General features: G+C 38.1%; 7 protein-coding genes and 1 long non-coding RNA gene across 26 annotated transcripts in view; 2 read left to right on the forward strand and 6 right to left on the reverse strand.

The window, feature by feature from the left end:
* Positions 1–15,127: 15,127 nt before the first annotated feature.
* Positions 15,128–24,629, reverse strand: htr5aa (5-hydroxytryptamine (serotonin) receptor 5A, genome duplicate a). The gene is made up of 3 exons (XM_067453031.1): positions 24,608–24,629; positions 19,003–19,775; positions 15,128–15,463 (listed from the first exon to the last, which is right to left on the reverse strand). Exons 2-3 carry the CDS (start codon positions 19,699–19,701, stop codon positions 15,128–15,130), a joined length of 1,035 nt encoding a protein of 344 aa, XP_067309132.1. The 5' UTR covers positions 19,702–19,775; positions 24,608–24,629.
* A 1,372-nt stretch (positions 24,630–26,001) lies between these two features.
* On the forward strand, positions 26,002–49,426 carry paxip1 (PAX interacting (with transcription-activation domain) protein 1). 3 transcript variants are annotated; one of them, XM_067453654.1, is made up of 21 exons: positions 26,004–26,183; positions 26,807–26,941; positions 27,101–27,144; positions 27,297–27,360; positions 27,472–27,582; positions 35,159–35,797; positions 37,737–38,586; positions 39,927–40,021; positions 41,319–41,411; positions 41,588–41,725; positions 43,068–43,189; positions 43,378–43,562; positions 43,680–43,723; positions 43,887–43,954; positions 45,445–45,547; positions 45,997–46,165; positions 47,072–47,172; positions 47,339–47,473; positions 48,258–48,333; positions 48,822–48,881; positions 49,122–49,426. In XM_067453654.1, exons 1-21 carry the CDS (start codon positions 26,103–26,105, stop codon positions 49,136–49,138), a joined length of 3,330 nt encoding a protein of 1,109 aa, XP_067309755.1. In that variant the 5' UTR covers positions 26,004–26,102; the 3' UTR covers positions 49,139–49,426. The 3 variants fall into 3 exon arrangements, with proteins under 3 accessions (XP_067309754.1, XP_067309755.1, XP_067309752.1); XM_067453653.1 differs by lacking the exon at positions 49,122–49,426 and having other exon boundaries at positions 26,002–26,183; positions 35,159–35,791; positions 48,822–49,115; XM_067453651.1 differs by lacking the exon at positions 49,122–49,426 and having other exon boundaries at positions 48,822–49,115.
* Positions 49,427–54,016: 4,590 nt separating this feature from the next.
* LOC137090010 (sickle tail protein-like) lies at positions 54,017–54,890 on the reverse strand. Its single transcript, XM_067453672.1, has one exon. The coding sequence runs from the start codon at positions 54,874–54,876 to the stop codon at positions 54,253–54,255; it is 624 nt and encodes a 207-aa protein (XP_067309773.1). The 5' UTR covers positions 54,877–54,890; the 3' UTR covers positions 54,017–54,252.
* A 523-nt stretch (positions 54,891–55,413) lies between these two features.
* Positions 55,414–122,711, reverse strand: LOC137090007 (sickle tail protein homolog). 12 transcript variants are annotated; one of them, XM_067453656.1, is made up of 20 exons: positions 122,481–122,711; positions 88,554–88,834; positions 82,271–82,466; positions 80,461–80,659; positions 79,188–79,281; positions 72,324–73,114; positions 71,324–71,425; positions 71,149–71,189; positions 70,843–71,009; positions 69,835–70,010; positions 67,961–68,097; positions 65,914–66,061; positions 65,378–65,822; positions 63,740–63,950; positions 62,552–62,799; positions 62,058–62,198; positions 58,961–59,077; positions 57,846–57,920; positions 55,992–57,722; positions 55,414–55,551 (listed from the first exon to the last, which is right to left on the reverse strand). In XM_067453656.1, exons 1-20 carry the CDS (start codon positions 122,659–122,661, stop codon positions 55,414–55,416), a joined length of 5,619 nt encoding a protein of 1,872 aa, XP_067309757.1. In that variant the 5' UTR covers positions 122,662–122,711. The 12 variants fall into 12 exon arrangements, with proteins under 12 accessions (XP_067309757.1, XP_067309763.1, XP_067309756.1 ...); XM_067453662.1 differs by having other exon boundaries at positions 57,621–57,722; positions 57,846–57,923; XM_067453655.1 differs by having other exon boundaries at positions 57,846–57,923.
* On the forward strand, positions 107,846–162,364 carry c9h10orf67 (chromosome 9 C10orf67 homolog). 4 transcript variants are annotated; one of them, XM_067453670.1, is made up of 16 exons: positions 107,846–108,155; positions 142,778–142,898; positions 143,136–143,296; positions 143,440–143,583; positions 143,678–143,752; positions 143,827–143,946; positions 146,727–146,865; positions 148,298–148,344; positions 148,436–148,501; positions 151,239–151,304; positions 154,544–154,597; positions 154,673–154,905; positions 154,988–155,075; positions 159,187–159,273; positions 159,351–159,444; positions 162,050–162,364. In XM_067453670.1, exons 3-16 carry the CDS (start codon positions 143,291–143,293, stop codon positions 162,088–162,090), a joined length of 1,260 nt encoding a protein of 419 aa, XP_067309771.1. In that variant the 5' UTR covers positions 107,846–108,155; positions 142,778–142,898; positions 143,136–143,290; the 3' UTR covers positions 162,091–162,364. The 4 variants fall into 4 exon arrangements, with proteins under 4 accessions (XP_067309771.1, XP_067309772.1, XP_067309770.1 ...); XM_067453669.1 differs by lacking the exons at positions 107,846–108,155; positions 143,136–143,296 and adding an exon at positions 142,385–142,598 and having other exon boundaries at positions 154,673–154,752; positions 154,840–154,905; XM_067453671.1 differs by lacking the exon at positions 143,136–143,296 and having other exon boundaries at positions 108,144–108,155.
* On the reverse strand, positions 159,323–169,608 carry LOC137090011 (uncharacterized). The gene is made up of 3 exons (XR_010907815.1): positions 169,452–169,608; positions 163,809–163,882; positions 159,323–159,460 (listed from the first exon to the last, which is right to left on the reverse strand). It is a non-coding gene; the product is annotated as an uncharacterized lncRNA (long non-coding RNA).
* Positions 169,609–170,190: 582 nt separating this feature from the next.
* Positions 170,191–171,423, reverse strand: ptf1a (pancreas associated transcription factor 1a). Its single transcript, XM_067453032.1, has 2 exons — positions 170,777–171,423; positions 170,191–170,667 (listed from the first exon to the last, which is right to left on the reverse strand). The coding sequence occupies exons 1-2, from the start codon at positions 171,369–171,371 to the stop codon at positions 170,465–170,467; spliced, it is 798 nt and encodes a 265-aa protein (XP_067309133.1). The 5' UTR covers positions 171,372–171,423; the 3' UTR covers positions 170,191–170,464.
* An 8,041-nt stretch (positions 171,424–179,464) lies between these two features.
* Positions 179,465–288,358, reverse strand: part of dlgap1a (discs, large (Drosophila) homolog-associated protein 1a) — a 145,922-nt gene continuing 37,028 nt past the window's right edge. Inside the window, exons 2-13 of one of the 3 annotated variants that reach the window (XR_010907816.1) lie at positions 272,038–272,114; positions 232,593–233,657; positions 226,346–226,557; positions 218,549–218,726; positions 217,331–217,568; positions 188,844–189,247; positions 188,641–188,720; positions 186,142–186,560; positions 185,511–185,602; positions 183,381–183,533; positions 182,886–183,025; positions 182,672–182,807 (exon numbers count right to left, since the gene is read on the reverse strand). Coding sequence is in view for 2 of the 3 variants with exons in the window: in XM_067453673.1 (XP_067309774.1) it covers positions 182,592–182,807; positions 183,381–183,533; positions 185,511–185,602; positions 186,142–186,560; positions 188,641–188,720; positions 188,844–189,247; positions 217,331–217,568; positions 218,549–218,726; positions 226,346–226,557; positions 232,593–233,585 (2,985 nt within the window). In the remaining variant the exon portion in view is untranslated. Of the gene's footprint in view, positions 182,808–182,885; positions 183,026–183,380; positions 183,534–185,510; positions 185,603–186,141; positions 186,561–188,640; positions 188,721–188,843; positions 189,248–217,330; positions 217,569–218,548; positions 218,727–226,345; positions 226,558–232,592; positions 233,658–272,037; positions 272,115–288,358 lie in introns of all 3 variants that reach the window. The other 2 variants (XM_067453674.1, XM_067453673.1) reach the window with 2 other exon arrangements.

The following is a 288,358-nucleotide window of genomic DNA, read 5'->3' on the forward strand; positions in this document are numbered from 1 at the left end:
TCAGAGTGGGAAAATCTGGCAGAGCTCCCAGAAATCTCTGAGCAAAAGGTTAACTGTCAGTATCCCAGCAGGCAGGAATGGGCCGCCTCTCAGGAGGGACTTGCCCAGAAGGAGAAGGAGAGGGCCACTTGCTTTTGAGACTGACAGTGTGCATATAGATAGAACAGTGTCTGGCCTGTGAGGGACGGGACAGGGGAAATGGGAGGGATGCGGGCGATGGTGTTTCACAGCAATGACAATCAGACACACGTCATTTCCATAACACCACAGTTCCTGAATGAAATGTATTCAAATTTATTGACAATGCAATGCTCAGATGTAAATGTGTCATAAAACATTGTCAGATACAGGAAATATATAACAATGGCATTTAAGATAAAGGATAAATACAATTCTGAGCTTTCTGGTGTTTGAATGTGTAATTCTTTGGACACACATTTACACATTTCAACCAGGTTGTAGACATACCATGATATTTTCATCAGTTTTTAATTAAAGTCAATTTGATGTAATTGTTGCCTGTCAAATCCCCTGATGCGCCACTTGTTTTTATTGCTTTGTGTCTAGTTATTCAGAGCAATATTACATGAATGCCAAGAAATGAATATTTGATGCATAACTGCTTTAGGGGTGAAAGTGGTTTCATTCCAGGTCCAATTTTGCTGCATTCCTTTCTGATTTAAATGATGTCAGAATATCATAAATCTCTCTTCTGTTTAGCAGTTGGTGATGCCAACTAATTAAGCAATACAGAATGTTGGTAAAGATTCCAAAAAATGTATTGACTTAAGATTTTTTCCCCCCTCCTTTAGATCATAATGTGCTTCCTATGCACTTATTTTGCTTTATTAATAAATAGGATTTCTTTTTAATTATCATAAATAATATCACTCCTGTCACGCTTTCAAACATAAAGCTGATGGCAGCATATCAACTGTTTAAATCAACATTTAGTGATCTGGTCGACCGAGATAATACTAGATAATAGGCAGAATATTGAATGCTGGCCTCCTGGTCTGAATGTGCCAACTTGCTCATCCTCTGGCTCTGATATTGAAATGAAGAGACTCATTCCTCAGAGGGCGCAGTGCCTCATTTCTATCCCCCGCTTTTTGTTTTCTCTCATAATTGGTTGGAGGTGGGTGGAGGCACAGATGCAGGGGATGGTGGGAGTTCCCATGATGCCGGAGAATGGGCACCTCTGTATTCTGTCTACAAACAGAAGCACGCAGTCCGGCCAATGACACCGGAATACATTTCCTTGAAGGTTACTGCGCTCATCCCAGCGGCAGTCTGGGCACACTAAGAGAGCTGGATGTATGCCAGCATCTCTGTATATTGTGCTCTAACAAGATAGAGAAAAGGAGGGAGGGAGAAATATAGAAAGAGAGTAACTTAAGTAAGGGGAGATAGACCATGTACAATGATAATATATGTGTATTGATTAGAACTAGGCTATACTTTCTGGCAGGAGGAATCCACAGTAATTTGATAAGATAAGCCTGTAAAGTATAGCCTGGCCTAGTGAGAAGGTGAAGTGCAGTCAAGGGCTAGTTCGGCCCTCCTCTGAAAAACTGTATAGACAATACTTTGAATTTATATATATATATTTTTTTTTTATTGTATATTATTTATTTATTTAATAATTCATTATTTTATTTTTATTTTTACAGCGGATGCCATTGAAAACACGTGAAGTTTATCCCTCAAAGCCTCGGTTTCATATCTGTCATGGCGCTGTTCTCTTTGAGGTCCATGAATATTATGAAATGTCAGGGATTGTGCCATCGACCAGAATCAAGAATCATCAGAATCAAGTCACGAAAAATGCGTATAAATAGTACGAGTGTGCAATGTCGTGGAATGTATACGCCAAAGCTCATTTTGGCGTGCGACGCTGTTTTTCGCGTGCATATGATACGCACTTTATGGCGTATTATAAATACGAACCCCCCACCCCCCACCCTAAACCTACCCAAGAGAGCGTGTCATATATACGCCATAAAGTATGTATTCCACGACATTGCACACTCGTACTATTTATACGCATTTATGTGTGATCGGGTGCGGTCCAAATTTGCATTCAGTTCATTCCTAAGGTGGTAAAACTGACCTGCTTGGGAAAGATTTGTTACCTTTATTTTCTACCACATAAATGAATCCAGTCAATTTGATCAATAAATAATATAATTTAAGCACATTCTTAAATTCAAAATAACTCCAATACATGCAATAACCTGCTCAAAATATCTTGCATTCGGTCAGTTTGGGTGTCTGCCGGCCTCTTAATAAAATAACATAATATAACATGACATTTCGAGCCCGATCTCATGAAAATGCGTATAGTACTAGTGTGCAATCTGGTGGAATATATAAGCCGAAGTGAGTTTTGGATATGGTACGCTGTTTTTCTCATGCATGATACACTTTATGGCGTACGTACGAACCCCCCACCCCACCACCCTAATCGTACCCAAGAGCGTCATATACACACCATAATACATAATACATACTAGTACATTGCATTTGCACGCAAAAAACTGTGTAGCATTTGCACGCCAAAACTCATTTTGGCGTATCCATTCTACGAGATTTCCCACTCTTACAATTGATATGTATCACCATGACTATTGCCACTTAAATGTAGCCAAGCTCCACGCTCCTGCATATTTTTGCTCAGTTTTCATTTTCCTTCAGTACAAATTAGAGAGTCTGGTAAGACCAGGCTATCTTAAATGGCATTAGCTCTTTATGGAGCAAATGAGCTGTTCTGCTGGGTCCTAAAGACAGTTCTTGAGTTTTCTCTTCAGTATGCATTCAGATACACATGGGCATTATAAAATATTTTATTTGGTAAGTTTAAGCATTTTTAGTTTTTATTGCATTCATTCCTAAGAGGGTCAAAGTGACCCGCAAGGAAAGGATTTGTGGCCCCACTTTATATTAGGTGGCCTTAAGTAATATGTACATACATCAAAAAAATAAGTACAATGTACTTACTGTGTTCAAATTGTATTGCAAAACACTTTTGCTGATATTGAGGTGGGGTACGGGTAGAGTTAGGGACAGGTGTGGTGGTGTGAGTCAGTTTAAGGATAAAGTTAGGGACAGGTGTGGTGGTGTGGGTTAGTTTAAGGGTAAAGTTAGGGACAGGTGTGGTGGTGTGGGTTAGTTTAAGGGTAAAGTTAGGGACAGGTGTGGTGGTGTGGGTTAGTTTAAGGGTAAAGTTAGAGACAGGTGTGGTGGTGTGGGTCAGTTTAAGGGTAAAGTTAGAGACAGGTGTGGTGGTGTGGGTCAGTTTAAGGGTAAAGTTAGAGACAGGTGTGGTGGCGTGAGTCAGTTTAAGGGTAAAGTTAGGGACAGGTGTGGTGGTGTGGGTTAGTTTAAGGGTAAAGTTAGGGACAGGTGTGGTGGCGTGAGTCAGTTTAAGGGTAAAGTTAGAGACAGGTGTGGTGGTGTGAGTCAGTTTAAGGATAAAGTTAGGGACAGGTGTGGTGGCGTGAGTCAGTTTAAGGGTAAAGTTAGAGACGGGTGTGGTGGTGTGGGTCAGTTTAAGGGTAAAGTTAGAGACAGGTGTGGTGGCGTGAGTCAATTTAAGGGTAAAGTTAGAGACAGGTGTGGTGGTGTGGGTCAGTTTAAGGGTAAAGTTAGAGACAGGTGTGGTGGTGTGGGTTAGTTTAAGGGTAAAGTTAGGGACAGGTGTGGTGGTGTGGGTTAGTTTAAGGGTAAAGTTAGGGACAGGTGTGGTGGTGTGGGTTAGTTTAAGGGTAAAGTTAGGGACAGGTGTGGTGGTGTGGGTTAGTTTAAGGGTAAAGTTAGGGACAGGTGTGGTGGTGTGAGTCAGTTTATGGATAAAGTTAGCGACAGATGTGATGGTGTGGGTTTGTTTAAGGGTAAAGTTAGGGTCAGGTGTGATGGTGTGGGTTAGTTTAAGGGTAAAGTTAGGGACAGGTGTGGTTAATTTTAAGGGTAGGGCTAGGTTTAAGGGAAGTGCCAATAGTGTAATTACAAATGTAACTACAGAAATTAATTACAGACGCAATTACATGCAGGTATTTTAAAAAATGTAAGGACAAGTTAAAAACATGTATGTACACAATAAGTGCATTGTATCAAATTATTAATTACAATGTTAGTACATAGTAGTTAAGGCCACCTAATATAAAGTGGGTCCGGATTTGTTACTTTTGTTTTCAATTTCATCCACATAAATGAATCCAGTACGTTTTTTTTTTTTGTGTGTGTATTGAGATTCAAGTGTGACCGAAGTCCCATCGTCTTTGACCACTCTGATGAACACTCAATTATTTTTACATTAAAAAATTACCTGAGAGAAAGATGAAAACAACCAATATAGGAAGACACATCATGACCATATTCCAGGATGACAAAGTCAAGATTCATTAGGCTCAAACTGTGAAAGAATGGTTGGGAGGGTGCATTAAGAATCATTTTCACACATTAATTGGCACCTTCTTAATTTCAGGAGTTGCGACCTTAAATTAATTGAAATTCCCTGTCAATACAAGATCTTGACCCAAAATTTATGAAAGTGATAGTGACGTGACATGTAGCCATACTCTGAATTTGTACTCTGTATTTCACTCATCCAAGTGCGCACACACACAGCAGTGAGCATTAAGCACACACACACACACACACACACACACACACACACACACACACACACACACACACACACACACACACACACACGTCTGGTGTACTATCTTTGTGGGGACTGTAATGGTTTTTATACTGTACAAACCATATTTTCTATCCCCACTGCCCCTGCCCCTAAACCTACCCATCACAGGAAACATTCTGCATTTTTACTTTCTCAAAAAAACATCCTGTATGATTTATAAGCCTTTTGAAAAGTGGGGACCGCTGGCTGGTTCCTACAATGTAGGCAATCTCAGGTTTTACTATCCTTATGGGGACATTTGGTTACCACAATGCAATATAAAAAAGTACGCACACACACACACACCCCCAGAGCATTTTTGCTGCTTCATCCGGGGAGCGTTTGGGGGTTAGGTGCACCTCAGTGGTGGGTAATGAGACTGTTCATTTCCTGCCAGTATTGAGACTCAAACCTGTGACCTTTGGGTTACAAGTCTCTCTAACCATTACGCCATAACTCTCCCCAAATTGATACCAGAATAAATGTTGTGATTATTTCCATCAAGAGGTGCATCAATTTTTGGTCAAGGTCTTGTATTGACAATGCAAAAGTCAAGCACTGTTAAAGTCTCCTTTGGCACATCCCAAAGACTTTCAATGAGACTGAGGTACCAATTCATGTGTGAAAATGATCCTTCATGCTCCCTCCCTTCTTTCACAATTTGGGCCAGATGAATCTTGACATTATCATCCAGGAACATGGATGTAGGAGTTTTCAAACCCCAGGGGTCCTCCAAAAGGTTCTAAGGGGTCCTCAGAAAATTTCAGATAAAAAAATTATAAAGAAAAAAATTTTCAGTTCTAAATCTTACTCTCCTTTCTTGCCATATACACACTTTCCAGAATTGTATAGTTGCTTTGTATCTTTCTAGTGAGTTTTTCTCTCTATAGTCCCCTTTGTCTCGCTCACTGAGGTTGGGAGGCATTATTCTTAACGCAGTACGTGAACTGCTTATTTATTGTGAAAGTTGCTTATACAAATAATGTTTAATTGAAAATGTTCTTCATGTTTATACTCTGTAAAAAATATTGTTGGTTTCACTTAAAAAAGTAACCAGGTTGCCTTAAAATTGAGTTTATTTTATAAATAAAAAAAAATTGTTAATAAAATAAAAAAATGGTTTAATAAATAGTAACTCAAAATATTATTGTATCCGAACCACATAAAAAATGTGATAAATCATGAAAATAGCACAATTTGGCATGTTTCACTGTCATCACAAATTAAACACCCATGCTTAAAAAATCTTTTAATAATTTGAATAAAGTTTGTCGATTCTCAAAAATGTTCATTGTATTAACTCATTTTTAATTTCAATGAACTCAATTTTAAGGCAACCAGTTACTTATTTTTAAAATGTTTTTTAAAATGTTTGTACGTCCAACAAGTATGCCAATTTAAGTTCAGAAGCAATATGTTAACTTGTAGCTATTTGTCACACTTTCACTGTAAAAGAAATCAGGTCTCCTGTGACTGATCACATCTACATTTTTCAGTTGGCCGAATTGAATTTCTGTGAATTAAATTGCATTAATTGGAGATATTAGTTTTTTACAGTGTACTATTTATCTTACAGTTTAAATGTTTTTTTTCTCCAGATAGATAGATAGATAGATAGATAGATAGATAGATAGATAGATAGATAGATAGATAGATAGATAGATAGATAGATAGATAGATAGATAGATAGATAGATAGATAGATAGATAGATAGATAGATAGAGATGGCTTTTATGAAGGGGGTCCCTAATGAAAGGTTCATCATATTTGGGGGTCCTCGGCATCATAAAGTTGGACAACCCCTGCTTTAGGGTGTTCACACTTGGCATGGTTGGTTTAATTAAAACGAACCCTGGTGCGATTGATCTGTTAGTGCGGTTCAAAGTGTGAACGCTGTCATCTAAACCCTGGTGTGCATTAAACAAGTGGACTGAGACTGCTTGAAAAGATGGGACTCAGGGTGCGTTCACACTTGTAGTTGGTTTCTTTTGGTCCGGACCAAAATTCGGATGGCAGTGCACTAACAGAGCAATCGCTCTAGGGTTAGTTTTAATTTAGACAAACATGCCAAGTGTGAACGCTATACGGAGCAGGACTAAATCAATGGTTTTGCTGTTGTTGTTGTTGTCATTTTTTTATTTATTTATCTAAACTCTTCCTCCACTACTTTTTCTTTTTTCCTTCCCGGCGCTTTTTGCGTTTCTTTGCCTCTTCTTGACAGATCGCTTCCTGTACTCCTGAGTTGTAAGTCACTTTGGATAAAAGCGTCTGCTAAAATGCATAAATGTAAATGTTGTTGTTGTTGTTGTTTTTTCAGTCTGGAGCAAACAAACCAAGCAAATTGAACAATACAAGTGTGAACACACCAAAATGAAAATCTACACCCTCCATCAACAAGAACTGCTGCTATATAAAATGCTAGAAACATTGTTCACTTCACTGATGATTGAATCATTGAATCTTAATCATTTGCCTATTTAAATCCAGTGTACATCCCTACACTTGTATACTGAAATAACACCAATGTGAGTGACCACATCTTAATAAGGCTATATCATTATTAAACATATTTTCATATTTCAGTAGCTTCCAAAGCAGTTATACTAAGCAAGGGCAGGGAATACAAATTGTGTAATCTGAATGTCTTCTTTGAAATCAATAAAGATATTGAATTGAGGACTCGTTTCACTAAGCCAAAACAGATCAACTCTGTCATGGAAAGTGTGAGCAAATGGCTTTTGGCAGTAATGAATTCATCATATAGGTTACTACTCTGCTTGAAATGTCAGGATACTTATTGGGCGTCAGAGGTATAGCATAAAACCTCTCAATGAGTAATCTTAATCAGAATTAATTCATCATGTCATAGTGTGTTATACTCTGCTGTGTTGCCAAGTGATTTGATCTGTCCTTCGTTAGCTGTTAACCTTTAATCATGACTAATTTGTGCTGATGGAGGCTCTGGAGCTAGATTAGATTTTCCAAGGATCCCGCTTTTAGTGGAATATGACATCAACTGCCCATTCCATGATATAAAATGAAAGATTCTGAATCTTTCTCAGGATGTTTGCCTATAAATTAATGAAAACCTTCACACCAATTGTAACACGTGGCCTATATTCCAGAAACGAAAGCTTGTACACAGATGTGATGGCTACACCTGAAAAGCAAGTGGCAAATGTGACCACATGGGTAAAATTGGTCTTAATCAGTCTGTCACGCTGTGTCAGACAGTCAGGTAAAGGGATGTCAAAACCTAATTCTCTCAGGTCACAAGGTCCCATCCCTGCACTGAATCTAGCTGTCAATTAAATGATCTAATTATGCTTCCGATTGGATGCGTTTCAGAGTTTGTCAAGGTCTTTTAATGTTGATGTATTTGACCATGTGATGTGTAACCATTCGTATTATATCCTGAGATCTTTATATGGATTCGTTGAGGTAAAAACAGGAACTAAACCAAACCTCTACTAAACATAAATGGTAAATATATGCCATGTAAGTGCACTTTTAAAATGACATTACAAGCAGCTGTTGATGTTATGGAGGGAGTGTCTGTTGTTTTGCTGTCTAGTGTGCCCTCACCAGGACAAAAAGGAGACAACAGGTGATAATTACACAACATCAGGCAGGCTACATGACATGTTCATGAAGTTCAACATACTCCGATACCAAACATACAAAATGTGTTTTGTTTTTGTATATGCCTAGCCTATATATGTGTCTATTCAAAGTTTTTCAAAGAGAAATGAAATCTACCACGTGACCAGGACTGACTGTCCCATAGGAAAGTTGTCACAATGCTCAGCAAAACACTCAGCAAATATACGATTTAAATGTTGTTTGTTGGTTTTAAGCGCCTTTCTAAATATATATATTTACAAGGCATTTCTGCTGTCTTCAGTGTCACAAAATATTTCAGAAATCATTCTAATATGCTGATTTGGAGCTAAAAAAAAAATCGTATTATCATTATGGTGGAAACAGTGCTGCTGTAATATGTTTAAAACATGATACCATTCAGAAGTGTGAACCCAGTAGTCTGTAGTTTAATCTTTCTATTTATCAGTGAATCCTAAAAAAAGATATAACATAAATATTAAGCAGCAAAATTGCATTATAGTACATAAATGTATAATTTTCTTTATATAATAAGGTGTATTAGATTGCACATATCCACTTTACTGTTGACGCTGTAGCTAATCTTTAATCCTCAGGCAATGTGTTTCCCTTGTGTGTACACCAGGGGGCAGTTTTGCATAACACAGCAACCAAACAAAGTTGTAATAAAGGCATTGCAAATAAAAAACATAACAATCCAATATAATACATAACGTAACCACAATATGTCCATTACACTTTTACGGTGATGTTGCAGTCAAAGTTATTGGAGAGAGTCTACGCATGTTGTAATAATGTGGGTACATCGTTGGGAATCAATTTTTTGATTGTCACACATTAGACGACATTGACTTATTAAAGTTCTGCAGAGTAGTTAAAAATTCAATCAAGTGACAGTTGAGCAATAGATGGGAGGGAACAATTTATCAATTACATTGCTCTTGTTTGAAATCTAAAACCTAGACAATCTTTCTCATTAATCAAGCTATATAGACTAATATCAAAAATTATTGTGAAAGAATGCTTTGATAATAATTGAAAAATTAATTGCTTGATATCTGCAGGGAAATAACACTTTGCAATATATTAATGACATTTCAGTTAGATTGAGAGCAAACTTTTTCTGAATAAATGCTGTCTTGAAATACACTGTGTCTGTTTGTGATAGTTTCCATCTCCTATGTAACTGAGGAAATCTGGAAGGTCTCGGTTTGCATTTATCTTTGTGCCTAACTTATACCTCTGCATCTATATTTCCATGCTATTTTATACACACCCACTGTAGGATATTACAGCAATTCAAGTGCAGAAATTTCACACACACACACACACACACACACACACACACACACACACACACACACACACACACACACACACACACACACACACACACACACACACACACACACACACACACACACACACACACACACACACACAAAACGGTTGATGCAACGGATAATAAAACCAAACCAGATCCAGATGAACCATAAACCCCACACAACAGAATATGAATTTTGTGTCAGAAACAAATGAATATGTTAAAACTTATATCATCCCACTTTATATTAGGTGGCCTTAACTAAACCTAAAAAATAAGTATAATATGCTTATTGTGTTAATATTGTTCTTATTGTGTTCATATTGCAAAGCACTTTTGCTATTATTGATGTGGGATATGAGTAAAGTTAGAGACAGGTGTGGTGGTGTGGGTTAGTTTAAGGGTAAAGTTAGGGACAGGTGTGGTGGTGTGGGTTAGTTTAAGGGTAGAGTTAGAGACAGGTGTGGGTTAGTTTAAGGGTAGAGTTAGAGACAGGTGTGGGTTAGTTTAAGGGTAGAGTTAGAGACAGGTGTGGGTTAGTTTAAGGGTAAAGTTAGAGACAGGTGTGGGTTAGTTTAAGGGTAGAGTTAGAGACAGGTGTGGGTTAGTTTAAGGGTTGAGTTAGAGACAGGTGTGGGTTAGTTTAAGGGTAGAGTTAGAGACAGGTGTGGGTTAGTTTAAGGGTAGCGTTAGAGACAGGTGTGGGTTAGTTTAAGGGTAGTGTTAGAGACAGGTGTGGGTTAGTTTAAGGGTAAAGTTAGGGTCAGGTGTGGTGGTGTGGGTTAGTTTAAGCGTAGAGTTAGAGACAGGTGTGGTGGTGTGGGTTAGTTTAAGGGTAAAGTTAGAGACAGGTGCGGTGGTGTGGGTTAGTTTAAGGGTTGGGTTAGGGACAGGTGTGGTGGTGTTGGTTAGTTTAAGGGTAGAGTTAGAGACAGGTGTGGTGGTGTGGGTCAGTTTAAGGGTAAAGTTAGAGACAGGTGTGGTGGTGTGGGTTAGTTTAAGGGTAAAGTTAGGGACAGGTGTGGTGGTGTGGGTTAGTTTAAGAGTAGGGTTAGGGACGGGTGTGGTGGTGTGGGTTAGTTTAAGGGTAAAGTTAGGGACAGGTGTGGTGGTGTGGGTTAGTTTAAGGGTAAAGTTAGGGACAGGTGTTGTGGTGTGGGTTAGTTTAAGGGTAAAGTTAGGGACAGGTGTGGTGGTGTGGGTCAGTTTAAGGGTATAGTTAGGGACAGGTGTGGTGGTGTGGGTTAGTTTAAGGGTAAAGTTAGGGACAGGTGTGGTGGTGTGGGTTAGTTTAAGGGTAAAGTTAGGGACAGGTGTGGTGGTGTGGGTTAGTTTAAGGGTAAAGTTAGGGACAGGTGTGGTGGTGTGAGTCAGTTTAAGGGTATAGTTAGGGATGAGTGTGGTGGTGTGGGTTAGTTTAAGGGTAGGGTTAGGGACAGGTGTGGTGGTGTGGGTTAGTTTAAGGGTAAAGTTAGGGACAGGTGTGGTGGTGTGGGTTAGATTAAGGGTAAAGTTAGGGACAGGTGTGGTGGTGTGGGTTAGTTTAAGGGTAAAGTTAGAGACAGGTGTGGTGGTGTGGGTCAGTTTAAAGGTGAAGTTAGAGACAGGTGTGGTGGTGTGGGTTAGTTTAAAGGTAAACTTAGGGACAGTTGAGATGGTGTGGGTTAGTTTAAAGGTGAAGTTAGAGACAGGTGTGGTGGTGTGGGTTAGTTTAAGGGTGAAGTTAGAGACAGGTGTGGTGGTGTGGGTTAGTTTAAAGTTAGGGACAGGTGTGGTATGTGGGTTAGTTTAAGGGTAAAGTTAGAGACAGGTGTGGTGGTGTGGGTCAGTTTAAGGGTAGGGTTAGGGACAGGTGTGGTATGTGGGTTAGTTTAAGGGTAAAGTTAGAGACAGGTGTGGTGGTGTGGGTCAGTTTAAAGGTGAAGTTAGAGACAGGTGCGGTGGTGTGGGTTAGTCTAAGGGTAAAGTTAGGTGTAAGGGGACAGTCAACAGTGTAATTACAAATGTAACTACAGAAATGTAGTATGTACACAATAAGTGCATTGTAACATTATTATTTTAAAGGTTGGTAGTTAAGGCCACCTAATATAGCTCCATATATATTCCCTCTAACAATTAACCCTTCAACACCCATTTACTGTTTATTTCTTGCAAAGAAAGTATTTTCCTTACTATAATGGTGATATTTATGATGATTGATTATCTGTATGATTACTGTAATATTTATATTGCGCATTCTTTCCATCTTTGCATGTGAAACGTCTTGCTCAGTGACAAAAGAGAATTTCAAATGTTTATGCATGACTAACTTGTTTTATTGAATGGCTTTCTAACCACACTGTCTCGTCTGTTTCAAGATTTTGAATTACTGCTTCTATTATAAAAACAAAAACAAATCAGTGTAAAACATAAAATATGTGTATAACCTGAATTTATTGACTTAATAAGAGTTGTAGATCCCATTGAAAACCTTTAGTCATCGTCAGCGACCCATAATCTGCAGTGAAGGAATGTCAGATGTTTTATTTAAAAGAAAGGATCTGATCTCGTTTTTTCATAATTCAATAAAATATGTTTTATAATTGTTAGCAAAGATATTGTTTCCATGGTTACCATTCACAAAGGCATTTTCTTTCTTATCTCTTTGTGTTGTCTTTTTATTTCTAAAGGCTGATGAATATGAACATTATGAAAAGTATATTCCTTGAACCCAGCTCTATGATCTGAAATCACGACAGAGCTCTGATCGTGCTGTCACGCCACTGAAAGACTTCTTAATCTGTCCTTGGTATAGCAAATTGAATTTGCCAGTAGTAAATATTATCCCCTACCACTGGTTCAAAAAAGGTCTGTATATTACATACATGCAGCTCATTTCATTCTGATCTGCCTGTGTTTTTTTCCTGCAGGTACAAAATAATGAGGGCATTTGAATATTTGAGCCACACACTGATAAAGTATTTCTTTCACCTGTGATCTCTTGTGTTTAGTCATTAGCATAATTTATTACATCATGTAGTCTGTGAGAATGCCTTCAATAGGATCATGCATGTGTGTGTATTTCCTCAGTGAGTCAGCTGTTTTGCTATCCCTTCCATCTCTGATAAATGGGAAGGTGGCATTTAGGCAGGTGTCACATCCATTATTCATGTCTCCCACGCCACCAACATATTTCTTACCTGACACTTCACTTCAATTATCTCTGAAAATGTTGAATGAAAATGAAATTTTTTTCACAGTGTGTTTCAAACTCAAAAGCACTCTACAGAACTCCATTTGCAGCCAACTGAGCCTTTGGTCTGTCAGTCTCTTGTCTGTGTATTCATGGCTCTCTAATGTTTAAGTACAGCGAGATAGAAGCAACAGCTAAATAAAATAAGGAACAGTTGATTCCCACAGATACCTTAATATGAATACTCACAGCCCGGAGCATCTTAGGTGAAGGAGATTAGATTTGAATACAGCTGTATGTATCCTTTCAACTGCTGAATTATCTTATTAAAGGCCCAGATATAAGGCAGTCTACTGCTCTTCATCTGTTTTTTTTTTTTTTTTAGTATTTTCTGCCTGTAATGATAAACTTCATATATAAGTGGGAGCTTTGGATAGGACTGAATAAAAAATCCAGGCTCTTGATGTCAAGATATAATTTGTACCAACATTATAGTGGAAATAAATGTTGTCGATCCATTATTTTTAAATTCTAAATGCAGAGATGTCTTCAGTCAAAGTCTCACAGTCGGAAATTTTCCAGTTTGGTCATCAGCTAAAATTGATGAGAAAATATCAAACAAATCATAAAGATAATCAGTGGAGCTGTAATATATCATTCCCATATTCAATGTACTCAAAACATAGACATTAGTTCAAACTACTATATTTTTTGTTTATTCATTTTAACAAGCTATATTTTCAGATGAACTCACTACAGTAACACGAATCATCTCATTTGCATCTGAATGTGTCTGCACTGTAATTAGGAACAATAATAATCTACAATGAATAACATTAGTTAGGTTAATTTGACCAAATTAAACAAAATGTACAATGTGCTTGTAAATTAAAATGTAACCAATCCCCCCCCCCCCCCCACACACACACACATAAAATAATACAATAAAAAAGCTTAAGTACAAGGAAGGCTTAAATCATCAACAGCATGTAAAGAGATGCCAACTACTGCCTGTAGCTCTGGGTCATTTTCTTTCCTAAAGGTGATGATGTCCCATATAACGTATAACAACACTTTACACTGTAAAAAAATTCTGTTGGTTTTTGTTGGTTTAACTTAAAAAAGTAAGTAACCTGGTTGCCTTAAAATTCTGAGTTTATTGAAATAAAAAATTTGAGTTGATACAATGAAGGAAATTTGTTTAATAAATAGAAACTAAAAATATTTTTGTATCTGAACCACATAAAAAATGTGATAAATCATGAAAATAGCACTATTTGGCATGTTTCACTGCATCATCAGAAATAAAACACACACAATTACCCAACATGCTTCAAAAATCTTTTAATAATATTTTAATAAAGGTTGTCGAATCTAAAAAAAAAAACTTTTTTTCTAAATAATTTTTTACAGTGTAGTTGTATACTCAATTTTCTGAAGTCTGAAGTTAAGTGAGAATTTGATACCTGCCCCAAAATAAATAAATACTCAAAAAAATGTATTTGAGTTTAACATAAAATATAAAAACGTAAAAATCATTAAAATATTATAATCTCTTTTATGCAGCCTATATCTTGCAGTTTTATATTTATACTGTTCAAATTTTGTGATCAATAATTATTTTTTTATTTTTTTATCACATTTATTGGATTAAAAAAACTGTAAAAAGGTAATACTATGAAATATCATTACAATTTGACATAAATGTTTTCAATATTTACATTAATACATAATTATTACATAATTTTCAGCATCAGTACTCCAGTCTTCAGTGTCACATGATCCTTCAGAAATCATTCTATGCTAATTTGGTGCTCAAAAACATTTCTTATTATTATCAAAAGTTGTAAACAGTTGTGCGGCTTAATAGTTTAGTGGAATCTGTGACACTTATATACAGGATTCTATCAAAATACCAGCATTTATTTGAAAAATAAATCTTTATAATTAAATGTCTTCAGGCTACTGTCACATTTGATTTAATGCACCTTGCTGAATAAATGTATACATTTCTCAAGATACTCATGTTATACTCATTCTGAAGAAGCCACAAAATGTTTAAAAATGAGTTGAGTTGAAACTGATGAATCTCACGTCACACTGTAAATAAAAACTGACGGTCAAAAGCCAGAAGCCGCACTCTTTTAATGCAGGGGACTGACTGACATTTTTGCCGAGTGTTCTTCACTGTAGACACTGGGTCAAATGGTCACTTTTTCCTGGCATTAAAAGCCTAGACATCATTCCGTCTATGAATCTTTGTGAAGAACTCACACTTCCACAAATCTGGCATTTGTGGCAGGGCCAAGATTTCAGCTGTCTCTCAGCGCTGGCGGGAGAAGAGATTCCTGAACGCGTTATTGTAGTTCTTGTTAAAGGCTGTGTAAATTAGCGGGTTGAAGAAGGAGTTGGAGTAACCCAACCAGAGGAAGACACTCTTCCATATCGGTGGAATGTGGCAGGAGCACAGCGGAGTGATGAGCTCGGTGAGGAAGAAAGGGATCCAGCACAGGACGAATACTCCAATGAGGATGCCCACCATCAGAGCCGCGCGCTTCTCCTTCTGTTCTCGCCATGTCTCGCTGTCGGTCTGAAATGTCACAGTTGCATGGCGCACTGTGAACACCATCTGAGGCTGTTGCCTTGAGGCTTCTTTTACCTGAGGGAACAGATTGAGCATTACTGCGGTTAGCGGATCCGTCAGGACCATAGAATATGATCAAATAAACCCCAGTACTTAGTAGTAAAATCATTTCATTCCTCATTATTCCATGTTTCCTCACACAGCTTATACAGTCTTGCTCAAACGTTTAAATGTGAGCTGTGAAAATGTGAATCATTTTAAACCAAATAGAGAGAGATCGTACAAGTAGTCCTGAATAAGATATTTTACATAACAGATGTTTACACTCACCTAAAGGATTATAGGAACACCTGTTCAGTATCTAATTAATGCAATTATCTAATAAACCAATCACATGGCAGTTGATTCAGTGCATTTAGGGGTGTGGTCCTGGTCAAGACAATCTCCTGAACGCCAAACTGAATGTCAGAATGGGAAAGAAAGGTGATTTAAGCCATTTAGAGCGTGGCATGGATGTTGGTGAGATGGGCCGGTCTGAGTATTTCACAATCTGCTCAGTTACTGGGATTTTCACGCATAACCATTTATAGGGTTTACAAAGAATTGTGTGAAAAGGGAAAAACATCCAGTATGCGGCAGTCCTGTGAGCGAAAATGCCTTGTTGATGCTAGAGGTCAGAGGAGAATGGGCCGACTGATTCAAGCTGATAGAAGAGCAACTTTGACTGAAATAACCACTCGTTACAACCGAGGTATGCAGCAAAGCATTTGTGAAGCCACAACACACACAACCTTGAGGCGGATGGGCTACAACAGCAGAAGACCCCACTGGGTACCACTCCTCTCCACTACAAATAGGAAAAAAAGGCTACAGTTTGCATAAGCTCACCAAAATTGGACAGTTGAAGACTGTAGAGTCATAATTTGGCAAAAACAGAATGAGAACATGGATCAATCATGCCTTGTTACCACTGTGCAGGCTGCTGCTGGTGGTGGTGTAATGGTGTGGGGGATGTTTTCTTGGCACACTTTAGGCCCCTTAGTGCCAAGTGGGCATCATTTTAATGCCACGGCCTACCTGAGCATTGTTTCTGACCATGTCCATCCCTTTATGACCACCATGTATCCATCCTCTAATGGTTACTTCCAGCAGGATAATGCACCATGTCACAAAGCTCAAATCATTTCAAATTGGTTTCTTCAACATGACAATGAGTTCACTGAACTAAAATGGCCCCCACAGTCACCAGATCTCAACCCAATAGAGCATCTTTGGGATGTGGTGGAACGGGAGCTTCGTGCCCTGGATGTGCATCCCACAAATCTCCATCAACTGCAAGATGCTATCCTATCAATATGGGCCAACATTTCTAAAGAATGCTTTCAGCACCTTGTTGAATCAATTCCACGATTAAGGCAGTTCTGAAGGCGAAAGGGGGTCAAACACAGTATTAGTATGGTGTTCCTAATAATCCTGTGAGTGTAGTCCACAAGACAAATCAATAGATGAAGCTATAAAAATGACCCCATTCAAAAGTGTATGTACCCTTTATTCTTAAAACTGTGTGTTGTTCCCTGGATGATCCACAGCATTTTTGTTTTTGTTTTGTGATGGTTGTTCTTGAGTCCCCTGTTTTTCCTGCCTGACATTCTTCATAAAAATCCTCCGTCTGCAGTTCTTATTTTTTCCAGCATCTTTAGCATATTTGAACCCATTCCAGCAGTGACTGTATGATATTAGATTTTTTTCACACTGAGGAAATTAAGAGATTCAAACACAACTATTAAAAAAGGTTCAAACATTCACTGATGCGCCAGAAGCAAACACGATGCATTAAGAGCCAATTTATTTTAATTTGAAGATCAAGGTAAATTGTACTTAATTTGTCTCTCGGGAAACATTTAAGTATCTGCGTTGCTTCCGCAGGGCAGTGCAAAATTATATTTAAATAAAATAAAAACAATTTGTACTTCCTCCTGTTCAAGTTGTCACCCCCAGCTCTTATTAATGCATTGTGTTTGGCTTCTGGAGCACCAGTTAATGTTTGAACCTTTTTTAACAGTTGTGTTTGAGTCCCTCAATCATCCACTGTGTGAGAAATGGATCTCAAAATCATAGTCACTGCTGGAGAGGGTTCAAATATGCAAAAGATGCTGGAAAATGGCAGGACCTGGAGGATTTTTCTGAAGAACGTTGTCCAGTTTTACTGCTCGGGACAAACAAGAGAATCATGAAAACCTATCACAATACACAACAACAGTCGTGGATCATCCAGGGAATGGCGCACAGTTTTAAGAATCAAGGGTATGCAAACTTTCAAAAGGGGTATTTTTAATAAATGCATTTATTTTATGTTATGACTATATGTAAAACCTCTTGTATGTAAAATATCTTATTCAGGACAGTACTAAATAAAAAAAAACATGTATTTTGTATGATCTTTCTTATTTTGTTAAAATAACTCACATTTTCAGTTTCTTTTTTTTGGGGGGGGGGGGGGTAAACTTTTGAGCAAGACTGTATGTGAGCCTTATAGCAACGGTACATATTACATTTTAAATATTTGCACTAAAGTTTAAAAGTTTGGGCTCAGTAGATTTCATGTTCAACAAGGTCACATATGTTCTGAAATATTACCATTTAAAATGTCTTCTCTATTTAAATATAGAATAACGTGATGGCAAATTTTCAGTCTTTAGTGTCACATCACTTCAGAAATCATTAATATGCTAATATGACGCCTAATAAACATTTCTTAATATTATCAATGATGTTGAAAATTGTGCAGCTTAATATTTTTGTGATTCTTTGATGAATAGAACATTTAAAACAACAGCATTTAATAGAAATGGGAGTTTTCGTAACAATGAAAAATGTTATTTCTGTCACTTTTTTTTATCAATTTAATATATCCTTGCTGAATAAAAGTATTAACTGTTACTGATCCCATAATTTTAAATAGTATATGTATAATCAGATTCTTAAATGATTTCATTAAAATGAACAACAACAACATAAAAACAAATCTTCAAAGAAAACCAATCCAATGATTCCACTGCAAGACATGTTGACCCCGCTCATGCATTATGCAGGTTTTTAAAGTCATTTCTTCTAGGGTTAATATAACATCAGAAGATAACAAGAACTTCTTCGGTATTGGAATGGCCCTGAAAATAGCCATTTAAATAAGCTTTTAAACCCTTAAAGTTTGTGTCAAACCTTTGACAATCACTCCTAAACCCAATGAAGTAGAACAGGATGGTAATAGAATGGAAAATAATGTAGAACTTATCTAAGGCAGGTGTCAGGATTACTATTCGCTAAAGTGTTGTGACATGCTTCCAGATTATACAAGGTAATAGAGCAAGCTAATGGGACATTCAGGTTCAATTGCCTATTGAATTGCTGTCTAGTAACGTTTTGTAGAGTAATGAAAAGTGGATCTGAATCAATAGAATACGTTCTGCAATTTCAAAATACAGAGAAAGAAATTCTCTGCACATTACAGTCTGTGCAAAATTAAAAAGACAGTACATTGGTGTGTGCAGGATAACGATCCTAAAAGGTTGCAGTATTTAAAAAAAGCATATCACATTATACAGTTTCATTTATACCTCTCCAGCCTCTGCAACTGGAGTGATGGTGCTGGTCCTCTTTGATCCAATACGGAACTTAGCAGCTTTGTATATCTTCCAGTAGACAAACAGCACAACACAGAGAGGCAGATAGAAGGCCCCGAATGTGGAAAAGATGGTGTAAGACGGCTCCTGGCTCACCTGGCACTCCATGTCCTCCTCTGAATACGTCTCACCCCAGCCAAACAGAGGGGAGAGGGAAATAACAGACGAAAGCAGCCAGGTCAAGCCGATCATCCCATTGGAGATCTTCTTTCGGGTCTTCAGCGTATACTCCAGGTGGCGTGTTATGGACCAGTAACGGTCCAGGGCTATTGCGGTCACGTTCCAAATGCTGGCCGTACAGCACAGCACATCGAAAGATATCCAAACTTGGCAGAGAGCGCGGCCCAACTTCCATCGCCGACCGTTGATCTCATGGACCAGACCGAGAGGCATCACCAAAGCAGCCACCATGACGTCAGATATGGCCATGGAGGCCACCAGGTTGTGGGGCACACGGTGAAATGTTCTTACTCTAAGAATTGTGACTAGGACGAGCATGTTCCAGAAAAATGTAGCCACCACAAGCATTGCCAGCAGGGTGAACGTCAAGACACTGAACACCGTCTGTGGCCTGTAGACATTTCCATATTCTGAGCTGTGATTAAAGGAGCTGTTCTGGCTGACACCAGCCATTTTGTTGAGTGCGCTTTTGTCCACTTTACACCACTTACAAAATAGCCAGAAAGAACTTCACTGGACTGCTACAGCTGTATAAAAAGTGAGAAAATAGACATTGTAAAATTATGCACACTGTAAAAAAAAAAAAAAAAAGCCTCCAATTGAAAATTTTCTAGTGACTGATCACATCATATTTTTTCAGTTGGTCGAATTGAAATTCTGTGAACTGATGCAATTTAATTCACAGAAATTCAATTCGGCCAACTAAAATTGTAGATTTGGCTATAATGTACGGTAAAACTGTATTTTACAGTGTCATTGTTACATATGTTACACTTACAATAGTAATAAATGACATGCAAATAACCCTCAACCAAACCATAACCCTACAGTAAGTACATGTGGTTAGAGGAGAGGAGAGGAGAGGAGAGGAGAGGAGAGGAGAGGAGAGGAGAGGAGAGGAGAGGAGAGGAGAGGAGAGGAGAGAAGAGAAGAGAAGAGAAGAGAAGAGAAGAGAAGAGAAGAGAAGAGAAGAGAAGAGAAGAGAAGAGAAGAGAAGAGAAGAGAAGAGAAGAGAAGAGAAGAGAAGAGAAGAGAAGAGAAGAGAAGAGAAGAGAAGAGAAGAGAAGAGTTGCTTCAAGAGAGAGGGGAAGTTATTTGATGAAAAAATATAAGGGCACAACATGAAATCGTAAAAAATAATGATGTGAACTGATAAATAATTTAGACTTACCGGTCTATTAAATACTGCAATAGGTCTATTCCATAAAAACTAAGAATTGTTGGACTTCTTGGTAACTTTAAATTAGAAAAAATAAACTGTTCCGCTTGTAGTGCGATGACATGCTGGATTTTATCATAGTAGACACTTGATTTGCCCCCCCCCCCCCCCCCCCCATTTGGTCCAGCTTAAACTCAAGGTTCATGATGCTAATGTCAGTCACAGTGCCGATTGCCAATACAATAAATACCAACCATTAACTCTACACCCTAACAACTTAACCTGGTAAGTGTGCACCCATGTATTGGATTTACATCATTACACAACGTGCTGCGGCGAGGACATTATAAATATGACCTCCATTGTCCACCATTTCCGAGAGCTATGTAATAAATGTTACCTGTTGTCTTACCATATTTAGATGACACAGAAAGACATTTACCACAGTTCCGTGTCAGCTGACATTGTGTAATAAAAGTCTGATGTGTGAACAGTATTTTTAGCTGAAACGACATGCTAAAGAAAATAATCTTTGGTGTGGCAGTGCTGACTATGAAATGTCAAAATAAGGAGGATTCACGCTGGAAACAAGTCAAAGTAGCTGACAAGCAAATTCTGTGACACACTTCACGTTGGTGAAGATATTATAGCCCAGTGCTGAGAGGTACAGACATGGAGCTGTAATGATTGTTAAATAGTTATTTTAAGTTAAAAAAGGACATTTTCCCCCCATCTGCCCATGATCAGAAGTGTCATATACTTTTAAGTCTGAAGCTTCATGAACATTATTTTGTGCAACCATTTGTGCTGATAATTAGATGTAAAATATAACACGGCTTGTAACACTTCTCCTTCACAAATTGGATTCTGGGTGGATTGTGGACCCTTAACTGATCCTTACTTCAAATGCTCTATTTTAATGATCAAAGTATTTGCATTTTGATATGCATCTTGCTAGGAGCAAAATCTAATGAAGTCTTTGATAATTTATTCATATTTAATGTGAGCGAAAAGCTTAAATCCATATTTTTACTGCAGGTGCTTAGATCAATATTTTAGAACAAGTATTCCTTCACAACACTATTTTCATCAGGCTTTGTGACTTCATAATGAATCTGCCACTGTGACTGGAATCTGTTCAAGTATAGCGATTGTTCGAAAGCGTAACTGAGCTTTCGAACAATGTCTGTGTGAACACTGGCCAAACTGATTAAGAATTCATGTATGGCTTGGGGAAATTCATAAGCAGAAACAATACTCATGTCAAACAGAAGGGGTACAATACATGCGGATTGGTTACCAAAAAAGCTTCAATCTACCCTTGCCTTAAGGGTAAGCAGTTGATAAATATATGGTTGATGTATGTGAAACATTAAACTATTCAGAACACCTCAAGCTTGAATGTGTGCATACAAAATAGATAAAATGTTTGATCTATGGTCTAAATCAAACATATGCTCTTAAAAGCCCATTCACACTGCACTGACAGATCACCAGATTACAGTATGTCACATCTCAGACATTGCAAGACTCGAAAAATGCAGATTGAAAATGTTCACTTGGCGAAAAAAACGAGAGCCAGGGAGTGACAGGGGTAACACTGATCAGACAAAACCTGACGAAGGGTCTGGCCGTCTGTCAGTGTGGTGTGAATTGGCCTTTTAGTGTATCACTGTTCTTCTACAGTGTTTTAGAAATTATATGCATGTGTGGGAAGTTTCATAAACCACATCATTTCCTTTAATCAATTATAAGACATCCAACTGATGTGTCATCCACTCTCACATAATGCCCTCATATTTGAATCATTACTTTAATGGCAGTTAAAAGAGTGCAGCGTCTGAGGGCTCATCCTAATCACACCGGCACTTCTCTTCACAGTGGATTCCTTCAAATAGGTGACAAGGGTTCATTTAACTGCTTTTCCACACTTGCTCAGTAACACAATGCTCCTTGTTTTAGACTTTTTAAAGACACCTATGCTGATGCATGAAGTTAGTCACTTCATGTTTTTATCTCACACATTTACACATTTCAGGCATAACATTATGACCAAATATTGTGTTGGTCCCCCTTTTGCTGTGGTATCTGGCACCAAGCTGTTAGCAGCAGATCCTTAAAGTCCTGTAAGTTGTGAGGTGGGCCCTTCATCGATCGGATTTGTTTGTTCAGCACATCCCACAGATGCACAGATCCCATTATCCTGCTGAAAGAGGCCACCAGGGAATACTGTTTCCATGAAAGGGCATGGTCTGCAACAATGCTTAGGTAGGTGGTACGTTTCAAAGTAACATCCATGGATGGCAGGACCCAAGTTTCCCAGCAGAACATTGCCCAAAGCGTCATATTGCCTCCGCTGGCTTGCCTTCTTCCCATTGTGAATTCTGGTGCCACGTCTTCCACTGGTAAGCGTCACACACGCACACAGCCATTCATGTGATATAAAAGAAAACGTGAATCCTCAGACCAGGCCACCTTCTTACATTGCTGTGGTCCAGTTATGATGGACACCACTATTGCCACTTTTGGCAGTGGAAATGGGTCAGCATGGGCTCCCCGACTGGTCTTGCGGCTATGCAACAAACTGCAATGCACTGCGTATTCTGACACCTTTCTATCAGAACTTGATCAGTTTGAGCAACAGTAGCTCGTCTGTTCCTTGTCACCACTGTTCCTTCCTTGGAGCACTTTGGATAGATACTGACCACTGCAGACAGAGAACACCCCACAAGAGCTGTTTTGGAGATGCTCTGACCCAGTTGTATATCCATCACAATTTGGCTCTTGTCAATCTCACTCAGATTCTTCCACTTGCCCATTTTTCCTGCCTCTAAACACATTAACTTTGAGGAAAATATGTTAATTTGCTGTCTAATATATCCCACCCACCAACAGGTGCCGTGATGAAGAGATAATCATTGGTTTTCACTTCACATGCTTTCACCGATCATAATTTTATGCCTGATCAGTGTATATAGCAGATATTCTTGGATTCAGTCCGTTATGTTTTTGTGCATTGTTGGTGGTTCATGAGATGTGGCTGCTGCACTGTGATCAGACGGCCATGAGTTCTTCCCTGTGGTCACTGTCGGATTAAGTTTTTTCCTTGATCTGCGGGTCGCCACAGTTTGTTTAATCACTCCATCAGGGACTGTGTGTGTGGACTTTTTGTATTTCCACTCGTACTCATTCTGTTTGGTGGGTTGTGGACATGCTGTGTTGTCTTCTATTTTAGTTCTGTTGTGTCTGTCTGTATGTACATTGCATTTGTTATTATTATAGAAAACATCATTACTGATATTATGACATATTCCATGTACACTCTTAAAAATAAAGTCTGAAGAACATTTTAAAAAATCTAAACCTTTTTTTTCCACTGCAAAGAATCTTTTTGGAATAGAGGTTCCAAGGAAAGGTTCTTAACGGAACCATCAATGAAAATAATCATTATTTTAAGAGTGTACATTTGAATGCTGTTTCTCAAAAACAAAAGTATCCTACTGTTTATTAGAAAACCTTTTTATTTTGAAATATGAGTGCATGATCTCTACACTTAAATTAATCATCATCTAGCCAAAGTAGCTGCATCAAAAGGTAGCTACAGTATGCACTGAACTGCTTTGTGAAGGTACTTTTGTGCATTGATTTGCATATGCTGCTGAGCATCAATGTTACTTGTCAAGCTGTCCTGCAATTAACATATGCAGATGCGATACATGAGCATGCAAAAAAATACTGGAAAAAAATCTTAACATAATTCTACACTGAAGCATTTAATATTTCATGTCATGCACAAATGTGTTCGTGCAAAGAAATTACGACTATGAAAGTGGACCCTGGCCTAATAAGCCATAACAAAAATATATATAAAGGCTAAAGGTAGCCTACTTGACCACTGTCTTTTCGGTGGTGGCATCTTAAAGGATTTTAAGACATTTCATATCACAATTAAGTTCCACAAAGTGTTCAAGTAAAGTCGTATATTGTTCGCATTTTTCGAAAACATAATTTCGTAATACAATTCAACTTAGCCCACTAATGAATTTGAAACACTAACTTCCACGTGACATTCATAATAGGATGCTTTACATATCTCAGTGAATACAGCATCACATTGGCAGCCTATAACGTTGCTCTGCGCGTATTTGGGAAACGGCATCAACCACAACATTTTATTGTTTTTCTCTCCTTCCCACTTACCTTTAGGAAACAGCACTTTTGCTTAAGCGGAGGCGGTATCACCCCAATCGGTAGAAAATAACATCCCGAGTGTGTCAGTCTCTGGATCTCGAGCAAGAGAGAGGAGTGACCGCGCTACTGCAGTTTCTCAAGCCGCCACCTCGGCGCAGACCACATTGACGAGGTTAATAACAACGTTACTATAGCACATCCCAGTGAGACAGACAACTGAGCTGTTTTCTCGTCTACGTTTTTTGATGGTACACTGTTTTCATTTTTCATGATTGTAGATTTCTGCAGTCGTTACTCAGGGGAAATCACATTCACAGAGGCAGCTATTTCAACACGTGAACGGCAAACAAACAAGAACATGGACTTGAAGCAAAGAAGCTGATGTATTAAAGGACCGCTCATAAATGTTTTGCTTAGACTACTAGCTTCATCATATTTAACGTGTCTCTAAAACCTAGCACTGTTATTATAGGCTACAACAATGTGTAATTTAGCTGCTTTTCGAGCTTTTTAAATTGAGAATGTCCTCAAAATGTGTTTTTTACATTAGGCCATGCTATATTTGTAAAGACTATTTTCCCTCACAAATAAAGCCAGAGGAAGGGAGAATACAAAAACTGGGAGCAGATAAAATATTTTTTAATAAAATATTTTTCCTTGCATAATGTTGATTTATTGTAGCCGTATTTATTTACACACTATAGTAAAATGCACATCTTTTTAAACAAACCTACACAAAACCACATTTATTTATTTTTTAAATACTTTACTTTTAATTTTCTTTATTTATGAAGATGCCTTCTGACATGTCCCCAAAAGCCAGTAGCCTACATAAATTTAAATATTACATTTTTAACTTATTATGTCTTTATTATCATTATTTTGGTGGCCATGTTTTATTAGATTTAGATTTTGTGACAGCCTTGTGATTAGATCTAGAATGAGATAGAATGAGAAAAAAAATGGTTAAAAACTAAATGCAGGAAAGTAGAAGTGTGTAGCCAACACTATGATACGTTTAAATTCAAATCGATCTTTTAAATCTTCCTAAATAACATGTTTTGGTTGTATTAATGAAACGCTCACAATACAGACGCAGAAGCGTTTCATATTTGGCGCTTTTATTGATGTAAATAAGCGCGTGGAAAATGACGCGCCGCCCACAAATGTGACGTTTTGCACACATGTAGGGGTGTTATGAAATACACCGTATATTTTAATTTTATAATACTCAATATTTAAAGTCCAGAATACGTTCACCGAACAAGATAATAAGTGTCATTATGGAATTTGTTCATTTTATTCTTGCATTTTAAATATTTACCAGACGTAATTGCGTAAAATGATTGATCCCCCCCATGAAATATTTGTAAGCGCCCAGAGCCCGCCGAATCCTCTTTGGCGCTTCTCTACCCCTTTCCTATGAGGCCGGTTGGTGTACGCTAATCTGACAGCAACACAATGCTTACTGTCTGCTGTAAAATAATTTAAATCAGTCAAAACAATGTCGGAAGACGAATTAAAAGTACCGGAAGAGCTTTTCAAGGACGTTAAGTTTTATGTGGTGGGAGACATTGATCCGAAGGTACGTTTAACTGTGATAAGATATTCATTTAGCCTTTAGGCTAATAGTGGCTTACTGACTGGTGTTAGCATGAAAGCTAACCCACATCAACACTCGTAACATGGCGAAAACTAGATGATACCTTTACGCAAACTGTATTTAATGTTATTATTGAGTACAGTAGGCTTTATTTATTCAGGACGCCATCTTTTGTATGTATGGGGTAACGCTACTCGCCTGTATCTGCTGTTAGCGAAAGTCCCGTCTTCAGTGTGTTAGCCATCATCAGTGACAACAATGCGACACTTCTCACGTTGGACTAATCTTTTAGTTGTGTTTGTGATTTATTTGCATGTTTATGAATAATTCTACCCCTGAAGTGTGTTTATACAATATTTATCAAGGGTAGCTTGTATCTTAAATAGGAAGTCAAGGAAAAGATATAAAGCTAGCATCTGTAGACTTTTGTCTTTATCGTAGTGTCTCATCTTTTGGTTTTATGTGTAGTTTTTGCTTATTTTTTTTCACGATTTTATCAACGGTTCCTGTTCCATTCATTAAGAGCTTGTAGCAAGCAGGTGTTTTATTTTTGTTTTTATGAATTGATTGATATGCTGCCTGTTGACATTTGCTCATAACGTTAGGTTGTACAACTTCTGAAAGCTGGGAAAGGAAAAGAAGTGTCTTACAATGCCCTCGCCACCCACATTATAGCAGAAGACGGGGACAATCCAGAGGTTGGGGAGTCCAGAGAGGTCTTTGACTTGCCTGTTGTGAAGGTAAACAGACATATTGCACTGAAGGTTTAAAAGTCAGAACCTACATTTGAGAAAACTCTTCTGTCTGTAATTAGATGTGATCACTTACTGTTGCTAATGGAAGTGTGCTGCAATATTTGACATTCATTTCTGACAAAAACATATTAATTTCTGTTTCAGCCAAGCTGGGTGATCCTGTCTGTTAAATGTGGAGACCTGCTACCGTATCCTTTTATGATTCAATGGTTTGGAAATCGACAGTTCTGATATTGCTTTTGCACCCATTTGACATGTCACCATCATCCAAATGCAACCGTGAAACTGATAACAAGTTAAAGGAATATCATACCATTTATCTTGACTGTTAATAAATCAGAGTTACAGGATTTTCCCCAGAGTCTGGACAAGTGTTCTTTGGTGTTACAGCTTGTCTGCCACATGTAAGTCACGTATACGTATTCTGCACATTCATTAAAATTGACATATTGTCATCTGTCATTATCAGACAGCAGGGTTGATATTAGTGTTTACTAATCTTGTCTTTTTTATAGCTGGCAGAGGATCTCAACACACTTTGGGCCTTTATCACGTTCTATGGAGGTGACTGTCAGCTCCACTTCAACAAAAAGTGCACCCATCTTGTTGTGCCTGAACCAAAGGGGGTAAGCACATGTCTGTCATTTTGTCTTAATGCATATAATTAATGTTTGCTAGTGGAAGTTAGATGTCAGTCAGATTGAGGCTGCTTTTACTAATACTAAATGTATAGTACACCATAAAGCCCCGGGTATATATTTATTTCCTCTGCGTCTCATGTTTGCGCAGCTTTTAAAGTACCATATTTTCCGGACTGTAAGTCGCTCCAGAGTATAAGTCGCTTCAATCAAATAAAGCATCATGAAGAGGAACTGGACTATAAGTCGCATTAGGGCAGAGCGGGAGCCGTACGCGCATGTGTGTACCCACTCGCGTACACTCGCTCGCGCCGGCTCACCGTGCATAACCGAGCAGAAGAAAAAAAGTTTAAAGTGAGTGAGAAATTTGTGATGGACTGGCGAAAAGCAGAGGTTACTTTAACTGTAATGAAGAAAACAAAGAAAGCTAATGGCGGACTGTAAGAAAGATGGCCAGAGCTGAAGGAACGAGTCCACAGATGCTTGAACTCTCTGCCGGGAGAGGCTCAGCCGCGCAAGACGAACGCTGTGTGAATTGTTCTCCGCTGCATATTTTACTACATGCAGTGTGTAATTTGCAGAATAAGATTTTCTTTATGGCGGCATTTTGTTTGTGCTCAGTCTTTTTAAGTTGTTGTCCTTAACTTAATATTTCAGTTAAGTTTTTTTTTGTTTTCAGTAATTTTTTTCAGGGGTAGGCTACAGGAGCAGCATAAAGCGCCCTCTCGCGGCTGTATGTTTATTCTTGTCAGTATGAATGAAATTTCATATATAAGTCGCACCTGACTATAAGTCGCAGGACCAGCCAAACTATGAAAAAAGTGTGACTTATAGTCCGGAAAATGCGGTATACTTAACCTCGGATGGCAGAGTTCGATACATGCGCAGTACAATTATTGGCGCACTTCTGACTCTGGTCGATGCACTGTTGTACGTGCACCGTTCGCACGGTCAAAAAAGTTTGGCTGCCTTTCTTGTGCATGCGCTGGTGTTTGCGGACTGGCCGCACGTTATCTAACATTGGGCTACACGCGGCCGGGGTGTGTGGACGCCCGCAAACCTGATGGCGAAAATTACATGTTGCGGATGGTGCATGGATGCGGACGGGCGAGGTATACTTTTGACTTAAAGGCATTGTGCATCAACACAGTCTTATGGTGCACTCTCTCTCTCCATAGTAAAATGGGGGAGGTGTGTGAGATCTAGCAGCTCAGTTAAAGTTTACGACTAATAGAGTGCCTTTAACAGCTGCTATCTGCAAGACTCTGTCTAGGTTTACACGTGTGGGTTGTTTTCTGTTGGGTATATTGATGAATGGGACTGGTTTGCTGGTCTTGTTTTATTGGCTCTGTTTTTGAGGTCTGAGTGCTGTATTCAGGAAAGGGTCAGCTTTATTGCCCACTCTTCACCGCCTAGATTTTTAAAGCCTACCTTTTATAGGAACCTATTGGTAACCAAACAAATGTCATTGGTTTCTGATTGAGAAATATTCAGTATCATGAAAATATTATCCTTGCATTCTGAAGGGGTAGAGCTGAGACGTGGGGAAAGGAAACGAGGCTGCACAAATAAGAATTGAGAAGTACCCTTAGAAACCAAGATCGTTAACAGTCTTTATTGAATAAACATGCAACAAACAAAAAATGCAGATAATGGGCTACAGAGCCGAGGCCTGACACCAGAATCAAATCGGGTCCTCTAGCCTTCATAGGCTATCAGACTTTTGTCCCATTTATTGCTATGGTCACTGTGTTAGTCATTGCAATTTTGAGAGTTAATTCCACATTTGCAGCGTGTATGTGGCTGTTAATCAATGACGCTGCACAAAAAATCTCTTTACATTGTGTCTACACTTTGTTAAAATGAGAGGATTTTCAAGCTTGCATAACTCTGCACTGAACGAAACTGGCATTTTGAGAGGTGAGTAGATTCTGACTTAAATAAACATCTCTTATTGACTGTTATGTTCAAGAAATCAACAGAGATGTCTGTGATTAGCTATATTGCCAAAAGTTGTAATTTGCGATTACCAGTATATTTTTTTTGCTGAGATGGCAACTGGAGACCATATAAATGTACATGTTATGATTAACTGCATGTTATGTGATTAATAGCCTATCACATATCTGTCGTGTTGACGCAATAAAATGAGATGACGCGTTTTTGGCGTTTGAGTGCCAAAATACACAGTGTGGATCAGTTTCCGAACTAAAAATATCAGGCTTTTTCAAAGCCCAGCTATATTGAGCAACAACACTGATAGCTGTGAGCGATAAAACGACGAAGAAGACATGTCAATGAATGCACATCCAGGTACTGTAAAAGTGCAGGAAGGCAGTGTATCTATTTCATGCACACACAACGTGGATAAACTACAAAAGATAAACGTCAGCTGTATGGACACAAACTAGCTGTTAACAGTTCTCGTTTTTAGTTCATACTGATATGGATTCTTATTCTCAATATCTTTTAACCTTTGCTGTTTTCTCATACTCCCTGAACTTCACATTATTTGTAGCGCAGCCATTCATAACCACAATAAGATTTTTACTTAAACTCCGGCGAATTTTTAAGTGTATCTTGATCGTTATATTTTTGTGAGTACAGTCTATAGGAAAAAAAACGAACCGGATTGGTGCTTGCAACGCGGAGTTATTACAGTTAATGTCCAGAGCCCCCCTCAGCTAAAACGGCAGCTTTGGGGGCATGCACGTAAAGGGTGTCTTTGTGCCTCTTAACAGACACAAAATGCAATTAAAATGTCTGTCCAACATGAGCAGGTCCCTTACATGACAAGATTATTTTAAATTACTGCACATCTTTCCTCAAGCCGGGTGTCCCCAAATGGAAGGATAAATAAAGTGTACATTACCTCCACAGTGGCTGCACCCGTCTTTAACCACGGAATGGCATTTTTCTTCAACCGGCCCGGCTGTGTTGTGTCTGTGTAAGTTAGTCAAGTGTTCGCTGCAAATTTATACAATTCGGAAAGGCACAAACGTGAACAATTTCTTCTCCACTCGTGAGCCCCATCAGATCATCACTCTAGTGATGTCCAGTCACGAACAAATCGTTCTGAACCGATTCTTTTTAGTGAACCGGGCGAACCAGTTCACCAAATCGGACCGAATCGTTCTAAACGGTTCGCGTCTTAAATCAGCGCTGATCGCACACGTTACTTTAGTTGCTCACTTTCTGACATGAGTGACAGTCCCTCTGAATATAAATAAACTAATGTCTTGAATTATATGTTGTAACTCCAACCCTTCACTGAACTGATACATGTTTTGCTGAGAGAACTGATGAACTCACGAGCCGCTGATACTGAGCATGTGCGAGTAACTGAACGAGCAGTGGTCGGATCAGCAGTACAGAATCGAAAACTGTTTCTCTCTGACATGTTCAATACTGAGAACCGTCGAGCCGATGAGCAGAGCCTCTTCATACACACGATACTCCTCCCCACTGGACTGTTTTTCCGGCTACCGCAGGACTTCAGCGCGAGACAGCTAGCCGCCTAAAACAGGTGAATTTAAACAATGGCTAAGGGGCTAAACGCATCTCGTTGTCATGTAAGGGACCTGCTCATGTTGGACATGTTTGCCCCCAAAGCTGCCGTTTTAGCTGAGGGGGGGGCTCTGGGCATTAACTGTAATAACTGTTGCAAGCACCAATCTGGTTCATTTTTTTTTCTATAGACTGTACTAGGGCTGCCCCCAAATAGTCGACTAAACGTTAGTCGATATGAAGAGGGCTTGGTCGAATACATTTTCATTAGGTGGTTAGTCGGAAAAAAAAATCCTGTGAAAAAATTATGCAATCAGGGGCTGTGCAGTCACGCCCGTTTCACACATACTCCGTCTGCAGTGCGTGTGCGGTGCGTATTTTTTTCTGTACCCATGTTAACGGGTTACAGCTTTCAAACTGCACGCGGATGCGGTCCTGCAGCAGTGCGACGATCGTTTTCGTACCGAGTCTATTTTGTGATGCTGTTTTTGAATAGCCTATTGTAAGTTTCTAATTTAAAATGCTTGTGATTTTTGGCTATAACCTATGTTTAAATGTTTTGCCACTTGTGTAAGCTAAATCTAAAGTACTAGGCTATATAAATATGAATTAATGAATTTAATAAAATGTTGTTTAAATGAAGGCTAGTATACGTTATCCTGACTATGAAAGAGTAAACAAAGAGAATTGCAATTCTGACGAGCCATGTTCAGTAACAACTTTTGGATTTTAAATAAAAAATAATGAATAAATGCTGTTTGTGGTATGCAACAGCGGATCAGTTGCGGACTACAAATGCAGCATAGGCCTATGCGAAAGCACAACAGGGCGTGCGGATCCTGTAGCCTACCGCATACACAAAGCAACACGCACCGCACACGCACTGCAGACGGAGTGTGACATGACATCAAAGCAACGAGAGATCAACGAGACCTCGCGTCTCGCGGTATACCAAAGCGCACTTGTGGGAGAGGTGTCTGGCTGATGCTGATAATTATGTCAGGAAAAAAGTCCAAAGTGTGGGATCATTTTGAAAAGTCGAAGGACGACCCTAAAAAGGCTGTTTGCAAAATCTGCAGGCAAACATTTGCCTATCACATCGAATATGTCTTATCATTTAAAACATGTATGTAGTAACGTTTCCTTATAGTGTTTCTGTTTGCTATCTGTTAGGCTATATAAAAAAACAAGTATTTTTATAACAGGTAGGCTATAAAAATAAATAAATACATATTTATTTATTCGTTTTTATAAAATGCAGAAGTTGTTTTTTATTCTGTAAGAAAAATTAGTCTGATGTTTGCAACTTGTTGTTTCAGTTCAAGACTCATCCGTCGTCTTAATGGCAGTTTGCGGCTTTGCTCTGATATTTTTGATCTGTATTAGTGTTCTTTAAATTATTTGTTCTGCATTTTGTCTTAAATATAGTTGTTCTAAACAATTTAATCAAACACTTGTTGGCTGTTGATTTGTTTGCCGCCGCCTTTTTTATTCTAAATTTTGGCGTTGTGCCATGTGCATTTATTAAATTGTTCGTTTTTGTTAATTTTCCTTTTGAACAATATAAAAAGTATATAAATGTTCCACTGTATTTTTATACCAAACAGCGTTTTAGCTACAGTACTTGTTTTGTACTAGGCCTAAGTTATAATACGTTAATTTAATTAATTTTAAAGAACGAATTTTATTTTATTTTATTCAAAACTGTTTTTTTTTTTTACAGTTTGCATTTTTGATAATAAGTTTGCATTTTTACTGTTACAGTTTGCATTTTTGATAATAAATTATTAAAATGCACAGGCAGTCTGATTGCTGTTTTTAATGTTATTTTTAGCCTATAACGTTCCGGCCACTGATTTTTGTGTCGCTGTAGCCTATACATTAAACGCTTTACTATTCTGTTTTAAGCACTTCATTTTTATTTTGAACGCGCTAATATCATGCTTTAGCATTTTCTGTCATAAGGAAGTGTTAAACTTCAACTTGGACTATACCTCTCCTTGTATATACGCAAGTTTTTATAATAATATCATAAATGAATGATTATTCGACTAATCGCTAAAATGCAGGAGTGTTAGTCGACTAGGAATATGTTTAGTCGGGGGCAGCCCTAGACTGTACTCACAAAGATATAACGATCAAGATAAACTTAAAAAAATTGCCGGTGTTGTCCTTTAATTGTCACCTTTAATGTGTCACTTTTAATGTGTTCGTTCATTTTGTTTAACAATTAACAAACTTTCGGCTTTCAAATTCTTTCGGTTTTATCATGAAATACAAGCACTTAATTTAACATCGCTCATATAATTGCATGTGAAAAGCTCTTGGATATTACTAACGAAGAAAAAATTAATTGGGTGTGTCCAAGACATACAACATAGTTTATAGGATGCATCAGCCCAAACAATACTAATTTGCCAAGGGATGGATGAAACATAAAATAAATTAATAAGAGGGCAGATGTGACGGCACATGACGAAATTAAAACACCTTTATACTTTTGTGGCACATGGCAGACATTTTTTCCCATTATAGGAGCCAATGGCCCCTTAATTTTATTTATTGTTGTCTGGAGCACTGACTTAAAAAGCATGTTATGAATAGAAAGATTTGACACTTTCCAGAGCAGAAACACATATACACACTGGAGCGCTTGCCCAATCTGTTTTGCAAATATCCTATTATTTCAGCTTCAACTGAGGGTGCTCATGCTTTCATTTGAGGGTGCTTAGCACTGTTGCACTGGGGTTACTGTAGGCCTCAAGAGACTCTGGCACATAATAATGAGGTAATTAGACCTTTTATACTAGAATATTTGTGACTCGCCTAATGCAGAGTTTCGTGGTGTTTAGCATTTACAAAGCACTATATGTTTGGCTAAAGAAGTAAGTTGCATATGGAGATCAGAGTGTGTAAAGCAAAAAAAAAAGAAAAGACAGTTAAGCCTAAAGTAAGCAAAACAATGTTATAACTGCATGAATAAGTGCTTGTTCTCTGCTCCCACACTCACAAAGACTAGCGCTAGGGGCTGTATTTTCTTATAAATCTTTTGTAGCCTACAGTAACTGTATGCAGCAAAAGTATGGTAGATAATTGGTTGTTTATTCTTAACACAAGCAATCAGCAAGCTTAAATAGTGAATACACAGTAAGTTTAATTTTTTTTATTCTTTCATTATGTATTTTGTATTTATTATATCAAAGTTTAAGTTTTTACATACATTTACAAAATTATTTTTATTTGTAAGTGCCTCACCGGAGACTTGAAAGTAAACGCCCACGGCTAGGATTGGATAATATTTGCATATTTAATGAGCTTCAGCTCCTCTTCTCAGTTCAGTTCACATGAGGGAGGGATTGTTTTGAAAGAGGCAACCGGAATAATTATCTCGATCACAGGGCTCGTAAACGTCTTTATTAAACAAACACAATGATTTATTTCTCATCCACCTGTGATTGATTGGAATATTATTTCTGTATTACGTGGCCTGCACGATTTGTGGATAAATGTAAATAAATATGGATATATATGTGGATATAAAGAGAAATATTACTTCTGCTGACAAGCTTACGTTTTAGTAGCCCGTCTGGAAAAGCCCCGGGACTATTACATACAAAAATAAGTTTTACTCGCATAACTTTGTTTTACCATTCCTGTCGGATCCAATATAGAACGCACAACATTGTGTCTGCAAATCCAACACCTGAGATGAACACGCGTACAGTAATTTATTAAAAATAAATGAAGTATCATGCATTCCTAATATTAGGATCCAAAGGAAGCTTATGCAGTGACTGTGTTCTTCCACAATATCTTGCCATCTTCTTCAGCATGTTTATTGCTGCAAGCTACCGAATTACACGTGCTTATTATTCTGTAGGGCCTGGTGTCTATAAAAGCTTTTCTTTGACTAACAAGGAAATTTCATCTCTATCTCTGAAACTTACTGGATAATCTTATTACCATGACCTGTTATATATCAAAAGCTCACCCGTTTAAATAAACTGGATTGTAAATTGTGGAATTTGCTTTTCATTTGGGTTTTTCTCTTTTTCAGGCCAAGTATGAGTGCGCTTTGCGGCATAGCAACATTAAGATAGTAACCCCAGAATGGATTTTGGACTCTGTTAAAGAAAAGAACAGGAAGGATGAGACTTTATATCACCCAAGGCTTACATTATACGAGTTACCGGAAGAGGATGGCAGCGAGTATGAAAATGAGAGGAGCTCAGGTTCTGAAGGCAGCTACAGTGACAGACGCTCACCTCACAGCCGGCGGTCCAGCCCTACATCATCCCATGATGCTTCCCCTGTAGGCAGGCGTAGTCGTTCACCCTCACCGAAACATGAGCGCAAATCAGAGTTGATGTTCGATGACTCTGATGACTCGTCCCCAGAGAAAGAAGACCGCAACCTGAACTGGACCCCAGCTGAGGTGCCGCAGCCTGGGCCTGCAAAGCGTCGACTGCAGCCTGGCAAAGAAACGGGTTTGATCAATCTGTGTGCCAATGTCCCACCTGTACCTGGAGGTTTTGGGACGCCAGATGCTCGGCTGGTCAATACAGGTGGAGGTGTGCCTCTAGGGGTGGAGAGATCAGAGGTCATGGGTGGATGGAATCCAACTCCCAGGACACTGAGGAACATTACTAACAATGCAGAGACGCAACAGCCCTCGCGACCCTCAAATGTGGCAAGTGTAAGAAATAGTTTTGAGCATTATGACCGAATGTACTTTGTAATAGTAAAGATGTATCCACTGGTAAAGATTCTGATATCTACGCTGTACGATTGGGCTCTACGATGTATGTAAAAATACAGTCGATATCATGAAATGGCTTAGAACGACGATTTAAGTAATGTTTGTGATTTAAGTAAGTGATACACCACAGCTAGCTATGCATTAAATTATTTTAAATGTACGATGTAGAGGCAAAGAACCGCCCCACGAAAAGCAGAGTGTGGTTGCCTCTGCGAGGCTATCCGTGGATTATCCCACTTTTATCATAGTCATTTGTCAGCATTCAGAATTTAAAGCTGTTATTGGTGTTTACGTCGCAATATTTGACCGGAAGGATTATTTTCGTCAGTTAAAGGGATAGTTCACCCAAAAATGAAAATTTGATGTTTATCTGCTTACCCTCAGGGCATCCAAGATGTAGGTAGGTGTGTTTCTTCAGTAGAACACAAATTAAGATTTTTAACTCCAACCGTTGCTCGTATAATCCATGTCAATGGGGTCTAATTCTAATTCAATCTGCTTGCTTTGAATTAGACACAGGGATAAAGTTGTGCATAAGATTACATTCATTTGAATTATCGCCTTTATTTGAGTTAATTGTTGAGAGCGAGAAAACAAGTTTCTGTGCGTGCGCATCATGATCTCCGCTCTCTGTGTGTGAGTGACGTACAGTATGTGTATGCACGCAGCATTTTAATAAAAACATTACATTAACATAGAATGGTGATTAAACTGACGTGGAACTACATGTGCATTAAACTGCTTTATTGCACACCTACAAGCCAATCAGAATTGAGTATTCAGACAGACCATGGTATAAGTAAATGTATGTGCTACCAGTTTCGGACTGAATCATCTAGTTCATGATACAGTGTTTCCCAGTCTTACAGTTTGACAGAGTGACGAGAGTGGAGAGCTGCACACATGTATATTAACTTGCTCTGAAACCAGAGCACTTATTTATTTTCTGGCAATGGGGTGTAATGGATCTTATCCTTGCCTTTTGAGATATTAAACTGTTTTAAACCACTCAAGTGCAAGAAGTGGAGAAATAGAACTCTGTTCGTTTTATGTTCTCGCACTCAATCAATAATTGGTCTTCTTGTGCTTGAATGGACACAAATTTATCTTAAAATATGCATCTCGGCATATATTCTCATAAACATTCAGTTTTGTCTTAAGTGTACTTAAACAGTTGTGTGTCAGTATAGTGGATCTGTGGATTAGGTCTTAAAGTGACAGCAGCCTATAAATACCTACTGCTGTCTATGACATTAATCAAACAAATCACAGCTTAAATAAAGATGAATATATTTATTTTATACAGTGATTTTTACAGTTAAATATTACATTTCTGAATCTGAATACTATTAGACCTTATTATTTTTGTAACTTTGACCTATTGTTTTTATCTATACTTGTGATTTGTGTATTTGTTCTTATTTTATCACTGACTGCTTGCTTATATTTAATAATTTCTAAAGAAATGTTCAAATTGTTTTTACAACTGGTGTTTTTTTTAGTTTTAGTTTTTTGCTGATCTGAAAAATGATCCAATCTGTGACTCAAAAACAGTAATATGATCAGTGAGTTTTGTGATCCGTTACACCTCTAGCCAGCGACACTTCAAAATAAACCCTTGATGGTATACTGTTAGAAAATTAAAATAAATTGTTACTTAAATGTTATTTTATATATATAGATATATGAGTATTTATTGCTAATAAACTTGACAGCTATAACAATTACACATACTGTGATATAAGGTTTTGGGCATCCTTATATTTTAATATAAAACAGTTGTTTTGTGTTATTTATTTTATTTCCTTTACGTTTATAAAGCCGGTATGATTAATATTTATATTTTGTGTGTGTAATTAATTGTATGTCATTTTAGATCCTCCAGAGTCTTTCATCCTCTAAAGGTGTGGTGGAGCACCTGGGAAATCAAGGCCAGTCTGGTGTTCCCAACCAGATTCTGTTTAATCCAGTTAAGACCCAGCAGCAACTACCACCTGAAGCACAACAGCAGTTAATGCAGCAGCAGTCACATCAGCTACCACAACAGCAACAACAGCACCCACAACAGATGGCACAACCGCATTCTATGATGCTGCCGCAGGTCATGCAGATGCACCACCATCAGCAACCGCAACCGCAACAACAACAACAACAGCAGCAGCAACCTCAGCCACAGCAAGGCTTCTCTCAAATGCCTCAGCAATCCCATCAGTTCTTACAGCAACAGATGCATCAGCAGATGTATGCTCAACAACAACAACAGCAGCAGCAGCAACAGCAGCAACAACACCCATTCGCACAGCAACAAATGCGGCCACAGCAGCTCCAGAGGCCACCCTTGCAGCAGCAGCAACAACATGTATTGCAGCAGCAATTGCAGCAGTTACAGCAGCATAGACTTCAGTTGCAGTTACAACAACAACAACAACAACAACAGCAGCAGCAGCAACAACAACAACAACAACAACAGCAGAACCAGCAACAGATGCACCAACAGCATTTGCAGCAGCAGCAGCAGCAACATTTCCTACAACAGCAACTCCAACAGCAGCACATGCAACAGATGCAACAACAGCAGCAAATGCAACAGCAGCATCTGCAGAACCAGCAGCCTCTGCAGCATCAGAACCAGCAGGTTACTCCACATCAGACCCAGACCATGCTGCAACCTCCAGTGATGCCTGCACAGCTGCACCAGCTCTTCGGGCATGAGCCAGGCCAAGACAGTAAGTGTAGTAGCTGTGAATAATATACATATAGTTTGTCTATGTTCTAGAGATTAGTGTTGTCGCGATAACAAAATTATGACTTCGATACGATACCAGACTAAAATATCGATATATCGATACTAAATCGATATCACAGTAAAAAAAAAAAAAGGTAAGATAAGATGCTTAATATGACAACAGAACTTATTATTCATTGTTATTTTTTACTAAAAATTCATGTGGCCAGCATGTTCCTTAGGGTTGGGCATCATTTTAATTTGAACAATTATTGATCAATTGCTATTAAAATTATCTCACAAATTTTTGCTATCTCAATGTATTTTTTACAATAGGGTAATTGTGTTGCAATAGCTTGCACACAGCACAAGAAAGCTTGATTTCGAAAGGGAAATTGAATTTAAAAAGATGAGTAAACAGTAATAAAATAAGAACAAATAAACAGATTACAAACAATAGCACAAATAAATGCAATAGAACAGAAGATACAAATTAAATAGACTGCTTTATTTTTTCAGGTAGGTCTAACATTCAGATAAGAAACTGAAATAAAAAAAATGCATAGTAATTACATTTAAAACAACATTGGATAATGTTCTTTGTAAAAAATTAAATAGCGTATAGATGAAACTATTAAAGTTACACAAGTTGATCAGTCAAGAGCAGTGTGATCGTTTGTCTTTTTGTAGTTTGAATAACAAATGACTGCGGTCCCTTTAAGACTAACGGACGCATGGATCCTGCACTGTTCCTGTTACTCGTTCTTCCTGAACTGTTTGCGACTGTGTTTACGTTAATACTCTTCCAGATGTGCTCTGATAATTCTTTGTGTATTTGACCAATAATAAGCTGAAAAAAGAAGCAAATGTTTGCACTTGTATCATGTCAGAGGCAGCTTTATTACGTTAGGCTATGTGTGTGCGCTTCAGATGTGAGCACGAAATCTATGGGGATTAGTAGAATTAATTTATGTGCAATCCCGCGCGAAATTCAGACCGTTCACACACTAACACTAACGCACTGTCATGGGGAAAAAGTCCAGCAGAACGCGCGTTCGCCGTGCTCAGAGGTTAACCGGGCTGAGTGAGAATATGCCAGTGTGTGTCAACTCGCTTTCGGTCAGAGAGGAGAGCGCAGCTGGTATCGATTCTGTAAAAACTGAGAATCGTATCGTTTCAGATATTCCAGTATCGATACATATCGAAATATCAATATTTTTGACAACACTACTTGAGATATATGCGAAGTCTCCGAAAAAATTAGCTAGCTTGAACAGTTATTTTTTCCTGAATGAACTGGAAAGATGGCAAAAATATTTTAACATCATGCATTTTTTTCAGTCCCTGAAGAGGGATTCCTGGTCGGCTGTACCTTTGCTATTGCTGACTATCCAGAACAGATGGCTGATAAACAGTTACTGGCCACATGGAAAAGGGTAAGTGACTCCACCACCCCTCAGCAAATACTGAATTAGTTACTCCAAGCTGTTTTTTTTGTAAGAGTACATTGTTTAAAAGAAGTTTAGAGTGTATTGGAAAGTGCTTCTGAATATACAGAGAATAACAGCGAACAGGAGATGGAGCAACCCAGCTCCAGTGCAATAAACTGCATTTAGTTAGAGGAATTAATTCATTAAAAATGTATGTTTTTAAATGTCAGGAAAATTATAATAATTAATCTGTTGTTCTTAACGTCTGTTATGAATGTTACTAACACATATTAAAATAGTATTTTAGAATTTCTGTAAGAAGTGCATTCACCAATTACTTTAACACCCTTTTAAGGTAGGGAAACACCAAACCGTGTTACACAGAACAAGCGCTGATAAAAGCTGGCCATGTTGTTGCCTGTGTCAGGGGAAAGCTGCACTTGAACACACCAAGAGAACGGCAGCCGACTGTCAATTTAGCATGGCGTTCTGCTCCTGCGTGTAAATGAGAGCGCATATATATATATATATATATATAAATAATATATTCGTCATTCAAACAGAAACCGTCACTGCAGGGCAGCGTGTAGATACACAAACCGCAAACAAAGCAGCGCATGCTTATTGTTTTGAAAATCAACCATGCAGATCACTTCCTTTATTGCACTTTATTTCAAAATATTCAAATAATCAAAACTGATAGTAGCCTATACCAGCGGGTGAAATGTTTGGAAATCTTTGAAAACTAGTTTCAATAAAAGGATATAAGTTTATATAGCCTACTTTTACATTTTTGCTGCTGTTCTAAAAATGTTTTTGCCATTACCTTAAGCAAACTGCAGCTGCTTGAATCCCAGTGCAGGGGCTGTAGGCTCTCTCAGAAATGTGAGTGGTTGCTTTCGCGACTCGTTGTGCGTGGCACTGAAAATGCTTCGCCAGTACAACTTGAATATTATTATTATTATCATCATACACTTTTGTAGGCTGTACAACAAGGGAATTGTAATTGGCTGCCTTTCTGCGGAGAATTGATCTTTGTTGATGCGTCTAATTTTTTTATTGATCGTTTGTTGGTAAATGGTGAGAGACCTGGTGAGCCACATGATTTTTGTCAAATAGGCTATAGGTTCCCGAGCAATGGACTAAGCCAACGGTGTGGAACACACTGAAAAAACTAAGTCAGCCAACGCTCAAAAACGCCCAGACGGCCAATTGTCGGCTTGATGTGTTCCGGGCTTTAGATGTTTGGTTTTTTTTAATTTCTGGCAGAATGTAAATAAGACATTTTTTATTTTGCAAACAGATCATTCAGGCAAATGGAGGCACTGTGGATTCTGCTCTAAGCCGCTGCACTCATTTACTTTGTGAGAGTCAAGTCAGCAACACCTATCTCCAGGTAAACATAAAAGCTTGCTTTGAAAAGAAACGCATTATACATTATCCCCACAGTCTATTATGCTGCATGGTTTAATTGGTGGGAATACATCCTGAAGGTTATGTGTGCTTCTTTAGTCTACTCTCAGTCGTGACATTTACTAATGATCTGTTATTAAACTGTTTTTCCTGCTCCAGGCTCTGAGAGAGGGGAAACGTTGTGTGACGGCTCACTGGCTTAACACTGTTCTCAAGAAGAAGAGAATGGTCCCTCCTCACAGGACTCTTCATCTTCCGTTCAGCTTTCCTCCAGGGGCCAAGCCCTGCTCGCAGCATGTAAGAACCAGCCCTTTCTATTCAAGGGCTTTGTTCAAGAGTTCAACATTATATTAAACCAGGGCTGGGTACAAATATTAAAAATATAGATTAATCACAATATTCATTACATCAATTTTACTGTCTGTCATTGATTGGAAGTGATTGTTGTTGTCGTCATTTATGAATAATATTAAGATATTATGCTTAATTTAAATATGGGCATAATTTTAAACCATAATATTTCATTGTTGTTGTTATTATTAATAATATTAATTATATAATGATAATTAGGAATGCAACATTACTGCTCAATCAGAATCGGACAGTAAGTACACATGCCCGATTATTGAAAATTACATCTGCTGATAGTTTTGTGGTAATGTCTCAAGGTTTTGCGCTGTACTGTTTGAATTCTCTTAAGCTGTCTGATGCTTCGATAATGATCATGGTAAATGGTATTACACAATTCGATTCAATATTGATTCATTTGTAAATATTTTTCAGGTAAGTACAAACTATACAGTGAACCTTCTCATTTAGTACATGTACATTATATGGAAGGTTGAAATTAATAAGAGCCAAAAGTAAACTATTATATTCAAATGCTATTTATAATGATCAATTTCAAATGCTGAGTTGTATACTGCAGTTGTTTACATGAGAGATTATACATTTTTATTAAGTTGTACTATAACTTTCAATATACCTTCTGATGTTCTTTTTATGTTTATTTTGTGTTATAACTTTTATTGTTTGAATTTTGTGAGGAAATGGATGGGAGGCATGCTACAAATAATGTTTGGTGAAGGGAAAAACCATGAACTACTGGGCAACCCTGGCTTGAACTACGGGTGATTCATAGGGTTAAATAGATCATGAGTTAACACTGCCAAATATTTTTTAAACCGTGTTTAAGTGAGATTGTGTTACTACATTATCGTGTTAACATCAACAGCCTTAAATCTACATGAGACTTTATTTTCCAAACACAGCATGAGTTTTATACCTTTACTGCCTCATTTTGATTAGCCCTGATTATCTGCTGTTTAAAAAAAAATCTGCCAATACTGATTATTTGCAAATACATCCATAATAATAATGATTTCCTGATTTTAAACAATCCTAATATTTTAAATAATAATACTACAGTATTATTGAAAATAATATTAAAATACTAATCCAGTTCATGAACATTTACACATTTAAGTGTGTGAACCATACTCACTGACAAAAAACAAATAAAAAATAATCAGATACCCAGTCCTATGCTATATGCTATTATCCAGTTTATCATGCATTTGAGTGGTGAATTTTAGTATCGTCATCTGATTTTGTTTTTGTTTTTGTTGTCACAACTCAGATTATTTCTGTGACTGGATTCATGGACAGTGACCGTGATGATCTGAAGCTTATGGCCTATCTAGCAGGAGCCCGGTACACAGGTTATCTGTGTCGAAGCAACACTGTGCTCATTTGTAAAGAGTAAGAACCAATGCAGTCTACTGTTGTTGCCTACTTCCAACGGGATGCTCACTTTTTCCTTCTACCAACTGTTAAAAAGTTTATAATATATAAAATAAAAGAACAGATCACAGTAATTGTTTTATATCTCTGTTGAGGCTCAATCTGTCTTGGTGACAAGTGTTATTATTCTATGCCCCTTTCATCAGGCCAAGTGGGCTGAAATACGAGAAGGCAAAGGAGTGGAGGATCCCATGTGTGAATGCCCAGTGGCTGTGTGACATCCTCTTGGGGCACTTAGAAGCTTTAAGGCAAATCCAGCACAGCAGATATTCTCAGTTCAATTTGCCCGAACCACTGGCACCCAACCCGCATTTTGTGCACAATCTTCTGAGTGAGTTTTATTTCAAATTTCAGCAATGTAATTTTGAGTTATATTGATGCTATAGCTGGCAGATTTCCAAGCTATTGAGGAGGTAGAACATAACATCCTTTCCCTTTTTTTGTGCAGGTGCTTGGCGCATTCCTGTGAAGATCTCACCGGAGGCGTTGGCGGTGAGTGGGCTCTCACACGGACACACTTTGATTGCTCTCTCTTGTTTTTGATGCTTGAGTCTTGCAGTGAAGGTCCTCAGTGGATACACATGTAACAGCATGTCTGGGCAGAGGTGTATGTGTGGAGACTCAGTCATCTTTTTTTTGTTGTCGCTTCACACAGACCTTACGTCTGCAGCTGAAACAGAAACAGGCTGATGTCGGCTTGCAGCCGCCCAACAAGAGGCCCAAGTAAGTACAAACAGTGAAAGATATCTGGAACTGTGGGTAGAGCTTCCAATCCGTTCTTCCTTTAATGATCTGTTGTATCTTTCAATGTTCCCGTAAAGCTCATAGTATACTTCATTTTTACAGTAAATGCTTATTGCATGAGCACAGCCGAATACATAGCCTTTACAATAAGCTCACTGGTCTGAAACACAAAACACACTGTAACAGATTTTACCATATGAATGTTATTTTATTATCACTGACATACTATATAGTTTTTGTTAATATTTTGAATTCAATTTAATTCTGCTTTTATTTTAATTTTTGTTAAAGTAATTTAGTTGTTTTGTCATATTTTTTTTATAAATGTCTTTATAGTTTTTTATTAATTTTTATTTCAGTTTTAGTTTGGTACTTCAGGTTAATTAAAACAAATAAATTATTTTGTCAGTTTAATATTATTTCAAGTAAAGAGATTTTTTAAAAAAAGTTTAAGTTTTGGTTAACTATAATAACACTGATACTAGTAAAATATATATCATTTTATAATGTGTTTCAAATGATGTCATTAGTCTTTCCTTCCTGTGATGGGGCATCCCAGACAGAAGCTGCGGTAGTGTACTTTAAATGGAAATTAAATTAAATATCATAGTAAATAATTCAAACAAATATTAACTGGGGTAGAAATTGGACACACTGTGTGACTTTTATTTAATAAGCCCGAAATACACTGGGACTCTTATTTTGAAATGTCTGCAGGTCTGCTCTTTCAAATTCAGATAAGGGGGACTCTTACAACATATTACAAAATAAACACTGTAAAGTCAAAATTGTCTTAATTGATCAGCATTAGTTTAATCGATTGGCATAAATGTGTGCTATTGATTGATTACGAGCTACTGGAGAACGCAACCAGCGCCACTTTCAGGCTTTGAAGCTTGAAACGCTCACATTTATTTAATGAAATCATATTACGTTAGGCAGTATCATGATTTATGTTCTCCATTCACAAAATATAAGATGCCTTAAAATGATCATTAAGATGCTTATACCATTTAAGGCATTGAAGATTTCATGATCATACGTTTAAGAAAACTGATCTGCAGGGATTTTTTTATTGCCGCACGTTCTCCAAAATAAATTTTACAGTTTACACGCATCTAATTTTAGTCGCTAATGCGAGTGAAATGGTCGCACTGTCAAAGCTCCGCATAAGCGTTTCTTTTCTCTGTTTGTTGCTGTTTTACCTGTTGGACAAATAAATGAGTGCGTAAAAATTTAGAGCTGCATGCGTACAGTACGCATACTGTAATGATGAGGACATTTGCGTCATGCGTATTCAAACCCTTGTGTGCTCCTAAAGACAAAAGGTATACTTAAGGATTAAGTAGGTGACAAAAAGGCTAAAATAAATAACATATTAAAAGAACATTTCCATTAAGTACAATCAATTCAAAAACCATGGAGAACTCCTAGAGCTGATTGTTAACATTGTCTATCTTCTTTTACAGGCTAGAAGAGTTGCCAACACCTACTAAAAAGCTTCCACCCGAGTCCACACCTTACGTGCTTTTCACAGGCTTCGAACCTCTGCAGGCTCAGCAGTACATAAAGGTACCTAAACACATGCACACATCCTGTAGAAAGCGGATGTATTTAGTCCAATGAATGACAATGGCCTAGTTTAAAGAAGTACCATCACATTTCTCTAGTCACAATGTCAATGTTTAGCTGGGAGCTCTCAAGGCTGCTGGAATGCTCTGAAAATGACCATGTTTGAAAAATGATCATGAGTTCATTCCCTCTGAACTGTTCGAGAGCACTGAGAAATATATTGCTCCATTCACATACGAGTCAGCATGTTACCCTCATGCTGTTCTGCTCGCCCTCCCCTGCATCCTTTTATCCTCTTTATCATTTCTCTCTCTCTCTCTCTCTCTCTCTCTCTCTCTCTCTCTCTCTCTCTCTCTCTCTCTCTCTCTCTCTCTCTCTCTCTCTCTCTCTCTCTCTCTCTCTCTCTCTCTCTCTCTCTCTCTCTCCCCCCCCCCCTCCTCTGGCTGCAGAAATTGTATGATCTTGGAGGAGAAGTGGCTGACAGCACTCAGAAGTGCACTCATCTGGTTGCTAACAAAGTGACAAGAACGGTGAAGTTCCTCACTGCTGTATCTGTAGTCAAGCACATAGTCACTCCAGAATGGCTGGAAGAAAGCTGGAAAAGCCAGAAATTTGTGGGTGAGTCTGTGTGGAGTCTTATTTATGTTTCAATCAATTATTACTGATGTCTGGATGCTCTGAGGAGCCTTGCTTCATATACCAACATAAATTTTTGGGATAAAAAAAAAATTAAATATTAATATTTTGTAATGAACACAGATTGGAAATAAGTTAGTTCTTGAGTTCACAAACAGTTTCCATAGAAATGGATGAGCGATCTCAACCCAGCTCCATCTCGGGTAATTCAAGTCAATCAGAAATGTGCTGATGTGGACATTTTGTTTGTTATCTAACATTTTTGGTATTCCTGCCAATTTTATGACACCCATGCCAAGCGCAGACTTGGCACAAGACAAGCCAACAATTTTCAAACGGGTTTCAAATGGTTTTGATTATTATAATCTGAACTGAGCACTGTCCCAGTGAGAGAGAAGATGGCTTTTTTTTGCAAATGATCATTGGAATTATTAGTCGTGTGTATTTTCCATAAGCTTCAATTTTGAATGTTACAACACATGCATAAAAAACACTTTACCTTTTAGGATTACATTTTATTTAGTAATTAAAAAATAAGGCCTGATATGATCTGCTTCCAATATTGTTTCGGTCACACCAGTGGCTCAAAAAAAATGCGTTTCATCTTTTACTCACCCGTATGTCGTACCAAACATGTATGCATTTCTTATATTTTGAGAAATGTCTGTGTTTTTATCCATACATCTGAAGTCAACAGTCACCAAAACATTCTTCAAAATATCTTCAGTTTTCTGCAGACGAAAGTCAGTGGTACAGGTATGGAACAACATAAGGATGAGTAAACGACAGAAATTTTTGGCCGAACTGTGCTTTTAAGAACATTTTATTAGCAGGTATAGATGTATTGTGCATTCCTAGTGAAAATTTGATTTGTTTGTCTGTTTGCAGATGAGCAGAGCTACATGCTGCGGGATGCAGAGGCAGAGGTGTTGTTCTGTTTTAGCCTGGAGGAGTCACTGAAGAGAGCTCATGTTGCGCCACTGTTCAAGGTGAGGAGCTGTGGTATTGCAGTCCATCCACTGTCACGTCCCCACCTCATTGTTTGTGTGAATGAGAAATAAGCCAAACAGCACTGAGATGTGGCCTAATTGGATATCACAGAGAAGCGTTTCACTGATGGGTGTGTGTTCTGTCGTCTCGCTCTTCTTTTAACAGGGGAAGTATTTCTATATAACTCCAGGAATCTGTCCGAGCCTCAGCACGATGAAAGTTATCGTGGAGAGTGCCGGAGGGAAAGTGCTCTCCAAGCAGCCCTCCTACCGCAAGATCATGGAGCACAAGCAAAACAAGGTACACTAATCAGATCCCCAATACAGGGGCATGTGGCGCTGTTGTCTTGATGAGGATGCTGTGTCACACTTAATGAACATCTATTTACAACCAACACAACAGAGCTGTTCTCTGCATTTTGTGCTCTTTTTGTTTTGTTTGGTGATTTTGTATATCATTTCTAGCATGTAGCATTAAGAGGATTATGGTAGTAAATAAACAAGGATGCATTACACTTTATTTATTGCCATGACATGTTGGCTACATAATATAATACTTAATATACACTTCCAAAAGATTTTCATCTTGAAGCAAAACAGTAACAGTATTTAGCATGTTACAAAAGGTTTAAAAGGTTACAAACTTTTTTTACTTTATCAGAGACTCCTGACAAAATTCACCCCCAAAATATTAAGCAGCACAACTGTTTCCAACATTGATAATGATAATAAATGTTTCCTGAGCAGAAATCATCCTATTAGAATGATTTCTGAAGCATCATGCGACACTGAAGACTGGAGGAATGATGCTGAAAATTCAACTTTGCCATCAGGAATAAATTAGTTTAAAATGTATTATTAAATTTAATAGGCTATTTGACCATTTTATTGTATTTTGATCAAATAAATGCAGCCTTGGTGAGTATAAGAGACCAAATGCAGTAATTATTATTATGTTAGGTGTGTTGTTAAATGTTTGACAAATGTCTCGTATAACTATGGTCTGAGATTGTTCTATATGGTGTAATATTATGTGTAATAAGAACTGACTATTGCACTCTGGATTCATCCCATGTTTGATCTAGAATTTACCGGAGATTATTCTGATAACCTGTGAGAATGACTCCCATCTGTGTCGAGAGTACTTCCTGAAGAACATCGGTAAGAGAACATATCCTTCTTGTCCAGTTCTCATCTCAGCAGGGTTGGGGAAAGTTACTTTGAAAAGTAATGCATTACAATATTGAGTTACTCCCTTAAAAAGTAACCAAGTTACTTTTGCGTCACTTTTTCTCACCTCGGCTGGGCTTGTTTTTTTTTATAACAAAAATTCTATTTTTGTGCACATTTTAAAACCTCTTCATACCAAAATTGAAATAATAAGCCTCAGGTTGAGGTAAAAATGCAAATTCACGCATGAACAGTAGAGGGCGCAGTTCAAACTAACTTTTCAGCTGTGCTGCCATTCTGTATAAAGGAAGAAGAGGGCTTTAACAGTTATGCGTTACCTGAAACAGTAATGTAATGCACTTGTAATGTTAGTCCCAACACTGCTTCTCAGTACTTACATTCATCACTAGTTTGAAAATGACGTGTTTATACGTGTATAGATCAGTCACAGTCTAATGATCTATTGTCTTTGTTTTCAGATGTGTACACTGCTGAGCTTATATTGACAGGGGTGTTGACTCAGACCTTGGATTATGAATCATATCCTTTTAAAATACATGCAAGATTTAACAGACAGATAAAAAACAATCACTTTTGAGCGGTTTCTGAATCCGCGTGATTAACCCAACCACTAATCTTTACTTTCACTGATGTCGGCCTTCATTTGATGAAGAACTACTTTGTGAAACTCAGCATTTCTGACGTTATATGATGACATGTAGACTTCTGCAACAGCTTTTGCTTTGTAATTATGTACGTTTTGCTCCTTAACAATCTCACATATAAATTCACATGATGTCCTTTTAAGGACATGAATATTATTTGACTGCGGGTGCCCTGCTCTGGATCAATGCTAAAGGTTACTTATTGCATTTTAGTGTACAGTCATGTTATATTTCAATGTTTGTATTTTATTACTTGATTAATAAATAATTTGTTACCAGTTTTGTAAACAAAGTAACAGTGACTCTAAATAAATTGCTGTTATTTGTATTGTTTAAATGAAGGCAAAGCTATGTTTTTACCGTGATTTAAATGTTTGCCTCTTTTATGGTTTTGGAATAAAATCTGAATTTGAATGTGATATTAACTATTAAGTCGTTCAATATATCGGTCTTATTTTGTCGACGTCAAGTCTAAAAGAGAACCTAGGTTAAAATAATGATTCCTAAATCACTTCTGATTCCTAAATCAATTATTCTGAATCTAAAAACAAACTTTTATTTGAAAACCAAAGTACTACAAGGATTTGCATATCTCAAAACATATTTACACAATGGCCTGCGATCATCTCTCCTCACCGATGCTGCTGGGAGTACACAGGGTGTTCTGTTCTCTTCTCTTAAAAGCATTATTCCTGATAGACAAAATTCAATTAAATGCTAATGAAGTGTTAGAGTACTTACCGGTGGAAGGCAATTGTGTGCTGTCAGACAGTTGGCCTGAGGTGATCCCCTGGCTCCTGAGCAGGGTTGTGGAGAGGAGCTGGCAGTAATGCCCTCTAAAATGGGATCAATTAAAACTTACTGAGCCAAGGTCATGTGCCAGAAATGCAACAGGGGAAACAATAGTGTTTTGCTCAAAGCTGGGGATCACCCACTCGCTCAAGTGTGGAAATGGATCGATACCAGTACCTGAAGTGTCTTCAAAATGCGTTTGTTTTGGCATTTAACACAATTTATATTGCTTGGCAAACTGTACTTTATACATGAATCCACTGAGCGGCTTCTCTTCATGGCTACAAAAGCACTTAATCGAGTGTTGTGAAATCCTTGTATCCATCTTTTTTGTATCTGCTGTTCAGATTGTTTCATCATTCATGGTTCGATGGTGGTAAAATGTTTTTTAAACCATGGCTTAACATCTGCTTGTGTTCCTGTAAGTCGAGCTCTAGCAGAAGATGGAGAAGCAGAAGTATGAGCTTCCTCTTCTAGAGGCTCATTAAAGAAACGAAGCAAACCGCAGAAGCTTGAATAGCTGTCGCAGCCGCCTTCATTTCCTATCCCATTGACGCTCTCGTTAATTGCGATGAATTAAAAATGCAAATTAGTGACCAGATCTTTGATTAACTTGCACAAGTTCCTTGTTGGTTTAATGTCCTCAAAGATTTATGATGTTGATGCTCTTGTACCATAAAACATCAGGAGACACAATAATTAATCTTAAATGCTAAAAGGACTTGCGCTTTAATTACTCTTGTTCTCCTCCTCTCTGTAGCATTGTAACATTTGGACTCCTCACTTCTTAATGGTAAATGTATTATAATATACAAATTACATGCTAATTAGATGGTGCAAAGCTTAGGGATTCAGCCATTCTAGAATTTGCATATGAACTAATTATCTTTCATTAAAGCTGGCTAATTACAAATTTGAGGAGGACCGGGAATGAAAATGCAGCGCTCCTTTGTCCAGACTGTGTTTTCATCTCTAATTAGACGTCGGATTGTTTTGTGCTCGTATGTACATTTGGAGAAACTGAAAATTTATATGAATTCAAATACTTTATTTTATTAAATTTCATGGGGCTTAGTGTGTGAATGGCAACAGTCAATCAGTTGGTGGAAAAAGAGACTCATCTGATGATGAACTGCACCATGTGTCTGAACAGGTACGCTAAATTAATTCTTTAAGACCGAATTGAACTTGGCATAAAAAGTAATGCATATCTAAGCACAGAGGAGAAGTCCAAATTAATAGATGTGCCAATCATTTGTCTCAGAGGAGTTTTGCTGTCCACATAATAAGATATGACTCTTACATCAATCAGGTATTAATTGCTTTCACGTCTCATATAATGAAATGACTGCTAAAGGGCATAGGCACAGTTCTAAAATGGTTTTTGAAACCCATTTTTAAAGACTTTTGTTTAAGATCTCCACTTCAGACTTTCTGATATCTCAATATAGCCGTTCTTAAATTGTTACTTAAAGGTCTGGAACAGTAAAGGGCCACTCTGGTAACTGTGACAGGATCACGTCCGGAGTACAGTGAGGCATATGAATATTACAAAACATACTTTGTATTACTATGAGTGTAGACAAAAGGTGTGCTAAAACTGATGCCAGTTGCTTTCAAATGATTGGGTCAATATTTGTTCATCACCGAATACAGCTCTGCAAAAATGCATGATGACGACAAATACAAAACATGTTAAAAATCTAACAGGTTTATCCCCTTGAGCCTCAGGTGATGACAGCAGGTCTCTCTTCCCTGAAGTCACTGCTGCCCTCTGCAGCTGAATATTGCTGTGACGGGAACTAGAAGTGTGTCGTTGTTTACAAAATGTTTGATCAGTTTATGTGTGCTAGAGAGACATTTACCTTTGCTTTGAATTCTGTTCTTCATTTTCTGCATTGACACAAATACATATTCTACAAAATACACACATTAACACGAACAGCATGAAAAAAACTCAAGTGAAACGAAATGACAATACAACGGAAGCCCTTTATTTGATTTTCTTCCAAACTATTTTGTACACTTTATACAGTATTACAAAATCCGAGGTAATATTTACAGCATTTACTTTGCATCATCCATGATTAAATATCTGAAAAGCATGCATAGGAGTCAAATTTGGCAGTAATTCATAGCCAATATTTTTGAGTCTAATATTTAACATTTCAGCATGTAAACCACTGTTATTATTTGGCATTTGACATGAGTTACTTAAAGGAGTACAAGAATGGTAACACAAAGCTAGGCTACAGAACCACCACAACGGTTGCACAACATTCACTCACACACACACACACTATATACACTTATGTTTTGAGTCTTTAAATGAACAAAACTTTTTCCTTTTATGGCAAAACACTATATACTGATTATTGTTAGTTAAAACTGTCAGTGCACTGGAAGCAACGAGCAAAAATTCTGATTAAATGAGCTGAAATCCTTTCAAACTGTCAAATCAATCACCACAGACTTGTTAAACCAATACTTATAGACACACACTGGGCTCCAAAAGTCTGAGGCTTCTAGTGAAATTGCTTCCATTTAAAATGTTTAATATGTAATACAATTTTCCTTTAAAATTATATTATTGACAATGTAAGTTTGTGTAAAACCTGTCCAGCATGATTTGAGCAAGAACATCTGAACGTTTGTATATTTACAAATTAACTTCTCTGACAAGGGACCTGCAAGTAGCGCAGAATCTATATAATTATTTATTCATGTTTTGGTAAAAAAATAAAATATCTTTATTTTATCTAAATGCTCTCAGACTTTTGGATCCTACTATATATGGCTAATTAAATCTAAACACACAAAAATATCATGTTTTCATCTAATTTCCTTTCCCTAAAATAGCAATGTATATTTTATAAAGCTCATGTAAGTAAACAAATGCACGTCTATAAAATAGAAAGCCAACACTGTCAAGTTTAATCCCTCACATAAACCAGAACAAGTTCATTATTCAGAAGCACCATATGTGGCACTAGAATCTGAACTACTTCTGGATTTCAGAGGAAGTGCACCACGACAAGAAGAGCACCCAAATACACGGCAGAACTAAATCAGTGTTTGTGTGTGTTACACAAGCACATGGCCTCAGGGCCGGCCCAAGCCTTACTGGGCCCTTAGCAGAATTTTATTTGGGGGCCCCTCAGTACGATTGACTATTGTCAATTCTTGATAATTCACACACCCATTATCACTTTTATTGGCTGCGGAAATCATGTCTGCTTGTCATGTTTTTACTCTAATATGGTTTTTAATTTTAACAGTTGCACACCCACGAGTGCTCAGGCGTTCATTTGCACTTTAATATTCATAGTCTTACAGTACAGTTCAGAACGTTTTTTAAAATGTTTTTTTTTTTTTTTTAAGAAGTCTCAAGCTGAAAATGCTCAAAATGATTCCTCCAGGATACTTGATGAATAGAAAGTTCAAAAGACCAGCATTTATCTGAAATAGAATCCTATAGAAGTAGAAAGCTTTCAATGAATCCTCAAAAAAAAAAAAAAGTTTACACAACTGTTTTCAACACTGATAATAATCAGAAATGTTTCTTGAGCAGCAAATCATCGTTAGAATGATTTCTGAAGGATCATGTGACACTGAAGACTGGAGGAATGATGCTGAAAATTCAGCTTTGATCACACATTACAACTGCAGTAATATTTCACAATATAAGACCTTTTGCTGTATTTTTGACCAAATAAACGCAGCCTTGGTGAGCAGAAGAGACTTCTTTTAAAAACAAGTAGTGTTAATGGATTTCTTTCAAACGTTAAACGGAGCTTTTTTTCTGGCGGAAACACGCAGGAAGACCTTAGTGCTTCTAATTTCTGACAACAGATTTATAAATGATTCTCATTACGAATGTGCGCTCCCAAATGATAACTTTGAGCGACTCAAACATAGCCCTTGCAGGGCAGCATTTACTGTGAACAGAAACTGAGAGCTTTGCTGTACTCCATCCAAAACATGCAGCACGTCAATAAGCTATTCGCATTAAACCATATCACATTCTCAAATCCATCCATTCACAAAAACGCTACTGCTGCTGACGAGTAGCACCAGGTCAGTGCTGATATTTCTCGCACTTTGCACCCTGGCTAACAAGCTAATAGTGTCCAGCCGATGGCGCGGCAAGTTTGTGCAGCACTGTCAGAATCAATCTGTGCATTTATTAGTAAATTGTTTTTTTTTTTTTTTTTTTTTTAAATTTTGCAGTTGATTTAGCAATTGTGTAAGGCCATTTCACGATTTCAATCATCATAAAGTAAACGTAGCATGCAGCAGCAAGTCATTTTATGTGCTCTTGGGGGCCCCCTGGTGGCCATGGAGGCCCTAAGCAGCCGCTTATTCTACTTATGCTTTGGGCCGGCTCTGCACCACGTTAAATACCAAAAGAATGAGTGCAAACAGAAAGAGCAAAAAAGAGAAAGCGGAGAGCTCATGCCATGTCTCCGGTAAAGGATGCTGGTGTGATAGCGGCTTGGCCACTGCCGGCCTTCAGAGACCTGCGGCTGCTGAAGCTGGACACGGTTACAGCTCGACTTCCCCGGCACATGGCAGTGGGAGACAGGAGGGAGGGAGAGGAAGGGGATGAGGAGGAAGTAGAGTTCGGAGAGACAGATGAGGAGGAAGAGTACGAGCAAGAGGAGGATGATGATGGGAAGGAATAGGAGCAGGATTGGCCATTTTGAGTCTGCGGAGGGAGGGTTAGGTTTTGACCTTCAGAGCACTGAGAAGGCCCGGGAGACTGTGAGGGCGAGACGGGTCTACAGTTGGGCCAGCTCAGACTAAGACACGGGATTAAGGACTTAGAAGAAGATGAAGAGGTTTGGTTAGTAAGCCTAGACATATTCGAACGAGGAGCATGGGTCGAGCTATGTTTCCATGAGCTAGGTATAAAAGCTGGGATCTTAGAAGCAGGCAAAGCAAGGAAAGCATGTTTACTATTCCCACCAGCTTTCAAAGCACTCCCGTTAGCCTGCAAACAAAGATGCCGGAAGACATGGAAAGTCAAGTAGGATGATAACACATATTCAAGAAAATATAGAGCTCTATATTCCATAAAAATAGTCTACAATACAACACCAACAAAAATATTACTCTTGTAACAAAAGGCGTGATCTCGTCTCTTCTCTTTGATTCACACATTAAACAATAAAGAGAAAAAAAGAAGGAATAAAAGTATGAATGAGCACCAGACCGAAGAGGACAGAGGTTCTTCAAAACATCTTCATTATCCAAAGAAATGTAAATATATACCATCACTACACAACCAACACAGTGGGATTAAAATCTAAGATCCTTTGTTTTATGCAGGTTTTTTAGATGACAACAGTTCGTTTTCCTGTATAGCTTAGTTAACAGAGCATGGTGCTAACAATGCCAAGGTCATGGGTTCGATTCCCAGGGAATGCATGGGTTTGGGTTGGTAAAAAAAATATCTTAAAAGTGTCTATGTGTAAATGATAAACATGCACAAGGAACTGGTTGTGATTAAACATAGGGGAAGAGTGAACATCATATCGGATCCATGTGTGTCCGCAATAAAATTACTCAAACACATCTCCCGTCTGCGTCTTCATGCCTTAAACTGGCTGCCCTACAGTAGAACTACCTGTCGGAATTGCCTCTGGGAGTCCTGGAGCTTTTGGGGCTTTCCAGGTTTTTCCACAGTTCCTGGCTGCTGGCGGGACTTAGGCGAGGAAATCCGGCTCGAAGCAGGAGAGTCACCCAAGCTCTGCAAAGATCGACAAGGAAACGTCAGAGACGGACTGAGGCGGACTACTACACAGTTTTTAAAGATTTCGTATTTGTAGACATGATTGGGGACAGACAAATACAGGCAGCATGCTAAAGTGTACAACCAATTTCGCAACCACAGTACATGCACTTTAATAATCCCACAATAGATCAGAGCAAGTAGGTCAGACAGAAACAGTTTATGGGTTTAACCTCACTGAAAGTGACCAGTGAAAGTAGACAGAGTGGTTTGAAAAAGAAGAGCACCAAGTCCATAATCATGTCCACTGAAATAACACAGAGCCCTCAAAACAGAGTGATCCCCGAAAGACACCTACGAAACACATTTACAGTCGATTAAGGTCAGTGGTTAGAAAGTCAGGCTCTTAAAACAAACCCAAGCCACCAGCAGAAGGTCGAAGAGGAGTTTAGAAAGACCTGTTTACTGTTGGAGGAACTGGAGGAGGTGGACGTGCTTGAGGAGGATCGAGACTGTGTTTTGGACCTCTTTTGCAGTGACGACTTGTGGGGTTTGGGCTTTAGAGGTGCCGGCCTTTTTGTGGGACTGCCCTCCTCTGGTTCCGCATGACTGGCAATTCTCTTTGTTTTCGATTCTTCTTTGTGGGAGACTTTGGAAACCACTGTAGGCCCAATGCCACTTATGGTACTTTCTAGCTGCTTAATGGTCTGCTCAAGGCTGTCTAACGTTTCATACGTAGTCTTACGGAGTTCTTTGGTTCGGTCTTTGGTGCGGTCTTTGGTGCTTTGTGATGTGCCGGCCTCGTGGTGTGATAAAGACTTAGGGGTGGTAGAAACAGAGTCTGTGTGGGACTTGATCTCAAATCTTTTAGCTTCTTTGACCTCAGTCACGGTTCCATCTGGTTCCTCTTCATCCTCGTAGACAACAACCTGCAGTGTCTTTTTGCCAGTTTTTGTCCCCGTACGAAGGGCCTGGCCAATAGCTGCAAGCTGCTTCTTGGGGAACTTAAACTTGAATTTCTTTTTTACATCTTTAGAAGATTCTGTCTTGTCTCCTTCCTCAAAGTCAAGAGCAGAACTCTCGAATGAACTCTGCTGTTGTAGAGGAACTGCAGAGCTACTACTTCTTTGACTGTTCACCCTGTTCTCCGTTCTGCACTGATCTAGAACATTGTTTTTAGGTGTTACCTGACCAACCTGACCTAAGTTGGCTTCCGCTTCTGCCTCCTCCTCGTTCTCTTCATCAATCCTCTCTTCTGAAAGCACCCTCTCCAGCTCTTCTTCACACTCAAAGACGGTGGACAGTCGCTTGTAGGCCTGACAGATATCCATTGGCTCGTCAAAAATTATGATAACTGGTTTCTTGTCGTATCCAGAGTCCTCTGGGGCAGATGCGGTTGGTTCTGAGCCCACTTTAAGAGTCTGGACATCAGTGCCCTTGCTGTTTACCAGCTGCTGGTACTCTCCTGTCGACAGAGCCTGGACCTTGTTTTTAGTTATCCTAAAGGCAATGTTATTTGGTGGAGGAGGACCTTCTTCTCCTGGGAGGTCTGGACTTAGACTGGCCTCCTCAGTGTATCTGACCAGGCCACTAGAGGTCCTCTCTGTCACTTCCTGCCCATTCTCATGTTTATACAGCCGTGTTGAACATGAGGCATCACTGTTTGGCTGATGGATCGGTGAGGGATTTTGAGGTTCAGCACTCTGAGGACTTTTGCTAACAAGTGTAACTTGAACAGTAGTTGCACGATAGCCATGCTTTATTGGCTTATCCAGGACAGGTGTGACTTGCTCAGAGGACGTACACAATATTTGGTGCTCTAACTTCTCAACAGGTGAAACTTTCTCAGAGGGTGAGGGAACTACCTGCTTTAGGGACTTCAGAACCGATTCAGTCTTTATCTCTTTTCCGACTTCAGGGCTGTTCTTTAAAGAGTTAAATGGACCAGATGACACCTGATGCATATCCTTTAGCTTTTTTTGGACCTCCTTGACTGATTGGCTTGACTGAGGTGAAATTACAGGTAAGTCATTTGATGTTAATATTTTTTGCTGCTGGGAAAGGTCAGAAGCATTTTTAGGTGCAACCTTTGAAGTAGAAAATGTTGCTTCCTTGGGCTCCTTTAGGTCATCTGGCCTATAGGTGCCCTCATTTGATGTCTTTGATGTTCCGGTGATATAATACATGACCTGACAAAGAAATCAAGAATTCTTTGGACTTCAAGCAACACATGAAAGACAAACTGAACACAATATACATGCATGCTCTTAAATCTCACATACAACTATTGCAAACAGTAAAACTATATTTACCCTAGGTGAACCAGGTGATGCACTATTCTCCATACTTTCAGATAGTGCTCCTTCTTCAGATAGACGAGTGCTGGCCTGCTAGGACAGTTTGTTAGTACAGAGTCATTGCATTACAATGTGACAGACCTTTATTTACATTCTCATTGAAATACCCAGCTAGTCAGTATAATGCAGAGAAACATTAAATAACAGATCAAGAGCGCCATCTAGAGGTCTTTACCTTTGATAAAGAATTTAATCATTAGGGCTCATCCATAGTTAGCAAATTACAGTATGTTGTCAAGCATTGCTTACTAGACAGGGAATAGTGAAATGTTATATATTTAGATTTTTTCCATGCAAAGGTAGTGATAGAGGTGGCTGGAAAATACATGCTTGAATTTTTTTGTTTAGTTTTTTTAAACAAAATATTTTAGTGACTTGCATCTAATCTAGACACTCCAAGATCCACAACATAGAAATACTCATAAAAATACTCATAAAAAAACTGAAGTTAAACACACACACACAATTTTACTTTCTCAAAAAAAAAACATTCTGTATGATTTATAAGCCTTTTGAAAAGTGGGGACATGGGTAATGTCCTCATATTTCACCCTCTCCTTGTAATACCGGTGTCATATCCATGTCATTATACACATTGGTGTCCTGATATTTCACAAAAAACAAGCACACACACGCACAAATGGGTATCTACATATATGTATTTTTTAAATATATCTTTATAACTCTTTAGAATCCTTATAACTCTTTCTGGCCCTTTTTCCAAGTGGACTCTGAATGCTAAAAAAGGAAAGGGTCAGAAGTCAGAGTGTGCTGAATGGCCTTTCCAACACCCCGGTCACTTTGACCCACCCCATCTTATACAGCTGTATCTATTAGCATTCAGCAGGAGAGTGTGAGTGACAGACCAGTGTTAGACACACATTCAAACATATTACACCCTCTTTTGATGAGGGGCTATGGTCAGGCATTGACGTTCATCAGTATGTCAGTATATCAGAATGGGTTTTTTGTATTAGTGTCAGTAGAGCGGGAGGTTATGGGACAAGATTGCCCAAGTGAGCACTGCTGTTAGATTGCGATGTTGAGTTAGCTTTTATCACATCTGTTACCTTTGTGTGGTAAGATAGGGAAAGCCCTGGCTCCATCTCACTTTCTGAGGGCTCATGGGTTGTGAGATCAACAATGTATCTGGGGTGTAAATCTTTAATAGTGCACTTCTGAAACACCTGAGGAGGGGTAAGGTAAGGGTATTAGGTGCCGTGTCTGGCGGATTTTTCTGTCCTGCGTTTGTGTAATTATGAGATGTCAAACAGAACACCTTTATCCAAACAGGATTGATTATATATATATATATATATATATATATATATATATATATATATATATATATATATATATATATATATATATATATATATATATATATATATATATATATATATATATAATATTATATATTATACGCATATACACGCACACACTCACCTAAAGGATTATAAGGAACACTTTTTCAATTTCTCATTAATGCAATTATCCAATCAACCAATCACCAATCAGGATGTTTTCTTGCCACACTTTAGTCCCCTTAGTGCCAATTGGGGATCGTTTAAATGCCACGGCCTACCTGAGCATTGTTTCTGACCATGCCCATCCCTTTATGACCACCATGTACCCATCCTCTGATGACTACTTCCAGCATGATAATGAACCATGTCACAAAGGTCGAATCATTTCAAATTGGTTTCTTGAACATGACAATGAGTTCACTGAACTAAAATGGCCCCCACAGTCACCAGATCTCAACCCAATAGAGCATCTTTGGGATGTGGTGGAACGGGAGCTTCGTGCCCTGGATGTGCATCCCACAAATCTCCATCAACTGCAAGATGCTATCCTATCAATATGGGCCAACATTTCTAAAGAATGCTTTCAGCACCTTGTTGAATCAATGCCACGTAGAATTAAGGCAGTTCTGAAGGCGAAAGGGGGTCAAACACAGTATTAGTATGGTGTTCCTAATAATCCTTTAGTGTATGTATGTATGTATATATATATAAAAGTAAATGTAAATGTAAATACACTCATATATATACAGTCTTGTTCAAAATAATAGCAGTACAATGTGACTAACCAGAATAATCAAGGTTTTTAGTATATTTTTTATTGCTACGTGGCAAACAAGTTACCAGTAGGTTCAGTAGATTCTCAGAAAACAAATGAGACCCAGCATTCATTATATGCACGCTCTTAAGGCTGTGCAATTGGGCAATTAGTTGAATTAGTTGAAAGGGGTGTGTTCAAAAAAATAGCAGTGTGGCATTCAATCACTGAGGTCATCAATTTTGTGAAGAAACAGGTGTGAATCAGGTGGCCCCTATTTAAGGATGAAGCCAACACTTGTTGAACATGCATTTGAAAGCTGAGGAAAATGGGTCGTTCAAGACATTGTTCAGAAGAACAGCGTACTTTGATTAAAAAGTTGATTAGAGAGGGGAAAACCTATAAAGAGGTGCAAAAAATGATAGGCGGTTCAGCTAAAATGATCTCCAATGCCTTAAAATGGAGAGCAAAACCAGAGAGACGTGGAAGAAAACGGAAGACAACCATCAAAATGGATAGAAGAATAACCAGAATGGCAAAGGCTCAGCCAATGATCACCTCCAGGATGATCAAAGACAGTCTGGAGTTACCTGTAAGTACTGTGACAGTTAGAAGACGTCTGTGTGAAGCTAATCTATTTTCAAGAATCCCCCGCAAAGTCCCTCTGTTAAAAAAAAGGCATGTGCAGAAGAGGTTACAATTTGCCAAAGAACACATCAACTGGCCTAAAGAGAAATGGAGGAACATTTTGTGGACTGATGAGAGTAAAATTGTTCTTTTTGGGTCCAAGGGCCACAGGCAGTTTGTGAGACGACCCCCAAACTCTGAATTCAAGCCACAGTACACAGTGAAGACAGTGAAGCATGGAGGTGCAAGCATCATGCTATGGGCATGTTTCTCCTACTATGGTGTTGGGCCTATTTATCGCATACCAGGGATCATGGATCAGTTTGCATATGTTAAAATACTTGAAGAGGTCATGTTGCCCTATGCTGAAGAGGACATGCCCTTGAAATGGTTGTTTCAACAAGACAATGACCCAAAACACACTAGTAAACGGGCAAAGTCTTGGTTCCAAACCAACAAAATTAATGTTATGGAGTGGCCAGCCCAATCTCCAGACCTTAATCCAATTGAGAACTTGTGGGGTGATATCAAAAATGCTGTTTCTGAAGCAAAACCAAGAAATGTGAATGAATTGTGGAATGTTGTTAAAGAATCATGGAGTGGAATAACAGCTGAGAGGTGCCACAAGTTGGTTGACTCCATGCCACACAGATGTCAAGCAGTTTTAAAAAACTGTGGTCATACAACTAAATATTAGTTTAGTGATTCACAGGATTGCTAAATCCCAGAAAAAAAAAATGTTTGTACAAAATAGTTTTGAGTTTGTACAGTCAAAGGTAGACACTGCCATTTTTTTGAACACACCCCTTTCAACTAATTGCCCAATTGCACAGCCTTAAGAGCGTGCATATCATGAATGCTGGGTCTTGTTTGTTTTCTGACAATCTACTGAACCTACTGGTAACTTGTTTGCCACGTAGCAATAAAAAATATACTAAAAACCTTGATTATTCTGGTTAGTCACATTGTACTGCTATTATTTTGAACAAGACTGTATATATATATATATATATATATATATATATATATATATATATATATATATATATATATATATATATATATATATATATATATATATATATATATATATATATAAATAAAATATATGAGTGTATTTACATTTACATTGTTACTTTTTATTGCTAAAGCTAATAAAGTAGTGGATTCATTTATGATGACATTAAATCCATAGGAAGTCTTACCCATTCTCAACAATAGAGGGCAGCACAATTCAAACTTCTGAGAGAGTCAATAGTGTCACCCTAGTGGCCTCATTTTGAAGCTTTTGCGTAAATGTTGACACTGGCGGGGCAACCATTGATGTTTGTATGGGCTTGATATTTGTCGTTTAACACCTCTGACATGTCTCAACTTCCTGTGCATTTGGTTTTCCTCTATACACATGTTTGTAAAAGAAAAGATACATTCATGTTTTTGTGGAGGTGGCTCCTGTGAGGACGGTTGTGGATTGCTCACCTGTAGCTCAGCCATGATCTTATCTCCTTCATCCTCTTCATCTTGTAAGGTGGAGGTGTTGACAGGAAGGGTGCGGGGCTTGGGCTTGAGCTCTGGGCGCACACGCAAGGGTTTGGGCTGCGGGGCCTCCTCTTCATCCTCCTATAGCCAAAACAACCAGCCGAGTGTGACCGACCCTCACCCACCATTATGTCTCTCAAAACAACAAAAGCAGCTGGAATCTCTACTGTGATTTTCCATCATTATTATTCCCAAAAACAGGACAGAAAATGCAGCACACGGCACACCCAGGCAAAATATAGCATGCTGAGATTTCAACACATAGTGGGTACGTTGTATGATAACTATAAATATATATATATATATATATATATATGTGCTGACCATTTTCATTATTATTATTTGAAAACAGCATGTTGTCTAGGAATGTGGCTCAGTAAGGCCTGAGTCACATGGATGATGTTGGTGCAAACATAATTGCACGACACACGCACCTGAGCGTTAGTGGACTCTTTCCGGGTGGTGTAGATAACCTCCCCTGAACGTCCAGTGGTGAGTCCAGTTCCAGAGGGGTAGAATTTGCGTGGAGGGGGAGGGGGAGGAGATTTGCTGTTCATTTCAGGGTTGGGCTTCACTCTGTCAACACTGGCCCTGTGGGGCTTTTCTATGGCCGGCTTCTGTGGCCTCTCCAAACTGGTCTGGACTGGTTTATCTGCTATGGGTCCATCCTGTGGTGTGGTTTCTGTTTGAAATGAGATAAAGTCTCATTAACTGATTTAAATCCTGCAGAGTTTAGATTAAACGTGAATCAAACACAACTGAACCAGCAAAACAAAGTTTAAAAACAAAAATTAGTTGTTCAACACACATGCAGAAAAAAACAGGACATTATATCAAATGGTTGCTTGTATACTGGCACAAAAATAAAATCGGATTTTTTTCCCTCGCATCTGACACAGATCAGAATTTGTTGCACAAACACAAAAATCCATACGAGATCCCATTATTTTGCATCCAATCTGAGCCACTTCCAAATGTGATTTTAAATCAGATATCTAGATATCCGGGGGGCCCATTCAGCCCGTTTAAATCTTTTTGAAAATAATGTGATTTTTATATTACTTTTAGAGGGATGCAAACCCAAGGAGGGGTCTCCTTTAATCTGTCACAAGCCACATTCACCCCGATGTGTTTATAGAATTTATATATTTAATATAACTATACAATAACACTAACCCATAATATTAAAATGGTATTACATAATACAAATAAATCAATAAAATATATTTTATTATTAACCATTTAGTATTTATTATTTTTATCTACTAATTAAAAAGTCCAGTATTTCATGATAAGAAAAATACATAAATACTTTTCAAACAAAGATTTTGGCAGAAAAAAATCATTGGATCTACATGAATAACATATTTTGGATTCAAAGTGTACATTTTTGCAAGACCTACTTTTAGAAAATTCCATTAAGTTGAGTCAATAAATTGAACCTTTGTCAAAACTATGACACTAACATACAAAGTACAAAGAGCACATCGCTAAGAAATTGGCAGACATGTACATATCCTTTCCTTTATCATGGAAACTCTTTTGTCAATTATGCAGATCCCAGTTTTGTGTTATTTATGTCTGGCAATCTGAATGAATGGTTTATAAGTGGACAGACATACCAGGGAGCTGAGACACAGGAAGTGGAGAGTCCACCTCATCCGGCAAGATGGGTGTTTGAGAGAGGGCGCCGTCCACCTGGTTGCTCACCTCCAGGTCAGGTATGGCCTTCATAAGGCTGGCCTGGGTCTGCTGGAGGATCCTTTCCATTTCCTTTTCTACTTCTGGTCCAGCAGAGTGAACTGGGTCCTCCGCTACTGCACGTTTTGAAACCTGTGGATAGACAGAGAAGTTTGTTGCAAACAATTATGGGGAAAATATAGTTTGAGAACGTTCCCTGCAAATAAATACAGAGTTACAGTAATAAGTACAAGACATTAACACTATTTGGATGGTAATTGTTTCTTGTGGGGTCGTAAGGTATTTTCATCATTTACAGGGGCTAGTCTGTGATTTTATTGCTGTCCGAATCCAGTATGTCAGTGTTTTTCTCCCACCAAACTGCATAAAAATCCCCTTTTACCTTCTGTTTTTTTTACAAACACTAAGGTCGTGTGGTAATTTAATTGCCATCCGAATCCACAACTCTGATTTTTTTAAGAAGAGATTGCTTCAAAATGAACTGTTTGTATACTTTTTGACCACTCCGGAGCACCGTATCGTTGCGTTTCTCTATAATTTGAATGCATTTTAAATATCTATAGCCACTTTTATTTCTTAAAGGCTTGGAAAGTATTAACAAGAATAATCTTTCATCACCGCTCAAAAGAGAAAGAGAAGAAAAACACGTAAACATGTGAAATGAGCCGTTACTATGGCAGTAATTAACTTTATATAGGTTAAATTTGCAGCTATGTATTAACTTATTTCCGCTCATTTCCACATTTTTAAAATAACATATTTCCTATTATTATATTAAATATGATTTTATTCTTATTATTCCAAGCATATGACATTTTTACAGCAGACGATCATTAGACTGACCACGTGAGCAGTGTTCCCAGGTGCGCAGGGTCACAAAACTCGCTCCTCCACCGTGAATAAATCGCCATCCGAATGCACGAGTTTTATCAGAGGAGGTATGCAAGTTTATTTTAACAGACGTTCACATGAGAAACAATTGCCGTCCGAATAGGGCCATTATTGTGTTGGTGGCAGTACACCAATATTAAAAGAACTGTATGTAAGAAATATATTTCAATTAATCATAAAATGGCCCTGATATGTGACTAGACATTAAAAAATCATGTTCATTTCATATCACTGACAACAGTAGTCCGGCCAGGATATTGTCATTTAAAAGTTGTTGTTGCAGCCCTCAAATGATGTTGACATGTTGTGTTTTGGCCTGAAGCTCCGCCCTCCGCCCTCCACCTAATCGACCAATCACGAGGTCAGTAGTGTTTCGGCATCCAGTGTCATGACAAATCCTGTCCCCCTGTGAAATCGTGTCCGCTTAGGACCCCAAAGCTACCATGTTGGGTCCTAAGCGGACACGATTTCACAGGGGGACAGGATTTGTCATGACACCGGGTTGCCAGATCTGCTCTAGTTACCACAGCTGCAGCTACAAATGTTCCTACAGCCAAACTGGCAACCTCGAGTCAGGGGGAGGGGGAGAGGGGATACACCTGCAGTACCAGTTTTAGCCACAATCTGAAAAGTGATTGTGAAAAGTGAAAAGCACATTTGAGCCACACCTCTTCAGGCACGGGCCTGCTTGTGTTGACAGCGAGCTCCTCCGCTTGCAGTGGAGATGAGGAGGTTCCAGTTGTGCTGATGGCAGAGGTCACTAGCACGGCTTCCTGGCCCTGCGGAGCTGCTCTCTTTGGCAGGGCAGGGCTGTTTTCTCTGCTCCTGGGACTGACCTTTGCCACAGTGGGGGAGTCCCTGCCATGGGTGGGTGTGAGGGGGGGACTGGGGTGGTGCGTGCTAACCGGAGCCGTCTGAATGCGGTGCACAGTTACAGGAGAAGATGGCACGGGTTCCGAGCAGATGATTTTGGCAGGTGATCTTGGTTGTGGGGTGGGGGACTCGTGAACAGGTTTTGGAGATCTGTACTCCTCCACCAAGGGAACTGAATCAGTAGGCAATGCCTTCACTTGGGCTGGGTCAGAAGTATGGTTTTGGCTCTCGGTGGCATATCTACAGAAAACAGAAACCCTATCAATGAACCCTACAAACAACTACAACACTCTAAAGGGATTTAATATTCTAAGTGGTACATGAGTTGCACCTTCTCAGTCCACTCAGCGTGTCGGTCAGAGCTTTGACTCTCTTCAGCATGCTGTCCATTTTGTGAGGCTCCTCCTTCAGGAAGCGCACCGCCTCCACCTCCACCCGCAAAACGGCACGCATTTTCATCTGCAGGGCTGGGAACTCTCCTGAAAAGATGCAATTCATTGTTTTACAAGAGAAAGCTCTACACTGCCATTCAAAAGTTTGGGGTCTAAGATTTTTTTGAATGTTCAAAGAAGTGTATTATGATTTTCCAGGGCTGCATGTATTTGATCAAAAATACAGAAAAAAATTATATTGTGAAATAATATTATTACAATTTAAAATACCTTTTTTCTATTTTAATTTGTTTTAAAATATAATTAATTCCTGTGATGACAAAGCTGAATTTTTTGCAGCCATTCCTTCAGAAATGCTTAAAGGGGTGGTTCCGTGTTTTTTTTCAAGGCTTGGTTGTGTTTATGGGGCGCACGCAGTATAGCATGTTTTAATCCTTTTTTTTTTTAAACGCCATATATTTCTTATATTTCACATTTACTCCACAACGTCCTTTGAACGGCTCGTTTGTTTCCTGCTTCTATGAAGCCCATCCCTCTGAAGGCCAAATGTTGATGGCCAAATGTAGTTTCCTGTATTTTTATTGGCTGAAGTGCCAAGCACAGGTTGTCCGGAAACGCCACGGCCCTTACCATTACGCACAGAAGTCACATCTGCGGAGACTAGCAAGGGTTTATGATGTCCCCAACCCGGGAAGAAGCTTGTAGTCCAAACCGGCGGTTTTTGTAGGCAATAAACTGCCATAACTTTAAAAGACAATATCTCCGTTTGCATTGAACTTTCAGCGCTGTAACTTTGCAGATACTGTTTATGCTCAAGCAGCAACATTACACACTAACTAAAGTTAAAAAAGTGAAATCGCATGTAACCACCCCTTTAAATAATTAGGGATAGTTCATTCAAAAATGTAATTAGCCCATGATTTACTCACTCTCAGGGTAGGTGACATTCTTATATTAAAAGAGTTATATTAAAAAATGTCCTGGCTGCATCTATCCATCCTAAAAGTGCTCCACATGGCTCCGGGCGTTAATAAAGGCCTTCTAAAACGAAATGACGTGTTCGTGTTCCTGTCTAATTTCTGCTAACTGTCATACGCGTGTTTGCGAAAGCGTATGACGCAGGTGTAGGTTAAGTTCTGGTGAAGAATGCAGAAACTGTTTATACTCAAGCAGCAACATAAAACACTAACTAAAATTAGAAAATAGAAATCGCATGCAACCACAGCTTTAATATTTTTGTGGAAACCTGTCATGATCCTGTCGTGTTCCTGGTCTTGTGTGGACTTTTATGTTATTTCCTGTTCTGTGCCATGTTTTGTAGTTTTTCTTGATTGATTAGACTTCACTTGACCAGTACAAATCCAACAAGCTTTATTATCCCAAAGGAAAACAATTAAAAATGACTGCTTCACAGCATCGTCCTGTCACATTAAAAACCTTGAAATGGAGACATTCTCTTATCTCCTACTCGTGAAGACCAACATCCCTTAAAACCCACACAAACATAAGATTTAAACAACAACACAAAATAATAATATAACACATAAAAACATAAATTACATATATGAACAATAATGATTAAATAATATAAATCAAAAAAGAATAATGATTAAATTAATGACAACTACATAAATGACTAATGATTATAAATTATTATTAAACAATATCATATTATACAAAGTAAATGATGTATGATTGCTCTCTTAAAGTAACACACAGGTTGCCATTTTAAATCTAAGAAACCGTTAAAAAAATACAAACCGTGATCCATTTTTGATGAATAGGAAGCTCAAAAGAACAGCATTTATTTGAAACTGAAATCTTTTGTAACATTATACATGTCTGTAATGTATCTTTTGACTAATTTAATGTCCTTACTGAATTACTTTGTATAAAAAAAACCTTACAGACCCCAAACGTTGAACTGTAGTGTACCACCTTCACAACACAAGGTCAGCAGGTAGGAAAAATACAAATGCAAATCACCTTTGAGTGTGGCCAACGCTTCTCCTACTCTCCGTAAGTTGACTGCCCCTTCCTCCACATCCTTCAGAGTGACTGGCCGATGGTTCATGGCAGAGGTGGATTCTTTCTTGAGCATCTCCACGTAGTTCTCCAGCTCTCTGTGACATTTATCAGAACAACAAGTCAAGGAATCAGTGACTGACAGAAGTACAACACAATATTACGGAATTTACAGTTGGGTCTAAAAATCTGAGACCACTTGTGACTTTTTATAAATTAACATTTTGTTACAAATACAGTATATTATCTGTATAACAATAAGGGTAAAAATGTAACTGAATGAATGACATTTATTTCAGAATATTGAGACTACATATTTCAAATGTAGTCTCAGACATTTGGACGCCACTCTTTATATTTATTTCAAGTGTATTTAATCCAGCATTTGCAGCTTTTAGCGACACTTAATACTGTGTAATGAGCAAGTCTTGACTGTGAGTCCTGCTGAAGGCTGAAACCTGTTTAACGTGATTTAGGCTTGTTTGTTGACTGACAGTTCACATACAGATAAGTTCAGCTGTGTAAGCTAAGATGGCAGCAAACGTTTGCCCTCAGCCAAATACCTTTAGAGGATCATCACAACATACATCTTTTTTAGATTCTCGGACTTCTTCCCTCTTGAAATGGTTAAGTCTGAACTGTTGAAGCTGGACATTGTAAGTTGCACAAGCATTTCAAATCTTTTAGCATGACCAGATATGCAGGAATCTGCAAGCCAGTACACATGCTCTGAGATCATAGTTTAGCACATCTCTGTGGGAAATGGTTTGTGTTTCTGTAATTTACCTGAGGGGTGTCTTAAGGGTTTTCCCATGCACAATGTCAAGATTTGCTTTGTTATCTTTCTCACTATTACACAATCTAATGTAAGTCAGTATTATTTTGTGTATAATGAACTAATAGATGTTAAAATATAAAATATTTTCATGCAGTGTAATTTTAGAATTTTTATATACTAGTAAAGTATTTTAAATTTTAATTGAATTAATTTAATGATTTTGTCAATATTTCTATCTTGCTTTAAATTTATTTTCTTTATAGTAATTGTAGTACTTTAACTTAAACTCATTTTATTTGAGATAATTGCCAAGGCAAATTTTCTCATTTTCAATTAAGAGTTTTAGTTTCTTATCTAAAATGTATATTTTATTTAATCTTTGTTTCAATACACAAATGATTTTGAATAGTTTTAGGTAAAAATAACAAGAAAGTCTGGCTAAACAATAACTTGTTTCTGAAGCAATCTGATTTATATTTCCCTATGAGGACAGCAGGCATTCATCATGACAGGAAACACAAAGAAAGTTTCACAAGCCTTATTCTTCCGAGACAGGTTGGGACAGTGGATTATTAAATGCGTCATTTCATGCAATCACACACATCTCCACCCAAGAAAGGCATGATTCATTTTACTTCATCAAGGTTTACAGCACCAAAAGGTTTTTTAGAATAATAGTACAGAAATTGAGTAATTAAGTACAACACCAATGCTGTAAAAAAAAAAAAAAAAAATCCCCTCTGCTCACATCTATTATAACCAACATCTTTGTTGGTTGCATTCAGTATGCATTCAGCACTGAATGGAGACATGGGATTATAATTAATTAGTGAGGAGATTAGATGTGAGCAGTTAATCAGCATTAAATCTGCCTCCATTGCAGCAGCTAATCATTGCTCTGATTTTCCCCTCTAGATCGCAGCATTTGTTCTGTTCGTCCACAGCTGTCTCTCACATTCTACAGATGACCAATTCATGATTAATTCTTCATGGGTAATTAATTCAGGATCAGTATTAGCACGCCACAAAAAAAAAAAATGCTGCCTTGTTGTCTTACCCGAGCTGCACAAGAACCCTCTCCTCCATGCCCAGATATCGGTGTCTTTCTTCTTCCACCTGTACTCTCTGTCTATGAACAGGGTCCCCGAGGTGCAGCACAGTGCCTGAAACCTTCTCGGAGATCTCCTGCTCTGCCTGTCGCAGCATCAGCCTCATGGCATCCTGGTTTTGCAGCTGTATATTCAAAGTAAAGCTCTATCAGCACAATTGTTTTCTGACCCAATTTACTATATTATAATACTACAGCACATTATATGTATATATACAACTGTTCAAAGTTTTGGGGTCTGTCATTTTTTTTAAAGAAGTATCTTGTATACTCACAGAGTCTGCATTTATTTAATCAAATAAAACATGAATATTGTGAAATATGATTACAATTATTTTAATTTAATATATATATGTTTTTGTTAATGCAATTTATTCCTATGATGGCAAAGCTGAATTATGAGTACATCCTTCAGAAATCATTCTAATATGTAGATTTAGTGCTCAACAAACATTTCTTATTATTCCTTGTTATGCTGCTGATTAATATTTTTGTTGAAAGTGTGATTAAAAAATACTTTTTTTCAGGATAGCATTTATCTGAAATAGATATATTTTGTTTGTCTGGCTATCACCATCTACTCAATTTTAAACTGAACATTGGTCTGGGGAGTCTGCTCTGTATTTTCTACCGTACAAGGGGTGTGATCAACGGGCAATATTTGAATGACTCTGTATGCAGTTGGATAGTCCTTCAACCAATCAGACATGAGCAACGCATCCTTGCTGAATAAAAGTATTAATTTTTTTTTTTTTAAATCTTACTGACCTCAAACTTTTGAATGGTAGAGTGTATCATTTACAAGTGAAGATTTCTTTACTACTGAATTGAAACTATTCTAATATTTTTTTTATTTGACTGAAAGCACAGGACAAACATTTAATACATCAGCAACTCATCATAGAAAGAGCAGATGCCCTGGACAGAACTTCATTTCGATTTGAATTCCTTATGTACCTGCATCTGTTTGAGTTGGTGGAGCTGCAGTCTGAGGTCAGTGACGTTTCTCCTGAAGTTGGAGAGGATTGAGCACATGGCAGGGTCTCTGACCGAAGTCTGAAACTGTGCTGAAGGACTATCTATCTGCACAGCTAGATCCTTAGGTGATGTTACAGTACATACACCTAGAGAAAAACACCAGTTTTTGAAGTTAATGATCTGGTAACAACACATATATGGCACATTTATGTAATCACTAAGTTCATGACTCACAGGAACAAGATAATAAAGAATAATAAAGGAAGCGCCATAATGTTTACTCACCATCATTCTGTGCTGGAGAACCCACCTTTACTGGTTTGTCACTAGCGAGAAAGACAAAACAGTGAGTTTTAGAAGCATTTTGCTGTTTTAATTATATAGCTTTTATCTTTATATATATATCAATACAAGTTCATGCTATATATGAATTAGATTAAATGTGTCTGTGAACATTTACCTGGAAGTCTCTTTGGCACTTGTATTTGGCCCTTTCATAAGAGCATGTTGAACAAGACCAGTAAGACTGGCTATCTGCTGCTCCATAGCCTTTATTCTTTGACTGCAATACACAGGTCACATGACTCCGTCAATAAAGACAATTCCATAACTGAACTGATCGTAGGTCATTTAACTGTGGATCTAAGGAGTATTAAACAATGCTAAAAGAGGCACCAGCAGGGTAATTAGATTGCCTTTATCTGTTTCTGAGGGCAACACTCTGCCAAACTTTGATATTTGAGACATGAATAAGAGCATATATATGAACAATGGACTTGGCGCCGAAGAATTTCACTTCACCACAGCATTACTATTTTGTTTTTTTCCCCCATCAGCTCTTGATTACTCATGCACTATTTGAAAAAATAATAACATCAGAGGAAATCGAAACGAAGTATTATCACTACTTCCTTTGTATTAAGATCAAAGTTGCTTAAAAAAAAAAAAAAAAAAAAAGTCTCTTATGCTCACCAGGCCTGCATATATTTGATCAAAAAATACAGCAAAAACAGTAATATTATAAAATTCTATAATTATTACTCTTTCCTATTTAATGTACTTTAAAATGTAATTTATTCATGTGATGGCAATACTCTCCAGTCACATGATCCTTTAGAAATCATTCTAATATGCTGATTTGGTGCTTTTACTATTTTAACTTTAAACTATTATTATCAATGTTGAAAAAAGTTGTGCTGCTTTTATTTATGTGCAAAAATATTATAATAATATAAGCAGCACAACTGCATAATATTTTTTCAGGAATTTCAGGATGTAGCTTCTTTGATCACTTTTGATACATTTATGCATCCTTGTTGAATAAATGATTTATATATTAATGACTCAAAATGTTTAATGTTCATCTACATAAAACAAAAAATTCATTAGGCATGGGCATGAAGATGGTCACATTTAAACCTTTTTCACTGACATGAGCACAATTTTTAATTCCCTCTCACCTCTGTGGATCTCCAGCTGCCACGTGACCTTGAAACGGCCTCTCTCCATGACTGGGTGGAAGGTCGCCGAAAACAGGGGAGGCCACGTTACCTCTCACCCTGGCCGCCACCTCCATGGCTCCATTACTGTCCTTGCGGAAAGATCTTCGAACTGGTGACACCCTTTCCGCTGCCACACCTTGTGAGGGCATGTGGGGGTTCTGGCCTGGGAGCATGTCAATCATTCTGACCTCATTGACCCTGTGAGGAGAAGCAGGTGGAGTTTTGGAGCCCATGGAGGCGAGCTGACTCTCGCTGTACTTGCGAGATTTCTGTCTGTAGAGGGAGTGCTGCAGGTCCTGGCCATCAGCGTATGCGCCGACAGACTTGACGGAGGAGCGGTGCTGAATGTATGCTGCCCCATCTGGGACGTCTCCGCCATGGCTGCCTTGTGATGAGGCAATGCTGTGTCTGGCCTCAGGCGAACTGTAGGCTTCTGAATACATAGGAACGCTCTTGCTGCTCAGATCCTCATCTGGCTTTACGTCCCGTCGCTCCAGGATGGCACTGGGGCAGGGTGTGATGGAGCGACTGGGGGGCACGCTGGATAGGCGGTCCCTGGGTAAGGTGGTGCTACCGGGCATGGCAACGGAGTGACCAAATGGGATCCTGGAAGGTGAGGAGGGCATGGAGCGTGGTGTAGGAGGAGACAAGGAGCCCTGAACTGAATGTATGGGACTGTGAGGCAGAGTGTGCACTGGACTTTGGCCTCCCGGCTGCTGTCTGTTACTGTAGATTCTCTCTCTTGTGATCTAGGGGATAGACCGAAAAAGCACATCAGAGAGAATTTGGGTAACACAAGCCCTACAAAGTAAGTTTTCAGGGGATATGTAACACTTTGCTGTGAGAAACAACAGGTGTTCATCAGCTGGTTTTGCTTCATGAAGTGGCAACCCAACACATCACAAAAATTGTTTATCATACAGAGATGCAATAAAATGAATAGTTTACCAAAACACAAAATAAATAATTTTCCTTTAGAGAATAAACTTCAGGGGTGCATCTCAATCATCTCCCTAGTTCAGTAGTTAGAGCACTGATCAGCTATTTTAAGGGCTGTTTAATTTGCAAAATATCAGCCTTCCAGTGCACTCCCTAAAAAGTCTCCAAACTATTTTAATTTTTAATAAATGTGAGAAAAATCTATTCTGCTGTTGTTCATAAATACCAAAAGTTATGTTGTACAATAAGGAGCTTGTCATCATGTCACAATCAGAGTCCCGATGTGTAGTGGGTCATTATTCATGTACACGGATGTATACAGATTCATGACCTTAGAGAGCTGAGACGCACACCCATGAGTAATTAAATTTAGCTAATAAGGTAATTGAACTTGGTATGCTGTTCTGTGTGTTGTGTTCTTGGGTGATAAATTCAATTGTAGTAAATTTCTTCAGCAACATGCCACCTCTTGATATTTCAGCCAAAACATCGTACATATTATTGCTACTCTAGCATCCTTTTTTGATTATGGTGGGGCATCCACACTGTGATGGCTGACATGTTTACCTGTTATAGCTTATCCGTAGCGTGGCGTAGTGTCACTGGAAAAGTGCTAATTAAACGTCACTGTTTTGGTCAGAAAGTATTTGGTGCATTACTATTAATATTCACTGCAAAAAATAAATGTATGGTCTGTGTCCATGTTTATCCTTGTTGCAAGTGTAATGCATTGAATATATTCTGGTTTCTTTTATCTTAGATTCATGCTATTGTTCATAGCTTTTGCCACAGTTTCGCTCATGGTTTTGGTTTTGAAATTGGTCTAATTTGGCTAGTTCCTACCAACTGACAGATTATTTTGTGTCGAATCATGTACGTTTGACTTCAAGTACAATCTTTGATGTCAGTAACAAAAGATATGGAATTGGATTTTTCCTCCCTTTAAAAGTTGATTTACATTTACGCATTTAGCAGACGCTTTTATCCAAAGCGACTTACAACTCAGATAATAACTTACAATAACTGTGCATGATTATATGGTTAGATACATTTTGCTATTTAGATTGCATTGTTTTATTATTTTCTACGGTTGTCCGTGACACTATCATTCATAACACCATCCGCACTGGTTGAAAACTGCTGGTAAACAACTCTATGACAAAGAAAGTCAATGGAGATGAAAAGGATCTTTGAATTTTATGAAAAGGAACTTTTTATAACATTATGTCACGAAAAAGATTAATCTTTACAGAGACGTTTTCAAAGCAGGAAACTAAAAACAAAAATTGTATTGTAGGACTGTGTTGATATGATTTATGTTTAGACAAGAGCACAGCTACGAACAAAAGATTGAGCCAGTGCAAAAGGACAGACAATAGCTCTGCCTAAACCTGTCTTTGTACAGGGGTCATGCTTAAGCGTGCAGTAATAAAGCCCACAGACAGAGTGTGCGTGCAGGTGTATTATCCACCATTTAGAGCAACAACACCCTCTGCAGTAGCCTAAAGATGAACAACATTCTCCAACCTGTCTTTATAACCTCAGGTCTAGCATCCGACCGCATGCATTAGAAGAACCAAGAAAATAATATTAATTGCACTTAATGTATTTGGGTTGATGATTTGGCTGAATGCTTGTGTCCTGAAAACTATATCAAATGAATGACAAGACAATACAAACAGGTTCAAATAAAATACCTCAAAGTTAAGTATGTCTGTCATTGCTTCTTAAAGACTTCTTTAAAGAGGCTTGCTGTTAGAAATAGACTAAGTTCTCACGAAGAACAACCAAACTGAGTCAGGCATGTTTAAACAGGTGGAGCCATCGTTTCATTATTGTATTATCTAAGCTCAAAAAAAGGGTGTCTTCTTTCGATAATTACATAAAGACCTCCATAAAATTGGCTTAATATTTCTCACGTGACCAAATTTACTACAAACATGCACGTCTAAGCATAAAGTCTCTAGGACCTTTGGTTCGTCACATGTCAGAAGTGATGCAAAGCACCTGGGAAAACAAATTCACAGAGCACTAGTGTACATGGGTCTATAAATTATGTGTATGAAGGACAAGCTTCAACTTTCAAGAGATGAACAGCATTGATAAACAGCTCAAATGAAAGGCCAATATATCATCAAGCCCAAACATTACAGAAAATGGGTCCATTTTTACAATCCTTCAAAATAAGTGCATCACATCAGCAAACGTGTCCATGCATGTTTGCTTTCTCACACTCTCAGAGGACCTGTTTTACACATCCATTTGTTTTTGTAGTTCCTATCATTCTACTAATCTAACATTTGGTTTAGTGGAAAAGGGTTTCCCACTACCGCAGCCTGTGGGCAGAGTGCAGTGTTTTTGCACAGCTGTGCCAGTGAAGCTACTGTGAGGTCACAGGTTGTAGACCTTATGAAGGTTATTGTCCCAAAAACACAAATTGACACGTGCAAAACACACTGTTGTAGAGATAAAAATGGGAGTAACCATTCCAATGGCCATTCCAAATGCGAAAGACAGGAAAATGGGACACTTGAGCATTAGGCACATCCTTCTGTGCTATTACAAGTTGGTTAACTAACTAGTTATTGATTAGGGACTAAATTTGGAGACACAACAGAGGGTTTTCGCTTTTGTGTGCAAACTGTCATAATGCTAAAACCCTCTGAAAGATGTTGTGTTTATAAATTCACCTCCATTAAAGTACTGCTGCTCCAGCCAGCAAAGCGTCACTCCTAAAAACAAATTCAAAAAATGTAACACATTTTTATAGATTTTCAAATGAGCAATGTTCCCGTCATTATGCACATAATTCATTATTTCCATGATTTTCCCTTAATTAGTGGATATTCAAACTTATTCAACAAAGACTAAACTCCTAAATACAAATTGGGGTATATATATATTATATATATATATATATATTATATATATATATATATATATATATATATATATATATATATATATATATATATAAAATATATATAATGGGGAAAAATATATTTGCTATAGAAATTTCAATTACTTTTTATAGATTTAAGCCTAAAATTCTCTCTAAAAAAATAAAAAAGTATTAACTTTCCAGGTTTCCCATGACTGGCAAGCCTGTATGTATATAATGTAACTTTGAAAGTTCTATGCACTAAAATGTTATGTTATTTAGCCCATTTATTTGCAGAATATCTATCAGCATTATTTTGGTGTTATTTATGGTATTTATTAATATATTGAGTTAATTTTTATATTTATATGATCAGTTTTCATTTCAGTTTTAATTTGTTTTAGTCATTTTGTTATCCATTTCATTGTTTTAATAAGAACAATTTGATTACATTCATATATAATATATAATATTTATTTAAATTAAAAAAGGTATTTTTAATAGTTTTAGTTAACAATAACAACATTATATCGATCACATTATTCAATAACCACATTTGACTGAAGTCAGGTGGACATAACTCTAACCCAGCCAAATTATAGAGGGCTTACTAGTAGACTAGCTGTTCAGACAGTGGACTGGTGGACTAGTTTTTCAGCCGCTAGTTGATTTTGCAAAAATGCACTCACATATCCCTAGTCTAAAACAATTCTGAACAGACTATGCTCAAGAAAATGCTTAAAGGGGGGGTGAAACACTCAGTTTCAGTCAATCTCATGTCAATCTTGAGTACCTATAGAGTAGTATTGCATCCTTCATATCTCCGAAAAGTCTTTAGTTTTATCATATTTATAAAAGAAATATAGGCTGTACCGAGTCTTTCCGGAAAAAACCGAGCGCCTGGAGGCGTATCGTGTGGGCGGAGCTAAAGAATGACAAGCGCGCAAAGCGGTGACGTCCTCAAGCGTGGAGAAACCCATCGCTATCTCAGCTAATACAGATAATGATCCAGAATCAAATCTGAGGGAGAAATAAATTGAACAGGAGAAACGGCAACATCAGGACGTCCGTCTCTGTGGTATGGACTGTATTTAGTGGCCTCTCCACATTTCTGTCTTTACTCGCAGTGTATGAGGACATGATTCGGTTTATGGACTATTGTATGCGACTAGACCTTAGAAGTAGCAAGCAAAACGGTTTTGCACGTCAGAATACTGTAACGTTATACAGAACAACAATGGAGTAACCGTTAGTGCATTTGAATGACGAAGCACGCGATCTTGTCGTTTACTGATGTTTACTCATGCGTCCGTAGCCAACAGCACAGACATTTGAAGCAGTTTAACTCACCGGCTGCTTCCAAAGCAGGACCGAACCTTTATCGCTGGGACTGCTCTGTCAAAAACACACTTCTTTGGTATGATTTGGTAAAGTCCTGACAGCAGTGGCGTGTAAATCCACTTTGAGACGCGACTGAAACGATGTTGTGAAGCTTCCCGTCATTTCTGCGTTCAAATCGGTTCAAATGCAGCGCTGCCTTCCCGGAATGCTGTGCTGAAGCGTTAAAGTCGCTCGACGTCAACCGTAGGAATAAAGAGAAGCGTGGCGCCACATAAGTGTTCACGGACGACTGGATCTGCATCTGAGAGACTGTTTACGGCGTGCATTTCCTCTCTCTCGCTCTATTCACGCGCGCGCGCACCCTTCCGGGAGAAGAGCCCGTACGGCCCGAAACTTGTGAGAAACCGGAAGGAGTATTTTTAACACAGAAATACTCCATCAAACATCCAATATTAGTTTTTGAAACTTTGTCTATGTTTAGGATGGGAATCCAAGTCTTTAACAGTGTAAAAAGCTCAGTATGCATGAAACAGCATTTCACCCCCCCTTTAAAATCCATTTAATTGCATTGGTTTGGAAGCAGGTCTGTTCTATTGATATCATCTAGCCACCGTTCTCCACATTAGATGTGGTTATGAAAGATGCATAAGCCTCGCTAAACAGCAGGCTGCTTGCATTGTGGCTGGTGTGGTGGTGCAGACAGGAGCTGGTCCCTTCTGCACTCTCATTAGAGCTGAGAAATACAAGGTCAGACGCATCCGCTGCAGTGCTCTCCTGAGAGCTTGACCTCAGTTCATCCCCACACCCGGCCCAGGAATTTCAGCCTTGGCTTTGAATTATGCTCTTCCCAATCCTCCATGGCCTGCTTAACTTAAGATATGGATGAGATAGCTAGAGAAGTGCTTATAATTAGACAAAGCATATGACACCACAGCACCAAAATATTTAACTCATCCTGTTAAGAGTTATGACGCTACGTGTAACGTTCTGGCCTGAAATAATCACACTTCATTTTTTAATGTTCTTCTTATGCATTCCAAAACTAGATCTAGCAGCTAAAGCAATATTCAAAATGAGTAAGTTACAAAATCATCCAACTGTACATTTGTAGGTCAATATCATAAACTGACACAGTGTTTTCATGGGAAGCAGATGGGTTTGATTAGAGAGCAAGATGCTTGGAGCATGTTTCAAATTAAATCCGTTACTCAAATCAAATTCCATTTGTTGCATAATAAGATAAAGAACAGATATTGTTTGGCTTTTTATGTATTCACTGTTTAGCTTCATTTGTCTCTGGCTAAATTCTGCAATATCGACATTCCTGATGTCAGAAAAAAATCAACGCAGCGTGGCAAAACTATTGTGCCTTTGACATACAGTAAAGATCTGTTTTGCTAAAGGTCACCGCCCATTATACTTGTGTAGCAGTGGAGAGAAAAATCATGCCAACATTAATGGGTGTGGCAAGTATTTGCTTCAGATTTTGAGCTCTGAAAAAAAGAGACGCAGAACTTATCCTTCACGCTCCTGTCAACTGTCAACACCAGATGGTGTTGAAAAGGAAAAGAGCTTTTTGAAATTATGATTTTTGAGTTGAACATGCAGAGTAATAATAATGGGACAGTTCTGCGAGGCTGGGCTCACACTCAGTCACTCACCCTAATATCTCCATTATTGGCTCTTGCATTTTGGTTGAAGGCCTGGGCTGGGTCTTTATGATACACCTTCAGGCAAGACTGTGATGTGATGTTCCTGTAAAGAAATATTTATACAATATTGTTATATTTTATACAAGCGTTCAAAAGTTTGGGGTCAGTCTTTTTTTTGGGGGGGGGGGGGGGGGGGGGAGGAAGAATAAATATAATAATATGCTTATGCTCAACCAAGGCTACAATATTTAAATCAAAAATAAAAACAATAATAACTTTTTCTATTTTAATACATTTTAAAAGTAATTTATTTCTGTGATAGGAAAGCTGAATTTTCATCATCATTACTCCAGTTTTAAGTGTCACATGATCCTTCAGAAATCATTCTAATGTGCAAATTTGCTGCTCAAGAAACATTTATTATTATCAATTTTGAAAAGAGTTGTGCTGCTTAAATTGTTTTCTGGAAAGCATGAAACTTTTCTCAGATTCTCTGATGAATAGTAAGTTAAAAATATATATTTTTAAAGGCATTTAAAATAGATTTATTATCACTTTTGATCAAATCAATAAATCCTTGCTAAAATGTATTAATTTCTTTAAAAAAAACACTTATTAACCCAGATCATTTGAAAAATTATGTATATATTTGTTCTTGGTGGTAAAGTGTTTGGGTCTAAATAACAGAGCACTATGACAGAAGGTTACAAGCATGTCAACACAAGCTCCTTCTTCATAACTATAAAGCCTGTTAAAAAAAATACTATCCTATGCCAAACACACACACACACACACACACACACACACACACACACACACACACACACACACACACACACACACACACACACACACACACACACACACACACACACACACACACACACACACACACACACACACACACACACACACACACACACACACACACACACACACACACACACACACACACACACACTCTCTCTCTCTCTGTTCCTGCTGACTTATTAGGAAGCCGCGGGCCAGTGAAGAGCAGGGTGTGGAAAAGGGAGTCACCCAACAGTTTGAACTTACTTAAAAATCAAGCACTGCCTGCAGTTTTCTGCACTTAAGAACCAACCACACTGTAAAAGGGAATGTCTGTGATAATTTCTGCAAAATCATATACAACATAATCTAACGTGCATTGCATGTGACACTTTTTAGATTCATGCAAAACAAAAAACAAAAAAAAATAGCACCCTGGCCACTACAGTCTCACATACAGTCTGACAAGAGATCTATAATGCAAGACACACACCTGACATCCGTCAACTCATAGTACATATTCCTCATGTCATCTTTGATGTATATAGCCACACTGGGGGACTCCAGTGTCTTCATGGTGAGATGCTGGGGGAAGGCACTGACAAACAGAGCCCTGATGGTGTCTGCACTGGTCACCTCGTTGGGCAGTCGGATCTGTTTTGTCTCTTCTCCATACTGCAGGTAGAGGACACCTAAGAATAATTGAAATAAGAGATTGATACCAGCATAACATGTATTCTTATTGAAAGAGTAAAGCTGTATAACACTATAAATAAGCCATAAATACATACAGAACAAAATAACTAATTAGGGTACCAATGGTAAATGGTGACAACTGCATTCTGTCCTAGACCTTTTATTAAATGATTCCCTTGAGACATCCCAAATGGGCTCTGGGAAGAATGCGTCGTAAGCATTTTCTTGCCATATGACTTGAGATATGTGGAGCAAAATTAACTATTTGCTCCCTAGCTGTAACATAAACCATATGTGTAAACATACATGCACATATCTAGATGATTTATTAAAAAATAAAGCATATCTACATTAATAATTTTAACATTAATTTAATAAATAAATTGACAGAATGTCCAATTGTACACATTGCTGGACTGGTTGGTAGAGTAAAAAGCTGATATATATTGTTTATTATATGTGATTTTTTTGGCTGATACTGATCTTAACAAACAGCTACTGGCCAACTTAGACACCGATATTTGTCATTTGCTCTCTTATTTGAACTTCTGTCATTAAAAAATATTAGTGTTTTGATCATGTTTAAAATGAGCAAAGTTCAAAAACTAATGCAAAAGGTATAGCTAGTTTACTGCTGCATCAGCAAATAACTTATATTAACTTCTATTTAACATTGAGAACAAATGCAACAGAACAAAGAAACATATTATGAAATAAACTGCTTTTCAGGTAGGTCTAACAGCAGTTTTCAGGTACAGAAATAAAGTAATAAACACGTGTAAAGGATAAACGTTCATGAAGATTCAGCACTGGCCTGATCGTGACAGTGACCGTTCTGTCAATTGTTCTGAGCATCGTTCACGCGGTCCTTATTGCCAAGCCTTACTGTATTTTATACAGGTTTCTTTTTGTTTTGGCAAGTATTTAATTCTTATTCCCAGAGAAAAATGTTGGATTATGCAACAGACATTATACAACTCAGTGCATTCAAGCAGTTAATTAATAAACTTGATGGCTTTAAATAGATTAAAAATCAGCCAATAAAAATCGCGGCAGTTACATCTGTGTTTTTGTATATATATTTAAAACTGTGCATATATATTAATCGAATTTTCATTATTTTCATGCGTCCTGTCTGGAGTAACAACAACAACAAAAAACTACAAAAGGTCAGCTGGCCAAATAGAAAATAATTTAAAAAATGCTGTCAACATTTGGTCTGACATGCCCAAAGAAAGGGACTTTGTCACTACATGTTGAAATTAATATTATACACTATTTCTTTAATAATTATGCTATTTAAATGGTTTCAGTAAGAATTAATTCACAATATTATTTCATTTGAATTAATTAAAAATCAACACAATATTTAAATATTGTATTAAAATAACAACAGGGACTCACTAACCATCCATTTTAATGTGCAACACAGATTCAACAATTCTCTTATTAATATCTGACCAACATCAACCCTGCTTTAAATCCTGACACACAAAAAAAAAACACCTTGATTTGTATTATCTAAAAATATCTACTCAGAACTATGAAGAAAGAACAAATAAATCAAAGGTACACCCACAAGAGAAAACACTGAGTCAGTACTGTACCTAATGACCTGTCCTTGGTCTGGTTATTTGACTTGACCACAGGGAGGCTCGCTCGGGAGCGGCTGCCTCGGGTGAAGGCGGAGGGGGCTTCTGCCTCCGACATGGCCTCCAAAGACTCAAAGGAGGCCAAAGAGAGATGCTCCCCCGGCTCCCCTACAGCAGACTGAGGGGTTACACTGTGTCCAGAACTCCTGATCTACAAGACAACACAAAATGATCAAAGAGGAGGTTAGACAGAGCATTTAGATTTGGATCTAACATCAAACAACATTTTTGTGTGAATAATTCAATCTTAAAGGGATAGTTCCCTTTAAAAAGAAAATTCTGTCATCCTTTACTCACCCTCAAGTTGTTTCAAACCTTTATGAATTTCTTTCTTCAGCTGAACACAAGGGAAGATATTTTGAAGAATGTCAGTAACCAAACAGTTAACTGGAGCCATTGACTTCCATAGTAATTTTTTTTTATTTTTTATGGAATAAAATCCAGTTAACTGTTTGGTTACTGACATTCTTCAAAATATCTTCCTTTGTGTTCAGCTGAAGAAAGACATTCATACAGGTTTGAAACAACTTGAGGGTGAGTAAAGGATGACAATTTTAATTTTAAAGTGAACTATTCATTTAATTACTATGTTGTTATTTTAGAATAATTTTTTATATACCATTATAGTGTTTATCAATATTTTGAATTAGATTTCAGAGTACTGTGAAAAGTTTGGCCACATTGTATTTATTAAAAAAAAAAAAATACAACAAAACCAGTAATATTGCAAAATATTATTATAATTTAAAAGAACTGTTTTCTATTTGTATCTACTTTAAAACCTAATGTATTCTTGTGATTGAAAAGCGAAACTTTCGGCAGCTATTACTCCAGTCTTCAGTGTCACATGATCCTTGAGAATCATTTTAATATGCCGATTTGATTCTCATTGAAACCTCTCATTATTATCAATGGTGTAAGAGTTGTGCTGTTTAACATTTTTGTGGAAACGATGATAATTTTTTTTAGGATTATTTGATGAACAGAAAGTTCCAAAGAACAGCCTTTATTAAAGCTTTTATTAAAAAGGATAATAATATAATAAATAGATACCGTAACATTATACATTTATCTCTTTTTTATCCTACCACAAATGTTTGAAAGGTATCATTCCACAAACAAAAACAAAAAAATGTTTTCAACATTGATAATAATAAAAGCATAAGAGACCTCTTTCAAAAACAATTGTAATGTTTCCAAACTTTTGACTGGTACTGTATATTTTTCATTTTCATTCTAGTATAGATGTAGTCTTTTTTTAGTGATTTTGTCATTGTTACTTTTTTAATATTTCTACTTCACTCGAATATATTTTGATTTCGCTTTTAGAAATGTAATAGTACTTCAACTTCAGTTTTAGCTAACAAGAACAACACTGTATCTGCACGGGTAAACATTTATAAACAGTTTAAGTTTATTAACTGTGTGGGGCATTCTAAATGTCAAGATGTGAGCAGAGATACAGTCATAAACATTAATGCCCAATAAAAGGCCGTCGAAAGGTCATAGAGGATGGTGGAGAAATGCTAAATGAACAGACAAAGATCTATTCAGTAAAATAATAAACATCTGAGAGAACAAAAAGACAGAACAATGCATTACAATCCTTTATTTAGTATTCAACCACAGTTTTATTTTATGCGCCATAGATTAAATGAAAACAATTATCCACTAATGACAAGGCCGACTACTAAATAAAAAGAAGTCTGACTCCTTTTTTGTTGCACGACACGTGGATAAACAATCGTCAACATGTCTTCAAGTCAATTATGGCTCAGTCCTGTAATTTAACTCGCATTAAAAAAAGAAAATGGATTGATTTATCTCCAGTGACACAAAAGCAGTAAACGCACAAAGACCAATTAGTGTGCTCTGGCACAGGCATTATCCTTTGTAGGCTATTTATATTCACAAACCAAAATGCATCTACGTGGTTGTCCTTGCACTAGCACCTTTTGAGCACACACAGACATCAGACGTATGACGATGGATATGCCGAGTTCACAGAGGATGGGTTTTCACCCTGAGGCTGCAGTCATTGCTTCCTTTTCGGCAATTGGAAGAAGAAGCGACAGGCAGAAGGCCACATATACTGAGTCAGAGAGTGTCTCATCACAATGCCAGCACGCACACTGACCTGCTCTGACATGCACGCCTGTCAGATTACCACCCTGCATGACCCGAAGGAACTTAATCCTCATATACTGCACTGCTTCATTTCTGACTGTGGTTTGGGGTGACAACGCAATTATGAGGTCAGGGGAGAAGCACACAATTACACCTTAGACTCTGCGTTTGACGCAGGCATTTCCGAAAGCGTCTCGAAACATTCTTTAAACACCTTTTCAGGACTATATTTAAATCAAACCATTAGTTTGCACATTTTACTTAGGTTTAACTAAGGTTTTGCACATGCCCACAGAATAGTTTGCGCTCTAAAAATGCTTTGACTGAACAAATCTGCAAAATCTAAGACACTGTAATTGGGTTGTCTGGCTATTACCAGACAAAGCTCAATTTAAAACTGAACATTGGTCTGGGGAGTCTGCTCTGTATTTTCAACTGCACAAGAGGCGTGATCAACAAGCATTATTTGAAAAACTCTGTGTGCAACTGGATAATCCTTCAACCAATCAGACCACAAGAGGCGTGATCAATGGGCAAAGACCCATCACTTCTCTATCTGTCGTTGTGTTAAACCCACCAATAGCGCGTCAGGTGGATAAGCCAGTCTGTGATTGGTTCCCGCAAAAGTGTAACAGAAGCAGTAGAAATTAACGCACAGGTTTCCAGAATGAGTTGTGTTATTAGTGAGATGCTGCAAAAGTCAAAAATGCATGTCTGTCTAGCATGTCTACATAGAAAAACAATACAGTGGAATGCAAAACGGAACGGCCCTTAAGAATGCAAGAGGTCATCTTCACTTTTTTCATGAAACCTCTGCACTGACACCAGATTCACCTTATTGAAGTACATTAATGCACAAGTTTTCAAAGTCAAAAACTATGATGAAAGACAGAAAACAGTGCTCTGGCAATTCACAAGGAGGCACATCCAAAAATCTTTCATTCTGAAGGTCCAGGCTGAGACTTGAAAGTGATGAATATGAGTTTGATGTTATCTTTGCACAGGTGTTGCATTGTGAGTCGACTAACAATCGCTCCGGTGTGCACAGACGCGGCAAGAGCAAATAATAGGCTTTTATGTTGACTTGAAAAAAAGTGCCCAGATTAATGGTGCATGACAACTGGGATCATTTCAGACATGCATAATGCAACTCTACGTTGAACATTTTATTATGTGGATTGAATAAAATAAATATGGTCGCATTCTTAAGATTGTTTACCTATTCCACATGCATACGCAAGACGTGCCGACATACGGTGGCACCTGGCATTGTCAGAATGCGTTACCTGCAGAATGCCAGGAAACCAAGAGGCCTGAAAAAAGCAGTTTGAAGCAAAAGGGTGGGCTTGAGGGGAGCAGGTCACACGGTTCACTGCACTTTCCTCTAATCACAGGCAGATGAATGGCCACAGACCATGCTTCATCTGAGCTGGTCTAATGCCAGGTCTTTGAAAGCACTGGCAGGGTCAGATAAATCATACCTCATTCTCTCTGGGTCTGGAGAATATTGAAGAAAGAAAGAACGAAAGAGTGAAAGGAGGATGAAAGACACACTCCCTCCTGCTGGATGGGCTTCAGTTTTATTCAGTGCCAGGGGCATGATATGATATTACTCATGGCTGTGCCCAATCTGCCCATGCAGCCACAAAGAAAACTTACCAAAACTGATAAGCAATATATATATATATATATATATATATATATATATATATATATATATATATATATATATATATATATATATATATATATATATATAATCAGTTGTATATCAAGAGACATATTGCACTGAGAGAAACAAGTTATTGGATGCATAAGTGATACGTGCACACAACATGGTATCAGATAGTCATAGCATGGTACATTTAACTTTTTATCATATTTGCACGTTACTCCAAAATCCTTCAAACAGATCATACCATGGTACATGATCAAAACTCTGAAAATACCATCGTTATTTAGGGTAAACTAGCACTAGCATAGTTTCATCTCATAATATAACTTCTACAATATTCGAATAGTTTTGCATACGTCCTTCTTTAGTAATTTGATCCAAAAGTGAACCAGTATGTCGACTTCTCTGTTTACATCATTCTCACATGCATTACACAGATAACTTGAAAAAGTCAATGCGTCGATTCATTAGCAAAAAAGCTTATAATTTCGTTGAATGCCCCTATGAACACGTTATTTAACTACTTTAAACCTATACAATATATGTAAAATAATTTCCTTCAAGACAGAGCGAGTTGAGACAAGTCTACTGTTTGCACAGATTTGCTGACACTGTAAAACAATTGTCATTTTAACTTGATTCACAATACCTTGATGCAAAATTTCCACCTGGACTCTTCACAAAATGGAGCAGGGCATATTCCAGATAATAAACAGCAAATGTCAATAGCAGGAAGTCTGGTTTCGTCCCTGAGAGTAGATGTAGATCGCTGCAGAAGTTTGTCTGCAGTGTGAGGTGATTGAAAGCCGTGACATCAGCGTCTGAACAGAGACACACCCACCTATATGAACTTACCTGAAAGACTTGTTGAGCTACAATAGACGAGGTTGCGAAATGTGACTTTCCATCACCTTCTTGTTTACTACAACTGTAAGCAAGTCGTGGCGAGTGGCGCCAGTTAGTGCTGAAAATATTGGTGGGCGTATTTATTGTTAAATAGTCAAATGTATTACAACCCTCTCTGGAATACTTAATTCTGATTGGTCAATCGCGGCACATGCGGACAAATATTCTAAAACATTAAATGGTTTTCGAGAAACCAATTTCCTACATGCGTTTTGTATTATTGTCTCTAGACTCTACCAGTAAACTAATAATATAAAATATAATATTTTAACTCAATTCTAAATTTCAAGTCCATTTTTTAAAATGTGTGTATTAGGAAATACTACTACTACTAATAATTATATATAAATATATATTTATTATTAGTAGCCTAGTAATATTTCCTAATACAAAAATTTTAAAAACTATATAAAGTTTATCTACTATTGATACTAGACAAAATGTAATGTAAAATACTGCATTTGGATAACAGTTGTACTTGAGCGCTGTCGTCTGGAGATGGCAAGGTATTGCATTTCCACTGTGCATCTCATTAGCCTGGGAAAACCCAGACAACTTCCGGTAAATTTAGTTTTTACTAGCCTACTACTAAAGAATGTAGTTAACTAAGTTACTACTGAGGATGGTCTGGTTTTAACCAGGCTAGCATCTGATATAAATGTTAATCTTATATTCATGTGAGTCGTGACATACACTGGGTTTCTATCTTTGTGCGCACTCTAATGGTTTATATACTGTACAAACTATTTAATCCTACCCATCACACAAAATCCATTTTTAGAAATAATTAAAAAAAAAAATTAAGACACATTCTGTATGATTTACACGTTTGTTCTCTTCTATATGGGATAGGTTATAATTTAGCCTACCTTATTTATTTAATGCAGGTGTACTTTTTTATTTTTTTATTTTAAACATTTATTATATTTAATAATTAGACTTATTGTTTACTCAAGCATACTATATTCAAATAACCTTTGTAAGCGTTTAAGCTATACGAGTCTGACTACACACCACTCAAACTTATCCAACTGGCAAAGATACAATGGAAATGTCAAGCGGAAACTAGCAGCAATAAAAATGTCAGTGTGCCTTAATTTGTCTAGAGTCAGGTGATACATGTGTAGATCATAGGAAGGATACCTTAGTGTGCTATGTAGATGAAATATGGGATCATTTCAGCATGTGCGTTGAGGGACCAGCTGTAAAGGTTGGAACTGTAAATTGGATGACTGGCTCATAGAAATATTTAATGCCATGGAATTTAATTGACTGAGCTATAGTAACTAAATGTAAGGATAAACAGATAAAATAAGGGAAATGTAAAGAAAATATTTGCACAAATATTCACATTCTGCCGCTATATTATTTTATCATATACTTCCATTGTAGTAATTATGACCAAGTTAAAAAACGAATATAGTTAACGTTGAAACGTTGAAAACGTTTAGTTTAGTTTTCAAAAGCCAACCTGAGTAAAAAATAAAAAGGAGTCAACAGCTGATTTTATTATTCCAGAGCCAAGCTTACCTGGTCTCTGATTCTTTCCTGGTGCCCCATGATGACAGAAGCGTGATGTGGATACTTCTGTTTCAAATGCTCAAGAAAGGCCTCTTTCTTTTGGTCCATGTTGTAAGACTGCATGATGATCACGTCCCCAGCAGTGCGAGGGCCTCCTACTGTGTGTCTCCTTGGCACGGTGCGGGGGGACCAGGGGTCTGACTGCTCGCTCTCATCTGCACTGCTTTGTTTTCTGCTGTGGCTGTCCACATCCTCATGGGAGCACAGCCTCTGGTTGCTTCTCGCTGACTCTTTGATTAAAGGCATAAGAAAATATACAAAGGAATACAGATTAGATAGGGACACTCAGTGGGCGGCTGTACTTGGCTTGAGACCTGCAATTAATTAGTGTGATAAGCAACACAGTCAAGGCAATGACCAGCTTAGAGTCAGACAGCTGCTGGCCAAGAGAGCAATTATTGAGCAAAGCTACAAACAGGGCATTTGTTTCCCATAAACAGCTTGCACCTTGCCAAAAGAGGTCTCTGAGCACTCAGTGTGATGGCTCATTATTAGCCCGGGCTGACTGCATGGCATTGAGGCCCTCCAGTGGGGAGTTTCCACAAAGCAATGAGTCAGAATGCCGATTCCATTCAACAGTTGCATATACCGTAGGCACATGCAGTGTTGTTATCATTAACTTTAACTAAAATGATTCATAAAAAAAAAAAAAAAAAAAAAATATATATATATATATATATATATATATATATATATATATATATATATATATATATATATATATATATATATATATATATATATAACACTGTAAAAAAATTTGATCAATAAGTTATGACAACATGAGTTGCTTGTTGCATGCATTGCTTTAACTAATCATTATGTTAAGCAATTATCAACTTATAACTTGTATAACTTTTTATAGTTATACAAGATTCAACATTTTTTCAAAATCAGAGTAATGTACTCTAAGTTGAAATGACCCTAACTTTACCCTTAAACTAACCCACACCACCACAACTGACCCTAACTTTACCCTTAAACTAACCCACACCACCACACCTGTCTCTAACTTTACCCTTAAACTAACCCACACCACCACAACTGACCCTAACTTTACCCTTAAACTAACCCACACCACCACACCTGTCTCTAACTTTACCCTTAAACTAACCCACACCACCTCAACTGTCCCTAACTTTATCCTTAAACTAACCCACACCACCACACCTGTCCCTAACTCTACCCTTAAACTGACCCACACCACCACACCTGTCTCTAACTTTACCCTTAAACTAACCCACACCACCACACCTGTCCCTAACTTTACCCTTAAACTAACCCACACCACCACACCTGTCTCTAACTCTACCCTTAAACTGACCCACACCACCACACCTGTCCCTAACTTTATCCTTAAACTAACCCACACCACCACACCTCTCCCTAACTTTACCCTTAAACTAACCCACACCACCACACCTGTCTCTAACTTTACCCTTAAACTAACCCACACCACCTCAACTGTCCCTAACTTTATCCTTAAACTAACCCACACCACCACACCGGTCCCTAACTTTATCCTTAAACTAACCCACACCACCACACCTCTCCCTAACTTTACCCTTAAACTAACCCACACCACCACACCCGTCTCTAACTTTACTCTTAAAATAACTCACACCACCACACCTGTCCCTAACTTTATCCTTAAACTAACCCACACCACACCACCACACCTGTCCCTAACTTTACCTTTAAACTAACCCACACCACCACACCTGTCCCTAACTTTACCCTTAAACTAACCCACACCACCACACCTGTCCCTAACTTTACCCTTAAACTGACCCACACCACCACACCTGTCCCTAACTTTACCCTTAAACTGACCCACACCATCACACCTGTCCCTAACTTTACCCTTAAACTGACCCACACACCTCCACACCTGTCCCTAACTTTACTCTTAAACTAACCCACACCACCACACCTGTCCCTAACTTTACCCTTAAACTGACCCACACCACCACACCTGTCCCTAACTTTACCCTTAAACTGACCCACACCACCACACCTGACATAGCCTACACATTTAAATAAAAACGTTCTTATGTTGTGAATGTGTAGGGGAGCCATTTATTAGTGTTCTTATACAATAAAACAGCTTTGCAAATCTTTAAATATTTAATTAAATATTTTAGATACTGTCCCATGATACTTGATATTTTGCAAACAATGCACACATCTCTGTACAATGTTTTCTGAAAATGTAATTTCCATCGGTCATGGAACCTTTAGGGGAGTGAGAAATGGCAAAGAGTTGAAATGCAACAAGACAGGCATGTGCTGACTCCCCCAAAACATCAGCTTGACTATAAACAACCATTCTTAATAAACAGACTATTCCATGGGTTCAATATTACACTTTTTCTGGTGAATGTACCTACAGGTTTACTGTAAAGAATTATTGCCTCATTATTGGCTTTGACAGACACATTCCATCATGGGAAGCTAATGGGAGATAGGCAGTAATCCCATCTAATTCCCTCTCTCATGGTAGCCATTTGTTGCGTCTCAAGCTTCTTGTTAGAGAAATAGTTTTTTGCTTAATGAGGACATCTAAGAAACTTCCATCAAGAGATAGGAGATATTATATGGTGTGTGCTGCAAATTACTCTTCCTTGCCGCTGTCCTCCCTTTCTGGATAAGCGTCACTGAGGAGACCTCATGTGACCTGCAGTTTGTAGTTCAAAGACTTACAGTCTTGTTCAAAATAATAGCAGTACAATGTGACTAACCAGAATAATCAAGGTTTTTAGTATATTTTTTATTGCTACGTGGCAAACAAGTTACCAGTAGGTTCAGTAGATTCTCAGAAAACAAATGAGACCCAGCATTCATGATATGCACGCTCTTAAGGCTGTGCAATTGGGCAATTAGTTGAATTAGTTGAAAGGGGTGTGTTCAAAAAAATAGCAGTGTGGCATTCAATCACTGAGGTCATCAATTTTGTGAAGAAACAGGTGTGAATCAGGTGGCCCCTATTTAAGGATGAAGCCAACACTTGTTGAACATGCATTTGAAAGCTGAGGAAAATGGGTCGTTCAAGACATTGTTCAGAAGAACAGCGTACTTTGATTAAAAAGTTGATTAGAGAGGGGAAAACCTATAAAGAGGTGCAAAAAATGATAGGCTGTTCAGCTAAAATGATCTCCAATGCCTTAAAATGGAGAGCAAAACCAGAGAGACGTGGAAGAAAACGGAAGACAACCATCAAAATGGATAGAAGAATAACCAGAATGGCAAAGGCTCAGCCAATGATCACCTCCAGGATGATCAAAGACAGTCTGGAGTTACCTGTAAGTACTGTGACAGTTAGAAGACGTCTGTGTGAAGCTAATCTATTTTCAAGAATCCCCCGCAAAGTCCCTCTGTTAAAAAAAAGGCATGTGCAGAAGAGGTTACAATTTGCCAAAGAACACATCAACTGGCCTAAAGAGAAATGGAGGAACATTTTGTGGACTGATGAGAGTAAAATTGTTCTTTTTGGGTCCAAGGGCCACAGGCAGTTTGTGAGACGACCCCCAAACTCTGAATTCAAGCCACAGTACACAGTTAAGACAGTGAAGCATGGAGGTGCAAGCATCATGATATGGGCATGTTTCTCCTACTATGGTGTTGGGCCTATTTATCGCATACCAGGGATCATGGATCAGTTTGCATATGTTAAAATACTTGAAGAGGTCATGTTGCCGTATGCTGAAGAGGACATGCCCTTGAAACGGTTGTTTCAACAAGACAATGACCCAAAACACACTAGTAAACGGGCAAAGTCTTGGTTCCAAACCAACAAAATTAATGTTATGGAGTGGCCAGCCCAATCTCCAGACCTTAATCCAATTGAGAACTTGTGGGGTGATATCAAAAATGCTGTTTCTGAAGCAAAACCAAGAAATGTGAATGAATTGTGGAATGTTGTTAAAGAATCATGGAGTGGAATAACAGCTGAGAGGTGCCACAAGTTGGTTGACTCCATGCCACACAGATGTCAAGCAGTTTTAAAAAACTGTGGTCATACAACTAAATATTAGTTTAGTGATTCACAGGATTGCTAAATCCCAGAAAAAAAAAATGTTTGTACAAAATAGTTTTGAGTTTGTACAGTCAAAGGTAGACACTGCTATTTTTTTGAACACACCCCTTTCAACTAATTGCCCAATTGCACAGCCTTAAGAGCGTGCATATCATGAATGCTGGGTCTTGTTTGTTTTCTGAGAATCTACTGAACCTACTGGTAACTTGTTTGCCACGTAGCAATAAAAAAATATACAAAAAACCTTGATTATTCTGGTTAGTCACATTGTACTGCTATTATTTTGAACAAGACTGTAATATAGGGAATGAGATGATTCACTCACAGACACTATGGTGAGATTTGTGCTTTTTGTTGGTCTTACAGGCCTAGTCCTTGTTGTGGGACTCTGACATTAGGTGCCATCTCTGTGAAAATCTTTTCAGCAGGGGCCCTTTATTATTCAATGACTGACCGGAGCCCATTACTCTCATGAAAAAATAGACACATTAAAAAAACTTGTTTCCTCACAGAGACATTATAAAAGAAAAATCACACTGTCAGAAAGACTGAAGAGGGTCAGAGCGATGAAGATGGAAATGTTTCCTGTTTGCAAGCCTTTGCACTTATTCCCCGTAAAATATATTGCACGAGCGAATATAAATCATTTTTTCTCATTTCTGTGCAGAAAGTGTCACATATTTTGAATGAGGTATGTTGAGGAGGAGTGGTAACTTACATCTGTACTAGAGGAAAAAATGAAACACTTTTACAGGGCGGGTCCTGCCTCCGACCAGAAGAGAGATGTTCCCTCCATATTCACCACTCATTTGAGAGAGAGAGAGAGAGAAAAACATGCTTGGTGTGTGATCAACATCAGGCATCTGGACGGCTCCTGAGAGGAAGGCCACGGTTAATGCTGCTGACTGGTCATAGATAACTGATGATCGCCAGCTGTTCCTGTGGTGATTATGTATGAAAGCCTGATTGTTGTTGGACTAAAACATTCACACTCCTCTGAAAGTTGTCATACAGAACAGATATACTAATAGGCTAATACTGCAGTTATTCTGAGGAATGTGGAGGACGTGTTCTCATGGACATCATTAGCAACTGTTTTGCATGACCTTAAGGTTGAGATTTTTTAACATTTTATTCGAGTGCAGAATTTTTTATCTATGATATATTGTATTAAAAATTTATATTTTCACATATTGTAGAATATAATTTATTCCTGCAATGGAAAACCTCCAGTCTTCAGTGTCACACGATTGTTCAGAAATTGTTATATGATGCTCAAAAAACATTTCTTATTATTATCATCATTAATGTTTAAAACAGTTATGCTGCTTATTTTTGTTGAAACTTTGATACTTTTTGATACTTTCAAAGCATCTTTGATGACTAAAAGCATTAATTTCTTTCAACTAATACAAAAATATTACTGGCCCTTAATTTTTGAACCTTTTTTATATAAAAAACAATACATAAATCAATTGAGACCAAAAGTGCTATAAGATTTGACATTGAATAAATGACATATATTTTGATTTAATATCACAGTGAGCTGTTTTGTATATTAAATCTGTCAGCATTATCGAAGCATCTCCCCATTCATCCATTTTTCATCTACATTGTATTTTTATTGCCTTTTAATTACTTAAGATGGAGAAAAAATGAACTAGCATTATCTCCAGTGGCATTGGAAAGCCCCTCTGGGTAACTTTCTATGTTTACATCCAATTTCACCCAGTTTAAAACTTGCCACTTAATGTCCTTTTAATGTTATCCAGTTCCAAGTGTATAGATTAATAAAAAAAAGTCCCCTGTCACTTCCTCGGAAAACTCTCCTCAGTAAAACAGGCAGCCACTGGAGAAAATCCAGGCATTGTCTGTCATTTTCCAAGCATGTAAGGTCACTTTATGGAGAGGATATCCTCTCTCCACTCCAGATGTTGGTATGCACATGGGACTGGATGACAAACCATTATCTCCAAAACTAAACTTAAGCATCATGGTGGGGACATGCTGAGGCACAGCCAGACAGCATTAGACATTTAAAAGTCTCACTCTGATGTTTCATCTGAAGTTTCACTTTAAACACACCACACACAGGACTTCAAACTGTGTTTGACTAATGCCTCATCACTCCACTAAGCTATGTGTGGATGATTTCAAGAGGCTGAAGGATTTGCCGTCCTGGCAGTATTTGCTTCCCTCTGCAAGTAAATGTTGATTCCTCTGCCGCTTTCGTGAGCGGTGTAATATTTATGTTTTATTTAAGCTTTATTTCAATTATCGTAACCAAATGTTAACAGTTTGAGGTATAGCAGTCACAGGCCATGTAAACCCACAAGATGTACTATTTATAGAGTCATTAAAGGGCCAGACAAGAAATTCATTGTGTGCTTCTTCCAATCAGCCATAGATACACAGCTTGACAAAAAAGGAAGAAATCCGGATCATACAAGTAACAGCTTTATCAAACCATAACAAAAGCATCTAATGTAATAAGGTAAAATAAAGGCATAGTACATACAAAATCAGCAAAATATTGCTGATTTTACTGTGTTTTTGATAAAATAAATGCATTCTTGGTGAGCATAGAGACTTCGAAAAATCGTACAGACTTCAAACGTTTGACTGAAAATAATAAATTACACACACATATATATATATATATAAAAATTCGTTTTTGTTTTTTTTACAGATGGAAAGAGAAAATAGAGTAAAGAGCATCTACAGTTAGAGAACAGTCTTAGTCATGAGATTCAGAGTGTCTTTCCCCCACTCTGACGGGAAAGGTTTTTTTTTTTATGTGGCAAGGAAAACTTTTCCTCACTGCAAACCTTCTAATTGGCATTGTGAACATCCTAGTTATGGCATTTGACATAACTGGAAAGGTTAGAGTGTTTTGTGTCGGCCATCTGTCATAGTTTGAATGTTCAGGCTGCAGTGTATTGTGATTAGTATTCAGTTTGGTGTCTTCAGTTGAGGAAGTATTATGTAAAACTGAATAGTTATAAAATGTGGGATTTTTAATGACTTGCTTTCAATCAGTTTCCACAACAGCAATTGCATTATAGGTGTTGGCGCCTGTGCCAACCATGATAAGCAGCTTTGCATACTTACCTCTCTGTCCTGTTATGGGAGAATTGCTTTATCTTCCAAATCCTAAACTGTGGTTGGCACTTGTTTACCGTCCAGCAATAATGCTCTGAGTCTTCAGTGTTACGTAACTCAAGGGACACTGTGTGAGTGAAATAAAACCAACATCGTTCTCGTCAACTGACTTAACGATTCCAAACCTGTTCGAACAGTTATAAAAAGGTGCACATTTCAAGCATTGAAATAATACAGCTAATCTCTGAGATCTGAGTTTTTAAGATCCGAGGCTATCGGATTGGATCAAATCTTGAAAATGTGTTGTTTAAAAGAAGAAGAAAAAGGGATTCTGATATCAGATTAGATTATAATATCCAAGATCTAGATCGTCCGTTTGTGTTGTCCAAAATAAATAAAAATGATCAGGGTTATCCTGATCCCAGCAGAAGAGTGGATTTCAGGATCAAAAATGTATATATTGTAAAAACTGGTCAAAAATGTTTAAAAAAATTAAAATAATAATAATAATAAAGCACACAAACAAACTTGCACACAATAGTTTCTATTTGTTGCTGTTGTTGTGGGTTACATGAGGGGATATGGAAGCTCAGTGTCATGGTGAATTGGTCGCCATTGTAAAAGATTCCCTAAATAAACTTGCATTCTCTCTTGAAAAGAGACCTGTGCACCTAAAGTGACGCCTAATCTACTCTTCTACCTGTTGTCCTTTATAGCTAGCAGCCAACATAGATCTAACCCCATTTGGGATGCTGCTAATCCAGATTTGGTAATCTGAGAAAGTGTGTATCTGGATCAGGTGGATACAATCCTATTTTGCTTTGGAAAAACTGGCACAAAAGTAAGATGGATTACCTGTTACTGGATAGTAACATGGTATTTCCTAGATGAGAAAATATCAGATCCAGATCAAACTTTTTGAACAACTGGGTCCAGGAGTAGATGATTTTAATAAATTCAGTTTGGTGTCCTACAAATGTCTTTGATATAAACTATCAGTGCCGTTTAATAAGAAGTGTTTGAATGGTTAAACCATAAAATATGGAAATAATTTAAAATTAAAGTTATTTTTATGTGTTAAAAGAAAGAAGACCAATTGAAATGTGAATATAAGAGCCAACACAGCATCTAAGAATCAGTGTCTATTATTATGGTAGGACTCTGCAGTGTGAGTGTTTTTCTTGGCTGTCTTTGAGCTTCACACACTGAGAGGAATCTACCTCCCCTAAAAGACTTGTTCCATGACTTTGCAATTATTTTGGTAGCCCCTCACATTCTAAAGTAGACAGTGTCCATAGAAACCTGTAAAGTGCTTTATTAGCCAAGAGTATCAATCTCTCAGTGTGGCAACAACATATTTAAACCAAACTTTTTAGCAAGCCAAAAAATCTGATAAAACTTCAGGCTGTTCAACTCTGCTTTTCATCAAGGATTGGAGCGTATTGTTCGAGAACTAACTGCAATGGACATATAAGCCTATAGAAATTTAGTGGATGAGCTGACTCAAAGATAGATGAATAAATACTAACTGATTCTGATTACATATAATATATCTCCTCCTTTTCTGGTATTCAATGAGTGAAGAGCAAATCTTCCATTAACCTGCCAATGCACTTAGTAGATCAGGACACGCATCAGTCAGGAAATATCAGCCCAGATCTCCTTTTGTCTTTTCCATTCATTCGACCTTGGCTGTTTTTCCTGCCCCCATAATTCACACAGACTAACAGTCAACCTAAAACTAAAACATGCTATATGTGATATGGCTGCAACACTATATTTGCTGGGCTGACCATTCATATGCTCACCCGCTAATACACATTTACAAACGAAATTGTAATTTTATTTATCTTTATCTGTATTTTTTGTTTTGAATGATGGTGAAATTATACCTCAGTGTCTTCAAAAGGCACTGTTAAACATTTATTTATTTTGGTTATTTAAACTTTTGTACATAATGGCTGAAGGGTTGTGGGACTTTTCATAATGACATTATATTCCTTCAAGACTTTTAATCTGATTAGTTGCAACTTAATTAATTGGGGGGATGTACTGTAAACCTTACTCAACCTCAATTTGTCTAAGCAGGATAAGTGACAACTGGGAAAAAATGACATTACACAAAAACTCGACATGGATGACTTCAGACCGTTTCAGCAAGCTCATCGTTTTACTACTGCTGTACTTAGGAGACAGTGAAGTTGATTTAAAAAAAAAGAAAATAAATCTTTTTCCATCCAAGCTCAGAACAAATTGCTTTTTTTTTCGACAAGCATGATTCATGAGGTGAACTTGCATTAGATTGTCAAAGGAGTGTAAATATTAGTATGTTAACTTCAGCTGAGCTAAACCAGGGTTCTAGACCATGACAGAATATAAATGGACATGTGCAGAGAGAGAGCTCATTAGAGTACATCACACACAGAGACTTGTGTAAGCAATGTGAACATGTAGTGCAGAATCTGCACATGTGACATGGGTGAAATCCTTTGGGTTTTGGTGATCATTGCTTCATTGTTATTGAGCAGTAGCTTTACACACGGGCTGTTACATAGTTAATGCCTCAAACACAACCCTGTAGTCAAGATTTTTTTTTATATATATATACTTGCTACAATATAGTGCAAGTAATTTCCTCCTTGAAGTAATTTCCAATTTGTAATTTCATTTGTAATTTCAAATTTGAAGCAAGTAATTTCCTCCTTGAAACAGACATGTTTTGACTGAAAGACCCCCATGAAATCAAAATTGTAGTCATGTGTGTTAAAATATTGGCTAAAATGAATCTTTAGCAGGTAAACATTTAAAATGTATGTATAGTCTTATTATTTCTGTTAAATGGCACAGACATATTGCTGACTTTTCCTGGACTTCACAGCCCAAATGTCCAGAATGTGAATGTCCCTTCTCAACACAGATGATCACGATTCAAACTTTCAACAACAGTGGTCATTATTGACCTATACAATCCTCAATAGAAGATCTGTGACACCTAGGGCATCAGTGAAGGTACTACAAGGGATCCAGCAACTGTTGTTTTATATTAAATTATTTTTTGTGAAAAAATGTAAATACATGGTTGACCTCAACTAAGTTAGGAAACTATAGCTCAGCAAAACGTTGCAATGTCTTTCCTGCATTAAAATGTAATGTAGAAGTATAAAACTCATCAATAATTCATATTTTAATGGCATTGCAGTGTAAACATCATAAACTAGGTATATACATTAATATGGCACTATACACATTTTATTATAGGCCATTTTATAAGATGCAACACTTGACCTGCTGCGTGCTCTTTCTTTCTATCCTAAGCATGTAGCCCTGCATGTCAAAAAATGCTCCCAAGGGAAAGCAATCTCTACTGAGGGAGGCCACGGACTTGTGATCCAATAATCTCATAATTATGCATGTAAATTTAAGGAAATGTAGAAACAAATACAACGTACTTGTAACTGTGTACTTCCTGTATAAAACACATGCCTGTTGCATCTGGTACTTCAAATGACATTAATTTAACAAACACATTTTAAAGGTGCACTATGTAACTTTTCCATTCGTTAGAGGGGGCCTATTCAAAACAAAGGCGTAGTTTGATGACGCCAAGTTTGAGCTCAGAATCTTGGGACATGTGGTCTTCACCTCACAGCCGGTGGAAAACATCGGGATAGAAATCATGTTCATGGATGCGATTATTAATGTTCCTTTAGTATGAAGTGTTGTGGAAGCCGAGCAAGGCTGCTAGAGAGATTATTAATAATATGAACGCATTTCCGCTTTTCCAATAATGGGTATGAGGTAACGCGGCTCTATCTAACATATTAGATACATTTGAGTGTGTTGAAAATGACTGTGGTGAGAAGCGAGGCTGAACAAGCGGCCTTGTCCCGCTCTGACGGTCTCGCTGCTTGCCACAATGACGTTATGACGTTACTCTGTGCGTTCCCTCAGCATAAAGTGTTTCTGCCAAATAAAACGGAAACAGAGGGTAACGCAGATATGACGCAATTGACAGGCGACTCCCTCACACTTCCCGGTTCCTTGGTTAAAAAGATTTACAAATAGTTGGAAACATCTGTGATATTGTAAGTACTCAATTGAACAAAATATAACACTGACCTAGTGGTTTTTGTATATATTACTGAAAATGTTTTTACATAGTGCACCTTTAATGCTTTCACCCACACAATCCCACAGTCTTGGTATAAACCACACACCTGACCTGTTGTTGGACATATTGAATGAGCCTTCCCTCTAACTCAGCGCTGGCACAGTCGCGTCAAATACAAATCCTCCCTAAGTCAGCAAAGCAGTGGAATGCAACCCATCCAGCGCCCACTCACACAAATGCCTCGGCTCAAAAGATTTGGGCTGATGCATGGCCATCAGCATTTCAGCAGACCTCAACAACAATTAAGCCTCATCAACCAGTGCTATTTCATAGACCATTTAGCTGGCTCACAGTCCTGCATTCTACCCCATTAGGACTCCAATCTTTGTTAATCTATCACAAATATCTGAACCCTGATTTCAACTGTGTCATGTCTGCGTACAGCCAACTCATTAGTGATCCCATTATTTATTCACCTGTAACTGCTGGTTCATTTTCATGTTAAATTGTTAAAATCGCATCCTGCACCATTCCGAAACAATATCCTTTTTTTATTTTGAAAATCTCTTTTGAGTAAAGAAGTCGGCAAAATGTAATTCACCCTATTTATTCTCTAAATGCATGTGATAGATCTGATTGTGAACAATTTATCCATGAATCCTTTATTTATTTTTAAATTTAACTTCCTAAATGTTTTATCAAAATGTCGATCTTCATGTGAAAAGATTTTTCTTTCTGGTGGACTTCTCCGATAATTAAGTTGAGTATGGAGTCTCTGCAGAACAAAAGTGGACGTTTCTAAATATTTGGGTGTTTCCAAACTGGTGGAAAATGATCCTGTGGTGTGACAGGCAGCGGGGCGAGGGACCGCGAGAGCGGGCCGGTGATTAATGTTCACGAGTGCCAGCTGCGTGGCACACCGGTCTCGTCTCGCGGCCATGTGACGGGAGCATATAAGGAGGAGCAAGAGCTGCGGAAGACGAGAGAGGACCAGGCCTGGAATTTATGTTTAGTTTTGTTTATGTGTTTGTGGGCAGTCGTCCGTGAGGGGCTGCCCACGTTTTATTTTGTGTGTTTGCGGGCAGTCGTCCGTGAGGGGCTGCCCGCGGTTTTACTTTCATTTTGTTTATTTATTTTGAATAAATGTTTGTTGAACGTTCGCCGGTTCCCGCCTCCTTCCTTCCCATCTACGAACTGTATTACAGATCCTTTCTACCGGCTGCACCCCTAAACCCTACCCTCATTGTGACGTGGGCAAATCAGGTAACGCCCGAAATCGCCCCTCTGTTTATGACCTCGTCCACTGATAGGGTAACTCATACTGTTCTGCAAAGACCCATTTGATTTAGTCTGCTTAAACCCCGCCCCTTAAAGGACAACTCTGGCGAATTTTTAAGTTTATCTTGATCGTTATATCTTTGTGAGTACAGTCTATAGAAAAAAACCCGAACCGGACTGGTGCAACGCGGAGTTATTACAGTTAATGTCCAGAGCCCCCCTCAGCTAAAACGGCAGCTTTGGGGGCATGCACGTAAAGGGTGTCTTTGGGCCTCTTAACAGACACAAAATGCAATTAAAATGTCTGTCCAACATGAGCAGGTCCCTTACATGACAACGAGATGCTCAGCCATTGTTTAAATTCACCTGTTTTAGGCAGCTAGCTGTGTCTTGCGCTGAAGTCCTGCGGTAGCCGGAAAAACAGTCCAGTGGGGAGTAGAGGCTCTGCTCATCGGCTCGACGGCTCTCAGTATTGAACGTGTCCAAGAGAAATAGTTTTTGATTCTGTACTGCTGATCCTGAGGAGAGAACCGCTGCTCGTTCAGTTACTCGGACATGCTCAGTATCAGCGGCTCGTGAGTTCATCAGTTCTCTCAGCAAAACATGTATCAGTTCAGTGAAGGGTTGGAGTTACAACATATAATTCAAGACATTAGTTTATTTATATTCAGAGGGACTGTCACTCATGTCAGAAAGTGAGTAACTAATGTAACGTGTGCGATCAGTGCTGATTTAAGACGCGAACCGTTTAGAACGATTCAGTCCGATTTGGTAAACTGGTTCGCCCGGTTCACTAAAAAGAACCGGTTCAAAAGAACTGGTTAAAAAGAAATGGCCGGACATCACTAGAGTGATGATCCGATCAGGCTCACGAGTGAAGAAGAAATTGTTCTCGTTTGTGCCTTTCTGAATTGTATAAATTTGCAGCAAACACTTGACTAACTTACACAGACACAACACAGCCGGGCCGGTTGAAGAAAAATGCCATTCCGTGGTTAAAGACGGGTACAGCCACTGTGGAGGTAATGTACATTTGGGCACACCCAGCCTGAGGAAAGATGTGCAGTAATTTAAAATATTCTCGTTGTCATGTAAGGGACCTGCTCATGATGGACAGACATTTTAATTGCATTTTATGTCTGTTAAGAGGCACAAAGACACCCTTTACCTGCATGCCCCCAAAGCTGCCGTTTTAGCTGAGGGGGGGCTCTGGGCATTAACTGTAATAACTCCGGATTGCAAGCACCAATCCGGTTCGTTTTTTTTCTTCTATAGACTGTACTCACAAAAATATAATGATCAAGATAAACTTAAAAATTCGCAGAAGTTGTCCTTTAACAATAAGCTGCAAGCTTACGTTAATTTTTGATAGCAATGCCCATGTTAAAATCCAATCACCGTTTGATAGAACAAAGTCACCAATATATTTTTTCTCTTTTTTGATAAGCCATTAAACTTAGATCTACATCACAATACGGAAGAAAATATATGTCGTTATTCTAATGAGGTTGTGTAGCTGTAGAAGCTAAGGCCCAAAGCACATAATTACCAAAATAAAGTTCATCGACAAAATAACTTGCAGTTTTATACTTCGACTGCTGGAGGGCCAAAAGTTAAGTATTGCAGCAATAAACATTCTGGCGGAAGCAAGGATACTTCGCTATGTGCTATTCACATTTTTCTCTCCCAAACCAGTTGAGTGCAACTACGCCCTGCAGCCAATTTCACTAGTTAAGCTTATGGATCAGGGTAGGGTTTGTATTTATTTTAGTATTGTGTAGGCAATCAGCAGTGTGATTGACATTGCCAATGAAATCTCTAGAATTGCACTTAACTGGTTTTATGCAACAACAAAAAACCCTAATATTTAAGAAAATTCATAGTTATAATATCATCACCAAGAACTTTCTTAACCTAAGGGCTTTGTTGCATCTAGATGCAGTGTTTTAACAGACCGTATAAAACTATCTGACATCTTATTTTCTATAGAGGGCAAAACATTAGATTAAACTGACTGCTTTATTGCTCTCTAATACAAGAAACAATCACACAGCATGTGTGATGACAAAAATAACATCTTTACTGCAAATGAGGTGACCAACACTCCCCTTTGAACATTTCACACTCTTGTTATGCCAATGTCAGTCTATCTAAAGCGAGGCAGACAGAGCCAAAACACTGTTCCTGTTATTAAATCATTCAAGCACATGTTTGGTTTGCCAACATAAAGCACCTCTAAAACATTTCCCGAGAAGAGGACCAAGAAATCATTTTTCCTTTTTTTTCCTAAGGAGTGAATAATTGCCACACACCACATTAAACGTGAAAACATTTGGCTGAAACAAGCTTCTGAAAATGATACAAGCTCCCAATTCCTGCACATTAATGACCAAACTTCACTCATGGTTGGGCATAAATACTGATTTAGTATAATAGCACGCTCTTAATGCAATAAACATATATTGCATGCTTGTCATGTAAAAAATTATGTCACTCAATCTGAAATATTGCACTCTTTACACTGGTTCAATGACAAAAAGCTTTGCAATAATGCTGAAGTCCAAATAATTGTAGCACTTTAATTACAGGCTGATTCGAGTTGTTAAAACATGCAATAAAAATCTCAATGACAAAGTTCAATATCTGCGAAGGAATTCTTATGCAACAATACAAACATAAGACAGAAGCATTCAGAACCACGGTTTATGAAATGTGTGCCTATAAATGATTTGACATTTATAGGGGTAATTAAATCCTACAAAAACTCACCAGCTTTTAAATGTCCTCTGAGTTAGTGTGCATGTGTATCCTGCTCGGTGTGAGGCTCACACTGCCTCCCTCTATTAAATATATGAGTGCCTCGCTCACTGCTCAAACCACTGCTCTACTCTCTGCCCGACAGAGCTGAAGTTTATGTAGAGGGTTAGAGAGTGTGCGAATTGGAGATGCAGGAAAAAGGAGGGTCTAGTGTATTGTAACCTCACCTTTGTAAACGATCAGCAAGGACAGGACAGAGGTGACAGAGAAATCACTGACTAAAAGGCATAGACAATTAGTCAAGAAGTGTTTATGTTTGTGGTTCCAGAGTGTTTGGACACAGGTTACTGCATCAGAGGTTCAAGACAAAGAACACAATAAAGCCAATGAGAGCTTTCCTTCCCGTTTCAAAGCACAGCTCTTATTCTGTCAGCAAGGGGGTCGTTTTTCACCAACAAACCCTACCTGTGACCCCGAACAGACACCAACAGAGGTTTCAACAGCAATTTTAACAAAGTTTAAAGCAGTAGGGCAGATTTTGAACTCTCTGACTGCATCCCCACCTTAATGATTGGAAGACGTTTCGCAGAAGATGCTAAAATTCCACTCCTCATTGTTTATCATATAATATTTTCAACACCTGCCCATTGTTTGGAGGAATTGGAAATGGTTTTGCTCCGTAGCTGGTTCCTCCACCCTCTCTTCCTGTCCATCCCCCAGACAGAGTGAGAACGAACAAATCAACAAGGCTTTGAGCCAAAGAAACAATGCTTACTACATAATGAGTATTTCACAACATTATTTTATACTGTAACATTAAACATTTTGGAGTTGCTAAGATGTTTAAATGTATTTTAAAAGAAGTCTTCAGTGTCACATGATCCTTCAGATATCATTATTAACACAACTGAGTAGTTAGGGCTGCTCTAAATCACACACACACTTGCTCAAAAGTCTCTGTGCCGCATAAATGCAGACTTAAAATACACCGGGTCTGACCTCAGCCCCTAGTATCAAAGCCAATGCTGAAACGATTTTGATTCAGTGTAAATGCATTTATGCCACTTCAAAGAAGCATTAAACAGTCTGTGTAAACACACATCTTTGCGATTTTATTCCGCTTCAGATTTGGTTTCTGTGCCAAATTTGCTGTTTAAAGATGCCTTCTGATTTGGTGCTCATGAAACATTCCTTGTTATTATCAATGTTGAAAACATTTGTGTTGATAAATATTTTTTGTGGAAAAATAAATTAATAGTTTTTAAAATAAAAAATAAAAAAATGTTTTAGCAAATCTATTTTTATTGTATTTTTATGTCATGCCCCAGATTTTTCATATCTCATAAGTTTAACACAAAATGAAAATGATGGCGAGAGCCACTGGCCTGAATCATCTCAAATGTTTTCACAGCAGACGGATTCACCACAGAATGGTAATGATGACATCACATATCTTTGTAATCTGCCACTGCCAAAGAACATAAAAATATTTTATTACAAAATGTATTACGAATGTCCCCCAACAGTAGACATAAACAGATCTCCTAAAAATGTAAATTTTGCCATTAACAATATATTTTTTCTTAAACTTGAGGGTGAGTAAATGATGACAATTTTCATTTTTTGGGTGAACTATTTCTTTATAACATATGCATGATCTATATGTTAATAGTTTTTTAATCTCAATAACATCTAGCAGCTTTAATTTTAAAACTGCACTTTTTATATCATGCAACTTTCCAATCAACCAAGTCCACTCTCTCCGGCCACTTTTAACATTTAAAAGAAAAACTGAGAACAAAGCGAAAACCGTCCAGCTATACAGTCCGATGGGCAAAATCTGACATTTATATGAAGGGCTGCCCAGAAGACATCATATTTTTAGTAATTCCTCTTTCAGCACCATTAGATAGACAGCAACAAAACAGAAAAAAAGTCCCTGAGCAGGTCAGCTTTATTCAACCAATGAGAAACTTAAGCGCTGCCACTGCCAAGTTTGCACCTCTAAGCTCTTCACTAATGGTATTCTGTTTCCAAGCTAACCCATAAGGATGGTATAAATACACCAGGTCTCTAGGATACAAGACACACTCACAAAACTCTTCAGACTTCGGGTTTTAGTAAAGGAGAATTGACTGAAAATCAGCTTCACTTAGCTTTTTTCAGTGTTCCTGTCTGGTTTTGTTTTAGAGAATCTTATATTAGACAGTCAATATAGTGCTGCCAATAATAAATGGCACATTTTTATTTTTGCACAGTTATTAATGATTAATTACACATAAAACTAAAATGTGTATTTTGTTTTTACATTGTTATGCATATTTTCACACTGTTTAAAATTAATGTAGAAAAAAAATAAAGATAGTATATTTTAAATATATGTTTAATGGCATCAAAGGGTATCACTGATACCAGCACCAGTCTCTCTATCAAATGTTTTTTTTTTCTACTTTAATTTCTGGGGATGCATTTAGTAATTATAGCCATTCAACATTACAATATAATTTCAAGCCATATTTAACAACTTTTTGATTCAAAGGGACTATGTAGAATTCAGAAAGCCTTGATATTCGTGACCCCGGTGGCCATTAAGTGAACTGCAGCCTGCACACCATGTAACTTACAAGAGACTGAACAATGACCCGATATACATACGGTGAAGTTGGATTCCTTTGCAGCGATATACTTAAAGGTGCACTATGCAACTTTCCGTCCACTAGAGGGCGCCTATTCAAAACAAATGCGTAGTTTGATGACGCAAAGTTTGAGCGCAGCATCTTGGGACATGTGGTCTTCACCTCACAGCCAGTGGATAGGACTCAGGCAGAAATCACGTTCATGGATGCGGTTATTAACGTTACTGTAGTGTAAAGCAGAGCAGGACTGAGTGTTGTGGAGCTGAGCACGGCCGCTGGAGCGAAATACCCGCCTCGCGAGCACCGGGACTTTTATCATGACGGGACGGGACACATTCGCCGGGCACCTGCGCTATTTACGCTCTTCCAGTTATGATTATGAGGTAATGCAACTCTGTTTATAATATTAGATACATTTAAGTTTGTTGAAAATGATGTTATGACGTTACTCTGTGCCTTCAATTGTTCACACTTCCAAGAGTAAAGCGCTTCTGCCAAATAAAACCCGAAACCGAGGGTAGCGCGGATATGACGCAATTGACAGGCGACTTCCTCAGACGCTATGCTGAAACGTCCCGGGCCTCAGTAAAAATAGCAATTTTCTCACAATTTACAAATAGTTGGAAACATTTGGGATATTGTAGGTACTCAACTGAACAAAATATATAACAATGGGATAGGGTTTTTTGTATATTTTACTGCAAAAATACTACATAGTGCACCTTTATTAACAGAGGTGGCCTAATTAACATGACACTGTTATTATAATAGTTTGGTTATAAAGTAGGGCCTACCTGTACAACCATAGTTAGACTAGGCCTGGCTACAGTTTAAATCACAATCACAACTTCAGACGTGGGAAGTAAAAAATGTCCGATGTGTGAAGGCACTTTCCTAAAATAAAGTAGAAGTAAAGTTATTTATCAAAACACATTTTCCCAGAAAGTTTGAGTGAAGTAGTTTATCAGAGCACAATTAAGCATAATCAGGCTGTAAAAGCGTTCTCTTACCTGTTCAGCGTAATGACATGTCCTCAACCACCCCTAGTCCCATTTAGCGACTTGCTAGCAAGTAGCTAGCAACCGCTTTAAAAAAAAATCACAAATGTGGAGTAATTGTGGTGTATTTGTTCGCTACAGAGCTTTTGACTATTTTTTGAAATTTAATCAAAATCGTATTAAAAAAACTCTAAATGGTAAATCGTTTCTGCATTTTGGGTTACAAAGTGATGTCATACCTGCGCCACTATTTACGGTGTTTTATGTTGGTGAGATGTGATGACTCATGATGATTGACGGTAGCGCGGTAAGGGAATGGATTTTGAACGTGGTGATATTCAAGCTATCTCAAAGCAAAAGTGGCAATGCAAAATTTGCACTGTAGAGAGTGTGTGGGATTGCGACTCTAAAAACGTGAATTACACCTGTGGTGGGAGATGACTCGAAGGCTCGTTGTAAATATAACTTATAACTTACTACTCCTGTCAGCATCAGGACATCTTTTAAACCGTCCTGACTGTACACTCCTCCCTGACAGCTGCTGGACTTGATCCGTTTTGACTTTGCAGTTATTACGTTCCACAATGTAGGCTACTCCACGAAAGACGTATTGTGTTTGAAGTTAACACAGAGGTAAGCACATTCTTGTTTTTTGTCAGAAACAGTATTTGTCAATGTATGACAGAATTTGGCTGTGGTGTGTGCACTGACATGTGTGAAATAACTGCTAATTACATTGCTTAGTCAGTCATGCACTGATTTGCGGGAGAAAATATGTATTTGAAGAACTGTCTCAGTCAGTGTTTTGATTTAAAACAAAATAAGGCTGCCAAAAGGATGTGGCACCTAAAAGAAGCACAGTGCAGGGAGTGACACAGATGTAACGGTGGTGGTGGAGGGCTTTCCTAGGTTGACAAAGCCAAGCTGATTGATCTAGTTCACTTGTGCCCTGGAGCAGGGTCCTCTGGACTGCCATGCTGCAATGGTTCACTACACTCTCAGTGAGCGCGTACAGCACACATTACAAAAAGCACAGATGAGAGGAGGAGAAATTCATTATGGTCCTGAGAAGGATCACTCCTCTGCTGTTTGCTCCTGTGTAGAGTTTTGTGGCTGGGCAGAGACAGGGAGCAATGGTGATGTGGGTAAAAGAGCAGGAATGAGGGACTCTTTTTTTATGCTATGCCAAAAACAAGACATAATACCATCCTGTGGGCTAGGCAGGGTACAATACCAAATTACCAGACTTTCTGGGCGGACTAACCAGTGACAAATGCAATCTAAAATCTATAATTTATCAGTGGCTGAAAATGCTCTTGATAAAACAAAACGAAACGAAACAAAAAATGGCTACAATGCAATGCATCCAGCTGCAAAATGCGCATCCTTTTAAAATCGCCTACATCATACAAGACTTGTATTAAACAGAAAGACTTTTACAGAAAGATATATATACACACACTATATATATGAAAATGAAAAAGCACTCAAAACATTAGTGTTTGTCGAGACAAAGGCTCAGACATGAACCCAAATATAGCTATAAAGAGGAACAGTGTTGTAACAGATGGTTATTTCTTAACATGGAACATCACGACACATAAACAGCTCTGTCACTCATGATAACTTTATTTCTTATTCCCCTATATTCTATACATAACTCTCTAGAGGCGTTGATGAACTGGTGTGCCCCCTAGTGTCACGTAGGTTCCACTACATCCCCCCCTTTTAGTCTTAACACCCCTCTTTACTATTCTGTATACTTATATTCCCATAGTTGCATATTTTTCTTTCTCAGCTGGAACGACAATCTCCACAACATATAACCTTGAACTTTCTATTCCTAAGCTGGAAGCCAGGGTAGACTGCCTGGACATTCCTGACTCTGCTGAAGGGATTATTCTGCCCTTTTCTTGACAGCAGGTCTTTCCTATGCTAATATTCACTTATAAGTCCAGTCTTTCTGGTGGACGGGAAATCCTACCCGACCGTGTAACTGTTCCATGGACGCCTTGCTGAGTTGGTCCTGGAAGAACTGTAAGATGGGCTCTGTTTCTTCTCAAAGTTCCCACCTCAGTTTCTACCTGATACGATCTGGGTGTTGATGCTTCTCCCTGAACTGTTCCAGTGGACTTTGAAGTCCTTATCCACACTTTCTGTCCAGGTATGATGACTGGTAGATCTTTAGCTCTGTGGCGGGACCTGAATGTTTCCTTTTGTTTCTCTTTTAACATCCTGTCTTTCCTTCTGAACATTTTCAGATCTGGCCATCTTGGCGTGAGAGATTTAGGTGTAATTGGAACCGTTGACCTTATTCTCCTCCCCATCAGGAGTTCTGCAGGCGAGATCCCATGAGCTAAGGGAGTCGATCTGTAGGCCAAAAGAGCTCTCTGTGGGTCTTGATTCTTCCTGAGCATCTGTTTCACTGTTCGCACCGCTCTCTCTGCCTCTCCATTGCTCTGCGGATAACGTGGACTACTTGTCACATGTTCAAAATCGTAGTCTTGTGCAAACTCTGCAAACTCACATGATGCAAACTGTGGACCGTTATCTGTCACCAGTGTTTCAGGAATTCCAAACCTGGCAAAGATTACCTTCAGCCTTTCCACTGTTGATGCTGTTATGAGTTTTGGTAAGTTCGCAACCTCGATGTATCTTGAAAAGTAATCAATCACGACCAGATAATGGCCCCCTTCCCATTGAAAGATATCAGCTGCGACACGTTGCCAGGGTCTCGCTGGTAACGGTGTTGGCATCAACTGTTCTGTTTTCTGCTGTGAATGCTGACAGCAGATGTCGCACCTATCCACCAACTCTCTTACGTCTCTTATTACACCAGGCCACCATATAGATTGCTGTGCTCTCGCAATGCACTTCGTTCTTCCTTGATGACCCTGATGAAGTCTCTCAAGCATGTCATTCCGCATGGGTTTTGGAATCAAAAGCCGTTCTCCTTTCAGTAGAATCCCATCAGCTACATGGATATCTGCTCTATGAGACCAGTATGGCATGAGATGTTCCGACACTGATTTCTGATGTTCTGGCCAGCCTTTTAGTGTATACCGTTTCAGCTGTTGGCATGTAAGATCCTCATTCTGCATTTCCTGAATCTGTTTCAGTTTTGTTTTTGTCGCAGGGATTTGTTGAAATATGAGATCCACAAAAACTCTGCACTCATCCTCCAATTTTTCATTTTCTGTTGATTGTTCAGGTCCAGCTGGTGCTCGTGACAATGCATCTGCAGTGACCAGTTGTTTTCCAGGGACATGCATGATGTTATACCTGAATCTGAGCAACCTCAGTCTGAACCGAAGAATTCTTGGAGGTAAGTCATCAATTGGTCTGCTGCCCAACAGAGATATTAGGGGTTTGTGGTCGGTCTGCATCGTAAATTCCAATCCCAGCAGATATGCACTGAGCCGCTCACATGCCCATGTTACCGCAAGAGCTTCTTTTTCAATTTGTGCATATCGTGTCTCTGTGGGTGTTAGACTTCTTGAGATATACACAACAGGCCTCCACTCCCCATTTTTCTGTTTCTGCATGAGCACCCCGCCAAGACCATAGGATGAAGCGTCGGCTGAAACTACAGTCTCATTGTTCGGACTATACTGTGCCAGTATAGCTGGTGAGCTGAGTTCTTTCTTTACCTTTCCAAATGCTTCTTTCTGCTGTGCATCCCATGTCCAGGTGCTGTCATTTTTTAACAGGTCTCTCAGTGGCTTTGTGAGAGTCGGCAGATGAGGTGAAAACTTCCCGACATAATTAACCATTCCCATGAAGCGTCTCACTCCTTCCACATTCTGTGGCTCAGGCATGTTGACGATAGCTTTAATCTTGTCCTGGTCCGCTTCGATCCCTTGGGCGCTTACAGTATGTCCTAGGAACTTCACTCTATTGACTGCAAACACACACTTGTCGTTCAGCGTCAGTCCTGCTTTTTCAAACTTTCTCAATACCTCATACAGTCTCTCATTGTGTTCTTTCTCGTCTTTTCCAAACACTAGGACATCGTCTGCATGACAAAGAGTTCCAGTCGATCCTGCAACGATCTGTGCGATTCTGAGCTGGAAATGCTCTGGGGCCGAAGATATCCCAAAAGGAAGACGCCGGAAGCAGTATCTACCTAAGGGTGTAATAAAAGTTGTTAACGGCTCCGAGTCTTCGTTTAAGGGTATTTGCCAGAACCCAGATGTGGCATCTAATTTTGAAAACACAGCTGCTCCCTCTAGCTGCGCTAAAGTCTCATCCACAGCTGGCAGTATGTGTCTTTCTCTGCACACATTTTTTTTCAGCCTTGTAAAATCAACACAAATCCTGATATTTCCGTTCGGTTTTGGCACAACGACCATTCCTGCGCACCAGGGGGTGGGCTCTTCAATTCGTCTAATGACTCCCATTTCTTCCATTCTGTGGAGTTCCAATTTCACTCTCTCCATCAGCGGCAGAGGTACTCGTCGAGGGGCTGAAAGTGCATATGGAACAGCTCCTTCTGACAATTTGATCGTGTAGCTGCCCTCTAATTTCCCGAGACCCGAGAAGACTTTAGGAAACATTGCTTTGTACTGCTCACCAGGTTCATGCATGTTGGCTACCTGCTGCAGTAACTGTAAGCCTTGGATTGCGGGCAATCCTAGTAACGGCATCACTAAATCCATTACCACATATATATCCTGCCGAATCCTCTTTTTGTCCTTTTGCAGGCATGCACTGAATGTACCTATCACCTTCAAAGGAGTGTTGTTAGGGCCCAAGATCATCTTTTTAGAATCTTTGAGTTTCCCTTGCTTTGCAGCAGAATACATAGACGCCGGAATCGCTGTGACTGCCGCACCTGTATCAATTTTAAAGGTGATTTGTTCTTTATTCACCAGGATTTTCTGTAGCCACATATTTTCCTGTTTTTGGGTCTGGATCGCTCCCAAAAAAGCAGACTCATAAGAACTATCAACTATCGCTTCAAGTCTTGGAGCTGACCGGCAAACTGCAGCAAAATGTCCTTTTTTCCTGCATTTTCTGCATTCTGCTTCTCTGGCTGGACATATTTTCCATGGGTGCTGTGGACTTTTCCCACATCTTTTACAGGAATCCATCTGTTTTATTTTCTGAGCTGCATCATGAGTACTTTGCATTCTTTGTAATGCCCCCTCAGCTCTCATTGTTGTCATCCTTGCTTTAGATGTTCTCTTTGTCATAACTGTATCAACGTTTACCTCTTTCACATCAGACTTTTCTCGTCTAATTACTGGCTGCTGACGTTTTATTTCTTCATTTTGTCTGACTTGGGTTATCGTTTTTTCCAATGTCAAATTTGGATCGAGTTGCAGTTTTTCTGAGAGCTTTGCATCTCTTATGCCCACTACAATACGATCTCTGATCATTTCCTCGTGTAGATCACCATATTTGCAGTGTTCCGCGAGCTTATACACGTCCGTGATAAAACTCTCTGCTGATTCGCCAGGCTGTTGAAATCTGCTATTGAATTTCGCCCTCTCATAAATGACGTTATGTCTGCCAATAAAGTGCTCACTTAAAGCCTTCTTGACTCCTTCATAACTCTTTTTCTCTTCCTCACTTAGGGGCAACGTATTTAAAACATCGTCACTTTTCTCCCCCATAATGTAAAGAAGCGAGTTTACCTGGTAGGCAGAGGGTTTTTCTGCAAGCCCTGATGCTACTCTGAATCGCTCAAAACGGCGCATCCACTGTGGCCATGCACTGGGCTCGTCGAAATTAAAGCTTCCCGGAGGTGTCAGCGAAAATATTTGATCCATATTTTTCTGTTGACTCACTTTTAATCTCGGGCGCTTGCTTCTTGTTCCTTCAGGTTCTGAAAACCACTTCTGACACCATGTAACAGATGGTTATTTCTTAACATGGAACATCACGACACATAAACAGCTCTGTCACTCATGATAACTTTATTTCTTATTCCCCTATATTCTATACATAACTCTCTAGAGGCGTTGATGAACTGGTGTGCCCCCTAGTGTCACGTAGGTTCCACTACAGTGTGGCATGTTCAAAACAGTGGCTTTTGATCAATTAGATTTGGCTTGTTTGGCAGCAGTTGAGGCATTGGGAAATTTAGTGTTGTCCTTGTATGACAGCTACAAGATGCTTCTGTGATTTGACACAGTGATTTGAGTAGTTATCTAAAAGGACAGTTTCAGTCAAGCATAAAGATGACGTATTCTGTTTTCATTGCTGTGCAATAAAAGCCAATAAAAACATTTTAAGCTTCAAATTAGGATGCATAATAAACTGTTATTGATTCATGTGTACAGATCAGCTTTTTCTTGCATGGGCAGTAATAGAGAGATCATATTGTACATTACATGTACATTGGTTTGTTCTCAATCTCAACTCATTAATCAATTTAATGGCAACTGAAGCAATTTATCAATACCAAAACTCCAATTTGTCACATTATATCTCAGAAATATTGATGTTGTTTTATTCACTTGAAATATATAGTTAATCACACCTGTGGGTATGGGATTGAAACAGACATGGAAAGCGCTACAATAAAATAAGATTAAAATTCATGTATATGAATATAATACAATAATACATAATATATACATAATAAATGTATATATGTGTATATGTATATGTGTGTGTGTGTGTGTGTGTGTGTGTGTAAAGTGAAAGTCATTTGAGGTAATGTGACTTAAATGTGACGATTTTAAAGTAATACAGTTGGATTAGTAAAAAATGTAAAATCACAGAGATAAGTGTGCCATGCCATTTTAGTTAAAAATCATTGCTTGCATCCTATCCTTTGGCAGTACCAGTAGCAGTAGTTATAAATGTCCTTTTATTCTTTTTCACTGTAGGCATTTCATAGGGTTTTCCTAGAGAGCAACACACAAGTCATGCAGAAGATGCATTGTTTACTTATCATCTACAATTCAATCATTCATTCATGAAAAATCTGAAAACGAATAACAATTTTATTTATTTGTTTAATATGAACGGAACAGTCTACAGTACAGGGGAGATTGTCAAAATAATGATTATAATCGCTATTTTATTGAAAATGGACATGATTGATTACTCTTATGCAAAACTCTTATGCAAACAATGGAGGATTTTTAGTTTTTTCCCCTTATTTTTTCGTCGTTTTGGATTAAAAGTGGGATGCATTTTGAAGAGTGGACTCTTACACAGACATGTATGCTGTTGTTTTGTGGATTCGTCCGATCTGATCTGAACGTCAGGAGATGAAAGATGAGTAGCGTTTATTATGCTAATGTTTAAATAGCCACTGCTTTAGCATTTAATTTAACCATTTCCTTTCTGGTGTATTTATTGCAAAAACGAGTTCAGAACATGAATCTTGAGTGTTTTAGCTTTCAAGTGATGCATAGTTTGTGATAGTTGATTGAACAGTTTGTATAAAACAAAAGTAATTATAAGTAGAGACACGCCCACTTGCGTCAGACTCCCCGCCCACGATCCGGTGCAGGTTAAGAAGTAAATAAATATATGTGAACTATTTTCACAAGATTTAGCCTTCTAGGTAAAGCTAGATTTAAGTATTCATTTGACATTTAGTTTGCTTTTTAATGTTAGGTCTCTTTCCATATTGAAATTTTCTTATGCTGCATCCCCTGTCATCTATTTACATTTTGTAGGTACTTTTACTGTAACTTTTACTAAACTGGTATGACCATAACTCACAAAAATGCCCTGAAAATAGCAAAACCAGCTATCTGCAATAGCCACAAAACCACAAAATCATACTATTGGACACACACACACACACACACACACACACACACACACACACACACACACACACACACACACACACACACACACACACACACACACACACACACACACACACACACACACACACACACACCTCATTCCTTGTCTGAGTGTGTGTGAAAAGCGAAAAAACAACATACACAGCAAAGAAAGAGAAGAGGCAGAAAAACCAAACCGCACCATTTTTTAAATAATACATGACCTCCACACATGCAATGGATAACCTCAGGAAACTGTCTCCATTTGATACCACATACCACTCTGGCCAGTTACAACACTTACCTGTGAAACATTGTGATTGTCTAATTGTCCTGCAGTGTGACTTTACTCACATCATTGAACATAAACTTTGACAACAGCTCTACAGAATTGTTATTTTAAACAGACTAGCCTTTGCTGGCAAATTGTCTGAAATTAATCTTCTATCCTGACTATAGGAAATAAATTCTCAGAGAAGAAGGATAGTGCAACCTGAGGAAGAGCTACTGCCGTCTTCTCCATCCAGTCACCTCTAAGTCTCATTATAGCCCATTTTCGTTGTGGGGGGGATGTGTATCTTTAATAACTCAGTCTGAAGAGGCCAATCTAAGCATTCTGCAGTGTGGATCTTGGCAAGCTTGGGTTTTGAAGTAGCTGTGGTTCTGACAACGGTGAGTTATGATATTCCTGGGCTCAGCAACTACATAAATGGACATACTCGATTGGAGATTAGCATGCTCACAGCAGCTTTAAACTCCAAATCATTATAAGAAAATTGCACAGAAGTGGCCAGTATATTAACCAGCATGCTGCAGTTCTTCCATGCAGAACGTGCCACTGAATGACACGAATGTTAATGTGGACACGGGATTGAATACTGAGAAAAAATAAGCTTTGTAATTTCAAACATGGATTTTATTTTATTCCTTCATATTTTTATTTTTAGAAGAGGTTGTTGTGCTCTGCCTACTCTGTGTGTAGTGTTTTGCTCCAAAGCTGTAGGAACACTGAGAATAAGCTAAGCTAGTGGCAGGGACAAAAATTAGGTTGGACAGGGCAGCAGAGAGGAATGGGACAAGACATGCACACATCCTGTGTGAGATCACACTGATGTCAAACCATATCGCTTCCTGCTGATTAAGCTGACGTAACGGCACATGAAGATCTGGCTAATTCCTGTATTACATTAGTGCATCAGAGGCAGATGTGGGGAGGTTATATAACTACAGAGCATTAAAGCTCATTTCACTAGCAATAGGAAGACATCTTAAATTTCTGTGCACAATATACAGTTTAGTAGGCTGATTAAGTACATTTTTAAGATTTGAGAATGAAGCTTTGTTTGGAGTTGCTAAAGTGATGTTTCCTAATGGTAGTTTATTGCTTGACAAACCAAAGCATCATCTTTTAGATCACCGAGTTTCTCTTAAACTCTTGAGGAAATCATAAAGAGAACAAATGTGTTTTTCCAGAAGATTTTTTTGAGAACCTTTAAATTTATTGGCACAAAAACAGTAAGGATCTTTGAATTAATAAACAATACCAATTAGGGTGGGCAGTATCAAACTCAAATGGGTAAATTCATACTAAATAATTTATACTAAACATGTTTTAGATAATAAAGTAAGTTTGGGGGATAAGATAAAGGGATCGTTCACCCGTGTATATAACCTTCTTCTATCAGACGAATACAATTAGAGTTAGATAAAAAATGTCCTGACTCTTCCAAGATTTATAATGGTGGTAAATAGCTTCCCAAAATTTGAAGCCCAGAAAAGTGCATCCATTCATTATAAAAGTACTCCACATAGCTCTGGGTGGTTAATAAAGGCCTTCTGAAGCGAATCAGTGGGTTTTTGTAAGAAAAATATCCATATTTAACATGTTATAAAGTAAAATATCAAGCTTCCGACAGACTGCCTTGCATATTCAACTTACAAAAAAATGAATTGGCACGACGATGACACCGGACATAGCATAAGCGTTTTGAACTGCATTTTGCAAGTTGAATATGGAAGATGGTCTGCCAGAAGATAAAGTTATAAAGCTATAAAAGCTGTATGGATTACTTTTATAATGGATGGATTCACTTTTTTGGGCTTTAAATTTTGGGCTGCCATTCACTGCCATTATAATGCTTGGATTAGCCAGGACATATTTTTATATAACTTATAAATAAAGAAGAATGGCATATACACATTGGATGGCTTTGAGGGTGAATACATTATAGGATAATTTTTCTTTTTGGGTAAACTATTCCCTTAAGAGATAAAGACAAAAAACATTTTCTTTTAAAAGTTATAAGAATTAACCAAATGAATCAGCCATGAGGTGAATCACTTATCTGGCTATCACCAGATAGAGCTCAATTAAAATTGAAAATTGGTCTGGGGAGTCTGCTCTGGCTTTTCTACTGTTGATTTTTAGATTTAAATGTTCCAATGCTGATTAAGTTTGGATGGATGAGCAGTAGTTGCTGAATGATCAGCACAGAGCCGTGTATCCCCTCACATGGTTATGTTGATCTGGATGAGCGGTGGACACTGGAACACCCTACCTTTCTTTTGGTTTATTTTTAAATTCCATCGTTTTGTGAAATATTGGATTTTTTCCACATTGTTTTGTTTTGTTGGCCCAGTTCTAGTCTATTGTATATCTTTTAAATGGTTTATTTTGTGTATTACAGCTAGGGCATTACTTATAGCATTACTTGTATTGTATTTAGATAGCCTACTCACTACCATCTATACAAGTGTGGTGTGGAAATGGTGTATGTTTGAGTTTCTTGTGTTTTAGTGTGGTGTATAGAAAATGTTATTATTTGGGGGGTTGATTGTATTTAGGCCTATTGATTTATTTTTTTGTGGTGTTTCTTTTGAAGTGTTATGTCACCCACTATAGTTACTGCTACCATGCATTAGCAAGTTTGGCCAACTTTTTAGTGAAACCAAATGAGACTAGAATCCATGTATTTTATAAAAAATATTTTTTTTATAGTAATTTAGACTTAAGTATATACATTGCTGAATAGCCGTTCAGGAAATCCTCAGGTGATCTGGGATCTCCTACTCAAATAGAATTGTAGTGGCATAGTCAAGACCAGTTTAAAATAAAAACAAACACCCCGTAGCCCCATTAAACATACCATCGATTTACAACCTTGTAGCTCACAGCTGGTTTGTGTTCTACCTAACCCCTATGGAGAAAATTAATGCGTTTTTTTTTTTACTTCCAGAACCACTGTGGCACTCAATTGCAGGTGTGACAACCATTCTGGGGTGCGTTTCCCACACAACGACGTAACTCACTGCCTAATAGTACAATGCATCGTTGAAGAAATCAACTAGCAACTGTTTCCCAAAACCATACTGTCGCAAAGTTGTCGTTCAGCCATGCTGGTTAATGATGTCACACAGGTGGTAATAACTTATTTGAAAATAATCCATTTAAGGTTGAATTAACGTTAGATTTTTTACTATATATTTTACTACAAATTTTGCTATAGTTCCAGATTCAATCAAGGCTCGCTCTTACTTACTAGAGCACTATATACGCACTCTTTAAAACAGTGCTTTACTGTAAATCTCTTCACAAACTAAAAGACGTAAATGACATTTGTATGAGTAAAGATATAGATTGTACTTGATGTTAGCTTGCTTATTTTGCTCAAGTTTAGGATTTATTAAGTCCACGTCATGCAAACAAGAAACTCTGATTCTAACCACAGGTCGAGATCTGTCGTTCCAACCACTCAACTTTGCGATGCTGTTTGCAAATATTCGTTGGAACTATGGTTTCGGGAAACACTGACTCGTTGAACTATGCTAATGACGACGGAACTTGCGACCATAGTTGGCTAACAACGTTTTCAGGAAATGCACCCCTGATTGGCTACGAAAGTAAAAGCCACACCCAACTCATTTCTGCTTGTTGCAGAGCTTCAGGGGTATCATGAAAACTGGTGTGATGTCTCAGGTGCAACTTTTACTAAAAATGCCGCTGGGAGTTCAGCTGAATAGGAAAAAAAAATATTCTTCATAAACATGGACTGCAGTTCAGTGCACAGATAGCCACAAGAAAAGAGGCTTTAAAATTAGGTGGCAGCTCATGGGGGAAATTGGTGCTGCAGGTTTTTCAGAGGAATCTTTTTCAGCACATTTGGAGCCTCTAAGGGTAGAAAAAACTCTTAGAGTCCACGCTGTGTTGGATTCTGTGCCTGTGGAAATGTCATGTACTGTATCTTCAGCAGCGTGGCAGGATTGGTGCTGTCTGGAATAAATCTCTGTTTTAACAGACCTGACAGAGGGAATGGGTGACAGCAGGGGACAGTGGTTCTAAGGCTGTGCCTTCAATCTCATACCTCTCTAAGCAGTGTGAGTGAAAATCATTGAAGTGAAAGAAAGGTATTTTGGCATTTGAAAGTCACTGGAGTCTGATAACATAAATAAGTGCTATACTCAAATAAGTCATGGCCATCAACTGAAAAACATGTAGTAACAGTTAAACAATCATATCATGTATGATAAATTGCTTATGTCATCTTTTATACTGGCTCTTTGTTAAACAGTCTTACCCCTTAAAATATCTAGGCATTAGTTCCTTGCATAAGTCATTAAATGCAAAATGATTGAACTAGTTGTCATAATGCATTAAAGCAGTAGTTCACTTTAAAATTAAAATTGCCCCACGATTTACGCATCCTCATGCCATCCTAGGTGTATATGACTTTCTTCTTTCTTTTGAACGCAAGAAAAACTTTCTGCGTAAGTTGAATACAGAGGGCAGTCCACCGGAAGCTAGATATTTTATATTATAAAGTTTAAAATATGTACATTTTCCTTACAAAATCCCATTTCACTTCAGAAGGCCTTTATAAACCCCCCACAGCCATGTGGAGTATGTTTATTATTGATGGATGATGTGCTTTTTGTGTTCATCAGAAAGAAAGTCATATATACCTAGGATGGCTGATGAATATTAATTCTAATACTAATTCATTTTAAAGTGAACTAATCCTTAAGCGTATTTTCTATACATTTCTATCAGACTTTTTTTTTGTAACTGTGTCTTTAATTTAATTCTGGAGATGAATTTTTTATTTTTACTAATGAAGGGAAATGTAAAGGGCTAGATCAACAACCAATGTTCAACTAGGTAAAACAGCTCAGAGGTGCATCTCATGAAGCTTTATGAACAGATAGAGCATAACGCATCCTCTATCTGTAGATTATCGCAGATTTTAAAAAAAATCTTACTAACAGCAGTAAATGGCAGTATATATGAAGCTTTGTATAAATTACCATTAAAATAAAAATGTCTGCAAACATTTTTTTGTTGGCAAAATAGCGATTTCTTTTTTGTGTGGGCGGAGCCTACCTAACTGCAGAAAAGGACAGTTCTGCAGTAGCAGGAAGCCACAGAATAAAAATAAATGAATAATAAGGTATAATAGATTGCTGCAGCTGTGCCGTCAAAACTCAACAGAAAAAGTGGTTTCTTGGAGATATTCCTATGGGTTTTTTATAATGTTTTTTTTTTTCAATTTATGATTAAAAAAAATACTAAACTTGATAACACTTTAGGTTCTAAAGGGGGGTTTGTAGTGATGCCATAAAACTTTAAGTGACCAGTTCTTAAAATAACCATTTTGTCTTAGTATGAAGCACATTTCTAAAGAACCATTTTTCACTGTAAAGAACCTTTTTTGCAATGAAAGGTTCCATGGGTTCTTCGTTGAGCCATAAATGCCAATAAAAAAAACTTTATTTTTAAGAATGTTGGACATTTACCACAGGCTTTATTTTACTCATATAATGAAAAATGATAAAACCCCCAGAAAAATCTCAAGGGAACCAGGGCTAATTAGTCTTCCAGGTTTTGACATCATCCCTGCATCACGCTATATTGAAAAACCTCATTATAAAAACCCCATAGGAAAGTTTTGAGGGAACCAGTGGTGAATTAATCCACCAGGTTTTGACGTCATGGCTTATACCTCACAATTCTGAACTTTTTTTCTACGTAATTCCGAGTTCATATTTTTCATAATTCTGAGGAGAAAAATCTGAATTGCAAGATATAAATTATATATTCTTCCTTTACCCCCATCTGCATGTAGTTTCAAAGGGTGTTTTAAGCTGCTCTAAATAAGATCCATTGGGGAACTTTGTATTACAAAGGAGCTGTGACTGGGACGGTATTAAAAAGGTTCTATGTTCACTTTTGGTACCAATATGTACCTTTGAGGTAATAATATGCACTCTTTGGGTACAAAAGTGTACGTTTTGAAAGGGTACCGACCCAGTGACAGCTTTTGTACCTTTTATCTGAAAGCCTAGTGGCTAATAACTGAATTAAATAAGTAACTTTGAAATTGTGTTGCCAACTTGGAAGGTCAAACCACAAGAGAGTTTTGATGTTTGTGGAAAATGTATGATATAATAGTGCTGAAAAGTATTTCCTTGTACACATTAGCTACCATGTGGTTGCTAAACTGACCTTATTAGAGGTTAGGGTTAGGCCTGTGACAGGTCTTCAAAACTTTTGCCTAAACAAACTATCAAACTTGTAAGTCACCTGCTCTGACATCAGTTCAGAGATCTTTTTATCACTGCTTTTCTTTCTGAATATCATTTTTCCCCCAAAACCTTTTTTTGTGCCCAAATGTTGATAGTGCATTAGCACACAGATGTCATTGTTCATTTATTCAAACATAGATATGATTATAAAGTCAACTTACATAGTCTGATAAACTCATAAACCATCTTTCGTCATTGTTATGCTTACATCAGCATTACAAATATAGCTGTGTTCATCTACATATTCAGTCACTTTTTAAAAATGTGAGTAACTCTCAGTGAATCTAGCTGAGAGTGACTTGTTTGATTAGCACCAATGAGATCAAGTGATGTGAGAGAATTTGATGATGGGGAATGTAACTAATCAGCAGAGTGAACAGTGAGGGTTAAAGCCCTGTCCAAATCCCCTCATATAGAGGGCATCAGTCAAACTATACAAGCGCACTCATGTGATGTAGTCAGGAATACCGTACAATAGCTCCTCAGACGGGCAGATCTAAACTAAAGGCGGAAATGTAATTGTCTCTATGTGTGCATTGTCATATGTCTAACATTTTGTAGTGAGACATATACACACACTTAATCAATAAAATCACCATTAAGATTTATGAAGAGGTAATACCTGTACTGGAACCCACTGGATTGGTGGCAGAAGACTTCTGGGGTGATTTGGATCTCAAAAGGTTGCCCTCACTGCCAGCCCTCATCAACCTCTCCCCGACGACCAGCATGTGTGAACGGTTCCCTGGAGGCTCCTTTCGGGACTGCTTGGAGGGTTTGACCAGACGTGAAGGTTTGGACATCTCTCCAGGTTCTTCTTAAGCACTTTCGTGAGGGATTTTTTCAAAAAAATGTTCTCCTCTCTCTCTGAAACTACACACACCTTCACCTGTCCAAACTTTGCAGATAACCTGACATCCAACTAATTTATTTGCTGTTGTTCTCCTATAAAATTCATTCTTGCTCTGACGGATACTGTAAAGTGGAACCAGTTGAAGTATTTGAGGAGTCCTTGGAGACCATCGTATGCTCAGCTTGAGGCACCACAGTGAAGACACGACTGAATGCTTGAAAAACTAAGGTTGATAAACTCTCTCGCTATGCAGAAACGCACAGCATGCTGATGTCTAATCACTTGTCCTGCTTTGGAGAAATGATCCTCCTAATAATCCAGCACGGGGCAAGCATCAGGCTCTAATCTACTTGTGTAGTTGCTGGTGAAACACAGTGCTCTTAATGCAGATGTAATCTCTGTTAAGTCGCCATGCAGATTTAACCAGGGAGGCAGCAGAGATGATCACTGTCTGTCAGTTGCTTTCCTACTGCTGTGCATGCAGACCAGAGGCACAGCTAAGTCACATTCGTGCAGAGAGAGAGAGAGAGAGAGAGAGAGCGAGAGAGGGGGGAGAGAGATTTACTCCCATATGCATGGTTGTGATAGGCTAGGAGCTATTGTAACCTCCCTCCTCACCTAATTCTCATACAGTATGTCGGTTTTCAAATTCTATTAGAATAAGCATATAAGAGAAAAGTTTATAGTAAAACCCAACGATCATGTTCTCCAGTGTTTTTTTTGTACCTGCATGTCTGTTTTTTTTTCTCAAGCTGAATCAGATTAAATGTACAACAGGTTTTCATAACTAAACTCTTACAGGTGCCCTAGAATGATTTAAAACAATATTTTAAATTGTTCTCTGATATCTAAATAGAGATATCTATGTGGTTTATTCTATGTGGGATATCTAATGTGGCTTATTTTACGGTCAAAAATTGTCCAGATACAGTTTTACAGGTCCAGAGTTCTGCAGAGTTCTGCTCTGATTGGCTGTTTCACTGCACAGCTCAATGACAGCTAACACATCTATACCATCCGTCATGACAATGATGAAAATGATAGCTTCTTAACTTTGATTCACGAACTGAACTCGGTAGCTCGTAAATATGTTGTTTGTACAGTAACGTTACAGTTTGACTGTAGAGTACTGATTCAAAAGCTGATTTATTTAGCCAAACAAAGTAATGTAGAAGCCACCTAAAATAGTCAGTGTCATGTTTACTACTCACCCGCTGGTCGCTGCAAAATAATCATACTTCAGTTTTTAAAAATGTATATTTATTTAACAAATTAACTAGACGCCATGTCAAATGACTATCGTTTCAACTTAGGTGGTGGAGAAGGTTAGCCTAGAAATCTAGACGCACCCTATCGGCAGCAAATCTAATTTGCCGTGAGTGTCGTCTAGCAGTTCTCAATAAACTTTCAATTTAATCAGAAATGGGTTTGAAAGCCAAGACGTGGATAAAATCACTACTTTCTGCTTGCAGGAATATGGTTGGAATCAGCCCCTTCTTCAGTTTTAGACGCTGAGCGAATCCTGCTTGATATTGTCCAGGTTAGAAAAAACTGTCTGTGGTGAAATGGGCCGAGCAAACAAACAACTTTGAATTAAATTGTTGCGGTATCCGATTGTAAAATAAACATCAACCATGACTGTTGACATTTTTTATCTGTGGGAAGGGTATGAAAAGTCCTCACATCCCCTGCACAGCCTGGATCATAACATTTATTTCCATGATCTGCTGTTTTCGCTATCCTCGCGTGGCACATGTATACCTGAACTCCCGATGATTCGGCTCCGTCAGTTCTGCCTGACAATGAACATTGACTGGCATGCAAATGTTGGGGGCATACATATTAATGATCCCCAGCGATTGATTCACAGTTGCCGTTGAGAATCACAAACAAAATTTACATATGAAGGTGGAGGCAATGGTGTTTGAGACTGTATGTGATGTTCATGTACTGAACTCTTGTTATTTAACTATGGAAACGGTTACTTCAATTTTTTTATTCTAGGGCAACTTTAAAAATTAAGGTGCCAGGAAGAAGAACCATTTTGTGAAAAGGTTCTTTTAAAAAACATTCTTTTCTGACCATTTTGTAGTCTAAAGAACCTGTCTACACTACAAAGAACCCTTTGTGCAATGTAAAGGTTCTTTGGATATTAAAGGTTCGGTAACACTTTATAATAACTCACCATTATATAAGTCATTAGTTAAACATTAGTAAATAGTTTATTCATTATTTATGAAGCATTAATAATAGCAAGTAGTTTATAAATATAGCTGTAAATATTTATTCTTGATTTATAAGCATATCTGTAATGTCTTTAATAATTAAGTTGTCACTCTGTTAATGATCAATTTATAATTTCTAAATTAAGTTTTACACTAAAGAGTGTAATAACTGGTATCTTCTGCTGCATTTATAACATTTATTTTAGCTGAGAACAATTCTCAACGGCCATGACATTTTTATTAAGACATATATTTTGGACTGTATCTGACAAACAGTTCCTCACACTTAAAAGAGGCTGATTTATGGTGTTGAAAATAAATCTTACATTCGATTAATCGTTATTTAGAATTGTTGATCCCTTTAAAAATCTAATAAGGTTAAAATGAGAGCAATGTGAACAATAGGACCACTATACAAAAGAGGTGCACAGATTCCCATTTTGGAGTATTTATTTTAGCATTCTAAATATTTTTTTGTTAATGTGTACCCAGAAATATAATGGAAGGTAATGTGACACTGACTCTCGTTTACACCTCATGTTGAACTTTTTTAACATCTTCACACATCCAAGATAGAAGGTTATAAACTGATTTTCTCACTCATGTTATGTTGACGTAAGTCTGCCATCTGGATCATGTTACTATGAATCTTGAGCTGAGGGGGCAACATTATTTTGAAGCTAACTGGGTAACTGTCTCGCTATTTAATAATGACACATTCCAGCACTGGTCAGTGAAGACTTAAATTAAAAGAAAAAGAAAATGCAGCTATAAGAAAAAACAACAGCAACTCAAATAGGCTATACTTCTTTGCTGCAAAGAAAGCATTCCCCCACTAAGGCTATTAGTCTCTCCCATTCCCCTCTGGAGTGACTCTAAACTAACCAGAACAGGGGACAGAGAAGAGGGATGTGATTGCTGATTCTGCTGCAAAGCCTGAAGAATGAGATGATCTTTACAAAAACTATCTGCTTTTATTGGAACTACAATAATTCAGTGTAGAACTCAAGAATTATAAGAGTTTATATATATATATGCACGCAGTGAGATATTTATACACTTATTAATATTCTGTGCATTTGAATTGTGTGCTGTACTAACCACTGTGCTGTTTTGGCACCAATAAGAGTACAGTATATATTCTTAGTCTTTGAGTGCTCTTTAGTATGTAGTAAGATAATTCACTAGTATACCCTATCATAATAGCATTCTAGGATGCTGCATATGAGGATGAGTAAAAAGCGTTCTGCATTTTTTTTTTTTACTGGTCACCGAGTTGAAGAATGTCGCTTTTCACCCTGCCGTCCAATCACAAGAGGAGGGGCGGGTCAAATACAACACGACCAACTGCTACATTCTGCTTGTACCATGTCAACCGATGAAAACAAGCAGCATAATAACTGGAACAAAATTATTTAAAACAAGAGCCAGAGCAAATAATTCGCTTTTTTATATAGAATCGATTCCGAAACAAACTATCAGTGAAATGAGATACTAGTAAAACTTCTGCCGATAACAAGCAAAAAGTCTTTCAACTGAAGAAAAATGGTGCTTTGCCAAAGCGTTCTTAATCGCCCACAGTGAGGCAGTTTCAGCTGGTTCTTTTCAGCTTTTGTGCACATGTGCCTAAAGCCCAATTTATACTTCTGCGTTGAGTGTACGCCGTAGCTACGTCCTCGTAGGCTGTGTGTTGCACAAGTAGCCTACGGCATATCCTGACGTGCACCTCGCCAGAAATTTAACAACCAGTCATTTCTATGCGGACCGCAAGCTCTGTGATTGGTCTGCCAGAACCCCTCCCTCAGGGATACACGTGCTCCCTCTACATATCAACGCGGACAAAGACGCAGAAGTATAAAGGTGCACTATGTAGTATTTTTGCAGTAAAATATCCAAAAACCACTAGGCCAGTGTTATATATTTTGTTCAGTTGCCAAATTTTTCGAACTATTTGTAAATTGTGAGAAAAATGCTATTTTAACCAAGGAGCCGGGACGTCTGAGCATAGCGTCTGAGGGAGTCGCCTGTCAATTGCGTCATATCTGCGTTACCCATTCTGCAGAAACTCTTTACTCTTAGCAGTGTGAACTAGGGATGCGCGATATACCGGTACTGGAAAAATACCGGTATATATTTTATTTAAAACGGTACGATATCATGATTTGGCACATTTCGGTATATGCTGCTTTTCCGAAGTTCACCGCTAGATGGCAGCGCTCTACCCAAACTGACCCGAAACAACCGGCAAATGTGACAACAACATAGACGGACAAAATGGATAAAGCAGTTGAATCTCACTCAAGATGCCCAAAACGAATTAATAAAGAGAGGAGTAGAAGTGACATTTGTAATGACTTTGCTTATAAAACTGATGAAGAACCATCAAACCTAGCCAAGAAGCATCTGTCACTATCCTGACTTTAAGACTTCTTAAGACATCGACAGGTCAGTGAATAGTTCAAACCATCTCATTTAGACATTTATTTTCTTTTAACACTGATCAACGCACACACACAGCCTAACTTAAGATCGAATATCACAATCTCCAGCGTTTGTTTCAACCAATGACATTTAGATCTCATTATATTTGCACGCGTACTATTGCACTATTTACATTCGCGTTAGACACAACCGCCTGTGTTTATGTGAATACTCACTAAAGACGGACATTTGTACATAATTCTGTGTATTTAACTGTTTAAGGAAACAATGTGTAATGTGCGAGCGTGACTAAGTGACAGGTGTGTGTGTGTGTGTGTGTGTGTGTGTGTGTGTGTGTGTGTGTGTGTGTCGTATGAGCTCATATCTCCTGTAACTTACGAAATGCTATAAAATCTCTTGCGTGTTCAAATGATTTCCGTTCTCCATCCCGAGACGAGCGTGAAATGTTGAATCGGATTATGCAGATTGCTTTAGTGTAGTGCGATGTCTTTTGAAACCAGAAGCAATTTGCTAATTTTGAGAGATTTTTGCTGAAATTATTTCTCACAAGAAAGTTTTCAAATGACTGATTTGATGTGATAAGCTTTGCTAATTAATTTACTAATAAACATTTGTGGTAATTTCCCACTTTATAAACTCAAAACGTGCATAATTGTTCTCATTCGCGTGTAATAAACCCGCGCTAATATCAGACCTTTTGGTATCGATTTAATATCGGTATTTCGGTATTAGATTGTGGTACCGTACCGAAGCCAAAATTGTGGTATCGAGCCATCCCTAGTGTGAACAAGTGTCACAGCAGCCATCGAGCGAATGCACAGAGTAATGTCATAACATCATTTTAAACACACTCAGATGTATCTAATATGATAAACAGAGCTGCGTTACCTCATAAAAAGCGGAAATGACGCCAGCGACTGCGTCCCATCATAATAAAAGTCCCGCTGCACACGAGCCATGTTGTGGCGAGGTAGACGAGCGAGAGACATGGGAGGAGTGAACCCACGTGTTGCACAAAAAACGCTCCAGCGGCCTTGCTAAGCTCAACAACACTCGGTCCTGCTCTGCTTCACACTACAGTAACATTAATAACCGCATCCATAAACATGATTTCTACCCGAGTCCTATTTTCCACTGGCTGTGAGGTGAAGACCACATGTCCCGAGATTCTGACCTAACATCTTGATGTGGGTCTGGCTTTTCAGGCTAAGTGAAAATAGTTTCTATATACACCAATCTTTTTTTCAGTGTATTTTCCAATAATTTTAGCTTAAATAGTATATTTTCTCCAAATATTTTACTGTTTGTATGCAAAAGATTACTTTTTAGATCAAGATGGTGACTTTTTATAAAACTTTAGTTGTTACCAAGTCACATGTTGCATGAAAGTTTTTTTTAATTATTTGAATTAAAATCTTCGACTTAAACAAAAAAATGTTGGGTTAAAATTAATTATTAGTTATTACAATATTTTTTTTAGCTAGTATTAACTCAAAAATCATGTATGGACGAATACTTTGAGAGTCCAACAGCAACACACAACATATTTGGGATTCAGTCTAGCTAATAGCTGCAGAAGGATTTAGAGATTTTTTTTTTAAAGAGGATAAGAACATTGTGGCCAAAAGCAAACATTTCTGGTGTGTAATAGGACATCCAACTAAAGCGTATCATGGATATTTCACATCAAACAGGGCCTGCAGCCACACAGTGTCTTGTTTCTCAGATTAAAAGAAGACAGTCCACATCCCCTTCTGTGATAGCAATAATACATGTGCTAAACTCAACCTACGGATGCACCAAAGTATCCTGTCGTCACAACAATTAGACGATGCCCATGTCTTCCTGCCCCCTCCGGCATATTTTTGTCTGTCATGGGTTACTGTGGTCTAATCTGTGCCAAAAATATCTCACAAGCACTTGGTCCAGGGAGTTTATGCTGTCATGGTTCTCTGAAGAACAGGAATAAAATGGCTTTAATAGGTGTTTATTTTCAGCACACCCTCAGTTCACATGAGAGCAGGCCTGAGGTCTAAAGAATGAACGCTAACAGACACATAGGAACACAGGATCCAAGCCTAAAGTTTAGGTGTATTCTCATCTCATGACAGTTTGACTCTTTAGCCAGTCAACAGCATTCGGAGCTCAAAAGTACACATTCAGCAGTCTTGCCTGAACAGACTACCTATCAACTCTGCTGTCACATGAGAGCAAAAACTGGTGTTTAATTGTATTATTTACCATGCGGGTTAGAAAGAGTTCATAGAGACATTGACCACATTGCATTTTCTCTTTAAAATATATTATTTATGGTGCACAACCTCTCTGTAAACCCTGACTAAATAATTTTATCGTATATTGTTTCTGAAGAGTACATTGTTACGCCAGTAGGTGGCAACAAGTGACTGTCTTTATGAATGAGTTGTTAAATCATCATTTTTTAAATACTCTAAAACAGATTAAGGGTGCTTTCACACTAGCACTTTTGGTGCGCGCCCGGGTTCGATTGACGTCAGAGTTTGGTTCATTTGGATGATGTGAACGAGGTCTTCCGAACTCGGGTGTGCACCCGCAAACTGTACCCGAGTCCACTTAAAGCTACACTGTGTAACTTTTGTAGTTTATTCTTAGCTAAAAACACTTAGTTCTTTCAAAAATATATGTGCTCATTAATGTATATTTACTTCTTTCAAGTAATAAAGTATTTTCGTAAGTTTATAATATGCCATTGAAAATACATACGGGTGAGGGGTTCGAATGCTGGTCGCCATGTTGCCCCTCCATCTTGAAAGTACATTAGCCAAAGAGGGACATACCCATAAATTCAAGCTTCGCCTTACATGTTTTAACAGTCGATGGCACCGTGTCAAATGTGAATAGGGGGATTGCCATGTTAATCTTGGACTAAATCGGCCACCGTAGGAGTTAAAACGAAATCAGAATTGAGAGGAACAGAAACTATTATTCACTGGATGGTCATATACCTTTTTACCACTAGATGGGGAAAATATCACACAGTGTAGCTTTAAATAGGTGGTCTTGGGTTTGGTTCATGTGAACTCCGGTAAGGTTCTCTGCCAATGTGAACGTAATCGTACTGAATCGCAGAAGTGAACCGCTATTAATGACATATGAGTTGATAATAATGTGTGTTTTGTGTTTCACTCATTTACCTGACGAGCGTCACTGACATACTGCTAGCAGAGAGCTGTAGATCTCATCTCTGCTCGTCTTCTGCGTTCTTTAGAGCATTTGCAGTGCATTCGCGGCAGATAGAGGCAATTGCCATTACGCACATAAGCTTTGGTAACAAAACAAATGGTTCAAAAACAAAAATATAAAAGTGACGGAAGCAACATTATGCATTTCGCCGCCTTCACACTCGCTGTCGTTACTATGCAGCCGAGTAAACAGCTGCTGCTTTGATGACGTAAATGAACCCCGGTTCGGACCCAAATAATATAATATGAACACAGACCAGCGGGGGCAGGGGGAAGAGGGAACAATCGAACTGGGGTTCGGTCCAGGCAATCGAACCAAGTGTGAAAGCACCCTCAAACCAATCCTGCCACACTCGAAGCCAAAGCATCTCGATCGCCCCCAGGTGGTTGGTCCCAGTATAGCTCCTAACCCCGCCCCTCTGTGTATTCTAATGGACGAGAGACAATCTACCGGTAAACAATTAAGTTACACTTCATATTATTTTTTCACAAAGTTGGTTTCCATCATTTTAGGCAGTTTTTATCACGCTGATGTCATTTTAAGTGTTCGTTTTTTAGTTCGTTACGGGATGCTATAAAAAGGTAGCCTGACAAGCCAGACCCACATCAAGATGTTTGGTCTGGAAACTCAACCGATAAACGGTTGTCTTTCAAACTCCCTCTGCACGCGATAGGATAGCGGTACACCAACCGGAGCAACAACGGTGAAGGGGAGCTCGCTGACTGATTAAACATTCGCCGTATCCGGTCGGCTAAACTCCGAACACATCTTCCCTTTTTAAGAATGACTTCAGTGCCGCTCTTTGTTCTTTTCTCAGAGGAAAGCTTAACTCCAAGTCTTCCGGAGGCGCGGGCAGAGCTGATTCGAAAGACCGCCGCCGTTCGCCAGTTTCTGTGTTTACTAGAAGACTGTGTTACTAGAAGCACGCAAACGCAACTCGGCCGTCGTCATTATGGCCCCGCCCGCCGACTCTTTAGCCTACCTACACGATGTGATTGGGCCGTCCAGATTCTGAGGAATACAGCTCAGATAGGAATTGAGAGTTGCTAGACCACACTTGCGGGCAAATTAAATTTGCTGCCGCTAGGGTGCGTCTAGATTTCTAGGCTAATAAAAAGGGTGTGTGTGTGCTGAGATTGACACTGAGGCACCAAAATACTTTTTTTCTGGTTTTTGGGAGGAGATTGGAGCTTAGCTTTTATTTCTACATTTCCATAACTGTTTATTTCACACTGATATAATGAATTGTTCAGCATCCGCGAGAGTGTGGGCGGCCTTTTGATATCGCGGCTCTACCTGCTCTCTAGACTCTGTCCCAAATCTGCGCAAGATGTCAGCGCCATATTTAGACCTCCAGCGGGTTTACTTTTCTTTAGCCAGACGAAGCCACGTCATACAATTTTTTTACGGTCTATGGTTCAAACACAAGGATTTATTCAGAAACAAAACAAGTGGTGTTGTTTTGAGTGAGTTATTGACTCATTCACTCAACCCGTTTGCAGCAACAACAAAAAACTACTTCTGCAGCTAATTCTGCTGTTGCTTTGTTAGGAACTATTTTCAATGGGCAGCAAAATATGAAAAAGCACTATATTATAATGTAATATTATGTATTTAAATATCATATATTTGTAATATATTATAAAATGTTATATATATTATGTTATATAAATAAACAAAACCATGAATTTTGCAGAAGAACATGGTTTTGGTTGTGCTTAGGTTACTGTGTAGATAAATATGGTTTTATGGTCTTTATAACTATAAAAGACATTGAAATTAGCCTATAATGCTCATAAAACATTCACTACTAGGCATAAGAGATATAACCTGTTTAGATGGAAATGATCTCAAGTTCTGTGACTCAAGTTCTCGTTCTCTTTTTGATAGTAGACTCTCCTTTTCTCCTAAAAAGTTCAAGATTTAACTGCTCCTCTCCACATTACTTGCGTTTTCTGACAACTAACTTATACCACTTCCATACCATATATAAGTTAAAGTAGCCAGGGCAACATATTTATGGATATGAAGATACATCCACGAAATGTTCCTGCGAATACCATCCCGACAGGTCTGAAGTATAAACACTTATAACAGGTTTAGAGTGAATCAATGATTGATTATGTATTATTTCATTATTTAAATGTTACTTTTGAACAATTTTTCTGTACCTTTAATTGTCAATAATATTGTTTTTGTATAATCTTTGGTTTATGAACATTTCATCTTGACAGAAATGGTTCTAGTTCTGGAGAAGGGTCAAGACACTATTTTTCAGTTTGCTTGATAATGTTTAAATTCTGAGTGGGTTAACCAAAACAAAAATTGCCATAATGGCATCAGCACAGTTATGAAGTTCAGTTAGGCAAATTACAGATTTATTAAATCATTTGCGGGTTTCTTTAGGGTTGAATGACTTCTGACCATCCTATGCATATATTCAATTTCAGGCAAACATGCATAAATACACATCTTATTTCCTGTCCTTACATCTGAACCAGTCTACCATGATGACTTGGAGCTCTTACCCTCTCCTTCGTTTAAGGGGAACGGCCAGTTCTCCATCCCTGATTGTCTAAGTCATCAGGAAATGAGTTTTCCTCCTCTTAATTTAGTTTGCCTTTGCTAAGGGTATGTACACCCCCCTGCAAAGGGTATGTACACACACATATGCACACTTGACTGATCTTTGTTCTTACAGTGTGTGTGTGTGTGTGTGTGTGTGTGTGTGTGTGTGTGTGTGTGTGTGTGTGTGTGTGTGTGTGTGTGTGTGTGTGTGTGTGTGTGTGTGTGTCTTTGTAGAAGGGAAGAAGGCACATTGATGTTGAAAGGAAGTATGGGCTACAGACCTACTTTTTTTTTTTTTTTTTTTTCAAAGCTCATCCATGGAGACAGAGCTGAGTAAAGTCCAGCGAGTGTTGTGTTGTGAACGGGGACAATGGCAAGCAGAGTTCACCAGGGAGGAGACGGTGTCACTCCTTTCTGTGTTTCTTCTCCATTAGCCACAGTAATATAAATGTCACCTTCTTACCCACAGACAAGATATAAAATAGAGCCCTCATTATCTCCTCTCAGGATGAAATGCAGTAGCTGTGTCATGGTCAAAAATAGGCCACTCTGACTTCTCTGAGTAAGAGTGGAAGACTGCACACTGGATTTGCTTATAATACACAGCATGTTTCCTTCGTCACGCTTATTGGGACACCACTTGTTAGGAGACAAAAAGTAATGAGACATGACTGTTCAAAACATATTACAATGCTGAAAACGGATGCTAGGAATTTTTTTTGCATATTCTATGCTTTTTCATCATAAATGGATTAACAATAATGTAAATGGTTTTCTACATTTTGAGGAATGAGAAAGTTAGTTGATAGTAGATAGTTGAATGATCAATTCCACCTTATGTCTATCCATAAATCTATCTATTTTCCAAACAACTTGTCCTAGGGTGGCGGGGATGCTGGAGTCTATCCAATCGTCTCAGGCCGTATGAAGGGCTACGTCACCCCTAATCCAATCTTAACTTGCAGCGAGGCAGCTTTAGATTTAGTTTATCTTTGGCTAGCTGTTCCTGTTTAGTTCCCTCATTTTCCTTGTGTATAAATACTTCCTGTTTGGTTCAGTTTGATGTCAGTTATGGTTAATGTTTGTGGTGTTTTTTCCAGTGTCTTATATTATATATAGTATATTATTATATTTATTCCTTGTCTTTGTGAGTTCTATGATTACCACACCTGGACAAATAGTCAGATTTATTTTTGATTACTTTAGAGCCTTGGAAAAAAAAGAGTACATGAACTGATTGAACCATGGTGGTATTACAATAGTATCCTGTATGGTCACTTATGGGTACATTGTCATGGACTAATTTGTTTTTTAGCTGAAGCTAATATAAGCTAAGATTATAGGTTCAAATCAATATTTCATTCCCACATATTTAGCCTATATATGGTGTGTAACTCGCCTAAAATCTTTGGGTGATAGGGCTTTTTCAAATCTTGCACCTAAACTCTGGAATTCCTTGCCTGTTGATACGAAATGCAACATTGTTGCACATATTCAAATCCAGTTTAAAAACATTATTTTTTAGGGTAGCTTTTATGTAATGTTATTTTGTTTTGTTTAATGTTTATTTTTGTTTTTTGTTTATTCAATATACATATATATATATATATATATATATATATATATATATATATATATATAGTTATATTTTGTCGTGGTTTTATATTCTTATGTACAGCGCTTTGAGAAGCTGCTTTTAAAGGTCCCTTTCTTTGCGTGTTTTCGAAGCTTTGATTATGTTTACAGTGTGCAATATATGCATGTTTCGCGTGTAAAAAAAACACAGTTTTTTTCACACAATGTACTTATCTGTACAGCTGTTTTCTCTGTCCTAAAAACGGACTGATGATTTCCTTGTTCTATGAAGTCCCTCCTTCAAAAATACGTAGCGAGTTCTGATTGGGCCAGCGCTTCCCGTGTTGTTGGGCAGCAGCTTAGCGCACTTTGCCCGTAAAGGTCCCGCCTCTTACCATAACGGGGAGATGCAAGCTGAATGCACGCTCTTCTCCACGTGGAAGAGCAACAAGACCACGCCCCCTATTTTGCGTGTTCTTGTGGGCGGAGGGTTATTCAACAAATGGTTCTAGTGACGCCATTACATCCCTGCACTTCCTGCTGTAGTCCAAACCGGCAGTTCGCTGTAGGCTTTGAAAGGGAACTTCTGTTAAATAAAATATCTCGCTTGGCATTGAACTTGAAGCTTTATAATTTTCCAGGTATTATTTATGCTCTAACAGCAACATTACACGCTAACTAAAGTTTGAAAGATGGAATCACAAAAAGAACGGGACCTTTAAAGGCGCTATATAAAATAGTTATTATTATTATTAGGCCTAAACTACCATTTAATGTGCATTATCCCTTAGTGGAATCTCACTGGACATTTTAAAAAAGATTTTAGCTACACAATTGTGTCATACATACTGCTAGTGGTGACTGCATGAGCTGGTTTGTAGGTGGGCTGTCAGTGAGTTGAGCCTTGTGTGCTGAAGGAAGCCAAAGAAGTCCATTTTAAATTAACTGGACCCTAATACCAAGTCCAGGTCACTCTCCCCCACCCTCATCTCTTCCTTTGAAGTCTACTCCTACTCAGACTGCATTAATATCCATGCGTCTGATGTTCTCTCCCACAGACGTGGTTACAGACAAGCTACAGTAAGAGCAGATTGTGGGGGAAGGAGAGACAAATATTTTAATCATGTTGAAAACACTATTAATTTAATCACTGAAAATGACTCATGCATAGTGACCTATCATTAACGTGAAAAGACTGTGATACGTTTCTTATAAGAAAACAAAATAAAATAAAAACTGTCCAGAGTAGAGAGAGAGACTGCAGTTCGGATTAATCAGTCCATATGAATGCAGCTGAATGGTGGCTTGTATGTCTTTGAAGGTCGTCATATCCAGAACTGGATCATCCTACAAACAGTGCTCATTAAAGGAATTTTTCAGACTCACAAAGTTCATTGGACAAAAAAGAAAAGAAAAAAGAGGACTCACACTGTTCTGTCAAACATAAGCTGGCGATTGACAGAAGGATCATCTCGACATAGTCAATTGTAGAATCGTTAATGAAAAAAAAAAAACTACATTTCCGGAATGACTATTTTTAGACATTCTCAGCTGCTCACCTATGTGCTAATATGTATATGCCTTGACATTTCTCTTTTACAAAATACTTATTTAGTAATCACAAATGACTTGTACATTTTAAAAATGGGGTTATGTCAGTATAATAACAAAGTGTCAGACAAAACTTGAGTAAGAATCTGCAATTGTGAAAACGTTTGCAGTGAAAAAAACATGACGCATTGTGTGTTTTGTTAAATAATAGCCATAATACTAATGATATTGATATTAGCTACAGTTAAAAGTTGAACCCACACCATGTTATTGTGTCTGGGCTTAAATTAGAACCATCAGTGGAGTCTTTCACAGTTGTAGCCAAAGTTGCCAAAGTTGTAGTTTGTTGACAGAAGTTGTTCGTGTCTATAGATGAGCAACATTTCAGTTATGTACCTTGGCACATTGTTCTCATAAGCAGCCACTGGCAGAGGACAAAGCACCTCCTTTGTGTGTAAAAGCCATTTGTTTTAGCAGATATCAGCTCTTTGAGCAGGTTCTTGGCACGGTTTGATTTAAGAGCATGAACAATCTCATTAAACAATCTCAGAGGGATGGTGGGAATTAATTGAGAAATATCAGAACTGGAACCTTCCATCTCATAGAACACACAGTGGGACAAATGAATGTTGCATATACATTTTGACAGATCTTATAATATTTGTGATATCGTAAAGGTCTGTTTACAATAGTCCATCCTAAATCACAGCTACAGTAGAGTTATTAAAAACAGATCAAACTGTTATCTAATTATATGCACTGGCCTGTTCCATCAAACTTTTACAAGAAGGTACTTGTGAGAGCGATCCATTAGCATTCCCCTTCATTTCGATAGCAGTTGCACAATTTAAGAGTCCTCTGAAAATCACTGTTATGCCTACATGGAAAACAAATTTCTTTGCGTGTTTTATATACAAACAAAAAAGATGTGTTTGCCCCCCAGAATGTTGTAATTATGACATTTACCAGCAGGGGCTGGCTGGGCCACGTCTTGTTTCCATCCTTTTAGACCTTTTTAATATCCGGTTAACAAAAGCCAGTTCCTTGATATCATCATCATCATCATCATCATCATCATCATCATCATCAAAGAAGTGATACCATTATTGGTGGGAATAGTATTAGTGTTATTGGTATAATTAATCTGTGATGTTTTATGGTGGTGGTATTGCTTCGGCTTACTATAAAACCATCCTAAAATTCCTTTCTAAATGCTAAATATATATATATATATATATATATATATATATATATATATATATATATATATATATATATATATATATATATATATATATATATATATATATATATATATTATTATTATTATTATTATTATTATTATTTTTTTTTTTTTCATGTGTAAAATAATTCTGTCAGATTGCATCCGGTTAGGCCTCCTATTCTGAGGTTTGTGTTATTTAAAATCATGCTTTTGCTACCAAATTAATAATAGTATAATAATATAATAATTATTAAATATAGCTCATTAGATACCAAAATGAAGGTAAAAGTACAGGGAGAAGTTTCATGAGAATGAACAGTCTCAGTTTAATGATGTCACGACTGGTCAGCTACTGCCCTCTAGAGAAAACAGACAGTTATAGAAAAAAAAAATATATATACTTTTTTAAATATCAGACGCATTAGATAAAACAGCAGCAGATATGTTCTGTCAGAGTTGTTCTCACTTTCTCCAGGGTAAGACTAAACCATTAGTAATAATCAAACTTATGCCATATGCCATTTTTAACCTGTGTCATATGCTGCCAACTCTAACTAATTATTTTCTCTGTTTATTCAGAAGGGAAGCTTTAGCTTATGTCACCAGAGGCCATTTGTTAATATCATGTTTTCCCCCTCCCAATGGTGTGTTCTCTGGGGGCTGCCATGTCTCGTTTTGGTTTCCTAAACAATCTGGCCCTGATTAGATCCCATGGGGTTCATTCAAAGTCTGTTTTTTTCCCTCCAATGTGTGTCTGATGTGTTGTGGTTTTTAATAATTATTACATGGGCCAATCACAGTAGGTGCTTAGTGATTTATTAGATTACCCTCCAAATAAATAATCTTTAAACATATATATATATATATATATATATATATATATATATATAGAGAGAGAGAGAGAGAGAGAGAGAGAGAGAGAGAGAGAGAGAGAGAGAGAGAGAGAGAAATTTTTAAATAAATGCCTACATAATACATTTTTCACAATTGTGTCGTTCTTTTTTTTCCAAACAAAATTAAAGAAAATATATTACTTTTGCTGCTTATAATAGATAACAATTAATTACAGTTGATAATGAGAGAAACTATCTTAATATGAAAAATTATTAATTGGCAGCATGCCAATCTCTGACTGCTGGGGCAAAAAAAAAAAAAAAACCTGACTGCCCACTGACCTATTTTCCACAGTTTAGTAAATATGGGGATTACTGTGATTACTTCTGTACCCATATTGGTAACAGTTTAATTAGGAAGTATGTTTAATGAAGAGTTAGAATTATAAGTAGACACAAAACAAAACCCAAAATTTTTTTTTACTTTTCTTTATAAAGTCTTAGTGTTGTAGGTTTCCGAAATGGCCAACAATTAAGTTGTATTTTTTTTATATAAGTATAAAAATAAATGTAAATTAAAAAGATTGTTTTGTTGTTTATTTGTTTAAAACTGTCTCTTGCTTTTATTTGCAAGAATAACTCTTCACGGGTTGAGACGTTTTCACCAGTGGAGGGCAGCAAAAAGCGACCTTGTGATTCCCAAAACCATACCATTTCCCATGCCAACCAACTAAGTTGCTAACAGGTTAGCCACTATGGTTTTGTGAAATGCACCCCAGAATAGTGATGTCCGATCTGCAACCGGAATTGAAAATTAGATAAAATCATCTTAAAATGATCTGTTTGCAATGACAATGCTGTCATATGCAAGCATGGCAAATCCAAAGAAGCCGCATGAAACTGAACCCCCTGCGTGCACACTAACGAGAGCCTGGATCATTTATCCATTTATGTTGCCGAATGTCATGTTGACATCTATAAATGTGCAATATGAATACATCTGCGAAGCATTTTAATAATTTGCATAAATTAGTGTCAATAGGCCAATATAATGATCTTGTTGTCCTTTTTGATAGCACCCATTTCCCCAGTCATTCTATTAGATTAGTTTGAGTCTTCCTTCCTCAGAATGGTCCCCATGAATGGAGTAGTGTGACAACACCCCTTTCAGCAGAGCTCTGCCAGGCTCACTGGGGCCCCAAGGCTTCTGCAGTGTGCTGGTTCAGACTAAATGAATTCAGACTGATTTCCATTGTCAGCTGGTGGGCCATGTCTTACGGAATTTGTTGCTTGACTTGGCTTTAAAAATATACCCTCCATTTCTGCTCTGATAAAAACAACTTGTAGCATTTACTTGATAAAATCATTGTAACAATTTGGACTTTGTTTTTCTTAGTAAATGTTACTGCTTTGATATCAAGTACAACTTAATTGCCAGTATCAAGTAAAACGTACTTAATTATAAATGTAACATTTGCAAAGACATTAAGTAAATGTTACTTAATTCTATTTAACTTAGCAGGTTGTATTTATTAACAGTAGTTAAGTAAATGCAATTTTAAAAGGAAAATCACTTTTGTGAAAATATCAAGTCAATTGTATAAATCTGTAATATTTACTGTTATGAAGTAACTGATTAGATTTTATAATGTCTGTCCTTTTCACATTTTGAATTACTTAGTTTAATGCATTTATATTACTCACCATTATGTAAATGTTGATTTTTTAAAGTGTTACCAAATAAATGTAATTTTCTCTGCATCAAATACGTTTATCACAAATCACAAAAAAATACAATAAAGTTGAACAGTTTTTATATCAACATTCACAATGAACCATTAAATCAGTAATCTTCACATCAACTGATTAGTAGTTTAGGTGCGTTCAGTATAATTTACACTGCGTGTTTATTAACTGTAGAATTAACCTTGTATGGTTCAATTAAACCTCAGCAGCCAGCAGTGGCATAACTAACATTAATGACGAGTACATGCATAGTAAAGCTGAGACATAACGACCTTCTCCCTCATGCTCATTCACACATCGACTGGATCCTCTCGATGTGTTCAGCGGCGTCACTGCGACTGTCCTCCTGCATACAGTTTATAAGAAAGAAAGAAAGAACAATTCTATTGAGAAACAAATACAAAATAGATTCATTACACTCTAAAATTCTGAAATGTTTTCAGTAAACTTAGATTAGGATATAGAAAAAACATATTTGATACAATTTGCAGATTTCATTGTTTTTACATTGCTCATCATGATTAATATGATTAATTATGATTAATATCAGTTTAAAGTTGTGTACAAACAAGCATTTCAATACAACATCATACCATGTGAGAGCTGAAATCAAACAGAAGAATATACTGAATTTTTTTATTTTGGCTCATTAATTAGTGTGTGCTCTCACTTTACGCCTGACTGATACTTAATGATGCATACATTATTGATCATTACTAAGGGCTCTCTTTTGGAACCGCATAAATAACAAACCGCTTTGCTTAAAATGAACATCAGAAATCTCCATGCAGTGAAAACAGAGCCAAAAATTGCCCTTTACTAAACTGAGAGGACTACACCGATTAATTAAAGGGCCATATTGGCTTGCCCCAGGGCAGACTCTTACAGTAGAAGCAACGCTGTCTCTGAGGGGGAGGGGACATACCTAGAGTCTGCTGTTGTGACCGCTTCACTGAGGGTAGGGCTTACACCATGCAGGGGAGTATATTTCAGTATCAGGGATTATGCTGTTTAAGCAGACTCAAAGAGATTATGCCATCTAGACAGACTATGGCAGACTAATCTATTTTAATAGACTTTTCCTTGTCTGAAAATGAAGAGTGGGCTTTGTGATTAGAGACATGAAAGTGCACAACAGCCCCCTTAAAATATACTAAGGAGGTAAACACAGTTAATTTGTCTATTGTCTGTCATCAGTCTGAGATAGGAATTGACTAGAATTGCTTAATAAACACAAAGAGCTAGTCATCAGCTGTCATGGTGAATTAGGATAGCTGTTTAGAGCTAATCAAGGCTTCAGAATTTCACTTGTAATTTCATTTGTCAATATATGTTCTGCTAACAAGTGGAGCAGGTTCAGTTCCATTTAAACCATTTAGTTCCCACAATATTAAAAGCAATTTTGTCTCAAGCCCTTCTTTTTCTATTTCTTTTCTTTTCTTTTCTTTTTCTTTTTTACCCTGAACTAGTCCTAAACTAGTAAACACTTACCGTGCAACGAGACAACAAATTCATCATTTTACATGACACTTAAGCTGTGGTTACATATGCACAGCAACTTATAGCCTAGGTAAATTAATTGACCACAACAATTCATTTTGTGGTGAAATAATAGGGGAAAAGGGTGACTTTTCACTTTTACCTCGATTGAATAATTTTAGGCTTGTGACCCCATAGTGGGCTTGGCCCCCTGCTTGAGAACCACTGCAGTAGAGCCTTCGTGTGATAAGATAACTAGACAGTCTGCCATCCCTTTACCTAAAACTTAAAGGGATATTGCGCATGTGCGCTCCTCAATAGCTTACGCATGCGCAGTCTTGGCGCATTTTTTTTTTTTTTTTTTTTTTTTTTTTACAAAATAAAGCGTTGTTAAAACAAATGGATTTGACATCCCCGGCATAATATTAATTGAGCTATTACCCAATAACATACATACCAGTATAACAATTTAATTATTTACAACACGTTAATATAAAAACGCAAGTATTTTTTTACTGTAACATCGTGTAAATATTATTAAAAAGAACATGTTTTTTTTTTTTATCATGGGAAACGACTAGTAAAGTACTCTCATATACTATGGATATGGAAGATTGTTTCCGCCACGGAATAAAACTATTTCAAAAATAATTGCGGGTTTAACGTAGGCTATAGCAATTCTGACTTTTTCCTCAGAATTGCATGTTTAGGCCTGGGTCACGCAATTCTAAGAAGAAAAAAAAATTTTTTATTCAGTGATGAAAACGACCTTCCATATCCATAGTAGTATGAGAGTCCAGCTAAAAACGGCTCAGTCAGGTTGCTGTGAGAGTCGCTCGCTTCCTGTTAAGTTTCTGTTGCTACGGCAACCGTTTTCAGCACCATAAATCTGTAAGTATTGCGCGATTGCATTTTATGCCCTGTATTTTGGAATCATGGACGTTATCGAAAAGAGAATAAACAGCATTGCGAATGAAGACGGAGAGGCACTGATTTCACAAGAGATTGAGGAAATACGTCGGTAAGAAGTAGTTGTTAATACTGTCTCTTGCAAACACGTTGTAAAGTTGCTGAAAGACAACCAGACACAATATCAACTGAATTTCAGCAAGTTTTTCTGGTGAACTATGCCGCATTTTTTCACTAGGGTAGGGTAGGAACTTAATTTCACCTCACCTCACGACCTGTCTTCCTCTTCAGGTATTCTCTGTCCAATCAGTTGAGGACAGGTTTTTTTGGACAAGATGCCTGTGTCCAAACGGACGAATCAGAACTGCCAAATATAAAGATTCTCGCTGCCGACACTGCAAATCTCATTAAGGTGTGTATCTGCTACCTTTATGAATAGTCAACCCCTTACTATCGTCAGTTTAGTCTGCTCATAGCACTTATCAGTAAGCAATCTGTCAGCTATCAATCAATCTGCAGCCATCTAAAAAAAAAAAAAAGACCCACAGAAAGCTGATACTTTGTCAGTGCATTCCGCTAGATATACTCAGTGCATTCATTCATGCTGCTGGCTTTTCATCTTATTAGTTCAAGATTCTTCTAACTTCAGCTCTGAGTGGCCTCACTGTGGGCTGCCTAGGTCTCCTGCTGAGAGGGCATATGGCGGCTTTGTGGTGAAGAACAGTGCCTTCACAAGGAATCCTCTAGCCTGCAGAGTTAAACATATTGATTAGCAGGCTTTCAGCCGAATAAACGCTCTGCTAAATGCAGGTTCTAGTTCCATCACTCACAGTGATATTCTCTACAATATTGTAGCACAACAATAAATGCATTTATTTGTAATTGGGAGTTTATTTTTTATTTCCTAGATGTTTGTTAAGTAATGAGTTTTAAAATATTTGATTTTATCTCAGGAAATGCACATGTTAAAAGAAGACACAGAAAATAAACTGAAAATAATACGTTTTCAGTATGAGGCCAAACTTCAGGAAGAATCGGATGCTCTTTATACAAGGATGAATGATAAAGTCAAGAATTTGGAAAACTGCTACAACGAGGTTTGTCTTCAACTATCATCAAAAAATGTGTTCTGTAATGATCATTACTACTGCATTGATCTTCACTTCAATTTGGTGTCTGTTTTATTTTAAGAAATTATCAGTTCTCCGGAGAAGCTATCAGCAGCAGCTCTCTGATGCTATGCAGGTGGTCAAGGCCAGCTATAAGGTAAGCTTTTAGTGATTTTGGAACATCAACAAAGATATTAACAAAATTCACAATCTTAATTGCATTTCTTAAAGAATAAGGAAGACACGGATCTGGTTCGTGATGCTGACGGAAGAGTAAAGGACCTTCTGAATGAGCTTCAGGAGAAGAACCTGAAGATTGAGTGTATAAGTGAACAGCTGAAGAAATATGAGGTACAGACGCACTGTCATTCATCACAGAAACAATAGCGTTTCATTTGTTGAACTATAGGCCTGTATGTGCATAAATATCTACACGAAGAAGTAATGGAGAAGGGCCAGTAAGAGCAATGCGGGAATACGAACACAATGTTGTGAATGTTAACACAAAATGATGTAATGCATACACTAATGTTCAAAAGGTTGGGGTCAGTGGGGGCATTTACATGCACGTTCTTAAGCCGATTATGCCTAATAAGCAGACAATGAACATAGTCATGTAAACGCAGTAACCTGTTTTCTTTTATCGCAGTAAGGTCATAAACGGCATAAACCAGTCGCGACAGGTAGTTTTTTGCCTCTTACCCTTATTTTGCGCTGCATGTAAACGCATTAACCTGCTTTCTGTCGGCTTATTGAGGTACGCATGTATGATAGGTGACAAAAATGCAAACTTTGAGCAGATTTAAACGCATCCAGACAGAGCGAGCTAGCGTTTTGCATGAAATAAGGACATATATCACAAACGCAGACTCTTTTAAGACCCAGAAAATTGTATAGATGTTTTTCTCATCTCATGCAGTAGAAGTAGAAGAGGTTTACTTGCGTTGTCAGTTTACATGTAAATGGGGAAAACTGATTATTTAAATAAGCAGATATTTTTGAGTTATCAGCTTACTGGTTTGCACGTAAAGTAAGATCAGTAAGATTTTTTGAAATAAGTTTCTAATGCTCACCAAGGCTGCATTTATTTGAGCAAAAACAATAATACTGGGAAATATGATTGCCAGTTTGCCATCAAAAAAAGTTTTCTATTTAAATACATGTTTGAATGTTATTTATTCCTGTGAAGTCAAAGCTGAATTTCAAGCAGCCAGTACTCCATTTTTCTTTTTTTTGAGGGCAGCTTTTGCTTAAAAGCACTGCATTTATCATTAATGATGTCAATATGATTCATGATTGCTTAAATGTCATCAAGCGTGTGTTGATATTGACCAGCAGGATGGTAATTATTGTTTAGTGGCCTGCTCTATTATGTCCTGAAGTGCACTTGGGAGTGGCCCGGCCCCATGACTATACACTAATAAGCAGGTTCTTGCTTTCCACAAAGTGAAATCAATTACTCACCTTTATGCCCTTGTAAAAGGGGTTTTCATGCAACATGAATGAGCTATCAGGTGCCAATAAGTGAGGTGTCTATTATTAGCCTTTTTAATAGGCAGCCCCTCTCCCTCCATCTGAGAGAGTTATCTCTCACTCTTAGCGTCGGAGCTCTGTCCAACCAAAACGGCTGCTTGTGTAGGCAGATGGCCGGGAGAACGGCCATACAAAACCTGCCACTCAAAGTGTAACAAATGAGTGCAGCTCGGCGGAGTTGAGCTTTGTTCATTGTGCTAATGAGAACTCTCACACCCACAGGAGAGATGCATGGCTAATCACCTGTAGTTCTGTAACTACAGCAGATGGTGGAGCCAGAGTTAAAGGTTGGGGTGTTCAGACAGGGCAGGAAGATGCTCCTTGGAGTATTATCATTTTTTTCCTCTTTGAGGAGGAAAAATGAGGTTTAGTGGCTATAAATTAAACCATACGTTACTATCTCCGCCACTTCCTCACAGTCAGCCGTAGATGATGACAATGAAACAGGTAGGGAAGGATGAAGCGACCACCCTGCGTTGAGTACAATATTTCTGTCATGCTGGATGCATCGATGTCCATTCCTATTAGTGATAGAGTAATCCTCTAGTCCATGACATGTACATCATCATCATCTGACCGTCACACTTGGGGAGTCACATTCATAACACATGGCTCTTTATTCTGGGATTAAATCTGTAGTAAGCAACCGGCAACCATATGCAAGATGGATGCATTTATTCTGTGTGACTAAAACGGCACCATGACTATCCCACATGTGACAAAAATCATCAAACGTCAAATAAACGTATTGCAATCAGAACCTCCTTATGATCACAATTTATTTTCTTTATGAATGAAAGAGAGAGAGCGAGAGAGAGACAGAGTGAAGAAAGTGAAAGAAGAAAATCCTTTGAAAGCCTTTGAACGCCTGCACAATCTTAAGTGTGACAGGCATGCAAAAGCCCTGTTAATGTTCTGGCCGTGAATGGTTGCTGCAGTACAAAGTAGAGGGCCAACTGCGTGGATATCACAGGAACCTGATGGGCTCCATGCGGCTCCCAGTCTGCAAACTTCAGCGCGCTGACATGTGATGTGATCCTGGTGACACTGGCAGCGCTGCTACTGAGGGACAGCACAAAGGCAACAAGCCCCCCCCGGGAAACTGTGCTCTCTGCGAACCCCCTGGGGCTGCTCAGCCATCCTCCAATCGCCCCCCTCACACCCTGGCTCTACCGAGCTTGTTAGAAAGCAGAGCCCAGACCGTGGGTGGATAGGCCCCAGCTGCCTTCCTTGACTTCCCGAATAAATTGACCTGAATGACAGGGGCACACAAACAGTATGATATGTATTATTCCTGTCAATAAAAATGTCCCCATGAATTATGGGCTTTGTATGTAATGTACTGCCGTCTTTCTTCCGGGCAAGAAGAAAAGGCCGAAAGAGAGAAGAAGAGAGAAAAAAAGAGATTGCCCTCTTCTAAGTGTGTTTGCTTTTTTGTTTCTCGCTTTTTATTATTCAGGGGGAAATGGTAGGAGGCAGAAAGTTGTACGATTGCTTTGTGCCTGAATGGCACTCATATTTGCCACGCAGCTTGAGCGGCGTGGCTTTTGTTTTGCGCTGTAAAGGAAAAGTTAAAAAGGACTTGTGTCATTTTTCAGATCGGCACCGAGGGAGCGGAGGACACAGAGAAAAGCAGACTGAAGTCAGGGAATGAAAAGCTAAAAGATAACATTGACTTGTTGCACGTCGAGCTGGAAGAAATTCACAGAGCCCTGGAGTCCAAAGAGCAGAGCCTGGGTAACGCATCATGTTTTAGCTTTTTTTTTTTTTTTTGCTAAACACACACACACACACACACACACACACACACACACACACACACACACACACACACACACACACACACACACACACACACACACACACACACACACACACAAACACACACACACACACACACACACACACACACACACACACACACACGTTTGTTTTTGTGAAATGTGGGGGCATTCCATAGGTGTAATGTTTTTTATACCGTACAAACCGTATTTTCTATTCCCCTACACTGCCACTGCATACAGGAAACATTCTGCATTTTTACTTTATCAAATAAATTCATCCTGTATGATTTATAAGCCTTTTGAAAAGCTGGGACATGGGTAATGTCCACGCATTTCACCCTCTCCTTGTAATACCTGTGTCATACCCATTTCATATACATATAAATATTATACATATTTCGCAAACACACAGACACACACACACACACACACACACACACACACACACACACACACACACACACACACACACACACACACACACACACACACACACACACACACACACACACACACACACACACATACACACACACACACACACACACACACACACACACACACACACACACACACACACACACACACACACACACACACACACACACACACACCACAAAGAGTATGTTTTATTTTTTTCCAGTAGTTTTGGACAAAAACAAACATCCCATATTTGTCCTTGTGTGAGGTAGTTAGCATTTAGAGCACAATGTTTGAGGACACTTGTCAAACCATAGCTATCATCTCACACTCTGTGGGAGTCTGTGAGGAGAAAGCAAACACAAGACAGGTGTATTCTCAAGGGTCAGGCCTTTATCTCTCATAGTGTTTGATATTCATTCATTGCTTATGTAACTTTGGTAACCGTCTGAATTTTTTACGCCACTGTTTTTCTGATTACGCATGAACACGTCTATTTTTGAAACGCTACTAAACAACACACCATTTTATTGGAACATAAACTCCTTTTATGTATCACCATTCAGAATGTGAAGAACCATCTGCTAAAATGTTTTGCATTGGCTGTGACTAAAGATAAAAGCTGTCCAGGTCTTAAGTCTCTCTATGGAAATAAAAGCACTTGGGCATTAACACACACTTGGCCCTTGAACTTAGTGGTTTGTGTTTGGTCAGTGCATATGAGTGGACGTGTCAACAGCATTGCACCAGGTCAGAAGCTTGTCAGGACCCTGAGCCAGAACAGGTCATGCAGGCCAGGACTGGGCTTCAGTCCACTGACCCAAGACCCAAAAGATGAACAAAGACAAGTGGATGTCCTGTCGCTGTGCTCCTGACATCCGCCTTTGTTTCTCTTCTTGATATTGTCCTTTTTAAAAAACAAATGTTCTCTTCTTACATACTTCTGTCCATTGCTCTGAATTTAGCACAGTTTAAATCAGAGGCGGACAGCAGCAAAAAGGCCCTTCAGAAGGTATTTTATAGTACACAAAGAAGTTAAATCCTAATATGTTTTTGTTATTTTTATTTATTATTTATAACACTTTAATTTTCATTTATTTCAGTTGACAGGTGAACATGAACAACTGAAAATGCAGTTAAACTCTGAGAGAGAAAGTGGCAGAGAAAAGGTGAGATTTTCTTTTTCTTTTTTTACTTTTGTTAAAGATCAATTCTGGATTAAATACTACTTACTAGCTCAAGTACTAGCTCAAAAGACAGCATTTGTGGCATAACGTTGATTGCCACAAAATACATTTCAACTTGGCTTTTGTTTCCTTTTAGAAAAAGCTAAATTATATTATATTATATTATATTATATTATATTATATTTTGTTATATTTAATAATAATACAATAAAAGTAAATTGATCCAGTCCGTAACTATTAATATTCTCTGCCACAAGTCATAAGCAAAATGCAGTTAACATGATTTTTTGTGTGTAAATTTATATACTTATATTACATTTTAGCCCTTTGAGATTCTTCGGAATGAAAAGTGCCTTATAAATAAATCTATTATATACAAATGTAAAACTTTATTGCCTCCTAATTTTAATACGTTTTAGCAAAATAACTATTTGAAGTGCTTTATAAATTATAAGCTTCACAATTTTAGATTTTAGCACTTTGAGATTTTGTTTAATATAAAGTGCATTATAAATAAAATTTATTATTATTATTATTATTATTACAATTCTGCTATTAAATCTTCAAACGATTGGCCCTATTCATGTCCATTGCATACATATTGTTTTTCCTGTTCCTCCCAGGAAATAATTCTTACCAGAAATGGTTAGTGTGCGACATGTAAGATAAATAGGCCAGCATATGTCAGGTTTGCAGCCCAGACGATGTTGTCCCTCATAATTTTGCATGTTTTATTCGTGTGTTAGCTTTATGAGCAGAGAGAAGCATGCCGGCGGAGCAAATTACCATGAATTAATACTATGCAGCAACTGGTGCATGAGGGAGAACTAAATTATTTTATGATATGTGATCAAGCACAGCTGAGGATATCCAGCATCAAGCTGACATCGTAGCATGTTGATTTTGGTAAAACATTTGGCGAATGGACGTGGTGCAGCGTTTTTGACATGTATTGATATAGTATTGTTTATTTAGTGTTTTTATCTTTTGTGCAGTAAAGATGAAGGGTGTGTGAAGTAGCACTGCGTGGTGTTAAGATTGGGGCCATGCCAGAGTTTATATTATTGCACTACAGTAAGAAACCATGTGGTCTGAGTGCTTTGTTGTGCATTTTCAATACGCTCTTAGTTGGACTGATGCCTTGTATTCATAAGTCCTGAACTCAAATGTCAGCCTATTGCTTTATTTTACCACCAACATATTTAAATACAGCATGAATTCATTTCAAATAATTTCAGAAAGCAGATTTGTTAATTTACATACCTAAAATACAGACAAAATGTGGTTAGCAAGTATCATTTTACACAGCGTTTGATTTTGCAGTTGATTGCGAGGAACAATATGCACCAAGTTTGCCACACAATGGCTAGAATTAAAATATGAACACAGAGGACAACGTAAAAAGAGTGTGAAAGACTCTATGGTACTCAGCCATTGAATCCGGCCACACAGAATCTAGGAGGTTAAAAGTCTCCCTCTGGTCTTGCAGGGTTGCTGGGAGACAAGCAGCAAGGGTCCTGTCAAAGCTGGCATAATTTACCCTGCAATCAAACGCTCATATTAGCACAGCTCTTCAGCAGAGTAAAGAAGAGTATGCATGCAGTATGCAAACAGATGTTCACTTGTTAGTTCATTTATTTATTTGAAATAGGTTTTTTAAATGCATTAACTAAAGCAAATGCTCATTACTTCCCACTGATAATTAAACGATTAAATGAAGGGCTGATTTTTTTCCCTAAACGTACAGAACAAATAATAAAAAAATTGTGTTTTTTTATTATTATTTTTATTATTACATACAGTATATTACATAGCCCACCATTGAAAATGAAATTAATTACTGAAATACTAAACAGTAAACTAAAGTTCTGGAGTGAACAAATGTTTTTTTTTAAAAAGACATTTTTAATTTTCATACTTTTACATTTGTATTGAATATATTGTTATTATGCACATTTGTGTAATTGAATATACATAAATATGTTATGCAGTTTTTCATCTTTTTTTTTCTTTTCCTTTTTTAAAGTGCTTTATAATAGAAAGGCATATTAGTTTCAGATCAATAATGTTCTTCTGGCTCTTCACATACTACTGAGTGGACACAAAACCTGGTAGGACCAGGAAACACTCCATGTAGAAACCCTGGTTAAAACCACTAATGAAGACCTCTTTAATGTTGTTTGAGCCACCAGCAGAACAGGATTATCCATATTTAGTGTAGCAGTTCAGATTGGCTTCTTTTCAGTCTTGCGTCCTTTGTTGAGCTGCCCCTTTGTGGTTTGACTGACAAACTCAATGTTAAGGTCTAGTGTTGTGGCTATGCATAAAAATGTAAAGTAAAAAATTACATTTTGAAAAAAGTTTTTTTTCCACACTTTATGTTTTTGACTTTGATCAATGGAGCAGAAAATTAGTTTCCATAGCCGAAGGGCTGCGGGAAAGACCTATAATGAGAGGCTGAAGCCCAGGCCAGAGTGGAGTGTGAAGCTCAGCTGGGTGTAAGCTTCGCCTCTGTGAAAGACTCAAATTCAAAAAATAAATGGCCCATCGACACATAACTGCACTTGTCACCAGCATCATTGGCTGAGCACTCCTGAAGTTTTAACCTTGGTGTTCTCCTAAAATCCCAGAACCTTTGGGATGGTTGCGAGTAAGCAAGCTAAGTCTCACTGTCTGCTCTTGTTTGTGAGATACATTTTTTATTTTTTTTATTTTGCAGATAAAACAGTTGAAAGAGGAGATAAAGAAAGAAATCGCATGCATTGAAGCTTCACGCCTGAAGGAGGTGAGTGTGAGACGTAGCTGAACACATGCTCAGATACGGCACGGACTTGACTCAAGTCCTATCTGACTCAGGATGTTTGGAGGTCTTGAACTCTTGACCAAAGGACGGTCCCTCCATTACCCCAGACATCAGCGTCCTAAAGCAAAGACGGAGGATAAGGTGCACACGCAGTGTCTAAGTCATATCGATTTTAGCCATGAGTCTGTGGTTAAAATTCAACCCATACCAACAGTGAAACGCATTCATTAACATCTCCGAGTGATGGATGGCAGCTCCCTCTCCCTCTACCAAGTGCAGATCTTTTTATTTTCATCAAAAAATATCTTAAGTGCCTTTTCTATCACAGGTGTGAATTACAACCATGCTAAGTTAAATTCTTAATTCAAGCTATTAATGCTCATCTGCACAACCGTTTAAAGTTTTAAGGTCATTAATATAAATATATATATATGTGTGTCCTTGCTTTTATTTAGCACATTCAATTGATTAAAAGCGACAGTGAAGGTTTTTATGTTACACAGATTTCTATTTCAAATAAATGCTGTTCTTTTGAACTTTCTATTCACCAAAAAAACACAACTGTTGTCAACATGATAATAAATGCTTCTTGAGCACTAAATCACTATATTATAATGATATCTGAAGGATCATGTGACACTGAAGACTGGAGTAATGATGCTGAAAATTCAGCGTTGTCATCACAGGAATAAATTACATTTGAATATATATTAAAGTAGAAAACGGTTACTTTAAGTTGTTAAAATATTTTATAATATTGTTGTTTTACTGTGTTTTATAAAAAACATGCAGCCTTGGGGAGATTAAGAGCATAAGAACCTTCTTTTCAAAAATATTAAATCACTTTACCAACTCAAATGATAGTGTATAAACTGTCACAGACACGCATTGATGACTTATTATATAACATTATTTTATACTTTTATGTCCATATTTTAATTGATATTTTTATATAATGCTATTTCCAGTGCTTATTATAAAATCACTAAATAGACACGCTGTGAAGTTTTATTATAGCTGATCCTTTATAAAAATGGCCATAGTCTCATGGCTTACATATCCTTCTGTTTTTTATTTAGTTGTTCGTGGCTTTTTAAGGCTCTGTTTTAATGATGTGTGTGTGTTTGTGTGTGTGTGTGTGTGGGGGGGGGGGGGGGGGGGTGTTTGTATGTGTGTGTGTGTGTGGGGGGGGGGGGGGGGTGTTGGTTAGTGTGGGGGGTCAGGATGATGACTCTGTCAACAGTGTGACCTCATAGAGGCGGCCGAAGAGGTGGCCAGTGTGAATCCCTGGCCTCAGTGCCTAGGAGAGGGTGAATGTGGCATGCAGCTGACACAACACGGTGACAGGCTGGAGTGGGTGATGGGGTACAGCTGAATAAAAGTGGACAATAAGCCCGGTTTAAAGTCCACTTCATAAAGGGCACCTTTACAATGAGCTTGGCCACTGTGGCTAGTTATTATGGAAATGTGTGGAACTCTTATCTTTTTTTTTATAACACCCAAGCCTCAATCTTAACTGGCACGTGCCTGGCCCTGTATAGACAGTGACTCAAACTTACAATTCTCAAACTGTTTGATTTATTTACTTGGGAAAATAGTAGTTCTATTAACATGTGGTCTGTGCTTTAATGATAAGAAGCAATATCCTTCAAAATCATGTCATTTTAATTAATAATTTTTTTTTGTCCTTACTAAAATACACACTAAACACAAAAGTTTAGGGTCAGTAAGTTTTTTTTGTTTTTAAATTAATTAATACTTTTAACATGGATGCATTAAAATAATCAAAAGTGATATTAAAGACATTTATAATGTCACAAAAGATTTCTATTTCTATTTTCTATTTCTTTTTTAACTTTCTATTCATCAGATTATACTGAAAATAAGTCACTGTTTCGACAAAAAAATCTCTTTTCAAAATTGATGATAATATTAAGAAATGTTTCATACGTCTCATTATTACAGTTTTTACTGTATTTTTGATCAAATAAATGCAGCCTTGTGAGCATAAAAGAGACTTCTGACCCCAAACTTGTGAGACATTGCGTACGTGGAATCTATCAACAATGTTCAGAAGGTTATTCTTCGGTTGAATGTGCGATTATTCATTATTTTATGTCTAAACTATATATATGCAACTGCATTCATCAAACTAGTAAGGAAACAGACTGAAGTGTAACATGCCTTCATTAGTGTTCATTTTCAATGTAGAGTACTTTATGAAGCCTTACACAACTCACTGTTGTATTGTCACAAATCAACACCTACTCCTTTTTGCAAACAATGGGTCTTTGATCAATCTGGCAAGGAAACTTTCTTTTTTCCCCATTCTCTTTTTTCTTTGGTTAGGATGAAAGAAAAAGGGTGGACTGACAACCTTTCTGTGTTGGGTTAGACTAACAACACACTCTGCGCCCACTCTTACTAAGAGAAACTTAAATAGGGACTCCCACGTTCTGTTAGGCCTTTTTGGGGGAACACGGGTGGAAAAGTGGATGTCCGAGCTGACCTCAGATGACCTGACCTTCACACTGCTCTGAACGTATGCACTCAATCAGCCAACATGACATTCCACAAAGCTGTGTCAAGCCTTGATTGGACATGCCACACAAAGTGGACATTTGGTGTTAAAATGACTCTTTGTGAGCGACAGACTGATATAATGACGCACAGAATATGGCCCTCCATTTAAATCTTCTTTGGAAAACAGATCAAACTTCAAAGCCATTTCCTTTCTTCTGAGTTGAGGTGGACAGGCACATGAAACGTGTTGCTAGAGTCAGTGGATAGTTCACCCAAAAATTAAAATTCTTTCATCATTTACTCACCGTTATATTGTTCTAAACCTGCAAACAACATTGGACCCCCACTGACATTCATTGTATGGGCAAAGCACACTGAAACATTTATCAAAATATCTTTTGTGTTTCCTTGAAGAAAGAAAGTAAAGTCCTGAGGTAACTACAGAATATTGCAACATTAGAACATGCATTTTTGTGTTATACAAATAAACCGAATTGTATTGAATACAGGTTTGGAACAACATACTGTACTGTAGGGGAGAGTCAATTATGACAGGATTGTCCTTTTTGGGTGAACGAGTCCTTTAAGATGTACTGTAATGAAAATGCAAAGACGCAGAAGTAACATTTTATTTGTACTCCTTTACTGACATACAGTTACGATGCAGATAGTACATGTTTTGATTCTCTTGTTGTCAGAAAGCTGCCACAGAAATGGAGAAGCAGAAGCCATCTGAATCTATAACCACTGAGGTACGCTTCTCTTTGTTAAAGTAGCATAAAAGCATCCATGAACTTCTCTGAATCTTAGCATTCTTTTTCTTTCAGCTTCTTGGGGATGCAGAGCTGGTTCAAAAAATTAAAGAACATAGAAAGAATGAAGCAGCGCTGAAAAAGGAGATCGAAAGGTATAATGAAACTCTGAAAGAGATCAATCCTACAATACTTGCTCTTTCCACTGCCCTCTTGTTCTTATTGTTTTTAAATGTTATCAGGCTCAATAAGCAGTTGTGCATGTCCAATCAGGTGTGGGAAAAGAAGTTTGAGATTTTAAGACAGAGGTACACCATACATTTTTGTAACTCCAGTTTTGGTTTCATTAGGCTCTAAGAGTTCTGGTACATTGACCGTTTCTCTCTTAAGTTTCCATGCCATCAAGGATGAGATGTTTTTACGGCAGACGTTGCAGCGGCAGGAAGCCATTCTGCACAACGCCTCAGTCAGCTTTGCGGTTAGTAGATTTTCTGAGAGCGATACAGTTTTGTCCACTTTGAATCAACAGGCTCTCCCATGATATTTACACCAACATGTCTTTTTTTTCATCAAAGCTGATCTTACCACTCTGAAAGAGGGAAGGAGCTTTAATCATGTAACCCTTAATGAAATCTGCACCTGTGGCCTGTCCCACACACACACACACACAGAGCACATATACAGTAGAGGTTAACCCAGAACAGACTTCAACAGGTGCACGCCCATTAAGCCCCTCATCTCTGGCCTCAATTGGTGAAGGCTGATGAATATGCATAAGTTTTGTTTTTGTTTTGCTCTGCACCCCACACCCCATTTAGCAGGCGAACAAATGCAACTCGGCTCACCTCGTTGAGGCCCACTTGTGTCGGATGTCATTTATTAAACAAAAAGTGCACATAAAAACAGCAAAGAATGCCTTAATCAAGACCCAATGTACTCAATGTTTGCCAATATATATGTTATTTTTGTTGTTTATACAATACCGTTCAAAAGTTTAGGGTTAGTAAGACATTTTAATGTTTTTGAAAGAAGTCTCTTATGCTCACCAAGGCTCCATTTATTTTATTTGTCAAAATTACAGTAAAAGCAGTAAAATTACAATTTAATAATCTGTTTTAAAATGTAATTTAGTACTATGTATTTTCAGCAACCATTACTCCAGACTTCAATGTCACATCATGCTGATTTGGTGTAACATTTCAAGTAACATTTCATTATCCATGTGAGAGGAGGCAATGCTTTGATTTGATATGATCAGTAATCGGCAATAAAACCCCGCCTTTTGATGTCACACGCATTCTCAAATCGGACTGGATGAAGACAATGTTGGTGTTAAGGGGTGGAGTAATTAAAAAGTAAGAAAACAGCTCACCCACTTAGATATCACCAATTTATGTCACGACAAAATCAAACTTGAAATGGCCCGAAAACATGATGACTGTGGGGGTTTTAATGAGCAATCAGCTTGGGGAAATTAAAGGTGTGTACAAAGCTTGATGACTGCTGAAAAAGAAAAGCTGAACGTTAGTTCACAGATTATATATATTGTTTAAATTATTACTGTCTTTAGTCATTTTTGAATACATTTAAATTTTTATAATTAATTTAATGATCTATAGTTGGTTTTAATAAATAAAACTTTACATAGTTACTGTAAAAATAGAATTGTATTTTGTCTCTTTTTTATGTAATGTTTATTTAACCATATATAGGTTAAATATATAAGGCTGTCAACATTAACACATTAATGCATGATTAATTCAAAATCCTTAACGCAAGTGAAGCACATACAATTTCTGTCACACAGTTAGATGATCTTAGGGGCCATTTACACAACATTATTTTCAACTAAAAATGGAAAACATTTTATGTTTCATTTTATACGTTCATTTACACGACAACAGCATTTTGGAGACCTGACACTGAAAACTTTTGAAAAGTATTGTTTTTGAAAACAATACCTTTGTCTCTGTGTAAACTACAAAAAACGTGAATTTGTGAAAATGGTGACGTCATGCACATGAGTATTATATGGTCAGTCTATAGACGTGTAGTTTTTCTTTACAAAACGTTGTCTAAAAAAAACTTCTAATTTTTTAGTACAATGTTGTCATGTAAACGTACCCTTAGATTTTGAAGTTTATCTACAATGGCGCAATCGATTGTAACCCTGGTAGGTGGAAATTTCTTTTCTAACCCTTTAAGTCGATTTTGCATCTCTGTTTGTGATCAGATCATTTTGATGGTATGTTTACACGACAACAATGTACTAAAAAAAATGTTTTTCTTGTCAAAACCATCCTGTTCACAAGGATCTGTGAAAATGACTAAAACACTGTTATGCATGCCAGGCCAGTTGGCAATGTCACTTTGTAAAGAAACATATGCGCCTACACTGTAAAAAATTATTTAGAATAAAAAGTTACCTGGTTGCCTTAAAATTTTGAGTTCATTGAAATTACAATTTTGAGTTAATACAATGACAATTTTTTGAGATTCGACAACCTTTATTAAAATATTATTAAAAGATTTTGTAAGCATATTTATTGGGTAATTGTGTGTGTTTTATTTCTGATGATGCATTGAAACATGCCAAATAGTGCTATTTTCATGATTTATCAAATTTTTTAGATGGTTGAGATACACAAATATTTTGAGTTTCTATTTATTAAACAAATTTCCTTCATTGTATCAACTCAAATTTTTAATTTCAATAAACTCACAATTTTAAGGCAACCAGGTTACTTACTTTTTTAAGTTAAACCAACAAAAAACAACCAATTTTTTTTACAGTGTATAGACTTAAAGGGTTAGTTCACCCAAAAATGAAAATTCTGTCATTACTCACCCTCATGTTGTTCCAAACCCATAAGACCTTCTTTTATCTTCGAAACACAAATTAAGATATTTTTTGCTGAAATCAGAGAGCTCTCTGAACCAGGCAGCAATGTCATTGCTACTTTCAAGGTTCAGAAAGGTACGTACATTGTTAAAATAGTTCATGTGACTCCAGTGGTTCAACCTTAATGTTGTGTAGCGACGAGAATACTTTTTGTGTACAAAAAACACAAAAATAGCTTTTTGTTCAACAATTTCTTCCCATCTGTCATTCTCCTACCTACGCTTTTGATGTAGTAAACACAGTGCAGCGCTTCCGAGATCAATGCTGTTCAGATGAGCACCGTGATGCATGCGTGTGATGCTAGCCAATGGTAACATCAAGCACTAGGCTTGCAGACGATTCTACACACATTTGTGAAAGAATGGGTCGCTCTCAGGAGCTCAGTGAACTCATGCTACGTAGCGTGCTACCTTGATAGGTTGCCACTTGTGCATTTAAGTCCATTTGTGAAATTTCCTCACTACTAAATTTTCTACAGTCAACTGTTAAAGTGGAAGCAATTGGGAACAACAGCAACAGGCCATGTAAAATCACAGGCCGGGGTCAGAGCATGCTGAGGTGCACAGTGAACAGAATGCAGAACTTTCTGCAGAGTCAATAGCTACAGACCTCCAAACTTCGTGTGGCCTTCAGATTAGCTCTTAAATAGTGCATAGACAGCTTCATGGAATGGGTTTCCATAGCTGAGTAACTGTATCCAGTTACTTACATCACCAATGCAAAGCATCGGATGCACACTGCCACTGAACTCTAGAGCAGTGGAGACATGTTCTCTGGAGTGACCAATCTGATGGACGAGTCTGGGTTTGGCGGTTGCCAAGAGAATGGCACTTGCCTGACTGCATTGTGTCAAGTGTACAGTTTGGTGGAGGGGGATTATGGTGTGTGGTTGTTTTTCAGAGGTTGGGCTTGGCCCCTTAAAGAAACTCTTAATGCTTCAGCATACCAAGACATTTTGGACAATTTCATTCTCCCAAATTTGTGGGAACAGTTTGGGGATGGATCCTTCCTGTTCCAACATGACTGCGCACCAGTGCACAAATTAAAGGTTTAGAGTTTGGTGTGGAGGAACTAGACTAACCTGCACAAAGTCCTGACCTCAACCTGATAGGACACATTTGGGATGAAATTTGTGGGGACTTGTGGGGACACAAATTGATAATATAAATAAAGTAAAAAAAAAAAAAAATAATAAAAAAAAAAAAAATATATATATATATATATATATATATATTTTTTTTTTTTTTTTTTTTTTTAATGTAAAACTGTTTTATGTTAGGGTGTGAATTTCAACTTGTATGTAGTATTTATGATTAACTAAATTAAAACAATGTAGGTATATGATTTTCCACATTTAGAGTAAATCTGTGCTTTTGTGTACAGTTTAGGTTATACTTGCGAGGACCAAGTATAAAAAAATTCCTCAGTAATATGTTAAAATATGTTGAAAACTGATTTCAGACAAAATAATCCTCACTGCTTGAAAGGCTTTCGTGATGTGTTCATCATGAAGTCCTCATTACTTGAAATGTTAATGTTTTCATTTTTAGCAAATAGTTTGGAGTTTAGAAAATATCATGACCTCTGTATAAAAACAACTGCATCTATGATATGTCTGCATTAATAAAGTGAAACCAACATGTGCATTTGAGAAAATTAGATATTTCAGTTGTTTTTTGTCTTGTAGATGGATGCTCCTTGCTCACCACAGCAGAAGAGTCCAGCAGATGATGCTTTTAAAAGGTCATACCCAAACAGCAAAGTGGCTCCTTTGGTAAGGAACCTTCCAATTGAAACTCCTCTGGTTTTGGCGTGATGGACATTGTAGCTTAAATGTCCCTCTGCTGTAAGCCACGTATAGGTGCTGGAAGCCAGCAGAAAAGGGACAGAGTCATGGAGATCAGCCTACAGAGTGAGAGAGGTGCAGATGCTCTCCCTGGACTAGGTTAGTGCATGTCGACCTGAAAGAGATAACAACATGGACAAGTAACTAAAAGATCAAATTTAACTTGATTACAGTTTTATGATAGCATTAACACCTGTCCTCAAATTGAGCACATCAAAAAAGTCATGTTCATGAAGCGTTCAAAGATATTGATTTGACCAAACGTGTCACATCATTTTGAACGGCTGCCTTGTGCACTATTATCACATTAGCAATGAGAAATGATGGAGAGAGTTGTCTTGCCTCAGCTACTCTTTAATCTCTCTTTTGCCTATTATTGACTTTCTGATGATTGGGATCTAGGTTAATGAGCTTAGCAGGCATGACTTGGTTAGATAACTAAAAGACTTAATACCCTCTGTCAATATGGAAGCTCTCAGACACAAATATCTGATGCACAGAAGCTAACTAATCAATCAGCCCAAATTACACCGCTGAGCTCGCTGGATTTCAACAGGCCAGTAGTCATAAACAATAAATGTGTGTTATAGGTTCTGCATTAGTTCTTTTTTATTGCAAATGTTTGTTGATTTGATAGATAAATATATAGCTATTTCAATTACATACACACTACCAGTGAAAAGTTGAGAAAAAAAGAACAAAAAAGGCATTTATAATAAAGACTTTATTTTTTATTTAAAAAGTTATTATTTAAATTATTTAAAAGTGTAACTTTCTATTCTAAAGAATCCTTAAGAAAGTACCCCTATTTCCACATTTATGCTAAGGAGAACAACTGTTTTCTACATTGATAATAATAATAAAGGTTTATTGAGCAGCAAATCCGCATATTAGAATGATTTCTGAAGGATCATGTTGAAGAGTAATAATGCTGAAAATTAAGCTTCTTTTTCTGTATTCTTGAACAAATTTGTGCATATAACTGAAATAATAAAAATTATAGTAAAATTATAGTACAGTAAATATAAAAGAATGATATGTCTAACCTCTGAATATTTGCTTAATTACTCGTGAAAAGTCTTGTACTTGCAGCCTGGGCTCTGGATAGAGATGTCTACAGGCCACTGCAGTGGTTTATAGTTGGGTCAGTGTGAAGGGGGTCACTGGTCCTCTGTCCAGAGGGCCTGGCCAGTGACCTCTACAACTCCTAGCCGGCCCCTGTCTAAACCATGGGAATCTAGTCCATACATCACCACTGACACACAATAATTGAGACACTGGAGATAAGGCACCGGCTACTGAGGGTCTTGACACTTGGAAAGAGTTGGCAAACATTGTTGTCACACAGCAGATTATGTTTGTTCAGTGTGTCACCGATCTAAGGTGGTGTGAATAATTTCAAGTCTGCACTTTTACAAGCTTTTATTTGGACATCCGAGCCAAGGCTGCCTGCCTGCCTGTCTGTCTGTCTGAGTGGTCTTGTTAGCTGAGCCGAAATGTTTAATAATGAATATCGTCTTTTACAATTAATTCAGTTTAAATGCTAATGAGGAAATGAATGAGGTTTGATTGAGGAAAATTTCACAAAAAAAAAAAACTTTTTAACTACATTGTGAACACTATCAGAGAGAGTAAAATCTAATCAGCATGTTAAAATCTCACATTTTTCTAAAATGTTTAAATGGTCCCTTTTTAATACGGAAAGAGCATGGCTTCAAAGTCATTCGGCAAATTATCAAAAGAAGGGGGACAAGACTGCTTGGACACAACCATAATAAATTTTTTCCCCTTTTTGTTCATGAATACGTCTAGCCCATATGCTTTTCTGCAGAACTACTTGAAAGAGGCATTTGCAAACCTAGGCCCACCACATTAAACTCTATAACAATCTTCATTCATGGTAACTTATCAGACTCAATTAATCAACCTCAACAATGGCAATTCTGATGTGTTCAAGCAACCTGAAAGGCCTAGGTCAGCACTAGGGCAGTCCTGAGCGTGACTTTTTTCTGCACTTAAAACTGCGTATTTTGTCATCAGCAATCATTAAGACTATTTTGATCTCATATTCAGAGACCCACCCCCCCAAAAATAAAATAAAAAATAAAATTAAAATTAAATGTCTTAAGAAAACAAACAACTTTCAAAATGAGCTTTTGTTTTTCTTTTTTTCCTTTAAAAGGCTTCAAAGCCCTGCAGTTGATAAAAAGCCTCTCAGTCAGTCTCAAAAGAGCATGTCTTCTCTGCTGCAATGTGAATGGTATTGTTATGGCTATTCCAGTGGGCTGAAAAGGGGTAACCACTGGTTTGATTCGGTTACACGGTGTGGTTAAGTTCTCCCTCCCACCGCCTTGGTGTCTATGGAGGGTCCATGACCTGTTTTGAATCGGCCAGGGAAATGTCATGTTGCCCCTCCCATGGGCAGTACTCGCATTCACTTGATTGGTACAAAAAATGACTTGGGATGGTAAAAACCACAGTTCCTGCATCACAATTTATAGGTGCTCCAATATCACTGAAATCTATGATTTACTAGTGATATTCATTTAGGTGTTTGCTGGTAATGCTATGCACTACCTTGTAATTTAAAATAAAATCAATCTTTTTGATTATTTTGTGGACGTTAAACTTTATCATTTACTTTATAAGGTTTCCTTTGCATTGTGGAGCTTTTTGCTAAAATAAGTGTTTTATTTAATTGCAGATTCCCACGTGACCCGTGCAGATGAGGAACATGACGTGTAAACCTGAGATATTTCTTTCTTCTAAACAGGCAACCACACTAGATTGAAGCACACTATAAAACACACTAGGGTTTTTGATTTAAATAAGCACCAAGAACGATAACTGTTCTGTTTATTCTAAGCGTGCTGCAGTTATGTCGTCTAAATGCTCAAGCTCCAGCAGGATGGATTCTGATTGGCTGTCAGTGTTTTATCGTTCATCTGCTGGAACTGTGGCATTATCTTACTTAGAAAATTTGATTATGTACGATAGTCAGATGATAGAAAAAAAATCTTTATAATATAATCCTTAATGCTTTCGTTTGAATTGTTTTTCATCTGAAGAAGAAAATACCTAGTTAGAGTGAAAGAAGAATTTATGTTCTATAATTATATTTATGGACATTTACCTGTATCAGCACATAATAAAGCATTTGCACAATGATTCCTACTCCAAACTAAAGTCGATTCCTTTTGCCAGTGAAGATATCACAGCACTACAGTGTGTTTGAACTTTTTTGGCATGTTTTCAAGCAAAGCAAAGAGAAAACTTCAAAACTCTTTAAGTAAATTCATTCGATTTCCCCCATAGTGAAGCCACACAGAGCTTCCATTAAGAGAAAACAAAGGCTATCATGACTTTAACTGACTGTAATTGACTGTGCTGTGAATGGACTCAGTCTACTGCAGCTCTTAAGCCTGAATGCTGTTGGAGAGGTGCAGACATGAGTAACTGTATGCATTCTTCTGCCACAGTAAAGAGTGCTCCAAGAATGGACTTTCACTTTCCGCATGCCGCATACAGCACAAAACCAGCGGAATGCACAGCTTTGGAGGCGATCTCAATGGCTGTGAAGCCGAACAATAAGATCTTGGCTCTCAGACCCATTTCAGTCTTTAGTCTTGCTCTGCCCCCATCGCTTTCGCCCGGTCTTTCGCTTCTTCACACTATACGGAATAATGATCATAGAAATGCCCAATACTTTGACGTCTTGTTGTATTGTACATGCTTAACGAAAATCCAACATCTAAACAGAGTGGATTTTAGAATGAAATGTAGTACCATTGAACTTCTAAATCTCTAGAACAGAGTGGTTTGGCTGGGAGCTGTATAAACAGTGTCCCTCTGTGGCAAACCCCTGCAGAGCTGTTCTCCAAACTCTGGTCTCACCAGACCCCACTGACCCTCCGGGACAAGCTTAGAATCAATTACCAATTTCTCCTTTAACTATCTGTCGTGTACAACGGATGGTTATTGGGTTATGACTTGATCAGCCTGATCACTGTGCCGTGACCCGTTTCTCAGGGATTATGTGATTACGGCCTAATTCCTTGTAATCTTCCACTAACTGGTCCATTGCCAGAGTCACAAAACAACTTTTCCATACTGCTGTGCTGCTGAACAGACCAGCATGGTCCAAACTGCTTGCAGCCTAGTTACCATAGAAACTACTATAAGATGTCAGATATATATCATTAGCTAAAACAATCCCCGGAGGGGGTATCGCACTAAAGTTGTTTGCTACTTTCACAGGGTTTCAGGCTCAGGTTGTTAAACAACAAAGTGGAATTTTAGCTGAACTCCAGAAATTAATTAGTTTCATTAGTTGGTAGATAAATGGCGATGGCTGGTGCGTTGGATTCCAGCAGAGTTTCACCATAGAGGGTTAATGGGAGTCTGGCCTGGAAGCTTTCCCAGCTCTGGCCCAAGGCCATTTCAGCCAATCACTCTAAACTTACGGTCAAGTTGCACTGAGCTGCTGTTTCACGCCTTCTCTGCCACAGCCACAAGTTCATTCAAAGCTGTAAAACAACTGAAGAACAGAACATTGGAGTAAACAAAACAAACATTTACAATAATTTGAGCAATTCAAATAGCTAATTTAAATATATATATATATATATATATATATATATATATATATATATATATATATATATATATATATATATATATATATATATATATATATATATATATATATATATATATTTTTTTTTTTTTTTTTTTGCAGAGAAATCATTTATTAATGTCATAAAGCTGGACATCTTTACTCTAAATGTACTATTGTGTGTGTGTGTGTGTGTGTGTGTGTGTGTGTGTGTGTGTGTGTGTTACAGCTGCATTTGTGCTGCAAATACCTCCCTGCTGAGAAATGCTTATAATAGGAGAAATCAGTTGGACAGCAGTGAGGTTCATGCCAGCGAACAACTGAAAGGTCTGTTTTCATAGATTCCCTTTTGTGAATATTAAAACGAGACCTGGTGAAAAATGATGCATGCTTTTACACTTTAGAAACCTGGCAACTAGGGGAAAAACCCTCTCAAGTCCATCCTGTCGAACAAAGGGCGGTCGACGCATTGAGCTAAGATGCAGCGAGTTCTGCGTCCCAGGCACATGACGTGCATCATGGAAACATATTGTATCGAAATCGTTTGTGGGAGAATACCGGGGATGAAAAAGAATGGGGCGCTTTGATCCGCGCCCTGGGGTCCCGAGCTCCCCGAGTGCGCGCAGACTGACTGCAAGGCCTTATTCACTTTCAGATAGACACACTTACAAACGCCACTGAATGAAATTTGCATATTTGTAATTTATCACATTTTAGCCGACTTTTCTGTCTCTTTGCGGAAGGTAGAAGTCTGAATAAAAAAGTGGATCAATTATCAACGCGAAGCTGTTCCCTTCTCATATGCAGAATGCTGCGCAAAAAAGGAAAACTTTAACAAATGAAAAAAGTAGAACTATACAATGCATTTTAGACAAACCATAAATCCACTTAAACATTATGCCTCATCATCCATTTTTATATTTTAATTTCCCCGCTTTTTTGTTTTGTTTTAATTTTTGTCGTGTCATGGAAAAAACAGTCTATGCCATACCTTTCAAACAAATTTGTCTTAAGGATTATATTTAAGAAATGCAAGTCTTCAGTACATTTCCAATGCAATGATACGTCCTCAGGATAAAGCGACTGTTTATGAGCGTCAATCAGCACACACTTACTTACCTTTTTGGATATCACAATTATATAAAAAACTATTACATAATTGTAGGCTTAAAATTATTCATGAGAAAAATCTCATTAGGGTCATAAGAGCCTTGCGAAAACATGTTTCTGCCTATTAACATATTTATTCACGTTGTTCTGGGTTTTCTAAGCCCTCATTTCTTGAAGAACTTTCAGAATATGCGCATTCCCTTGCGATGGGTTCGAACAAAGCAAAAAAAAAAAAAAAAAAAAACATTAATAAAAGTATGGGATCCAGGCATTTGAAAGAAGTGACAGGCAGGGTCTGGATATCTTAGCACGGACACAAAACCGCATACGGTAACTACATGCCTGCCTTGAAATACGAGAGTTTGAATAAAGGAGCAGTAATATTTCATATGGGGCACGCAAAAGCTGGATACAATGCCTCTCATATTAAGAACAATATCCAGTCCATTCTGTGGCGAACAAAGATCATAGCACGACGTCTTTGAGGCTAATTCAGTCAAAGGCGCATTTTGGCTTCCCCCGCGGTAAGGTCAGTGTCGTTGTGTATGGTCCACCAAGGGTGGTATGGGGTTCCATGGCCAAGCTAAGCCAGCTGTCCCTGGTGTAGGGCGACCAATCTGAATTGTTATTATTAAGCACCAGAGATACTATTGTGGCTAATCGTGAACCTTGTGTTATGAGTTTAAAGTTCAAAGATTTTTTTCTTCTTATTCTCTGCCAGGGCTATCTTAATATTTTACGAACAGTGCACGTTTTGTACGGTCTCCTATGGCTTCTTAAGTAACGAGATGACTTTGTTTTTGTTTTTTGTTGTCCAGATCGTCTTGAAGTTTGCTTTGACCATGACTTGGAAAAATCAATACGATTCGATGGATTGCTTTAATTGGTCGATTAACCATCATGTCATCACTTCCGAAACTAATTAAAAATGGCGGTAATCATCATCATGATCATCATCATATAATAATTAATTTGAAGAGGTGTCATGCATGCATGAGGTGATATAATGTGTGTTTAAACTTTAATGGGTTGAATTGTTAACTTTGAACAGGTGTGCTTTAACGCTGATCACAAGATGAAAACATAAGTTAGCCTATATGATAATTGCATGAATAAAATATATTTTGATACGTACTGACCTAATAAGAATATATGTATTGAGGAAAAAACAATGCAATTTCACAACAACCTGTATAATAAAAACAAAATTCCAAATATGCACATTAAATGCATAAAGATCGCCTAACAGATAAAAGTAACTGAGAATCTGGAGGAAAGTCTTGTGCTGGAAGTCTTTTTCCTGAATTCAAGCTTTGGGGTGAGGAGAGGGAGGACACCTTCAGACGAGCACAACTCTGCCAGCTTCCCGTTTCGCACTTGTTAGATGGCCATCCCGTGCGCAAAAACCCAGCTTGCCTTGGTGATATTTTATTTTCCAAGGTCCAAAGTCACGGCATAACAGTATTTTTTCTGGAGGTAACTGGCGTCTTTTGTTAGCAAAGAGAATGACGAGCTGCCTGAGGGGGTCATTCTCTCCTTTTATGCTCAATTGAACAATATTTTCTTTTTCTTAAAAATCCTGCACGCGTGCGCGCTTTTGTGCACTTGTTTCCCTGAATCCCGTTTGGCTGCTAAGAAGTTAAATGATTCGCAATAGACACCGGTTGCTGTGTCGAGGGTTTCTTCAGTACAAAGGCTGCTGCTTTCGCACCATATGCTTAATGGACACAGCCGTAAAGGCCATAATAAAGGTAAAACGTGGTCTTTTAAAAGTTGGAAAGGTTCCCTTTATTTGATTTAGATGGAGCAGACTACGTGCGCACAAACCAAAGCGCGCCCGGGCATTGACTCGCTCTTTCTTTTCTGAGGCACTGCAGCCACCACGTAGTGTTTCATTACAACATAAGCTTTTCATCACCCGGCTTTGTTCGGAATGAAAGTAATGCTGTGAATTAGAGAAATGACAATATTTTCTATCAGCTTGAAGGTCCAAGAGAAGGGCTCTCAAGCTTGGCAAAAATCAGGCACATCATTCATCACGTCACCCCGCACCTGTGGTCCTGGCATTCAAAGTATACAAACCTATTCTTATTAACCTTAATTATTCAAAAACGACACAATGGCTGAAATAGAGCAGGTTGAAGTCTGTTTATTGGTCGTAAATGTCTCTCTGAAGATCTCCAAGGCTCTTTGTTAGTCCCGCGCAGAGACCGCTCTTCTCCTTTCAGACATGAGTAGCCTTGGACTTTTCAGTTTTCAATCGTAACATCTGCTTAATCGTACGGATCAAAATATGGAGACACCAAACATATGCAATGGAGGATTTGTTAAATCCGGGTAATGAGTTATTAACAAGACGAAACAATGGAGCAGGATAGTGAGGGCCTTATGTTAACGGAGTCACTTTACGAAGCGCCTCGCATTAACCTCGCCTCTGAACCGAACGCCAGGTGATGGCGAGGGAATCAATGTCCTTGGGAGGCAGGCAGCTCTACGGTCCTTTTTTTCTGCACGTGAAAAATTGGTGGACATAAATTTAATGGCTTGATCAAGTCACCGCGCTGCGTCTATTGCCTGTGGAATTGGGGGACAAAACAATGCTGTTGGCTGGCTCGTGTTGGCGCCCTTAATCCGGGTGGATCTTTGAAAATGTGTTTTATTATAACGCACGTCATGCTTTACTGTTCCCATATTGTGTCAAGACAAAGGCTAATGGTACATTAAAGACAAGAAAACCATGCCAACACGTCTTGGAGACGTTGTAGACGGAGACGGGCCTCCCTCTTTGCTTGTTTTAAGCAGCTGCTGTCCAGGACCCGGGCGCACAAAAAGAACAAGTTTGAAATACCAGGTGCATCGAAGAGAAACTCGATTTTAAAGCTCAGAACACTGTCCTAGCAATAAAGATATCATGGCAATTATCTGCAGACTCGGCACCGTGTAAAACTAGGGGCGCCTGGACAGCCTGTACTTTGGCAACAAAGTCCCCCTACCCGGGGTGCAGGATGAGCCTGGCTTTCTCCAGCACCTGTTAGCCTGTGCCCTCCAGAGGTAATATTTCTGGACAAATAATTAGTGATATATTTGTTGCATTGAGGATTACGCCGTACCCCCCAGAGGCGACTTGGACATGGGGGATTTAGTAGGCTTTTAAAGAGTTTGAGTATCGGGGAATCAACTGGTGTTTGTTCAAGCTGGCAGCTGGCACCCCGATGCCACTGTTGCCGTGCACTAATGAAAATGCGCTGGACTCAAAGATTTTCAGTCTTATCCTCCATATTTTTTGAAGGAGATAATCCGAATACGAGCAGATTTAAAGCTTATGAGAATCTTGATAGGCGTTGTTCCCAGCTTAGCGCGCATCGTAAGATTGTTGACACTGATAGTTATAAACCGTGCGTAATCGTTTCACTTTCTTTAAAACTATACGGGGATCATAATTTATGACGGCGCTGTGCATTTATTTGCCTACAATTTTCACTGCGCGAAATCTGTCTGCTTTAACGCACACATGGAACCTTTTTTATTCAGTTTGTTTAGAATGAATCAAATCTACACGACTGACCGAACTGCGCCAAGCCTGCATGAAATCCCCCTGTAGCGTAATAAGCTATTCTAATCACACCATTTTGTTACTTACCGGCTTCCACAGTCGCAGACTTTGCAATAAAGCCTGTGGGACGATGGGACCCATAATAACGGGTAAAACCCGGACAAGCAATAAACGGTCGCCTTTTAAGCTTTGCCAAGCCAAAACCCTAAAGTGACAAAACAGAAACCTGAAAAGATCCAGTGCATCAGCCTTTTTCTTCCGCTCCATCGGCGCTCTTCCAAAAGATGCTTTAAGGGTTTTGTACCGTGCCTGTTTTGAAAAACTCTTTTCACTATAAGATGCCAAAATACAATGACAGGCGCATTTTTTGTCTCTGTCTTCCCTTAATCAAATTGAACAGTTACCACGGGCAAATAGTTGAATTCGACATTAGACGTTTGGGGTCCTTTATCTTAGTTAAGTCTGACTTGCTAACATTTGACTTTCTAATGAGCATAATGGGATTACATGGTTTTAGTCCTGCGCCCTGGATAGCAGAAATCAACGCGTTTAATGAGGCGCTAATACATGGCAAGGTTGGATTATGTCCATCAGTTTAGATGTGATTTCTTTCATTAGGAAAGTTCACAATGGTGTTCTCGGATTATTGTTGACACTAATTAAAGTCATCTCCACGTGATAAACTCACACAGGGAAGTAAATACATTAGTAACCGGTAAGCATTAGTTAACAACAGCATACATGTACTTATGCTTTCACTTGATGATTTGGCATAAACAATAACAGACATTATAATATAAACAAATGATTGTAGTATTAAATAAATACCTGTGATTCCAGTCCCAGTCCATCCAAAATATTAGCCTCCAATAGCTCTTCGTGAGTTTACATTGGACATGTGGACATGGGCATGTGTTTGGGCTACCTCTTAATAACTGCGTGAGCTGACGTAGAGACAACTGGCTACATAGAGCACGAGTGGATACCACGGGAAAATTTCGCCTCTGAGCACCTGCAGTGTACCCAGGCCAACTGCCCAAGGCAAAGGAAACGTCATGCCTCTTTTAGCAATTTGGACCCACACTTTAAAACATACTCGTTCCTCTCCTGTTTAGTTATTTATTTATTTGTCACCCAAACTGTCAGAGTCACAGCGAGGGTCCGTCAGATTTCCATAATGATAAATAGTGACATCTTTCAGCTGTTGTTGCACACTATATCAGAGGCTTCACACCTCACATTAAAGTATCTATTCAGAAATCACGTTTAGTTACAGTTAATCGCACGATTTGACTCTGGCCTATTCATTGTCACAGGATAAAGGATGGCCTGTCTACAAGATATATCATCACATATGCCTACTCCGTTGAAGTTATCATATTGTAAAAATGTAATATGATATACCAAAGGATGCATGTTTGCCTAAATGATTTCATTTTGAATCATTTTGATATTTTAAACAATAGTTTTTTGGGGGTCCAGGAATTGTTTTATATAGGCCTATTGGGACATTGAAAGATTCAAACACATGGGTGTGGGATATTAGACAAATTTATTGAGTCATCATAGTATAAATATAGACGATTTCTTGTGTTTCGTTTGTATAAAAATATGTTTTGTTTGACATAAAATCCGTATTAAGTTAGAAAAATATATTACAGCACAATTAAAACAATTAAATACAACATCACAAAATGATTGCCAGTGGCCTTATGTTCAATTCAGACTGAAAAGCTGAAACACGGATAGTCACAATAATATATTACAAATAAACACAAAATGGATAAATCCATACAATTTAGTTGTACACAATGTGTATACAGGATAATAACTTCACTGCCTTAGGAAATAAAGTTAAAGGGGGGTTCGTTCTCAATGTTGTTTATTGACGATTTCAAGTGCAACTTTCGTGGGTCCTCTGGTGTCCAGACTTTCGCTGTTCTAATGATGTTCTGATCTTTTAACTGCTTCTCATCAGTCCATGAAAGAGAGTGTCCGGCGAGAGGAGGCAACCCGTAGTCTGGGTCATTTGGAGATGGGGATCCTAGGAAAAGGGGAAAAAAGATACGAGTTGTTAAAATAATGATGCTAACAACAGCAACAACAGTAATAATAACGTCGAAATAATCAAATAATAATAACGATATACATACTTGTTCCCCTGTGGCAAATGATGACTTTTTTAGGTTGGTTTAATGTATCACTGTGTGGGTTCCGAATTGGCATGTCCGACTGCACAAGTTCTGCAAGGAAGTTTATGTAGCCGATTGCCAGTCGTAAAGTGTCGACTTTCGAAAGTCTCTTCTCGTACGGTAGAGTAGGGATGTGAGATCGTAGTCCCTCGAAAGCATCGTTAATGGACTGCATCCTCCGTCGCTCCCGGACGTTAGCAGCTTGACGCAACTGTTGCATCTCCGCCTCGGATCTCATGCGCCTCCGCCTCTTCAGCAAGAGACCGTCTCTGTGAGGGGACAGCTCCGAGGTGCTGTCAGCGCATCCGTACGAGAACGTCGAGGAAGACGAGGAAAAAGAGAAATTGCCAACGTCACAGTAGTCTCCGTCCTGCGCTATCCGACTGTCCTTGTAATATTCTTGGATTTGACTGGTGAGGAAATCGACGTCGTCGTCCAAAAAGTCGTCTGTGTCCAAGTGGTCTCTCGAGGAGTGGTCCGTGAAGAAGTCATCGTCGTCGAAATAAGGGGAGGAGAAGGAGTCTAAGCCTGTGAATGGATCCAACACAGTGTCCATTTTTGTGTGCCGTGTTGGTGTTGCCCAGTAACAACAATCGCCTACTTTTAGAGCTTTCCTCTTGATGCTCAAGAGTTGGTTCGGTTTGAAAGGCGGCACGCGAGGACTCTTATAACTACATCCATAGTCGCGTGCCATTGACCGTAAGCGCCAACCAATCAGCGCCAAGCATCCCCAGCGCCCGCAGCTGAGGCAGCTCACCTTAGGCTTAGGATAAGGCATGTTAACAGGCCACCCCCCTCAGTACACGCCTCCTGAGCCCAAAACACACCGAGACAGGACATGCTCCCAAATTGTCGACAAAGCGACTGCCTATATTGACAACTGTATCCGAGATCACATCTCCGTCAGTGTCCCAGTCAAACCCACAAGAATGAAGTAAACCATTTTCCTTGTATTTTTGTTTTTAAATAATTTATATTGTTTTCAAAATCGACCCAAATGACAGAGATGCGTGCTGATTTTTATGATAGAAAATAATTAAGGATTATGCAGCCTAACCGCATTGCAGGAATATTTTATTAATTAAATAGCCTTTATAATTAATTTGTCGTCGTTAGAATTTCCTACCCATTTCAGAGATATTGTGTGGTATTTAATAATGTCTCTGCTCCTCGGATGTTCAGCACACAGACACATTTCAGCAGTTAAAGCACATTCTTCATTATTGACACACTTAAATATCTCGTCTGCCCGTTTGTCCTTCTTCCATAAAGTGCACGCAGTTATCGCATGTAATTAAGGGGTCAGGGAGGTAGGTAGGCCTACTGTTGACCCTGTCACCTTGAGGCTCCTCTTAAAGCAGGTAACCATTCAAACGCTCACAATTCACCTCTTCCATTGGCCTCTTAATTATCAAGACATGCAGTTATGTTAAAGCCCCATTGGTTGTCCACGACGTCCTTACAATACAGCACAAACATTTGTGTATGAGTGATGTCGGTGAAAGGAGCTGTCATTAGGCAGAAAGGGTAAAGAATAGGTCTCTCATCAATCACGGGTTGTAGGATGCCTGGCCGCACGTTTGTGTCAAAGCAGTGGACACTCGCCTGTTCAAGAAACAATCGCACGAATAATGCGAGAGCTCCAGTGGTAAAGCGGAGGCGTTTTCAGCTTTCATTACCAACAACCTATAGTCACCCTAAGCGCATCGTTAACAATAGCCTATACGTGTTCTTGAACAGACGGAAAATATTGAATGGCAAAAGTAAAACAAACATAAAAACGACTCTCACTGACTGAATGATGATTGTAGGCTACATTAAGTGGAGCGCACATTTGCAGAACGATAAATGAAATCACGGTCTCTCCATTTAAAAATAGAGTTACCAACACTGAAAATTCATAGGTAGGCCTATAGTTTCACAAAGCAAAAGCAGTTTTCAGATTTAAGAATTTTGTAAGCATTAAAACATTTATTTAATAAAATGACGTAAAATAGCCTATAAATCCTGCTTTAAAATTATAAATGTTAATTTTACAGTATATTAAAAATTCGTAAAACGTTCAAAATAGCATTATTGATTTGATTATTGACTATAATTTTCCAACTAAAGTGCAAGTTCAATTTGTATGAACCTCCACGCTTTTGACCGACAAATTCCCATTGATTTTTAGAAGGAGGAAAAAAAGGAGTTGTCATATAAATAAAGTGGGTGGTTGTATGTTTTCTTTTAACAAGAGACATCATTAAGTCCTTGAATAACAAACAAGACTAAACATACCAGCGGAGAAGGGACAAGCAGCGGGTATGGTTTTATTATGTGGAGGGCTGGTGCTGGCATTAAGAGCAGTGTGCCTCACAGTGGTCGCCGATGGGGAGGTTTGTAAGACACCTCACAACAAATTATGCTGGTACCTGAGATGCTAACTGGTCGGAGCCCATAAACAACCCTCATTCTCTGCTATTCAAATAAAGATGGAGGGGGTCACTTTGTTAGTTAAAGGGAAAAAAGGGTCTGGTGAGTGTATGGTTGTTGCACCCCGCTGCAAGCTGCAACGCGAGGGACAATCCGTGGGAATCACACCACTTGCGCGCTCTGCACTCAATGAGACCCACTGCCGGCAGAGAATGAACAGAGCAGCCGTACAGCTTGTATTTAGAATATTCAAAAAGGCTGATAAATGTCTCTGTCTTTTTTTTTGGAAGAGGACTGTTATTAATTTCTTGGTCGAAAGTTTAAAAATGGACGAGGTGCAAACGCATCAGAGCGGATTTCTCCTATTCAGAATTTGTAATATACTATAAATAAAATGAAATTTTATTTGGCATCCAATTACGCAACATACGAAAAGTCACCGAACGACTATTTAGCCTACTTCAGAGCACAAAGTTCACGTTCAAGTGCATATAAACTCTCCACGGTTTGGAATGGTGCACCTGTGGAGCGACACAAGTGGCACCTGAACGCGCACCGGTTGTTCGGCAAAGCGAGTCATTCAGCCATTGAGCGCAGACAGGAGCGTGACCGTCACCTTTGCGCTATCAATTAAGCAATGTCACATATCTCAGCGACCGCGGCTGCAGACCTTGGGCTGGCATGGGAATAGCAACACATGGGTTTTTGAACAGATATTACAACGACGAGCGTTATAAATGAGACGTCTTCTTCTTAGGTCATGGTGCATTAGCCTACAGTTGACCAGATTCGACTAGCAAGAACCGACGCGTAAAAAACTTTAAAACTATGGATAATATTTATTAATGATTCGGTTGTTTCAGAAACATTTTTGGATTAGCGAGAGGAAAAAGTTTCAATTTATTTCAGTGGAAATCGCTGCTAATCCGTTTAATCTCTTTTGTCAAACAGGATTAGAGAAAGGATTAGATATAAAGACAGATTAAATGAATCAATCAATGACAATAATTGGACTACTTAACAAGGTAATATGGGCTTGATAGGTGTACCAAGCCTCTTGATACTTGGCTTCCCTGGAAGACACTTCGTGGGCCACTGAAGAGAGAGAGAGAGAGAGAGAGAGAGAGAGAGAGAGAGAGAGAGAGAGAGAGAGAGAGAGAGAGAGAGAGAGAGAGAGAGAGAGAGAGAGAGAGAGAGAGAGAGAGAGAGAGAGAGAGAGAGAACAGCAAATAACCAACAATCGCTGAAACAAAAGCCACACAATGTGATTGGCACTGGTCCTCGCGTGTTGGTAATGTAAAACGATAAAAGGCACACCACACTTTGTCGACGCGCCTGTCAAGTGGCTTTCATTGTTTCTACACTTTACATTTATTGACCTGGTATTCAAAAAGGTTGACTGGTAGACAACTATTGACTACAGGAGCCTTGCGTTTTCACGGCCTCTTTGAAGGGTCATAGATGTTAGGAGCGCAAGCTGCAGAACACTGGGGATCCCTGGGAATCCGGCCACATGCGCCAGAGCAACAGGAGCAGCAACAGCGCACTGAGCGCTCGTCCTCCAGCTTGCCAGACAAATTAGAACGGTAGTCGTGGGGTGTGGAGAGATTCCTGCATTCACAGCGATGGACAAATAAAGCGCTCTTTCTTAAGTGTCACATCTTCATGTTTAAGACAGGCAATGGTTTCATTTTAAATATCACTAGAAACTCAGCATCGCCACTGAATGAAAGATACTTCGTGGAATGTGTAGTTAGTTAACCGATTAAACCCATTAAATGACGACTCATATTTTATCCTAGATTAGCAGCATCGATTTCATGGATCTGAAACTAGGGAATATAGTTCTAGGGTAATCATAATCCTCTCAAGAGCGTAAACAGCACCTATAAAAGTGTTATAGCCTATAGTTATTATTACGGTTATCCTCGCGGAGATTAAGACGATTATTGATTCACTACATCCTAGACTAATTGATTTTTCCTGCGTTAATCTGAAAATATGGCTGCCCTTAGGCTGTTTCAGATTAGTGAGGTGTTTGAGTAGCGTCCAGCAAATAAACCTTATAGGGAAGGGGAGCGCGGGGCGGGGCGGTGCGGTGCGGGGGACAGGTCGTCCTCTTCAGGCGCCCTGTGGCTCAATGCGCTGCTCCCATTTCTCTTCAGCATTCATTCTGCAAATAATGCAACAAATAATCTTACAACCTAGTCGACAAATTGAAAAATTCAAAGTTGATTAACAGTAAAAAAAAAATGACAATAAAATAAATACAATTTATTATATTTATCAGGAGGATATATATCAGTATAGTAGACATTTAAAAAAAAGATAATCCGAACAGATTAAATCCTCAACAATGCTAAACGCATGATGGAAAGTAAAATAGTTTCACAAAGCAGAAAGCAACTGTTCATTAAGCAGAGCGCATTAATGCATGTTTCGGGAGCTGTCAGGTCCAAAGGTGCTGCACTGGCCCACATTCCGAGTAGTTCGTCTAATGGGAGACCAGGGACAGCTGTAACAGTTTTTGCAATTTTTAGCAATACATCAAAAAACATTTATACTGGAATAACCAATTTATTATAATTATCGGTCAACTGCTGAAACAATGTATTTAAGTGGTTTTATGAAATATGTAGCGTAGGCCTACACAAAAGAATGCGAAAATTCTGCGCCAAAACATGAAATGCACGGCTTTATTTTTTTTTTAAATGTATATTTTTTAAGTAATGTAATTTAGAACTATAGCTGTTTATAGGGTATTATTAATAAATATATTCCCTGTAAAATTTGGTCCAGGCATGATTGTCGAGTTTCGGCTAAAAAACGGGTTTAGATTGGTCAGATTTTACATTGGGCACTTGGCTACCTCGACCTAACACAATACCAAAAACTTTGCAATTGTACAAAAGTGAAAAAAAAAAAAAAAAAAAAAAAAAAAAAAATATATATATATCCAATTGCCAGATTTCGGCCTCTGACATCAGCAGGAGCACGAGCAGGATTCCCATTTCATGTTTTAATTGATAGGCCTAAACCCATTTATTACACCGTCCAAACTACACGATTTTAGCAGGCTTTTATCTGTTCTTTCTTCTCAAATATCTTAAAATTCCTATGGCACTAGTGCATTAATACCATAGCCCAAAACTATTTACGGATGTTTTTTGATTTAATTTGTGTTACCATTTCCATTTGGGAAAACATGTAACCTACCACAATGAACTGAGACTAAGAGGAACAAAACAGCCCAGGTGTGCACACGCTATGCATTTAGGAGAGCTTTAGGTTTATTATTTGCACAAAAACGTTCCTTTACTCGGTTTCCCCACAGCGCACTTACATGAACGCGGTCAGTTCAACAAATGTTGCCGTAGAATCATGGGATTTAATTATAACTTTTTGTGTGTGTCTAAGCAACCCGTTATCCGCGCATCTAATCATGCCAATAACTAGGATACACGGAGCGTTCAGAAATATGAAATCTTTGCATTTATAATTTCTAACCTTTTTAAATCTTTGCATACTTTTCTAATTCATAACAAATAAAAGCACTCTTGATGACGGGTCAAGTCACACTGTTTTTGCTGTTTTCTTGCAGGTGACTGCACGAGTCTGGCACTGTTGGATCACTTCAGAGCTCAAGATATTCAGGTAGACACTATTTAATACATTTGGGAGTCAGCAATTCTAATCGTTTTACTGTAGACAAACGGGGTAGATTATGTTCAACTACAAATAAAAGTATATTTAGGTATCATTAACTCATTAACATTAACAGCTCATTAACAGCATAGTTAGGCCGTCCGAATGGAAGAATGCGCTTTTATGAGCGGGATGATGTGAGGTGCAGTAGAGCAACAAGTGCTTTACTGCTGGATCCTTAGTGACGCCTAGTGTCGGAACAGGGCATTGTCGCACAGAAGATTCTGGTTGCTTCAGTGAATTACTTTATCTGACCAGGCCTACTATACATTTGAAAAAATATCGAAATAAACACAAATGCCAGGACGGGACATTTCGATGAGGGAATACGAAATGCACGGTCATCTAATTGCTAGGGTCCCTTTGTGTTTAGCGTATGGGAAATCGTTCTTATGATCCCATACAGAATTCATACAAGCTATCGTTCTTGTTTGCTGCACATAAGATTTGAGGAATAAGTATGAAGTATCCCAGTCAGTCCAGCTAACACCTACATAGCTAAACTGCTGACAAAGTTTGCCTATCTGTAAAAAATGTCCAGTAAAGATATAACAGTTCTCCACGTCGTGAATATGATGCACATGAGTTATCTTTACAGTCTCCTTTTGTGTTAATTGCCCCTAAACTACATTAATCATGCAAAAAATAAAACAGTGTAGACTTAAGTTATATTATTTTAATACCGCAAAAGCCAAATGAATAATATACTGTTTATATATATATATATATATATATATATATATATATATATATATATATATATATATATATATATATATATATATATATACAGTCTTGTTCAAAATAATAGCAGTACAATGTGACTAACCAGAATAATCAAGGTTTTTAGTATATTTTTTATTGCTACGTGGCAAACAAGTTACCAGTAGGTTCAGTAGATTCTCAGAAAACAAATGAGACCCAGCATTCATGATATGCACGCTCTTAAGGCTGTGTAATTGGGCAATTAGTTGAATTAGTTGAAAGGGGTGTGTTCAAAAAAATAGCAGTGTGGCATTCAATCACTGAGGTCATCAATTTTGTGAAGAAACAGGTGTGAATCAGGTGGCCCCTATTTAAGGATGAAGCCAACACTTGTTGAACATGCATTTGAAAGCTGAGGAAAATGGGTCGTTCAAGACATTGTTCAGAAGAACAGCGTACTTTGATTAAAAAGTTGATTAGAGAGGGGAAAACCTATAAAGAGGTGCAAAAAATGATAGGCTGTTCAGCTAAAATGATCTCCAATGCCTTAAAATGGAGAGCAAAACCAGAGAGACGTGGAAGAAAACGGAAGACAACCATCAAAATGGATAGAAGAATAACCAGAATGGCAAAGGCTCAGCCAATGATCACCTCCAGGATGATCAAAGACAGTCTGGAGTTACCTGTAAGTACTGTGACAGTTAGAAGACGTCTGTGTGAAGCTAATCTATTTTCAAGAATCCCCCGCAAAGTCCCTCTGTTAAAAAAAAGGCATGTGCAGAAGAGGTTACAATTTGCCAGAGAACACATCAACTGGCCTAAAGAGAAATGGAGGAACATTTTGTGGACTGATGAGAGTAAAATTGTTCTTTTTGGGTCCAAGGGCCACAGGCAGTTTGTGAGACGACCCCCAAACTCTGAATTCAAGCCACAGTACACAGTGAAGACAGTGAAGCATGGAGGTGCAAGCATCATGATATGGGCATGTTTCTCCTACTATGGTGTTGGGCCTATTTATCGCATACCAGGGATCATGGATCAGTTTGCATATGTTAAAATACTTGAAGAGGTCATGTTGCCCTATGCTGAAGAGGACATGCCCTTGAAATGGTTGTTTCAACAAGACAATGACCCAAAACACACTAGTAAACGGGCAAAGTCTTGGTTCCAAACCAACAAAATTAATGTTATGGAGTGGCCAGCCCAATCTCCAGACCTTAATCCAATTGAGAACTTGTGGGGTGATATCAAAAATGCTGTTTCTGAAGCAAAACCAAGAAATGTGAATGAATTGTGGAATGTTGTTAAAGAATCATGGAGTGGAATAACAGCTGAGAGGTGCCACAAGTTGGTTGACTCCATGCCACACAGATGTCAAGCAGTTTTAAAAAACTGTGGTCATACAACTAAATATTAGTTTAGTGATTCACAGGATTGCTAAATCCCAGAAAAAAAAAAATGTTTGTACAAAATAGTTTTGAGTTTGTACAGTCAAAGGTAGACACTGCTATTTTTTTGAACACACCCCTTTCAACTAATTGCCCAATTGCACAGCCTTAAGAGCGTGCATATCATGAATGCTGGGTCTTGTTTGTTTTCTGACAATCTACTGAACCTACTGGTAACTTGTTTGCCACGTAGCAATAAAAAATATACTAAAAACCTTGATTATTCTGGTTAGTCACATTGTACTGCTATTATTTTGAACAAGACTGTATATATATATAAACCTCCAGGCAGCCGATTCATAATAGAATGGCTCTCCATCATGATAATATTGCAGGCCTACATTGCTTGTCTACATTTTGTAATACATGTCAAGACAAAGTTTCAAGAATTTATTCTTTGTTCATCGTATGTATGCACATATAATAATGTTTATACATACAGTACAACATATTCACAATATGAGGGTGGCATGACAGATCACTAAACAGAATCCAAACTGTATAAAATAAATCCTAAATAGAGAAGACAAATAAATAAGTACATAAATAGATAAATAAATAAATAAACAAGTATAAATCAGATATATATATATAGGACTCAAATGGTGTCTGCATGCTTACAGGAACATCCTCATCATTGTTTTCTTGTACAAACAATATAGACTCAAATAAGAACAAGGGGCATTGATACTGTACACGAGATCATGAGGCTACTTGACTTCAACCAACAGAAAAATTCAAAGATTGTGTGAACCAATAAAATTAGGAAGCACTTGTATAGACTCTTTCGCGCACACACACACACACAGGCTCTCACACACACCTATTTACCATAAAGATACATACATTCTTTAAAACACAAACGGATTCACACCTGTGTGCAGTTAACACGCAAACACGCTCACAAATACACGCGTAAAACATCACCGCTGGGAGACCCTGAATTTGCTGCACTCGCTTCATCTCTGTCTTTTCCTGAGAGTTTAACGCTAGCTTAGCTCACCTGACACAGCCGATCAGGCAGTCACACGGTCCTCTCAGAGCCACAACCCTTTCGAGCACAAAGCTTACAAAAAAACTTCCCCCTGTACACAGTATTAAAACACACATGAAATTAAGTCACTGGAATTGCTACTGGAAAGACATAATCTTGTGAACAATGATGAAAAGCTTGCATTTTATTAGAACTCCCCTTCTAGTGTCTTTTTTTTGCAGTCGTCTCATTGAATACCTCTACTTGTCTACATAAAAATCCACAGAAGGCCCCAAATCTAGGTTAGAAAAATGATTAGTAGCTTTATTTGTATTTTATACACTAAAGAATATAATAATGTGCCTAAATGTCCCACGTAATGTCTGACTAAAGAGGTTTTAAAATAAGTTCAAGAGTGGCCAAGTGTTCACAATAGCAAGCATTAGAATGACAAGAAACAGAAATGGCTACAGAATAGTGAAGGCATCTTTTCATTAGCAATGAATCAGTTAAAATAACGTAGTAACATTAGAATTTTATACGAGTATTGCTTTTAGCTAAAAATACCCTGTTATGTGGTAATCCTTTTCCAATTGTACTACAAAAAAGAAAGAGAAAGGGCAGGGATGGAGGCAAAAAAAAAAAAAAAAGGCAAAACGTTCTGCTCTTCTGAGAAAAACAGAAATGCTAAAAGTCAACAGGATACAGTATTTCCAGGTGGACAGAGAGACAGAGAGGGTTTACCTACTTCACATGGCTAGGAACATAATCCACTATGATCACATCTCTTCAGATCATCAGATTAAGACAGTGTGTGAAAGAGAGAGCGACGAATGGGAAAGACTGCGCAAAAGTAAAACATTAAACCTGCTATAAAATTCCTTTAACCCTCAAGGGAAAAGGTACAGACAGATTATATTACAAACCCCCAGCCCATTCCACTCAGAGTGAATATGCTTATGTTTATTATTTGTCATAAGTCTGTGTAGAACTGTTAAATGATAAAGTATATGTGTGTGTGTGTATACGGCCACGTTTATCTACATGGAGAGCAAAGGTCAGCCTATGGCTCTGAGAGAGGTCGCTATGCATGAGGAACCATGTCTGTGTGTATACGTGATTACAAACTAACTGTACGTAACCACACACGCATAAAAAAACTAAAATATTATAGTATATAAAGTGGCTGAGCTCCAGATGTGTACGAATGATCTCATTCAGGGTAGACGTATGTAATTCGACGTGAATGAAAGCGAGGCTGTAAAGGAACAGTTAGGCTATTGATGACGATGATGGCGTGAGGTGTGAGGAAATGCTGCTGTAATCAAAAAAAAAAAAATCCTCAGTAGATATATTCAGAAGTGTTTAATTAAACACTGCAAAACAAAATCCTTTTTTGAGAAGCAACACTGCATGAGACATTGCGGCTCTAATACGACTAAAACGTTTATGGTCAGTAAGACTTTCTTTTTCTGAAATTATTTAATACTTTTATTCGGCAAGGATACATTACATTAATCAAAAGTAAATATATTTATAATGTTACAATAGATTTCGATTTTAAATAAATGCTGATAAATATGAACTTTATATTAATCAAAATGTATTACTGTTCCCACAAAATAATTAGAAATTTCATTAAAGAATCCTTAAAAAAAAAAAAAAAACTGTTGTCAATAATGATAATAAGAAATGTTTCTTGAGCACCAAATCAGCATATTAAAATGATTTCTGAGGGATCATGTGACACTGAAGACTGAAGGAATGATGCTGAAAATTCAGCTTTGCCATCACAGGAAGAAATTACATTTTAAACATAATACAATATAAAAAGTTATTTTAAATTGTAAATATATTTCACAATATTACTGATGTTACTGTATATTTATTAAATAAATTAAGCCTGTGTGAGCATAACAGACTTCTTTCAAAAACATTACAGAAATCTTACTGACCCCAAACCTTTGAATTGTAGTGTAAATTCAAGATACAATCTACGAACACAAATATTAACATTTTATGCAGCGTTGCTTGTCAAAGAAAAAATAAATAAACTTGGTTTAAGCCATTTTTTTACTGGAAAAAGGTAATTAAAAAAACAACGGTCCCTCCAGTGAATCTCAAACATTTCCACTGCATGTTCAGGACGTTTAACTGGTTGTCATTTTTTCCCGTTTTTCTCCAGGGGACAAAAACCAACAGGAAAGCATGGGGTGTGGAAATTAGATTAACCGTACAACCTCCCGCCTCGTTTTCATTTGCGTAAAATTAAATAAGGCGTTCGTAATTCCTGACCAAAGTAAATAACTCCTGACTTAAGTCTTGGGGTCATAGAAATATGATGGACATCTATGTTGGATGTCATTTTTTAAATAATGCAAGGTCAGATTACTACTACTGTGCTATCATGGTGCTGGTGTATGTCCCTCTTAATTTACAGTGGTCTTAGCAGTAGGCAAATATAGATCTGTGTGACATGTTGTGCTCATGGCAGAATTCACGTGTGAGTGCGTTTTCGTGTTTGGCAGTTTCATAGTCTGGTCTGGGCCTCAGGTATATAGATCTCGATGCTGTCTGCGCTCTCTGTGGCCGAGTTCTGCCGCACCGAAGCGGCTCGCTTGGCCGCCATCAAGCGTTTGCGCGCCTCTTGACGCTGCTTCTCGGTGCTCTCCAGCGAGCGGTCTCTGGCCAGGGGAGGGTGGCCTTTCGGGGGTTTCTTTGGCACTGGGGGAGGCAGCCGTCTCTCCTGAACAGGGATGACAAACAGTCAGTTAGCCGCCGCGGCGGGCGGAGAAAGACGAGCGGAGACAGCAATATGGCACACCTGCACACAGACAGTGCTAAGGCCAGCCGCGGCTCCGCGGCCGACTGCGTGCGGTAAGAGAACGGCCCGGCGGGGTGAGAGGTCGGGGGCCGCTGCCCCCGTGGTGCGTGCCAGATGGAATGACTTCTGAAAACAGCTCACTGTCAAACAAACAAACAAACAAAACAAACATGAAGAGGATGTCAGGAAATTAAGAATGAGTGAGAGAAACATTCACAGTCACATTAGACCAACAGACCGACGTGAGGCACAGGGAGGCAGGAGCAACACTTTAAGAGGCAAATTAATAATCATTCACAATGATATTGTGGATTTCGCAGGATTGTTATTGCCAGTGCCCAGCCCTGAAAGCATAAAATCACACTACAGAAGCAACAGATCATGCACATGAATGAAATAAAACGCAATGTTGCCCTGGATCAGGCATCTGGCACGTCTGCATTCAGATTCTTCATATGTCAACGACTCTGCGGCGATTCTGCAAGTTTGTTGTACCTTTCTCTCGGGGGGGTCGAGGGGTCTCCAGTTGTTGGCCTTGAGCTGGTGAAGCTCGTCGAACTTTAGGCTGATGTTCTCAATGGAAAGTTGAAGCATGTCCCAGAACCCTGCGAGGTCTTGAGCCACTGGCCGCGGGTGAGCATTTGGGTTCTGTTGAGCCGAGAGGTGTTACAAAAGTAAAAGAGAAACATCGTTGCTATCAGTTTTCTTTGGAGCTGGAGTGCTCGTCCTGGTGCTTGTGCAAAAGGCATCCACAGTTTCATTCCTTTCCAAAGAGCCACAGCCGATCAAACGCTACCGTTCAAAATGTTTGGGTTGGTTCGATTTTTAATCTTTAATGTTCACCAAGAATCCGAAGTAAAATATTGTAATATTGAGAAATATTATTCAAATTAAAAGAACTGTTTTCTAGTTAAATATATTTTATGTAATTTATTCCTCTGAATTTTAAGTAGCCATTAGCATCACGTGATCCTTCAGAAATCTTTCTAAACTGTTGATAACAGTTGTGCTGCTTAATATTTTTCAATATTTTTTAAAAATGTATTCAGGATTCTTTGAAGAACAGAAAGGTCAAAAGAACATTTATTTTAAATAGAAATATTTTGTAATATTATAATTATCTTTACAGTCATTTATGATCAATCCTTGCTGAATAAAGGACCCCAAATATTTGAAAGGTATTGTAAGTTGCGTTTGTTAAAGGTGCCCAGAATGAAAAATTTAATAAACCTTTCCATAGTTAAATAATAAGAGTTCAGTACATGGACATCTAATCCAGTGAGTCTCAAACACCATTGCCTCCTTCTTCACATGTAAATCTTGTTTGTGAAAAACACAGCGGAAAAACAGGTGACTCTCAACATAACGCCATCTGTGACGCAATCGCTGGGGATCATTAATATGTACGCCCCGCCCCCAACATGTGCATGCCAATCAATGTTCATTGTCAGGCAGCAGATCATGGAAATAAATGTTATGATCCAGGCTGTGCAGGGGATGTGAGGACTTTTCATACCCTTCCCACAGATAAAAAATGTCAACAGTCATGGTTGATGTTTATTTACAATCGGATACCGCAACAATTTAATTCAAAGTTGTTCGTTTGCTCGGCCCATTTCACCACAGACAGTTTTTTCTAACCTGGACAATATCAAGCAGGATTCGCTCAGCGTCTAAAACTGAAGAAGGGGCTGATTCCAACCATATTCCTGATTTTATCCACTTCTTGACTTTCAAACCCATTTCTGATTAAATTGAAAGTTTCTTAATAAGGCAACATTAACGATAATATCCAGTGATCTAACACAAGGTTTAGTACAATTGGAAACTCGAAGTAGCACACATAACAGTTTGTCAAATGACAAAGGTTAATAATATTTCCTGCCAATATTGTCATAAAATACAACAGTAGATATGTATGTCGATCCCTTTTGACGAATTGAAATCTAAATTAGCCTAAATTTCATCATCAACGCATAACTCAGAAGCTAACTCCGTTTACTACTACAGTTTGCTTTCAGATCACTCACTGGATTCTTGTAGCTAACGTCACCTTCTCCACCACCTAAGTTGAAACGATAGTCATTTGAAAAGGCTTCTAGTCAATTTGTTAAATAAATATACATTTTTGAGAACTGAAGTATGATTACTTTGCAGTGGGTGAGTAGTAAACATGATTACTTTGTTTGGCTAAATAAACTTTAAACTTTTAAATAAGTACTCTACAGTCAAAGTGTAACGCTACTGTACAAACAACATATTTACGAGCTACCCAGTTCAGTTCGTGAATCAAAGTTAAGAAGCTATCATTGTCAAATCATTGCCATGACGGATGGTATAGATGTGTTAGCTGTCATTGAGCTGTGCAGTGAAACAGCCAATCAGAGCAGAACTCTGCATTAATGTTCTCGACCCTTCCAAATAAGGAAAAACAGAGATCACATCCTAAGGACAATTTCTAGGGTTGTAAATGGACCTGTAAAACCGTATCTGGAGCAGTTTTGACCTTAAATAAGCCACATACCCTCTATTTAGATATTATAGTACAATTTAAAATATTGTTTCAAATCATTCTAGGGCACCTTTAAATAAATGTTCATTATTATAATTACTATTAGTACTCACCAGATTTTCCTCACACAGCTCCCTGAACTGCTGAAACTTCTGGGACATAAGCAGCTGTGCACTTCCCACCGCACTGCGGATCTTCCCCAGGACTGAACCGCACGCACACACACACACACACACACACACACACACACACACACACACACACACACACACACACACACACACACACACACACACGAAACAGGTGAGCATCAAATACACATAATAATAATAATAATAACCCTGGAGAACCAGAAACAAGGAATTCTGCTCATTCTGAGACCCGACAGGTTTGAAAGAAAAGAGCTTTTATGATTGGCATAATTAGGACAGACTGTCACAGTCAGCATTTCTTAAAACGATGCCTGAGATTTCAGGCGAACAGTGAGAGTACCAGCATTATCCAGCAGGGGGCAGATGACGTCAGTGCAGAAGGGCTGATCTCAATATACAGTTGTTGCACTTTTGGATGTAGTGTTTCAGAAGTCATTGGCATTATTATTATTAGTGCAAACATGCCTACTGAGCACTGAAATAATGCACAGAGCACAAACAAACTAAAATGATATTCTACTTTCTTTAAAGATGGTTGATCTACTAGAATTTATTTAGAGAGGCTCCGTTATGGGTAAAATCAGTCACTCACTGTCATCAGGTAGCTTGTTTTCCTTCTCATCGTGCTCCATTTGCCTGCACCAGCCCTCCATGCGCTCCGTCTCCGCTTGCAGCAGCTTGAGGAACCAGCGGCCGTCACGCTGGCACACCGAGCGGCCCACAACTTCCAGGGGATCTTCTGTTACGCTATCAATCCAGGGGTCAGGTGGAGGCAGGATGGAGGGATCGAACCCGACGTCCTCATAGTCGTCCGAGGTGCAGGCGTGGTAGTGATTCCCTGAGCCCTGGATGCTGACGGTGGAGGTGGCGGCATCGCGCGAGTACTGCCGTGACAAGCAGCCCGAAGAGGGGAAATCTATGACAGGAGAGTCAGCTGGTGTGTAGTCCGGAGTGTCCAGATCAGCCTGCACTGCCGCCGTCACGCTGTTAGAGCGAGTGAACCGCCGGTGACTGAGGCACACACCAAAGAAAGAAAGAATTCAAGTTCCAGGACATACAGAAACTATGAAAGAACTCTAAAAGTTTTAAAGTGATAGTGCACCCAAAAATGAAAATTCTGTCATCATTTACTCTCCATCAAGTCGTTCCAAACCTTTAAAAATCTGCTGAACACATAGGAAGATATTTGGAAGAATGTTTGTGTCCAAGCAGATTTTGGGCCCCATTGACTTGAAAAAAATACTATGGTCAATAGGGGCCAAGATCTGCTTGGACACAAACATTCTTCTAAATATCTTCCTATGTGTTCAGCAGAAGAAAGAAATTCATACAGGTTTGGAACAACTTGATAGAGAGTAAATGATAACAGAAATTTACATATTACATATCCCTGTAATATTCATTTTGGTAATTGTCCCAAAACATTTAAAAAAAGGTTAGGGTGATACAGCTGTCCCAATATCATAATGACGATAAAAGCCTTGTCTTCATCTCGAAAATCTTGAAAATAAAACCTTATTAGCACAAATGTTGTAGAAAAACTGCACTGTTTATTAAGACTTGAAAATCTGTCTCCAAAATCAAAGTCATGTGGTGCAACCAACATGCAGAAGAAATAATGTGAAATGACCATCATGATCATATGCTTAATAGTGTGGTGTCTCTCAGATGTAAAATTTCACTTGGTGTGACTCCCCAAAAACATATGAATATTTAATAAACAATAATTCATGTTATTTGTATTTGTTAAAAAAAGACAAGATACATTTTAGTTTGAAAAATATATTTTTCAAAATAATTAACAGCATTGAGGAACGTGTTTCTTGAAACTTGATGTGCTTTCCTTTCCTTTTAAAATATATATTTTTTTCATTTCTTCATCATGCCCTTATATTGACTCATCAGCAATAGCCAAAGGCTGTCTCAATAACGTGCCCACTGCCTACATGAGCTGCTGTCTACGTAAAAAACATTTTTACCACATTAACCGGTTTGAGATGCTCTTTGCAGGCACAAACATCATTAACAGCTATTTATTTGTCAGACAAATAGCACCACTCAAGTGATTTGCAAAAGAGATACAGCGAGTGATCGTTTAATAAAATCATGTAGCAAACATGAAAATTGGATAAAATAATGCATCTTTTAAAGCTGGTTTCCTGTCAACACTTTTCAGTAATGACCTCAAAACATTACGCCCTCCTTTAGCAATGCTCCGCCATGTTAATGAAATTGTTTCGCTGAGCTTGTCACAAAGAATTGAGGGCCTGCCTTATCGGAAAAAAACATGCAGTGGTACTTCAGATTTAGGCAAACCTTTGGTGTTTTAGGATGCAGCAAACCGTTGTCTACAATTTATGACATCAGGAGCACATCTATAGTGCCTAAAAATACTGTCTAGCTAGGCAGTTTTGAGAAGAGCCATGGTGTGCCAGCTTTAGCGCTCAGGGATAATCCTGTCCCTGCTCAATACGTTTAATAAAGTGAAAGTATCTCCCTAATACAGAGTTTCTTAATCCTTCATTTTAATGCACTCTCTCACCATATGCAGTGTGCAGTGTAACAGCTGAAGGGGATAAACAAATCAATGCAACAATATTCACTTTAAACCACAACACTGATCTTTAGATTGATGCAATTTGATATTATACACATGGATCAGACATATTTTAAATATGTAAATTATCTGAGAGGAAATGGAGCACTTCTAGAGTGAGTGGAATACTTTTGATGTAGCCTAAATCAACTAAATTACCCATAATGTCAACGGTTTACCCCAACATTAATCTCAAGTGAACATTAGATCATTCGATAATTTAAAAAATCCATTCTGATATAAATATTGAAGGCATCCTCAATGTTTGTGATGGTATGCACGAATTAAGAATTTGTTCTCGAGGCCACCTTTTACTAATTACTTGTTTTAGTTAAACCATGGCCACAAACTAACTTGCTCATTCGTGTATAATGTATAGTGTAAATGCAGATATCGGATATGAGACACTTTTAAAAGATGACGTTTTCTGGTTAAAAAAAGAACCGGACGTAGCCTACATGAAGACCTGTAGTGTAAATGCTGCCATAGACTTACCCATGCTCTTCTTCAACCTGAATCCCCACTGACTGGAACTTGGACGGGTCCTCTAGTTCCTGGTCCTCAGGCCCGTCCACCTGTTTAAAAGCATTACGTAGTAAACCAGCCACCTCCAGACTTAATCATCTACTAAATGCTGTTCTAATAGCCAACAGGACTGATGAAACTAGGAAAGCAATGCTGAATGTTTTCTCCCTCACCTGGATGCCAATAGAAAGGCACCTGCTCTTCCTGAGCACATCCCTGCGGACGTCTTCCAGGGCTGGTATGGGTATGGGGACGGGAACAGGCATGGGCAGTGGAGAGGACGGGGTGGTGCTGATGGTGATGGTGCTGTTGCTGACGTGCTGACTGACGGGACCGTGGATCTGAGCGTTGGCCGCCTCGATGGCCGCCGTCAGCGCTTTCATGCTGTCAATGCTCTCGGTGGAATTGCTCAGGCCGGAGTGGAGGACCGGCTCACCCCGCACCCCGGGGCCGTCCATGTAAGCGTCCTGCGCTGACTCAGTGCTGCTCTGGGCCGTGATGGAGATGAAGGGCTTGGTGGAGGTGCGGGGAGGTACCGGAGGAGGAGTCTTCTTGTAGGTGGTGATGCATGACGATACTGTAGACAGAAAACTACACTTATTTATTTAGCAGATGCTTTATAACTTAGAAAAACTGATGCAATACAGACTTGTAGGATGTAAATGGTTGAGGTAAGGATTGAAAAGGCACTTTGAAGCCCTCCTAAGGGTTTTATATTAAGAGTCAGGATACACAATACCAATTCACCATGGCTGTCTCCAAAAATGTATTTTCCAAACTACTTTTTGAAAGTTTTTTTGTTTGTTTTTAATAGTTTTGAAAGAACCTCTCTTATACTCACCAAGGCTGCATGTCATTGCAGTGCATTGATCATAAATAGTAAAATCAGAAATATTAATACAATTTAAAATTACTGATTTCCATTTCAATATATTTTAAAGTATATATTTTTTTCCTGTGATGCAAAGCAGAATTTTCAAAATTGTGTCACACGATAAAGTCATTCTAATATGCTGATTTGGTGTTACTTTCTTATTATTAATTTTGAAAACAGTTGGAGGGATCACCTCAAATAAAAAAATAATAAAAAACTGTCTATTCAGACTAAGTGCAAATAGTGTGCCTTGTTGGCAAGTGCTATTCGCACTAGCTCCACCTAACAATGCCTGGCTGTGCCAAACAAGATAAAAAAAAGTCCATAATTCAACATGCTCAATGGCGCAGTCAGTAAAGCGTATGGCTAATGGATCATTGTTTTGTCACGATCGAATACGGATTCGAATCCGCCTTATGCAGAGCTTGCTCTTCTCTCTTTTCACATCACAAATCACACCAGAAAGGCATTTATGTTCAATAAAAATTAAGAAAATGTTCTAAATGTGGAAATAAAGTGCCTTACAAAATGTAATAAAAGCATTTATTGGGTAGGGTTAGGGATAGGTTTAGGAAGGGCTGTTAGTGTTCCTTTAAGGCGGCATCCATTTAATAATTTACATAAAATTAAAATTCACACTCTGTTATTATTGCATCCTGTTAATGTACAACAATACTGAGGTGCAAATAGTATGTATTTGTCAAGATAAATGATAAATTACATGTAATTACTATTCATACAGTACAGGCCAAAAGTGTGGACACTTTACTGTTTGTAATGTTTTTGAAAGAAGTTTCTTCTGCTCATCAAGAACGCATTCATTTGATCAACAATACAGAAAAAAAGTAATGTGATATATTATTACAATTTAAAATATATGGTTTTCAATTTGCAAAGCTGAATTTTCAGGATCGTTCCTCCAGTCTTCAGTGTCACATGATCCTTCAGAAATCATTCTAATATGAGGATTTATTATGAGTGTTGGAAATGATGAATAAAAGGTTCAAAAGAACGGCATTTATTCAAAATAAAAACATATTATCAATTAATATAAATATCCTTTACTATCATTTTTTATCAATTTAACACATCCTTGCTGAATAAAATTATAGATTTATTTAAAAAAAAAAAGAACGAAAAATAATGACTGACCCTAAATTACTGACCAGTAGAGTATATTGTTGTTACAAAAGACTTCTATTTTTAAAACATTTGCTTATTTTTTTATTTACTTTTTATTCATCAAAGTATTATAAAAAAGTCTCACAGGTTATGAAAAAATATTAAGCAACCGAACTGTTTCCAACTTTGAAAATGAATCCTCATATTAGAATGATTTCTGAAGGATCATGATCACTGAAGACGGGAGGAACAATCCTGAAAATTCAGCTCTGCATCACAGAAATAAATGATCATTTAACGTATAATAAATTGAAAACCAATTATTTTAAATTGTAATAATATATCACAATATAATTTTTTTTCTGTATTTTTGATCAAATAAATGCAGGCTTGATGAGCAGCAGAAACTTCTTTCAAAAACATTATCTTATATTAATTATAAATATATTATAATTATAAATATAATCTATCGCTAAGAACATATCTTATTTTCGCTGTAAATGAAATCTATTTGCAATAAACGCTTGGTGTAAATAGCATCTATTGTTATTTGCACTTAATGTAAGCAATTATCATTAAGAACATATATTATCACTGAGTGTTCATAAAATCTAGTTGCTATTAACACTTGGTGTAAATAGCATCTATCACTATTTGCAGTGAAAATTAAACTAGATTCTATTTACACTTAGCGCAAATAGCCCTGCCAAAATAACCTAGCATTTTTTAAATATAAAATAATTAATAAAACAGCGGATTTCTACAAAAAAATAAATAAAATAAAAAGATTATATCTTATAAGCAAATCATCTGAATCTAAAGCCAGTCTCGTGGACCTCCGCGTAAACATCTTACATATTATGAATGCATATCTTGCAGTAACTTGCCATTACTTGAATGAAAAGTCAATGGCGCCCACTGTTACGCTGGCGGTTTTTAAGTTTTCAACAACACACAGCTAAGCACATTAAAGAGGCCGGGAATGTTTTGCTGGAGTCATGGGGAATAAGAGATAAGACTGAGAACAGACCGCGCTTCCAACAGGACTCTGGGAGCTAATCTTTTGCCTTTGCCACAACCTTGAATCTGGCAGTAAGATGTCCTTTCACAAACCACGGTTCTGCATAGGATTTGTCTCATAAACCATTTCATGTCAAGCTCAGCTGCCACAAAGATACGGTCTGCAATCCAGCAACAGATGGGGCCCAAGATGGAACGGAAAATTCTGGGAGTTTCCAATGTATAGCAGTGTGAGCTGACTGATCATCACTGAGCTCTGGGACAGACCCCTGTCATGTGCTCTTTACTGACAGACCTGCAAAATTCTCACTTACAGTCTCACAGATAAAAACAAATACAGAATCATTTTAAACCAAGAGAGTAAAAGCAGTAATACAAAATATAAAAATACATTTTAAAATAACACTTTTACATATTATTATCATATTAGCGTAAAATATGCACATTTATGATCTTTATATGACCAGCAGGGGCCATCATGGTGAAATACTCATTCAATTTTAATTTTAATCCGTAAAAAGTTTCTGATAGAGCGTATGATTAAATATTCACTTATTAACATACTTGTGGATGAATCCTGTTATATCAGTGTGCCATCTGTTGATACTGAAAGAGAAATGTTGAAGTGCTATTGCTTGACACAGTGCTGGTGAAGCACTGACTCATTTCCTCCAGCTCTTCACTTCAAAGAGAGAAACTCCCCTCACAACCCCGGCTAAACATGAAATCCTAAACGATGGCTGCATGAAGCTGCAGATAGAGGTGTGTGTTGTGAGATAAACAGCGAGAGAGTCTTTGTGAGCAAGGAAAGCATATAGCTTCCTTATTTTGTGCCCACAAGAGGGCAGGCTAGAGTGAGCTGTTAATGTTCTGTCTGATTTCTCTTCCTCCTTCTTCTACTCTTTGGTTTTTCTCTCCCAGCTCTCTGCAGGTCATTCACTAGGTCCCCCCATGTGGTTCTTGTATCTTCTTCTTCTTTCGGGTTTTCCCTTCAGGGGTCGCCACAGCGAATCATTTGCCTCCATCTATTCCTATCCTCTGTATCCTCTTCTGTCAGACTGACTATCTTCATGTCCTCCTTCACTACATCCATAAACCTCCTCTTTGGTCTTCCTCTTGACCTCCTGCCTGGCAGCTCTAACCTCAGCATCCTTTTACCGATACACTCTCCCTCCTCTGAACATGTCCAAACCATCTCAACCTGGCCTCTCTAACTTTGTCTCCAAATCATCTCACATGTGCTGTCCCTCTGATGCACTCATTCCTGATCCTATCCATCCTCGTCACTCCCAAAGAGAACCTCAACATCTTCAGCTCTGCTACGTCTAGCTCTTCCTCCTGTCTTTTCCTCAGTGCAACTGTCTCCAAACCATACAACATCGCTGGTCTCACTACTGTCCTGTACACCTTTCCTTTCATTCTCGCTGGTACTCTTTTATCACACAACAGACCTGACACTTTTCTCCACCCATTCCAACCTGCCTGCACACGCTTCTTCACCTCTTTTCCACACTCCCCATTGCTCTGGACTGTTGACCCTAAGAACTTAAAATCCTGCACCTTCTTTACCTCTTCTCCCTGTAACTTCACTGTTCCACTTGAGTTATTCATGTTTATACCAGTCATGCTAAATAACACAGACTATGAAACCAGCCCTTAAATGGTTAGGTCACCCAAAAATAAACGTAACCGTGACCTTATACTGTTTATATTTTTCTTCATATTTTTATTCTTAGAATTTTTTATTACCGTGTTGTATTGTATTGTTTATGTGCACTGGAAGCTTCAGCACCAAAAAAAAATCCTTGTGTGTGAAAGCACACTTGGCAATACAGCTCTTTCTGATTCTGATTCTGATTCTGAAAATGAAAATTATTTCATGAATTACTCACCCTCATGTCGTTGGACACCCGTAACACCTTCGTTCATCTTCGGAACACAAATGAAGATATTTTTGTTGAAAGCTGATGGCTGAGAAAGGCTTCAGAAAGGCCTCCATTGGCATTCAGTACATTCCCACTCACAAGACCCATAAAGGCACTAAAGACGTCGATACAACGTCCATCTCACTACAGTGGCTGTACAATCATTTGACGAAGTGACGAGAATGTTTTTTGTGCGGAAAAAAATCGAAATAATGACTTTATCCGCCAAGTTATTGTCTTCCGTGTAGGTCTCTGACGTGAACTCATGCGATAGCGGCTCCTTCTCTTCCGGGTCATGTATTCAAACAGCGGATCTGCGTCATATTCTCACGCATGCGTCGAGTTCACGTCAAAAACGTAGTGGACAAAGTCGTTATTTTGATTTTTGTGCGCACAATAACTATTCTCGTCGCTTCGTCAAATGATTGTACAGCCACAGTAGTGAGATGGACGTTGTATCGACGTCTTTAGTGCCTTTATGGGTCTTGTGAGTGGGAATGTACTGAATGCCAATGGAGGCCTATCTGAAGCCTTTCTCAGCTTTCAACAAAAATATCTTCATTTGTGTTGCGTAGATGAACGAAGGTCTTACGAGTGTCCAACGACATGAGGGTGAGTAATTAATGAAATAATTTTCATTTTGTGCGAACTAACCCTTTAACACATTTATATGCATTCAAAAAAGTTCCTATAAGCTATTTTTTTGCCACATTAAAAAAAGAGAAACATTTAACACACAAAGTCACATGAAACAAAAAGTCAAAATATGACAAAACAATTGCCAAAAATTGTTAACCTCATGTTGACTTTAACAAGAATTGAGAAGAATTTAGATTTTTCATCTTATAAATGTCTGATTATGTCCTTTATTTACCAAAGCATGATTTTTTCTTATGCGGCAGAAATGGACTTTCATAAGATCCCCTCTTGAATTACCTTTAAAATCTAAAGATAAAACGGTGTTGTTCACAGAAACAGCCCATTATATTTTCTCTGCCAAATAGCCCATTATTGTTGGTCTCTTTAACAGCCAGTTACACACGGCATGTGTTTGAATAGCAGAACTCACCTTCCCAAACAACAGAGTATCAAAGAGTGCATGTACACACATTCGCTTCAACCGACTTAATCTTGGTCTCTCACACCTCCACTTCTTCAGGCAGAGGTTCACACACGACTCTGGAGCCAAAACAAATGGTCTAGCTAGTAAGTTCGGGACAGACTTCTGCTCTTGAGCTGTAGTGTGTGTTGCTGAGATAGCAGCCAGCAGATCAGATGCTGCTCCAGCTCTAGAGATTTCTGTCATAGAGGCATCCTCTCCTCTAATTTCACCCCCTCCCTCTCTAATCAACGCTCTTTTCATGGTCCACCTGGGTTTGTAGTGATACTGGGGATCAGTAAAGCTGCATTGTTGTAAACCGTGATTGTTTTTGTATAATTACCAGCGAGACTGCTGCTGATTGTATCATTATCTTTGGCGTTTGTTGTTATAGCAAAACAGATGTTCACAGGAGTGTTTGACAATTACTATCAAAAGTGTCCTAATAGACGACACAACAATAACTGGGAAATACCAACTGTTAATACACGGCCATAAGAATGGTCATAGGGTATGGTAACCAGATTTATGAAATGGAAAACGGGGACAAAATATCACTCAAAATATCACTGAAATCTCATTTGTTATTATTTATTAATTAAACTACGGGACAATACATTTTTTTAATGTTTTCCCCCCTATATTATTATTAACATGAATAATTATTATGATTTATTTTGATTATTAGGATTTATGGTCTGCTTTTAAATGTGTCATGAACTGGCTTTTTACAAATTTTATACTGTTGTCTGAGGTCAGCTAATGATGTTTGTGTGGTTTTTACATTCAAAAACATCATAACTAATAAGTAATAGGCTATTTTCTACACTGGTTTTGAGGCTCTCTCCTGAACGCTGGGTTTTGATGGACGTGCCGCACTGGAGACTTGGAAGTAAACGCCCACGGCTAGGATTGGATAAGATTTGCATATTTAATGAGCTTCAGCTCCCCTGTCAGTTCAGTTCACATGAGGGTGGGATTGATTTGAAAGCGGCAACTGGAACGATTCTCTCGACCGCAGGGCTCGAAAACGTCTTTATCAAACAAACACAATGATTTATTTCTCATCCACCAGTGATTGATTGGAATGTTATTTTTGTACTACTTGCTCCACGCAGACACACACACACACACACCCAGATCAAGAAAGGGAAGTTATTTCACTATTTGAAATGTACTGGCCTGCTGATGGATGTACATTTTGGTAGCCCATCTGGAAAACATATGAACTTCCTTCAGACTACTATTACATGCATACATACATGCATACTACTACTATTACAGCCCTGGGACAACTATTACATTCAAAAAAACGTTATACTCACATAAGTGTGTTGCACCATTCCTGTCGGATCCAATAAAGCTGTGCCTCATTGTGTTTTAATCTCAATATGTCTGCAAATCCAGCTCGATCTGAGACTTGTTTACAAACGATCCCGCAGTGAAATGAAGCGATACGTACGTCTTCCCCACGTGAGCTGGAACTTCATTAAAAATAAATGAAGTATCACACATTCCTAATGTTATGATCCGGAGGAAGCTTATGCAGCGACTGTGTTTTTCCACAACCAGGGATAGCGCAATATCTTGCCATCTTCTTCGGCATGTTTATTGCGGCTGGCTAGCGCGAGCAGATCACCTCCATGAGTCGTTGGGCGGGGCTACTGGATTAGACGCGCTGTAGAAGCGTGCTTTATTGCGCGATGACGTCAAGATACGCACACGATCGTTTTCTAGGCCTGGTGTCTATAAAAGCTTTTCTTTGACTAACAAGGAACTTTTCAGCTCTGAAAATTACAGGATATTATATTACCTGTAACTTTTGTATATCAAAAGCTCAAGGGAAAGTTGTTTTGTCAATTTATCATCCCTTTAATACAATTCACAGCACCCCCCCCCAAAAAAAAATACATTGTAGCAAGTAGTTCAAAACAACATTATAACAAAATGATGTATTATTTCTTATGTAAAAGTTAGAAAAATTATGTATATGATAACATTTATACCAATCCAAACTGGATTGATCCAAACTACATCAAGTGCCCCCTTGAGGAAGACACAGTCCATCGTCACACACACACACACACACACACACACACACACACACACACACACACACACACACACACACACACACACACACACACACACACACACACACACACACACACACATGTTGGTCTATGTGGTTTACAGGGACTCTCCATAGGCGTAATGGTTTTTATACTGTACAAACCGTATTTTCTATCCCCTTACACTGCCACTGCCCCTAAACCTACCCATCATACGAAACATTCTGCATTTTTACTTTCTCAAAAAAACATCATTTAGTATGTTTTTAAGGCCATTTGAATTATGAGGACATTTGATATGTCCTCATAAACCACATTTATAGTGTAATACCCGTGTAGTTATACAAATTTGTGTCCTCATAAACCACATAAACAGGCTCACACACACACACACACACACACACACACACACACACACACACACACACACACACACACACACACACACACACACACACACACACACACACACACACACACACACACACACACACAAACACACACACACACACACACACACACACACACACACACACACACACACACACACACACACACACACGGCTGTGAATTACAGACATCATATAGAGCCTGATAGGAAAACCTTCAAAATGTGAGATGCAATCAACTCTGGATTTACTGAAACTGTTGCAAAAGAACAGATGTTTCTGATAAAACCCTTTATGTGATGTTGTTGCAACGCACACAAATATCTGATAATTAACAGTAATAAAACCCAATGACCCAATGATTAACATATTTTAACAGTTTTATTAATTACTGCAATGCGTTAGATGTGTAATGGTTTTAGCTTCCCGAAAGATCAACATATTTGCTTACTAAATATGAGCGATACATCATGTTAACATTATGCTAGCAGATTTCAGCCTCAGTAGGATTACTGTTATTGTTAATCTCATTAAAATATCACACATAGTTCCCTCTTATGTGCAGATTTGGTTGTGTAAACTAGCGCATATCACTGTGTGCGAAAGTGTTTAAACCTTGACCCCCAGTCACTGAGAGCATTTGTATTGCGTCTGCCGCTCTCTGACCCTGAGCTCAGAGGACAAGGTGAATGATACGGTCGCAGGAAAATCAATTCGAGCCCGCCGACTTGTCTGTCCTACAATGACAGGACGCTCTCTGCACGTTCATGTTCTTAAACACCCTGACAGGGTTGTTTCAGATGACAAACTGACAGAATTAACCCACCTCCATTTCCTCAGGCGAATGGTCTTTCAGCCATACAGAAACATCATCATGAATTATACTCTACATCCATAATCGCAAGTATCCGCATGCATACTGAGTGCCCTTAACACCCCCTAATGTCAGATCTTTTTCAAGGACAGGGCCGTATATGCTTGGCTAATAAGCATAATCCTGACTGATTTTTTAGACCACAAAAAGAAGCAATCCGGCCTGGGGAGGAATCTCAGGGTTTCATTCCGATATCTAAAGCTGCCAAAGTGTTTAATGCTATCTAATTCTTCCCAGATGAGACCTGCGAAGAAAAAGAGAGCGCTCAAGAGGGAAAAGAGAGTGCTTGCTGTCGTTTTGCCCCACGAGAGGTAATTAACACAAGCTGTCTGGATAAAAAAGTACACAAGTACATCCATGTGAGAAGAAAGGTCAAGTGCCAGCCAAACTATGGGTCCCATGGTGAAAGTTTGTCCGACAGCCACTCGCACACTATTCCGGTGGCTTTTTTGCCTTGTGTTTGGCATAGTAAAATGACATACATACAGCAACAGTGACTGAGTTTGTATGTAATGAGGATTTTGAAGATGATTGCAGATTATCACAGTTTGGGGGTAAAAGGTTGAACACAATGCATAAATCCTTTCAGTGAGTTGACTTCTACTGCACAAAGCCCTTGCACGCTGCTGGCAATCCTATGATAAACACGGTGTGCAGACTAAACTACAAGCTAAAAGCTGCAAATGACTCTAATGAAAGTAAAAGTCTTAGAGTATCTGATTGTAACAGTACTAAATGTAGGCACTGGTCTTCAACCCCTAAAAGACATGCCAGTGAAAAACAAGAAACAGTTGATTTTTCAATAGGGCAATCCCATAGCCTAGAAATCTAGACGCACCCTAGCAGCAGCAAATTTAATTTGCCCGCAAGTGTGGTCTAGCAACTCTCAATTCCTATCTGAGCTGTATTCCTCAGAATCTGGACGGCCCAATCACATCGTGTATAGAGTCGGCGGGCGGGGCCATAATGACGACGGCCGAGTTGCGTTTGCGTGCTTCTAGTAACACAGAAACTGGCGAACGGCGGCGGTCTTTCGTATCAGCTCTGCCCGCGCCTCCAGAAGACTTGGAGTTAAGCTTTCCTCTGAGAAAAGAACAAAGAGCGGCACTGAAGTCATTCTTAAAAAGGGAAGATGTGTTCTGAGTTTAGCCGACCGGATACGGTGAATGTTTAATCAGTCAGCGAGCTCCCCTTCACCGTCGTTGGTCCGGTTGGTGTACCGCTATCCTATTGCGTGCAGAGGGAGTTTGAAAGACAACCGTTTATCCCGCCCCTCGGATTGAGCCCTGTCTATGGTGAGTTTCCAGACCAAACATCTTGATGTGGGTCTGGCTTGTCAGGCTAGCAATCCCATGTTTATTTTCTAAAATCCAAATAAAACTGAACACCTCAATATTACCGCAATAAATCAAGGCTAACGCAACAGACACACTGAAATCTCACTTAAGCTCAAGTGCTCAAAAAGGGTACAAGTAAACCAATATCCTTCAAAAAAGCCTCCTCAATATAATGAATGAATAATGTTTTCATATCTCATATATAAAGCAACTGCGATTCAGCAACTACCTGATAATGCACTTACATTTGCATAAAGCAGCTGATCACATGATGCACTGAACATTCTAATCACACCAGTGTGATCGTATGCTTCAAAGGGTTAATCATCAAATGTAAAAATACATACGCACAGAAAAATAGGGTGTCAAAATTGAACCTTTAGGGGTACAACAGCTTGTCGCTGGGGCAGTACCCTTAAAAGGACACCTAAAAGGTGCATATTAGTACCTTTGAGTACAAATACGTACCTTAAGGTACTACTATGAACCTTTTTGTGGTAAAAATGGTACAAAGATGTTTTTTTAAGGGTACTGCCCCAGCGACAAGCTGTTGTACCCCTAAAGTACTATACTATATCCAAGTATAGTGTTAAGTAGAGAGGTTTAGATTAAGGGGCTTGAGTGATCAATTATCATTATTTAACCTGAAGAAAATATATTTATTCAATGTTATCCGCATTGTATTTAACCTGCAGCAGCACTGTGAACTTTTGTAATTACACGTTTGGCCACTAACTTTTAAATGCATCATTATATTTAAACAGCAAACACATGAGGGGAGTCTCTGCATTAAAGACCCACGAATGGCATATCAAAATGCTACTTAATTTCTCTCCGATACGGTAGGAGATTAAATTGAATGTGGATCAGTTTAACCGTGGCGATGATTGACAGGGCAGTTTAAACGGTGATGGGATGCATGTAACTATAAGCAACAGGTTCTGTTAAAGATGACAAAGTAGTATGTCCCAAAGCTTGCATGCTCTTCAGCTACACTCTCAAAAGAATGTAATTTTTCTTCACAAAAAGAGTACATACTTTTAGGTCGTAGTATAAGTAGGGGAAATGGGAAGCAGCACGTGAATGGGCATGGGCACGTGCTTGGTTTGAATGGTCATGTTTATGGGGCAGCTTATGTTAGATTTTATTGCTTTGAAATGTTATTTAATTGTGGCAAGCAGTTTTTGAGACATGCCTTGGTCTTCGATAAACAAATAGATAGTTAAAAAGATACTTAAAGGTGCACTATGCAACTTTCCGTCCACTAGAGGGCGCCTATTCAAAACAAAGATGTAGTTTGATGACGCCAAGTTTGAGCGCAGTATCTTGGGACATGTGGTTTTCACCTCACAGCCGGTGGATAGGACTCGGGCAGAAATCATGTTCATGGATGCGGTTATTAACGTTACTGTAGTGTAAAGCAGAGCAGGACCGAGTGTTGTGGAGCTGAGCACGGCCGCTGGAGCGGTTGTTACACAAACACATGGCTCGGAAGCACCGGGGCTTTTATTATGACGGGACGGGACGCAGTCGCCGGGCGCCTGCAATATTTCTGCTTTTCCAGTCATGAGTATAAGGTAAAGCAGCTCTGTTTATTAAAATGATGTTATGACGTTACTCTGTGACATGCTCACACTGCTAAGAGAAAAGCACTTCTGCCAAATAAAACCGAGGGTAGCGCAGATATAACGCGATTGACAGGCGACACGCTTAAACGCTATGCTGAAACGTCCCGGGTCCTTGGTTAAAATAGGAATTTTCTCACAATTTACAAATAGTTGGAAAAATTTGGGATATTGTAAGTACTCAACTGAACAAAATATATAACACTTTGAATATTTTACTGCAAGAATACTACATAGTGCACCTTTAAGTACAGTACATTTACTCAAATGCTTTCACAACAGAAAATCTAATAGATTAAGAAGTAAGCTAGAGAAGACGGGCAAAAAAACCCACTCACAACCACTAATATAATATATTCCATATGCCATACATTAAAATGAAATCATAATTTAGATATTATATCATTTAAATAAACATCCATGTTGTATAAACTTGTACAAAATGTACCTGAAAGGTAAACACCTTCAATTCCGTTCACATGGATTTGTATAGCACACTTCACAATAAAGAGTTTTAATCGAAACACGTGACTAAAGTTGCTCACTAGATATAATCTGGTAAGCAAGGCTACTGTAAAAAAACTGCATCATTTAGCACATGTTAAATTAAAATAAACCAGATGAAGCCTGATCAGACACACTGCCCTGGAAATGAACTTCACCGTGAATGTGTGTATGAATATGCATAGGTATTTGTACTCTCAATCCTCACACAATCACTTTGTCAGCAATAAAATAAAACATCTCCTAAGTAATGACAAAAGAACGAAGGAAAAGGATGGAGAATAATTTCCTCAACCGAGGCAGATAACAAGAAGCTGACAAAGCCATCCAAGCAGCAACACTCCAGTCTGAAAATGTGGAATAATATGGCAGAGCGTCGTCACAGCTTCCACTGATAAATGCTCGCTTCCCACTGCTGCACTTGTGAAAGTGTTTAAGTGTGTTTGTGTGTGTGTGTGTGTGTGTGTGTGTATATGAGTCAGACATCAACTAAGAGTGACTGTGACAGGCCTTCTTCTCCAGCAGCAGTAGTATCCCATCCATATCTCAGCCTCGAGCTCAGCCTGCACCAGTATTACATGCACGTCATGTACAATCACACTTCACTCCTCACACACACACACACACACACACACACACACACACACACACACACACACACACACACACACACACACACACACACACACACACACACACACACCTGAATGCTCAACACTATCAGAGAAATGGGATTTCAGGAATAACAGGCATACTGTATAATCAGCAATGCTTCCTCTGATTTTTGTTCTTGCTGAGAAAAATCGGGCATGCAGAAACCCTTTGGCACCTGAACAGAAACACACTAACTGCCTGAATACCGCAGTGTCCACTGTGTCTTTACAAAGAAATTCCATTAAACAAAACGCCTAATTCAGAACACTTTACTACTTCATTTTCTTAGCTATGTAATATGGTACAAATTAACGATTTATCACATTTTGGCAAAAAACATGAATGTAAAATATACACTCACCTAAAGGATTATTAGGAACACCATACTAATACTGTGTTTGACCCCCTTTCGCCTTCAGAACTGCCTTAATTCTACGTGGCATTGATTCAACAAGGTGCTGAAAGCATTCTTTAGAAATGTTGGCCCATATTGATAGGATAGCATCTTGCAGTTGATGGAGATTTGTGGGATGCACATCCAGGGCACGAAGCTCCCGTTCCACCACATCCCAAAGATGCTCTATTGGGTTGAGATCTGGTGACTGTGGGGGCCATTTTAGTTCAGTGAACTCATTGTCATGTTCAAGAAACCAATTTGAAATTATTCGAGCTTTGTGACATGGTGCATTATCCTGCTGGAAGTAGCCATCAGAGGATGGGTACATGGTGGTCATAAAGGGATGGACATGGTCAGAAACAATGCTCAGGTAGGCCGTGGCATTTAAACGATCCCCAACTGGCAAAGAAAACATCCCCCACACCATTACACCACCACCACAGTAGTAACAAGCCATAATGGATCCATGTTCTTATTCTGTTTACACCAAATTCTGACTCTACCATCTGAATGTCTCAACAAAAATCGAAACTTATCAGACCAGGCAACATTTTTTCAGTCTTCAACTGTCCAATTTTTTGTGAGCTTGTGCAAATTGTATCCTCTTTTTCCTATTTGTAGTGGAGAGGAGTGGTACACGGTGGGGTCTTCTGCTGCTGTAGCCCATCTGCCTCAAGGTTGTGTGTGTTGTGGCTTCACAAATGCTTTGCTGCATACCTCGGTTGTAACGAGTGGTTGTTTCAGTCAAAGTTGCTCTTCTATCAGCTTGAATCAGTCGGCCCATTCTCCTCTGACCTCTAGCATCAACAAGGCATTTTCGCCCACAGGACTGCCGCAAACTGGATGTTTTTCCCTTTTCAGACCATTCTTTGTAAAGAAATGGTTGTGCATGAAAATCCCAGTAATTGAACAGATTGTGAAATACTCAGACCGGCCCGTCTGGCACCAACAACCATGCCACACTCAAAATCGCTTAAATCACCTTTCTTTCCCATTCTGACATTCAGTTTAGAGTTCAGGAGATTGTCTTGACCAGGACCACACCTCTAAATGCACTGAAGCAACTGCCATGTGATTGGTTGATTAGATAATCGCATTAATGAGAAATTGAACAGGCATTCCTAATAATCCTTTAGGTGAGTGTAGACTAAAATAATATAATCAGGTAAACAAGATCAGAATAATAATTATAAACATTTAAACAGGGTAATTTTAAGCTTGCTTTGTCAAGATTATGCCAACATCACAACGACATTCATGTTTAACTTTGCATTACGAAGTGTTTTCATAGATCCAAAGTGGACAGGTTTAAATGAGACCTAAGCCATTTTGAGCTTGTCCACTTTTGACCAGTTCCAGTGGTAGCATTCAACTGACCTGACAGAGCGCGCACCAAAACAATTGATTCAAACTTCACTTCATACCAAGACACATGGAACACAACTGACATCATGTACTATCTGTCTCATTTTACATTAATATATAAGCAGCATAACTTAGCCTAAATTCATAGACTTTAAAAAAATATGGATGTAGTGCACGTGACGACACCCATAGGATTCTGAAGAGCAGATTTGAAGCGTAACGTAGAGACGAACTGGCCATCTTGGCAGTGTGTCATCGCTCGTCACACCCAGATAACAGAAAGAGGCGGAACATGGGCGGAGCTGAGATAGGACAGGATAGATCTATATTTTCATTGTCACATGTACAATGAAATTAAAAGTGCTTCCGGTCAGTGCATCATTCATTGATTCTATATTTAAAAAATTTAATAAAAAATGAAGTGTTAAAATTACTAAGAAAAATAAGAATAAACACAGCCCCATAAACAAACACACACAGTCATATACACACAGTCTTTACATTATACAATTATAATGAAAGAGATGACGCGATGACTAACAGACAGCGGATAAATGGCTATCCACCTGTCAATCAAAGTGGCCACGCCCCTTTGGAATATAATGGAAATGAATTATTTAACGAGTTATTTAAAAAAAAAAAAAAAAAAAAAATCACCCCCCTTAAAGTTGTCATGAAGGACAAAATTAGCCATATAGACCAAAACCAACATTTGCACCAGGCTGTAAATATGTTTATTTTTCTGCTGTAAAGTTGGGAATTTTAACATGAGGCTCAATGAGATTCTGCTCCCTTCTGGAGCCTGTCTCTAGTGGTCAGTCGAGGAATTGCTGTTTAAGTCACTTCCAAATTGGCTTCAAGAAAAACTGCGGGAGGTTGCCGTTTGCTTAAATTAGGGGTGCAACGGGGCTCTGAGACATATGTGTCTTTGCTTTCTATTTATTACTTAAAGTACACTTTAAAGGCACAATATGTAATTTTCTTTATTTGCTTATTCAAAACAAAGTCATAGCTTGATGATGCTGTAAATGAGTGTGGATACATGAGAGTTGTCATCTTCAGCTCTTCACCTCCATAGCCGATGGAAAGGAATCCTATGGACTCGGGCAGAAATCATGTTCATGGATGAGCTAATGTATTAAACTTTTATCGGGGTGGACTGAGGCCGCTGGAGCGAAAGCTAATGAGAGAGACCTGCGATACATAGGGGTCTTGAGGACAGCTGATCTTCCACTCTTTTTCGTTGGGTATGTGGGGTAACGTACGTAGTGCTGTTTTACATGGTTAAAACAATCATACTAAATATATTTATAATAATAACGTTACTCAGTGCATTCGCTCAGTGGCTGGTATGAGAGAGTTGTTGCACTTTGACACAATTGTCTCTGAGGCATGGTAAATCAAGCAAACAAGTGATTCAAACAATAAGACTTACTGTCTTAAGACAATGGTTAGAAATGGAAATCGAGGGAACCGCAGATATGATATCATTGACAGGTGACACACACACACACACACACACACACACACACACACACACACACACACACACACACACACACACACACACACACACACACACACACGTTGGTCTATGTGGTTTACAGGGAGTCTCCATAGGCGTATTGGTTTTTATACTGTACAAACCGTATTTTCTATCCCCTTACACTGCCCCTGCCCCTAAACCTACCCATCACAGGAAACATGCTGCATTTTTACTTTCTCAAAAAAACATAATTTAGTATGTTTTTAAGGCCATTTTGAATTATGGGGACATTTGATATGTCCTCATAAACCACATTTATAGTATAATACCAGTGAAATACCCATGTAGTTATACAAATTTGTGTCCTCATAAACCACATAAACAGGCTCACACACACACACACACACACACACACACACACACACACACACACACACACACACACACACACACACACACACACACACACACACACACACACACACACACACACACACACACACACACACACACACACACACAGGTTAAAATTGCTGATTTCTCTTGATTAAAACTAGGGCTGCACGATTAATCGGAATCGAACCGCAATCGCGATTTGGGTAATGCGCGATTATGAAAGCTTAAAGGTTGCGATTTTAATTCCATAAATAAATGCCCAGTGTGTTAGCGAAGAGCGGCTCTGTGATCAGGTGTAAACGCTGCTCCGTCTGAAAGACCGTGAGTTTGAGTCGCTTTATTACGTGCGTTTGAAAAAGCAACAGGAGTCAAACATCTTCACTAACTAGTGAAGCGTTCCTAAACCTGTTCAACAAAAGACAACGTTTAATAACATGCTTTACCTCACTTCATATCGCCAGTCGAATGTTTGTGAGCTGATGTGGCTTCTCATCACAGAATGAAGCAGATAATGCATTATTTTATAGTATTCTATACAGTGATAAAGTCTATATCAATCAGCACTGCATTCTAATCTACTTTATTATTATGAAACCCTAGACGGCTTGAAGAACTCAAATACACCATATTTTGCTGCAGTCGTGTTTATTGTCGTCATGTTTCATCAAAGCGTTTCTTTCTATCTTCTGTTTATTTATCCAACAGCGTTAGCTTCACATAAGGGATTTCCTCAAAACCAACGTCATTACTTCTCTGAGGCAAATGTGGCTTTTCCCGCTCGAGGGCACCCTCTGGCCTTCAGTATGAATGAAACTTTTAGGTTTTACCCAGAATAATCACAATTATATATTTTCCCCAAATCCTGCAGCCCTAATTTTTAACATTTTTGAATATATTGTGCACAAGTAAAAAAGAAAAAGAAAAAAGTATATATATATATATATACACACACACATACAGTACAGGCCAAAAGTGTGGACACATTACTATTTGTAATGTTTTTGAAAGAAGTTTCCTCTGCTCATCAAGCCTGCGTTTACTAATCATAAATAGAGATTTTTTTTAAACAAATATTCTGATGTATTATTACAATTTAAAATATGTGGTTTTCAATTTATTATACTTTAAATTAACATTTATTTCAGTGATCAAAGTTGAATTTTCAGGATCGTTCCTCCAGTCTTGTGTCACATGATCCTTCAGAAATCATTCTAATATGATGATTCATTATGAGTGTTGGAAACAGTTCTGCTGCCTAATATATTTGATGAATAAAAGGCTCAAAAGAATGCCATTTATTCAAAATAAAAACATATTTTCAAATAATACAAATCTCCTTTACTATCAATTTTTATAAATGTAACACATCCTTGCTGAATAAAATTATTGATTTATTTAAAAAAAAGAAAGTTTATAGTATATATATATATATATATATATATATATATATATATATATATATATATATATATATATATATATATATATATATATATATATATATATATATATAAACAAATATAAAATAGATAATAATAAAATTAAAATAAATAAAGCATGGCCAGTTTTCACATCCAATTAAAACAACGAAATGGTTAAATTATTATGCAATTAAATCTCAGTGAAATAGAGACACAGTTGTAAGATAAAAAAATCACAATTATGAGAAATAATGTTACAGTTCTAAGTCACAAATAGGAGAAAAATGTCAACATTTTAGTAAACAAAGTTGCAGTTGTGAACAATTTTGATTCTTAAATTAATAAATAACTTTTACAAAGAATTGTTTAGTGCTGCTATGACCCGAACAGGTCCAGAATTCAATACACAATACTGCATATTTCTGCAGCCAAGTTTTCCTCTTAGCTTCAGTTCCATACTAAAAATCAATGGGCATGCGGATGAACTACAGATGAAACACTGCTCACACATTTAGTGCTGATTTAAGACGTATCCAGCTATTTTCCATTTCAAGTATGAATTTCTTTTTCTGTCCACACTGGACCTGCAAGGCTGCACACTGGGGAACACCGATCATCAGTCCCATTGATGGCAGCTGTGGTAAATCCCTGGCATACACGGACTGAGAACAGCTCTAAATCGCCTCCATCCTTTGACTACTAGTCTAAACGATAGCTGATGCTAAACCAGGAACACAGTTTAGAGACAGTGGGAGGATTCTGCAGTTGGAGCCTGAGGGACGTCACAGCTAAAGCGTCATCGGAGTGCTCTGTGCAGTCAGCCTTACAAAACGACACAACGCTGTGCAAACAAACGCTCGACATTGCAACAGCCCACCTGTCAACATCTAACCCCTGGCTCTTTCTCTAAACTTCCTGCCTTTTACTTCACCACCTCTCTCGCTCAATCTCTGCCTGTTGGGGGTGGGAATCCTCTGCTCATGCTGTACATACAGCTCAGGCTTGCTTTTAGATTTGTGAACGCTGAAAAGAAGCAAACACTCCGTCTAAACACACACATGCTCCGATGTTTTAACCTTACTGATACAAAGTGAAGAGTTTGAATCTTGGCAGACCATTAATGTACAAGAGTGTAATGCCTTTGTATTCAACTAATATTGGGGAAAGGATGACATTAACGGAAGAAATTGGCCATCACGTTCATTCATGACTCGTTTAACGTGCGAGTTTGTTCCTGAGATCAAGACAAATGATGTTTTCTGACTCATTGTCTGCTCCCTGTGGTGAGGATGAAGTATTGCACGGTAATGGTTTGTCATTTAGTTCTACTAAAAAACAAATACGGAGCAAAACCAAGCCATTAACAATTTATCAAAAGCTGCATGTTATGATAAAAAACACGAATAACAGCTTCAGTGGAACATTTTGAACATAAACAATAATGTGTAACATCCCAAACTTCGCTACACTCCACTTCAAAGACTTTGCGCACTACCCCAAAGGCAGTGTTGCAGCGTGTGATAAGGGCCTGCTGCGTACCAGGCAGATGGTGCCGCTCTGTTCGTCTGAACACACAGTGGTGTTCTGAAGGGGATGAAGGGAAGGTAAGTGCCCTCTCAATGTCAACCCTGACAGCTCCCTCAATTAACAGTCTCATAATTCGTCTGGCCGTGTCTCTGTGGCGAGGACATCTGGAAGGGGATGACTGGACACAGTGCTGTCTCTACCGTCCAGTGGTACAGGATCATTCACATGTCATTCCAAACCTGTATGACTTATTGTGGAACAAATAAAAACATATTTTTGTTTGTACTGTTAAATCATTGAAAGTCAGTGGGTCCTATGTGGTTTTGGAGCCCATTGGCTTTCATTATATGGACAAAAACTGTCAAAAAATTCTCAAATTTCCTTTGAAAAAAACATACAGTTTTGAAATGACATTTTACTCACTATAATGATGACATACATTTAGTTTTGGTGAACTCTTACCATAGTTATTAAAGGGGTTGTTGCATGCGATTTAAATTTTTTACCTTAAGTTAGTGTGTAATGTTGCTGCTTGAGCATAAACAGTATCTGCAAAGTTACAGCGCTGAAAGTTCAATGCAAACGGAGATATTGTCTTTTAAAGTTACGGCAGTTTATTGCCTACAAAAACGGCCGGTTTGGACTACAACGAGCTTCTTCCTGGGTTGGTGACATCATAAAGCCTTGCTAGTCTCCGCAGATGTGACTTCTGGCCGTAATGGTAAGGGGCGTGGCGTTTCCGGCAACCTGTGCTTGGCACTTCAGCCAATAAAAATACAGGAAACTACATTTGGCCATCTAACCAATCTAAGACCATTGCGTTTTTCGGCGGGATGAGCTTCAGAGAAGTAGGAAGCAAACAAGCGTTGTCATTTTGCAGTGTAAATTATTTATATTGATTGGTAACACCCTATAGCCTAGTGTCTTATTTTAATTGAATGTATAGATCAAATTTAAGAATATAAAAAGATTAGGGTTAAAAATGCCCTTTAAAAAAGGTAAACATATCACAAATATGCAGATTTCAATATGCCAAAGCTGAACACTGTTGAGAAGTATTGCTTCAGAATAAATTATATTTACAACACAAAAAAAATTATTATACCTTTTTTCCAGACAAGCAAATTTTTTACTTGGACAAGTGAAAGACCGATTTACTAATCCGAAGGACAAGCACATGAACATGCTTAAAGGTCCTGTTCTTCGCGATTCCATCTTTCAAACTTTAGTTAGCGTGTAATGTTGCTGTTAGAGCATAAATAATACCTGTAAAATTATAAAGCTCAAAGTTCAATGCCAAGCGAGATATTTTATTTAACAGAAGTTCCCTTTCAAAGCCTACAGCGAACGGCTGGTTTGGACTACAGCAGGAAGTGCAGGGATGTAATGACGTCACTAGAACCGTTTGTTGACTAACCCTCCGCCCACAAGAACACGCAAAATAGGGGGTCTTGTTGCTCTCCCACGTGGAGAAGAGCGCGCATTCAGCTTGCATCTACCCCTTATCGTAAGAGGCGGGACCTTTCCGGGCAAAGTGCGCTAAGCTGCTGTCCAATCACAACACGGGAAGCGCTGGCCCAATCAGAATTCGTTACGTGTTTCTGAAGGAGGGACTTCATAGAACAAGGAAATCATCAGGCCGTTTTTAGGACAGAGCAAACAGCGCTGTACAGATAAGTAAACTGTGAAAAATACTGTTTTTTTACACACGAAACATGAACTCATGTTATATTGCACACTGTAAACATAATCAAAGCTTCGAAAACACGCGAAGAACGGGACCTTTAATGTCGATCCCCTGTAATGAATGGTGTAATGAATCAGTACAGAGAAAAAAAAAAAAAAACATTTTTCTGTTGAAAACCTTAGCCTAGAAATCTAGACGCACCATAGCTGCAGCAAATCTAATCTGCCGCGAGTAACTCTGGTCAGGCCAATCACATCGTGTATAGAGTCGGTGGGCGGGGCTTAACAATGACGGCTGAGTTGCGCGTGCTTCTAGTAAACACAGAAACTGGCGAACGGCGGTCTTTCGCATCAGCTTTGACTGCGACTCTGGAAGACTTGGAGTTAAGCTTTTCTCTGAGAAAAGAACAAAGAACGACACTGAAATAATTCTTAAAAAGGCATGATGTGTTCTGAGTTTTGCCGACCGATTATGGCAAAAGAGCTTGGCTTCACCTTCGTTGCTCTGGTTGGTTGTAGCGATATCCAGTTGTGGGCAGAGAAGTTTGAAAGTCAACCGTTTATATCCCACCCCTCGGATTGAGCCCTGTCAATGGTGAGTTTCCAGACCAAACATCTTGATGTTGGTCTGGCTTGTCAGGCTACAAAAATCTCTTTTCCCCCAAAAAATAAGTCTGGAAAATTGTGTGTGTGTGTGTGTGTGGGGGGGGGGGGGGGGGTCCTATATTCGGGTATATATGGTATTAAGACCCCATAAACACAAACCAAGCCTAGAAAAAAAAAAAAAAAACACGGAACCACCCCTTTAAAATTGGAAATCAAAGTTGTATTGTATTATGGAAGACAATGCATTAGAGAATGAACAGAGTTGGTGTTGGATAGATACGGACTTCAACTCTAACAAACACCACTCAAATGCACAGCAATTCTTACCCTCAAATCAATGTCAGGGACAGATAGAAGGTCAGGTCATGTCTGTCACATCTCTTGCCAGTGTCACCCCAGCCAAGGCGTCACGTCAGGGTCCTGCTCCCTTCTGAGCTTTGTCAGTATGTGAAGTTTAAACAAATGGCAGCTATCAATTGCACAGCCCTGCCAAACTACATCTGCCTCCGGCTGGCAGGTGCATCCCATGCAGAGCAACACGCTATCTCTAATTATAGACATCACACATCTTTCAGCAGCTGCTTTAGAGTGACACAAACGGATTGTTATATCACGCCACAATATATACAAAACAAATCATTTCTCATTGTTTGCTTACCTTGCTTTAAATTAGGGATGCCAAAAGTACTGGTACTTTTGTACCAAGTAAATAATACAAAAAAAACATTCAAAAGTTCCATCTTGCAGACGTCCTAATAACGACATAATCAGTTATTTCTAAATTTAAAGCTGAAGTAGGTAACTTTTGTAAAATATATTTACATATTTGTTAAACCTGTCATTATGTCCTGAAAGTAGAATATGAGACAGATAATCTGTGAAAAAATCAAGCTCCTCTGGCTCCACGAAATGGTCCTATTGCCATTTGCAGAAATGTACAGCTCCCGGTAAGAAACAACCAATCAGAGCCAGGAAAAGTGTCTTAGAAGCTCGTGTGCACGCAGATCACAACCCCTTCTCATGCGCTCTCATGCACGTGCAGGTGTTCAAATTCAAGATTACTGGTGTGCCGCAGCTTCAATTATGGCGGACAAACAGTCTAAACCTGCTCATAAAATAAAGAAAGGTAAACAGAAAAAGACAGATGACGATGATAAAAAAGACAAAAAGAAACAATTCGATAGAGCCCGGAATAAAATGAGGGTAAATATCGGAGCAGGTTTTCTGAGGTGGAGGGAGCTACCTGTCCTGAAAGGATTAAAAACCAATGCAGGGTTAGCCACATTTCTGTCTGATAAGTAAGTATCCCTGCTATGTATACATAGTTTACAGGTTTACTTTCCTTGATATTATTATATTTAATATACTTGATATATACAACAATCAGGCAAAACAGTATTACTACATATTGTGTCAGTCCCCCTTTGGCTGCCAAAACAGCCTTGAACCATCAAGGCATGGACTCCACCAGACTCCTGAAGATGTTAGCAGCAGATCCTTTATGTCCAGTAAGTTGTGAGGTGGGCCCTTCAAGGATCGGACTTGTCTGTTCAGCACATCCCACAGATGCTCGATTGGATTGAGATCTGGGGAATTTGGAGCCCATCAACACCTCAAACTTGTTGTTGTGCTCCTCAAACCATTCCTGAATAATTTTTGCTTTGTGGCAGAGCTCATTATCTGCTGAAAGAGGCCACAGCCACCAGGGAATACCGTTTCCATGAAAGGGTGTAGATGGTCTGCAACAATGCTTCGGTAGGTGTATGTGTAATAGTAACATCCACATGGATGTCAGGACCCAAGGTTTCCCAGCAGAACATTGCCCAAAGCGTCACATTGCCTCCGCTGGCTTGCCTTCTTCCCATAGTGCCATGTGTTTCCCTGGTAAGCGTCACACTAGCACACAGCCATCCATGTGATGTAAAAGAAAACGTGATTCCTCAGACCAGGCCTCCTTCTTAAATTGCTCCGTGGTCCAGTTCTGATGCTCACATGCCCACTGTTGGTGCTCTCGGTGGTGAACAGGGGTCGGCGACTATGCAGCCCCATACGCAACAAACTGCCATGCACTGTGTACTCTGATATCAGACCCAGCATTAACTTCTTGAGCAATTTGAGCCCATGATCCTGTCGTCGGTTCACTATTGTTTCTTGTTTGGACCACTTTTGATGGATACTGACCACTGCAGATCGGGAACACCCCACAAGAGCCGGGTGGTCTAGCCATCATAATTTAGCTCTTGTCAAACTCACTCAAATCCTTACACTTGCCCATTATTCATACATAATACTACTGTTACTAACAGACCCATCAACAATAAGTGGCTGCCTGACTGGATCATACAGAGCGAAATAAAATGATGAGATATGTTAAACATCACTGCCTTCATATTGACCTAAGGGATTCTTAAAATGGCCTTGTAAACAAGGTCTAGTTGCTTTTCAAGAGGGATGGCATGAAAATGAAATTTTCAAAATAACAGTTGGTCAGTTCTGACAGTTTGTATTCCCCGGTGTTTTGATCCATTGGCAGAAACCGAAGCTGTGACTCAAAGATGCAGTTCAAAAACCCCCTAAATTTTCACTTGATTAAACCAGCCCACATGTGACGCAAGAACTAACGTGAGACCCTAAAGGTTATCCCATAAGATTTCGAGAAACTTTTCACATTTCCTTATTTTCTTCCTTCTCAGCCAGCTGTCTTCTCTTCATAGATGCACTGAGGCTGGTGGCCATATGTTAGCTCTCTGACTAGCCCCAGGCATTTGGAGAACACGAGTGGAGAACACAGCACTCAAATCTGCATTACTAGTGCAGAGAGAGAGAGATTGCAGCACTCTCCAAACAACACCCTATAAAATGAACGCAACTTCCAATGAGGGATGACGACATCAAACAGTTCTTCGCACATCCTTATTTATTAAAATACAAAATGTCAGATTTTTGCAGCGTTGTGGACAATATCTCATTTAAAATATTTGGTCCCACTTTATATTAGAATTTTAAAAATGTAACTACAACATAAAAACATGCAAGTATAAGTGCATTAAATCAAATTATTACTTAAAATGTTAGCACATTGTAGTTAAGGCCACCTAATATAAAATGGGTCCAATGTTTTTACTGCCATATTTGAGCTTTTCCAAACATACTGCCAGGGTGAAAATTACACCAGAGACAGTAAAACTTAAACCAGGTCAAACTGACAGCGACCTGCAGCAACACCACAACTGAAAGTTACTCATCATTTTCAGTAAAAATCTGTGACTTTCGGCAACTAGTGTCCGGTGAGATCTCAGTGGAGCTTTAGTTTGTTTTGTGAGAAAATGAAGTTTCAGTGGATGTCAGTGATACGTTAATGCTCATTTCAAATTTCACTGTTCTGTTCCAGATCTGCTTCATACAGTAAAGACTGTATATTGATTTGTAATTTCTTCTTATGTTGCAACCTTCTCATAAAATTAAATACGTTGTATTGCATTACGGACGTAAAGTGGATTGCAAACGGACAATGACGCAAACAGAGTTGGTGTTGGATACAGAGTTGGTGAATGTCAGCTAACAAAACCGTTTTTTGCTTAAAATAATTTTAAAATCATCATTATATAAATGGCTCTGTTACTTTTGCCTGAAAATGGTAAAGCAGGTCATATGTGATTATTTCTGTTCACATAATGTACAGCAATTTCATAAAAAGTGTGGGAAATTATGTAAGAAATTTGCATTCTGAGTTGGATTCATGCATTGATAATCGTTCATTTTGTTCATGATATGCTGTATTATGCAGAGCTGCTATATTCCAATGGCTTCCCCTTGCAGAAATAAAACTTAAAAAATAGCCTGGCATCTTGTTTTTTACTGGCAATACATTTGTTATCAGATCTCCAAAAGCTATAGGCAGTTACACAGCACACCAATAACATTTGGGCATTCAGCAGCAGAAACGTATTCTAGCGACCAAAAGCATGGCTGAATGTGCAAACAGGGCTTTACAAATTACATTCAAACTAGGAGAAAAATATTATTAAGAGCAGACAGACTTCACCAATCGGTTTAGTTGAATAGTAAACAAAAGCCTTGCCTTGCCTTTTTTGAGACTGTGGGCACTTTTTTATGAAGACGTCAACTGTGATGAAATCAAACTGGGTCCGAATGCTGGAGGTGGATTAGTGATCACTGGGGTTTCAGATTAAAGAAAACCCCACAGCAAAAGCAGACACAGGTCACACTGAGTTCACACATCCTGCCTGACATCTGGACAGCCGCTGGTCACTCCAAAGACTCTTATTTGTAATATACTTCAAATCTGAGCAGTTACAATTGCAAATGTGTATAAATAATAAAAATACTAATTTTTTTATAAGTTGCACATTAACACGATAGCCTACTTTGATTTACTCTTTCTCTATAGATCAGATTAAATGATTCAGATTCACTTAATCATTCAGTTCCCCACTACTGCGATTATTGACTCGGTGCTAATAAAAAGCAAATCAGACACATCCTGTCAAAGCTTCTGAGGATAAACATGTTGTGACCCACGGAGGAAAAACAACAAATGAATATTGATTCTTCCGCTGCAAGCCTCCTTGATACATGAAGACGAGAGTTTTATTTACTGATAGAGCGAGCAGCTAATTTAAAGATAGATGGATAAAATGACGGACAGACAGACAGGCAGAATAACAGATGGATAGAACGATAGACAAGACAAACCAACAAACCAGTAAAATGGCAGAACAATAGATGGACAGACAGAGCAATAAACAGATCAAATAACAAACATATTAATAGACAGACAAGTGACAGACAGATACACAGAGAGATGGATATAATGGCAGACATGAACGATAGACACAGAATGACGGATAGACAAAGACAAAAAAATAGATAGATAGAATGAAAGACAGACAGAACGGCAGATTAAACAAAAGACAGAAAGTACAGGGCTGTGCGTTTTTCAAATTTAAATTTGATTTTGGTTTCCAACGATTATAAAAACATGGTAATCGAGGTAAAATGATAATTGTGCTAAACTTCCTTTCTCATTGCCGCAGTTTTGTTCTTCCCTAAGAGCCCAAACTTATTGGTCAAGTCTGCTAAATAAGTTATTGCCACAAAATGTACAGTCAACTGCTGCTAAACTGTGGAACATGTTCTAGAATAAAAATAGTTAATACAAATATGATTGATCGATAAATAGATAGACAAACAGATATTCGATTAAAATCTGGTCAATTCAGAATCAATTCTCAAAGGCCACAAATCATATATCATCGATATTTCATATTCCATTGGATGACCATATTAATTTCAGCTAACATTGACCATAAGATTAACGTATATCTAATTACTAGTATTCTCCACTAGATATCACCAATTTGCCTTGCGTGACACACTACTTGTGTCCAGGAATGAACGCGCTTCTCTTGTATAAAAAAGTAAATGCACACATGACGGGCGGCAAAATCGCAAGAAAAGCTTGTCGTGTACTAAAAATTGCTGAAAATCATCCATTATCCTTTTTTATGTTTTAGAATATATATATAAAAAAATCCATAAAATACTTCCCAGGTACATTTTTTTGAATAAAGTTGCATCAAAATTGTGTGTGTAAGATTGTGGCCCAAATTGGTACTGCAATCACTATCCTCTCTCCCCCTCCCCGTGACTCGAGGTTGCCAGATTTGCTGCAGGATCAGCAGGAAGGTTTGTAGCTGCAGCTGTGGTAACCAGAGCAGATCTGGCAACCCGTATGCCGAAACACTACTGACTTCGTGATTGGTCGATAGGTGGAGGGCGGAGCTTCAGGCCAAAACACAACATATCAACATCAGTTCAGGGCTGCAACAACAACTTTTAAATGACAATATCCTGGCCGGACTACTGTTGTCAGTGATATAAGTATTTGAAATGAACATGATTTCTTAATGTCTAGTGATATATCAGGACCATTTTATGATTAATTGAAATACATTTCTTACATACAGTTCCTTTAACAATTGTATCGATTTGAAATATAGAGCTGGGTTCTGTTTTAATGTACCCAAGTGTATACCTAAAATAAAAATTAATTTATTTTTAATTACCCACTTGTAAACTTATGTTCACTTTTCTTTTTTATAAATAGCATTTATATTAAATCTATATTCATTTGAGTTGAATTGAGAACCAAAAATCAAATTGAAATCGAAAACTGAATTGAGAATCAAATCGATTTGAGAGCTTGTGAATCAATACCCAGCCCTACAGACAGATGGAGGATGCACCCGCAGGCTGACCTGTGCTGCTCTGGATGGTTCTGACAGTAGTAGTGGTCCTCGGGGGGGAGGCTGGGAGCAAAGGCCCCTCGTCGTCCTGCGAGCAGCCCTGGTCGATGGCACGCACGTAACTGTGACTCCTCATGCGGAAGCATCCGGGCATGGGCAGGTCCAGGGCGTCCACGGCCTGCGACTCCATCTCACTGAACACGCTCTCGCACACTGCCTCGATCTGCCCGTTAACTTCCACCTCACTCACCTGCAGGAATGCAGAGGAGAAAAGAGGAGAGATACAGACGGAAAGAAAATTAGAAAAGAACAGTCAGGAGAAACAGACAAGGCAGTGCTCAGAGAAAAGAGCGGGTATCAGCTGTAAAATGAACTTTAAGCCCCACTTACCACGGGTTATATATAAGGGCGCAGAATCAAAAGAAGGGGGAAAACGGAGCTAAAAACTACAGAGAAGTCGTGAGGAGTAGGTGAGAAACACAAGGCAGTGGTCAGAGGAGGAAGAGTCAATAAAAAAAGAAACATAGTAAGGATTGAAGGACAGCTCTACAGGGTAAATGAAGGTGTACACCACACTAACGGGGGGAATCCTCAAGTGGGTTTACTGACAGGGTGGAAGACGGTGAGACAGTACTAGGACCAACATGTTCATTAGTGTTGATCCTAACAGAAACCGAGGGTGGACGAGATGTGATAAGGTACAATTGTGGAAAGAGGAGGACTGTAGAAAGGGTGGGTGTTTTGGACAAGGCCGACAGCTCAAAACTCTGTCCCAATCACCCATGAGAGCTATATGGGCCACATTCTTATTTACTAACTGTGAAGTTAACAGTCACGTGCTATCTAAAAGTCTTTGCAGGAAGGTCTAAAGTCTTTTAATGGTAATATTTAATGGCAAAACATACTTTGTGAGTTTAGTTTTGTCCATGTTTTATCAGAGGGCAGCCAATGCTGGCGACAAATGGCAATGATGTCATATGGACTAAGTGTAACCTACTTAAGATGGATGAGTAACTGCCTGATGAATGCCATCCCACTTCTACGTAACATGGAGCATGTTAGTGTGACTGAACACTGTTATGGTGATGGCTGGAATTCATCTCACCGGTGGATGAATCGGATGTCTGTTTCATGGTTTTTAACGGGACATGTTGGACTAATATGGGCTGATTATGACCTTCCTCCCCCTGCACCCCGCTATGACGGTGTGTTTGGGGGGTGAGCACAAACCTGGCTGATGGTGCTCATAGCCCTCATGTAGCTCTCGTTGCGTGAGCGGTATTGGGGAGAGGCTAGCAGAGCTTTGGGGTCCAGGGTGTCCAGGCTCCTATTGATGGAAACTTCACTCACCGCCCGCAAGTAGCTGTGACTCCGGATCTGCAGCTTTGGAGAGTGCTCTGAGGAGATCCTGAGGATGCAGGAAAACACAAGAGATGTTCATAAGACAGCGTTTTCCTAAAATACTGACAGCGTTTTAACCACACGATTCAGTTTATAATATATACGCACACACATTCATTAAACATTAATACTTAAATAAAAATACATGAAAACGAAAGCATGGTGAAAAATCTTTCTCCATTTATATTAGTTTAATATTTACTTTTGTTTGTAATATGTTATATAATGTGTATATGTATGTATATATATGTATGTATATATATATATATATATATATATATATATATATATATATATATATATATATATATATATATATATATATATGTGTATGTATGTATGTATGTATGTATGTATGTATGTATGTATGTATGTATGTATGTATATATATATATATATATATATATATATATATATATATATATATGTATATATATATATGTATATATATATATATGTATATATATATATATATATATATATATATATATATATATGTATATATATATATATATATATATATATATATATATATATATATATATATATATATATATATATATATATATATATATATATATATATATATATATATATATACAATTATAAATATACATTGTTTATAAAATATTACACAAAAATAAATTAATAAAGATTTTACATTATGGTTTTTTTGTTCTAGTATTTTTTTTATTCAATATTGAAATATTAATGCTGTAATGAATAGAGCCTTTATAATGAATACATTTTTTAATTTAGTAGCATACTTATATATTCATTTTATTTCATAATATACATTATATATATAATACAAATGTTCATTAATATATAAAATATTATACAAAAATAAATTAAAGGTTTTTCATCACAATTTTGTTTGTTCTAGTATTTTATTTAATATTAATGCTATAATAAATAGTGACATTATATTTAAAATGTGTGTTTAATATTTAAAGAAAATATTTAATTATTGGACAACATCTATGGCATAAATGTCTATTTTTGCAAGAACTGAATTACAATTATTTATAATTTGTTATACATGTTATATCAAAAGAAACATAGAAAAATATAATAAATAGAATAGAATATAAAATAGAATAAATTGATGCATAATTAGACAACTAAATATAATAAATAAATAAATGTGCTGTATTATGAAAACAGCTCAAAATAGTACTTGAATCTGTTAAAGGCAGACAATTTAGTTTCTACATGTAAACACACTTTTTTTTGTGTGGCAAAAAAACACAATTTAAAGTAACAAAAGTGACAGATAGGGGCTAAGGTAATTGTACAGCAAAACTGAGACCTTCAAATAATTTCCTTCAATCAAATGTGTAGCATGTTCTTTAATGGCACGTGCCGAATACTCAAAGCACCTGATCAAAGTCCATTAATCAGGGCACCTGGGGAAGCCATGAGCAAATCAAATGCTCATGCAGGATTCCTGCATGTGTCCAGTGCAGGGGCCTACATTATGGATGTTGGTCTTTAAATAGATAAAGGGACGGTTCATTGAGGTCACTCAGGCATAAAGCAGGTGAGGCGAGTGCAGCACATGGGCAAGGAGAGAAACAGCTAAACTCACTTAAGGCCACCCACGCAGACCAGCACACACATACCAGAGACTCGCGCTGACACTTTGCTGACAGGGAGACACCTTGCATCCGCATCAGCAGTATGGGAATTAGTAGAAGCTCCGACATTGGCGTAGTTTTCCCACCCTCATCTGCATGGCTTCACACATACATAAGTGAACACCACAACTCCTCACAGAGCGGTGCGGTCCAAAAAGCCCCAGGGCATCTCCCTACACTACTGGAAAACAGAATGTCTAAACTTCAAAAGTGCTAAGGGGGGGCCGCATCCCCCACGGTGAACCTGGCTTTGGGGAACTGGTTATGCATGATGTCATCGTTGCGGAATAAGCTGATAAGTTTCCGCCTCACTGTTGCGGTCGTCTCAACGGATTGGTCGCTGTGCGGTTGTTAATTACGTCAGCCATTCACAATGCAGCGCTGTGCCTCACGTAGTTTCTGCTGCAGTGGCAGCTCCCCGAGGCATCCAAGACTGTCCATTTTCACAAAGATACAGAATTGTATCTGATGACTAATGTACATGTGTGTTGTGAACTATAAAATAAGCAATGGCCTACTTAATGTAAAGAATAAGGTCTATAAATATAGACATCAAGCTCTCACTTAATATTATTATTAATCATAAACAAAGTTAAAGGTCAAAGCACTGTCCCCTGGTGTATAATCAGGGCATTAGTTGGTTAGAAGGATTGCGACAGTCGCTAAAGCAAACAAACCTCCCTTGCACATGCAGATGTAACATTGGCATTTGAAGCTTTTCTTCGTCAATAAACAGATAAAACCATCAAAATGCGGGATTGAGGAAATTCCACAAGATGAAATATTTATGAGCGCTCATAATGCCAGAACAGTATTACAAATCTGCAAAATCCTCAAATCCTTGTCTGGGCTTTCCAGTGGGCTTAGGGTGGAATCTCGGGGCACTTTTGTAGAGCTTGAGCAGATATGAATCTGAATTTGGAGCAAATAAATTACGCCGTCTGACATGTAGGACTGACAAAACAGCAGTGTTAATTTCACCAGTAAAATTACTGAAGAAAACATTGCTGATAAAAATGAGACAATGTGCATCGTGACAACAAGTATACAACTTTAAATGAAAACATACAGTTGACATGACTCGTAATATATATATATATATATATAGTTGTTGTCAAACGTTTACATGTAATCAGCAAAATGTCATATCTCTTATTTTATTCAAATTAACATTATGCAAGGTGTATGTATATAAATATAAAAAAAATTTTTCAGGTACTGTATGTCCCAACATAGATGGCAATATCCTAAATGTTTTGGTCCCCATGAGGAAACATCATATAAATAATTATAAATGCTTATTTTTAAGTTAAAAGTTTAAAGAGTTTAAAGTAAGGGATAGAATATACAGTTTGTAAAAATATATATTCTATTTTTATAAAAATGATTATGTATATGGAATGCCACCATACTTATCCCAAAAACAACAATAAAATCCAAAATGTGTTTGATTTACTTAATTTATTTATTTTTCCACTTGCTACTAAAATGTACATCAGACCCCAGAAACCCATAAGTAATGAGAATAGATACAATAATGAGAACAACATTTATTTAATAAACTCATCCCACCTACAGACCATTTGAGCCAACCTTTTAAGATGTATTACAGCGCAAATCTGTTACTATGGCAACCCCACAATGACTTTCCTAAACGTAGACTATCCCCCGCTCACACACGCTGCACGACACGCTGTGCCGTAATGTGCCGGACTCTTTAAAATCACAATGAGGCATTTATATAGCATATCAGGTGAAGGTAAATATATCGGTGAAGATCAATTAATGCTCAGAATAAGTGATGAGTTTGAGGACCTGCTGCTTATAAGACCTCAGAGGACAGATATGAGAGGGTGTTTTACAATGTAAGAGCTTTTAAGGAAGTCTCTGGGCTAATTACAGTAATTACTTGTACCTTTGCCACTGCAGTGGCATGGCATATTGTGCTTCCTTAATTAAATCCGTACTCGGCCCCTGGCCGGCAGGAATAATGTTGTTGAGTAAGCGTGGAGATGCTGACTGATATCTCTGCTGAGGGACGCATGTCTGTCTGACCATCTAATCTCATACCCTTCGATGTGTCTGTGAGGATATCAGCTGCGGTTCTGCCCGTCAAGCTGTGCTAGATGCCCCCAAGTCATACGGCAGGTTGGTAATTAGCGCAGGGCTTTACCCTGGCTGATTAGCCACTCATTACTCAGTAGTAACAGAAAGGCCTGGTGACCTAAATTAACAGGAGTCAGGTGCCTATGGGGAAGCAGGGCATGTAGGTACAACGGCCCAACCCAATCAATCTGAGCTCAGAGCTGGACTAAACCACTTTGAAGATAATGCTTTCCTTTAACTTGAAATAAAGCCTGGTATCTCTAAAATCCAACGTGTCAGTCATTTGATATTATTTAATTTATACAACAGTGAGCCTTTGACGCCCCTAATGGATTTTCAATTTGAATCGCAGAGATGTTATTAATTTGAAGGTGAATAATGTTCCAACCTAGAAGGCAAAAGCTTTTGTAAATCACATTTGTGCTCTTAGCAAAAGCTTTCTTAAAGCAATTTACTGTTAAATAGGCAATAAATAATACAAAATTGGGAAATTCATTGGACTCCATTTGCATTAAAGCATATTTTGCTCACTAAACTGTAAAAAATAAATCAGTAAAAAAACAGAAAAGGTACTGGCAGCTTATAACACTAACCCTAATGTGCCGTCCGCATCAAGAACAATACTAAAGATAACTTTAATAGCCCACGCCAGCGGACAATATCATTCTGTTGATTTGAAGCGTGTGCTTGTCTGCCGCTTTAAATGCTGATGCTGGAGCTCGTTATAGAAAAAAGGATTCTGATTGGCTGTCAATGTTTTAATCGTTCATCAAATGAATAAAATCGTTCTAAAAAGGATTCCTATGATATAGTACTGTATCATTACCATTATAGCTGTGGTGTGAACGCTGCTATTCTGTAATATTGAGAATGATTTTTAGGACTATATCTTTATCGTTATTTTAATAGTTCATTTCCAGAGTAACATCATAACATCATTTTAAACACACTCAGATGTTCAGATGTATCTAATATGATAAACAGAGCTGCGTTACCTCATACTCATGACCGGAAAAGCGTAAATGACCCTCGCGACGACATTAAAGTCCCGCTGCTCGCGAGCCGTGTGTTTGTGTAACAATCGCTTCAACGGCCTTGCTCAGCTCCTCAACACTCGGTTCTACTCTGCTTCATACTACAGTAACGTTAATAATCGCATTCATGAATTTTCCACCGGCTGAGAGGTGAAGACCACATGTCCAAGGATTCTGAGCACAAACTTGGTGACATCAAACTACGCCTTTGCTATGAATAGGCGCCTTATGTCCTTATGACATTTCCGTTAACCCTAAAACGCAATCTTCAAAATGTTTAAAAGTTCAACATTCAAAATACAGGTAAAACACATGTAAAAAAGAAATACGGAAAATTTGCAATTATCAAATTAATACAGTACATTGTGCCCTATTTTTTATGGATTTGTTTTAGAGTGTATAATTTAGAGTGAGTAGTTAAAAAACATCATTTGCATTGAAATATTTTACTATGTTATGTTTACTATGGCCAGAGGAGAACTGACACCCCGACTGAGCCTGGTTTCTCCAGAGGGTTTTCTCCATTATGTCACCTGATGGAGTTTGGGTTCCGGTCACTGTCACTTCTGGCTTGCTAGGTTGGAGACACTTAATATTCAGCAATATTATTGACCTGACTGTATGAAAACTGAGCTGGACGATGATCATTTTTTGCAGAACTGCTTTTTATATGAAAGAAAACTAATTTAATAATTGGTGATCTTTACAACAGAACTGATTCAACACTGAACTGACTTCAGCTGAACAACAGCCGGAATCCATCATTTTCCTGTTTTCACTAAAGCGGCTTGAAACAATCTGTATTGTATTGTAGCGCTGTATAAATAAAGGTGATTTAACTTAAGAAAAAAATAATTAATTTTTTATGAGCAGCACAGGAAAATGACAAAAGGCTGACAAAATTGACATGTCTTATCATGAAAAGCAGCTGAAATAAAGGAGAAACCGAACCAACGGAGATCTAAGTTCCAGACAAATTAATATCTTGCCTAGAAAAACTGTTTCCTTGCACCTCTCCATAGGGAGATGAGTGCAGCACAGCATATAAAACAGACAGTTAATAAACTCATCACTCTCTATAGCTACATGGTAACAGATCTGCATGTTTGGCAGGTGTTAAAGGTGTTGACTACTGCTCTGGTACGCTTTGAAATGGCTGTTGGACAGGCAGAGGATTTGAAGCTGTTAGACGGCCATCTGGATGACTATTACGTGGCTTAAGCACAGTCATTCTTCAAGAGATGCCAAGCTTTGGATCCCAAAGCAGAAGAGATGCTTACTTTTATTTAACTTCACTAGCACACTATATGATTTCATAAATCAAATGGAAAATGTAATTTAATTGGACATTTTTATAATCAGTTTAAATAATACGAAAACTGCATTAATACAGTCCAGATGATCATTGGACTGTATTAATGCATTATATCGCCAATCTTTTACTTATTTATTATTGTTCGTTAATAACCTTTTTGTCCCATTTCCACAACAAATTTTCTGTAAAAATCACTAGATCATGGCACCAGCCTCGAGGTAAAATATCCCCCAGTGTGATGTCTTTGGATTCAGCATGTGATTCACTCAACAAATCAATTCAACTCATACAAAAGGTTTAGTTTATTCAATATTATATCAATAAGAGGGAAGTTCAGTTCGACTTCCTAATGGGTTAAAACAAATCATTAAGCTACTCTTGAATCAGACATCACTAGATGAATCCGCAGCAAATGGTTACTGATCAATTAAAGGTGGGGTAAGTGTTATTTTAAAACGGTTTCAGAAAAAGGACTCTGGCTGAGTGGAATAACAAACTTGTAGCCAATCAGCAGGTAAGGGGCGTGTCTATGGTGAGAAGAGAGGCTCAGTGCACAACATTATTCAAATCACACGACACACATGACGGACATTAGCCGAGAAAGAACCAATATATGCTGCTTTCGCTTGAATATGCTCGTGTGTCATGTTCGCTTGTTTGTCCATTTGTGATCGTATCATCGCTCACTTCAGCGATGATAAAGACCCGTTCATTTCCACACCGTATGGAGCATCTAAAACCCCTCAGTGTCTGTTTCAATGTTTCAAGCATCAGCTCACAAATTTTTTTCCGACAGGTAAGATACTATACTCCTAATATATTTTTGTTTCCTCTTTTCATCTATATAACCCATCCGGTCATAATTGTAATATGTTGTTAGCTGGACTATCGAGCTTGTATACTCACGTTATCGAGTTGCTCATGAGAACTGTTTGTGTTTTGTGATCGCTATAACTCTAATCTTGTCATAATTGTAATATGTCGTCAGTTGGACTATCGGCTCGTGTTCTATCGAGTTGTTCATGAGAATGGTTTGTGCTTTTTTGATGGAAGGGGTGACTTTTTCATTGAATATTCAACCTGGATTAGTTACACACAGATTCTGCCGTAGCCATTGGCTGGGTTTATGCAAGTGTGGTGCACAGAGGTCAGGTACAGCCTGGAAATGGTGAGGGGTCAATACCGTGTTATTTTAGTATCATTAATATACTGTTTTTTTTTTTTTATATATGTTGAATCAAATTGTATTTTTTATATTTTAAAAACTTGAATTACAGTAGTTCTTATTCTAGTTCTTCTTATTTTTTGTTCAAGTTTTACTTCTAATTATTTTAGCACTTAAAGTTAAAATAAAATAAAATGAGAAATTACGCCTTGACAACTAGCTGAAATTAAGCTTTTTTTTTATTTCAAGTACCATTTTTTATGTTCTTTGTTTTAGTTAATGACACTAATCTCGATCAGTGCTGAACTCTTACACTACAAATATGAATATATATATAACAATATGGATCGAAATCTAAGAACGTACTTTAGAGTGGTCATCTCTGTGAGTGATGGCTGGGTGGCTTTGAGGTAGCTGGCCCGTCGTGCCTGCATCTTGGGCGAGGGTTTAGGGCTGCCGTCCGAGTCTCCGCTGTCATCCTCCGCCATGGCTTTCACGTAGCTGCCGCTGCGCATGCGTCTGCATGGGATATCCTCATCTTTCCCCAATGGAAAGCCCCCCCACTCGTCTTGAGGGACCTGCGGGGTCAGAAGTGACACTGTGTCATTTACCTCTGCCGAAATGTGCATGTCATCGTCCAAACTGCCTCCTGTGCACTTGGCTCCACAAACCACCCATTGTGGAGCCAAGTGTGCATATATATATATATATATATATATATATATATATATATATATATATATATATATATATTTATATATATATAAAACACACACACACACACACACACACACACACACACACACACACACACACACACACACACACACACACACACACACACACACACACACACACACACACACACACACACACACACACACACACACACACACACACACACACACACACACACACACACACACACACACACACACACACACACACACACACACACAGTCTCTCTCTCTCTCTCTCTCTGATAGCCTCTCCATCTCTTTGAGCCGCCAGAGATAATTAATGAGGCTGCCGGTGTGAGCTTGCATGATTACACTAACGACGCCTCCCTGGGTAGTTAAGCATCTGTCTCAGTGCAGCTATCCCAGGGCAAACTCTCATCAATAGGACTCTCTGAAAGTATAAGAATTTGGACTGCAGTTTTCAGATCGCGAAACAACTCAGACTGGCAAAAGGGAAAGGTTTTAATTTTCGACCACTTGGTTTTTTGAGGGTAATCAAATGCTCGTAATCTACTAGATAAAAGCATGTCTGATGTAATAAAAATATGAAACAAGCATTGCATAAAACCATGATATATGAAGTTTTCCAATTGTCAGAAGTCAACTGACAGTAACCCCCCCCCCAAAAAGTAATTAAATAAAAGTCATACAATTAAAACTGTTTCAACTAACATTTAATAAACTATATAAACACAATTTTTTTTTTAAATTAAATAATAAATTAAATTAATGAGGAAATTTAATCAACAGAACATATTTTGTAAACCTTTTACCAAATGTATCAGAGTATCGCAATAATATCGTATTGTGAGTTCAGAATCAAATCGTGAGGTTATCATTACACCCCTACTAAATTATGAGGACATTCTTATTTACCATAAGAAACTTAAATAAAAGTCTATAAAGTTGGGTAATAATAAACTTTTTAAGCACAGTGACCTAGACTCAATTTCCATTATGACAGCAAAATGTATCTTTTAATAAATCAAGTAAAAAGACTGCACCTACACCATTAGATGTACAGAAGCAGGATCTCTTCTGGTTTTATTTTAGTAGCTTTAACTTGATTACTTGACATCAATGCAAGGGTGAACTCATTGTGAAATTAGTGTAACACAAATACCTGCCAGTATGTTATAAATTCACATTTTCAGCACTTTGGCAATGGGCTCTTCATTATTAATTATTAAATCACTGCAAATTACTGCAAGCTCATTGTAAGGCCATACAAATGAATGCTAACAGAAAACACTGCTGTGTCTTGAGCTGGTATGCTGCAGGCATCACTCTGCATTGAGGTTCATTTTAAGGTATGGACAGAGATACTCGGCTGGCATCGAGAGAAAATCCCACTTTAAAGAATTTCACTGTGATTATATGAATCACTGCAGAGCTTGTGTTACTGGGGAAACGGCTGGCCTTGACGTCAGGAAGTGTATAAAAGGCAGTCAGAGGAAGAATGACTCCAGTAACACCGGTTCTTTGCCCACACACACACACTCACAGACCCGACAAACACAAAAAATTCCTTCAAAGATACCACCAACACCCACACAAGCCTTTCGTCAAGTCGCGTCTAATGAGCAGAAAATGAGGATAAATCCTGTTGAGCAGACCTGTGTACAGGGCTCAGAGTCCTCACAGCAGATTGGGCTTTCCTTGATCATTTCAGGGGATGAAAGACTGTGTCCCACATGAGAGCTTCCATTTCCTTTTATTAAGTGAATTTCAGTTTATATCTTTAGCTGCTTATTCGAGCCCAGTGTAGCACATTTTTAAAAGTGCAGTAAGCAATAGCTGTTCTTGAACTACTTAGGCTGGATGATTAATCAGAATAATGCAGAAATCTTAGTGTGGCAGTGTGGTTATCACATTTTTAATTACATAAATCCAGGCACCGCATGTTTCAGCACAGCGCAGCACTGTGTTCTTTTGGGTGTGTAAAGCTCATGATCCATTGTTTTCAGTGTCTCAGAGCGCTTGGTTCACAGTAAATGTCACTCCATACAACATGTGCCATCTTTCCAAACTTACAAGACTGTGGTCAATATACTCTATATATTATAACTTTTGATATTATTATTACATTTTTCTTAAATACTTTAATAGTAATGCTCAATATTATTAGTATGGGTCATCTTAAATGTTTCAACACAGTATTATACATATTATACACAGTATTAGACTCTCTCTCTCTCTCTCTCTCTCTCTCTCTCTCTCTCTCTCTCTCTCTCTCTCTCTCTCTATATATATATATACATATATATATATATATATATACATACATAAAATATTTTATATATATAAAATTGTGCAACCCTACAAAAAAGCATAGCAAAATTAATGAATTAATTAAATGAGTAATCAGAATTAATAAATCAGAATGAATAAATCACAATAAATCTGAATGAATTTGTTTTTCACCCAAAACATGCAGCCCTACCAACCACCATCCTAAATAATAAAGTTGATAAGATCGTTATATTGAGAAGAGCGGCTACATATCATCTCAACTGTTAAACATTATCAAAACCAAGGGCTATTTTGCCAGCACTATCGCACAGCTTACAACTGAACTCGAATGACCTGCTTTACCTACCATGCTCTCAGCTTCCTGCTTAGTGCTTACCATATATGGGCTTCCCTGTGATTGCACAAAAAGATTGATAGGCAGAAAGGGCCTTAAAGTGTTCTGACTGGCGAGCCAAAGAATCTGACTGTGGAGAGATGTGTCAGAGACAGGTGCCATTTTATAAAAATCGCTTATTGCACTTCGAATATAAGGTTGTAATAAAACATAAAATTGAAACAATTGATATTTGAAAACCCTACACTGATAACATTGTAAATACTGGGGGTGAGTCTCCCTCAAGGTCTATGTCCGTAATAGACCTGCATTAATTTACTTCAATACAAAGCAAACATAAGAGTTAAGGAGCTAATGTACACAGACCCTCAACTACAAAAATCAGAAAACCCTAGTTTGTTTGTATAAAGTCCACAAAATCAAAATAATAATTCTAACTTGATACCGACAACCTGCTGAATGTCTGTTTAATAAAATCTTTCTACAAACCTTTACAACAAGAACTGCACAGTGCAATGTCCTGTCACTCATGGTTACTATGGCAACTGGCGTCCAGATTTAGCCCCGAAGAAAGATGCCAATTATTCTTTGTATTGACAGAGCATGATAGAGAACATGTGAGACATCCTGCCAGCTCAATTTAGCCTCTGAATTAGTATGGGCTACCCACGTGCAAACTCTGATTCACAGTCCGCTGCAGGTGGTCTTAAGATCTTTTCTAGTTCGCTCATTTAATGCATGTATAACGTAACATGTTACCTCATTTGTCTGTTCACTCAGACTTTGAGGACTGTGCAGCCTTATGTACAGGAATAGGTACAACTTCAAATAATATCAGATTTTATTCCCTCTCACCCAATTTATATGTTATTCTATTTCTATTTCTGACTCAATGATTAATGACTCATAACTTTAAAAACTGACACATGCCCTGCAAAGACAAAAGTACTGAGGATGTAGCAATTCCATAAAAAACTAATTTGTCAATGCTTCCTCTCAATCAAACTATATTTAAACAATATCATTCAGAGTATCAGCACAACAGTGATTTGGTGGTATTCTTGTTCAATCAACCATTGTCATGAACAATTTGCTTGACTGTTGATGACCCAATGGCCGTTTGTAATGCCTGATCAAACAACCATAATACCTATAATGCCAATTTAAAATCTGAATCTGAAATTAATCTGAATTGAATTAAATTTAGTGTATGTATTACAGATTCAATATTTAATTACTTAATTTATTTGGACCAGGGTGGACAGTTAATTCTTCTTGCCATTACAATTCAAATTACAATTTAACTTCCTATGGTGTGTGGCCAATTTAAACTCACACAAATTGAATTTAAAGAGTGTAAATTTCTCAATTCTGAAACTCTGCTGGACAGGGTATAAGCTAAGCTAGCAGAATGCTGCGCTAGGACCAAATTGTTCATGACACAAGTGGCTAGGGCTGGGCACCAAACGGTGATACTTTTATGGTATTGAACGGAAAAAATCAGATACTATGAATATCAGAAAATTATTTATCTTTCGGTGCCAAATTTCGGTGAGCCTGTAGCGTAATTGCATGTAAAAAGCACCTATCTGCATGTATATAAGCACTTTTTATAGCACCTAGTAAAAAGTGACTATCGGGGACGATTTCTGAAGATATTTGCAGTCACACTAGACACACAACACAAGTGTAGTTGTTTTTTCTCATGTGTTCTACTGCATCGTTTTACAATGCCGAAGAGGTCTAAAGTGTGGCTGACTCGGCATCTAAAATTAGATGCCGAGTCAGCAAAGTGCAACATATGCGATAAAAGTATTGCAACCAAAGGCGGCGGTATACTCACACGAGGCCCTCTGAACTGTGCCCAAGCACGTTTGAGCCCCGAATCCCGGTTCGTTTGACAAGTGTGAGCACTCTGTTCTGTGCCCTGGCGCAGTTCGTTTAGCCGGCCCTGGTCCACTTGGAAGATGTGAGACAAAGCGCGGTTCGGTTGGGCTCAAGTGCGGTTCGCATGCAGTGTGATGCATCATTACCACAGCAAAGTTATTACTATTACTATTATTACTACTTGGATACACTTTTCGATTGAATCAAGTATATATTTAGGTATATAACAGCCCTGGTTCTCACCTTATGGATTAACATGAATTGTAGTTTGCGAGTAAAGCTGTAAATTCCTCCATCAAAATCAGTTGCCTCTGTAATAATCTTCTGATACATTCAGTGCAGTCAAGTGAAAATCGCTGTGAGGCATAAATGTTAAATCTATTAGGCAGTCTATTAGTAAAAGTGCTTTTCTTCTGTTCTTCTTCAAAACAAAAAGCTGCATCATGAATGGCGAAAGCGTGCGGCCTGGTACGTTGACCAAAAGTGAGTGTAGGCCAGCAAGGGAGAAGGGAGGGTGGACAATCGTATTCAATACTTGACAGATCAGTGTAATTTCACTACTTAAACCGAATGCATCCCCATAACATTGACTACCACTTTATTTTAGCTTGTGCTGCTAGTCGGTTGCATCTGGTATCGGAAAAAGAAGCGTTAGGAAACCGATATCGAAACTGAGGTATCCAAATTGGCAACGGATCGAAATATTCTGAACAATACCCAGCCCTGCCAGTTGCAAAAACTGTTACTGTGCTTTAGTCTGACCAAACAGCAGTTAGTCGAGGGGTAATCAGACTTATCATTTTAAATTCAAATTAGATTAGTTATGTAACTGACATACAAAAGGTATGACCAGTCTTAAGGAAAACAACTTGATGACTAGCTTGTAAGACTAGTCCATGCAGCCACGGATATAATTGATCTATAAAGACGATTGTCTTCATATGGACCAACAAGAACACTGCTCATCCAGTCAGATCCATCCCATCCCACCACCTACACGCACACACACACACGCGCGCACACACACGCGCACACGCGCACACACGCACACACACGCGCACACGCGCACACACGCACACACACGCGCAGACACACACACACACACACACACAGCAATAAAATAAGAACTTTCAGGAAAACATTGGTAAAAAGAAAAGTGATTTTCAGATTTAGAGAGGGAAATAATACCAGTCAGAGATTGAATGGATCCAAACAGATGCTTGTCAGCTAAACAGAAAGTAAGGCAGCTAGTGGGTTGCACTTACTTCTCGGCAGAACTCAAATCAAAACTGGAGGCTCTCTCCAGTGGTGGAGGAGGAAGAGGAGGGGTGGTGGAAAGGTGGAGGTGGGTTAGGCGAGCATGTGGGTGTAGGGGAGAATCGAAAGGCTTTTTGCATACCTGCAAGAATTGGCATGAGCGCTCCTGCTGACAAGCCTCTGCTTTCACTAGAGCCTTATCTACATTTACTGAGGCCTTCTGGTAGACTTGACGTGCTCTGCTCACCGTGAGAGAGGACGACCACGAGCTCTTCTTCACGAGCTGTGAAGCGTCCACGCTCAGCGGGATGCTTGTGCACGTCGAGCACTTGCCCAAATCGTTGTTGCTGCGGGAGTTTTTAAGCGCCTGGTCATTGATGGTGTTGTAGGCCTCCAGGAAGTACTGTGACTGTGACTTATCCGGGTGACGGCCCATGGTCATGACACCTGGTGGTCCATGGTGAAACAAGCAGGCCTCACGCTCCAAGTCATCCGAGCTCCAGTAGCCGGAAGGCGGCGTCCGGTTCTTGGGCTCGGCCGACTTGCAGCGCTCCCGGCTCTTGCTGCGCTTGCGGTGTCGAATAGCGGGGGGTTCTCCATCGGGGCTGGCCTTGCCTCCGTTGATGCTGCCCTTGCCATGGCCATGACCGTGGTGTGGGCCTTCTAGTGAGTGGGACTTGGTGAAGAGCTTTTGAACAGAGTGCACTAGGTGCCGGATTCGGCCAGGGCTGTCGCTTCGCTGCTCCAAGGCTGCGGCGGCACGCTTGTACTGTAGTGTGTGATAGCCGTCCCGAGGCACTGGAAGTTGCCGGTCGAACTGATCCAACAGTGCAATGGGAAGACGCTGTTGGCCCTTGTTGGCTGGAACCCCTCCCCCAGTGTAAGGAACCACAGCAGTCTCTTCCTTGAGCTCATGCTGAGAGTTGTAGTGTCGGCGGGGGAAGGTCCCGTAAGGCACCACGCAGTCAGGCTGGTAGGGGCTTCTCTGGGAGTAGTAAGAATGATCGGCTGGGTGGGGGCTGTCGATCTGGCTGATGAGGTAGGGCTTGTGGTCCAAGTGGTGACCCATGGAGTCAAAAGAGGTGTCACAGGTCACCACGTGGTGGTGGCTGCGGCTGCTGGATAAGCCTTTCATCACAGAGATGGAATCATCCAGCGAGGGTCGGAGACATCCACACGCAGTACGGCTTCAAAGTGACCTGATGGTCTGCAGGGAATACATAGAAAGACATAAACCACCATGAGTAAGTACACTGTGGAAATTTTATAATAATAATAATAATAAATATATATATATAATATTTTATATATATATATATATATATAATATTTTATATATATATATATATATATATATATATATATATATATATATATATATATATATATATATATATATATATAAAATATTATATATATATATATATATATACACACATATATGTAACACTTTAGTATGGGTAACACATATTTACTAATAACTACAATTTTTGCGCCAATAAAAAAACGAATTTACTGCAAATTAATAGTTAGTACGGTAGTTTTTGTAGAATTTAAGTGTAGGTATATATATATATATATATATATATATATATATATATATATATATATATATATATATATATATATATATATATATATATATATATATATTGCATGTTATTTAAAAAAAATGTTTTTTATACATTTGCAAAGATTTCTAGGTAGACTTGTAGAATTGAGGAAAGAATAATGACTTTAATCCATTTTTGGAATAAGGTTGTAGTATAACTAAATGTGGAAAAAGTGAAGCTGCACTGTACATATGCACTATATATATTTAGATATGAAAACCAAACATTCATCAAATGTTCATGTCGTGAGACCAAATTAAAGGGACATGTAGAAAAAGAACAAAGCAGGAAATTATATTATAGAGATGACCCCTGCAAATTTGTCAACTTCAATGAGTAATCTTGAAAATATTATGTAATTTATTTGACATTTTTATGACAAGGCAAGCTTAGTCCAAATTCTAAAAGGTGGTGCAATTAATTTATGAACCAATAAAAGCAAGCAAAATGTACTTTTTAACTTGGATTTTTTTTTTTTTTTTTTGGTTTGTTAGCATTTCAGGTGTAGAGTAATGGTGTTCAGTTTTTAAACCATATAAAACCAACATCAAGAAAAAAAAACGTGTTTTAAATTTTTTTTCTTTTTTTTTTCTATATATTAGATTTTCTAATTGGTAATTAACCCCACTATCAGCAAAAAACAGTTAAATAAATGGTCTTGTTACTGTTTTATGCAAAGTTGATCCACAACCACTTACATAAAACAATATGTACCCTAACCTAACCAAGAGCTGATCTGATCAAATACCCTGTTAGTTCAATGAACATCTGTGTCTGACATTACCCAGCAAAAGTCAGGCTTTCAAAATGTTTTTTGTCTGACAGTACTTGAAAGGATTATTCAAGGCTGAGAAGTCTTGACATACTTTTCTGTTCTTCTCAGAGGGAGGGGAAGAAAGCCGAAGATGATAGTCACACTGAGAATCACAATGAAGTTCCTTCTAGCATATTCAAGAGGAACTACAAAAACCTTTTTTTTTTTTACTTTCTAAATAATAAATCAATATTTTTTTTTAGAAAATAATAAATAATGCTATAATATTGATAATATTGATGATAAAACCAGACAGAGCAGTTCATGCACTATTACAGGTCACCCAATGTGTTGACTAATGGTCAAACCTTAACCGCTCTCAGTCAGAATCCCTAAAAGGGATAGTCCACCCAAAAATTAAAATTACCTCACAATCCATCCTCAAGCCATCCAATGTGTATATGACATTCTTCTTTCAATTAATGTTATATATATATATATATATATATATATATATATATATATATATATATATATATATATATATATATATATATATATATATATATATATATATATATATATATATATATATATAAAAATCCTGGTTCTTGCAAGCATTATAATGGCAGCGAATGGCAGCCCCAAAAAAACATTTCCATGCATTATAAGAGTAATCCACACGGCACTGGGGTGTTAATAAAGGCCATGTGATGTGAATTAATGGGTAAAATATCTAGCTGGACCGTCCTCCATATTTCACTTTAAAAGTATTTACTACTTAAATTACACTAACTGGCTATATCTTAATTTGGTTACAGTATTTATGAATGTTATATTCCTTTAATACTCATTACATTTAGGGTCATAATGTCTTTTCAGATCTTGTCAGAGCTCAGGCTTTCATCAAGGCTCTTCTTTCTTCTATTTTTCAGTCAGGCTATCTAAATTAGCTGGGGTAAACCCCTTCGTCAGGTATGCAAGGCTGATTCACTCATGTGAAACTTTGTCATGCCAATTTTGGTAAAAACTCTGGGGTTTTGTAAGGCACAACTAAATGTGGCTAACTGCAGATGGTGAGCATATCCTCATTCAGCCACACTAATTGCGTGACGTTGGATATGAAGAGGAACATTTGTTCCAAGAAGAGAGAGAGAGAGAGTGAGAGAGCAAGAAAGAGAGAGATTGAGAGAGCAGGAGAGAGAGAGAGAGAGAGAGAGAGAGAGAGAGAGAGAGAGAGAGAGAGAGAGAGAGAGAGAGAGAGAGAGAGAGAGAGAGAGAGAGAGAGAGAGAGAGAGAGAGAGAGAGAGAGAGCCAACCCTGTTATTAGAGAGGTTATTATTGGGCCTTGTGACAGTCTAATGGGAGGGGGCTGTTGCAGCTAGGAGTGCAAAGCCACAGCTCTCAAACACCTACATGCCACACACAAATATCTCTCACACACAAACAGGAAGAGATGAGCTCATTTACACTAAATCTTTAGACAGACAATTGCAAAGCCACTGATTTAAACAGCACTGGGGTTCACACTGACAGTGTGTCCATCTCATGACGGACATTCACAGCAATCCTGTTCATCAGCCCGATACACATCATTCACAGTACAGTCCCTGACAAAAGTCTTGTCGCTTGTGTACAAATTGACCTAAAGTTCCGCTGAAATATATTTCTAATCAAGATTTTTTTTACAAGAAGTGGCTCATTTTAATCCCACCAGCTTTTGTGATAATGTTTCAGTGAAAAACTAAACTTTCAAAAAGTATTCTAATATTCACAGCTTGGTAAAGCCCATTGAGTCAATTTTTGTTGTCAATTTTTGTTGTCACCTTGTCATATGAGCTTTACCTGTGACTAATAATGGATCAATTAGGTCTCAAGTGTGTATAAAAAGAACCCCAGTACGCTAGACCTTCAAATCAACTGCAACTAGACCTCTGCAAACATGCCTAAGATTCACCCTGAGACTAAAGTTTTGATTATCAAGAGGCTGAAGACCAGATCCACTGCTGATGTGGCAGACACCTTCAATGTGTCTCAGCGTCAAGTACAGAGGATAAAAAAAAGATTTGAAGAGACTGGAGACGTTTTTGACAAGCCCAGGTCAGGCAGACCCCGCAAGACAACTGCTCGAGAAGACCGTTTGTTGGCTCAAAAATCCAAGGCCAGCCCATTTTCCACTGCAGCAGAGCTCCACGAGACCTGGTCACCTGAAGTCCCTGTGTCAACCAGAACAGTTTGTCGGATTCTGTCTCAAAATGGCCTCCATGGTCGAATCAGTGCCCAGAAGCCAGCACTAAACAAAAGACAATTGAAAAACCGTGTGGCATTTGCCAAGGCCCACAGCCTGCTAAAAGGATGGACGCTGGAAAAGTGGCAGAAGGTGGATTTTTCAGATGAATCTTCTGTTGAATTACACCACAGTCGCCGCAAATATTGCCGGAGACCTACTGGTGCCCGAATGGATCTGAGATTCACCCAGAAAACAGTGAAGTTTGGTGGCGGAAAAATCATGGTCTGGGGTTACATCCAGTATGGGGGTGTGCGAGAGATCTGCAGGGTGGAAGGCAACATCAATAGTCTAAAATACCAAGAAATCTTAGCTACCTCTTATATTCCCAACCATAAAAGAGGCCAAATTCTGCAGCAGGACGGTGCTCCATCGCATACTTCCATCTCCACATCAAAGTTCCTCAAGGCGAAGAAGATCAAGATGTTCCAGGATTGGCCAGCCCAGTCACCAGACATGAACATCATTGAGCATATGTGGGGTAGGATGAAAGAGGACGCATGGAAGACGAAACCAAAGAATATTGATGAACTCTGGGAGGCATGCAAGACTGCTTTCTTAGCTATTCATGATGACTTCATCAATAAATTGTATGAATCCTTGCCAAACCGCATGGATGCAGTCCTTCAAGCTCATGGAAGTCATACAAGATATTAAATTTGGGTCTTGCCAAAATTTGGCCTTTCTGTCTTGATTAAATGATAAATCTTTTTTCTATGAAAATTATTTATTTCAGTGCTTTAAACATCATTTGGGAGGGTTTTAGCTTTTCATATGAGCTATTTCTAACACCAATGAATTAATTAAAGGTCAGGTTAATATCAGGTATTTCTAGAAAATAGATAAGCGACAAGACTTTTGTCAGGGACTGTACATAGTCTTTACATAACTCTTACGAGATACAAAACAAATATTTTATATAAAATTATAACAAAAGCCAACAAAAAAAGTAATATTGATATATTTTTACAATTTAAAATACACTCACCTAAAGGATTATTAGGAACACCTGTTAAATTTCTCAATGCTTAATGCAATTATCTAATCAACCAATCACATGGCAGTTGCTTCAATGCATTTAGGGGTGTGGTCCTGGTCAAGTCAATCTCCTGAACTCCAAACTGAATGTCAGAATGGGAAAGAAAAGTGATTTAAGCGATTTTGAGCGTGGCATGGTTGTTGGTGTCAGACGGGCCAGTCTGAGTATTTCACAATCTGCTCAGTTACTAGGATTTTGACGCATAACCATTTCTAGGGTTTACAAAGAATGGTGTGAAAAAGGAAAAACATCCAGTTTGCGGCAGTCCTGTGGGCAAAAATGCCTTGTTGATGCTAGAGGTCAGAGGAGAATGGGCCGACTGATTCAAGCTGATAGAAGAGCCACTTTGACTGATATAACCACTCTTTACAACCGAGGTATGCAGCAAAGCATTTGTGAAGCCACAACACACACAACCTTGAGACGGATGGGCTACAACAGCAGAAGACCCCACCGAGCACCACTCATCTCCACTACAAATAGGAAAAAGAGGCTACAATTTGCACAAGCTCACCAAAATTGGACAGTTGAAGACTGGAAAAATGTTGCCTGGTCTGATGAGTCTCGATTTCTGTTGAGACATTCAGATGGTAGAGTCAGAATTTGGCGTAAACAGAATGAGAACATGGATCCATCATGCCTTGTTACCACTGTGCAGGCTGGTGGTGGTGGTGTAATGGTGTGGGGGATGTTTTCTTGGCACACTTTAGGCCCATTAGTGCCAATTGGGCATTGTTTAAATTCCACGTTCTACCTGAGCATTGTTTCTGACCATGTCCATCCTATTTATGACCACCATGTACCCATCCTCTGATGGCTACTTCCAGGAGTATAATGCATCACGTCACAAAGTTTGAATCATTTCAAATTGGTTTCTTGAACATGACAATGAGTTCATTGAACTAAAATGAACCCCACAGTCACCAGATCTCAACCCAATAGAGCATCTTTGGGATGTGGTGGAATATTGGAATTTTGCTTGGTCAAAAACAAGAAGAGTAGCAAAAAGGTGCCCTAAAAGTTTTTTTTATATCTCAGAAACACTGTATTCAGCACCCAGTTGTTACTCTGATGATGATAATGTTCGGTAAAACATGTTTCAGTGTGATAGTAGAGCAGTGCCATATGTTTACATGTACAACTCTCCAAGTAGAAGTTATTAAACACCACAATTTCATATCAACTCTGAAAACAGTAAACACATGTATTATATTTGCCATAAACATTCACAGATCAAAGGAAAGCACTTTGTGGACCATCCCATAATGCGTGCCCTCATTCTACTGTTCATATAAAAATGAAATATTAATGCTACATGCATCTCAATAAAGACATTCCCCTCAGTCTTCTCTGGAGAGACACCAAATGAGAAAAACTTAACAGCTCCTGTTGCTCACGTCCTGGAATTGCATTCTGTTTGCAAGGGAAATGGGTCATTGTGACAGGTAGAGTGTGGATTGGCCATGAAGTGATTCCCTATAAAAGCTTTCTAATGGAGACTAACACCTGCCACCCACCTTCCCCTAATGCTAGTGAATTCTACACTACCATTCATAAGATTGGGACATCAGTGTTATTTTTCCAAGTGGAATGCAGTGGGTGTATATGCAATGTTATATATATATATATATATATATATATATATATATATATATATATATATATATATATATATATATATATATATATATATATATATATATATATATATATATATATATATATATATATATGATTTACATGTTATTAAAGATAACATACTAATTATTATCTTAATAACATCTGTTAAGAAACATCTGTCTTCTATAAGCATTTGAGTGGAACTCATGCAGGAAAGGGTGTTGGCCCATATTTTTATGGGTGACAAAAACTATATTTTATTACTGCAGTCTTGCATGGCAAAATGTCCATCTGTCTTTTTGTGAGTATAAATGAGAGAGGTTGCACGGCATGAGTAATTAGTCTCTGAGGGAAAAGGGTCACCTTACAGTGGCTAAACAGATGGAACATAGAATAAATAAAATATATTTACAGAGACACACACACACAAAATAAATATAGTATATATACACAGAGACATATACACTCACCTAAAGGATTATTAGGAACACCATACTAATACTGTGTTTGACCCCCTTTCGCCTTCAGAACTGCCTTAATTCTACGTGGAATTGATTCAACAAGGTGCTGAAAGCATTCTTTAGAAATGTTGGCCCATATTGATAGGAGAGCATCTTGCAGTTGATGGAGATTTGTGGGATGCACATCCAGGGCACAAAGCTCCCGTTCCACCACATCCCAATGATGCTCTTTTGGGTTGAGATCTGGTGACTGTGGGGGCCATTTTAGTTCAGTAAACTCATTGTCATGTTCAAGAAACCAACTTGAAATGATTTGAGCTTTGTGACATGGTGCATTATCCTGCTAGAATAGCCATCAGAGGATGGGTACATGGTGGTCATAAAGGGATGGACATGGTCAGAAACAATGCTCAGGTAGGCCATGGCATTTAAAAAATGTTAAATTGGCACTTAAATGTGCCAAGAAAACATCCCCCACACCATTACACCACCACCACCAGCCTGCACAGTGGTAACAAGGCATGATGGATCCATGTTCTCATTCTGTTTACACCAAATTCTGACTCTACCATCTGAATGTCTAAACAGAAATCCAGACTCATCAGACCAGGCAACATTTTTCCAGTCTTCAACTGTCCAATTTTGGTGAGCTTTTGCAAACTGTAGCATCTTTTTCCTATGTCCTCTGACCTCTAGTATCAACAAGGCATTTTTTGCTCGCAGGACTGCCGCATACTGGATGTTTTTCCCTTTTCACACCATTCTTTGTAAACCCTAGACATGGTTGTGCGTGAAAATCCCAGTAACTGAGCAGATTGTGAAATACTCATACTGAGCCCATACTGACCCCTGTCCACTGCCGAAAGCGCCAACAGCGGTCATGTGAGCATCAGAACTAGACCATGGATCAATGGAAGGTGGTGGTCTGGTCTGATGAATCGTGTTTTCTTTTAGAAACACATGGCACCAGGATGCACAATGGGAAGAAGGCAAGCCGGCGGAGGCGGTGTGATGCTTTGGGCAATATTCTGCTGGGAAAACTTGGGTCCTGCCATCCATGTGGATGTTATTTTGACACGTACCACCTACCTAAGCATTTTTGTGGACCATGTACATCCTTTCATGTTTTACCGCCTGGCTTTTACAGTTTCTCCTCCCAACAAGTTTATCCTGCATTCATGTCATGTTTTAGTTTTTGTAATTAAGAGATGCCAACCCATGAAATTCTTCTCTGAGCCGTTCATGTCCTCTGACTCAGAAATGATGTGCTACTATGACAACCTATACCAACAAAATTGAATCTGCAGCAGTCAGGATCAAATTGAATCTGCAGCAGTCAGGTGGCATAAGTTGGTGCTCTTTAAGTTGTTTACATTGATATTTATTGCAATATTATGTGCTTTGAGACATGAGTAGTTTAACACAGTCTCGTGATGCTTTGCAGACTCTGCTCTGGCTATGCGCACGTTCATGGGTTTTGAAGGAGGCGTGGCTTTGGAGAGCACTCTGAAATAAGAGTGAGATCTTCAAAGCTAGCTTGCTGTTGCTAACTTCTCCAAAATTGCCTACTCTACCACCTTTAATGGTTAAATTGAGTTCTTTTTGACTAAATCTCACAAACCCTTTAATAATTACTGTAATATATATATATATATATATATATATATATATATATATATATATATATATATATATATATAGTAAATTATGACAAGCATTTAATGACACTACAGAAAAGGGGAAAATGTTTAATTGCCATGAAAATAATGTCACAATGGACAACACTTGTACGTCTCCATGTTTCATATGCAAAATATAAAGATTCACATTTGATTTTGGGGTGAAGTGTGATCTGCACGTTTTGTGATTTATCCATTAATGAAGCAATTAGCACTTGCACTACAGTAACTCCAAACTGTTTCAAGTATCTTGGTGATGCTTGAAATCACAGCTGACTCTCATACAGACAGCGGTTGTGACAGAATGGGAGTACAATGATAAATTGGTGTATTTTTCCCCTGATTTAATGCTGCGGTTTGGGCATCCACAAATGTATGGAGAGCCAACAGATTTTTCCCACTTTCCGAGCCACTTACCAGGGAGGAAACAATTACAACTTTTCATAAAACATTCAGCTCATTGAAGTGTCCTTGACCAAAAAAAAAAAAAAAATCATACTAGGAGGAATACAAAAGAACTATGAAGTACTGTACAGAAATGTACAATAGGTCAAATCTCTAATGAAAAGATGGCTGAAAGCACAGTGCCAATATGTGTCTCTCTCTGTTCCGCTTCAGGAGATGTCATCCATCACCATTTCTCTTCTGAATTCCTGAATCAAACCCCAGAAAGATCCATGACCCCTGTCTGCCCCTTACCAGCCACTTTCATCTCCATCCACCCATATCCATCTATACCTGTCTATCCTTCTCTGCTCGTTCTTGAATGCATATGGCCTTCGAAAACCGTAATCTCAGTGCTGTCAGCAGGAAACGGGAGCCTTGACTATCCTCAATTGCTCATTAATCAGTTAGATGAATGGAGCACATGCCAATATAGTGATGACCAATATAGTGATGACCAACACTCACTATAGGTGACACACACACACACACACACACACACACACACACACACACACACACACACACACACACACACACACACACACACACACACACACACACGTTACCATATGGAGAATGATTAACTGATAAAGGGCGATATTGATCCCGGTCTAGCGGTATACCATTGGAGGCAGCGTGATTGATAGCGTACCAAGGACCAGCATAATAGACTGAAATTTGATTTGTTCATAACACAATATCTATCTGACATTTATCTATTGTTTAAAGGAAAACGGATTAGCCTATGAGAACAAATGCATTAGTTATGATCAATAATAATGCAAGAACCCCCCTCCCCTCCCCCTCCCTCATAATAATCTATATAAGCGGGAGCTAACCTTATGACAAATCTTGGTTATCCTGAGTTTTTTTGTGCCAAGAGAATTGGGTTTTAGTTGTATCAAGACTTGCGTAATCAGTTGGCACAGCTTTAGCTGTAGTGAGGATGGTGGAGCTACTGAATCGATGCAAAGGACTATTGTGCATTTTGGTGACTCAAGAGCCTCTGTTTGCAGACTTCCTGCGAGCCAAAAATAAACTCAACTTGAATAGATTTCCTATCTTCCCACGCAGGAATCAGAGAAGCAGAGGGAATGAGAGAGAGAGAGAGAGAGAGAGAGAGAGAGAGAGAGAGAGAGAGAGAGAGAGAGAGAGAGAGAGAGAGAGAGAGATGTATTGGTGTAGAAGAATTGGTGTAATGTTCATTATCTGTCAGAAGGTTCTGATTGCATTTCTTAAGACGGGAAAGGTCATGTGTCATAGCTGGATATGATTCTGTAGTCTATGGATTCACTTGTGGGTCTTTTACATTGTACAGGCTATTTTATGAACAATGTTTAATAGACCCTCAAAGAGCTCAGATTCATATGAGGGGTCACTGTTTTGCTGGTTAGCAGAACATTGTTAGACTCTGCTGCCAAATGTTTTAACTAGACCCAGCTTATTCGAAACTTTACATTACTAAATAATATTCTGGCCAGTCTTTTAATTTTTAAAAGTGTTTTCATTAGCATTATAATTCTGAATACTTCTGAAGCCATGAAATAGTTTTACATGAGGAAATCCCCCAAAAATTTAACCAAAACTGACAGAAATCAATTATAATTCAAAAGAGAAGATGTGGTGTCCTATTTGTGAACAAATTCATCAGAGATATCGGGGCACTATATGAAGAAATTCAATTCTTTTAAAAATAGATTTTATGTTCCTTGAAAGGAAATTCATACAGCATTAGAACAACATCAGGGTGAGTAAATGATGAAGGTGCAATATCCTTTTAAATTTAACTTTGACAAAGCTATTATATGACTTAAAATATTTGCTTAAAAGACTTGATACTTTCATGATGCGTTTGCGAATTGTAAAATCACAATAGAAATGCCATCCCTATTTCCTTTTTCTACCTGAACCCAAACACTGACTAAAAATTAAACCAACTATTCAGTTTTAAAGCCAACATTTAGGTTTCACCATATGAAGTACATTTTAAGAAAATATGTGCACATAATTTTAACTGTGTACTGCAGTTTTCATAGATTGTACATGTAGATTAGATCTTGCTTGCCTGGCTAGGTTTTATTACGTCATGTAAAAACTCTTTTAAGCCTTTCATATCGACTCTCTCACTTTGTGGGTAATTTTGACAACGCAGGGCTTTAACATTTTGTGTTCGCAAGTCAGAGTTATAAACTCAAATAGGCATGACAGAAAAAGATCAGTAGATTTCATACAGTTGTGTAAATATAATGCATGGCTACTTTTAGTACTGGATTCAGTGTTTATGTGCACAAATATGTTCTGTTCCAGAAATATCTCAAAAGATGAGGGGTGAATGTCACCATGGTAACAGATGGCTTTAATATAAATTGCTGCAGTCCTTCTACAAAACATTTCTGCTCCTTTTATAAAACGTCTGGGCATGACTCCATCAGGCATTGGCATCTGGGAAAACACCAATGAACATTCTAGCAAAACAACATTCAATATTAAAATCCAATTCAGTTTAATTAATTGACCTCTAAAGAAAGCTACTGTTAAATCCCAGACAGCTGTAGAAGAAATGGTCACATCCTCAACCACAAAATTAATATTATATTAAAACAAAATTATTATTATTATTATACAGTACATACAATTATTGCATATGTGTAAATGAACGGACTAGAGGATATATTTCTCATGCACTAAATAAAAATGCAGTAAAAAAAGAATACAGAGGTAATTATGTAAAAATGTTGCCATAATAAATAAGAGTTATTTCCTTTATAGCTGAATGGTTTCAATGTCATGTCTGCAAAACATTGGCATTAGCTGATTAAAACAAGTTATCCGGAAAATTGCATTGCAAGGATTCCATCACAAGGACAGTGCCAGCTGTGGGAAACAAGGGGTTGTGTTTAGAGGGAATGTGGAAACTGTGGAATAGCTTTCGCTTTATTTTGTAGTACTTCATGGTTTTGAGAGATTGTAATTAGCCAGTAGTACAATAAAGGGCAAACAACATTTGGTAAACTATTTAGTAGCAATGAACTAATGCCTTTAAATGAATGCATGCATCAATGAATGAAACAATTTAGTATTCTGTATGCCATTTTAGTACACAATGGCACAGTAAAGCACTTACATCGAGAAAAGTATTAAAAGTTAATGCATAAAAGGTTGTGTTATTTAACCATAGCTGAGTATGTCCACTATTCCTTATATAGAACTACAATGTACAAAAGTCGCTCATTAACATATGCGTTAAAAACTACAGAAATATCGCTATTTTATTCTCTAACAAAACCTTGAATACAATGCTTGTAATATCAAATTATGCAGTAAATCTTAACTTTTCAATTTTTTTACTTATCTTATTAACAGTTATACATGTACTTTATATAAATGTATGTTATCAAACTGGATAAAGTAGTATCATAGAATGATCCTTCAGCTATACAGTTCTCAACCTCGGCTCCGTTTACCATATTTAAATCCCAAATTACAGAATTAAAAAAAAAACAATGCAGAAACCCTTAAATTCAGAGATTATTTTGTCGGAGCTTATGTGTTGCTGGTTTAATTCTAATTATTTCATGCATTTATTCATTAACTATCAAGTGCTTGGGTAACTTTGTAATTGTTTACTTTTTTCTGATGATATCTTTTAACAATGAACTGCCTTCATTTGTAATATGACATGTATGTAATATTCCCAATGCAGTCCGGTACAAACTCTTCAGCAACAGGTTTGCGTTCTCTGAATTTCAGCCATATGGTCATCTGGCTTTAATTGTTTCATGCAGATATGTAACATCACCCTTTGTTTGGTGTAATAAGCGATGACCTCTCCTAAGCAGTGTGAACATACTAAAGGAAAAGGCACACCACTGGGTTTTCAAACTGCTAAATGACCTTTTAATGATAGGGCAAGCATTTAAATAAGGATAATTAAAATTCTATTGGATTGGATTTCTAAGCAACTATGTGGAGTGATAAGGGAGATGTGGCTGAATCAGGACAAAAACCCAATGGAGTGGTATTCCCCAGGTGGGTTCTGTCCTTTAATGTAGCAATTTCTAATCACTTGAATATATCTGCCTTGATTGACACATACTGTACTGCCTACAACTGCACACAATGAATGGAGCATGCTTCTATTAAGATAACACAAAGCATTTATCTGTTGACTTGATTCTTATCTGACTAGTATCGATACTCCCACTGAGCTATTGAAAACAGGGTCGTGACCGTTTAAATCAGGGGTGTCCAAACTCGGTTCTGGAGGGTCAATGTCCTGTAGAGTTTTGCTCCAAGTTGAAGTTTGTAGTAAGACTGGGATTAGCTGGTTTGTGTGTGTTTAATTGGGGTTGGAGATAAAGTCTGCAGGACAGTGACACTTCAGGAGCACCATCTTGCTTCTACAAAATCTAAAACGACAGGTAAACACTTACTTGGCTGATACTTTTCTAAAGTGTGTATGTTGGTATTCAAAACTGAGTTGAGTTTATAAAACTACATTCCTATTGAAGTACTGTCCTTTCATAACAACCAGAATCTTAACATAGTAGCATTTTAAAACTGTTAAAAGAAGCATTTGTAGAGATGCATAATATAGGCAAATTATTGGGGTGGGTGTAAGAACACACTCCCATCCATATATTTGGTTCCCCAATATTGAATATATTCAAGGTTTTAGAATGAACTGGTAGCTAAATTCAAATGTTTTATTATCACGGATGTTTAACACTGGAAGTCAATATGAGTGTTTTCATGGGTCCAGGCTTGTCATTTTTTCTCCACTTTCCATTTCACACTGAAACACATCTTTAGCCACTTTCCCCTCATCCTTGTCTGCGAAAATAGTGCTGAGCAAGTAAATAGTATAGCAGCCATCTAGAAAAGGAGGATGGCTCATGAATATTTCAAAGAAAAGCTACCTCTGGTCACACTAACAGTGCCAGAAATTCAATATATAACACACACACACACACACACACACACACACACACACACACACACACACACACACACACACACACACACACACACACACACACACACACACACACACACACACACACACACACACACACACACACACACACGATTTTTTAGGAACACCTGTTCAATTTCTCATTAATGCAATTATCTAATCAACCAATCAGATGGCAGTTGCTTCAATGCATTTAGGGGTGTGGTCCTGGTCAAGACAATCTCCTGAACTCTAAACTGAATGTCAGAATGGGAAAGAAAGGTGATTTAAGCAATTTTGAGCGATTAAGAAATTGCCAGATGGGCCGGTTTGAGAATTTCACAATCTGCTCAGTTACTGGGATTTTCACGCACAACTATTTCTAGGGTTTACAAAGAATGGTGTGAAAAGGGAAAAACATCCAGTATGCGGCAGTCCTGTGGACGAAAATGCCTTGTTGATGCTAGAGGTCAGAGGAGAATGGGCCGACTGATTCAAGCTGATAGAATATGGAGCTAGAAATATGACAAAATGATCTGAATTTGAATTGTATAAATCTGAATTATTGACAAGTGAAATCTAACAAAATTGAATATTATGTTGCATTTTACATAGAACTGAATTTGAATTTTTAAATGTTAAATATAAAACATTTGAAATGTTTTTATGTCGAAATTGTAAAGACATGTATTTTCAAACAGCAAATATTTTGTTCTGAATAAATAGACTGCAAATATTCAGTTTTTGAAAATACAGATTCAAGATTTCAGATGAAGAATAAATTCAGATCATCAAAATCAATATTCTAAAATTCAAACCGCAGAAATTCAGATCTTACAGAAAGTAGGCCAGAGGTCATCATCAGGGAAGAGTAAAGGATGTCAGAAAAGTCCAACGGTGCACCATCTGATCATTTCATTTCCTATTTGTAATGGAATAAAGAGAAGATCAAACAGCCCTTTTATACTTTTTGTTTATTTTAGATTAATGCACGGAAAAAGAGATTTCGGCTAGATTCCTCATTTTTTCGTGCTTGATTTACAGATCGCTGATTAGTGAAGAAAATCTAAAAATTTGACGTCATCTGTCGTTCTCCAGGGTTGAATCCAAAATCGCCCCCTAAACCCTCACTATTCCCTACTTTATTCCACTAATACAGTTAACTTGAAAGAGTGAATGAACGTAGATCCGATGAGTTTTTTTTCTTTCTGTAAGATCTGAATTTCTGCAGTTTGAATTTTAGAATATTGATTTTGATGTTCTGAATTTCTTCTTAATCTGAAATCTTGAATCTGTATTTTCAAAAACTGAATATTTGCAGTCTATTAATTCAGAACAAAATATCTGCTGTTTGAAAATACATGTCTTTACAATTTTAAAATAAAAACATTTCAGATGTGTTCAATTTCAAATGTTTTATATTCAACATTTAAAAAATTCAAATTCAGTTCTATGTAAAGTGCAACATAATATTACATTTTGTTAGATTACACTTGTCAATAATTCAGATTTATACAATTCAAATTCAGATCATTTTGTCATACTTCTAGCTCCATAATAGAAGTGCCACTTTGACTGAAATAACCACTCATTACAACCGAGGTATGCAACATCCTCTGATGGCTACAACTCATTCTGTATGATTTTGCATTTTGAAAAGTGGGGACATGGGTAATGTCCTCATATTTCACCCTCTCCTTGTAATACCCATGTCATTATACACATCTGTGTCCTCATATTTCACAAAAACATGCCCACACAAACACACACACATGCACCGCACCGCAAGATTTTGGTATGAATACATGTCCAGTTACACACTAAATATATATATATATATATATATATATATATATATATATATATATATATATATATATATATATATATATATATATATATATATATATATATATTCGTACTAAACTCTTTTGGTGCAGTGCACATGTGTACTGAACAGTCAGTCTGTGTTCACACATGAACATATTAAGTATTCAGTCCATTTTATAATGAAATTCAAATGATAAATGCCGTTTTGTCGCTCTTTAATGTGACGTTACTGATAACTGTATAGGTGCGTCAGTTCAAGCGGTGACATGGCACTCGAGGGAATGTGATCATCTCTTCCTAAAGAATATCTTAATATATTGAGGATAATGAAATGTATCATATGTTGTATAATTGCTCAATCAGCGTTTTAACCACGGAAAGACGTCAAAAAACAGCTTGTAAACAATGTCACGTAGTATTACATTGACCTCAGAAGTCATTCAGTAGGGGTTCAGTCTTCGACTGGCTGGCAGATCATGTGACTGTCAGTGGGTGGTGGCAGCTGCCAGTCTGATTCTGGCTGGTCACATGATCTGTCAGTGGCCGCTCCTACCAGCCAGTTGAAGATTGAACCCCTTCTCAGTCATTCAGTGTCCACAGCTGTTAGTTCATTAGAAAAATGAACTCTTTCGCTAAATATATGCACTATATTAGCCTATATAATCATTATATTCTACTGTTGGCAATGTCTTGATTATTTAATGTATGTTTAAATAAATCTGTCATTAAAATGACACACACTATGTATAATGATTGTAATTTAAGAACAAATTGAAGATTCAATGACATTTAGAAGTTAATTCAATGTTAGCCTCATGTTTAAATGTTTGCATAAAATATGTTATTTGAGTGTTATTATATCTAAAAAAAAAAAAAAATAGCAACTGAATTTAGGCTAATAGATTGGGCTCTGTTGTCAACCTTGCAAGTAAGGGCTCCCTTATATTTAAGAACCTTTTAGTTATGCTTGAATTAATTTAAGGACAGACAATTTTTTTTATATTTAATTACATTATATATTGTTGTTGTTTTCTGAGTTGATATTACACTGCAAATGAGAAGTGTAAATCAATACAATATGCATTAAGATATAACTTTAGCAAAAGTAAAGGCCTGGTTGTGTTTTATTGTATAAACTATAAGCTGTTTTATCTGACAAAATTGAAGTGAGGTTGTTTAAAGTTAGTGCAGATGTTATCTGTCAACACATATCCTCCACTGATTAGCTGCTAGTCCCACAGGGCTTAAGAAATCTCTTTAGGCCCAGCATATGTGACACTACTCCATTTTTGCTTTTCAATCAAGCCATGATTGCAGCCTGGGAACTACAGACCACAAAGACCCCTAATCTAGCCAATCAATTTTAGCAGTCAATCAACTGAAAACTCGAGTTTGAGTTTTAACGAGTAAAAAAAGACGATGTGTCAACAGAAAACACAAGTGCAAAGATGCTCACAAACAGACATAAATCACATATTTCAAGAAAAAGAAAGTTTAGATACATTATGTTAAGTATATACACTGTAAAAGAATTCAGGTCCAGACACCTTGTTTCTTTCTGCTTCATTTGTAACACAATTAATATGTCTGCAAAAAATGTAATAATAATAATAAAAAAAAAAAAAAGAATTCAGGTCTCCAATTGAAAATGTTCTAGTGTCTGATCACATCTACATTTTTGAATTGAATTTCTGTGAATTAAATTGCATCAATAGAATTTCCATTCGGCCAACTGAAAAGATTAGATGTGAGGTCACTAGACAATTTTATATTTGAGACATTTTTTTTTTTTTTTTTTTACAGTGTAACAATATCTTGCTTCATTTCCATCCCTAAATGCAAACAGATCTCAATAGCATATTTTTTTCATGGATACAGCGCATCCGGAAAGTATTCACAGCGCTTTACTTTATCCAGACGATGTTACAGCCTTATTTCGAAATGGATTAAATTCATTATTTTCCTCAAAATTCTACAAGCAATACCCCATAATGACAATGTGAAAGAAGTTTTAAAAAAAGGACACAGCCTTTGCTCAATACTTTGTTAAAGCACATTTGGCACAAATTACAGCCTCAAGTCTTTTTGAATATGGTGCTACAAGCTTGGCACACATTTTTGTGTACAGTTTCTCCCATTCTTCTTTGCAGGACTTCTTAAGCTCCATCAGGTCGTTTAATCAAGTCTGGGCTCTGGCTGGGCCACTCAAGGACATTCACAGATTTGTTCTTTTGGATGATGAACCTTTGCCCCAGTCTGAAGTCTTGATCCTGATTAGTCTCCCAGTTCCTGCCACTGAAAAACATCCGCACAACACAATGCTGCCACCACCATGCTTCACTGTAGGGATGTGATGAGCGGTGCTTGGTTTCCTCCAGACATGACCGTTGCCATTCAGGACATCAGGTTATTGGGCACCTCCCTGACTAAAGCCCTTCTCCTCAAATCGCTCTTTTTGGCCGGGCGGCCAGCTCTAGGAAGAGTCCTGGTGGTTTTAAACTTCTTCTATTTACAGATAATGGAGGCCCCTGAGCTCATTAGGACCTTCAATCCGGCAGAAAATATTCAGTACCCTTCCCCAGATCTGTACCTCGATATAATCCTGTCTCGGAGGTTACAGACAATTCTTGGTTTGTACTCTGACATGTACTCTTAACTGTGGGACCTTATATAGACAGATGTGTGCCTTTCCAAATCATGTCAATTAACTGAATTTACCACAGGTGGACTCCAATCAACTTGTAGAAACATCTCCAGATGATCAGTGGAAACAGGATGCATCTGAACTCAATTTTGAGTGCCATGGCAATGTCTGTAAATACTTACGTACATTTTTTTTATACATTTGGAAAAATTTTAAGCAAACTTTTTTCATGTTTTTTTGTGGTATTGTTTGTAGAATTAATGATTATAGAAAATAATGAATGTAATCCAATAAATCTGTAAAAAAAATAAGAAAATGCAGAAAAAGCACTGTGAATACTTTCCATATGCACTGTATACAAAAAAATGGTAGTATATCTAAAAAGTACTAGAGGGTACTTTAAAAAAAAAAAAACGGTTTTAAATAAAAGATCTAAGTGTATAGTCTAAAGCCAATCAAACAGTGGCATTAACCCATGGCCTGGCAGCTATACTATTCACATACACACACAGAAAACCACCACTTTAACTCTACACTAAATGCCACAGTTTGCCAACTTTATTTGCTTGCACACAAAAACAGCCTTGAGTACCCACAAACCTGCTTATCTTGGTTATCCAGCAAGACTTTTAGTCAAACAGCTTCACCAGAAAGACAATGTCAGCCCACCAGCTCAAACCAACATAAACAATCCTGGACCAGCATTGAAATTCATACTACATTCCCCTAAGGTGGACTGTTCATTCTGGTGTAAAGTCTCGAGCTAAAAACACATGAACATCAAGTCGTAATTTTGAGTGGGGGAAATAGTTCTTATTTCTACTCCTGCTGGTGTTCTCCCAAATGAAGCACTTTATCGTATTCCTTAAACCAAACCTTCATAGTTTAGGTGTTTTTATGAGACGTAATCGTAATTGTTTTTATCAGTTTTTCTCAAATTGAGGCCAATTGTGTCCAATATAGCGATGGAGATGATCCTTTCCTCTTGCCTTAATTATTGCAATTCTCTTTTTACTTGACTTAATTTCATCAAAGACATCACATGCAAGTTTACACCAATTTAAATGTCTTTACACTGGCTCCCAGTTAAATTTAGAATTCAATAAAAAATTCTTGTGATCATTTTTAGAACATTGCATGGTCAAGCAACGGCTTACATAAAGTTGCTGCAACCTTAGAATTCCAGCAGGAATCAGAGATCCTCTGAACAGAACTTGTTAGATGTCCCTCCTTCTAGACTGAAGACTAATGTTGACTGTGCCTTTGAGGTTGTGGCACGTCCTAGATTGTGGAATGCTCTCCCTTTGGATTTAAGATCCATGGACATTTTTAAAATGCAGCTAAAAACCCACTTGTTTAAACCTGCTTTTGTCTAATTTTTTCATTATCCTTCCATTCCCCCCTGCATCTTTTAAATCTGGTTTTCTATTCTAACGGCTGTCACTCTTATTTTGATTTCAGTTTTATATTTGTATATAAAGCACTTTGTGACGTGTAAAGGTGCAATATAAATAATACGTGGTTGACTGTGCATTATTCTCCTTAACACACTGAAACTTCTATTAATAAATGGGCACAAAGTATTGATTCAAGTTGAAATTCTTTTAGTATGTTGGAAGAAAGAGAAAGAATTTGTTGTGAAACTAGCAGAGAATCAGAAATTCGTTGCCAGGGACAACAGGCAAATCTACAGTTTAGTGTCTTACGCAAATATCTGAATGCAGAATACCACAGTTGGCTAATCAGAATCAAGAGTCTGCATAACTAGTGGCTGGCCTGATGAAACCATATGTGGAGTAATGTTATTTATACTCTTACATCAATCTGCTGTAGACGAGAAATCACGGAGTGGGGGAAGGAAAAGCATCTGTAACAATTTTAATGGAATCAAAAGGTTAGCAAGCGCTGGCTCATTATGTCAGACATCAGGCAGTATGCAGAAATCCATTATGCATCAGCACATGAAAACGAGGAAATGCAGGGGAAAAGAAGAGATAAGGGAGGAGAAATGTCAGAAAGCTGAGCCGCAGGCTGAATCCTCCGGTCCGCCTGGGATACGTCAGAGTGCGAGTTTGTGTGCGCAAGTGTGTATGTCTGTGTGTCTTTGGGAGAAAAGAAGCACATTCCCACCCACTCAATCCCATGATTCAACCGAGCCTGCGCCAAGCGTGGGCTTGAGAGAGAGAAAAAGAGCGACAGAGAAAGATCTCTCTTTCAGAGAAAGCGAGAGAGAGAGAGAGCGCGAGAGAGAGAGAGAGAGTGCGCCGTGTCTTTCAGCTGGTGTTCAGGCAGTGCTTTGAGGATGCAGGGCCTCAGGATGGGGAGAGTGGGCAGTTTGCACCTGACAGCTTCAGCTCATCAGGACACGTCTTAAGCGTAATCTGGGTTCAGTACAAGTTAAGCTTAATTGGGAGTGCTTGCATTTGACAATGTTGAAAAATATTTCGCCTGTCCTTGTTTTTTTATCCAAAGAAGCACAATTCTGAGTTACACTGAGGCACTTACAATGGAAGTGAATGGGACCTCTATAAATAGAGGCTTTCGTACAAGATGTACCTTTTCAGAGTTCCTAGATTTAATGGCACCGCAAGAACTAGGAACGATTCTAGTTCTAGGAACAGCTTTTGAAGCAGATTGGCCGAATGCATGCGAAACACCAGCACCAACCATTTATAAAAGCAGTGTGTATACACACAGATTATAGCATATATATTTACTCCAGAAACTAACTTTATGAAAATGAAAACAGTGATAGATGGACCTCTCAACCTTTAAACTAAAGAGAAAATCCAACGCAACTTTGAGGGGACCAAGCTAAACATGATTATGCATTTCAGCTCAGGTACTGACAGTGTACATCAACCACACGGCAAACGCTAATAATTTTTCATATACTGCCTACTTTCTTTGTATAACAGTTCCATCTAATAATGTATTAGACAGGACTGTTAAACAGACCGTAAACCAATAAAGATGGAGAAAGTGTGGTTTACGTCACATCAGAGTTCCTACTGGCGTCCGAATGCAACCAAGAAAAAAAAGTCCATATGGGAACTATTAGTTTTTGGGGAGTTAGTCATTTAACAGTCATTTTAAATTGGAATAATATTTTGCATTATTACTGTTTTTACTTAGCCTGACGTGGTCATACTCAATTGTAGTCAGAATATGAGTCTGAAACTGCTCCATTGGGCTGTGATTATGAGGCGTGTTCAACCGAACCAGGAAAGACCTCAATTGGACAGACCTACAACCAATCAGAGCAACGAAGCGACGCATTGTCAAATGTCAACAGAGCTCAACTGCACTGTGCTGCCAAGTTCGCGGTTTGCCCAAAGGTTGTTTTCCATGTCCACAGGTTGAAGCGAACTCAATTATGTGATATATAGGAATGCAAATTTTAGCTGGCAACCGTGCCAAAATAACATACATTTTACCCCAAAAACGGCATTTTTTCCCGGAACACCCCCGATAAGCTATTGTTTTGGGCTAGTAGTTGGCGGGTTTTGTTGTAAAAACTTGGCAACTCTATCTGCACGCGCGCTGGAATAAACAATATTTGCCAGTGCTGTTAAAAAAAGAATTAAAGGATACACAGAGTACTTATCAACATGATCATCATTTCTGAGAGAAATAGTGAAGATGAATGCTTATATAAACAAGTTCTTCATTTAGGATTTGAACAAATTCAACCCAAGCGCCTTTGATGACGTGATGATTACGTTACTGTTCATCATCTGTCCATCATCGTCTCAAGCCCACCCTGACAATGTGATTGTGCCGAACAGTTTCTGTTCAGGCATAATTACTCCTCTATGGATCAAGTCCAGACCGAACCTCCCGAGCTCAAATGTTGTGAGCGGGGCTGAGTTCGGCTGCCATCAGGCTAGTTTTTACTGTATTTTTGATAAAAATAAATAAAAGCATCCTTAGTGAGCACAATAGATCCATAAAACTTCACAACTTTATTGCCTTCACGCAACTGAACATTAGAAACTCTAAAACAACTATAAAAACAAATGTACAGCTCAAATAATTCACAAGATTTAACATAATTAATGCTTGTATAAAATTATAAGCTTAACATTTCTTTTAAATCCTTTTAACATTGTCCCTGTTTAGGTTTTAGATTTGTGTGTGTGTGTGTGTGTGTGTGTGTTCATGAAAAAAGATAAAAGATTTCACAAATGCTGTGAATTGAGCTTCACTTGTATTTTTGACCCACATTCCTTTAAATACAAAACATGGCCGACTGATTCACAACTATGAGTAATGTGTGCATTGTGGATCTCTATTAGGTTTTAAAAGACAATGGAGACACTGATGATCTAGTAAACCAGACTGATTCAGTTACTGGAGTCTAGGCCTGTGAAACAGACAACACAATCCATGTTGTTAAACAGATTTGCGAGAGCACAAGATGACAGGATGACAGACTACAGGTGTAACATCAGTCCCAGTCAGGTGTTGCCTCTCACTGCCAGTCAGGTGTCCCAATATATTACTGTAAGATCATTTCTCTTCACTTTTTTTTGTCAATCATTGCAAACAGGGCTGGATCAAAGGATCCCCGGCCCCTGGGGCATAAATGTCACCCAACCCATCCATGATGGCACATGACACCCTCGATGTGAAACATTTTCCTGCGATTATGATAATGTGGAAGCATCTCTACATGTTAAAGTAAACACAAACACAAGTAAATGGTTCAATTTTCACCAAACAGCAAACGCAAGTGAAGAAATCCATGTTACTTGTCACCAATTCATATGGCATGAATTTTATTGTGAGATATTTTGACTTTCACCGTTTTTTTTTTTAACCTGCCTTAAGAGATGTGGGTGAATTGAATTAAATATGTACAAGAGCTCCACTGAAGTGACTGTCTAAATGCAATCCTTTGTGAGTGACCTTAAACATCTTAAATGAAAATTTACCACAGGTTTATCTAGGATGTCTTACAAAAAACAAAAAACTTCCCTCCACATGTCTGGTTGCTAATCTTGTCCTGATAAGGAAAAATAAGTAAAGTAAAAATAAGGCAAAGGCCCTGGATAACAGTTCAAGGACAGTACACACTGATGACAACTCCCACAGGTTATATGTGGAATGAGTGTGTCTTCAGCTCAGAAAATGTCTTGCCGGTATTTCTGAAGCACATGCAGCTGGTATTAGCCACTTGCATTCCCCATGAAATGTTTTCTTCAGGCCATGACTGTTTCATTAATGTGCTTCTCTATCTCTCCCTCACACACACACGTGCACAAAGGACGAGAAAAAAAAGAAACAAGCAAACAAATATCAAACGGGTGCCCTCTTCACATTTCCCTGATGCAAATGTCCTCTGTTAATGTTCACTGCCTTGAGCTGGATGACTTGGGGGAGCATAAAAGTTCATGAAATTTGCATAAACAGAAGAAAACTGTACTGTAAGACTGAAGTCCTGTGAGGAATCTAACATAAGAGCTGATGGAAGGAGATTTACATAAATGTCTTGCTTTTATTGAACTGAGAATGATGTTTGTCTTGAGTTTGTGCGTCTACTTCTACCTCTACGACAACCCTATTACACAAAAGAGGCACAGGTTCATGTTATGTTGCATTTCCGACAGTCAGTGATACCACGGACAGCTCCTGCATTCACTCAGGCATCAGACTTCAACTTCAGCACCCTGGCCAGCTCCCCCGAGGTGGCCTGCGCCGTTTCTCATTACACTGTAAAAGAATATTCAGGTCTCCAATTGAAGATTTTCAAGTGACTGATCACATCTAATATTTTCAGTTTGCCGAATTGAACTTCTGTGAATTTCTGCATCAATTCACAGATTTTCAATTCAGCCAACTGAAAAATGTATCAATTCACAGAATTTGAATTCGGCAAACTGAAAAATGTAGATGTGCTCAGTCACTAGAAAATGAGGATTTTTACAGTGTACAAATTACGCAAAGTCTAGTGGTTCCTCCAATGGAACAGCAGCATTCTTGATCCCGTCACTACACCCACTCTGGTTACTCCAGTTATCTCAGTATGTATATTTTAGGCTACAATTTTTTTTAATATGTGACCCTGGACCACAAAACCAGTCATAAGTCGCACAGGTATATTTGTGGCAATAGTCAAAAATACATTGTATGGGTCAAAATAATAGATTTTTCTTATATGCCAAAAATCAATAGGATACTAAGTAAAGATCATGTTCCATTAAGATATTTGGTACATTGTACAGTAAATATATAAAAGATGTATTATTATTTGTAATATGCGTTGCTAAAGACTTCATTTGGACAAATTTAAAGGTGATTTTCACAATATTTACACTTTTTTGCATCCTTTAGATTTAAGATTTTCAAAAAGTTGTATCCAAACAAACCAAAAAACTAAAGCTTGTTTATTCAATTTCAGATTATGTATAAATAAATTGTATGATTGTTTTGTGGTCCAGGGTGACATATGTTATAAAACACCACTCTGTACAAATGTGGTTCAGGCAATGCGTACATACATTTTTTTTCGCTGCATGTATATTTATAACAAAACAAAATATAAAACACTACCCTGCCTCTTTTTGTTACCTTTTAAAAATATTAAACGTATTAATACACTGTAAAAAAAAAAAAAAAAAAAATTCTATTGACTGATCACATCTACATTTTTCATTTGGCCAAATTGAATTTCTGTGAATTGATGCAATTTAATTCACAGAAATTCAATTTGGCCAACTGAAAATTTTGATGTGATCAGTCACTAAAAATGTTTCAAATGGAGACCTGAATTTATTTTTACAGTGTATGTGGATCAGGCAAAATGAGCATAGTCTAAATATCTTCACTAAAATAAAATTAAATATGACAAACACAACCTAGTCTCTTTTTGTTAAATTTCCGTTTTAATAATCAATAATAGCCATTATAAAAGCATAAGTAGGTATAAGCTATACAATATGAAATAAAGCAAATGATTCAGTCAAACGTACAAAGTCAGTGCTCTAGTAGCATAAATATTTAAAGTCATGAAACCATGTTGCCAGGGAACAAATAATAGATTCATGAGAGCAAAGATCACCTGTTAGATATACACAAGATGAATTATATCTTATGTTCAACAACTACAGAGACATCAGAGCCAGCGGCAAACATCAGAAGGAGTAACCGAGGAAAGACTGCTCTCGGCGGGGTTAATGAGCGCTGAACGCCCGGTGGTCGACTGGATCTCACAACATTTTCAAATAAGCGCTAGCTTTATCAATAAACCACAGATTTGAGCTTTAAAAAACTACATTCTTGCCTGAAAACTCTTAAAATTACATTTCGTGACACATTAACAGTAGTATTTTTAAATTACACAGGTTTTTCCACCACTATTGACACTTGCTGGTTGGTGCAAGATGCATTTTGGGATACCTTTCTGTGTCAAGTCCGCTCAGGTCACCTCTTGATGCATCCTCGATAAAAGGGGCGGATCAAGGACACATCTAGGGTTTTGAACTGTACTTGGCTAGATGTGAACTTTGTATTAGAACACACTCCACGAGAACACAAGTTCAGACAAGAAAGGCATTTTGAGAAACGGCCCTGCTCTGTGCCAGCTCAGCACCCTATGTTTGCCACACTTTCCTCCAGAGGGTGTTAAAGTGTCACCCTCCGTTTAATCCACCAGTAAAAGTGTTGTGAAACACTATCTTCAATTTGCACTTTCACACTTACAACAAGACTCTGCTCTCTTCTCATTGAGGAGGAACTGCTGATTGAATTTGTTTTGTAACTTCTAATTTGTGTTCTTCAGTAGTGCTTTCAAATCTGATGCCAGTGAGGTCTGTAAAGCCCCTTTCACACAGAGCACTGATCCCATAAACTTGCCACAGAATTGCTAGAGTGCCTTCTGTGTGAACGCAAACATTGATCCCAGGATGGGGACCTAGTAACATTGCTGAGATCAGTCCCGTAATGCGCCCGGTGAGCAAAAAGCAGGACCGATGTCTTGAAGGTAGGGTAAGTGTTATTTTAAAACCATTTTACCAAACGGACTCGAGTCCAATAACAAACTTGTCAGCCAATCAGCAGGTAAGGGGCGTGTCTACTAATGATGGTGAGAAGAGAGCGCTCAGTCAGTGCGAGTCATTATTCAAAACACGTGACACACACGACTCCAGACATTAGCTTGAATATGCTCGTGTGTCATGTTCGCTTGTTTGTCCATTTGCGATCGTATTGTCGTTCACTTCAGCGATGATAAAGACCCGTTCATTTCCACACCATATGGAGCATCTAAATCTCCTCACTGTCTGTTTCAAGATCAGCTCACAAAATGTGTCCGACAAGTAAGATACTATACTCTAATATATGTTTGTTTCCTCTTTTCATGATCTATATAACCCTTATCTGGTCATAATTGTAATATGTCGTTTGTTGGACTCGTGCTTGTGTACTATGGAGTTGTCATGAGAACAGTTTGTGTTTTTGTGATCGCTGTAACTCTAATCTGGTCATAATTGTAATACGTCGTTAGTTGTCCTGTCATGCTCGTGTACTATCGAGTTATTCATGAGAACGGTTTTGGTTTTTGTGAAGGGGTGATTTGTCATTGAACATTTGACTTGGATTAGTGACACACAGGTTCTGCCATAGTCGTTGCCGGGGTTCCGTATGTGTGGGGCGGAGCTATCAAAATAGGGCCGAGACCATTTTGGAGGTAGGGGTGAGTGTTTTATTGTTTAGAAATATCAACAGCGGTTACCAGATAGCACTTACCCCACCTTTAAGGGGTGTGTCGTAGTGATGGCGCTGATGCTAAGATTGTACGCCAGCTTAGTGGAATGGTACGCGATGCGCTAGTTTATGAAAAAAAAAAAAAAATTCTCCACAGAGAAATCGCAGATCATAAACTTAAAGCTACACTGTGTGATATTTTCCCCCATCTAGTGGTGAAAAGGTATATGACCATCCAGTGAATAATAGTTTCTGCTCCTCTCAATTTCGATTTCGTTTCAACTCCTACAGTGGCCGATTTATTCATGGCTTCCAGTTCGACCTCTTCGGTTATTTTCGACCTTATTCGGAAGTGTTGCTTCAACTCAAGTGATGAGGTAATTTTTGAAAATTATTATAATTTGCAGTTATTTAATTTACCAAATGATCTATGATCAAATTAATCTATGTAAAATGAATAATAGTTTTACGTTTTCGTTATTTTTAACCAGTTCATTGCTAACATCAGCTATCAGGTTCCCAGACGAATGCAAGCTAATCTTTGTAAAGTAACTTTTATCAGTGCTATCGTTATTCTGTATATTGTACAACACCACTAAGTAAGGCAAACAAATTATAATGCAATTAAAATATTAATCTAATGTTATCCGTCATAGAACATGGATTTATGTTATAAGGTAAACACTTTTTCATCACTGACGTGAGAAAAAATATCCTAGACGTTGTTCTAGTGTTATGCACAGCACACCATGATTTAATTAGCCAATAAAACTTCCAATATACACAAATAGGCTGAATTAATATTACCTGTCGAGAAGAAAGCAGGCAACGTCGGCGTTCTTTTTAAAATCGTTGCTCCTCATGAGCTCTTTATCTTGGAAAGCCCACTCCAATATTTACTTTTGTTTTGTTGATTTGCCCGTTGCGTTGCCGTCTTAATTCTCTTTTCCGCTTCCTTGGCGACTCTGATACATAGCCCTCAATGTTACTAAGTCCCCGACCCGGGTAGAATTCGGTAATCAATTCCGGGACGTGGTTGCTTTCACACAGAAGGCGACCCGGCAATGTTCCGGGAATATTGCGGGTCCGACGTGCAGTGTGAAAGGGGCTTAAGAGTGATCCTCCGTCATCATATAGCAGCCTCAAGCAATCCTCCTCTTCACATTCGACACGGTGCCATCGAGTGTAAAAACGCGAAAAGCGAAGCTTGAATTTACGGGTATGTCCCTCTTTGGCAAATGTACTTTCAAGATAGAGGAGCAACATGGCGACCGCCATCCGAACCCTCAACACGTATGTATTTTCAATGGTATATTATAAAATTACGAGAATGCATTATTACTTGAAAGAAGTAAATATACATTAATGAGCACATATATTTTTGAAAGAACTAAGTGATTTTAGCTAAGAATAAACTAAAAAAGTTACACAGTGTAGCTTTAAGTCGCTGAAGAGACATTAAACATCCTAATGTCATGTGTCTTTACAGGATGTGTGTGAACCAGAAATTAACGATCCCAGGACACATTATTAGTGTATTTTCCAGTGTGAAAAGGGAGTAAGAAACCTTTGAACTGGTCACTCTAGTCACAGTCACTTTATTTTGTGTGGAGACCTCTGAATAAGGAAAAAGAGGGAAAAACCTCATTATGGTTTATTTTACACTAGGCCGGTGTTCTGGACATGTGAAGGACAAGAAATGTGAAGTTTAAATTTAGTTTTTGAACTTACATGAATAATTCAGCACAATCCTTTTTAATTATTTGAGCTGTAATATTTTCTATATCAACCTTTCTAAGGTGGGAATACTTTGTTACTACATAATTATTTACCCTAGCATACAAGGTTTATCAATGTTATAAACATAAACTCTTCTGTTATAATATTTAGAAGAAAGCTTTTTCATGTAAATGTGATACTTTTGTAATATTAGCCACTGTAAAAGAATGACAGTAAACAGCAGTAAACTATGTGTGATACAAACCAATGTTTATGATTACGATAATGATGACGAATACCAGTTTGCAACATCAAGCAGCATTGTGAGCTGTTTTTGTGCAGCAAAAATAACTGAAAATAAATGACAAAAATGTCCTCTTACGTTAAAATAAGTTGGATGCTAATCAAATCAATCCGCTACCTGACAAATTAAAAAAGTTTCATGAAGTTCAAGGAGCTGCTAATTCTATTCTACTTAGTTGCCAAAGAGTCTGATACACTTTTCAGCATCATTCCTCCAGTCTTCAGTGTCACAGGATCCTTCAGAAATCCTTCTATGCTGATTGGCTGCTCAAGAAACATTTCCCATAATTGTCAATGTTGAAAAGAGTTGTGCTGCTTAATATATTTGCTGAAACTGTGATGAATTTTGATTCTTAAATGAATGTAAAGATTCAAACAACAAAGAAATCTAGAAATCTTGTGTAACATCACTGACAGTCTTTACTGTCAGTGATGTAACATCACTGACAGTCTTTACTGTCACATTTCATCAAGCGCGCACGCACGCACGCACGCACGCACGCACGCACGCACGCACGCGCACACACACACACACACAGTAAACTTTTGAACAGTAGTGTATACTACTATACTGCTATAGATCTTTTAATAATGCCCCATTCATTTTCTCACTTCATCTTGTGTCTGTGTCTCTGTAAATGTTGTTTTATGTTTTTAACTCATCATATTCGGTGCCTAGAGGTTTTCTCTGTAACCGATACAGCTCAAAAATCTTGGCAAATAAAGCAAATAAAGCTTCTGAAAACGTGAGCATTGAATCAGTGACGCTGGTAACTAGCTTGACTCACGCGCGTGTTTGTAGGTCAGAGGTAATGGTGGGGAAAGGATGCCTCCGCTGTGAAACCGATTCTCATTTGGGTTTAGTTGAGTGAGTGCTCAACAATTTTTAGTAGAGGAGTTATTTCTGGTGCCATGCAGCAAAGCATCTTAAATGAGATGCTAAGATACAGGATATGCTTAATAAGAGAGTATACCTTTTTTAATATGAAGCGAACACACGCACACAATTACAAATATAACAATGAGAGTGAATCATCCTGAGGCAAACATTTCCGTTATGATGCGTATGGCAGGAAGGGACTTCATTAGGTCTGTTACAAAACATAGTGAGCTGCCTCACTCCCTACTGCCTACATAGACAGCTGCCATCTATGACAGGATCCAAACTGAAATAGAACTTCATAAGTGACTTATTGGGAACACACTATTTAGTGAGCAACTATGTGCGTCATACAGTACATATAGTGCTCCTCATGCAAAGCACAAGAGGGATTTCATTCACGATTAGAGGTGTAACGGTACACGTATCCGCACCAAACAGTTTCGGCACATGGCTTCTGGTACGGTGCACGTGTCTACCAAATAGTACGAATGAAATCTTTAACAGTAGGCTTATTTTGTGTACCGTTACACCCCTATTCACGATTCACTTCAATACAATCGATTCCAGAGGAATAATTCAAATACTTGGACTACCTAAAATCCAAAAATAAAAATTTGTGTCATCTAGTCTTTCCAAACCTGTATGACTTTCTTTCGATTGTGGAGCATTAAAGAAGATATTTTGAAAACTGCTGGTAATCAAATGGTTTTGGTTTCCGTCGGTTATATTTTTGTCCATAAACTGAAGGTCAATGGGAACCGCAATGGTTTGGTTACCAACATGCCTCTTTTAAAGGTAAGAATGTTCATTTTGGGGTGGACTATCTCTTCAATAAGCCTAAATACACATGCACACTACTGTGCAAAAGTTTGGGGTTGGTAAGATTTTTAAAATGTTTTTGAAGGAAGTCTCTAATGCTCACCAAGGACGCATTTGTTTGATCAAAAATACAGTAAAATAGTATGATTATCCTTGCTGAAAAAAGAAAGAAAAGAAATCTTACGGAGTCTGACCCAAACTTGGAATGGTAGTGTATAACACACAACTTAAGTCTTTAATTATTTGAATCACTATTCTGAGTATCACTTACACCCACCATGAAGGATACATGGAAATGCTGCCTTTGAAAAAGGCCAAAGCGAGTTATTTTAGGATAATAATTAATTCGCCCGACCTGGAGGCAGCTCACTCGGTTCTGTAGTTATTCTGTGCTGAGAGCATGTTGAATAACTACTGCCTGAAGAGAAATGTAAGCATGAAGATATATATAATAACCATGCAGTGTATCAACAGCATATCCTGGAGTTACATGCACTACATAAAGTCAGACTTTACATTACAGAAGAAAGGCTCAGCACCTTCTAGTTCATTTATAAAAGACATACAAGCTTATGAAATATGAACTGCAAATCAAGGTTGAAAAATTATAGAAGACAATGCTAATATTATTTCTATATTTGAGTGTTGTGGTTTTCTTCTTCAGGAGTTGGAATCAATAATGTTAGAATCATCTGTCATTGTGATGTAGTAATTGTACTACACTGATGAGGCATAACATTATGGCCACCTTCCTAATATTGTGTTGGTCCCTCTTTTGCTGCCAAAACAGCCATGGCATGTCGAGGCATGGACTCCACTAGACCCCTGAAGGTGTGCTGTGGTATCTGGCACCAAGATGTTAGCAGTAGATCCTTTAAGTCCTGTAAGTTGTGAGGTGGAGCCTTCATGGATCGGACTTGTTTTTTCAACACATCCCACAGGTGCTCGATAGGATTGACGTCTGTGGAATTTGGAGGCCAAGTCAACGCCTCAAACCATTTTTGAATCATTTTTGCTTTGTGGCAGAGCTCATTATTCTTCTAAAAGAGGCCACAGCCACCAGGAAATACTGTTTCCATGAAAGTGTGTGCATAGTCTGCAACAATGCTTATGTAGGTTGTACGTGTCAAAGTAACATCCACATGAATGGCAGGACCCAAGGTTTCCCAGCATAACATTGCCCAAACCGTCACACTGCCTGTGCCCGCTTGCCTTCTTCCCATAGTGTGTCTTAGTGCCATGTGTTCCCCGGGTAAGCGACACATGTGATGTAAAAGAAAATGCGTTTCTGATGCTCATGTGCTCACTGTTGGCGCTTTCAGCGGTGGACAGGGGTCAACATGGGCACTCTGACTGGTCTGCTATTTAGCCCATACACAACAAACTGTGATGCACTGTGTATTCTAACACCTTTATATCAAAACCAGCATTAACGTGAGCAATTTGAGCTCCAGTAGCTTGTCTGTTTGATCAGACTACACAGGTCAGCTTTCGCTTTCCACAGGCATCATTGATCCTTGGCCCTGTCACCGATTCACCACTGTTCCTTCCTTGGGCCACTTTTGATAGAATCTGACCACTGCAGAGCTGCAGTTTTGGAGATGCTCTGACCCAGCCATTTAGCATCACACTTTGGTCCTTGTCAAACTCGCTTAACTACTTCCGCTTGCTCATTTTTCCTGCTTCTAAAACATTGAATTTGAGGACAAAATGGTCAATTTCTGCCTAATATATCCCACCCACCAACAGGTGTCGTGATGAAGAGATAATCAGTGTTACTCACTTCACCTGTCAGTCATAACGTTATGCCTAACCGGTGTATGCGTCATCGATTTCAGGGTACTCAGTGTGAGCATCATATCCTGCGCAGTGAATTGCTGTCATTTAAAAAAATAAGGGTCACAAATGTCTCACTTTCATCAACTTTCCTTTGGGATTCAGGTTGTGATTCAATAATGAAAACTGGCAAAAATTCCCTGAATTTCTTCTTCTTTTTCAGCTCATGCTCTCATCAGATAAAGCCATTTTAAATGGGGAGCAGAACAGGGGGAAAGAAGGGAAATATGGAGATATTAAACTGAAAATTTAATGAGCAGAGCTCTCGCCACGGGCAACTCAGAGCCACCATTCTGAGAAAGTGCATCTCCCACCACGTGTTTCACCTTCTGCTGTGACACATTCGCTGGTGCCAAAAAAGGCTCGTTTCAATCTCGCTCACAAAAGACGGGCAAAAGCACACGAACGGCAAAACATGCCCTATATTTTAGAAAATGCCCGGCAACCCCATGCAGCTCTATCAACGAACTCAGCGATGCTTTATTTCATTTATGGAGACCCTTTTCTTCACTCTTTATGGTAGTTTCTCTGCAAAATGCATATGACACATCCTACAATAGAGAAATGGCATTACAAAACTGTATTGGAAAATGGGAAAAAGAATTTGTACTAAAGAAATATTGGCAAGGTGAAACATCCATTTTTCTTAGTAAACATTTTTATACCAATTTCTGATTACTTCAGTCACAATCTGTTAAGGAATGCTACAGTATTATTTACAACAGGATTTGCATTTTCATGGGTTTAAATAAAATATTTTTGTTATAAGAGACAATAAAATCAACTTTGTGCATCCAAACCATTCCTTTCTTGTAAAATTTTTAACTTGAATTAAAAAATTCAACTCATTTGCAACAGCTGAATGTTGAACATGAAACATGACCTGCACATTTCAAATGTCTCCATGACGTTTTATAATTACACAAAAATTATAAATAGTTCACCCTCAGGCACGTGATCACTCACGTCCGTCAGAAAAAATATGTTGGAATATAAGAAATAATTATTAAAAAATTGGCAATACATGATTTTTTAAATGAGGGGTCTTGAGATGAGTCCCTGTAGTGTTAATTTTTTCTCTCATATGCTGTAATATACATTATAAACTTAACCAGTGATTTTATCATAATATAAATGTTTACAAGATTTGTTACATTTAAACTACCCTTGGCAGATTTTGACTCGTATCTAATTTTCTAAATGCTGTTTTTTATCTTATTGTGAATGATTCATATTTCATATTTCACATTTAGACCTTGTCATTTTAATTAAAATGTCACACAACTCTGGTGAAATGACATCCCAGTGACGCATACCGTCATTTAGTCCGCTTAATCCCATCTTTTATTTCAAATCCAATCAAAAACCGATGGATAGATGGAACCAATTTTCTTTTTTTGATAATCCGTTTCCCTCGGATGTACGTCACAGTACAGGATTTTTTTTGCTGCTACTTCTGTTAAATAATGACTTTAATCTTTACAGGACTAATTGGCAATATCCATCCCTTATTCTAACCAGAAGAAAAACGAAACAAGCATTATATCTTTAAGCATGATCTTAAAATAAATTAATAACAAATTGCTAAATTTATATCCATATACTGTATGTAAAATGCCTTAAATTTATGACCATTTGACAAAGGTCCACTGCAGGTGGGCTTGTACAGTTTATTATATCAAATGTGAACAAACTCACCAACAGCAGGTTACAACATTAATATATATGACAAAGTAACAAGGAAAACGAGACTTTAAATACATGAACTTGGGGAACAAGACAAACCAATGAACAACCAGAACTCATAACCACAAGACAAGACGATAAACCAATCAGAACAGGACACATTCACAAAGGGAATCACAAGACATGATCACATGAGGGCAAGGGAAGCACATGGCAAACAGAAAGCATGACAGTGAGAATACAAAATAAAAGGCATGAAAACATAAATGTGAAACAAAACCCATAACCAACCGTGACAGACCAAGTAAAAGCCTATCAGTCAAATCCTACTATAGTAACCAGAAGGCATCAATGGATACATTTTTTCTGTTAGAAGGGGTACTTTCTTTAGTTGCCAGAAGCTGAGCACAGCGCTCCCATTCTCCATCTTCATTAGTTTAGTTGCCGTTTAACAGGTTTGTCTAATATGTTACCATATTAGCTTCACTTTAAATGCTTGAATTCAAACTATGCTGAGATATATTCTGTTGCCCAATAGTCATTTTCATATAATTTAGATTTCACTGTGCTGTTATTTAAAATTAGTGTTAACTTGTCTTTATTTTGAAAAAGACATATATATATATATTCCCAGTGCACATATCAGATTTATATATAGGTCACCCTGATCTCCAAAATATCGGTACCAGCCTTAAAAAAATAAAATAAAATAAAATATTAGTCTAACAAGTTACCAGGAAATCTTTTCAGGGAAAAGCTACTAGGCATACATTCCATCACATAATTTATATTCATGAGTCAACTTGAAAAGGTTGACTCATGACAATAAGCTCCACCAACTTTTCAGAATATTCTTAGCCTACACCCTTGCTTCTAGCTGTATAATTCAGATGTTTGACTCAATGAACTAATTAAATAAAAAGGCAAAGTACAAAAAAAAACCCACCTAAGCTTTCTTGGCTTCATGGTTGTCACCTCGCAGTCAATGGACGTCATTTTTGATTAGTCACCAAGTACTGCTCTTCAGATCAACTTATACTCGGACAATGCCGTGGACAGAATGATGCTTCCTTTTTGATGCCGCAATTATATTCCAACTCCCGCTATTACGCATCAAATATGTGTGGGATTATAACGTTGGTTAAAATATATGGTTTAGCTAGACAATAGATGGTTGAAACAACCTTTCGTTTCCAGTGTACTTTTTTATCATAGGGTAGGCCTACATGCTGTTACAACTGCAGTGCATATACAAAGTGAAGGAATGATTCATTTCCTCTTCCATATTTTAAGATATATTCAAAATTCAAAAACACTTTAGAAGAGATGAATTGAAACCTAAATAAGTGTTTCAAATCAAATCACATCTTATCTTATCAGACAGTACAGACCCACTATGCAGTGAAATGATTGTTTTGCTTGCATTATGGCAGCTGTAGATTGAACATTCGAGCAGCACATGAGTGTGATTAAATTAGGCCGAGTCTCTTCCTCCATTTAACTGGTGTTCCTGTGTAGCAAACAGCTCTGTCCTAATGAAAGCAGCCGAGCTGCAGCACTCCAGAAGCCCTTATCAGTGTGCGTCAGATCAGTCCTCTATAGAGTACTCCCAGATAACTTAACAGCCATGACTCTCATCCAATGAACCTGCACACTGTGTGTGGAGCGCTGGAGCTGCAGTATCAGATGATAGTCCTGCGCTGGACAGTTATTCCAAGCACCCTGCTGATTCAAAGGGTGGCTCGTGGTTCCTCCATACTCATTATAACAGCACCTGCTATTTGACTGAAAGCTGTCTGTTTAGTAACTAGCATAAAGCTGTGTCAACATGAAGGAAATCCATGAACATCTGGATTGTCTATATTTTCATAATATGTATTTTCGTCCATTTACTAGTTAAAAAAAATCTAAACATTGTAAAAACAACGGTAAAAAGGATCAATGACATTTGGCTCACTTATGTTAAAGGTGCAACATGTAGGATTTTTGCAGTAAACTATAAAAAAAACACTAGACCAGTGTCATATATTTTGTATAGTTAAGAACTTACAATACACCAAATTTCCTATTACAAATGTGATTTTAACCAAGAAACAGGCCGCGTGAGGGAGCCGCCTGTCAAAAACGTCATATTCGTTTTACCCTCAACTTGCTGTATTTATAAAGTATAATTCTCCCAAAAATGTTAACTCGGCCATCATGTTGTTTCTTTTAACTTCCAAACACAAATTAAGATATTCTTTAAAAAACATGAGATTTCTGTCCCTCCATTTAAAGTCCATTCCTCTTAAACTTAAAAGATCCAATAAATATCATAAAAGCATAACTTATCGAGTATCTAATCCAAATCCAAGTCTTCTGAAGCTTTACCACGACATGCATACTATAGTAGGCTAGACACGGACATTCAAATGATTGCGTGATGCACGAAAACAACAAGAGAGTGAGTAAATGCTGAATTACATTTTTTGGATGAGCTAAACATTTACAGTTTGGAAATAGTCATTTTGACACGCTTATGATTAGAAATGTGACGGATTGCATTGATCATCTGAAGCGCTCACGCTGCCGGAATGACACTCCTCAAAGTTTAAAGCGGCTCTCCTTACAGTGAAAGCACAAGCACCAGATCAGGTTTTAGTAGTGTGATTATTCAAAGCATTTTAGATGGTTTATTCTTATATGTAGAGACCATTAATAGCAGGAGAGAATGCTGCCTGGTTTAAAAGTGTGAGTAATGCATTAAACGACTTTATATAATGTTGAATATAAAAGTATAATGATACAATTGGGAAATATTTATAAAAATATGATTATTTTAATAATAATAAAAAAAAAAATACAAATATTTTGGCTTAAATATATTACATACACAAGGTATGAAGTCAAAATGTCTTGGTGCACAACAATCCTGATATGATAATGTTTTTTTTTTTTTGGTATTAAAGGAAAAAAAAAAAAATATATATATATATATATATATTTGAAGGTAACATTGAACTTTGAAAAGAGTGCTTGACATGGGTACACTTGGATGTGTGAAGCTTACCGTGTTAGAAAAAACATTGCTTTTTTAAAAATATAATGATTTAAAGTGAAATGTCACTGAACGTCATTATTTAATTGTAAATGATATTCAATGGTATTTTCACAACCATGTGAAAACCAACTTTAAATATTTTTCTTTTTCTTTATAGTGCACACTATAAACTCTTTGCCCACCAGCATTTTTTTTAGTTACCAGCAAATAGCAGCATTTTTTTTATGAATATCTATCAAAAGAAATAACAGAGCCTCTGCTTTTAAACAAAAAATACATTTTATTCTCGAACTCATTCTTTATTCTATTCATGTATGTGGGTCAGTTTTATAAAAAAAAAGTAACGTTTTGAACAAAAGCTGAGAAAATCGTGTTTTGGTCAAAGTCCATCAACACCCACAAAGCTTGCAGTCATATACGGCTTTCTGAGACAACATTTCATTCTGTAATGTTAAGGAGTTTTGATTTATATGCTGTTTAAAGTTTGATAAAGTGTGGTGTGCAAGCAATGCTTTTATCGCTTGTTTTTGCTGCTTCTTCGCTTGTGTTAGGATCCAGAGATACTGTACTATTTCAGCAGATGTATAGTAACAATCAAAAGGTTGCTGGGAAATTCTGTCAATGGCGGGGGAAGCCATTGTGTCATAAATCACAGAAAATTCAGCCAATGGTGGGGAAAGAGTTAATAGACCCTAAGATTAATCTGTTTTTAGATAATATATCTTGAACATTTTATTATATTTACGATTGCATTGTTTACTGTTCTTACCTTATTGTTTTAAGATTGATTTTCAAGTCAGCTCAATATTTTATGCAGTTTTGCTTTACAAGTAAATGTAGTTTGTTTTAAGGATGTTTGGAAATATTTTCTGCATATAGCTGTGTAACACATTTAAGAGCAGCAGAATATCAACCAAAAGCCAGGTCAAATCCTAATCCTCCCCTTTTAATCTATTAAACAGACTGTGTTTTCCTTGACAAGACATGAGAGTAAGTGAGCGTAGGTGTGTGTACTACCCCATCTGTCAGTGACTTCTCACGGACAACTTTGTGTCCTTACATGTTGTCCTCAATCGTGCACCAACCAACAAGTCGCATATTAAACACTGTCCTATCTAATTAAATTATTATTATGCATATTACAATCAGGTCAAGAATGAGGTTAATCTGAATGATACGGAACAAACAGCATTAGAAAACCAGGTGGTTTTACACAAAGTTCATAAATACAACACGCTATTTGGGAAATGCATGAAATCATACTCACGCTCAACAGTTCCTCATTTTTGCCTGATAAATTCCACTGCACACAGGAATCCTTTTGTCACAAAACTCCACACCAACCTGTCAGTGATGAAGAGAAAAAGAACTGAGGTTATTAAATTTAACAAGTGCACCAACAGGGACCTCCACAAAGCCAGATATACTGCTACCTAATTTGAGCAAGAGAAGAATAAAATAGGAGCGGCTTTATGGTTCTCATTAGAAGTAGGTGTGTGTTTATTATCCAAGATGAAGACAAAGAGAGGGTTGAAGGCAAAGATGGTGGAGCTTTGAGACTTCTAACACTTGGGGTGAGAGAGAATGAGCAGAGGACTCCTTCCACTCTCTTTACACGTTTGCAGACAAAGATATAGGCTTGTAAACAAACACGATGAACAAATATAAAGTGCATTACAGAGAGGTAGACATTACCCCTTGAAAATTTAACATGTTTTAGACCACTCAGAATTTCTAAGAGCAGTGCAGTTCAACAATATTTGTATTTGCAGTTTGTGGATCTACTAGGGATGCTAACAGTTAATCGACTATCAATTAATCGCCGATTTAAATCGATAAAACTTTGATTGTCAGTTAAGCAAGGCCATGCGTGTGCATGCTGCTCAACTGCGAAACACATAAAGCGGACATGAGGAAATAAAGAGTTATGTGCATTCGCAGCCTTTTGTCCACAACAGGAGTCAGACAAACCAGCAAGCATCTGAGGCGGCGTTGGTGACATGTTGTATTAGCGATCATGGGAATTTGTTTAAATTGACATCCCTAATCTGTACCAAAACAGGAAGCAGAATTTAGCTTTGTTGAATGTATAAATCTTAAAGATTTACAATATAATATATGGGCTGGAAAGTGATTAAAATATCCATTCAACATTAACACATTTTAAAGAAACTAAATAACGACTTGTATAGTAATGGGCCGATTTCAAAAGAAAGCTTCAAAACGTTATGAATCAGCGTATTGAATCATGGTTCGGATTGCATGTCAAACTGCTGAAATCATGTGACATTGGCAATCCGAATCATGAATCGCTATGCTGATTCATAACCATTTGAAAATTAGTTTTGAAATCGGCCCATCACTATATAAGCCGTTATTTTGGGGGGTTTTTTGCACACAAAAACTATTCTCGTCACTTCATATAATTATTGTAGAGCCGCTGTAGTGAGATGGGCTTTGTAATGATGTCTTTAGTGCCTTTATGGGTCTTGAGAGAGGAAATGACATTGGTGTCAATGAAGGCCTTTCTGAGCCATCAGAAAATATCTTCATTTGTGTTCTGAACATGAGCGGAGGTCTTACGGGTGTCAAACGACGTGAGGGTGAGTAATTAATGACAGAACTTTCAATTTTTGGGTGAACTAATAGCCCGACAAGCCAGACCCACATCAAGATGTTTGGTCTAAAAACTCACCATTGACAGGGCTCAATCCGAGGGGGTGGATAAACGGTTGCCTTCAAACTCCCTCTGCACGGCGTGCGCGCAATTGGATATAGCTACAACCAACCAGAGCAACGAAGGTGAAGCAGAGCTCGTTGACAGATTAAACTTTCGCTGTATCGGTCGGCAAAACTCAGAACACATCTTCCCTTCTTAAGAATGACTTCAGTGCCGTTCTGTTCTTTTCTCAAAGAAAAGCTTAACTCCAAGTCTTCCAGAGTCACGGTCAAAGCTGATTCGAAAGACCGCCGTTCGCCAGTTTCTGTGTTTACTAGAAGCACGCAAGCGCAACTCGGCCGTCATTATGTTAAGCCCTGCCCACCGACTCTATACACGATGTGATTGGCCTGACCAGAGTTTGCCGTTTACAGCTCAGAAGTGTATTGAGAGTTGCTAGACGACACTCACGGGAAATTAGATTTGCTGACGCTAGGGTGCATCTAGATTTCTAGGCTAGTGAACTAATCCTTTAACCTTTTTATTAACATTACTGTTGTATGAAACGCCTGTGCAACACACCAGCCTCGAGTCACAAGGAGGAGCTCCAGAAGTATATAAATAAGATTATGAAGAATATGAACTTTGTTACAGGTACATTTGCTCACCCAGCTAATGAAACCACCACGAGTGCTGAATAATTACTCATACAGGTCAATATATTTGATTAATTAAAACTGGGGTAAAGCTATGCTGTTTACTTGGTCTAAACAATCAAACTAAAATACATATAATGCACATTAGCTAGGAAATTGTGAATTTCTCTGGATTTAAACATTTTAAAAACATTTGGGATAATGCAATTACAGATTTGAACAAAATATATAATACTGTGCTAGAGGTTTTTTTGATAGATATTTTAATGCATCTTACATATCATGCCTCTAAGGAAAAATAAAATAAAATGTACAAGTTTTTTATGGATGACACTCATAATGGAATATATATTCCGAGCAAAATGGTTTAAGCATAAACTTCACTAAAATGTATTACATTTTTTTCATGTTATTTTATTAGTTACATTTTAAAAGTCTTAATACAGTCCCTGACAAAAGTCTTGTCGCTTATCTATTTTCTAGAAATACCTGATATTAACCTGACTTTTAATTAATTCATTGGTGTCAGAAATAGCTCATATGAAAAGCTAAAACCCTCCCAAATTATGTTTAATGCACTGAAATAAATAATTTTCATAGAAAAAATATTTATCAGTTAATCAAGACAGAAAGGTCAAATTTTGGCAAGACAAAAGTTTTGTCGCCTATACAAAAATGTAACAAATTTACTGCAAATACAAAAATATGTCAGCAAATTAAGTTGTGGTGCTGTGAGATCCAAATTTAATATCTTGTATGACTTCCATTAACTTGAAGGATTGCATCCATGCGGTTTGGCAAGGATTCATACAATTTATTGATGAAGTCATCAGGAATAGCTAAGAAAGCAGTCTTGCATGCCTCCCAGAGTTCATCAATATTCTTTGCTTTCATCTTCCATGCGTCCTCTTTCATCCTACCCCACATATGCTCAATGATGTTCATGTCTGGTGACTGGGCTTGCCAATCCTGGAGCATCTTGATCTTCTTCGCCTTGAGGAACTTTGATGTGGAGATGGAAGTATGCGATGGAGCACCGTCCTGCTGCAGAATTTGGCCACTTTTATGGTTGGGAATAAGAGGTAGCTAATATTTCTTGGTATTTTAGACTATTGATGTTGCCTTCCACCCTGCAGATCTCTCGCACACCCCCATACTGGATGTAACCCCAGACCATGATTTTTCCGCCACCAAACTTCACTGTTTTCTGTGTGAATCTCGGATCCATTCGGGCACCAGTAGGTCTCCTGCAATATTTGCGCCGACTGTGGTGTAATTCAACAGAAGATTCATCTGAAAAATCCACCTTCTGCCACTTTTCCAGCGTCCATCCTTTTAGCAGGCTGTGGGCCTTGGCAAATGCCACACGGTTTTTCAATTGTCTTTTGTTTAGTGCTGGCTTCTGGGCACTGATTCGACCATGGAGGCCATTTTGAGACAGAATCCGACAAACTGTCCTGGTTGACACAGGGACTTCAGGTGACCAGGTCTCGTGGAGCTCTGCTGCAGTGGAAAATGGGCTGGCCTTGGATTTTCGAGCCAACAAACGGTCCTCTCGAGAAGTTGTCTTGCGGGGTCTGCCTGACCTGGGCTTGTCAAAAAGTCTCCAGTCTCTTCAAATCTTTTTTTTAATCCTCTGTACTTGAAGCTGAGACACATTGAAGGTGTCTGCCACATCAGCAGTGGATCTGGTCTTCAGCCTCTTGATAATCAAAACTTTAGTCTCAGGGTGAATCTTAGGCATGTTTGCAGAGGTCTAGTTGCAGTTGATGTGGAGGTCTAGTGTACTGGGGTTCTTTTTATACACACTTGAGACCTAATTGATCCATTATTAGTCACAGGTGAAGCTCATATGACAAGGTGACAACACTTATGTCTTTGCAAAAATTGACTCAATGGGCTTTACCAAGCTGTGAATATTAGAATACTTTTTGAAAGTTTAGTTTTTCACTGAAACATTATCACAAAAGCTGGTGGGATTAAAATGAGCCATTTCTTGTAAAAAAATATTGATTAGAAATATATTTCAGCGGCACTTTAGGTCAATTTGTACACAAGCGACAAGACTTTTGTCAGGGACTGTATATTACGTTAATTTGTTTATCAATTAAATGCATCTTTCAAGGATTTTCAGATATTTTACTGGTGACAAGACAACATGCAAAAAAATGCATACATGCTAAACCTAACTTCAAAACAAAATCTGTTTAGCTTAATTATTTTCAGAAATGTAACATTTTGGGGTTGAAAGCAAAACATCTAACCAAAATATCTATACAAATGTGCCTTGAGAGATGGAACTGGAATGAAACTAAATTATAATGAAGTAAACCACACATTTCTGTTGTCATGGAGAACACAAAGGCTTTCAGCATCTCATCTCTGGTGAGTCCAATATCAAACCAGCCATCAAAATAAAAATTATTCACGGTACTTCAAGGACAAGACTCTCTCATGTCATTTAACTGAGACTCCAAAGGCCTTTATGATCTCCACGGGAAGATATCAGATCAATATTATGATTTCACCCCAACATTTGCATATTGAAGTCCTTATGAGATCCTCCACAGTAAAAGTCGTCAGAGCATTAAAGAGAGCCATGGATTTGTCATGAGATAGCGCACGCACGCACGCACGCACGCACGCACACATACACACAATAAAATGATTGTTTGTATGATTAAGCGGGCTCTTCCTGAGCCTCCGGATGCAGCTCAAGACGAGCTGTTTCCTCTGCATCATTATTCACACAGATGAGCATCATTAGATGTTATCTTTGATGAAACTCCATAACACAAACGGGTAAACTGTCGGCTGAGTGTGAGATGCGGGCAGAGGACGTGTGAGTGGGAAGCGCCGTGTTGATTTCCCAGCTGAACTGAATATATGGAGGTTTTCTGCCCTGTACCCTCTCTATAGATCCCATTGGTGATCCAGAGTTATTATAGAGAGAACATTTTCTCTTAAAGTGAAGTGATACATACTGTACATGGATTAAGTCCTCAAACAACCTCTGAGTTGATGATAAATTACTAGTTCGCTGTAAATCGAATTGTGTTCTGCCGTAAGTTAGTTATTTTAGTCTATAAAGTTTTAAATATAGATATTTTGCTTACACAAACGCACCAATTCGCTTCAGAAGGCCTTTATTAATCCCTCAGAGCCGTGTGGAGCAGTTATATGATGGATACATGCATTTTTATGGAATACACTGCAGTTATAATGCATGGGTTGTCACCTAGGATGACTTGAGGTTGAGTAAATCATGGGCTAATTTCAATTTTTGGGTGAATTAACCCTTTAAACACATACCTCTGGTATTTAGTGAGCTGGGACATCATTCACTGCCCTCTTCCTCCACATTCATTTGTTAAGTTATCAACCTTCTTAGTATTCAAAATATAAGTCATAAGTTATTATAAACAAAATAACAATATAAATATAATATAAAACATTGCAAGCTTTCCCATATAGTATAATATAGGTATAGGGTAGCAAACGACCCGAGATGTGTAACAATGTACAAGTATATTTTTTCTGCACAACAATAATTAAACCTTTGATGACTAAAGTGAAATTCACCTTTATTCCAAAAGGTGGCAAAGTCTGAATCACAATGAGGTGACGTTTCATTCATAGTTACTTCAGGCAGAAAACAAAAGAATAGGAAGTTTCATCAGGAAAACTTGAAATGGCTCAGTGATTTAGTTAACGCAGTCAAATATTAGTGTCACCGTCTGGTGGATCTGGTGAAGAAGCTGTCAGCGATCAAAATGTTGATTTTGAAGATGGTGAAGATAGTTTGGAGAATATTTTTGCGATCACGAATATGACCCAGATGCTGAATGTACTGGGGAAATTAGCTCTGACGAGGACATTGATCAACCCTTACAAGCTACAAAAGGTAACAAAATATGCTTTCTTTTTATTCATTGTAATTGTTACTGTAATATCAGGAGGAGTTTTATATTATTGCAACAGGTAGAGATCCATCTGTGTTAGATATAGATCCAGGTCGCAAAAGACCCGAATATGTAACAATGATTGGCAAAGCATTCATGCATTTAAGGGTTAAGACATATGGAGCAACATACTACCAATACTAACAGAACTCCAACAATAAGAAAAACTATTTCATATTTTTAAAAAGCTTAGAAAAATATATTGATGTAGTTGATGTTGAATTGTTTTAACTACTATTATTAACAGTCACATTGTTGGCTCATTAGTCATTAAAACCTAACCATAAATATATGATTGCTGGCAGGCATGGATGTGTACTTAATGTAAGAAATCTCTATCACAGATGTGTCGAGACATTTCAAGTTCATTTCACATGGGACTTCACCAGAAATGTTGTTGTTAAAATGGTGAAATAAATGAAATTCCTCAGCAGAAGCAAGGAAGAGTCTTGATAGTAATTAAATATATTTTGACCTGATGCATATGCATAATGTGTGTTTGAACTTTACTTTGCTGCCATTGACTGTTTACAGTCTTTTCATACTTAATAAAGTGCTGATGTTACTTCACATACAGATCACTTATGCTATCCAGCGCCTCAGGCACAAACAAACAATTTACTATGGAGGAATCTATTAGCATACAGTGTACAGTGGAATACACTCACATGCATGAACAGCCTGCCCAATCATAATGCCCTTGACTAAAACGAACACTGTACTACTTCAATATCTCAGCACTTCAATGCTAAACCAACAAAACATAGATCTTCACCAGCCGCAGATCTTCTCAAGATGACCTTTGCCGTTCATGCCACACTAATACAGGAGAATTGCTGTCTTGACAGGCCACATATAGAGCTTAGCCTAATTCAATTCTCCGCTATTCTCAGTCCTCATACTAGAGGCTCTTCTTACACCCAGCTCCAGTGTGTAAGCGCCTGTGATTGATGGAGATAATGAATGAGTCTACATCCATTATCGTGATGCGGGCTGCTGTGTGAAGTAATATCAAAGCAGAGACATGGTGGGATTGCTGAGCGCTGGAGAGGCCAGGAGCCCGAGAAGCCAGCCTCACTGATATATGGCACCGCCTCAGGCTACCTGGCAACTGACTAACCCATGGTAATGCAATATGTTCACTATTAAAGCAGCTCAGATTGCTGTTCTTCTCACAGCAGTCAAACTCATTTTGAAATTCAGAGTGGGAATTGTGAACATAGCTGTTGTTTTAAAACCAGTTGTGATTGAGGCTGGAAGCGTGCTGACTGTTTTTCCACCCAGTAAATGTTTCTATAGATGAACATTGAATTAACAAAAGGTAACCCTTTCTATATGTTGTATATAGTGCCGCATACAGTACAGTACCTCAATACCAATGGATGTGTCTAAAACACAATTACCCTAAACTGGCAGTTGAATGAGGCTTAGCAACAGCAATCTGATAGCACAAGCTGGCTAATCTTTAAAGTTCATTATATTGCATTACTTTTTGATCGGAAGGGGTGGAGTGTGCAGCAGGTCAGAGAGAGGGAGAGTAAAAGAGAAACTGAGAAGAAGTGTTCTCAACAGCAGAGTTATCACACCTCACTTTACAGGCAGCGAAACTCTGGCAACATGCATCATCTGTACAGATCTTTGGGCTTGTCATTTTTCTGCTAAAAACAGACACTGACAGTATTTGGGAAAAGGGATTATAGGTGACATTAGGGAATCAACATGAGTCAAATACACAAGGCATACCTATAAATGGCATGGCAAAAAGGTCAAATAATTCAGTGATTGATAAGTGCCTCCCTGCCTGCGTTTTCACATTTTTCCTCCTTTACCAAAAAAAAAGAAGAAGAAAAAAGCAATTTATTGCTACACATTATCTATCATACATTTTACAAGTTAGTCAAAATCTACAATAAAATGTTGCGCAAATCCCACTTTTGGAGAGCGCTAGGGGAACGCGCCTACGGTTGTGCCACTCATGCAAAATTGAGCAATTTGGCTTCAGTTATATTGCACAGGTAACTGGTCCATTCATCTCATATGGAAACTTAGTGCTTATAAAAGTTCAGAATGCATGTTGATGCACACAATTAATAATAGATACATAGGGGTGGGTGATATGACCTTATGAATCTTATATCATGATACATAGGGGTGCTTCTATTGCTCTCCCCTTTTTTGTAAGTCGCTTTGGATAAAAGCGTCTGCTAAATGATTAAATGTAAATGTAAATGTTTACGACAACAATATAAGTCATTATTAGGGATGATTAATCGATGATAGATTGACTGCTGATAATAGATTTAATCGATAAAACTATTTGATCACCGTTTAATCAGGGTCATTTCACAGCTGGATCTACAGTGTCACCTTGACTATAAGTGTGTGTGCCTTCGCAGCATTTTAATGCAAGATGTATGGTTGTATTTCTTTTGTGTGAGCCTACATATATCAGATTGATCTAATATAGGATGCATTTGTTCAAGAATTAAAGCGGTAATAAAGCGTGCCAGTGTTTAGCTTCGGAGCACACAGCTCAAAAAGCAATGCACAACTAATAATGACTATGATTGGGACTGTCATATTACATGACACTGTAAAGACTGTAATATAACATAGTGAATTATTTGGGTTTAGTTGGCTGTTTCATCGCATTGCTCCATGAAGATCACGTGCACTTTTGCAAGATCACGTTTGCATTCGCATTGTATTGTGCAGATATTTGTAATATTATGTTTATTTTGTATATATCTGAATAATCTCATATAGGAAGAGTTTCATTGAGTTTAATAACATGCTAGCAAAGAGCTAATGTACCCGTGTCCATTCATCGCTTCAGCACGCGCGCAGCTCAAAGAGCAACGCACAGCACGACTAATGATAACTATGATTGGTCATACTCATATTACACAACATTAATGAGAGCACTATTGTAATAAATGTTTTTGAATTCATTGGGTTTAGTTACCATTTCAGGGCATTATTCCAGGAAGAGCATGTCCACATGTACTTATGAAATAAGTAATTTAATTAAATGATCAATCACATCGACTCATTTTACAATCCTATAGCCCTTTATTTGGATTAAAAACCTTTCTCTTTCAGTTGGTGAGGAACAGGGCGTTTTTAGCAGCATTTGCAAACCCTGTCACTGCTGTAGAGCAGATTAATTGATCTTTAATTTAAACGACAATCAATCATGTGCGCAAAAAACATCCCTAATCACAATATAATTATTTTTTGCTTTAAATAAGTAAATAGGGTTATGACAACATGTTTGATATCATTTAAATTTCATAATTCTTATCAGCATTTTCATTATAAATAAAAAAACTAATACTAAAAACTCTCAAGCCTACTGAAGACAAGTACACTGAGAAAGAAAGAGCAAAGAAAACAAACTACAATAGAACAAGGACCCATGAAAATGTAAAATGTATAACCAAATGTATAAAAACAATAACAATGTAGTCGTTACTGTGTAAATTAAATATACATGTATTTTTATTAAAGTTACAAAAGTGATGCAGTCAAGAGCAGATTTATTATTAGCATTAATTATGACAACTGGTCATTTGGGGGGACTCCGCAAACTACGCCCCTGGCCAAACGAAATATTAAATATTCAAACAGACTTGTTCATTGTGCCAGCTTATCTGAATAAATAATGCAAATAACTTCTTACAGTTATACAATAATTAGTGCCAGACAGATGGACATAACTTTGGCACACTCATCTCTGACTGATAACAGAATATGCCCTGAAACATGCATTTCGCTCAATAGCTATTGAAAAAAAGAACTACATAAATAAACTAATTGAACTGAGACGACCATGATGTCAGGCAGACATAGTCCCACTATATGCTGGTTGATACAATATTGCCAAGTCATCTGGTTGGGATACTCAAACACACAAAGCAGTGTTTTAAAAGAAAGATTCAGTATCAAAAAAATTGCACACTTCACCTTTAAGATGTCAGACAGCACAAGTGTGCAATGTTTTAACAATGAATTGTACAATAGCTTAAAGAACAAGTGCTACTGAAAAAGAAGGCTAATACTTACTAAGTCAAAGCAGTTTCATAGTGAAATATCCTTATAACCATTAGCATTAATATATACTGTATAATATCCATCTCATTGTGCATATTAAGTAAATAAGTGTTTGAGTAGGGTCTCACCCACGCTATCTAGACCTCATTTCAGGCGTCTGCAGTAAAGCAGCTAATATCGCACTGCACTGCACAGTTCATCTGATACCCAGCCTGATCATGTGACACAGACGAAAGACAAAAAGCATCAATACCTCTACTGTCTCATCAGCTATTTACTAAATGACTTACTTTGCAGTACATCTGCTTTTATATTACCACTGGTACTTATATAGTATGTGAATGTGGAATTTTGTACCTAATGCATAACATTCAAAGAGCTGAAAAAAAGGTTTTGAAACAGTCAGCACTGACAGGATCGTTTCACTGACACAATGACACTGGTGTGAACCCAATTTTGGAACACGTCACTGAGGACCAGTGATAGTGTTGCATGTGCTTTGTTCTTCACCTTTCAGCAGGTTATAGCTAACTGTAGCATGTGTATGTGACAGGGAGAGAGAAACCATTTTGCAAAGGAGCATGTTCAGTTAGTTAGTTAGTCAGGTGGCTGGATCTTTGGCGGTTTAAATGATCCATATGCCTTCTTGATGCTCATTAGCACCATTTCATTACATATTCATTGCCATTTCATTACACAACATATTCTGTGTTTGTACACACACACACACACACACACACACACACACACACACACACACACACACACACACACACACACACACACACACACACACACACACACACACACACACACACGTTGGTCTATGTGGTTTACAGGGACTCTCCATAGGCGTAATGGTTTTTATACTGTACAAACCGTATTTTCTATCCCCTTACACTATCCCTGCCCCTAAACCTACCCATCACAGGAAACATTCTGCATTTCTACTTTCTCAGAAAAACATCATTTAGTATGTTTTTAAGGCCATTTGAATTATGAGGACATTTGATATGTCCTCATAAACCACATTTATAGTGTAATACCAGTGTAATACCCATGTAGTTATACAAATTTGTGTCCTCATAAACCACATAAACAGGCTCACACACACACACACACACACACATTATTTCTGAAGGATCATGTGACACTGAAGAATGAAGTAATGATGCTGAAAATTCATCTTTGCCATATGAGGAATAGATTACATTAGAGAAAAATGACAGAAAACAGGTATTTTATATCGTAATAAAATGCCACAATATTGTTATTGTTTGTATTGAATTGTCGATTAATAAACGCAGCATTGGTGAGCATAATAAACTTAAAAAATGTTTGTATGTATAGATACACATAGATTGTATTTTTTCCCTAATTTTCACATAAGTTACAATTCAAATAGAATCATATCTGCTGGGATAGTAATAACGCAAACAGCACAGGAAATGCAATTTAAACACCATTATGAAATTCTATTTAAAGGGATAGCTCACTTTCCGAGATGTAGGAGTATTTGTTTCCCCACATCCCCAGTAGTTTCAATTTTGATCATTTTAGGTCAAACCGTTCTTGTCTGACTCACATAGTGCAGGTCTATGGTGACCACCTCAAAGAGCATACACAGAGAAGTCCAAATTAAACAATCCCCCATCGTAAGTACACACTGATGGCCTAAGACACGAAACGAGCGGTTTGTGTGAGAAAACGAACAGTATTTTACCTCTTGTACACCACTACGTTCGACTGATCCGAGGGCGCGCGTGCGTGTTTCCTGTTGTGACATTCGCGCGTTCTGGCTTTAGTCTGCGCAAGCGCGGAAAGCGCCGGAAGTGGTATCACATTCTTGATCAGTGTATTCTGGTTCAAATAAATATGGTTGTGAAAAAAATTCAACATTGTCTGTTAATATATCGAAATCTTCTTCCATTGCGATGTCCTGTACGTCTAAATATGTTTAGATCTTCACAGTGAAAGGTAACACTTTTCAAATTTCTGTGTAAACAATGAGAGACGTACACGCGCGAGAGATCCACTTCCGTCGCTTTTCGCGCTTGCGCAGACTAAAGCCAGAACGCACGAATGTCACAACAGAAAACACGCATGCGCGCCCTCGGATCAGTCGGACGTAGTGGTGTACAAGAGGTAAAAACTATATAAATACTGTTCGTTTTCTCACACAAACCGCTCGTTTTGTGTCTTAGGCCATCAGTGTGTACTTACGATGGGGGATTGTTTAATTTGGACTTCTCTGTGTATGCTCTTTGAGGTGGTGACCATAGACCTGCACTATGTGGGGCACAGACAAGAACGGTTTGACCTAAAACGATCAAAATTGAAACTACTGGGGAAACAAATACTCCTACATCTCGGATGCCCATGAGGTAAGCTAAAACATATCAATTTTATTTCAAAGTGAACTATCCCTTTAATGGGTCGTGTATGAAAAATAAGGGATAAACGATCATTGGCAGAGTTTCACGTTTGTGCTGGGGGGCACCTTGTCGTATAATTTACATTATTAAAAATAATAATTATAATTAAAGGATTAAAAGGAATTTAAGAGAATACATAAATAAGAATGGTAAAATAAGTTATAGGTCTAATTAATGAAGTACCCCGGGGGGCCAGTGCAACTAGGATTCAGCTGTGAAGATTTCCAGAACAGTACAACCTAAATGTTTGTGCGTGTGCAGCATATTTTACAGAGTTTCCTGAACCTCGGAGAGTACAAGACCAGCTGTGCACAAAGGCTATTTCTAACAAAATGGGAAAATTCCAACTTTGCTAGGGCAATCTGGCAAATCAGATTTTTTTATTTGTTTAAACTTATTTGTAAAAGTATTTTTTTTGACTGTTCAAAACGTTATGTGCAGTATAGAGTAACGCATATTGTTTGTCATTCTCTTGATCAAAAGTGCGGAGATGGTCTTTTTAAAAACATAGTATCCTCTGTTCTCCGCTTATAACTTGTGGTGAAAAGATGACAACTGGTCCTGTTTTAAAATGGCCGCTCAAGCAGAGCTGAAGCAGCAAGCGTGCCCTGTGCTTTCCAAATGGCACCGTTTGGTATGTGCAGCTGAACCATGGCTTGTGAACAGTAAATACATACAAGTACGGTTCCGATCGATCGCTTTTCAGAATCCGACTCGGACTCGAGCTGATATGGTAAAACTGATTACGTTATTAACAGTCTTTATAATTGCTGGAGCTCACAATTATGGTGAGGGACATTACACTTCCGACAGATTTAAGGTCTTTGGCCTGGGTCAGCTGGCCAATCAGAGCACACTAAACTTTTTGGAAGGTTTTAAAAGACTGGGCATAGAGGAGCTACAATAATGTACAGTATGTGATTTTTTTCTTCTTCAACAAAGCATGTTAACATACTGAATTCTTTTACACCCAATATACAAAATAAAGATCTTTGAAAAATGGCATCATATGACCTCTTTTGAAGTTCATTCCTCTAAAACTTGTATCCTCTAAAAAGATACAAAAAATGTAATAAGGGCATTGTTAAATAATAATCAGAAGGGTTCATGTAAATCCAAGCCTTCTGAAGAGACACAAAGGCTATGATGAACAGATTTGCAATGACGCGTATATACTGAAGTAAACAGAGGTACAAAAGCTTGCATGACGCACCAAAATAACATTTACATTTTAAAAACAGTCAATTTGACATGCTTTCTTCCAATTATAACTTTGATTGATTGCATTGATCAGCTGCAGTGCTTACACGCTGGAACGGCACCTCTCAAACTTTGCGCGCTGGAAAAAAGTGGACTCTGTTCCGGACCCGTTCCGGAGCTTGTGATACATCTGGGACGGATCCGTTCCGGAGTCAGTTTGCTATCCGGGTGTGATTAATTGTATTGATCATCTGAAGTGCATACGAGCTGGAACAGCACTCCTCAAAATGATATATCACATAATCATATATCAAATCACATTTAGTGTTAGTATGATTATTCAAAGTGTTTTAGATGGTTTATTCTTATATGTATGTCATTAATGGCAGGAGAGACAGGACATAGTGAGCACTGGTAGAGTCTGTGCATGTGTGGCAATTTCAGTGAAATTCCTACATTAAATTATTTACTTTAAAGTATATTGTATATATATAATGTTGAATATAATGTATAAATGCAATGGGGGAATATTTGTGGTTCCCAATAACAATAAAATAATAATATTGTTATTTTAATATAAATAAAATCATATGTAAATAAAAATATAAATCATATTTCAAAAAATCTTTATTGAATTTTTTGGCTTAAATTAATCACAATAGCATCATATTTTGAATTCAGTGTCACGATTTGTATCGAATCGTGACATGAGTGTAGCGTTACACACCTAGTGAAAGCCCTGGAGAAAACGAGAAGAAAGAGAAGTGTTCAAAGACTGAGAAAACATGGGGATGAGTAAAAGAGCTGAGGAAAGAGCAAGACGAGATCATGTAAGAAGAGCAGAAAGGAAAAGAACAGAGAAGACAAACAAGAGGCTTAAAAGAGATGAGAAAATAAAAACACTATTATTAATAGGATACAAAAAAAATCAACCTGTGGTGCTTGCTCTATTTATATCAGATAACATAAAAATGCTTATTTAAATATTAAAAGTTCAATCACTTTGATGGTGAAATGGTCTGTATGTGCCAACGACAGGTGTAAAGAGAGACAGCCTACGACCTCTTCAGAGGGAAGTGCTCTGTGATTTCAGGATCAATGGGCCTCTCAGCTAAAACTGCATGAGGATGAAAATGGAGGCCTCTCATGGAGAGTAGTTACTGGAGCGGCTCATGAGAGCACTGCGCTGCTAACCGTCCCATTCAGCCATTAGACAAAACTCTACACTCCAGCTCAAAAAATAATGTCAAAAGCTGATGCATTATATATTTCGGAGTAGATTTCTATACCAGAAGCATGCAATTCTGAAGAATGAAAACAACTTCCAAAGAGAATCATGCTGACAAGGAAAATAATAGAAAAAAAGTACAAAAAGTACCAATTTAGTCATTCCTCCAGTCTTCAGTGTCACATGATCCTTCAGAAATCATTCTAATATGTTGATTTTTGGTCTCAAAAAACAATTATTGCAAATATTGGGATGCTCATATTGACCGTTTAACCGTTAACCGATAGTAGGAAATCATTTAAATGGTTTAAAGAGTTTTTTTTTTTTTTTTTTTTTTTACTCACGGGGCGTGTTGACACATGCAACTAACCACGTTACGACACAGATATATTTTGTAAAATGTAGCAATGGGAAAGAAGCACACTGTGTGGGACTATTTCGACAGAAAGGGTGATGAAGTTACGTGCAAAATAATCTATGCGGTATTAAAATACAAAACAGTAGTACAAGCTCCTGACTGGTGGAGGAAAGCTAATGAAAGTCTTTTTTTCATTATTTTTTGTTTGTTAAATTAAAGATTAAATTTGTTTAAGTGACGACCAAGCGACCAGCAGACGACAGTTAGTTAACTGCATGTTTAATCAATTTAGCCTCTCAAATCAACTCTTGACTTGTCTTGCCAATAATCAAATCCATAGATATAACACTTCAAGCATCATAATGTTAGTTATTACTTTAGCCTACTATAATATTACCTCCACAGTAGAAAGGCATTTTTGACGATCTGAGGCAGGCTGATAGCCTACAGCTCGCAATGCTGCTCGCAAACGAAACGAGCTAAACAATCTAAACAAATAATAAAAAAAGAGCATGCAGTTTGTCTTATCTACCTTACACCTCTGCAAAATGAATAGCCTATAAATCAGATCTTCAATTCCCGCGGTATAGCCTATATTTAACAGAGTTCACAGCAATGAAAGCAAAAGATTCAAGATGCATTTTGTTCAGCAGCTCATTTCAAATTCAAAGACCGCAATATGAGAAAGAGCGACCTAAGCACTAGTAAGATCATTTATTAATTTTTATTGAAGATCATTGTGTTTTTGAGCATCTAAGACTTATTTTAAGTTTCATTTACGGCCATTTGCGTTGGCTTGCTTTACTCATTTGCAGCGATGCGTGTTGCAGTAGCACCATCATATCTACACACGTTTTTTTTTTTTTTTACCATTTGCCAGGAGTAAAATGTACACGTGGTTCAAACAACCAGATACATTTAATTCAATTTTATAATCTTACCAGTTAACGGTTAATAATTGATTAATGAGCATCGGTTGTCGGTAGGGAACATGAACCAAAATGAGCATCCCTAGTAGAAACCGTGAATTCTTTGTC

The sequence above is a fragment of the Pseudorasbora parva genome, chromosome 9, assembly GCF_024679245.1.
Source record: "Pseudorasbora parva isolate DD20220531a chromosome 9, ASM2467924v1, whole genome shotgun sequence".
Taxonomy (NCBI): Eukaryota; Metazoa; Chordata; class Actinopteri; order Cypriniformes; family Gobionidae; genus Pseudorasbora; species Pseudorasbora parva.

What these genes read in the sequence shown, in the direction of transcription:
- htr5aa (XM_067453031.1), bottom strand. Translation starts at nt 19,701, where the DNA reads ATGGCTGGTGTCAGCCAGAACAGCTCCTTTAATCACAGCTCAGAATAT. An exon ending in CAGTTGCAGAGGCTGGAGAG is followed by an intron (nt 15,464 to 19,002) that starts GTATAAATGAAA and finishes CTGTTCCCTCAG; the next exon opens with GTAAAAGAAGCCTCAAGGCA.
- paxip1 (XM_067453651.1), top strand. Translation starts at nt 26,103, where the DNA reads ATGTCGGAAGACGAATTAAAAGTACCGGAAGAGCTTTTCAAGGACGTT. An exon ending in TTGACTTGCCTGTTGTGAAG is followed by an intron (nt 26,942 to 27,100) that starts GTAAACAGACAT and finishes TTTCTGTTTCAG; the next exon opens with CCAAGCTGGGTGATCCTGTC. An exon ending in GACCCTCAAATGTGGCAAGT is followed by an intron (nt 35,798 to 37,736) that starts GTAAGAAATAGT and finishes ATGTCATTTTAG; the next exon opens with ATCCTCCAGAGTCTTTCATC.
- LOC137090010 (XM_067453672.1), bottom strand. Translation starts at nt 54,876, where the DNA reads ATGGAATATAGAGCTCTATATTTTCTTGAATATGTGTTATCATCCTAC.
- LOC137090007 (XM_067453655.1), bottom strand. Translation starts at nt 122,661, where the DNA reads ATGTCCAAACCTTCACGTCTGGTCAAACCCTCCAAGCAGTCCCGAAAG. An exon ending in AGCGTTGGCCACACTCAAAG is followed by an intron (nt 66,062 to 67,960) that starts GTGATTTGCATT and finishes GCATCTTTTCAG; the next exon opens with GAGAGTTCCCAGCCCTGCAG. An exon ending in CCCTATCTTACCACACAAAG is followed by an intron (nt 57,924 to 58,960) that starts GTAACAGATGTG and finishes AAACTGTCCTAG; the next exon opens with CAGGCCAGCACTCGTCTATC.
- c9h10orf67 (XM_067453668.1), top strand. Translation starts at nt 142,513, where the DNA reads ATGGACGTTATCGAAAAGAGAATAAACAGCATTGCGAATGAAGACGGA. An exon ending in TGGAAAACTGCTACAACGAG is followed by an intron (nt 143,584 to 143,677) that starts GTTTGTCTTCAA and finishes TTTTATTTTAAG; the next exon opens with AAATTATCAGTTCTCCGGAG. An exon ending in GCAAAAAGGCCCTTCAGAAG is followed by an intron (nt 148,345 to 148,435) that starts GTATTTTATAGT and finishes CATTTATTTCAG; the next exon opens with TTGACAGGTGAACATGAACA.
- ptf1a (XM_067453032.1), bottom strand. Translation starts at nt 171,371, where the DNA reads ATGGACACTGTGTTGGATCCATTCACAGGCTTAGACTCCTTCTCCTCC. An exon ending in CATTTGCCACAGGGGAACAA is followed by an intron (nt 170,668 to 170,776) that starts GTATGTATATCG and finishes CCCTTTTCCTAG; the next exon opens with GATCCCCATCTCCAAATGAC.